This window comes from Anguilla rostrata, chromosome 18, assembly GCF_018555375.3.
Source record: "Anguilla rostrata isolate EN2019 chromosome 18, ASM1855537v3, whole genome shotgun sequence".
In the NCBI taxonomy this organism is placed as follows: Eukaryota; Metazoa; Chordata; class Actinopteri; order Anguilliformes; family Anguillidae; genus Anguilla; species Anguilla rostrata.
The window spans coordinates 21,985,986-22,234,937 of record NC_057950.1 but is presented as its reverse complement, the minus strand read 5'-3'; the positions used below and the strand labels follow the sequence as shown (position 1 = coordinate 22,234,937).

At 45.2% G+C, this 248,952-nt stretch overlaps 2 protein-coding genes and 1 long non-coding RNA gene across 9 annotated transcripts; 2 read left to right on the top strand and 1 right to left on the bottom strand.

The window, feature by feature from the left end:
• Window positions 1-43,269: 43,269 nt before the first annotated feature.
• Window positions 43,270-63,643, top strand: vrk2 (VRK serine/threonine kinase 2). Of its 3 annotated transcripts, none has more exons than XM_064317254.1 (13): window positions 43,270-43,408; window positions 44,128-44,271; window positions 45,298-45,353; window positions 45,828-45,897; window positions 46,862-46,949; window positions 48,602-48,710; window positions 48,883-48,975; window positions 49,335-49,467; window positions 55,955-56,075; window positions 57,482-57,540; window positions 58,745-58,938; window positions 61,003-61,200; window positions 63,287-63,643. In XM_064317254.1, the coding sequence occupies exons 2-13, from the start codon at window positions 44,145-44,147 to the stop codon at window positions 63,548-63,550; spliced, it is 1,512 nt and encodes a 503-aa protein (XP_064173324.1). In that variant the 5' UTR covers window positions 43,270-43,408; window positions 44,128-44,144; the 3' UTR covers window positions 63,551-63,643. The 3 variants fall into 3 exon arrangements, with proteins under 3 accessions (XP_064173324.1, XP_064173322.1, XP_064173323.1); XM_064317252.1 differs by having other exon boundaries at window positions 63,284-63,643; XM_064317253.1 differs by having other exon boundaries at window positions 43,312-43,413; window positions 44,133-44,271; window positions 63,284-63,643.
• Window positions 63,198-85,224, bottom strand: fancl (FA complementation group L). 3 transcript variants are annotated; one of them, XM_064317256.1, is made up of 14 exons: window positions 84,798-85,224; window positions 84,613-84,671; window positions 83,501-83,561; window positions 82,186-82,242; window positions 80,897-80,994; window positions 79,128-79,224; window positions 75,880-75,948; window positions 68,217-68,367; window positions 67,779-67,862; window positions 66,479-66,524; window positions 65,643-65,724; window positions 64,791-64,907; window positions 63,750-63,821; window positions 63,198-63,617 (listed from the first exon to the last, which is right to left on the bottom strand). In XM_064317256.1, the coding sequence occupies exons 1-14, from the start codon at window positions 84,888-84,890 to the stop codon at window positions 63,615-63,617; spliced, it is 1,089 nt and encodes a 362-aa protein (XP_064173326.1). In that variant the 5' UTR covers window positions 84,891-85,224; the 3' UTR covers window positions 63,198-63,614. The 3 variants fall into 3 exon arrangements, with proteins under 3 accessions (XP_064173326.1, XP_064173325.1, XP_064173327.1); XM_064317255.1 differs by having other exon boundaries at window positions 63,198-63,595; XM_064317257.1 differs by lacking the exon at window positions 82,186-82,242 and having other exon boundaries at window positions 63,198-63,595.
• Window positions 85,225-87,783: 2,559 nt separating this feature from the next.
• Window positions 87,784-235,086, top strand: LOC135245118 (uncharacterized). Of its 3 annotated transcripts, none has more exons than XR_010327154.1 (5): window positions 87,784-88,077; window positions 96,261-96,391; window positions 120,867-120,956; window positions 202,116-202,258; window positions 233,101-233,408. It is a non-coding gene; the product is annotated as an uncharacterized LOC135245118 (long non-coding RNA). The 3 variants fall into 3 exon arrangements; XR_010327155.1 differs by lacking the exon at window positions 233,101-233,408 and adding an exon at window positions 202,394-202,823; XR_010327153.1 differs by lacking the exon at window positions 233,101-233,408 and adding an exon at window positions 234,550-235,086 and having other exon boundaries at window positions 87,785-88,077.
• The last annotated feature ends 13,866 nt before the right edge of the window (window positions 235,087-248,952 follow it).

Here is a 248,952-nt window from a genome sequence, read left to right as displayed (position 1 = left end):
AAGTGCGCAGGCCTCTTAAATGGTGCCAGTCTCTGCGTCACTCAGTATTTCTCTACCTTTCAGGTCGGGGTTGTCCAGACGCCGACGACTTCGGAAGCGCATTACAATGCGGCGAAGGGGCCAGAGAGCGCAAGTTAAGCTCAGCGCCTCATTATTAACGGTCCTGTATTTTACACCAAAGTCACGCGTGCCAATAACCCCGCTCTGCTCCCTAAATACTAAATGATTGTTATTAAAGTGTGATTGACAGGCCCGGTTATTAATTGTAATCTCGCGCGCATATGCGGGGTGATTGCTCAGAGTAACGGGCTTTGTGTGCCAGAGCGGCTACACGCGGACGCTAATTTGCTCTGACACGCTATCAAAGCTGGCTCATCTCCGGGTCCCGTGGTTACGCTCTCTATGGGCGGAGCGTTCGCTTAACGACGGGCGTGGCCCCCCGAGAAGGTTCCGGTGCCTCCAGAGACCATGAACCCAAGTGCAATTTCTTTCCTTTTTTTTTTTCTTTGCCAATATAAAGCCATTTTTTGGGTGCCTTTATTTCTCTTTTTTTCACACAATATATGCCATCTCAAGGAAGCTGTTTGTTTTGCTAGTGAAATTTGTGAGACTGGAAATGCTATTGCACGGTATGGTGTCATTAACCAAATTGCCACCACGTTTCAATTGAACTGTGTTCCTCCACATTTGTTGCAGTTACATTGACACTTTTCCATTTTGAATGATCATGGTACGGTGTGACTTATATAATGGATGATTATGTTCTTGCAATTATATTTGCGGAAAATGATAATAGATGGCAGCATATTATTAAAAGTTATGTCGTCTTCTACAATCCTTTTTCCATTTTAGTCACATTGAACATTTACATTTCATAGTAAATGTTTTCCAATTGATGCATGACCTTCTGTTCAACATGTTTAGTTTTCTAAAGAACTAAAGTCTTCAAACTTGATTAAACACATTTTCTTCTCAATTAATTTTGAAATATAGGACCTGGCAATACAGTAAATGCACATCCTGATTCCCATAGTCATAACTGGTCAATGATTAATTTAGATGCATCTTCAGTACAACAGGAATTAGCATATTACTCAACAAAAGCTGACACTGGCTGACATGGGAATACAAACCAAATGGCATTTTATAGCTTGCAATGTACACAGTGTACTTAGTTGGATATTAGCTCTCAATAGCTCTGAACATTAAAACAAAACAAAACAAAACAAAAAATAAATAAATAAAATTATATCATAATGGGAAATATAAACTCAAATTCAAGTAATAACTTGTTTTTCCAGCTTTAACATTTTCCTACCAAGCAGTAGTATTTTGCTTCACTATTATGTATGTTTCAAGGAATCTCATCAAGTAAGTTTTCATAACTCACTGGCAGGTCATTTTGCTTGTTTACTGTGAGCTCATTTGTCTTAAATTTCTTAATTTATCTATTTTTAAAAGTCTGTCAATACATACACCTTGCCTGGACAAGTGATCATCTATAAAGCACCAGAACAGCAGTAACTCACTGTGATTTGTGCCATTTGAATTCTTTGCTGGCTTTATAATACACTTAATAAATGCAAATAATATTAAGTTTACATTGCATTGCACTGCATTAGCTCTTACTGTACTATGAAAGGGGGATAACATTTCAGTAAAATGTGAAATTCATATCAACTGTTCATTTTAAGTGATCCTGAGCGGTAGCCTAGACAGATTAATAAAGAGCTTTCACAGGAGGGTGAGATGGAGTGACTCTCAGGGTCATAAATCATGTTAAAAGCACACATAATACAGTTTAAAAAAACCTGTTTCCTGGATTACAGTGCTGTTGCTAGTGGCAACCCACAGTTTCCCCCAAATGAAGAAACTAAATCTGCAAAATACTTCCAAGAACCAAGATAAACATTATGAGGAAAAGCATTTGAAGTCCTCCCCCCAAAAAAAAAAAAAAGTTGCACAGGGCCTGACCCAAGAAATACTCACCAAAATATGTTTTGAAAAACCTGAGTGCAATTTGTAATTCTGTCCAGCAGGGGGCACTTACACTCCATTGGTGTGTATGGTGGATCGTCAGGCCATAGCATTACCAGCTTTTGATCATGTGCACTAGTGCTGACTTCACACAGTACTCTCCAGAGCGATGACTGATATAATGCGTCTAAAAAGGTCCATATTTAACGATTGTATTTCGATCATCTATCATCATGGCAACATCATTATTATCAGCGCCCCTATTTGTATGGCTGTTTTCACACGGACTCAGTACCAGCACGCCTCCCTCTACAGCCATTTTCATTTGCTTCCCATAGACATTTAGAGCCAAGATCCTTTACAGTGCTGGCTGTCATTTTCATTGGTGTTCAGATGTGTCCTCACAAAGCATGTCCTCACAAACAAAAAACTCCACAAACCGCCATTTAAGTAACCATGCAGACCCTATGACATATGTCCATACGCAAACACATACATACTCACACACAGACAAGCACATTTACACATACTGTACTCTCACACACACACATACCCATATTACTATAGCTCACACACACATACACACAGAACAGATGCCATGTAAACATGCCTTCAATGCAGCACAACACACGACAAACACACACACCCCATATTTACATAAAGCCCACACACACAACCAATTTACACATACTGTACTCTCACACACACACATACCCATATTTACATATACTGCACTCTCACACACACACATACACACACATGCACACATACGCGTATACAGATGCCCATGTAAACATACTCTCTCAAATGCAGGCACACACACGTGGACACACACACACACACAGGCTCATAAACTCACACACACACATGGGCACGCACAACACACACACACACACACACACACATGGACACACACACCCACACATACACACACACCCACACACACGCACACACACAGAGCCGTTTCTGGAAAGCTACTCTCCATGATGAGAACACAGTGGGAGATGGCTGTAATTGGGAGAGAGTGGAGAAAGGACCTGTCAAAGGACACAGTGGCTCTGCGATGGCACTGCTTCCTAAATGACTCTTTTAATGGAGTATAAAAGACTTAAAAGATGAAATTGAGGCTCTTTGAAGCGACTCATTTCAATTTGTCAGCATGACGATTCATTTGGTGCACAAGTCCTGGCTCTGTAATTTCTCATTCTCCTTGGTATCTGGGTGAACATAAGTGGAGACACCTTGCTCTGGTCTTTACCATCACATTCATCTCTCTGCAGAGCATCCAGCTCTTTGAGCTCCTCCGTCAAACATTATTGTTCGGTTTCATTATGCATGTATGTACATTTCAAATAAAATAAAACACGTCCGCAATTTGAGAAGCGGGTGAGTTACACTAAATGGAGTTCAAATTGCCTGAAATAGGGGAAGGAGAGTGAGGAAGACAGAAGGGGGAAGAAATGAAAGATGGGGATTTTTCATCCCTGGAGAAAACGGCTAACAGCTATGTCGGCAGAAACCCGCGCAATCTCGTCGAACTATTCAAAGATGAGGGGGCCTAATTTTCCCGGTGCAGTTTGTCCTTCATTGTCTCTCTTTCTCTCCCTCTCTCCCCTGCTCTCTCACTCTCTCTTTCTCCCTCTATCTCCTCTCTCTCTCTGTCTCCTCCTCCTCCTCCTCCTCCTCCTCCTCTCATTCCACCTCTCTCTAAATGCAAAGAGGAGCCCAGGGGCAGAGAGAAGATCCTGGTCAATCACACCGAGAGAGATCTGCATATTCAGTGGGTCATAAATCTTCTATTACCTGCTCTGCTCAGGGTGAGTTCTGACCCTTATTTCTCCGGGATAAGGGGTCTTGGGCAGGCAAGGGCATACTCACCCTCCCCCCCAGCCAACCCCCACACTCCACCCCCCCGCCCCCCCCCCCGCAGCCCGCAGACCCCTCCCAGCGATATGACCTCTCTGGGGTGTGTCCTCTCCAGGGTGTTCGCCAAGGCACCGGGGCCAAGCCTCCAAGCATCCCAGTCCCAGTTTCAGCTGCAGGTTGTTGGAAAACTGCAGGCCCCAGTGTGTAAAGAGCTTCCATCACAGAGGAACGAAACAGCGGGCTCTCCACCAATCATGCAAACGGCCTGGCCCTGTGTGTGCGGTGAGCCCAGCTCTCCCCCCACCACCCCGCCCCCTGTGACCGCGCCGAAGCTCCGCCCGCTCGTCACGGTTACGGATGCGCAGGAGTAGCGCGCCGCTGATGAGAGCACTGAGCTGAGGTCGGCTCCGGCGCTGACCCCCCCCCCCCTCGACCCTGTTTATGGGGCGGGCCCGGGAGGCGGAGGCTCCCCGCTTTAGCGCTCCTCCAGGGGGAGAGCCATCGCCCTGTGCCCCCCCCCCCACCTCGTGCCCCCCGGCCCGGCCTCGGCCACCCTCATTACAGACGCCGCGCGGCAAACGGCCCTCCTCATCTCCATCCAGATCACTCGCCCGCTGAGGCCCAGAGAGAGAGAGAGGGGGGGGGGGAGAGGGTGAGCGAAGGAGAGAGGGGGGGGGAAGGAGAGAGAGAGAGAGAGAGGAGGGGGGGAGAGGGAGAGAGAGAGAATGTGTGAGAGAGGGTGTGTGAGAGAGAGAGCTAGGGAGGGAGGGAGTAAGAGAGTGGGAAGAGACAGAGAGAACTCTCAATCATAAACTAAATCCACCCTACCTACAGTCAGTATAGTCAGTATTGTTCGACTTGAACATGCGCATCGACATACAAAACAGCTCTTTTCAAAAAGCAGGCCTCAAGCCACAGCGTTCACGTTAGAGCAAGAGCAGCGTTGGAAACCCATCGTATTTATAGACTTCTCAATCCTTTCTGCTGCCGAGCACATCTACCTTGTTTACCCTTTCGAATAATGGACAAATGAATAAATAAGTCCTGCATTCAATGTGACTTTGCTCCTTTATCTTAATTATGCAAAAACACAAATCACCATTTTGGTCAGTGTGACCTTTTTCATTATTCCCCTCTCAGCTCTCAAAAATATTGTGGTATTTTCCTGTCACATGCATACATATACTGTATGCACTTCTGTTTGCATGGTGGCTGTTTTGGCCATAAGTACACCTGAAATCAGAGGCCTAAGCCCCCCTCTTTTACAAGCTAAATTAAAAACCTAACGTCAGAAGCTTCGAAGGGGAGCAGGGACAGACTGACACTGCATGCAAAGTGATGAGGAGGGGAGGAGAGGAAGAGAGGGATGAGAGAAAGAGAAAAAGAGGACAGGGAGAGAAAAGTGAGTGGACAGAGAGACCAGGAGAGCAGAGGGAAAGAAAGTGAGGGAAGAGAAAGGGAAAGAGAGTAAGGTGTGGAGCAGGGTCTCTCCATCAGAGCGAGTCGCTGGTGGTGTGAGACAAGCCCGCGTTCGTAAACACTCTGCCGGGGTGTGTGGAGGACGGCGCTCCCGCGGCTCGGCATCGCCGCGGCGACGTTTAACGGTCGCCGAGGCCCCCGGTGACAGCGGTGCGGCGCATTAATAATTTAAGCGGCGGTGTTCGCGGCGCGGGCCTGCCGACGCTACCCCGGGAAGCGCGGCGATCCTGCCTCTTAATGATGCTGCGGCGGGGGGGCGGGGTGGGGGGCGGGGTCCCTCTGCATCAGCATTCTGCGCGCATCTGGAAATGTCAGCCCATAATCACATCAAGGCCAGGAACGCACAGCTCAAAGGGCACCTGCTCTACAGCACCTGCTCTTCCATTATTATTATTAGCAGTACTATTATTATTATTATTAGTAGTAGTAGTATTAGTGTTGTTATTATTATTAAATGTATGTTTTATTATTATTATTTTAGTATAGGTGTACATAATAATTGGGAAAATTAATTGTCAGCTGAAACCGCAGCGGGCAAAGAGTATGCGTCATTCCTCATTAATTCAATTAGCTAATGAGGCAGCGGAGCCAGGGATTGGCTGAGGACTGATGGAGGGGAGAACTTTTCCCAGCAGGAAGTGCTTACTACGGCTTTTTCCTACCTTCTCCCCTGAAACACAGAATGAGGCCAAAGACAGGGATGAGTGAGGGAAGGAGGGAGGGAGGGAGGAGGACAGCAGGGAGAGAGGAGGACAGGGGCGGCAGGAGGCAGAAACAGTCCCAGCCAAAGCCATGGGTATGAGCAGGGAGCAGGGAGGAGTCTGGAGCTCCCTCAGCCCCATGCAGTCTCTGCAGGGTACAGGTTATACTCATTCCGTCAGCCTACAGTAACGGCTTTTATAATTGGGCCTAAGTTTGAAGGCTGCTGGGTAACTCACTCTGTAAACACTGAGTAAGCACCGTGGACTCAGATCGGACCCGGCCCATGGCGGTGCCGACTCACAGTTTGCTTTGTGTGGCCCAATGGATACGTGGGAGGGAATCAGTAGTGAGGGATTGTAGTGTTCATTACTTCAGCCACCCCTTTCAGCCATCCGGGCGTCTCTGGCTTGCTCTCTGCACACGAGTATGATTGGGTCTCCTCCTATCCCAGCTCTGCACGTGCACGGCCTGTGGCTGCGGTGTGAAAAGAAGCATCTGGCTGGCACCATGATTTTCGAAGGAGAACCGCAAGTTGTTATGACTCTGCCGAGCTGGCAGCAGGAGGCATACATGAGCATGCTTGTACATACAGTAGTTGGTGAGTTAGACGTTCCAATTTTGGATGGGATGGAAGGTGCCGCATTTAATAAATAATAGATAAAAGTTTTTATCTGTTCATTCTTAAATGAAATGAATAAATCGGCTGACATTTTAAGCCCCTAGCTCCCATAGAAATGGCTGAAAAAAAGAAATGCCAGAACCAATCACATACCTGCATTGACTCATTGACTGTTATCCCTGGTAATGATTGATAGATTAAAAAAAAGATAAAGATGTAATGAATTCTGATCAGATTGGAGCACTTTCTCCAGAACAGAGAGCAGAACAAGAAAGTGCTTCTGTGAAAAAAGAAAATAGACATGTAAAGTAATGATCTCTTCCCCTCCCATGTCTGAAACTTCACACCCATTCTCCTCTTCTTGTCAGTGAAATACACAGCCTCTCCTAACCACACCTCCTCACACTTGAACACACCTCTTTTATTCTGTGCCACGCCCACATGCTCATCTGACCACACACCTCCATTTCCCTGATCGCACTACTACCCTCCCGCAAACACACAGCCACGCCTACCTCCATACCTCGCCTGGACCCGACCCCTCCCTTTACCTCCACAGCCTCCTCTGACCACGCCCCCTTCCTCTTTCCTGAGCAGAAGACTCCTCCCCCTCCTGCGACACAGTCCTGTAGATCGCGGAACGTAGCAGAGGACCAGCCTCCCAGCCTCAAGGTGACAGGGTCACCCCAAAAGTCGCCGTCGCCATCTGTCACGCGACAACGAAGCCCCGCCTCTCCAGTCAGCGGCACGGGCAAGGCACCGGAAACATGTCACCTGGCCACCTGAAGACAGGGTAGGATCAAATCACTGTTGTCATGACTCCCCTACAGTAAGCATTCCAGGACTTCAACTCTGAGCTCCTAACATTAGAGGGCAGCGAAGCTGCTGAAAACATGGCTAAGATGCAAACGTAGTAAAACTAATAAAACAAACACTCAGTAGTAATTCTACCACTGTCCCATTACTCAGGAATGCTCTTTTTCTGTTAAAGTGGGGCCGGAGCGCGCCCTTGCCTGATTTAGTGTCCTTGCGCATGGGGACGTGCCTCTGCGCTGTAATGTATTATGGGGCCTTGGCGCGTCCTAGCTCCCGGCTCCCAGGGTTTGGCTCAGACCGGAGGCCAGAAATGTCTGGAATGTGACGAGGCAGCGGGAGGCTGCCAGCTCCACTCCAGCGGCAGATTTATTTCCCCCCTCCCGCTCTGACGGATGATAAAAATGTCAGGGTGCGATGCTCGGATGGACCCTCCAGCAGGGCCTGATGGGCCAGGAACAGGAGGCGCCCAACTCCTCTCTGGCACCTCCTCTCCCTGCAGCTCGTCTGCCCTGTACTGCCCTGCAACCTGAGCCCCCGTCACACACACATACATATGTACAAATACACACACACACACACACATACACACACATATACGTACACACACTCACACACACAGGTACACACACACATAAACACACATACATACATGCACGCACACACACATGCACACAGACACACACACACACACACACACACAGGATAGAGCTGATGCTTCTCCTGAATTGTTCATGAAAGCCGATACTGCCTTCCCATACCTATGATAATGCCATTCTGATACCCAGCATCCCTCTACAAAGAACCACACTCAACACACAGCAGCTCATTTTAAATGGCAAACAGCAGCGTACAGCAAGACAAAAATGGAAAAAATAACCTTAAAGAAGTTTTACAAGAATAGCAAGTCACCTTCACTTCACAAAATTTCACTACGAGCTGCAGGCTGTGGGGCCTTCCTTTGAAGTCACGGTAAAATTGCATGACCAGCGTGGTTCTGATCCGGACCCACACTGAGGCCTGGCTCTGAGAGAGAGGCATCACAGACCACAGCAGGCAGCGGCCCTGCACACTCCCGGTCCTGGAGAGCCATAATGCATGAGCGACGAGAGAGAACGTGGCACAGCTCTGGAGCGTGACCTTCAGACCTGTCTCCGTCTGTGAGGTCAGGTCAGGCTTAGGACACGCGTGTGAAGCCAAGGAGAAATCCTCCCACTGATGACGGTAATCTGGAATTAAATGTGTTAATTAGGCAGGATTAACTACATTTTAAACTAAACTGGCAGTCCTAGTCATACTCAGAGTAGTGGTCAACGGTAATGCTTTCTATGGTAGATATTTTCTCATTGGGAAACCTGAAGAATGTTAGCGAGACATCCTTATATTCCCGGGTCTTCTATGGTATGAGAGTAGAAAGAAGAACTCACTTTAGAGAAGTAACAGTGACAGACAGCCATTGCATCCTGGGCAGGGCCCTGTTTATTTGGAGAAAGAGAGAAGTATTTGTATTTTTCCTTGAATCAGAGGAAATTACACTTAGGCAATGCTCCTGGTAAGCAGAAGAGTTTGTCCTGGTAAGAGTTAACCTGGAATGCACAATGTGGCACAGCTTAATGTACACAAGGTAGCAAAGATGATGGTTGTCAAAAAAAAGATCATAATCACTTAATGCTTCTCCTGTAATCACGCTTGCTTCTGCAGGTGACGTCTATGTTACACAGAAGTGGAAAGCGCACACACAAGCACACTGCCACGCGCAGGAGAGCCAGGTGTCGGTGCTGCGGAGGAACCGGCAGTGACAGAGCAGGGCGGGGCCAGCGGGGACACAGACGGGGGGAAACAGACGGGGGGAGACGGCGGCGGGCGTGGCGCCCGGCCCGGTGCCGGCAGGGTTGAGGACCCCCGGCCTCTCTCTCTCTCTCCCCCTCTCCCGCGTGGGGAGCTGACAGCCAGGGCCCAGATGAAGGAGAGAAACAAACTCTTTGAAATTTCAGCTGACAGAGCCGCTGCCCTCCTACCCTTCCTCCCTCCTCCTCCTCCTTCGTGCAGTACCTGTGACAGACAGGAGGGTCCTCCGCGCTCTGGGAGAGACTCGAGTTTGGGGGACGGCCCGGGCCAGTGTCCACGGTGATGCCTGTCCTAACTGTCCCACTGCTGTCTAATGCCCGGGTGGAGAAATTCATCCTGGCTATATTAACAGAATCAAGCAGGAAAGGTTACTGGCTTCTTTTCTGATGAGGTTTTTCAATGTTAAATACTGTATATTTCACAGGAACCAATAATAAAATAAAATGCTGCAGAAACCCAATAAAGCAGAATATTTACAGTAATCATTAAATATATAAGATGATTAGTATGGTGTGATGTTCAATTAAAAAACAACAACAAGAGACAGCACACATTCACACATACAAGCACACACGCACACATACAGTACAAGCGTTCATACACACACACACACACACTCACACACTCACACCACGCCTCGACACCCCTGACCCGCCCGGACGCGGGGGGCTCCGAACCCGGCCACTCCCGACAAACGGGAGCCGGGGGGCGGCCCCGCGGCCCGGGCCGGGGGCGATTAATGTTATTTAAAAGAAAAATAACCTGGCGTGACAGTTTAACACTGATTGATCAGGCTGCCGGAGGAGGGGAGATAAACAGGCGGGTGATGGATACGCCGCTCGCCGAGCGAAGACATTACGCCGCACGCGCCGCCCGGCGCCAGACACCTCGGAGCGGCGGGCGGCCGGAGGTTAGCCGCTCGGCGGCCGCTCGGTAAAGCAGGCCTAATCGCTTCCTATGCTCCCCGTTAAAAAGGATGCTTAATGAGCCAGCTTCCCCGGCCCAGAGAAACTGATTATTATCTGCGAGTTCCTGCCGAGTTGGTGTTTGTCCAAGTCTCTCCTCCCTGTGCCCAATCCACCCTGCCTGCCCCCCCCTCCCCACACCCCCCACCCCCTACGCCCGCAGCAGCGCCTGCCTTCCACTAGATGGCACTGTTCACCTTTTCCTGGAAGCCCGACTCCGTCCGCGTCGCTCCACGCGAGAGGTGCAGTCGGGCATCAGCAGCAGCTGTATATTTCCCTTCTCTAGTGCGTGGCAGCTGAGTGGTCACACGGCTGCACGTTTCCGTGGTACCGAGGCCCAACCCACCGACAGTGCACCGCTCACACCGACAAACAAACGCAGAGACACCACTCAAACACAACCGAGGACACCGGTGTCCGGCTGGCACAGCGCTACCCGCGCTCTTCAGGGATGAGCTGTGCACTTTGCATGTTTAGTGATCAGAATGATAACACGAAACAGGGGTTTTGATGTGAGAGCACCTCGTGGGTAAATGAGAAGAAGTGGCTGGCATGTTTCCATGTGTGTTAATGTCCAGGTTCTGACCCACTGCTCCGGACGCAGGCTTGATCCCCTCTGACGTGGCAGTAAACTTCTCTCCATCTCATCTCTCTAAGGCTGATCGGTTGACATCCAAACTGAAAAGCTGAGCTTAAAGGGAGTGAACATGAGGACACTGATGTGAGCATGCACCAAGTTGCATGCATGGATTCATATATATACACTGTAATAGTATACAGTGCCTTCCAAAAGTATGGTAACTGTAAAGTGAAATTTGTTATTTTTGTTGTATACAAACAGCATTTGGATTTGAGATCAAAAGTTGAATATAAGACAGCTTTTATTTCATTGTATTTACATGTACATGTTTTACCATTTTACAGAAGCTGTTTTTGTGTTGAGTCCCCCCATTTTCAGCTGTGCAAAATTACGTTAATGGATGACTGGCAGGTTGTAAGGGCTGCTCATGTTTCCTTTTGCATGGATTGTTCATGCATAAAAGAACTGTGAGTGTCTAGTCTTGGTTTTAGCCTCTGTTTCTGTGAAGACTGCATTTGGAGTCAGAAGGCATACACCATCAGGAAGACCAGAGAACTACCTATGGCTGAAAAACTCATCTTTAAGCTTAGACAACAGGAAAATTAATTAAGAAGGATAGAACAAAAACTGGGTATATCACGTACAGCAGTTTGGAAACTCTTAAAAAAATAAAGAATGAAATGGTGAACTCATAAATAAACACCGTACAGATTGCCCATGGAAGGCAACTGCAGTTGATGGCAGACAAATCCTAAGAGCAGTGAAGAAAAGGCCTGAAAGAATGATTAGTGACATCACCAGCAGTCTCCAGAGAGCAGGGTGAAAGTATCCCAAGCCACCCTATGCAGAAGACTTAAAGAGCTGGAGTATAGAGGCTACACTGCAAGATGCAAACCCCTCATCAGCAGCACGAATCAGAAGGGAAGATCAGAATCCACCAAAAAATTACAGAGACGATCCAGAAGAGTTCTGGAACAAAGTTTTATGGACAGATAAAACCAAAATGAACCTTTACCAAAGCGATGGAAAGCCAAAAGTATGCAGAAAGGAAAAAAACAGCCCATGATCCAAAGCATACCACCTCATCTGTGAAATATGGAGGAGGTAGTGTCATGGTTTGGGCATGTATTGCTTCTGGAACAGGCTCACTCATATTTATAAATTTATTAATGGAGGATGGCAGCAGGATGAATTTGTGTGTGTGTGTGTGTGTGTGTGTGTGATTACTCAGAAAGTAATCTGCAAACTAATTTGTATAACAATCTATCATAACAATCATAATAATGGCATGAGGTATTCACTCAATTTATCAATCAAAGAATATATATTTTTTTAGTGCATATACATCATTTCCATGCTCTTATTGTTTTAATGCAGTTGGTTACGATCTACGGTCAAGATGGACAGAACCTACCCTTCATCAGCACAGAGAACAAGAGCCAAAGACTGCAAGAGGCAACTTTTTTTTTAGGAGACAGTGAAGAGAGCAAGTTAATTAAAAACCCTATGAATATGCATGAGGCACTTGTACGGTTCCTGTAATTACATATTCAGAAAAGGTTCCTGTGCTGGCAAGGCACTGGCATAAGTATTCTTAAGAGTCGTCTAATTCCAGCACGTCTCTCAGCATGGGCGTAAAACCCGGAAAATAACGTTACTTTAATAATACTTCTTTTTTTTTTTTTAAATGCAAAACTGTATTAGAGGCCACAAGCTCTGGTGCAAGTTAAAGGAGAGGTGTAATGATTGTTCTTGTCCAAACAATAAACTATTCATGAGATTTAAAGGGATTCAATACACATTAACCTGCCGGCTGGTTTGTTGAGAAGCAGCGTTCGGAAGGATGCTAACAAATCAGGTAAACAAACAAGCGATTTACGGAAGAACCAACACGGAGTGCATTATGTTAAAATGGAGGTGCGTGTAACACACTGTTTTTTGAATGATTAATAATGATAAAGCAAAAACATTAATTTCTCACAATTAATATTCTGCATGTGTGAGTGAGTGAGAGGGCTAACACACTGTACTGTGACACATTCTCACACTAAACCTCCAGTGAGCACACAGCCACGCACTAAAATGGCCACCTCTCTGCTTCACTCCACACTAAATCTCCCCTTCACTAATGTCCATACATCATACTGTATCAGAAACAAACACACATACACAAGTTTGGCCGGAAAATAACAAGATGATGAAATAACAGGCGTCCAAATAGAAAATGGCCAAGTTCAATGTCTACAACCCAAAGTACCAAACTAAAAAAAAAAGAAAAGGCCAGTGCAAAGGCAAATATGATAGGGTGGTTAATCACCACTTTGCCCCGCTAATTTCGAGCCCCTGTGGCAACAGAGCATGTTTAATTCAACACTTTATTAGATCCCCATCTATCCTGGCACTTAGCGCTTTTAGCAGCGCCGCGGAGAGGGAGCGGGGCGAGCCGCCCTTCCGGCGAAGCGCCCTCACGGAGACCAGGACAGGGGGACCCCGGAAAACGCCAAGGCGCCCCCCACCCCCGGAACCCCCCGCCGTCGAGCGGAACCCGAGCCGGGGCGACCGTGCGCCGGGGAGCCGGGGGAGAGCGGGGGAGAGCGGGGGAGAGCGGGGAGACAGCCTTGGCAGGGCTACGAGCTAATGGGTCCCCGCGCTGAGAGCCAAACATTATGCAGGAACATGCTGGCCATATGGAAAAGACAACCAAGTACAGTAATTAAAACAGAACAAAGACAGGACTGCAGAGCCATAATTAGAAGACTGATTAATCAGCTGATAATTTTATCTTGATTAATGGCACTGATTTTCTCTTCTTATTGACCCAGGCGAGTCAGGTTTAGTCCAATTAAATTTAAGTTATGCTGCAGAAATTTCCCTGTCAGGATGTGATGGCCACCCAAGCTTCCCTAATAGTCAGATTGTTCTAGAGGAGGGAAGTCGGTTGGAGGGAAATAGCGTCTCGCTAAACTTTGCGGAAAAATATCAGAATCTATTTATCCGATGTGGCACACACATGCGCATACACACATACACACATACACACACCCATGCGCATACACACACACAAACACATATACACACACACAAACACATATACACACCCATGCGCATACACGCACACAAACACATATACACACACACAAACACATCCATGCGTATACACGCACACAAACACATATACACACACACAAACACATATACACACACATGAACACATATACACACACCCATCCGCATACACGCACACAAACACATATACACACACACACATATACACACACAACACATACACACACCATGTATACACCACACAAACAAACCACCCATGTATACACGCACACAAACACATATACACCACCAACATAAAACCCACACAACACAAACACACCCATGGCATACACGCACACAAACACATATACACACACCCATGTGCATACACGCACACAAACACATATACACACACCCATGTGCATACACGCACACAAACACATATACACACCCATGTGCATACACGCACACAAACACATATACACACACCCATGTGCATACACGCACACAAACACATATACACACACCATGCATACTCGCACACAAACACAATACACACAACCATGACATACCACACACAAACACATATACACACACCCATGCAATTAACGCACACCATAGCATTATAGACAACATGAAAATAAAGACACAAAACCTCTCCACATTTTCATCCCTATGTCACTACAATTTTTCACACACCATGTTCATACTGCATTGACATATACAGCTAACATGCACATACTCATTCAGTCGACTTACACACAACCATGCACATACTCGCACACAAACACATATACACACAACCATGCACATACTCGCACACAAACACATATACACACAACCATGCAAATATATTCACAGAAACACATATACACACACACGCAAATGCATGCACACAAACACATATACACACACCCATGTGCATACACGCACACAAACATATACACACACATGCACATACACACACACAAACACACATACACGCACATCTTTGCATACTTGCACACAAACACATATACACACAACCATGCACATACTCGCACACAAACACATATACACACAACCATGCACATACTCGCACACAAACACATATACACACAACCATGCACATACTCGCACACAAACACATATACACACAACCATGCACATACTCGCACACAAACACATATACACACAACCATGCAAATATATTCACAGAAACACATATACACACACACGCAAATGCATGCACACAAACACATATACACACACCCATGCAAATTTAAGCCAACATTTCCATAGCATTATGAGAGAGAAAATGATAAATAGAATTTAAGGAGCAGCAAAGACTTCTCAGTATTTTCAGTCCTATGTCCTTACAATGGTTATTTTCCACCCCCTGTGTTATATTGCATTACATTTCAGCTTTTAACAGGCACACTTATTCAGTCGGACTTAAACGGAACATATTCAGAACATACAGACTCGACGTGATTCAGCCGTACACTGAACGGATCTGACGTTCTGGAGGAGTCACAGGCAGAACGCATATTATTAACTTGCGATGGTGACTGTATCTCAGAGCGCACGCCGTAGCTATGGGCCGTATAGGAATAAAACGGGATATGCGCTCAAAATCCAAACTCGATGCAGCTCGCATCCGAGCGTGCCCTCTCGCTTTCCCCCGTCCCCGGATTTAATTTGGAAATAATTTGGTAAAAGTGTCAGGAAAGAGCCTCATATGTCATTCAAATTGGATAGCGGTACACCTCATTGTTCCCCGGTCTGCCCCTTTAGTGTCCCTCCCTTTGACATCACCTCTTCCATCAAAGCCAGAACTAATCTCAGCAGTATTGCACAATGACAGGTGCATTTATTCTGTCAATTAAATAGAGAGGAAAAAAAGAGGGGGAGAGAAGAAGAAAAAAAAAAAAACAGTTGGACGGGTAAATGAAAAGCTGGCTCTCCTTCCAGCCGCGTCGCTCCGACCCGCCTCCGCCCGCTCGCCCGTCTCTTGGCCGCGTTTCAGCTGACTGGCCGGCGTCCAGCCCCCGCGGAGTCAATTTCGGCGGGGCCGCTGCCAGCCCGCTTCCGCCATCTTTTAGCGGAGGGCACCGCTGCTGTCTGTGCCTGCGTGGCGGGAGAGACCCGTCGCCGCGCGTTAATTCTGCAGATCTGCTTAAAAGCGCGGGTGACAGCTCTGTTACAGATGGGCAGGGGGGCAAGGGCACCCCCGCCCCTCCCTCCTCCGGGATGGGGGGGGGGGGAGGGAGGAGGGAGGGGAGCGCGGTCAGCGGCGCGGGCGACGGCGGTTTTGAAACGGAGGAGGGCGCGAGCCGCCGTCCGCTTTCGTTTTTGACTGACAGCTGTCAGGAGATCGGATTGGCGAGGTTATTTCTTCATCGCGACGCGGCGCCCGCGGGAAAGCGCGAGCTGGGCTCTTGTTACCGTGGCGATGATTAGCGCCGGACCCCGCTGCTGCCGTCGAGCCGCGGCTCCTGGCGTCAAACCCACAAGGATTCAGTCAGGGGTCAAAAACACCTGCTTCAGCCACAGCTTCATTTAACCCACCCCATTCACAACAATTAAAACAGAGACCCTCGGGAAGCGCGTTAATACAAAACCTAAATACTCACTTCAACACTACAGTGTGTAGGGCTTAATTTAGAGAAGTCAGCAGGATGAGACTCCCTGAGACGCCAGGGCAGGAGGTCTGCAGATGCTTCAGGAGGCCTTGGTCCACGCAGAGACGGGATCAGCTTTCTCTGAACCCAGAGTTGGGAGAACTAACTAAGCGCTCCTCCACGGCAGCTGAGAGAAGAAAAGCTGGGAAGCGGTCCAAATTGAGGCTCGCGGGCTTATTGTGAATAACCCGCTGGTGACACTGGATTTTCTGCTCATCTGACGCTCTCCAGCACCTCTCGGGGGGATCCACGGACATCAGCAGCACATTTAGCTCCTAATTGACCCATAGCTTCTGCGTCGGTAGAGTCTTCCTTTCCCCAACACGAAAACAACCACTTTCATAAACAGAAATGTGACCTAATGCGATATAAACATTTGTCGGTGGTTGACGTGTGATAGCTACCAACATCACTGGACCCTTACAACGAAAAGTACGGGGAGCGCATTTGACATGAAATAAGCACAGCTAATACGTATGTGAAAGCACCCCCTTTCCCCATAATGACGCAGTGCTGGAACCCCATCTCCCCTCAACTTCTGCAATGACCAGTAAACTCTCCCTGCCAGTCTGTGTCCAGTTAACTGAAAGCCTCAAGTTTATGGAGCGTTGAAAGAACGCTGTGCTCTGAAAAGCTGAACTGCCTGATGGGCAGCCATGTTCCAGACTGATCTTGATTGGGTGATGAAGCAGTTTGTCAATGAAAATGCAAAGCGTAACTGGTAGTGACCAATAAAGAAAATAATTTTTAAACGACAAAAATAAACATAAAATGAGTGTGGTTAAACATGCAAATATAGACACATGCATTGCAATGATTTAATAGTGCCTCACAATTCGACATGATTTTGGCAAAAACAAGTTGTGATGTCTCCTGATGGTTCCTCTTACTCATACAGTCACATTGGGTGACTGGTAATGGGAGAAACAAATTAAGAAATGAATAACCACATGAATGACTCGTGGAATGGCATAAGGTGACAGCAATGAAATCAGAATTAGCCACATAGCCGGGATAAAAAAATGAGTTATGAGACTGAATGCATACAAGCAGGCCGTTTGATTCAATCTGACAGATCTACCAACAGGTGCGCGTTTTATTTCATAAATAAAAACAGCCAAAGCGATTCGCTGCTCCGTGCTGCTCCTGCTAAACAAAAAAAAAAAAACCCCTCAAAATCCAAACCGAGGAGCAAAATGTTTTTCGTTCTCCTGTCGGCACGGGCGGCGGCCGGCGGCTGTGATGGGGGATAAGCTGCGCGGGGCCGGCGGCGGCGGCGGCGGCGGCGGCGCGGGGGCTAGCGTGTTGTTTTTCTACGCCCTTCTGATATTGTAATAAAGCGGCGGTGCGCCGGGCGCAGGTGTGGCGTTCGGGCCAATAACGAGGGCTGAGTAATTACCGCGCCGCCGTCCGCGGCCGCTCCCCGAGCCCCAAAAGTGTGCTCTATACGCGGAGCCCCAACTCGCCCCCCCCCGCTCCCCGAAAAGCGTAAAGCGCAGAACTGGGATCCCTTCCAGGTTTACGGCCGCCCGGTTAGGGGGAAAGGAAGCCGGCGGGCCTCCGGAGGACGCTCTAATGTCTTTGTTAATTGTGAGTTATGGGTAAACAGCGAAGGCTGGCGGAGGTCAGGGCTGTCAGCTGTAATACTTTTCGGGAGGAATTTACGAGACGGCCCTGTTTATTCAGCTATAAAGGGAAAGTAACGGGCGGGATTAGCGATGGTCTGTTGTCGCCGTTCGCCGTTCGCCGTCGCCGTTCGCTCGTGTCGCTCCGGCTGGCGTGACATCTCTGGGGTTGCCATTAGACAGGAAACCCCCCCCAATCCTGCGTATGACCGCCGCGCGGTTTGTTAGGCCAGGCCGAAGGCGCCCTTTAGACCCAGAGATGGGGGTTAAGCCATGCGCAAAGGACTGAATCCCAAACCAAAGCTTAATTGTGTTTGTGTGTGCTTTTGTATGTAGAGATTCATATGTGTGTGTTTGTGTTTTCACGTGTGTAGATTCATGCGCTGTGTATTTGTATGTGTGTGGTTTTGAGCGTGTGTGTTTCTATGCGAGCAGAGTCATATGTGTGCTTATGAGTGCTTTCATGCGTGTGTGTGTGTGTGTGTGTGACATTACGCACTCTCTCTTTCTCTAAACAGACAGTAATACACCACCGCTCCCAGGCCCTTGGCCATAGAGGAGAGTCGATCCCAGGGCAGTCACTCAGCGGACTCGCAGGATGTATGAAACACAAGCAGGCTGGCAGGGGCTGTGGGTGGGGTCTACAGGCCGGAGCGCACGCCGCATCGACCCGCTCGGATCACACCGCGACCCCGCCACTCCTCCGGGACCCCGTGTTCAGATTCGGCGGAGAGGCGGAGAGTGGAGGGAGGAGTGGAGGGGGGGGGCTCCGGTTCAGACAGAGCCAGGTGGACGGGCGGATCCCTGGCAGGGCCCCGTGGAAAGGGCCCCGGTAAAGGGGTCCGGGGCCGAGGCGGAGAAGTGCGCTGTGAGTCTGCAGCGCTTTAACAGCTGTGCAAACAGCTCTAACCCCTGGGCCGGCTGCGCTCCGGAGCCGCGGCTCAGAGAGTCAGCGCCAGCCTAATGAGACGCGTCCCCTTCGCACCCCGTAAAACCCTGCAATGGGCCGGGCGCGCGACTCCAAAAATAACAGCCCCCGCCCGTCCTGCTGAGCACCAGAAGGCCAAGGCGACCAGAAGGGCACACAAGGGAACAAACGCTGCTAATGCCAAGACCCCCCAAAGGGCAAAAGCCTCTTACAAAAAAGTGGTGCAATGCTCAGCAACGACAACAAAAACAACAACAACAACAACAAAAAGTCTTTGCAAATTCACGCAACGGATCCGACTTCACCGCCATTTTGCAGAGAGCGAGGAAGGGGGGGGGGGGAAACGATTGCGCTCGCAGGTCACGCCACAACGCAACGCGCTCGCCTCGACACAACACACACGCGCGACGCGTAACAGGCGTAGGACACGCGGGGCCGCGACAGGACGCCAGCGCCACGCGACGCAGAACGTTTAGGCCATTACACAATAATGATTAATCATAACGAAGACTAATAACGGGCGAGAGGGATCCGGGCCTTCCCGCGCGTGACACGAGCAAAGTTCATTAGAAACGGCTAATAAGCCGTCCTGGGCTCAAGTGCCCATTCAGAATGACAATAAGCGGGCCATTGAGCAACGCAAACTGATGGAGTACGGATTCTTCAAGGCGCCAACACCGCCCCTCAAGGACTACTTCCACACCGAGCCGCCGTTCCCCCTCTTCCTTATTTTCCCCCGAAGTGGGCGTGTCACGCGACTCCTGCGGAGCCCTGGAATCCTGTCTAAAGTTCCCGTCGTGCACTTTTGGCGCACTGGCCTGCCAACCTCCCCACCTGCCGGCAGCCTGGGAAGAGGGCCGGGTTTCCCTGAGCATATAGAATATGTAGAGTGAGCCCGTGAGTGACACGGGATAAATAAAACACAGAGCACATCGGAACTGATGTGGGGGAGATGCATTCTCCATGAGGATAAATAATGTATGGCGCCCAAGTAAAGCTTGTTTATTTGCCACTTGCGTGCATCTTCGCCCACAAATTATCCTGCGGAACAGACTGATGGACCGACGCCGTGGAATACACAAAACACAACTTCAACCTCCCCCCCCCCCCCCCTTTGCCTACAATTCCTTTTCCAGTTCCTACCTGGTAAATGTCTGGCGCTGTTGTATTCTAGACCAAAGTTATCTGAAACAGCAATGCTGTTTTTGGATACATGTATGAATATGAATACGTGATTTTGTTATGTACAATAAATGTCTTAACACCATCCAACATCACAGGTACACAAAGCCCGAAGTCAGAAATACCTGCAACGTGCACTTTGCCCACAGGATTCAGACATTAACCGGTCTCACGTTACATCACATCAGCCTCAATCTGGTTGGTATTAGTGTGCTGTGGCCTTAATCTAAAAGGAGTAAGTTTGCCCGCTTCTCGCTGGCATCATTTAGCACACGCCTAGACCATGCAAATCATACCAGATATTACATCACTTCCCCTCATCTCCCTGAGCTCGTCATATTATCAAATAAATCACGACTTCAAATAACACTTGAAGAGATCCCTTGCGTGAAATACTGTGCAGTAATACTAGCGAAAGAACGAAACAAAAAAACATTACTGTTTGCACTTGTTCTTGCCTTTCCATGGAAATTACTACTCAACAACATGTTTTTGAAAGAGTGATGGCTTGAAATCAGGACAGAGCACCACTGTGAGTGTGAAGTCTTACACATAGCATAAAGGTAGATTTATTTCCGTCGCTGTACATTCTACTTTGGAGTCACTTCAAGTGCATTTTCTTTAACTACAAACCCCAGAATGCTCCTACACCTGCCACTTTAATGCCAGCCGCTTCTGTGAGTATCAGAAATATATTTTGCTGTACATAAAAACTGTCTAGGTCAATATAAAACATATACTAACAATGAAATGACATTAAAACACTTGGAAAATGAATTTCCCTTAAAATATTTACATTTTAAATCAGTAAATGAATTAAGCCCTCTTTGAATAGTAAAATAATTTCATAGATAAAGCTGGTTTCCCTACTACAGGACATAGGGTGAGATAAGTGTATATGGTATGGAGACCGTCCATAGCTGAAGCCATTTAAAATGGTATTTTTTTTTTTTTTTGCATAAAGCATGGCTCTGAAATTGTGCTGGTTCTGATGGTGTTAAATATTCCCAGTGAAACTATCTTCACACTGTAAACCCAGTGCCATCTCACACCTATGCTGGAAAGCACAAAGTGTGAGTTATGTGTGGGAGCAGAAAACATGCCACAGCAAACGGCCTGTGTAAAATTAGCAACAGCAATTACCTGCATGTCAACAGTGGGCTGTGTGTTGACAAAGAGTGCATTACATACCCAGACACTGCCCTGAAAAATGACAAAACAGGTGTTGTGGGGAGGCATTTTAAACTTTCGGAAAGCTAATAGTCTCCGAGCGCTCGCCTTTAAAAACCTCTTTATCTTCGCTGGGGTAAAAATAAAAAAATTCAGCGGAACGTCGGGTGAGGTTTGTGCGCTTCTGATTATCAGACGATTACGGGGGACCTTCAGAAACCTGGGAGCCCGTTAAAAAAAAAAAATCAGATTTCAGACGCCGCGAAATCGGCGGGGATCAGGCGGGGAGCGAACGGATGCCGGGGAGGAAGGGCAAAAACCGAAAAACGCCGACGGGGAAGGAGAGAAACAAGCGGAGGAAAAGGCGGGGGCGGGCGCGGAGCGGAAATATCACAACGCGCAGAAAGAAGGGAAGGAACAAAGTAAATTCCATCAGCGGAGGGGCGAGGTAATCGGGGATGGAGAATCCCGGAAGGGCAGGGAGAAGTGGTCACAGGTGACTGTCATGTGTGATAATTATTATTACTGTACACCTGCTCCTCCACACTAATTAACTTTGGATATGCAAATCAGCCCTATTGCATCATGGCCCCGCTCTCCTCCCCTACAGATAAGAGAATGTTCAGCTGCTGGATTTAATTAGGATAATGAACGGTCGGACCACTGTGACTGAACGAGGAGGGGGGAGGAGAGAGGGAGAGCAGGAGAGGGAATGAGGGAGTGAGGGAGGGAGGGAGGGAGGGGGGGAGCAAGAAAGAGGGAGAGAGATGGAGAACTGGGGAGAAGGGAAAGGGGACCACGCTGTGGTAGCCAGGGTGACTGCGAGGAAGCATTTGAAGTGCATGTCGGAAAGGAGGAGGAGGAGCAGGGAAGAAGGGAGCAAGACAAAGGGATGGGGTAGAGTGAGGGAGAGGGAGAGAAAAAGAAGTGAAACAGGAAGAGAAGGGGGGAGAAAAAGATGGATGAAAAGCAGATAGTGCGGTGAAGATAGAGATGGAGGGGTAAGATAGGAGAATAGGGCCACACGAGTAACCTCTCCACTCCCATACGCCTGACATCTTTCCCTCTCCTTGGCGTGCTGGCAGTCTGTACCACGCCGGCGGTGATGGGACACGATTGATGAGGTATCGTGGGGGGGGGGGGGGGAGGGGGGGGGGGCTGTGGCAGAGGGGTCTGCTGGGGAGGAGACAGCAGGTGTTCCGACAAGGACACCAACGCTCGTGGTTACACGCCAAGCTACGTGCCCCCGTCACACGGAGAGAAAAAAAAAACTCCTGCCAGGGCTGTTTTTATCCCTGTTCACAACGAGGGCCCTCTCTCTACGCCGCAGGCTCCTCCCACACTCAGCTCGGCTCCGCTCGGGCCCACAGACGGCTCTTCACACCGCATTACGCTTCCGTCCATCTCACGTCCCGTCTGCATAATTAGGCTCATCGAAACCGACCACTGGTGACTGGGCGAAGCCTCCTTCTACACTGGGGACAGGGCTGCAGAGGACATGGTGCTGCTTGGGCTGCAGGGTCTGCTGGTCTTTCTTGTTGCTCAGCACTGCAATCATTTACACAGCTGACCGACTGAAATACATCTGCCAATCTTCCAGAGTTTTGATTTGCCAATAAACAACTAAATAGTTACATCTGAAAAAAACGTGTGTTTCTATAAGAGGGGATCCAACCAATTTAGCTCAACCACTGACCTACAAAGAAATGCTGGCTGAAAATAGCTAAAATCAGATTGCCGAATTTTCAGACTCAATAAATAGTCAGTTGTTTCAGTGCCCCAGCTAGTGGTGTTTAGGTGTGGAGTTACAAGGAACCAAAGCTACCAGGCTACAACAAGAAACCTCACCTGAGCTTTAACAGGCTGAGTCCTGATTTCTTATGGGGTTCACAGAGAAAACGACCAGCTGATTAAAGCCGCAGTCAGCAGCAGGGCCAACATCCTCAGGTCAATACCGACGCCAATTGATTTGTGCTCGCGTGTACATTTTTACTTTTAGAGCCGCACCAGGAAAAGAAACGGGAAAAAGAAAAGAGAGAAGGGGTTTAAATGTTAGGATGGCAGCCCGTGTGGCCTCGAATGAATCGGGCGAAGCGGAAGACATCTCCTTCAAAAAAGGCTCTGCGGCGTCTCCACTCAGCCACCTCCCATCTCCAGTCTCAATTTCCTCCTCTTTTTAATCTTTCTGCTGGAGCTGATTGATTGGGAAAGGAATGAGCTGTTTATTGGATGCAGGGGAAACAAATTGCTGTTTTAAGTGCGCCGCCTCGGCAGCAGACATGACTGAAGATGAAGCGCTGCGCCCGCGCCGCGCCGAGCCGCAATCCGCAGGCTTCGTTTGGAGCGCTGCCAGCCCCAAACCCCCCACCTCCTCCTCTCCGCCACGCCGAATCTGTATGCACGCCGTCGCCCTCTTCTGCGTCCGCCGCCCGCCCCACGCCCCCCGCCCAGCGCCAGCCGCCCCGGCCAGGCCCCGCAGCCCCCGGCTGATATAACGGGCCGCGAACCCAAGACCTGCTGGTTGGGGTGGGTTACACCCGGAGCAGAGCTCTGACCATAAACCTCTTAACTCATACTCCTCAAGAGCCCCCAACCCCCCCTACCCCCCCCTCCCCCTTTATTTCTTTCCCTTGGAAGCGTGTACTGATGACTGTGAGCATCCAACAAACCGGCGAAGGCTGAACATTAGCCAGCCAGCCGCAATGCTCTCCATTCTAAGCGCTGAAAGCAGCTGTTTACAGGTTTACTGCTGCCTGGCTGGCCATATATTATTACAGTATGATTTGTATTGGCACATCGGTTTGCCTGAGACAATGTACAGGCCACCTGTCACTTATGACAAGTGTTATTGACGAGCGGTGAAAATTTCATAAGGGGAGCCGGACCCTGTGGAGGTTTTTGGGTGTTTAGCAGTACTGTGCACTTTACAGGTAGACCCCAAGGAGCTATGGACCACATCTCCGCATCAATAATGCGAACGCCACACATAAAACACACCGCACTTTGGGCTTCGAGCCAAACATACTCTAATTTGAACACAGATAGGTGCAGGTATGCAGAGCTATGGTAAATATCCCTCATGTTGGTGCTGAGAGAGTCAGAGTATGACTGGATATAAATCACACAGCTCTAGTTATACATTCATCATTTGACCCATGTATTATTCATGTACACACGGGTAAGTGCCTATCCAAAAAATTAGCAGCACAAAGAAAAGGAACCTTACAGTGTTTTCCTGGAGGTTTTCTGTCGGTGTCCATCAGCGAACCTCGTACCCTTAACTAATTTATTAAGAATTCTTGACTTCATCATTTCTTCTCCTCCACCCCCACCCTCGCTCTCTCTCTCTCTCAGCCACCCTCCCTCCCTCTCCCTCTCTCTCTCTCTCTCTCACGGGGACACAGTCACGTGACCCACTTAATGACAATCTGTCTCTGCACTCAGATGTCTCTACTTGGCTTATTTATTTGATAAAGTGTGATGGCTTCCTTTTGTTGCCCTTAATCGGAGCTTAACGTCTTTACTTTGGGATCAATATACTTTATGAATTATTTCGCCGGCATCTATTTTTATGGCTTCTCCCGCTCATTAGCATACAGAGTTTATTAGCTGAAGCTGCCTGTGTCTACCCTGTCGCATGTTCCTTAGGTACAGTAAATATCAGTCATGTTGTAATTAATATGCACACCCTCAGCACTAATTAAAACACAGACCCCTCCAACCAGCTGAGCTCTCGGATCTAATGCCCGCATATCTTCATAATGAACTTGTTGTAAATGTGAATCCTACCATCGGATATCATATCCCTAGGAGCTGACAGGCTGAGATGGAGAGGGGAAGTAATAAGATTTGTGAACTTGTTAATATACCTCCCCCCTCGACACCCTCCACCCCCCCCCTCCCTCCCCCACCCCCTTCTCCACAACCCCCACCCTCCCCCAAAAAAAGAGGACATTTTAATGACACAACTCTAATTAAAGCTTCACTCCATCTCTTCCATTTGCTTAAGAGTTGGAAAGATTGTGTGAGGAGTTTGTGAAGGGGGCCGGTGGCAGTCACTGGATGGGAGAATTAAGCGAGGGAGGGTCACTGTGCCTCGGTTTCACCGACGGTGTAAATCGTTATTTTCCCAGAATTCGAGGAGTCCAAGCCATCCGTCCACAATACGGTGACATGTGGAGGGACGGCCATTTTGAGTGAGTCACAGGTGCAATTATACCCTGAATATAAGGTTTACAATTCAAATGACATCTATACTGCTTACAGGATTTTTTCAGCAATCAGGTTGACGAAAAGTCGGTGGTGAAAATGTATGACAGTTCACTTATTTAAAAGTAAACAACCAGTTTTTTTTTGTATTTGTAATACTCAAACTTGCAAAACTTCTAGGATTGAGCTAAAAAAAAGTGCACATGGCAGTTTGGATTCCCATGGCTTGTATAAGAGGCTCAAGTTTTTGGTTAGTTTATGGGTATTCCAGTTTGAGTCTTGTGGAATAGTGGCCCATATTTGTGGTCTGAACAAATACTTAAAAAAGATGTGTTGCAATTTATTAAAAATGATAAATAGATTTTCATTCAACTAATACTACTCTATTATAACTAAAACTTCTCCTACTTCTACTGCTTCTAGTACTCGTAGTAATAATACTAATAAGACTAACACTAATACTATACCCCCACTGCGATCCTATTTTTGATATACCATGTGCAGACAGTCAAACATTCTAAAAATGCTAATTAAAAAAAAACAAAAACATTTAAATCAGTGTTTACCAGGACATGTATAAAAATGCATCCATCCACCAGGTGATTTCAGATTGAGCTCTTATATTTCCAGTGGAGTAATTATGTTCCATTAACGAGCTTAACTATGTCTTAAGCACCTATTGATTGGTACAGATAACTGGAGGGTCATTTAAAGGGGGTAAGAAAAAAACATTGTTACCCGTATGATGATACAACTATACTGTATTTGTACTATTTACATATATTTAAATGGACCTTACATAATATTTTCAATGGAATTGAACTGTTGAACTACTTTGTCGTATAACTGTACTATAAATTGCAAACCTGAAATAGTTTCTCAAATTTTGTTAGACATGTAACTTCCAGGTGTGTTCCCCATAACTCCTACAACCAAGAGGTGAACATACATCAAAAAAATAACACGCATAACCATACGGTATGTTAACTTCTTAAATTCATCACGCACGCGGTTCCCAGCAGAAACACGCTGAGTCAATTTCGCATTTTTGATAAAGGGATTTCAACCCGACGGCCTTTCATTAAGATTGAAAATTGTCTTTATCTGTTATATATTGTGAAATCTGTCCCCACAGGACTTCCCCTGCACGGTTAATCTGTTAGAACTGTAGCTTTAATAATCTTGCAAACAGAGGGAAAGGTCAGGACTCCAGCAGGAAATATCAGAAAAACACACAGAAGAAGAGAGGGGTAGAATTTCTCTGGTTTCACCGCTCTCTTTCGCCACTAGTCCCTGCTGTTGGACCGTCGTTCTGCGCTCGCGGTCTCTTCCTGCGTACCTGTCTCTCTGCCTCTCTCTCCCTGCGGGTTGCGGTTTGCCCTCAGAGCTGTGTGCCATGAAGCAGCGCCTGCCGGTCCCCTTTCCGCCAAGTCAACAGCGCAGGACACCCGCAGTAGCCCGTCAGCCATTTTTAATCAAGCCAACGTAGACGTCAATCAGATTTTATTTGACCCCAGATTCCTCCATCAGAGAGGTATGCACTGACCTTTGTTCTAAAGCTCCCTTACTTTAAACAATGCTCTGCCCTGTTCCAGTTCTAAAAAATAATGAATGTACAGATAATGTGTGGTGATTGCTTTTTACTATATGATACGTTATGTATGAACGCCAATGCTGTCAAGCCTTTTCCAAATTTTTCTCCTTGAGAAATACAGTTTTCACTAAACCAACAGAACAATAAAAACAGTATAATATGCGAGTTCAGCCATCGGTAATGAAAAGCAGGGCCATGAGCCTACCTGTGCGATAATTGGTGTAATCTTGCGATGCATTTGTGATATCGGTCATCGGAGAGAGGGGGACTGGAGAGGGGGCGATGAGAGGGCCTGGAGAGGGGGCGATGAGGCGGCTGCCCCACCTCTGCCCTCTCTTGGTTGCGGGACGTCCCAGGACCGGCTTGTGCTACCCTCTCCCCTGCTCATACCTGGGGGAATGGAAGTGTTTAGATAAGATAAAAGAAGTCAAAGGGAAAGACACTACTGAAAGCTGCTTCTGCAGCCCTTTAGAGTTAGCAAAGCAGACGATACTAATTCATGTTCTAATTCTAATAAAAATAAATAATATAGGCTATTTCCTAAAATGCTGGATTTTAACATAAGCCACCAGGTTAAAGTTGCAAAGCCCAAACTAACAAGCAAAAGAACAGCAAAAACACAGAGATGGGCACTGGGTCAAGTGCACATGCCACCTCTGCCACAGACATGCATTTACAGTTAATAAAGAGATATGCAGCTCAATGCGCTTCACACTGAAGATTCTCCCTCTTGCATTGCTGCAGTGTAAAGTTTTCTGATTTTTCATCCCATTATAGGTGCTGATGGGAAACGTGGTCCAGCAGGACCAGCACCAGAACCTCCTATCACTATCCAATACAATGCCTCCTATTACTATGCAATGCTTCTCACAAGCAAGGTGCATGGATGCAAGCATGGAAGACATAACTTCCTGACAGGCTTCTATTCAAAAACCGTTTGGAATGCAAGGACCCTATTTTTCTGTCATTAGATGAGATCACCTGTTTGCAAAACCCTCAAGCACACATTTTCCTCTTTGTCCCAAAGCTAATATTCCCAGATCTGTCCATATTTACTTCAGTTATCTAACAGAAGCAGCCTGGCAGAGCCAATCACATAATTGTACTACATCTCCTGGTGGTGGAGGTTAAAATGGTGCCCCTGTAGGTACTTATCAGCCAGGCTCTGGTGCAGCCCAGCTTCTTGAAATTAATGCAAATGATTGATGCAATTGAATCCAATTTTCACTATGGCAGGTGATGATATCTGAAGGCATTTCTTTCCATTTTACCTTCAGTTTTTTTAACAAATTCTAAACAAAGCAATGGCAGGACGACACACATTTAACATAAACTTTGGTCGAAAACTTAAATCGCAAGGTGTCACTTTGCATGATTTTTAATAAATTTTATTCACGATACAGTGAAACATGTGGTCCGAGTTCAGACTAATGAAGTTTTTAATTTGGTTATAGTATATTAATGTCAGAGACACAAGTCCATTAATCAACTTAAAACACAACAGTGTGCTCAGAGAAATGTCTGTCTCTCCTCTGGTAATAAGATCACATGCATTTAAAGGCCTGCCATTATCACCATGGGTTCCCAAGCTGAAGTCAAAATGCTAAAAATGATTTTCATTCCAAACTCATTAATATGCAAAATTATTCAAATTAGATTGTAATTAAGCATCTACTCAGTAGAAACCCTTTTCATGATAATTTATGATAAACTCTGTAGCCGCTTTGATTGAGATTGATTTTTGGTGCCGGGAAGCTGTCATGAATACAAAGCTACACCTGAAAAAAAAAAACGAAAAAAACATTTTTTAAACACCCAAGGTATTATTCCGTGAGTAATTCTTTCGCAGTCATCGAGGGAGAATATCAAAAATAAAAACCTACAGAAACAAATAGGCTACATTGTATACAATCGCACACAGAACATAAAGGCACACGAAAGAACACAAAATGATCTAGTTTTCCTTTCCAATCTATATCATCTCAAAAATAAATAATTAATTTCTATTACAGTCTTACAATGCTTACTTTGTGCATGTCAAGCTGACGATAATGCAAACAACATTTACAATATGCATAACGAAGGCACACCACACCTAAAGGACATTTGACTCGTCCTAGCGTGTGGAAAATGAAAGCTCTCAGATATGAATTACGACCAATCAGCTGCCACGAAAAGAGCGATGAAATCCCGCAAAAAGTCCGGAATCCGGACTCAGACGGCTCGCGTTCGCAACATTACATTACATTACAGGCATTTAGCAGACGCTCTCATCCAGAGCGACTTACACAACTTTTACACAGCATTTACATTGCATCCATTTATACAGCTGGATATATACTGAAGCAATTCAGGTTAAGTACCTTGCTCAAGGGTACAACGGCAGTGTCCTACCCAGGAATCAAACCTATGACCTTTCAGTTACAAGCCCAGTTCCTTACCCACTGTGCTAAACTGCCGACCCAACGCCCGGGGAACAATTAATTTGTGGCTTCTGTACCGACGGGGCACAAACATGTGTGCGGGCATGACGGAGAGAGAAGAAGACGGGGGAAGACGGGGGAGAAAAGGACGGGGGAAGACGGGGGAGAAAAGGACGGGGGAAGACGGGGGAGAAAAGGACGGGGGAACACGGGGGAGAAAAGGACGGGGGATGTGTCACGTTCCTGCGCCTCAGACGCGGGGCCTTAATAACCCGCAGGAGGGCACCGCGCCGCTGAATGAAAAGGCACCGCTAACTCGCCGGATGCCCACCGGGCAGCATTCAGCCCTCTAATGGTTTCTAATGCTGTGTTTATGATCTAATGGCTCTAAAATAAAGATACAGTATTGGGAGGCAATTGAAAGGGCACGTCTAATGAGGAAGGAGGACGTCGGCTTCATCTCCCCGGGACTTGAGCTGCTTGGTATGCGCGCGGCGGAGAGTGAAGATGAGCGGGGCTTAATCTGGGGGGGGGGGGTATCCGCGCCGGAGCGCGGCGGAAGATCAGTGCCAGCTCGGGCTCGTCCGCTCCGCGGCACGGCGGGCTGGGAGGGGAGCGGGCGACTCTGACACGGAGCGCCGGACGATGGAGAAGGCGCTTCGGAAAGACTCCTCTCGGTCTCTCTCCCTCCCCCTCAGTCGCTCTGATGCAGGCGTGTTTGTTTGCTGACTGACTTCCCCCTTCCGCTTAATGACTCCCCAAACTGACCTGTGAGCAAGTTCCACGTGTGTTTGTGTGTCGTTGTGTGTGCGCGTGTATGTTTGTGTGTGTGTGTGTGAGCATGTGTGTGTGTGTGAGCAAGTGGTTGTATGTGCATGAGTGTGTGTGTGTGTGCGCATGAGTGAGTGTATGTGCATGCATGTGTGTGTGTATGTGTGTGTGGAGAGAGGAGGATCTGAAAAGTGTAAACATGCCATAAAGATAATAGTTTCTATAATGAAATGAGTGAATAATACTACATACATTCCTCTGTTTAAGAACAAGAGCTAAATTCACAGTGAATCCCAAGTACAGTACCTTCCCATTCGAGGCAGCTGGGGCACAGCCTGTCCAGAGAGGTGGGTGCTGCAGGAGCCTCTCCTTCACGGACTGCTCTGCTCGGTGCAGGGGCCCCACCCTGCGAGTGGAGGAGGGTGGAGGCCAGTGAGTGAGCTGGCAGGGGCGGTTGGCATGCGATCCTTCAGCCCGAAGCAGCAGGCGATGGAGGGGGTTTGTGCCGAACGTCCTGCCTCCCTCGCAGGGGCACTGCAGAGGACTTTGCAGCAGGGCCAGTCGGGACTAATAGGGGACTTTCAGCTTGCTCCCGCGGCTGTGGCTGCTGCGTTTGACAGCTGGCTGGATCTGGGGAGCTCCTCGCTGTCTCTGGTAACACCGCCGCTGGGGGACATCAAGCGGGTCGGCATGAAGGCCCTCTACCTTCTGGCAGTTAAAGTCCACCACCAGGCTGCCTAAGGGGGGGGTGAGACCATTGGGGTGCTCCCTGTGTAAGCCTCCTGTAGAGAGGTGTACCGCTGACAGGGCCATTACAATGAACAGACACATGGCACAGCTTGATCCAACTGTGGGGGAGGGCTGTTTGTTCTGTGGTGAACCAGAAACAGTTGAGTACACGTTTCTTGAGTGTGGTAGGTTAGAGGGTCTGCTGGGGACAGTGGGGGGTTGGTGTACAGGACTGGGAACTCGGTTCTCATGGCTGATGTACATAGGGAGGCCCAGGTACAGGGTGTCAGAGAAGGGGAGAGACTGCTTGATCAATTTTAATTTTGGGCAGTTCAAGCTGGCTACCTGGCTCAGCAGGAAGAGCTCGCTCTCCGGAGCAAACAGAGCCCCATGGAGAGTAGTCTAATCCAGACTACATCCCCTCCAGGTCCTGGGAATGTTCCACTGCCCACACCTGTCAGCACTGCCATCAGTTTAGCTTCAAATCCCCTCCCTCTTCCTCTCTCCCTCCCTCCCTTTCTCTCTTTATTCCCCAACTCCACTCCCCCTATATTCCTCCCTCTTCTTCCCTCTCTTTACTCTTCTTTTCTTAATCCCTCACTCACTCACTGTAGTCAGTAAAACGACTTGATAAGGGAGAAAATATTTCCAATCAATCAATTAAATTAAAATATAAATCTACAGCATAGAGCACTTCACAAAATATGTATTGATAATTCAAGAAATCAAGTGATATAACTGAAGATAATCAGGAAAGAGAAGATAACAAAGAAGGGTAATGTCAGGACTCCTGCATGAACTTTTCTTTTGCTACTATGCCCCTACTATTCATGGCTGGTCTTGCAGGGTTCCTGCTTTTACTTCTGTTTATTTACCTGTGCATGTGATCTGTTCCCCTTCCTCATTGTTGCCACATGTTCCCTATTGTTCCATCCTCTTGTTACACACCTGTTCCCAGTTGACTCTGTCTATGTAAACCCTGCCTTGTCAAGCATTATTTGTCAGTTTGTCACAGTTTCTCTGTCTTACCGGCCTTTGTAAAACTACCTGTCTGTACCTGTTTATACTCTGCCCGTTTTTTGACCTCTGCCTGTTTTTGGACCTGACCCTGCCTGCTGCTTTGTACCTCTGCCTGTTTTTTTGACTTCCTTCGTACCGAACCTCTGCCTGTTTCCCGTTTTGACTCTTTGACTGCCTACGTTTTGGAAAGACTTTTGCCCTGGTGTGTTGCCCCCTGCTTCCTGACAGTGAATACATATCACTAAGGTCAAACCTGCTGGTCCACGCCTGAGTCCTACCCTAACAGATAACATCAGCCCCTGAAATACTTTTAATCCATGACTGATCTCAAACATCACCTAATAACGGTTTTAACTAACAGAGAGCAAGATATTTCCTAAATTATTTGCTCCAAAGAATTGATTTTTTGAACAATGAGACCAGCTAAAAAAGATGCATTTCCTCCAGCATGGAAACATGTTCTCTGATTCTGCACGACAGCATGCTGTAAATGTTTTCATGAATCCAGGTCCTCGTAGAAAAATGGCCAGTCCTTTGGTTGTTAAGCGCGGCGCGGTTTACTCGTCCCTGTGTACACCAACCCCCCAGCCTCGCAGTGTCAGGCGTGCGCTCCCGCGGGCTCTGTGACTAAAAGGTGGGGACTGACAGGAGTGCGGTGTGCGGTGTGGCTCTCTTTCCGCATGTCGCGGGCCTCTCAGCCTAAACAAAAGAGCCGCTCTGAGCGCGCGGCCAGAGGAGGAGGGAAGGTCACGCGTTCGCCGGCGCGTCTCTCTGATCTGTAATTCGGGGCTGTGACCTGGATGCCGCACCGCGCTTAACAGCCAAAGGACGGGGAAAACGGAGGCGGGGACTCGGAGGCTCGCAGACACCGTCGATGATGACGGCGTGTGGAATGAACTTTGACCCCGGTAAAATGTAACAACATGGCTGCACGTCTGATTAGGGGATCAAATTCCGCAACCATGTCCTATACAAAAACACCCCAGGGACTTAAGATGATGCAAAAAAAGATATTGGTCGCATGGGTATTTATGGGTATATACTAAAGGACAAACGTGCACGTCTATGTGCAAGCACTTTCATCACTGTCAGAAACGGTAGAGAAGGAGCTCTGGCTGATTTGAATAGGTTAGGAAAATCATTGCAGGTCACCTGGACAAACAGAAGGAACAGAAGGAAAGTATTGAATTTCAGTGATAAGTTCATAGAGTGAAAACACGGCCTTACCAAGCCCAGAGGATAGCTAGGCCTAATTGTGCAAATCAGTCAGGAATAGTGATGTTTCCTCACGGTCCCCAAAAAAAGAAAAAATACAACTCCCTCTGTGCATAGAAATATATACAGAGCCAGTGAGAGAGATAAGAGATATGAACTTCATGTATTAATGGATTAAAAAACAAATTAAATACAATAAATTATATACGGTGTGGCACATATCTAGTGACCCATGTAGGAATTACAGCCCTTTTTACACAGTCAAACAATTTTAGGGTGCCAAAAGTAATATGGCAAATTCAAGTACTCTTAAATAAAGCCATCATATGTGGTCGTTGGTTGCAAATAATTTGCATTCAATGACTGCCTGAAGTCCGTGACCCCAGACATGGGTGTCTCACTTGGTGATGCTCTGCCAGGCCTGTACTGCAGCCATCTTCAGTTCCTGTTTGTTTCAGGGGCTTTATGCCGTCAGTCTTGTCTTCCGCAAGTGAAACGCCAGTTCACTTGCATTCAGGTCAGGTCAGGTAAAGAAAATTCCACTTTTTGGCCTTGAACAACACATTGGTTGTTTTAGGTCATTATACTTCAGGGTCATTATACTGCTGCAAGCGCTGTCCAATGTTCTGAGGCATTTGGCTGGATCTGAGCAGATAAGATGTTTTTGTGCACCTTGAATTCATCCTGCAGCTGTCATCAGCAGTCATAACACTACTTCCACCATGTTTCACAAATGAGATGGTAAGCTTTGGATGAGCAGTTCCTTTCTTTCCCCAAACTTTTCTCTTTTCATTACTTTTGTACAGGTTAATACTCATCTCATCTGTTCATCAGAGTTTGTTCCAGAAATCTACTGTTGTTTAATGTACTTTTTAGCCAACTCTAGCATGGTTTGCATCTTGAATCGAACCCTCTGAAGTTATGCTGCTATACGCGCACACGCACACACACACACACACACAATGGGGGGTGGGTGGCTTTTGCCCTACCTGCCTAATGTGCCCCTTTGTTAAAATTTGTAAAAAAAAAAAAGAGGACATTTAGATTATTATTGTTGCTGTCCTCCATTTTCATTCATTATACTGTAAATACTGTATATTCCAGTGAGTGTGTGTGTAGTTGGGGTTTTACTGTTCTTTACTGCACTCTGCGAAGCCCTAATGGAGTAAATGAGAGTAAGAGCAGGTGCTGCTGGGCTCTGCTCTCTCTGGTGGAGGGGGTCTCTCTCCGCCTGTCCAGTCCTGACACACTCAGGGGGGGGAAGCGTCGGGAGCCGGGGCGCGGGACGGGGCCGGGGGACGGGGCCGCGGCGCAGACAGGTCCGAGAGCGCGGTGCGGGGCCCGGCGCAGCGGCAGACAGCTTAATTAACCCCGGGAAAACAGGACCCGTCCCGGCGCACGGGGGGGTCGCGGCTCGCCTTCGCTGCGGGCTGATGGCCGAGCGACAGCGGGGTGGCAGGCGTGAATTCCCATCTCTCCCCCGCCGCCGCGCCTCTCCCCGGCCCTCCCTTCACAAAGCCGGGCCTCTCCCCGCCCCCCCGTCACAAAGCCGGGCCCCGGGTCAGGACAGCACCAGGCATCGCTTCTCTTCTCCTGGCTGTTCTCGCTGCCTCCGGAACAGGCTGAGCAGAGATTGTGCACATGGATGGACAGACACTCTGATGGACAGACTGTCATACACTCACACAGTCGCTTGTACACACAAGTTTTCCTGCTACAGACACTGAAATAAAGAGAAAAAAGACACACAGAGAGACCTTTGACACTCCTTTACTGTAACCAATCGGAGCATCAGAAAGATCTACACGTACACTTAAAAGCTAAATAAAAACAAAACAAACATGACAAACAGAATCAAAAAACGGGAGAGAGAGAGAGAGAGACACCCAAGGCATCAATGGGCCTACTAAAATCTGTATTTGCACAATCAGAACGTTATCTAATTTACAAAGAGCAGCCTCAATACTCTGGAGCAAAAGCAACACAACAGAAAAACAAACAACAAAACAAAACAAAAAAAAAACAAAACAATTTTCAAACTCTTTAAAATGCATACGCCTTTAAACTAATAAAATTTGCACTGGCGGAGGAGACAGATAAGCGGACGAGAGAAAGAGAGAGACAGAGAGAGAGAGCGAGAGAGAGAGGGAGAGAGAGAGGGAGAGAGGGAGGAAGGGAGGGGTGAGGGCTTGGGAGAACACAGACGTCCCATGGCTCTAAACACTGGCTCACTTCCCTCTGAGTCGGCTGGTTTTTCCTGTCCTTTAATACCGTGCTGCTCAGTCAAAGTGCGCGGAAGGTCAAACGCTAACCTGCCACCACGTCCCAAAACAACAGGCTGTTATGTTTTGTTAAGTGAGCAACATGTCAGCTTTGACAGTTAGCCCTCTCTGCTCCGCAACAGAACTCCCTCCACAAGCACCACTGCTGCAGCCTCCCACGGAACCACAGACGAGAAGAGCAAGACGGAGGGAAGGGAACATCAGAATAAGGTCAATGTCACAGGAGGGAAGGGGGAAAAAAAGAGCCAAGAGAGGGAAGAAGAAAGAGCCAAGAGAGAAGAAAGAGGGACGGAGAGAAAGAGTTGAAAGTGAATCAGGGTGAGAAAAAGAAACGTTATCAAAGACAAATTGCCATAGATTATCCAATCAGCCATCAATTTGTCACATAACCAACTACGCTGAAAGCAACATCAAAGGTCCTTTCTTTCAAAAAACTCTTTCAAAAGAATGGCAAATTCTGAAAGGACAACCCGATTATGCTAAAGCAATTCTTCCCCTGACACTACTGATGCCCTTGCGCTTTAAAAGCAAGGTACCACCATCACCTTTTTGTCTCGCTAATGATAGAGTATTTATGATAAATGAAATATAATTGGCGGTCAGTTTCAATTTGAAGTGACACCATGTATTCATGATGAAAAATCCCTCTCTAAGAGATTTTTCTTTAGAAGGGAAGTTGAATTAGAGGCACTACATATGCATTTTTTGAACTGGCCCTGAACGGTATTTTTAAAAAATGAACTGAAGACTGCTTTGTATGTAATTATTGCAGAGCCCCTGTTTCAAGCTCAAAGGAAGCCAACTATTGTACAATACTTTCACTTGTGACTAGAAGAGAGTGAATAATCACTTTTCTGGTTTTGTCTTTTAAAATGGGGGCGAAGAAGAAGGGGGAAAAAAATCTGCAGAAGAAAATGTTTTCATTTAAAAGCAAACAAGAAAAAGGAGAACGGAAAGGCCTGTGGCACTGGTTTCTTGCCAGACAGGATAAATGGCTAGCGCCAGCTTTATTGGATTTGGGAAAAGGCTTGTGATGAAACACGGATTCGCCGCTTTGATCAGAACTCTATTACGCCAAGTGGACTCATTATAAATAGCACACACATAGGAGCAGGGGCATTTTTAATCACCAGGACATTTCCTTCCAGGGGAAATCCCTCCTTGTTTCTATTGAAATATATTCATAGGCTAATAATTTTTATATGGACTCTGTATTTGCTGACAAAGAAACCAAAGACAGGCCTTTTTTTCCACCCCACAAGGTACCCTTTAGTTTTTGTTAGATTGCTTGGCTGTGCGCCATGTCCTGCTTTGCTCATTTTGACTTGCCGCTATCTTTATTAGATTCACAGCCCGTGAACGCTTTGCTTTCTGAAACTCAGAGAAAGGGCTACCTCACATAATACATACTGCATCTCTCACTGACACCATCTTACATTACTGTACGTTCATTCAAGAGTACCCATGCTCTTACCCATCCTGCAGCCCCCAGACACCTCCAAAGTTGGCTGAATTGATGCCCACAAAGCAAGTTTGGTCCTGCTAGCGTGGACTCCATTGCTTAATGAGCTCATGGCATGGATGAGGCTTGACCCCGCAAACTCTGGTCCCAGCCTGTCCTTGTGGTGAGCACCTTAACCAGCTGAACCACTCAGGGTCTCTTCCTCACACCTTGCTTATGTGACTAAAACCAGAAAGACAGACATCTCCACGGTTTAAAGTGTAATTGCAAGGACTGCCAATGGTTGTTTATGGAGAAGTTCGGCTTTTGGTTAACAAAGCCCAAAACCTTATTACTACATTTAATTTTCTAAATACTCGATTGATTCCAAGCCATTCTTGTATTTTTATTTATTTATCAGAGTGCACGTTCTATCAACATATGTTAAGCTACGCTCTTGCAAATAAAAATATTTAAATAATTTTGAATAACAACTATTCTTTAAAATAGTTCTTAAATAAATTTAATAAGAGCATCAGAGCTAACAGATGGTCACCACCAAACCTTCGCACTGTTACAGCATTTCAGAATCCAGTGGAGGCCTGAGAGTCAGCGCATTTGCATACGGGGGGCGGTGTCACGCAAGAATGACATCATGTCAGGAGGAGTGACGGCGGCGGCGGCGGCGAGCGGAGGGTCCGAGGGCGATTAGCGCACAGGCCCGTAATGAATCCGCACGGGACCGGAGGGGTCGGAAAACATCCGAGGAGGGCGAAAACAAATCCGGCGGCATGGGACCTGACTGGGGAGGGGGAGGGGAGGGGGGGGGGCGCGGGGGGAGACCTGGGGAACGGACAGCTATGGTCGGCTGGACAGGCGGTCCGCTGGGTTTAAAGACAACCGGCGCAAACACAGAAACAAGACCAAACACATCAGCCGCTGTCAACCCGCCCACTGAGGGAAGTGTACCGAGAGCAAAGGACACAGATGTCACGGAAAAAAAGAGCTCTCCGCTCAAGGATGAACATCCAGCCCAAAACAGCTCTGTGCTGTAATGGGTTTCAAATCTGGAGGAAAACAGCAGGGGTACTGGGGAGGTGGAAGTAAAGCATACATTACTATTACAAATAATACTACTGCTACTACAGCTGCCAGTACTACTACTACTACTACTACTACTACTACTACTAATAATAATAGTCAGTGCTTTTCTTACATGCCAATCAAAGCACTTTCCAAAATAAAAATGCCAATGATACAAAACTGAAGACAGGCAGAAATTCCAGAATGTGTGATATAGAACAGGAGTCCGGTAAAATAAAAATAAAACAAACATAAAACTACCACAACACTGACATACACATAGAAATTTGAAATACTGAAAAACCTTTAAACCTGTACACATTAAAAAATAGCAATCTTTCAAAATGGAGCCTTTTCCAAAATGGTGTGTATGGGACAAATATTTTCCTAAAACAAAAAGACGCAGTGCATGTGTACATAAGCGAAGTAGATGCTTTTATAATACGTACATATCACTCGTCTGTCACTAGTGGAATGGTGCTGACACTTTAATTTAGAAATTTAGAAGCAGATCTATATTTATTTAAATGCACAATCTTTTGATGGATCGGAATAGTGCACTTCATAGTGATCAAAGAGCCAAAGGTATGCCTACAGCAGGTCACGGTCGACCCCCGAGCTGCCAGTTGAATAGCCCTGTTCTAGAAAAATCCTGTGCGTTTGATACTCGGTGTATGATGATATGCTGTTATTTTTTTATGCTCTGTTCAAGCAGGCTAGCATACATCTTCTGCCCTTTTAAAGGAGAGCATGATTGCTTAAGGAAGAAATATTAAATGCACATTTCCCATGCTCAGCCTGCTAGGCAAAAGCAGGGAGAATGTTTTTTAAATTTTACCATGTACAGTATTCAGAGTATTTCCCCTGCCCTATTATAACTGTGCATATGGAGGGCATTGGGTGGGGGGGGAGGGGGGGGGCGGGGGGAGAAAGAGCTTGCGCTGTTTCGGTCTGCGATGCATTCTAAGCACGAGCGCAGGCCAGAGTAAGCCCAGAGCACCTCTGGAACAAAGCAAATTACAGTTCAGCAACTTCACGCCCCCAATTTCTGCACATAGGACCACATCAAGGAAACAGATAGGACTAAATTATGTTTAGTTTGGGGTTTTACATTTCAATTTAGCCTCAGGCTTCAGAGACATTAAGGCCTTAATCTAAATCCTGGTCAGTGTGCGCTCCCTGGAGCATAAACCAGGCTTTATTAGCATCTCAACGGTCCCTCTCCATAATGGCAAAACAGTTGCTCATTACTGGTCATTAGATTCATATTACATTTATTTGCAATAGCAATACATCTTATATTCATAAATGGAAAAAAAAGCTGTAATGCATTGCTTTGACACCTGCTGCATGATGTGGAGAGAAAAAAAAAAATACTGAGCAAAACATTAGGTAATTGGAGCAGGGAGTGGATGCAGCACCTCTGTGTATGGACTGCTAATCTGCGCCTGCCTAAATTTAGCACGTACAAACAGAGAAATAAAACACAATAAATTGTACCATAGGCAGGTTCTTGATAAACAAGCGTGCAGTTTACCCATACAGTGCCTTTGCTAAATTCAATCCCACCGTCCTTGAAAATTAATACGATAAGCTCGCACGGTAGTGAGAAAAGCCTTTGCATCAGACTGTTTTTGCCACAACTTCATCAATTAATTGGAATGTCAATACAGACCACAGATTCACTCTAAAGGTGTTTCTGTTCTAAGATTTCCAGTTAAGGACACTCAGTGAGAACATAAACCGCACCAAACACCTTCAAAGAAGCTGAAAACAATACTTTAGAAATGTGTTTGACAGGAAGCTCATGCGATCGCTGAACTTAAGATAAGGCGTCCAAATCTACACCTGAAGTAGAAAATAAATAAACAAGCACGGAACCGTGCAGACCCACGGCGCACCTGTACAAAGTGTCATGAGTATAACTTGGCTAACTATATAGCTAGCTAGCTATGGCATGTCCTCACCTCTGTAACGTTATTTGCTGTCCTCCGTGTGTCCATACATCTGTATCGGTGGTAGGCGCTAAGTAGGTTAACTAAAGTAGGCGAAACGCTAACATGTTAGGGTTAGCTAAAGTAACGTTAGTCGATAAAGCTGTGCTTAAAAATCGTGCCGTTCCAAGTGGTGATTTTGGGAGATGCACCTTCGCATGCGTCCTACTAAACGAAGCACCACCTGCACATGCGTCCCACAGGTCGTCCATGAGTGAGTGAGTGACCACAATTTGCCATGCATAGCCCACGGCGGCAGTTCCTGCACGCCGTGGGAAAAAACACTAATTGTCACTTTTTTTCTCTTTTCTATTTCGGGCAGCGCGAACCTTTAATCAATGACCTGATGCAGAGTTTCTCATTTAGCTTACATTAACAGGTAAGGTGGAGGGCTGTCAGCACAATGACAGTGCTGTGACAGTGGTGTCTCTTACAGTGAAAACCCGGTAAGAAATGTGTAATTCAGACCTCCTCCGAGTAACTAGCATTGATTACAGGACTCTGTATGCCATCCTCTCTCCCACCCACACTGAACCGTGTGTGCATCTACTGTGTGCGTTTTCCCTAGTAATGATGTCAAAGTCAACACACTGCAGCTCTGCATTCTGCGCACTAAATATTCAAAGCGTGTGCACAACTCTGTTTTATATAACTGAGGCCCAGGCCTCTGACTGGAATCTCTTTTAATTTTCACAATCTTGAGGCATAATTGTGCTAAATTGATGCTGCATTATTCTGAAGTACACATTTCTGGCACCCCTTTGCTTGTTGCACTGTTTTCCCTCGCTAAACGAGGGCTTTTAAACTCTTTTAACTTCCGGTGAGTAAAAGTTAACAGGGGGCCAATGTCAGCAGCTGCACTGAAGCTTTCCCTGCAAAAAAAAAAAGAAGAATGATAATACCCCGAACTTGCAGCGGCAAACGTGACGATGTTCATCCGAATGTTACGATCGTTCAGAGGAGGAAAAAAAAAAAAAGGATAAAAATAGGAAAATTACAACATACCTGCCAGCCATTGGAACTGAGGCGCGATTGCAGGTGGACACAGCGCATTAGCGGACTCATTATCTACATCAGACCATATGGACATGGGCCGAGGTGGGTCAGACCGATGGAGTCTTGAGGTGCTCTGCCTAATTATAACAATTACGCCATCTCCATCACGAGGGGCAGTTAGAGAAAATGGTGTCAGGGCCTCTGCAGATTGGTGTCAGCGCACCCGCTGCTTTGAGTGAGCCCGAGTGCTGTGGCCCGTGGCTCTCCCGATGCCCCTGAGGTGTTCGCATCACAATTGCTCCGGGTTAGCAAATAAAGGAGGGGGGGAGGTTTTGGGGGGAAAAGTGTAAAATGAGAATGTGGTCTTCTTGGTGCAATGTGTGAGATTTTATTCATCTATTTATTTTTCAGAACTGGTGACAAAAGAGCATTGTGACCTTAAGAAAACACCATTAAAGAGTACAGGCTGAACACGGTATACATGGTATATTTCTATGAAACTTCTTAATTTCAGCTATCCATAACAGAAGCAGAGTAAGTGGCGGAGTCTAATTTTGAAGTGCATTCAAGCCTTGCTTATTTCCTCTATAAATATTTTTTCCTATAAATATCTTATCCACAATTTCACATAAGTTAGGGAATACAGTAGGCCTATGTCACTTTTGTGCTCTAAAGTACGTACCTCGACAAATTATGGTAGATTTTCACACGCATTGCTTGTGACTTCTTTTCATATTATAACGGCTTTTTGGATCTTTTTTTATATGGCGCGAGGCAGGATGTACCGTGGCCAGGTCCTTCAGTGCTTAAATTGGGCCCAGAGGATGCAGTCTGATCGATACTCTCCCCGCAGGTGAGTGAGTTCTCTGGGAAAGCGAGTGCTTTTGCACCGGCGCAGATAAAACGAAATAATTCCGCAATGAGGTGCGGTCGGACCGCCTCGACCATACATTGGCGCGTTGCTCGCTAATGCTGCGTTTATGCGCTACACGAAATAAAAACACGTTATTGATGAAAACGCGATACCGTACCAAACAAATACAAAGCAGATACTGTACGTGCTGAGGGACGGCGGTGCGTCTCAGAGCAGAGATCACAGCCCTGCTTACGGCGCAAAGCAATCGGCCGGGGAGTTATTCCCAAAGCGCGTCTTTCATAGCTTAATGCCATTGGTCTCAGCCGTTTTCAAATACATTCCTTCAAATTCAGACTGTGTCTACCAGTCATAAAACAACTGAAACTAAAAAACTCTGGATTAAATGCATGAATATGCTGCGTACAAGCAGCATGTTGACAACCCTTTATACCAACTGTGCAGGAACATAAACTAATGCAAAGAAAATACTGAATTATGAATTGTATAAAATCCACTCTTCTACACAGACAAAGAACATTGTCATAACCTACAATTAAGTCATTCTGTCATGACTACATACACAGGCTAGGTAAATAGACTAATGGATGAATTAATAAATGCTACAAACCTGTGGAAAATTTGCAACAAGCCAGTTTGGTTTATAGAAAAAGCACCCTATGGTTTGCTACCTATCCTAAAAAAGCTTTTTGTTAATGGTGAAGGTCAACTGGAAACAAACAATTTGCTTGACATAAATCCTGATTGAATGAAAATCTTTATTGAATCCCTGGAACTAAATAATTTGTTAGTCATTTGCAGCAATGTATGCAACAAAATAAATACAATACATCTATTCATCTAAAACATGTCCCCCAGAGATGTTGGTGAACATTTTCTTTACAAGTAGGCTGATGGAAGGAAAACTATCTGGTTATCTTAATAATAATAATACTAATAATAAATAAATAAATAAATAAATAAATCTCTTAGTACAATATTGCACTTTGATCCTCGGGGATACAAGTCCCTACTACCAACATCTCTAGGAAACATGTTTAGATGAAAAGACATCATGATGTTACATGCATTGCTACAGATGACTAACACATTTGGACCTGTCAATACTTGCGACGCTACAGTGCAACGATGCATTTCTTTTTTTACCCAACGATGGATTTCTGGAAATCCCGGCTCTTTCCTTTTGACGTGTAAAGCCCGCCTAGAGAAGGCGTTTATTGGTAGCCTGCTTCACCGGGCATTGGCTATGTCATCTTGTGTCATACACTGAACAACACGATTGGTTTCTTTCGACGAGGTCCACTGCTGAACGCTGGTAAAGTAGCCTGCATTTAGTTTAAATCATGACATTTTTAATTACACTGCAGTTTATATGTATCCTACACCAGCTATAGCGAAACAGCATTAACTTTGTTTGAAACTTGCTAGCGAACTATTTAGCTACTGAGTGAATTCTTTAACCCAAGGCTTTAGCGTTTTGCCTACTTTAGCTTTAACTCTGGCTGTTTTTATATTGTCCGGGCTCTGTCAAAGCCTTGGTTATTCAGCCAATGTCAGGTCCATTTTCTACCACCCACAAACTGGATGTTCACAAAGGGCTAGATTGTTAACTTTCCGACTGACGCTCCCCGTTTCAGTTTCTGTTCTATACGGCTTTACTCGGGACCAAAAAGTCATGTGACCCGGTGTATGCTAATAATAAGATGGCTATCTAAAGATTACTCTTAATTTGCAGTCTCGCCTGCTGTTTTGGGTATAATGTTCTATTTTCAGATGAGCTCTCCCCCGGCTCTGGGAAAAGAGCAATTCAGACGTAGCCAGATTATGTCTAACTAGTGCTAACGGAGACCGGCCTCTCTCCAGCTGTCACTGGACGGACGATGTGTATACACAGCGTTTCCTTTCGGTTTCTAATGGACAACAGCGACTGTTAATTGATTGCACGGTTAAATTATTTAAATATTAATAAAGTGGCCTATGCGTGTACATACACGTACATAGGTGAACGTACTCATTTTTTTTTTCATTTTGCAGGTGAGTTGAGTGCAAACATGCCACCAAGAAGAAAACCCCTACCTAACCCACTGCCTGAAGGCTACACTCTGACGGACACGGAGAAGAAACAGTGGAAGCTAGGCAAGATTATTGGCAGAGGAGGCTTTGGACTTATCTATTTAGGTAGGCTAGAGTGTGACGTGTGCTTCCCCCATACACTGAAATAAAATCTGAGTCTTTTTACTGTTTGCTTACATGTTTATACCAAGTTGAATTGGTGACTGTGAATATCATTTCAGATCTTAAAAATAAAGTAAAACCTGCTCCTCCTTTTCTTTACCGGTGCTCCAAATATCCAATGCACACCTATTGTAGTGCAACTAGGCAGAAACCTGAACTGGATTTTGACATTACCACAGTTACAGCTGCCATCACCAAATCTCTGCTATGTCCATCAGTATCTGTACTATGTCCATCAGTATCTGTAGTGCCCAGCCTGTTGCTACACATTGGTAGTGGTTGAGGTGAACCTACTCCCTTTGTTTTAAAGCACTTTTTAAGTTCTGAGACAAAAGACAGTGTGGAACTGCAATCCGTCATAACCTCACGTCATGATGTCTTGCGTTAGTACCCGTACCAGACACTGCATAGCTAAATTAATATCTACAATACCAAAGTTCTGCCTTGCCTGCAGAATTAGTAAACACTGAATCAACTTGAAATGAATGAATAGTTTGTAGCCATGTGGTGGTCAACTGTGAAGCTTTGATTTATCCCTCCCTCTCTCTCTCTCTCAGTCTCAGCTCTGTCCAGCATGAGCCTGCCTGTATTTTATATTCCATTATGCTGGTTTGGTCTAACAGTGAGAGACGACCATAATTAAGCAGAAGTTAGCGTGCCTCTCTGTCCGCCCGTCTCCCAACATATGTCCCCTCCGCATGGTGGCCTGGCTTTCCCCGTGTCCTCGCTGACACCCCTACACTCTGGGGGCACCCCACCCCCCGTTAAAGACGCGTGTGGCAGCGGGGCCGGGCGGAGGGTCAAGGGACGCGGGCGCGGTGGACGAAATTAGCCGCACAGCGAACGCGCAGGGAGAACTGCAGATTTGGAAGTTAATGCGTTTCCAGCGGAGCATGGCGACGGGGGAGAGAGGGAGAGGTGGCAAATTATTTCATCGTTATCACACCGTATTTATTTTTCACCCTTCAGCTTCCCGGAGATTGGACGCACCTGTTCCCGGTGACTCTGATTTCGTGATTAAAGTCGTAAGTACCGTGTGATTGTGTCGTCGCCGGCGTCGGTCGGGGCGTTTCCAGCCATGCGCCTGCTGGTCTGCATTCTTGCCCGTCGCACGCCCCTGGCCTCCGCCCCGTTCAGTCGGACCCGCTGCTCACGCCTAACGAGGCGGAACTCCGTAATCAGGTTTCCCCACAGAACGTCTGAACCGATCCGGACTTGATTTGGAAGACATTTAAACAAATTTAGAATGCATGTGTGAACACAGGTTACTTTTCCTTGTAAATTTCAAATCTACCTTTTTTATCGTCATCGCCCCGCATATGCAGTTCTGCATTCATGTTCGTTTTCCAACACTTCACTTCCCAATACTCCAACACTGACTTTTTGTCCTGTCAGGAGAAAGGTCTACGGCCTAATCCGGTTTATTTAAATCAGTGAGCAAGTTCTGCTTAGCATGGAGGGGCGCTACGTTTTATTCTTTTAATGGGTTTACTTTCCAGGAATATCACGAGAATGGTCCTTTGTTCTCCGAGCTGAAGTTTTACCAGAGGGCCGCGAAACCAGAGAGCAGTGAGTACGGTCGCCTCAGAGTAACAGCTGGTATAGGCAATTTCTCACTGTGCCTTGTTCAAAGTCATCCATTAAACTTTTTTTAACAAAACCCAAATCCCTGGAACTTAACGCCGCACATCTTAATTAACCGCACACTGTGCGGCTGATACAAAAGGAGAAGCGCGCGAGCGGGGACGACGGGCGGACGGGCGGTTTGGCGGAACAGACGGCGGCCCGTGCCAGCCGGAGGAGAGAGCGTCTTGCTGATGAAGTGGCAGTAGATGTAAATTATCGCCGCTATTCAAATTAATAAACCAAAGCAAACACGCACCTCTGTGGCTGTTACTGCGCTCCCTGCCTGTTTTAACTCGCATTTCGAGAGAGTGACCAAATTGCAAATAATGATGCCGGATCTTCCAGGGGCTCTTGACCACCTGTCAGTCTGGTGCGGAGCCAGCTAGGCCCGCGCTCTCTCTCTCTTTCTCTCTCGCGCGCGCCAAACTCCCTGCCATGCTCAGAGAGACCGCCATGGATGGGGTGCGGTGCAGTGGGGTGGGCATGGGGAGCACTGGTGGGGATGTGGTGAGGGTTTGTATGGCGTGCGGCGCAGTTGCGGCGCCAACCTTTTCGTGTGACAATATTAAAGTTTTCCCATGTGGTTCTCATTGTGTACGCGTATGTTAAACACACTTAGCATCCATACACTCAAAAGCATGTATGCATGAAACTATGGTATTATTTTAAAAGAGCACTGCATTTGGTTTCATGACTCAGATCTTTTGGCGTTATGTGGATATAATGTCATAGGTAGGTAAGGATAGGAGTAGGTAAGGATTAGTTTTTCTTTTTTCAAAGTAGCATCATTTGTTTTTGATGCGAGAAGGCTATGGGAAAACTCTGATCTGTATGTATTTTATTCGGTTTCTTAATATGACACGTTTTCTTTGGGCCACTCCTGAAACCCTCTGGTGTTGCCTCACAGTTGAAAGGTGGAAGAAGTCGAGGGGGCTGAACTTCCTTGGGATACCGTGCTACTTCGGCTTTGGATTGGCTGAGTTTCAGGGAACACGGTAACATGGGTTTCATTTCTTTAATGGCTAGCCAAAAAAAGTCACGGAGACATACAGAGAGTCTGTATACTTAAAAGGGTATATTTATACACTGTGTTTATGCACCATGTCGATGCACCTGCACAAAAATGATGCGCAAAAATGTTTTTATTGGAGCAGTCCTTTAGATACTGTAACAAACCAGTATGGTCAGTGCTAGGGAGACTGATGTTCCTCCTTTCCATTAATGCCATATGCTGTCACAGGCAATCTTATTTATTAATCTAACACACGCCACCTGAATAATTGAATGATATGCATTAAATATCATGTACAATACAGAATAAAATGCATATTAAATTTTAATTATCCTTCAATGATTATTCTGAGCTAAAAGTGTATGTAGTGAAATTTGATCACAATTAATTATAAAAACAATTTAAAACCTTCTACAGCGCCCACTGCTTCATCTGCGAGTGCCAGATTTATACAGAGATCTGAAAGTAAAACATACGCTTCCCTCATCATTTTTCAATAATACACTAAAGACGAACCCTGATAGATCCTGATTTTCTGATTATTGTAAACATAATATTATTAGGACGACACGTGGAGGCTGGTATTTGTTTTTAAAGTTTAACCTTTTTCTCAAATTGTCTCGGCAAGCTGACTGGTTTCGTTAGAATCTGAAGATAATAAAGGCATTCTAATATAATATATAATATGCAAACATAATACAATTTTGAGTGACTCAGTGGCTGAATACCACTGTGAACAAGAACTCTGAGGTCAAATGAAAACACGCTATTTTAATTTGGATAAATAGGCCAAAAAAGCAAGCAGACGTCATAGTGCTGTTCCCACATACAGTACTGTATATAGAGCTGGGCTTTTTACGAGGAGAAATGAACTATAAGTTACTATTTATACGTAAGTTCAGAACAATCAAAATGAGTGGCTTGGTGATTTTCGTGTGGGCTCAGGTTCACTACCATTCAGATAACAGATGGAAGTAGGTAAATTAAATGCATGGGTGCAGTCACAGCAGGTATCGGAGAAGTCCGGACTTCGGCTGATTATTATTATTATTATTATTATTTTACAAAGGCAACTTACACAGCTAACTTTTCACAATCCATTTACACAGCTGGATACTGAAAGCAGTTCAGCTCAGATTTCTAACCACTATGCTAAACTGCTGCTCTAGTCAGATTGTTAAGATTGCAATTACACAAGAGTAAAGACACTTGAGAAGACAAAGGATTAGGTTTAGAAACTGGGGACAAAAGCAACTGGAACATAAGTAGGGCGTATATGATATGTCATACTTATGATAGATACTAGATAGCATAGATAGATACTACTGGGGTTTGCAAGAACTAGGTGCTGGAAGCCAGTACACTTTGACTGGGGTCTATGAACCACACTAAAGCAACAGTAACACAAACATGATCACCTGGTGATATAAATAAGTGTGCATCATGTACCTACAGTAGAACAGAATACCGAAAAAAGTAGCAGACTAAAGACAGAGCCTTGAGGTACACCGTGCAGACTTGATGACTAAAGGCTTCTCCTCCATTGATAACTACCTAGGTAGTACCGTTTTAATTTTATTTCCAATCAGCACCAGTGAAATATCAAGACGATGGGTGCTCTTTCCCCTACCTTAGGTACAGGTTCATGGTGATGGATCGGCTGGGCACTGACCTCCAGAAGTTCTGTGTAGAAAATGGGGGGAGGCTGAAGAGACTCAGTGTTCTGAGGACGGGATACCTGCTGGTGAGGCCACTACCCTCCTGCCCTGCCTAGCAAACAGCCATTTAAAGGGCAGCACAGAAATACAGTGCAATTTGTCACAGTGTTTATTACTTGATACATTATAAGTGATGAGAGACAGGAAAGGGCAGAAACACTGACTTGTTAAAATGATTGTAAAACGTTCCCCTCACAGTTGGATGTGCTGGAGTACATTCATGAAAACGAGTATGTCCATGCGGATATCAAGGCTGCTAATCTTCTACTGGGCCACAGAGATCCCAGCAAGGTGAGTAGAGAGAGCGTTTCCGGAATGTACCAGCCAGTAAGCACAGGGATACAACACGTTTACTCATTTTACACATGTGAAGGGGACAGTAGGAGATAACCCTCCACTCTGATCAGTGCTAACTGCCTCCTGTAGTCCTGTGTGGGTGTAAAATAGTCACTGACAGTTGACTGGTGAGTGAACTGGAGAAGTGCATGAGCAGCAGGTCAAAATTTACAAAAGAAGAGGGGAAAATGGTCCAAATCAAAGGAAAAAACATTAAATTAAAACCATAGACGCTTTAAAGGTAAGATAACTCTGCAGTTTACGCTTGCCGTTCCATGGTAACAGCCCCTGATGGTTTTTTCCTCACGATGCAGGTGTACCTGGCAGACTACGGCCTCTCGTACAGGTACTGCCCTGACGGGGTTCACAAGGAGTACAAGGAGAACCCGAAGAAAGGGCATGATGGCACGATTGAGTACACGAGCACTGACGCTCACAATGGAGTAGGTAAGATATGCATCTGGATAAAAGGGTGGGGTCAGTTAGGCCTACATACATATACACTGCAACCAAAACAACTGAAAGGTTTTTGAGGTTTATTTTTCCATTGGTACTTCTTCCATTTGATTTTCCTCACCATGATATGCATATTATTGCCAAAAAAAGATATATTCATTTTACACATTTTATGCACAAAAAAGTCCATTCCTTACTTTAGACCCACTTACACAGAGTTTCTATTTCTCTATGTAATCATTCCTTTGTAGCTTAAAGGGATGGTCGACTTTCTGAGGGTTTTTATATTATTAAAGTTTAGCGTGTGTTTTCAATTGATACCGTAAGTGATAAAATGCCACATCACCACTTTCAATAGGTTCTTCAGATTCAGGTCTTTTGCTAGATTAAATTCATATTATGGCTCATTGGCTAAAACTGCTGGGATCAGCAATTTTCAGTGATTAGGTTTTGATTCAGTCACAGTATGAGGTTGATCAAAAGAGATGAATACTTTATTTATTTTTGGTTGGAACATATTTTCCGATACACTGAATCAGGAATAGGAAAAGGTCATCTTGGTGAATGGAAAGAAATCCTTTCAGAAGTGCACCCTTCTAAGTGGCAGGCTGCTCGTTCTCAGATATGATGTGGTGCACGTCTTTGTATCGTGTAGTTTGCTGTCCTGGACCTTTATACCCATCTACCAAGCCCTCATTTTATATTCCCTGAAGAGATATTGAAAATGCATTTACTGACTAATGAAATGCATGGTCCTGTTTTATAGTATATCGATCTTTCAGGCCATGCATTCCCAGGCAGATTAATTTAACAATTCCCTAATTAGTTAAAGTCATAACCTGCATCTTGTACTCATTTACCATTAATTAAACCTTTGATGTTTTGTTAGACTGACACTTCAAACCGATAACACACTTCAGTGGGAGTAGGCAGTGCTATATATATGTATATATAAATTCCAGGATACACTAATAGCCATGTTGCTGTCAGTAAGTTTGGTCAATACAAAGGACAAAGTGCTTTGTCAGCGATAGAGAAAAAGTCAATTTTAATGCATTTGGAACAGGGGGAAAATTATGATTATTGTAGTTGTTTTAGCTGATTTTTTATTGTCTTTGTGCTAGTGTGTAGTTATAGTCAATTTGTATCCCCAGAATAAGTTTTTTTTTTTTTTTTGAGGTGAAGCTAAATCAGGAGTGAATGTAATCTGTTCAAGGGTTCTCATTAAATCTTATGCCCTCTAGTGGAATACTGTCATTACTGCCGCCCACTGCTGAGGGAGACCATCCTTGTCAAAAATAGTATGCCAAAACAGGCTTGAAGTATTGATAAAGTTTATATAATTATATTTTAAGGGTACTGAAGTATACTACTTTTGCACGCGGGGTAAGCCACCCAAAACAAATTCAAGGGTTGAGTCGCAGGCAAAAACACAAATATCAGGCAAGGCGTTCTGTCTTCATGAAAAGCTTTTGGTGCCGAATATGCTAGATATCCTTGTATGGTTCCTGCTCAGTGGAGATCCCATTTGCACGGCATTTTCTACAGTTTTTGATGTCCCAGCCTTTTGTGGACTACCCTTGCATTCCAGCTGCATTTGTGTCTACCATTTCTTTGCGTCTTCATGCACATGCTCCTCTTTCATTCTGATGCTCCGAGAGGCACAGGAGTACAAATGTAGATCACAGTGCCATTTCATTCTGGGTCACGCCACGATCGCACCAGCGTTGTTGCTTAAATCCTCTTCTTCCATTTCCTTTGTTCCCCACCCCACTGCCCGCTGTCCCGTTCCAAACCGACCCGCGCGGACGGACCGCGATAGTCCCGCGGTGGGAGGGGAACGGGTTCCTGGGGGATACCTGTTGAATTATCACCGGCCCGCAGAAGGTCACGGAGCCGAACGGCTTCTGTTCCCATCCATCCATGACAAAGGCCGCTTGCGTGGATGGTGTGTGGAGCCGCGAATGGCTGCCGCGTGCGGGTTTAAGCCGGGGGAGGGTGACCTTTCTGGAGCGTTCCCCAGTGAGACCCCTCCTTCACAGAGCCGCTGTGCGTTTCCCCACGGAGAGCGCGACCGCTCGTAGTGCTAAAGCCACTTACACACGTCCCTACAGCGTTACACACGTCCCTACAGCGTTACACACGTGTCCCTACAGTGTTACACACGTGTCCCTACAGCGTTACACACGCCCCTACAGCGTTACACACGTCCCTACAGCGTTACACACGTCCCTACAGCATTACACACACGTCCCTACAGCATTACACACACGTCCCTACAGCGTTACACGCGTCCCTACAGCGTTACACACGTGTCCCTACAGCGTTACACGTGTCCCTACAGCGTTACACACACGTCCCTACAGCGTTACACACGTGTCCCTACAGCGTTACACGTGTCCCTACAGCGTTACACACGGGTCCCTACAGCGTTACACACGTCCCTACAGCGTTACACACGTCCCTACAGCGTTACACACGGGTCCCTACAGGTAAACGTCCCTAGCGCTACACGTCCTACAGCGTACACGTCCCTACAGCGTTACACACGTCCCTACAGCGTTACACACGTGTCCCGACAGCGCTACACACGTCCCTACAGTGTTACACACACGTCCCTACAGTGTTACACACACGTCCCTACAGCGTTACACGTGTCCCTACAGCGTTACACACGTCCCTACAGCGTTACACGTCCCTACAGCGTACACACGCCCTACAGCGTACACCGTACAGCGCTACACACGTCCCTACAGTGTTACACGTGTCCCGACAGCGCTACACACGTCCCTACAGCGTTACACACACGTCCCTACAGCGTTACACACGTCCCTACAGCGTTACACACACGTCCCTACAGCGTTACACACGTGTCCCTACAGCGTTACACAGTTCCCTACAGCGTTACACACGTCCCTACAGCGTTACACACGTCCCTACAGCGTTACACACGTGTCCCTACAGCGTTACACACGTCCCTACAGCGTTACACACGTCCCTACAGCGTTACACACGTGTCCCTACAGCGCTACACACGTCCCTACAGCGTTACACGCGTCCCTACAGCGTTACACACGTGTCCCTACAGCGCTACACACGTGTCCCTACAGCGTTACACACGTGTCCCTACAGCGTTACACACGTCCCTACAGCGTTACACACGTCCCTACAGCGCTACACACGTCCCTACAGCGTTACACACATCCCTACAGCGTTACACACGTCCCTACAGCGTTACACACATCCCTACAGCGTTACACGTGTCCCTACAGCGTTACACACGTCCCTACAGCGTACGATTGGTCCTACAGCGTACACACGTCCCTACAGCTTACACAGTGTCCCTACAGTGTTACACACGTGTCCCTACAGTTACACACGTGTCCCTACAGCACTACACACGTCCCTACAGTGTTACACACGTGTCCCTACAGCGTTACACACGTCCCTACAGCATTACTGTGTATTGGTTGTGCACACAGTAGTTGATTCCATGGTTGCAAATTACCAGAGCATTATCACTAGATGATAAAATTACTCAAATTTAATTTGACACGTCATTGAACAAAAAGAAGTGATGTTAGTGTTTTAAATGTGGATCATGTTTTAAATGATTTAAGCAAGCATCCTATGTACCAAGTAGGCCTAATACCCAGTGTTGCTAAATATCAATGTCAACAAAAAAATTATAACATATTTGGAAAGATTCTAAATGGCACACAAAATTGAGTCACTGATTTAAGCATTTAATTAATTCTGTTTAATGTACTGTATGAATTGCTGCGAGCCCTAAAACTGATTTTTTTTTGTCCAGTGTACTGCTTACTCCTGGCAGTTAGTGAGTTTTTAAATGAATTCTGGGATCAATGTCAGCTATAGATTGTAGTGGAGATTTCTTTCCTTGATGAATGCAGTCAATAGGTAATTTCTCAGGAGATGTGCAGCAGTTACAGTATTGAGTTGGTAAAACTCTCCAGGCAGGACCCTGGATGTGCTTTAATTTACCCTTATTGATGAACTCAGCTTTGAGTTTTTCATAAGGACACAGTTAATGCAATGCCATTCATTTTTTTTCTAACATTGTAAGAATGATGGCAGTTTTTTTCACAACTTTTTGGTCTTACTTTTAATTCTGATGAAAATGGATGAAAATATCGTCAATAGGCCGACAACATGGGGGAAAGAAATTCAGTGGAAAGCAGATAAGCATTAACAGGCCACTGTACAGTTTGCTGGCCACACATGAAACTTACAGTAACTGCTAAAATGAAAGTGTGTGTATATATATATATATATATATATATATAAATTAAAAATACATTTTAAAATCCACCAGATGTATGACAAACATAAGTGTTTTCTGTGCTCTTAAACTTGCAAGGTTAGCCAGGTAATGATATCTAACTGCAACAGAAAATGTACTAGTTAGCTAGCTAACCAGTAAGCTGGACTTACAGGTGTAGCTAACATTTACAGTTAGTACAGTTCACAGACTGAATTAAGGAAATTCTACTACTAGAAGTTAACTAATAATTAAATGACCTACTGCATTCGACTGCTCTGTGTATTGTATTGGTGCAATTTGGAAAGTGCAAATTTGAAAGGACTTGGAAGGTCCATCATTATTTCGATTTGTTCAGTTAGACAACCCTACAAGACCCAATCTCTTTGAAAACCTGGAACATGGTGAGTAGCCTAACGGTCATCCAAATATGAAAATCTGAATATAGTACCGGTATGCTGGCTCTGACCAGTAGCCATTTACATTCTTCCTTCCATTGACAAACCTGTGTAGATGAAGGACAGCATACACGTCAATAGCAACTTGCCACTTGTGTTGTTTCAAGTGAGAGGTGGCTTCTGCGGTGAACCAGGTCTCCTGAGTTGCACTGGAAAAAGCGGGCGAATAAATCCTGAGCCTCTCAAAGAGGACCTGGCAAACGGCTGAGCCGCGCAGGTGCGCTCCTGCGGAGGAGCGGCGCTGCGGATGACTGCTTGGAAAAGCACCAGCGCCGCGTTCACATTCACCAGACCAGTAGGAGTGCAGTTCTTCTGGAAGTCAGCGCCCACATGCCTGTGCTCGTCTTTTGAAAGCATAACCGGGCCATAATTGTTATTTACCAGCAATAAAAAATGATCCGGCTTGGGACGCTCTCGCAAATGCAGTGCGGCCGATAGTCCACTTGAGAGCCTTCGGGAAACCAAAATAGGCTGTGCTCCCTTTATCGCTTCTTAGGTCCTTTGGCCAACTTGCTTGTAGGTTTGATAACGTTCGTAGCGGGTCTATTCCTGTCTAGTCCTACGTACGTTTTTGTTGTTTGGAAGATGCCCCAGTGGTTCGAGGGCCAACCCCCCCCCTACACAGACGCACACAGCAGTGGGCCCTGGTGGGGTCTCAAAGTCTCCTCCCCCCCCCCCCCCAAAGGGTTGAAACGGACACTCGGCGCACAGGCGTGCACGGAGCCGGCTGGCGGTGCAAAGGGAGATTTACTGCCCGAGGAGCAGCAGGAGAGCAGCGCGCGGTTCAAAGACTGTTATTGTTTGAATGTGGAAGCCAGATCCTGGGGGCAGATGTGCGCCTCTCTGCTCGGCGGGTTCACCGGAGCCGGGCGCTCGCCAGGGACCACCGCGGCGAGAGCGGGGGCGTGAGGCCGTTTACAAACCGACGATCCGCGCTCGCTCGGCAGCTCCGGAGTCTCAACCGACCTGGAATCTTAACCCAGGAGAAGAGCTTCTGTTGTGGCGTAGGCCATCAATATTTCCAGACTAGTAAAATAAAAGTGTGCTTTGCACGGTGTTGAAAAATAGGTTTTAGCCTGGGCACGTAGTGGGAAATATGAACATAACCAGTAATAAATGTAATGGGAAGGATGAAGAGAGGGAAGCCTGCTTCTAGCCCCCGGGTTCCCGTCGGTTGCAGGAAGGTTAGAGAAATCTCGGCGCGTTCGAGGAACGCGTGTTTACACTAGGTGGCAGTTGTGCTTTGCGCAGTGACTCCAGCAAAGGCCAGCGCGGACCCCATGGACTCCAGCAACATGTGTTAGCAATTTAGCCTCAGACATTTATTTCTTTGTTTTACTGCCTGGCTCTCTCGGAGAAAGTGTTGGGCCCGGGACGCGGGCTGTCTGGATCGTGTCAGAGGCCGCGAGGATCGAGTTCCCGTGACAAGCCAGACAGGGAGGGACGGGGCTCGGGGCTGGGGGGTGAAATGACCCTCTCATTCAACTCCAAGTCCCACCCAACCCCCAAACCCCTCCCCCCCACCTCTCCATTTGTCAGCGCGCCCGAGCGACTCACCAGCTGAGAAAACAAAACTCCCCCCCCTCTTTCATCATTGCGTTTCTCCCGTCTTTATTAGGCATAGTTCATCGACAGCAGGGCCCTCAATCAAAGCGGTTTTTCAGTCTCAAGGTGAAGGTATTAAATCCCTTATCCACCTTCATTCCCCCTCCTTCCTCCTCCTGTCTGCCTCCTGCAGCCCCCTCGCGGAGAGGTGACCTGGAGGTGCTTGGCTACTGTCTGCTACACTGGCTGTGCGGAAGACTGCCCTGGGACTCCGTGCTCAAGCGTCCGGTCATGGTCCAGGAGGCCAAGGCTAGGTAAGGACCGCAAGTCCTTAAGCAAGAACAGCTATCCCGACAGGCCCTGAACTCTGAACCCTGGTATCAGGGTCAAAGCGGGCTTGCAAGTGCAAAAATCCCAGAGCCATTTTGTTGAGGAGATTGGTATGCGCAGATAATGGTTGATTAATTGCAATAGGCATGTGCCAGTCTAAAACAGGGCTGCCCAACCCTGTTCCTGGAGATCTATAGTCCTGTATGTTTTCATTCCAACTAACAAAACACACCTCATTCAGCAGCTAGACATCGCATTGAGCTGCTAATGAGTGGAATCAGGTGTTCCAAATTAGGGTTGAAATGAAAACCTACATGATGGTAGATCTCCAGGACCAGGGTTGCCATGATCCAAAACCAAGTAAAATGTCATGTTTTTACATGGCAGCCAATACAGCTATCAGTATGCACATATATATATGTCTTTTTACGGCATATGGTATACACAGAACTTTTTTGGAAGCAGATTTATAGCCGTCCTAATAGTACTTTTGAGCACAAACAGGACAGGCTTGACAGGGAGTCTGCACGGGCGGGGAGAAATTGGCCCCGTCCCACAGTGGGAGTAAGAGGGATTTTCTGGTTGCTTCTGAATTCCCGTCGTCTGGCGAGTGCCCACGGGCTTCACGTTATCTTCAGTGGGAGATGCTCTCCTGTAGTTCTGTGGCCCGCAGTGTGGAAAATACTGTTCACGGGCGAGTGCGTAGGAGCGCGTGCACATACTCCATCTGCGGCGTTCCTTCTGGAAGTACGGACAGGCTAGGGCACCGCACTGCTGTCACAGTCCATTCCTGGAGGGCTGCAGTGTCTGCTGGTTTTCACTGCGTTTCATTCAAATAGTTGATTGGCTAAGAGCAGGGGTGTCTTATCTGAAAACGGCCGGCGTGGCTACAGGTTTTTGTTGTAGTCCAGCACTGAGACACCAGGATTCTGCTTAAAGGCCCTGACTGAAGACTGTGATCAGTTAATTACTTGAATCCGGTGTTGTGATGCTGGGCTAAAACAAAAACCTGTACTGTCGCCGGGCCTTTTCTGATATGACTGGACACCCCTGGCCTACAGAATCCAGGCACCTGGTTCCCAAGGCGTTAATTGAAAGAAAAGCAGAAAAACCTGCAGACACTGTGGCCCTCCTGGAGTTCATTTTGACACCTCAGGCATACAAGGCAGCTCAAGGTACATCCAGGCAATTCCAATTTGGGGGAAAGGTAAAATCATCGGTCTGTCTGTGTGTGTTTGGGTGTACATCTGTTAGTGTATCTGCCCTCAAACTTCCATAATAGGAAACTGCCTATACTGCTGTTTTACGTGTATGCATGCACTTATATGCACTTCAGTTATATTTTATGTATGACTAATGCACACTGGCACTGTTCTCTGGTTTCCTACAGGCTGATGGCTAACCTGCCTGATTCAGTGATGGAGCTGTCTCCCCCTGGTACCTGCACAGGTAAGAGCTCCCCCAGGTCTGCCTGGCAGGTGGGAGAGCAGGAGTGCGCTGAGACAGCACAGGGCCGCACAGTGGGACACTGTTTTAACCCAACAGGGACAACCTCCTTAGTCTTTGCCCAATCAGATCAGACCTTACGGAAAAATAACTGTTTTCAATTCTCATGTGCTATACAGATACAATTTACAATCCTAACGTGTCATATATATTTTTTTTATTACCAAGTCAGTAGCAAATGCCACCTCCCAGAATGGTTCCATGACGTATGATTGTTGGGCCTTTTTTTTCCCAAACTTGAGAGGCTTCCTCCATCTGGACTTTTGAGATAAGACCAATGGCATGCATCAATAATGCGCAGGTCATACATCTACACTGAAGCAAGGCAGCTATAGCGCAGCCTCATTCAATCAGTCTGGAAGCACAAGCCCAACATACTGTATTTAATGTTTTTCCCTTAGAGTGTGTATATATATATATATATATATATATACATACACACATAAATATTAACATTTAACTAAACCGTTTAAATAAAAAAATAACTGCATGCTGCTCTCTGTACTTCAGTGAAGTGACATCACATCCCCCCTGCAGAATCCCTGTTCTGAAACAGTACGGCACAGCACGCTGAGTCTGAGTAATTATGAGCCGGGCGAAAGGGCCTGCCCCATGTCGACAGCTCTGTGCGCGTGACAACGGGCTAACGGGCTAACGTGCTAACGTGGCTGTCATCAGAGAGGCGACCCCGAGGTGCCGGAGGTTTCTAACACTTGGCTGTTCCCTGGGCTGCAGATCCACCATCCAGCCCGCACTCAGTCACAAAAACGGGAGCAATTTTTACAGAAATAAGCCTTTTCTAGGACACATGGAATCCCTGAAAAGTGACCAGTTTTATACATTATCAAGAAAGAACTCAAGAGACAGAATAGGTTTCCAAGTAATTTCAGCGTCGTGTTGTATTCCCAAGTCCTTGGGAGTCTTACCAATCACACTGAATGTGGTGGATCTCAGTATATTTGCAGTATTAACACTCACCTAAAGTGTGTAGTGAGATCAGACAGAATGAGATGTAAGGGTATACGCATGTGACTGCAGTAGTAATAAAAATGTGGATGGGCATTAGCGCTGCCTTTGCAGAACTGGGGGGCGTGGGGGCAGGACACGGGCATGCTCACAGGCCTCTGTAATGTGCCCCGTCCTGCAGGGGAGGTGGCCAGCTTCCTGCTCTACGTCAAGTCCCTGGGCTACAAAGAGAAGCCCGACTACCAGGAGCTCCGTGCCATCCTGGCCGAGGGGCGGCCCATATCGGGCCGGAAGGAGGGCCCGCTGGACCTCTCCAGGCCGGGAGAGGAAGAGGAGGAGGAGGAGGAGCAGTGCAGGCCGCCGCCGCCCCAGAGCGTAAGCACGGCACCGCCCCACCTCAAACAACGCCGGGGGGAGCGGGGTGTGTGAGTGGGTGATGAGATAAGCCTGGTGTTATGGGCCTTCCCCTGACCTCAGCACAACCACACTCGAGAGCCCGATTTGGGCATTTGGGAACCAGGGGCCCCTTCATGCGCGCCTGGACCCTTCCTCACCGTCACTGCGGCCGAGCTGACTGGCCTTCAATTCAACCCCAGTTACAAGCGTCTAGCTTCACTTACTGTACTGGATATGCATGCTCTAATGGCAACAGTATTTTTCAACTGAATTACTTTCACTTATTAAAACAAGGTAAGCGAGCATTTCAACATTATGCAAAGGTACTTCCGAATGAAGGTGGGGGGGGAGGGGGGGGAGTCTCATTTATGCCAAGTGATTCCTGGACCCCCATCCACTAGCCGGGGCCTTCCGCGAGCCACAAAATCGCTTAGCGCGGAAATGAGAATCGCATTTTCTTCTCAATTAAAACAAAGCAGCGGATCTTGACCGCCCAAATTCGGTGTCGGCGTCCTCTGACCTTATGGCGGGGGCGCGTGGAGAGGACTGGAGTGGGCGGCCCCGTTCATCCGAATCACTTAACGATGATCGCCATCGCAGTTAACACCGCTGATCTGTGCTAATGCCTCAGCAGGCCAATTTGTGCGTTTCGCACATTATACAGAGGCCAGAAGATTAGCAGTCACAATGATTATATATTTAGTGTGCCTCAGAGTAGAGTGGAGCTGCTCGGCAGTTTGATCCATTTTTAAATAAAACGCTTCTGTTACGAGGCTCTAGGACTGTAAGGAGACACTGACAGCATTAGGGCCAGTTAACTGGATTTGCATGTCTTCCCATCGCATAATTGTACCCGCGCGCGTGTGAGACTCGAAGTATCCATTACCCGTCTAACGAAAGTCCACGCAAGTTTCAGACTTCAGAATTGCATTACAGGTACCCACTCGGTTTACGTGGGATTTTTTTTTGGGAGGAACTCTGAATAGATTTGCATATAAATTAAGGGTTTGGCAGATTGTTTGACCAAGATTGTCTGATGATGGAAACTTCCAGTCTCTTCAGTCTCAGTTCACTCGTTTAAACTCTACATACAGACTGCACAACATCCACCGCCATTCAAAACTTAGATGTGCTTCTGTTTGTTATTAATGCCCATATTAGGGAAGGGAGTAAAATCACGCTCATGTAAACTGATCTTAAACTGTACACATGTACACATAAAGAGTCCTGCTGGGTGGCTCATACAGTTAAGCCAATGTCTTGCAGATGGGTCTGCCATCAAATCCTAATGTAGCCCTTTTTCAGACAGAAAAGATCAGTGTCAACACCCAAGGCATTAATGTTCCATTGTCCTCTTCTTTGTAGTCACATTTTTCAATGGTCACATTACACATCTTTGGGTCAAACTGTCACTCTTATGGGGAATAGCGGGTGAATTTATATAAAAAATGTAAAAAAAAAAAAAAAGGTGGGGGGATAAAAAAAAAACCAAAAAACCTTAAAACAACACCATCAATGTCACCCTCCCGACTGAAGCTCATGAGCAGGTCCAGCGGGGGCGCGGCGCGCTGGTGTTTACGGAGCGTAAACTCTGCGAGGTTTGCTTTCCCCGCACCTGACCCCAGAAGCCATGTGCGGCCAAATTTAGTTTGGAGGGCTGCCTCCTCAAGAGCGCCGACGGCCTCATCAATCACAGGCCTCTCTGCTCCCGGGGTTCAGGCGGGGGAAGATCGGCGAGCCGCTCCTCTGCACTGCTGACCCCACAGTGCGTGGGGCCCCCCGTTTCGACAGGAGGGACGGCCCGTCCCCCGTCACCGCAACACCCTGCCCCCCTCCCCCTCCAAAAAAAATAAACTCTGAATGGTTTCAGGATTGTACCTGGTCCCCAGTCAAACCCGCGGGCCCCGACCCCCCTCCCATCTGCTACAGGCGCCCGCGTTCTGTTGGCTCGTGTTTTTAAGAGAGACGGATTAAAGCGCTGACGCTAGATACAAGCACGTCCAGAGAGAGGGACGTCCCACAATGCCGTGCTCTCCCTCGCAGAAACCCGCCAGAGCGAAGCCGGCGGCGAGGGAAGCGCCCCGGCCGCGGGCCCCGCCCCGGGCGGACGCAGAGACGGCCGGCGGGGAGGAGGTGCGGGAGGGAGCGCCGGCTCGCCAGAGGAGACCCAGAGCAGTGCCCAGAGCAGCGCCCAGAGCAGCGCCCAGAGCAGCGCCCAGGCAGAGCCGCGTGGAGGAGGAGGTAAACGCGCCGCACGCACCAGAGGGTTTAATGCTCTCGCTCTCACATGTACCTGTGTGTGATATCCATGTGACACAGGGGATATACGTGTGTGATATCCATGTGACACAGGGGATATACGTGTGTGATATCCATGTGACACAGGGGATATGCGTGTGTGATATCCATGTGACACAGGGGATATACGTGTGTGATATCCATGTGACACAGGGGATATACGTGTGATATCCATGTGACACAGGGGATATACGTGTGTGATATCCATGTGACACAGGGGATGTGTGTGTGTGATATCCATGTGACACGGGGGATATACGTGTGTGATATCCATGTGACACAGGGGATATACGTGTGTGATATCCATGTAATACAGGGGATATACGTGTGTGATATCCATGTAATACAGGGGATATACGTGTGTGATATCCATGTGACACAGGGGATATACGCGTGTGATATCCATGTGACACAGGGGATATACGTGTGTGATATCCATGTGACACAGGGGATATACGCGTGTAATATCCATGTGACACAGGGGATATACGTGTGTGATATCCATGTGACACAGGGGATATACGTGTGTGATATCCATGTGACACAGGGGATGTGTGTGTGTGATATCCATGTGACACGGGGGATATACGTGTGATATCCATGTGACACAGGGGATATACGCGTGTGATATCCATGTGACACAGGGGATATACGTGTGTGATATCCATGTGACACAGGGGATATACGCGTGTGATATCCATGTGACACAGGGGATATACGTGTGTGATATCCATGTGACACAGGGGATATACGTGTGTGATATCCATGTGACACAGGGGATGTGTGTGTGTGATATCCATGTGACACGGGGGATATACGTGTGTGATATCCATGTGACACAGGGGATACATGTGTGTGATATCCATGTGACACGGGGGATATACGTGTGTGATATCCATGTGACACGGGGGATATACATGTGTGATATCCATGTGACACAGGGGATGTGTGTGTGTGATATCCATGTGACACGGGGGATATAGGTGTGTGATATCCATGTGACACAGGGGATATGTGTGTGTGATATCCATGTGACACGGGGGATATACGTGTGTGATATCCATGTGACACGGGGGATATACATGTGTGATATCCATGTGACATAGGGGATATACGTGTGTGATATCCATGTGACATAGGGGATATACGTGTGTGATATCCATGTGACACGGGGATATACGTGTGTGATATCCATGTGACACAGGGGATATACGCGTGTGATATCCATGTGACATAGGGGATATACGTGTGTGATATCCATGTGACATAGGGGATATACGTGTGTGATATCCATGTGACACGGGGGATATACGCGTGTGATATCCATGTGACACAGGGGATATACGTGTGTGATATCCATGTGACATAGGGGATATACGTGTGTGATATCCATGTGACATAGGGGATATACGTGTGTGATATCCATGTGACACAGGGGATATACGCGTGTGATATCCATGTGACACAGGGGATATACGTGTGTGATATCCATGTGACACAGGGGATGTGTGTGTGATATCCATGTGACACGGGATATACGTGTGTGATATCCATGTGACACAGGGGATATACGCGTGTGATGTCCATGTAACACAGGGGATATACGTGTGTGATATCCATGTGACACAGGGGATATACGCGTGTGATATCCATGTGACACAGGGGATGTGTGTGTGTGATATCCATGTGACACAGGGGATATACGTGTGATATCCATGTGACACGGGGGATATACGTGTGTGATATCCATGTAATACGGGATATACGTGTGTGATATCCATGTGACACAGGGTATAAATGTGTGTGTGCAAAATCCATGTGACATAGGATATCACCATTTGATACTCACATGCCACACAGGAGATCCCAATATTTGATGTCCAAGCCTGGTTACTGCTGTGCGAGTTAAGCTGAATAATAAAGTACACCACCAATTCAAGTGTGTTTTTATACTTGTACAGCTTATTTAATGTAACGCACAAAGGAAACACTACGTCTTACAGCATAATCTTCACCCGTATTTCAGAAGAAGAAGCCGCAAGCGAAAGGAGCCATCAGAAAGGTGCAGGCTGAGGGGGAGGGCGGGGCAGACGAGCGGGACGAGGAACCCGATCCGGAGAAACCGGCCCCGCCCCGGCACCCGTACAATCTCAGGGAAAGACGCCCCCGCAGGCTGGACACCCCCGGGGGGCTCGGACAGTGGGGCGGAGCCTTCGCCATCCTCTTCCTCCTCATCCTCACCCTCCTGTTCGCCCTCTTGCCTCACGCGGACCGGGGGCCGGCGAGGCTATGACCCGGGGGCTCACGGCTTCTGCAGGCTCATTTTCACCGTCACGGGCTGCCAACGAGTCAGTCCGTCACTATTTTTGTATTTACAAATTTTGTATTTTTTTTTAAAAAACGAAATAAAATTTCACGGTACTCTTAGACACTTTCTTATGGGCGGAAAGCGGTTATTTTGAATTGAACTGAATAATGATCAGCAGTCGTACCTTGCTGCAGTAGGGGCACTCGCCGAAGATGGTGTTGAAGCTCTGCCTGCAGGACGGAAGGCTTCTCAGCCACTGTGAGACGAGAGGAAGGAGAATCGCGCCAGCGCCGTGAATTCGCCGATACCCCCGATAGCGGCTCCGCCCGCCTGCCGACGCGCACACGCACGCACACACACACACACACACGCACACACGCGCACACACACAAACACACACACGCTGTCCGCGCGCTCGTACATCGCGGGCTAACGGGCTGACTATCCTTGGCTCCGGCGCCGCGCGGCCCGTCTGTCTGTTCGGGGGGGGGGGGAACAGGCGGCAAACAGACGGGCGCGCGGGCGGGTCCGGCGTCGGCCCGGCGACGGCCCCGCCGCGTGCGCTCGGCCGCTCGCCTCGTCCATCTGTTTTGATCGCCGCTCTCGCGGCCGACGTAAAAGCCTCGCGCCGCTTAACAATAAACAGATGGACCGCTCCGCTGTTCGTAAGGACTCAAATGTCACACCAGCAGACGACATGACAAGCGCGGGCTTCGGCGGGGAGGGAGGAGGGGGCCGGCTGCCTTGGACTCGCTCCGCAGTGAAAACACGGAGACCTGGAGCCCGTACCCGGCCTGCTTCCTGCTGGCTTCCGCCTCACTTCCTCTTCTGCATGCGTTGTGCTTTTTTTCCTGCGTTTCTACACAAGCCCGTCACGGCCGACGGGGACCGCAGTGCTACTACCCCTCTCTTAGCATTGCCCTGTTATTACACGGGCCGTCTGAGACTGTTATAGGCCTGAAATGCTGCTCAGAAACACTGAGCATGTATTATGAATGGGAGCTGCATACATGTAGAAGCGTGTGTGCCTGCATGTGTGCGTGCATGTCTGTGTCTCTGTGTGTGTGTATGCGTGTCTTTATGTATGTGCGTGTGTCTGTATGTATGTGTGTGTATGTGTGTGTGCGTGCATGTATGTGTCTGTGTATGTGTGTATGTATGTCTGTGTCTCTGTGTGTGTGTATGCATGTCTGTATGTGTGCATGTGTGTGTGCGACGCGCTCACCTCGTACAGACAGGCCTGGTGGAAGGGCTGTCCGCAGCGCGGGTCGCTGCACACCTGGTCCGGGATGGCCGAGTCCAGGCGGTAGGAGTAGCAGATCCCGCACTCCGCGCTCAAACTCTGGGGGAGGGAGCGCAGACATCGCCTTCAGACACTCACACCCTCCTGAGAAAGCCCCAGCTCACCTGAGAAACCCTCCACCAGCACCTCAGCCAAACTCCCCAAGTGCCCACGGCCACACGCGCACGAGACACACGCAGAGCTGCTGGAGGTGCGGGGAAGAGACGAGACTCAGGTGTGGTAATCCCCCTTCCCCGCCCCCCCCGCCCCCGCGTGTGTCTCCCATCTCAGCCGACCCCCACCCCCACTCTTCTTCCTCCACTCCCCGCGTACGCGCGCTGCTTTTAAGATAATTGCAAGCCTCCCTGCCCCCCCCTTCCCCCCACGGGCAATCCATTAAAAGGATGGCAGGTGAAATTTAAACATCTGGTCAAGTAAACTTTTCCCTCTTTTGAATGTTAATGGCGGCGAGGCACTAATCACCGGTTGCAGGCCGCGGGTAAACACGCCGGCCTTTCAACCCGCCGGCTGACGGGAAAAAAAAAAAAAGTAAAATAAAAAATACAAACGGGGAAAAAAAGACAAACGGTGAATGGGTGATTGAACGAGCCCGAGAGTGCTCCGGACTCAGGCACCTTTGTTATCCCAACGCTCCTCTCTGTAAACAGCCCAATTACAGGAAATGTACACCCGGCATCAACTTCTGAAACCGGCCGCACGCGCTTTCATTTACTCTGAGTCCGACTTGGCGGTGGAAATGTTAGCGGGCGTATACGGAATGGGAAGGCCGCGTACAGATTTTTTGTGGGTGGTAGGAGAGGGGAACTCGATCTCCAAAACATCCTTCAGGTTCTGCAGCACGCTGCAGTCCGGGTTCCTGAAAGCGCACAGGATGTCTCGGTTACACAGGCTAATTAAAAGCATGCAAATCAAGCTGTAGTGATTATAGGTTTAAGACAATGATACAAATTAGCAGAAAAATGTTTTGGGGTTATAAAAATAAAGAATAAAGCAGATATATGTGTGTGTGTGTGTGTATATATATATATATATATATAAATAAACACATTTTTTTTAAATTGAAAAAATTATAATTGTAAATATAGCCGTAAGCAGCGATGTCGGGGGCCGAGCACGAAGAGTGAGCCGTAGCACATTGGGGGACTGCACATTGTTATGGACTGCAAAACTAAGTCCAAATAGTAAAAAGTAAAAAAATTTCACTTTCTTCCTATTTGGCTAATCTTGGTAAGCTTTTTCAATTGAGTAGCAGGTGGGAATGGGAACCAAAAAAAATTGCTGTGAAAACACAGCAAAAATAATAAATATCGCCGCAACCAGTGATTGGATGCTTCAAGCCCTGTAAGTCATCACATTATGTTATCATCATGTATCATTTATCCAAGTGTTCACTGATGGAAATGTGCCTTTTTGGGTAGTGATCTGCTTTATTAGATTACACAAAATTGGAAAAATTAGGGTTCCAATTATAATATATAATGATAATAATCTTAGCAAATACCATAGGTGACCTCTGCGCCTTGGTACTTATCCCCCTAATAATACTTAAATTACAGAAAAGCAGTCAGTCACAGTCAAGAAGCACAAACAACAAATGATGATTTCCTTACCATAAATGCATGTTGGCGTTCAGTTTACTCCTCAGAGGGGTCACGACTACACAGCAGGGGAATATAAATATCAATCAGGAAATGCCGATGCTATATCAACACCGGGGTATTCACTAAGACACAAATAAACATTTTACTATATTATATGTGAAAGCAGCTGGGCGGTTCCTGGTCCTGTTAAGGCACCGCTCCAGTGTGTGAATGGAAGCTCAGGTCTGGCACCGAATGCAGGTTGTGCCAGTGCCCGCTATTACCAGCACCTCTGCAGGGCCGCACATACGTACTATTTTTCCAAATGGTATGATACCATTTTCTGAATAATTGTGCCACCTGGCTTCACTCGTTGCAATAGAGGTGCAGCTAGAGAGCTGGCTATTTCTATCTCTCTAACTAGCTAGCCAGATAACATTAGGTACTGAGAGAGATAGAGAGATAGCTTGCTAGCTAGCAAGATAGCAGTAACAAATAATTATCAGCCTCATGACTAAACTATACACCGAAACTAAAGGACAGGCTATATGGCAAATATACGTCTGATACACTGTGTAATGCCGTTATTTCTCTTCAAAAATGTGTAGCTGCACTAGACCACTACGAGGATAGAACGGGAAGCTCTTGCACCTCCCTCAACCTAGTACACTTGAGCGACCCATCAACTGTGCTGCTCGCTGTGTGAACGCAGGGTTAGATATAACACATTTTGTGCAATAACCTCAACTGAATACCGGTGCCATCCATTTACATCTACAAATACAGTGCAGGCACACATCGCATCACACACAGTGTGAGCGCACATGCGTGTGGGAAAACCACAGATGACAGGGAAAATTAAAACAAGTCATGTGGAATTTCCCGTCCACCATTAACGATTGCGTGCCATCGAAGGAGATCAATCTTGCAGGAATGGGATTGCGCCATTTATTTATTTTTTTGTTTATCAATAGTAAATGCAAGAACTAATATTCCACATGACCCCTTCACACTGCTGTTCACTGCCCCACGTCGCCTGGCTACTGAAGTGTACATTTAATATCAGTGGTGCGGGTTGGCTCCGACATTGCTAGGCAACCCACAATATGGCGGGTGCCACCGTTAGTCAAGCGTGACCTTGAATTTCAGGAAACAATCAACAAAGCTTAAAACCCCCACTGCCTGACATCTTCTTTTCACATCTCCATAGTCTTCATGTAGTAAACCAGGCGCATGTGTGTATGAGAATGAGAATGTATGAGATATCTACTCATCTACTACTTTTAGGGAGTGCCATTTTGTAAAAATGTACCTTCCAAGAAATACCCACCATGCTCTGCTCCAAGCAGGCAACATTCAGGCAACATCTTTGGGTGTCTGCTGTCTATCTCCAACTTTATTGAGACGTTGTTCGCTGGGAAAACATGGCAGAACGTGAGTTAGAAAACGAACGGTGGTGTGGTGTGATATTTCAGCAAAGCAGACAGCATCTGCAAAGCTCCTGGCACTTAAACAATGCATTAAAATGCCTATACACCCAGAGGGGCTCAATGGCACTGGGACAGTTAACCAAGGCATAAAAAAAAATTTTTTTTTGTCCAAACCTGTTTAATGGACAGTTGATGATTTAATTTTCATAGTTTTCTGAACACTCATATAAGCAGCAATAGATTCCAAAAACCAAAAAGTAATAACATGGTATTTATTAATCGTTAAGTTTCCTACTATGGTGGGAAATGATCTGGTGATGGATAAAGGACTGGGTTACCGATGGCGACTCTCCGCATGGTTGCTCCTCGGGGCGGATTTTCCGGCTCTAGGACCCAGGTTTTCTCATCGATTTCATCCAGCACCGCCCAGAACTCCTGCAGGGACTCCAGAGCGGACAGGAACTGAGCGTGGACGTCCAGGAGGGTGCTCTGCGGGGGGAGCAAACGGGCACTTTCAACAGAGAGGCCGTGGCGCTTCTACCAAGGTCCAGAACCAGCTCTGAAGATCAAGGTCTCAAACAGGCGTGAATTCCGTATCTGCATTCGTGCAATTCGGCCAAACGGAAACTGTAACCTGGCGTCTTTCATAAAATTGAGTAAACCTGGATTCCAGCTTCCTCTCCGTGTTTTTAAGAGGCAGTTCCGTTCACTTAAAGCCATTAACGAATGCCCCCCACAGCCAGAAGATTTCAGCACTCACAACAACTGTCCCACGTTACTCTACTGCGCACAGCAGACACAGAGAGCTTCCGGTGCTCTGCCAGTGAGGACGTCTCTCAGTGTAATTTAATTGGCTCAGTCAGCTGCACTGCGACAGTGTCCTGCAATCCCGGAGCCGGGTAGTCATTTACATTCGCTGGACAAAAGCACAATAATCAGTTATACTGGGAACATCTGCTGATTGATTTCAACTTGAACACAGAGAATAACTCCCATCTGTCTGAGGCTGCGAGCGCCTTATTTAAGTTGCAAATGATGTTGCACTCTTTGCAGAAGCGAGCAAACAAAAAAAAAAAAAAAAAAAGGAAATATTTAAAAAGGAAAAAAAAATGTTTAAAAGACAGACAGCTGCAGATTTGCGATTCTTAATGGCTTCCAATTTGACCATACAGAATTTCAGGGTTTTCCTTGTATCCGACAGAATTTATGCTGTAGAAATGTGAAGTCAAGAAGCACCCCACAAACAGCTGTAGAATGACTGGCCAGTGGAGGTGAAACCCCCCGTGTCTCTTGAGTCAAAGGAAGCGGGGGCTAGCGGAAGGTGATGCAAAGGATAACTGAGTTTTTTGGTGACCGGTTAGGGAAAACTGCAGCCATTGAGGCCTTACAAATGGATCTTCCACACTGACAGGGAAAAGTAAGTAAAATGTAAAGGGGGTGGCACTTTTGGAAATGGATCATAGGAACAAGCTAGGCACGCCCAACCCAAATCAGTCAAAACAAAGATCATCTCACGGTTGCCAAACAACCAAGAATCAGCCTGGGCTCAGCACGCCACTGAAGGAATTAGCATAGCGCGTTGCCCTTTAATTCTCAACTCAACAGACCTCACCTCCTTCCCTCCATTTTAAAGTTCAGCTGTGAAACGGCCCTGATGGTTTGAGTGCGACTCTCAGGGCAAGCTCGTGAATCAGGAGCGCTGATTGACAGCTGATCAAATCTGGCCTGGCTTCGCTGCCTGCCGTCGGAGTGAGGGAGGGAGGGAGTGCGGGTGGCGTTCTCCTGGCGTACCCGTCCAGCTGTGGGCGCGGGGCGTGCGCGTTTTGCCTTCAATCTAAACGCTTCTGAAAGATTCGGTCTGCGGACCAGATCCCCGGGTCCCGCCGGAGAGGCCCCATCTGCGCCCGGAAGCCCAGAGCAAACGGCCAGAGCCCGGCGTCCGGCTGCCTCGGTGCCCCCGGCCCCGCCCACCCGCCCGCCCGTCCGCCCGCCGTCGTGACGTCACCGGCCCTGCGCAGCCCACCCGCCCGCCGCCAGAGACCGCTGACCGACACTGCGTTTAGGACGAGAGTGCAACATCGCCACCCTGTAATGCTTTGTGGCTCTTTGGTGGCAGTCCCAGGGCTGGGAATCAAACCAGTGAGTGACGTATTCCAAATACACCGCAGGCACGAGCACGCCATGCACACAACTGCCCAGAGACTAGAGTAACACGAGCCTGTAAAATAACCATAAACCTGAATAAAATGTACACCAATAGCAACACGCATTATAATTTCATTTTTCAAAGTTCTGGAAAAAAATACATCAGAGCGCATAGTAACAATACTAATGGAAACTTTTTGGCAAACAACTAATAAATTTATGCAGATCACAAAGGACACATCTCACACACACACACAGTGATACTTAGTTTACAAAGGCAGTACTAAATTTCCAAGGAGCAGAGGAAATTCATTGCACTAAAGGGGCCACCACAGGGTAAAGGATTCCAATCTGCCCTTAGTCAAACAGAGCAGACTCCACTTCTCATTTCAATCAGTGGCGCATACAAGTGCACACGCGCACACACGCACGCACGCACACCGCGCACACGCACGCACGCACACACACACGTACGCACACCACACACACGCACGCACGCACACCACACGCACGCACGCACACACACACACCAGGGGCTCCCTTTCCATGTCCAGAATAAAACACAGAAAGGGCCGCCTTTCAGCGCTCAGTATCATTCACATCCTAATCGCTACATTAAAGCACCTATTAGACATCTTGTGAACATACATTTCTAAACAGTGCCTTTGGTCCCCAGCGCGGTCGCCAAGTTTCCACAGCGAGCCGGAGTGAAGGTGTAAATGTTAATCGCCACCGTCATGTGTAATTTCCCCCCATTGTAATACCTCAGCACTCATAATGCAGCCAATTTAGCAAGATCTCTGATGAGGGAAGCTCCCATCCTGGGGGCCGGAATATTAAACAGTTTTCTTTTCCTTATGAAATCCTAGAATATCGGCTTATACATGGTCAAGGATACTTAACATGATGTTAGGCTGCTCACGATTCTCCGTTCTCTTTATCTGGACAAACATCCTGTACTTGGAAAGCAGGATGTTGTCAAAACATGATAATAAGGGGGAATTAACTGAAAAAAAAAAAAAACATTATGCGGCGGATAAAAATGAAAATTGGTGCAGACGTCTCCTAGGTGATCCTGAGACATTCGAGAAGGAGTGCTCAAAAAAAAAATCTTAAACAGCAAGTTATTGAACAAATTCAAAACGGCCACTTAATTGGTTGCCGACTGACCGGAAAGGCACTTAAATGATAATAAAATAATTCATAAAGAAGCACTACATTTGGCACACGAGGAAGATAGGTTTGCCTAAATGAGTGCCTGGATCATAAAGGAACAACCGCGTCAACCTACATACAAAAGTATCCAGAGAAATGATGGGTACAATCATAAGATCACGCACCATCGTAAAAAGCTATTTATTACTATCATTAGATTATGGGGAAGTATACTCTGCAGCCTCCATTCGTGGGGGAGTAGGGGAGGGGTCTTTTGGTGGTGTTACAGGCCTATTCCTGTCCAGAGCTTATTCAGGAAAACAAAGGGAACTCTGGGTTTGGAAGGCTTGCTCAGGATTGTGTTTAAGATCAGCCCAAAGAAGCATTCTTGTGAAAATGTGCTGTTTATTTCAAACTTTGAACCATGCCTGTACTGTATGTAGTTTTGGAGATAATGGGGTTTATTTAAGACAGGTGATTCTTACCAAACGCCCTGGCTTTTAAGTGGGCTTCAAGGGGTTAAACAGTATAAAAGGTATTTGAAAACGTTTAAATCGTGTACCCCTTCTGAGATGGCGGTACACATCCCAAAGAGTGTTTGTACCAAATTTGGTGCTTTTATCCACCACTTTGACCCTTTTTATTTGACCCTTTTTTGAGGTTAATTCCCCCTACTATACCACAGGCACATCTTTCCGCAATTTCCCCTCCAGATTCAGTTTCCTCAACACAAGCACCACAAGCTGACAAAGCACATCACAACTCATCCTTTGCCTTTAAAATGGGAGATGTTTACACAAGCTCTCCTGAAGAGGAACGCTGAAGTTTAAGTAGGGTTGTGCTGCTGATTTAATTCTGTCCAACCATTCCCTCCACTGTTCCCTGCACAAAATATAACACTTCTGAGGACTGTGGTTTCCTCCTTTCCCAAAAAGATAGAAAAAAGGAAAAAAGATGGCAGACAGATTATATTCCAATAAAAGGTAGCAGAAACGCGCGCAGGACAATCTCTGGCCAAAGAGACGAATGAAGCGCAGGAGGAGTTAATTAATGGCTGTGATGTTCTGGCACATTAAAGCAGAGAAGGGGGTCTTGCTGGGCGTGCTACGACACCTTCGCGCCGCGCCACGGCGAGTCCCTGAGCGCGGCAGCCCGTGCGCGTGCGCCGTGCGGACGGAAAGTGGAGAAAGGCGGAAAAAAAGATTCCAGAGAATGAAAAATGAGACGGGGAGGGAGTGCCTAACTGCGATTTTACATTTAAAGGTGATAAGTCGACAACCGATATTTCAAGAGTTGGGTTCTGCCAGTCGAACAAAGGGGCCAGAGGTGGAATTTAGCTAACGGTAAATTTCACACTCGTATCAAGAATTATTTTATCCCACAGAGTTGCTAAAGTATGCAGCAGAAGAATAAACCATTGGTGTGTCCAAGACTGGGCCTGATGGAGTGTTAGTTCTTCTCTAAAGACAGAGGAATAAATGTGAAGCCTGGACAGGCTGAATGGCTTCTTCAGCTCATCAAAACAAACACCAAAAACGCTGTGCTTGCTGTGTTCACGAGTAAAACTAAGGGTGCCCCCACAGCCCCCCTCTGCCCTGTGTGTGTTAGCCCCATACACACACACACACACTGACAGACAGACAGACACACACACCATACACACGCGCGCGCACACACACAAGCAGCCTCACCCTCTGTCACCCCGGGTGCCGCACCACCGCCAAAACCCCTCGCTGAGATCGCCATGGCGATGATGCTCTGTGGGGAGCAGCAGCAGCAGCAGAGGGGGAAAGCTGATGAGGTGGACGGAGAGATGCGCCAGGAGTGAGAGAGAAAAGGAGGAAGGAAGGACGGAGGGAGAGAAAGGGGGAGGACAGGTGGGGTCAGGAGGGGGTGTTATCTGCCAGGAAAAGCAAGCAGCTTGTCTCCATCCTGACGTAGGTGGAAGGTGTTAGCTTTACTTATTTATCTGAAAGGGTTTTAAAATGAGGTGGGCACCCAAGAAATGTGTGTGTGTGTGGGGGGGGGGGGGGACTGACAGAGGAGGGGTGGGAAAAAATGAACCAAAAATTATGGGTCAGTGTGACATTGCAGTGCACACAATTTAGCATTGAACAGGTGCAAGGACTGCGCAATTACTTTCCAATTAATGCCAGTCCCGTGATTATAGTTATTCTTCTGATATAAATATATAGTGCAAGTGGAAATGTCCTTGTAATTGAAATGGCGGCTGAAATAAGCCCCCGGAATGGGTTGTATAATGTGTGCGTTTGGGATGCAGATATCGGCCTGAGTGTCTCCTCGTCTTCGCTCGAGTGTTCCAATTAGGTCCCTTTCTCCTCCGGGGCCTCGGGGATTGCCATTACGCTTATCAAGAAAATGAGTGATTATAAACAAAACAGGGGAGTGCGTGTGTGTGTGTGTGTGTGTGTGTGTGTGTTTGTGTGCGTGTGTGTGGGGGGGACCGGTCATCAGAAATGTGTGTACTCGCCCATTCATAACACGGAAACTTCTGGAGGGCGCGAGGCTCAGACGAGTAATCAGTCGCAGACAGCGGAGAGAAAAAACACACACAGACACAAAAAAAAACCTCTGAATACACACACGCTGCGGCATCAATCAGTCTACGGTCCCCGTTTACCGCGTTTACTCTCTGCGTCACGCAAAGCACTCGACAACTTGGCGTACAAGACCGATGCAGTCTTGTAAACAGTGCGGTATATTTTTTCAAAAATAATGAAAATGAAAAATAAAAATGGGGAGTGAGACCACCCGGGCGGTTCGACGGGGTCGGCTTGTGACACAGTGACGAATGCAACAACGCCAAAGGAAAGTTCCGGAGGCTAAAAGCACAGAAATGGCTGTGCAATTATACCTGCCGGTGAAGAGCACGTTCAGGCAGTTTGGACGAGGCTCAGGGAGGGAGAAGTGGGGCTTCAGCCCGGCTCCGCCCCCTCACAGCCTCTCTCCTGGCTGCAGCCTGGGGGTGGGAGGAGCCAGAGCCTGAGCCTGCTCCTGCTGAGAGACACCTGCACTGGAGGGGCCTGTGCCCAACGCCACCCACGCCCGACCAACCGCACGCGCTCACACACACAATCACCTGCGCACACACACACACACACACACACACAACACGCATGCATGCACACACACACACACACACACACACACCAACGCTCACACACACAATCACCTGCGTACACACACATACATATACACACACACACACACACAATCACCTGCGTACACACACACACACACACACACACACCAACGCTCACACACACAATCACCTGCGTACACACACATACATACACACACACACGCACACACACAATCACCTGCGTACACACACACACACAACACGCATGCATGCACACACACACACACACACACACCAACGCTCACATACACACACACAATCACCTGCGCACACACACACACACACACACACAATCACCTGCGTACACACACACACACACACACAGCACACACACACACACAACACGCATGCATGCACACACACACACACCAACGCCCACACACACAATCACCTGCGTGTACACACACACACACACACACACACACACACACAACACGCATGCACGCACACATCACTGGCATATACATACACACACGTTTACATACACACAATCACCTGCATATACATACACACGCACACGCTCACACACACACACAATCAACTGCATATACACACACACAGGCACACACACGCTCACATACACACGGTCACCTGCGTACACATACACACATGCACACAAACACAATGACCTGCATATACACACACACACACACACACACACACACACACGCAGAGGACACAGTGTGTGGCGCGTCTCGGCCTGGCGATGCAGCGGCTCGTAATCACTCACTCAGATGAAGACGTCAGGCCGGCGGGGGGGGGCGGGGCCTTCCCCACAAGGCACGGGCAAAATACATCACACGCTCCGGGCCCAGCGGGACGACAGCCACCAGACGGCACCGCCGCTCCGAGCCGCTCTCCCTGCCCGCGCGCCTCGAACCCGCAACACGGGGGCCGGAGAACTTTAATAAATAAAGAGCGCTAACTATCCCTTAAGTTCTAGGACCGGAGTAAACTACAGCGGGCCAGCTCAGAGCCCTTTAATTGAATCTGGAAAGTTGAAAAAGGGACTCTGAAAGAAAACATTTTTAAGAGAGAGAAGCGCGCTAGCGGTGGAGCGGCGAGCGCGAGGAGAGACGCCCACCCTCCTTTTGGAAGCGCTCCTGGGCTACAGTGCCGGCTGAGGGAGCCAATTATGCGTTAGGTAATACTTTATCAGTTGCTCCTGATTGTTCCCAGATTTCATCAGTTTTTTCGCACGTACGCCGGCCCGGGGAGAGCGTCGCGGCTTCCTGGCGCCCGCGGCGGGCGTCGAGTCGATGGCGGTGCATTGCTATGGCCACCTGACAAGCTGGCCCGTCGATACCTGTGGTCTGTTAGCTAACTGAAGCATTTTAACAGCTCCGGTTAGTTTTTGTCTCTCAGTTTTTTCTTCTTCATTCCTGAACACGGCTGGCGGACCCCTCCGCACGCTAACAGGCCGGACCCCGCGGCGAACAGCCTTCAGCGTGGCATGCTGGGTGGAAAGGTCAGGGCTCGCCGCTCGCTTCGTTGATCGCTTGGCCGGGTGACTGCGTGCAGGTGTGCGGCTCGCCTACCTGTGGTGTCCAGGTGATGTTCAGGGGAAGTGGCAGGTCTGCTGAACACTCTGGGGCCTCAGCTGGGTGCTGAACACAGGGCAAGGGGGTCAAAACACACTTCTTCCGACTGTGCCAAAATTACACTTTCATGCAGACACAGAACCAACCAAGTGAAAGAATTAAAAATAATGCAAATACACCAAAGCAACAGCAGCAAGAGCAAGAGCAAGAGCAACAGGAAATGAAACCGGTCCGAGCAGCATTGGGTAAATGGCACAACTGCACTGTCTTATGAATCATTTGTTACGATGTAACGATTGCCACGGAACACCTGACTGATGGAGGATTCTGAATGTAGGCCAAGTGAACTGAATAAATGCTTCATCTCATGTTGGCACTATTGAGCACAACTATTTGTACTCAATATGCAGTGGAATGCAATATTTTAAATTATGGGAAGCAACATACGGAAGAAATTAAACTACTGTAAATGTTATTCGGCCTTCTTTACTGTATGTGTATACACCGCATTTTTAATCTAGGCCAAAGAATGACACAGCTATGGTCAAAAATGCACAAAACGTGAACGTGAAGGTGGAGCATTAAAAATTGCATACAGCGTACGCATGCAGAAAACCCACTTCCTGTTTACGTGAATTCCCCAGAAACATTGTGACTGCATTACACTGAAACGTTTGGCAGTAGAAATATTCTTTTGATAACTTTTCATCTTCAGCCATCAAAAACTCAGAAAGTCCCTAAAATTATTTTTTGTGACATTTGCAAGCAATCTTCAGTAACTAATGCTGCTACCGAATAATCTAATTCGGTAGCCGTACGCCTTACAGTTTCTGAGATCCAGGTCAAAACAATACTGAATAATAATAATTACAACAATCCCAGTAATAATTCCTTCAACAGAACTACAAATTACATCATACAGTACCGTGAAAAAGTATTTGCCCTCTTCCTGAATTCCTCTATTATTGTGTATTTGTCATACTGAATGGTTTCAGACCTTTGGACAACATGTAATATTAGACAAGGCGAACGGGAGTAAACAAAGCACATTTTAAAAAGTATTTCATTTATTTACTGAAAAAGTTATCAAACACCCATATCAAACATAATAACTGGTTGCACCACCTTCAGCAGCATAACTGCAACCAAACAATCACAGTAATTTCATATCAGTCTTTCACATCGCTGTGGAGGAATTTCAGCCCACTCTTCTTTTCTTTAATTCAGACAAATTGGTAGGTTTTCAGTTTCGTTTCAGGTCCTGTCACCTCCTTCTGGGTTCAAGCCAGGACCTTGACTAGGCCACTACAAGACTTTAATTTTGTTTCTTTTCAGCCGTTCACATGCGGCTGCTTTTGTGTTCTGGATCATTGTCTTGCTGCGTAACCCAATTACGCTTCGGCTCACAGAGAGATGAGCGGACATTTTCCTCAAGAATTTCCAGAGCAGAATTCATCGCTCCTTCAATAATGGCAAGTCGCCTGGGTCCCGAGGCAGCAACGCACTCACACTATCGCACCACCACCACATCTGACTGTTGTTATGATGTTCTTGCTGTGAAATCTTGTATTTGCATTACACCACACATAATGGGACCCATATGGTCCAAAAAGTTACAGTTTAGACTCATCTGTCCATAGTACATTATCCCAAAAGGATTGGGGATCATCCCGGTGCTTTTCTTTTTGCAAACGTGAGATGAGCATTGATGTTTCTCTTGGTTAGCAGTGGTTTCCACCTTGCTACTCTCCCATGAATCCCTTTTTTCCCCCCCGTCTCTTTCTCATTGTGGAGTCATGAACACTGACCTGAGCTGAGGCTAAAGAGGCCTGCAGTTCTTTGGATGTACTTCTCTTGTGACATCCTGGATGAGTTGTCACTGCGCCCTTGGATAAATTTTGGTAGGTCGACCACTCCTGAGAAGATTCACCACTGTTCCAAGTGTTCTCCATTTTGAGATAATGGCTCTCACTGTGGTTCGGTGGAGTCACAGAGCCTTAGAAATGGCCTTGTAGCATGATATAGTTCAACAACTTTTTTCTCATCTATTCTGGAATTTCCTCTGATCGTGGCATAGTGTGCATGTAGACTGTGACTACAAACCTTCACTCTGATGGTAAAGTTCAATGAGTGAAGTTCAGATTCAAAAGGGCTGGCTGCAATCAAGTCATGCTATGTTCCATCAGTTGCATCTAATTATGAATTAAATTTGGTTAATTGGTTGATTGAGTAAGTAAGGGGGCAATTACTTCACAAGGGTGATATGTGCGTCCGATAACTTTTTTCATTAAATGAAATAATTTTTTTAATGTATGCGTTTTCCTGGTTTCCCTTTGCCTATTATGACATTTTGTCTAAAGATCCGAAACCATTCCGTGTGACAAATAGGGGGCAGAGGAAACAGAGGAAGAGGGCGAATGCTTTTTCATGCCACTGCTCCTCAGCACGCACGCTGTTCCTGTGACTGCTCCTCCCTCTCTGAACCGTCAAGCCGTCGAGTGTGGTGACCTAGCGAGGGAGGCGAGCAGATGTGCGGTTGGGGGGGTGGGGGGATCGGGGCTATTTTTACCCCGCGGTGGACAGGCGGGCGCGGGGGGATTCGCACGCCCTGCTGAACGGCGTACGGGCAGCGCAGCGCGGCACGCCGCTGCTCTGATCGCGTCCCGCCAGCGTCCCTCGCCTCAGCCATCGCAGGGCGGCCCGGGCGCACGGTAACCACGCACCGGGTCCTCTGTGACCGCTCTGTCCCGAAAAGACCCGTCTAAATGGAGCTGCACTGCCGCGCTGCTAAAGGTCATCCCGGAGACGACTCCCGGTGCGAAACGGACGATCACTCGTTCATTCATATGGTATGTGACTCTAGATTCATTAAAGAAATTGCATATTCTATAGCTCAATGATTAAGTATTCCAATAATCAAACCCTGCTTTTTGCCACGTCCCAAATGTGGCAGGAAATGCCAATTCTGTGCAAATAATTAAGGAGCAAGAAGGTCTGCAATCACTCACACTTTCAGACAGGGAAACGAGCAACAGCCAAGAATTACAGACACAGGAAGAATACAGCGCACGCAGCACATTTGGTGTGCACAAAAAGTCACATAAAAATAAACAATAAAAATGAATCAATAACAACAACAACAACAACTTGCAGATGCTAAAGGGTCTCCGTGTTCTGGCAGGGTGCTGCTGCGGCGCATGTGGAGAGAGAGAACAGGGCTGAAGCGAGGCCAGGCTCCCGCTCACCTTGGGCTTCAGCTTGAGCGCCACGGTGTGCTGGCGCCCGGCGGAGTCCTGCGCGCCCAGCCTCAGAGACCGCAGCTCCGCGTCCAGGAAGAGCAGCCTGGGGAGGCAGGGGGCGGGGCGTTACGCCCACGCAACAGCGCGGTCAGCGTGCGCCACGCTTACCGTCTCCACCGGCCCCGGACCCCCCGAACGCCCAGACGCTCTCTGTCACCATCCGCTTACGGACCAATAAAGCTTCACATCAATGACCTATTTCACTAAAGTACCATCACATGACTGACCCTCTTACCCAGAGCAACAAACCAGACAACATCAGTTTTAGACTCGGGATTACACAAATTCATTAAAATCACAAATCAAAAAGCCTCATCTTCCAGAATGGCCAAAGGCCCAGAAATCACGCGTTTTCTTCAAACGGACGCAGGAGGAAGGGAGGAAAAGACGGGCCCTGACCGGGCCGGGTGACCCGCACCGTCTGATTACGGACGGGCTTAAAATATCCCAGAGAACGGAACAGTACAATGACCCCTGTCTGTACTGTAATTAACGTCGGCCGCGCGTTTTTCCAGGGAGCGAGAGCTGATTAAAATGACCAGCTTCCGCCGTAAGTTCACTTCACCGTGACCAATCAGATGTGCCCAACTATATCGGACTCAAGGCCATTAACGCCGATGCCAATTAAGGCGCCAAATTAATCTCGAGTGCATTTACCAATAGGCCCCCGCTGCAGTGCTTCTGACCGCGATTCGGTATTAAAACGTTCACCTTGTTTCCCCGTAACTTCAACACTCTCCCATTAAACTGGAGAGGTAGGTTTCTAATTGGATCAATTTGCATTTGCTAATATCATAATTTCATCTCGGGGCCATTAAGAGAAAAAGGGAAAGAATTAGCGAACCCGGCTAAAGCACGGCGCGCCCCGGCACGTGACCGAGCGCCGCGGCGTCGCCTGCGACTCCGACACCAGCCGCGGCGCAGCCAATAAACCCGTTAGCCAATTAAATACTCATTTAATTCATTAATTAATTAATGACAAGCGCGCGATAACCTTGCTGTCATTCATTTCGGTGAACTGCCAGCTGTGTGCGTATTCTTCAACCTGCGTCGCCATTTATTTCATTTCCTATTTATTTAATTTGGTCACATTTGGTCTTCCATTGGGACTGTTCCAACTGAGTTTTTTTTCCTTCTACCTTCGCGAAAACGAGAAACACCCCCCAAACAATACAAAAAAGCACTAAACAGAAGGTCCCATGTTTCTGCATTATTTCCTCTCATGTCTGCCGCATTGCATAATAAAAACAGATTAAGGGATGAAGCCGTGTGTGGATGGGTGTTGGATAATCAGAATGTAACGACATATCTATTACAGATCTTCTGTTTTTCAATGAAATGCTAAAAACCGTCCATCCCCCATCAGTCTGTTACACTGTGTGCGGGGGAAACGTTGAAAACACTCTCGCTCCAGTTTACAGACGTCAAATATCATGTTTCCAGTTGATATCTCCATTTCGAACATTGCAAAAGGAGCACCCCATTTAGAACACATTAAAATTATTTATTACTCATTCAATTTACTTCAAGGTCATCTGCATCTCTCAAATCATGGATTGCAATAGATACAAGTATTTTTAAAACCCTTCTAATGTTACTTTATGCAGGCATCTGCAGCGCTTGTTCATTAATATACATGAGATACACATCAAACTTATCACAATAAAAATCTAACTTTGCAAGGCAGGTAAGAAGACTTCATGGAGGGAACATACTTATCCCAGCCCAGGCTCCCGATCTCTCCAATGAGGCGCTGGTAGTACTGAGGGGGAGGGGCTGCCGGACACGCCCCTCTGCGCTTCACAGCCACTTCCTGCGGAAAAATAAACACCTTCCTTCAGCTCAGCATTAATGACGCACCGCAGCTGCACTTGTGACTGTATTACACACGAGCTTCACTGAGAGGAGCTGGGCAACCTGTATGTGGAGAAACAACCTTCTTCTGGCACTTCACTTCAGTAATGCACAAGTCCCAATATAGAATGCACAAGTAGTGCTTGAGTTACGTGAAACAACAGGGGGTTGTGTATAAAAACAGCTGTAATTCCTACACAGATCACCCGCTATGGATAAAAATACCCCCAGATTAAAGCTTTGTTTTAACCTCATGTTCATTGTTTTATTTCAGACCCAAAGTTCTGATATACAGAGACAAAACAACAAAAATTGTGTCACTGTCCCAATACTTTTGTATTTAACTCTATACACATACACATACACGTATGTGTGTGTGTGTGTGTGTGTGTGTACATATGCGTCGACTTTAAAACACTTTTAATAATTGTGCTGTTGGCTGTTGAGTATAATTTGAGAGGTCAGGATATCCAGAGGGACTGAAATATGTCATTCTATATAAGGCGCCACAGTAATGGCACAGTATCTCGGGCTAATTTAGGCCAGTAACTACTGTAACAATAATTGGCTGCCTGACATAGATTCCAGCATTTACATTTCATGTACTGGGTAGCCAATTTTTCATTTGAGAGGAAATGTGCATGTATACAGCAGCTCTATTCCACACATAAGACTACAGGACAGTAGCCTGGCTTTTTATTCTATAAAGCACATAGCGGTCTCATCCGCCCATATCTATGCACAGACCCAAGGAGCCGTCAAGCTAATGCAAGCAGTACCACTGCTGCACTGGATTTCAATTAGCCCTGCAGATATCAAATCAGAAATCAGCATTAGACAGCTGGATGCTGGGAACTCACGAAAGGAAGGTAAGTCGCAAAAAGTCCTTTAATCTCAAACAAGACAATGCAGAACTAAAAAGGAAATCCCAAACAATGTAAAATTATGTATGGTGGTGTATCAAATATCGCAAGTATACCTTAAAGGAAGTCCAATAATTTACTTCACACAAAACATTTAAATCCTCCCACATTTTAAATCACTGCTTTGCTACATAAAATAAAAAAATAACAGAAAAGATTAAATTAATTGTCATTAATAGATTATAGCATCTATAAAACGCAATAAAGAACAGAGAACAAGAACTTACCAAAACTGTTTTAAGCTCCAAAATAAAACTGACAAGATCTGATGAATGTTGCAATCTCTAAGAAATAGAAAAAAGGATTGATCAATTGTAAATTAGTGTTTTTGTAAAAACACAGTGGTGAGTCTATTGCTTCAAAACGAACTTACACTGGAGGCCTAAATCATATCCCCAGTCTACTATTTGATTAATAGAAGCTGCCACAAGCTTTAATTAATAATATTTTTAAGTCTATCAAAATAATGAACTTTATTGCCTTAGGTGGAATACAAATCCTTCTGAAATGGAGACAAAGAGAGCCATAGCGAGAGAGAGAGAGAGAGAGAGAGCGCCAGCGAGAGAAAAAAAAGAAAAGAAGAAAGAAAAACTAAACGAAAATAATTTTCAGCTGTAACAAGCTCAGCCATCCGCTTCTGCAGAGCACTCTGCCCTTTGAACAATGCCCTGTTATGCCACAGTTTTAAATTCGTAAGGATACAGCAAAGTAAATGTGTGTTCAGTATACAGTGCAGTCCATAAGTAATGGGACAGTGACATTTTTTGTTGTTTTGGCTCTGTACTCCAGCACATTATACTTGAAATGACACAATGAATACGAGGTTAAAGTTCAGACTGCCAGCTTTGAGAGTATTTCCACCCATATCGGACGATCCAGAATCACAGGCCTTTTAGTACATATTCCACCCATTTTAGGGGAACAAAAGTAATCAAACAGACGGCTGATCACCCGTTGTTTGGTCAGCCGTGTGTTGTTGCATCCTTAGTTCATGCACAGGAAAGCTAACAAAAGGTCCAGAATTTATTCTAGGGATCAAATTTGTATTTGGAGTCTCTCGTTGTTGCCTTTCAACAGGAGGACCAAAGAAAAGTCAATGCTAGTGAAGCAGGCCATCGTGAGGCCAAAAGTCAAAATAGACTGAACAGAGACATATGCAAAACCTTGGGTGTGTCACAATCAACTGTTTGATACATTGTTTTGGAATCAAGAACGGAAACAACCGGGTAGACCACGGAAGACAACTGTAGTGGATGACAAAAGACATTCAATTTTGAAGATAAGCCCCTTTTCAACTTTCCAAGAGATCAAGACGACTCTCTTAGACACAGGTGTCAAAGGCTACCATAAAGGGACCATAAGCAGAGGGCTTACCACAAGGTGCATGTGAATTGTTTTAATACATATCTAAAATTGAGTACAGAGCCAAATCAAGAAAAATATGTATTTGCCCAAAATATTATGGAGCTCACTGTGTGTGTGCGTATGTGTACGTGCATGCGTATGTGTATACATTAAACAGATCATATGCAAAATTTTTACCTTTTTTATTACATGCTGGTATCCGTGAAGTAGCCGTTTCAGGCGCCAACAGCACTGTAGCCTCAAGACAGAAGAACTGCATTATTTCAGCACTGACTGTAAATATACTCATGATGGAACTGCATATAGCCTAGGCTGAGCCATTACTATTAGCAGGTGTGCAACTTCTGGTATTCAAATGCTAGATTCACACACAATTTTATAAGAAAACACAACACTTTCCTTCTAAGATGTTTTTTTTTTTCTCTTATTTGAACTTGAATGGCTACAATCACAGTAAAGGTAGCAACAAGAAAGAGTTGCTGCAGGAGAGTAGCCAAAATTGAAGAGAAAAAAATGTATGTCGTCATCTCAATTAGCAGACTATGTGAACCAAGTGTCATAATTTTCTGAGCACTGAATAAAGCATCATGTAGCGGAAACATTTGCTTGAGATCCTTTGACATGCTCTTTTTATTTCCCCAAATATCAGTTTTGTGTTTATAATAAATATATTTTGCTCAACAACAGTGTCCGAGAGTAAATACAGAGTGCACTTGGCACCTTTCTCCTCATATATACAAATAACCACAAACTCCCATTACTTTCTCTTCTTACATCATATTTTGAATACGACTAAATTATGGAGATCTGTGACTAAATGCACAGCCCTTTTACTGCTATTGTACATTCAGTGTGGATTCATTATTCATCCTTTTGCCAGCAGAGAAGAAAGAAATTCATGTGAACCAAATGATAAGGGATGAGTGTGGGGTGTCCTGTCCCACTCCACTTTGGAACAAAGCTGAAGTTCCATTCAGAGAAAGGGACAGCAAAAACCAATACCCAATAACCAAGATCAGAACTGCAGCCACTTTATAAGTCAAACACTCGAGTATGATACAGTATAGTGCTGCCAAGTGACCTTAAATCCCCGTACGACCAGTCCTAACACTGGTAATCAAAATATCTTCCATGAAAGCGCACAGTCTCTCGTAAGAATGCGAGAAATGCCAGAAAAATGCGTTTTAGGGCACGTTTTTATCTAGCTATGTATTTCTAGATGGTCTGTCATATGCCACCCCTTTTAATTTTAAAGAGTAACTACCACCACTAAAAAGAAAGCGACTTACTTTGAATTCTTTAGTTGGCGGTCGGATGGAACTAGTATTCTTATTCGGAAGTCTAACTCCTGAAAAGCAAATGAAAAAGTAGTTTCTGAAACCGCAACGAATAGCTACGCAAGAAGCACCAATAACATACGCCTTAACAGGCAAACGCTATGCGAACTGCTAGCGTTGAATTACAAATGACCCACCTGAACAGTAATGAACCCATCATAAATAGTTTTCTCTTTGTTGAGAGGCAAAAGCAACGGATTTTCCTGTAGCAATAAAGAACTTTCTGCCATTCTCACTGGCAAACATGAGATAAATAAACATGAGATAAAGCAAGCAAGCCTTACTAGCCGCCGTTGGAAGAACTAATTTACTTATGTTTTATAAAAAATAAAGCTAATGGAGCACACGACTTACTAACAACACTAACAATCAACAATAGGCAAATCCGACGCCACTGTTAGCACAAGTTGTAATAACTTTGTTAACTTTTATGGCTAATAACGATGCACGACTTCATCAAAGTAAGAATTTAGCCATTTTAGAAACGGTGCAGATCTAGCTGGCTGTCATAACATGCTAGCTAAACTTTCTCGTTTTGTTTCGCGCCGCAAGCAAGAAGCGCTTTGCATCACGGGCTTTTTGAATAGGAAAACTTTATTATTCACTACACGAAAAAAAAAATCTCGAAGCTGACAGGAGAATAGCGCTCTGTGGTGCATACAGTAATTCGATCAGTTTGAGTTCGACCGTATATCTATGTTTACGACATTACAAAGAACGATTGGTCAAAATAAGATGGCACATCATTGTAGTAAATCGCAGTTGGCTAGCAATTCATTGCAACTCTGTGTTACTTGTAATTAGACATTCTTCAGAATTGAAATTGAAATCGAAAATTAAAAAACATACAGTCAAAGAGCAATTCTCATTTCTTTTGCCACCAAAGGAAACGGTAAGTTTGATTAATGTCATTTTGACAATAATTGAAACTGGTTGAAATTCCAGCGCTGAAAAAATAAAATAAAATCCATGTGTATGAACTGGTACAATTCAGATAAACTGCACACGGTCAAGGCACAGGTCCAGTTGTTGAGCAAATTAACGTGTAGAAACCACCATTAATAATCAACCATTTTTGATTATTAATGTAACATTAATAATCTGACAGAGGTGCCATTAGGAATGAGCTTAGACGCTAAATTTATGTCTGAGGTGACAACACTGACTTGGGTCAAGATGAGGGTGAGGACAAACAGGGAGGGAGGCGAAATATTCAGGGGTTTTAGGTAGATTAACCTTGTTATTGTGTAACATACCTCTCCAGATCATAAGCATAAGGTACTATTACTTCAGTTTTAGCAGTCCATAATGATTAATTCCAAGGTGATCTCTCAAACCGTTTTAATTATCTCTGTTGATCAATGTCCACTTGCTTCCTAATAGTTAAGCCATGGGGGGAATATGTATTTATTTATTGATTTTGGTTGCCCAAAATAACATAAGATTATACATAATGACATGCTATATGATGTTATAAAAACATGTCTTTGTCTCGAACATTATGGAGCTCATCATATGTATGTACATACTGTATGTGTTTATATACATAGAGATATATACTGTGCAGGTCCAAATACCAAATACCAAAAGTATTAGACCACCTGTGCTGAACAAAAACATATACAAATACTATCCAGTTAGCTGAAGTTTAATACGCAAAGCTTGTCATAAAGTGACTCTATTGTCACAAATACATTACTTACAAATAACAGAGTGATAAACGTATAGTTTCAGCTACAGTAATACACTCTGTAAAGCAGACATCACTTTACACTTTACAGAAGGCTCCTTTATGTGGACTTGTAAAAATAAGCACACAAGCTAATGGGTAGGGAGTACATACATTTTCAAGAGAACCATTCTTCTGGAAGTTCCTGTAAATGCTTTCAGCATGTGTGATTCTTCCTTTTCTACTCATTTCCCCAAGCTACTATACGTCTGGGGCCATATTCATAAAACCTGTGGTGATCTATGTATGTTTAGTTTTCCCTGGTCCATGGACTAATCTTATCTATCATGAGCTAAAAGGCAACATTGACCCCAGATCAACAATCATGCTCTAAAAATTGTTATGGATATGGATCCCGAAAAGAAAATATCATACTGCTTTATTGAAATGTTACCATATGAAAACCTTTCTTGCATTGGCTGGTAAAACTGCCACTGTGCTAACCTTAAGCTGTTATTTTGTCAAACAACTCATAGCTTCACACATCTTTTAATTTATATTGTTGTAAAATTAAAAAGTCAGGTAGACAGAAGCAGAAATGTTTATTTTATTTTATTTTATTTTATTCAGTTTCTTTTATTTTGGTCCAGCAATGTTTCTATAACTGATAGAGAAGTGCCAGAATATTTTAAAGATCAATGTGCAAACGAATAGCCTATACCTCCCCAATAATTCCTTACTACAAAGCACACTATCATAAAGAAAAGATGCAAGAATGAAAGCGAAAGCATTTCACTTAAAGTGTATTGAAGTGGGAGTCATTTTTGGCTTTACTTTGGTTATGTTACATGGCTTTATTCAGATCTGATGTGGTTCATGTTGCCAAACTGTAGATTTTTTCCATTTATTAAATTATGTTTCTGTTATTGCTAGCATAGTACATTGAGAGTTTTTAATTGAAAATCATCAAACCTTTTATGATATAAAGAGAAAAAAAATGAAACCACAATTACCATAAGAGTTCATTTGAATAGATTTTGTAAACAGTGGTTATTCCACACATATACAGGCTAGTAAATTGTGATATGGCAGCAGGGATTTTTAGTAGTGTCCTTGTATTCATTACAATTCACTAATGTAATTGCTTTGATAAAGATAGTATGAGAAAATGTTGATTCATCTTTGAAACACAAATGCTAGGGAACCCTTTAATTATGAACCCTAATTCTGTTTGAAATCGTTCAGGCACTATCAAATGCGCTGTGTATACTATGTAACCCACCAGCCAATAAGATATTCTATACTGCATTAATCTACATAAGCATTTTCATTCTGTCTCATTCTGTCACATGCATGCACTAAATTTATATTGCATTCTGACAGCTCGCTGGGAAAAATGTATACATATTTTGCAATGTCCATAATGTATTTCTTTTGGAGAGCGGTTTCTGAGACACATGTTTAGCAAAGGAGCCAAGGTGGCTGTTTTGAATTTGTGTTTATATATTGCTGGTGAGGAGTGTGTCAGCCACGCACGCTACACATTGTGCCTGGAGAGATTGATGTTTTGTCATCCACCTGCTTCAAAGCTGTAAAATCAGCGGCTGCTTAGGCAAACCTTCCCAGCTTCAAAAATTCAAACAAAGAAACCTTAGTGGGCTGTTTACATACAGTATCTGTGGAGGAATATCTGGGCTCGTGTTGGCGTGATGCGGAAATGGTTGAGAGATTTCAGCGCCTGAAAAAGGGTGAGTGTTAAATGCTTTTTTTTTTTTTTTTTTTTGCCACTGCGAGGAACAATTTAAGACGATTTCACTCTGGCTTTAAGAAAAAGCCGGGGCAGCCCTCAACAAATGAGATGCTCTCTCAGTGATATGCAGATCGCCGCAGTCATGCAATATACAATGCTAATAACATTCTTTTCTTTTTTTAAATAAAAGCTGATGCAATATTCTGTTCCATAATAACATGGCTGCATTCAGGCATGTGTGTGTTTTTATTGTTCTTTTCCCATTTCTTGCCTTTCTTCTGTATCTGGTAGTCCTTTTTTTTTTACCTCAGAGCAGAGTGATCTATTGTGTATTGTTTATGGTGAGCCATGGTCACTTCTCTGGAATGCAATTGGCTGGAACTACATCGTGTGGGTCTTGCTCCTAGCTTTTTTTTTTTTTTCTCCCCCTCTCTCTCTCTCCTGTGCAGATTCCTTTGAAGCAATACAAGTGCAGAGGTGTTGGGTTTAACGTGCCCCCCTCCACCTCCCCCCCCCCTTTCTGAATGCATCTGCATACAAATACGATGCTTTGTTCTGCGGACACATTGGCAGATATGTTGCTTCAGTTGCAAGCTAATAATGATAAAATAATTATGATCATTATTTTGTCAGAATGAAAAAAAGATGGAGCTTTTGTCTCAGTCCTTTGGCCAGTTATTCATATCAGCTTTCACATAATGGTGCATGTTCTGTTAATGAAAGACTGCACACTTCTGTGCGTGCGTGTGCTTGTGCGTGCGCGTGTGTGTGTTTGTATGTGTGTGCGCAAGCTTGTGACATGCTCTTCCTCGGTCTTAAACAAAAAGCACATATAGGACAGGCCAGAATGTTTTATTTAAGAACAGCTTATATAAGAAAAAAAATAATAAAAACATTAAAATAATCTGTGTAGAAAATTGTATAATTAATTATATGCAAATTATTTGCATAAATTTGTTATTTTGATGTTCAACCAATTGCATTATATTAATATAGAGCATTGCAATAGATTTACCATTTAAAGCCTTGTTTGATTTATGGTATTTCTGGATGAAATTTGCATTTCCAAAGGATGCAGTGGTATGCATATTAAATGTAATATTTAGGCTAGGAAATGACATAATTTAATTATTTTTGATCTTCCATCTACTGGATATGGAAATTATTATTATTATTATTATTATTATTATTATTATTATTATTATTATTGATTTAATCACAATCATTTTTCATCTTAGTTGGCCTGAACTCCCTTACATTACAAAATGATTGATAGCCATTAACCACCACTAGCCAGATAATCGCAACAATTATGTTGACATTTCTCCAGAAAAGTAATCTTTTTTTACAGATTGTCATATTATACTTTTCCCTTGATTTTCAGCTACAGGGGTGCCTATCATTATAAGAATGTCTCCATTGTGGATTAGGTAATATTTGTTGGTGAGAGCACTCTACATATTTCCTTTTTTTGGTTCTTTTTGATTTAGATGGCTCTGCCAGTCAAGCTCTATTCAACACATACTAGTGCCCCTATATTTTCACGTGTAAGCTGGTTGTTCATTTCATATACCCAGTTCTCAAACCCTGGAGCAGAGTCAAGCGGCAGTGCAAATCCACTTTCATTATATGTCTTGTGCAGTCAGGTCTGACAGCTCCAAAAAAAAAGGAAAAAAAAGAAAAGTCAAATAAACGCTGTGATCGTTTTGCCATGCGTGGCAATTAAGGGCGTTTTGCAGTGCATACTTAGCATGTTCTGTGGGACAGTTCTTATTGCTCAGGTGCATTAGCGTAATGCTAGCTAAACTACCACCATGCCATGCTTCACAAAGCCAGGCCCTTGGTACCTCATGGCTCAATGTAACCGAATACCTGTCGATGTACCTTGGTCGAATTTATATAACTCAACAGAAACCACCGCGCTGAAAGATCCGTAAAACCTTCTAATTTAATCTGCTGTAAAAATACGATCACGCCGCTCTCATACATTACGTAAAAAAAATCTCTAAAGATACCTCTAATGTTTATCTGTCTAACGAATGGTGAATTTCAGTCAGCCCATCAATGCAGTGATGCAAGAAATTTTCAATCACAGATGAACTAATAAAAAATGAAGACAACTTGACGACTCCACTATTATAACGTTTGACAAATTGTGTGTTAGTAAACCTGACTTGATTGAGGCTCTTTGATGGAAAGTAAAAATAAATTTTGCAATAATTCTTCCACATTCTCCTAATATGAGAGATACATATTCATTAGCAGATGTTAAAGAGAGTGATTTATGTACAAGATGGCTGTCGGCATTAAGGAAGTGACATGCCTTCTGAAACTCAATGATCAATCTCCTACACTGGAGGTATCACACGAGGCATATGCCCAGAGCTGCAAACTCTTGAAAATGTTAGCCAGGGCATCTCTTTGCACTGCAAGTCATCTGTGATTGATTTAGTGGTTTTTTATTTTGTTAACAACATAGCATTTCAGTGTGGTCAGATGGCTTGTTACACATGCCTGCAGATTCCCAAACCTCAGCCAGTTTTGTAAACTTCTGGGATTGTTAGGAGAAAGCCCCCCACCCACCCCCACCCCAGGTTTAATTGCAATGGTCGGCTGTACTGAGTGGTACAATTTACAATTTAGTCGTTTGGCAGAGGCTTTTAGCCAGAGCGACTTACAAAAGCACATTCGCATGGTGCCACAGTTTTAAATTAACAAGGAGTTTCCAGGGCTTGAAATTCCAGCGCATTATTTGAATGGTTTCGGTAATGAGACGAATCAGAGCGTGGCGGCCTGGTGAGGCCTTGCATCCCCGGTGCCCGGGCCCCGCCCCGGCCTGTTTTTGAAGGCCTCTTTAAGGATCCGCTCGGTCCGAGCGCGTGGCACCATATGCCGGAAGAAGCCCTGGCCGTCAGAGCCAGAGGCCTCTCAGTCACTCGCTGTTCCTCTTCGTTTACCGCGCACAGCGATGTAACCCAGCAACAGGAGTACTCGTCTTGGAAACAGAGATTTTATTCAAAGGGTAATAAAAAAAAGAATATTGTGAAAAAGAGGGCAGCCAAGAGCTAAATGACCATAATTTCCAAAAGAAATGGCATCTGTTATTATGCTCTATTGTTTAAAATGTCTTTTTGTGCTTAATGTGTGAATTAGTCACAGTCCTTTGAGAATGTGGATTCATTTATTGTGTTTTAAGTATTATGTACAGTGCAGTCCACAAGCATTTGAACTGTGACATAAGTTTTGTTGTTTTAGTTGTACTCCAGCCCGTTGGATTTGAAATGAAACAATGAATTTGATAAAGTATGAAGTGCAAACTGTCAGCTTTAATTTGCAGGTATTTAAATTTGTATCGTGTGATCCATGTAGGAATTACAGCCCTTTTTGTACGTAGTCCCCTGTTTTAGGGGACCAAAATTAATTGGACAATTTTTATACTCGAACAACCTGTCATAGCACTGCAGTTGATGACCAAGGAATACTTTCAATTGTAGAAAAGACCCTTTTCAACTGTCGAATAGTTCAAGAACACTCCGGGACATAGGCATAGTGTCAAAGGCTACCATAAAGAGAAGACTACACCAGTTCACCACAAGATTCAAACCAGTGGGAAGCCTTAAGAATAGAACAGCCAGACAGGAGTTTACTAAAAAGTATATTAATAAAACATCAAGTTCTGGAACAAAGTCTTGTGGACAGATGTGTTAACCTGTACTATAGTGATGGATACAGGAAAGTGTGTAGAAAGACAGGACCTGATCATGATCCAAAGCCCCCCCACCCCCCATCTGTGAAGCATGGTGGGGGTAGTGCTATGGCTTGGGCATGTATGGCTGCCACTGAAACAGGCTAACTTGTCTTAACTGATGATGACTTCATTGGCTGTTGATGGTAGCAGCAGGATGAATTCTGAAGTGTACAGAAACATCTCATCTGCTCAGATCTAACCAAATGCCTTACATCTCACTGGATGGCACTTCACCTTGTAGCAGGACCATGCCCCCAAACACACTACTGGAGCAATCAAGAAGTTTTTCAGAGCCAAAAAAGTTGAATGTTCATGACTGGCCAAGTCAATTACCCAACTTGAATTCAACTGAACATGTGTTTCACTTGCTGATGCAAAATGCCCCTGAAACAAACAGGAGCTGAAGATGGCTGCAGTACAGGCCTGGCAGAGCATCACTAGGGAAGACGCCCAGTGTTGGGTGATGTATATGGGTTACAGTCTTCAGGCGGTCATTGAATGAAAACAGTACTAAATATGACAACTTTATTTCAGATTATGTGTCTGAAAAGTTCCGTAATTCCTTTACAAATGGCCTGCTATGGAAGTAAATACAATAATAATGGAAGTAAATGCAAATAAAAATGGACATTCTGCATGCACTTTAACCTCATAACAAAATTGTGTCGCTCTCCAAATACTTTAGAACCCTACTGTAAATAGTGAACACAGACACACACACACACTTATGCACACGTGCGTGCAGCAGCAGGAGTACTCGCCCGCGTTGGGGCCGCGTATTTGTATTTTTGCCCCATCACGTTCCGGACTGAGCAGGCCCCGTCCCTGGGCGACGCGCGGAGTGTGAAGCCTTAGCCCGGATTACAGGACTTCAGAGATAGGATTGAATCCAGCCGGCTGTCAGACATGAATTGATGGGATTAGAAAGGGTGGATTCCGTCCCTTTGGGGAAGCCAAGCAAGCTGTATATAATTGACTTTTTTTCTCTCTCTCCCTTCCGCCCTCGCTGTCTTGCGGGCCCCCGGATCTTTGGGCGGGGGGACCCTGGGAGGGTGAGTATCAGAGAGGATCGGGTGCGCTCGGGTTTTGCGGAGGCTCGGGGAGCGATCGATGCCGGCGGCGTGGGGTTTCGCCGGGAGATCCGCGGGCCCCTGGTTAGCGAGGGGCTGGCGCTCTGAACATCGCCGTCTGACCTGGAGTCAGGAGCCGGGACCCGAGGAGTCTCACACCGGTGTAGTTTCGGATGAAAGGCTTTGCGCCTCTGTGTACACGGACTTTTATTTATTTATTTATTCACTGTGAAGTTCAGCGGCCTGTCAGGCTTCTACCAGCCGTTGGTGTGTAGAACGCGCAGGGCTCGTAGGTAGCGTGGGACGGGGAGCACCGGAGAATGATGGGTAATGGATGTGACATGCGGACTGCGATGGCCTCTCCACGCGGCCTCCGACATTATCTGTGCAACATGCATTTAAAATTCAGTTTGAAAATGAATATGCAGTGTTTTACAGCCATTTTGCGTTCTTTCCAGGGTTTGCAGATACCCTGGAAAGAACGCAAAAAACGAATCCACCAGCTGCTTCTGTTATTGCATCTTTCACTGAGCTGAACTCTTGCTCCCAGAATGTGAGCTTGAGTATTCCTGACCCGGCTGTTCCAAGTGAAATCTTACATGCACTTGTTTTTTCTCCTTTTTTCTTTTCATTAACTTTGAACACACTCAATTTTTAAGTTACAAGCAAGTTACAAGTCTTACATATACAGTATACAGTATATACACTTTTTTTTTTTTTTTACTTTTGTTTTTTTCATTTTATAAAGTTGGAGTATTTTTGTATTCTGGTATATAATGGTCAAATGAGTTTGTTATATTTAATAATAAGGCACAGCCCTTTGACTTGCCCCAGCAAGGCTCATTTGAATATACAGTAAGTGCATTGTGAAGCCTCATCTGTTGCTGATTAAGAATTCTGTTCTGTGGCATTGTTCTTTCACACACAGTAGTGCTTCTGAAATAACATCCCCATGTTGATGCTTTTAACAAAAATGACTAGATGCACAATTTAGACTTTATTTTTTTACTTACCATATTTGATGTGTGTGTGTGTGTGTGTGTGTGTGTGACTGAGACAGAGAGAGAGAGAGAGAAAGAGAGAGAAGGGGCGAATGCTCTCCTACTCAAATTACCTCCCTATTTGAAACTTACGCTTTCCTAAGATTTCAGCAAAGGTGCCTCAGTTCCAATACCTGGCTGATAATGAAATTCTGTGTCCTTCTGGGAGAGGACGCTGAGACTGCAGAGACGGGGGCTCTCTGCGTTCCGGCCTGTCACATCAAGAGAGAGTCTGTAGATTGATGAATACTTAATGTGTAAATAGCTTTTTTTTCAACGAGAGAGTTGTTATATTGTGCATATCCAGTCGAAAATGGGAGCAGCAAATGGATTGTTTGATTTTGTGATCAAAATTGGACGATATTTGATTGTGTTCCTTGTAATTGTTAAGTTTCTATGCATGCTAATAGCACCTATCCAAATTTGGATTTCAGAGGGGAAAAAAAACAAACAAACAAGAAAGTTAACACACATTCATGCATTATTTAAATGAAGAGTAGCCCAGGAAGATAACAAGCAGCAAACCACAGGAAGACTGTTTAATTGAAAAGTCCTGTTTACATTACAGCACCATTAAAATAGTACAGTTCTTCGTGTCACCAGTTGAGAAACAGTGTATTTATGCCACTTTGGCCAAGAATTAGGCCCGGCTTAATGGATCAATTCTTTTATTATTAAACCCAATCTCTGTAGTGCAGAGAAATCTATTCAGCATTGATCCCTCCCTCAATACAAAATTGTATTTTCTCAGTCCACTTTCACATTTTAAAAATATGTTCACAAGAATAAAATGATTTTACATCACAGTGTCTCCAGGATAATAACACACTTGGCCACATCCCCATTTTTTAAAACTATATATTTTAAAAAAGCAGAAAACAAAAACAGAAAAACAATTGAGATGACCAGGGCACATTGTGAGTTTTACTGCCGGCATCGAGCACTGAAATGGGTGGTCTGAGGATGGTGCCTGATGATTACAGACTCTTAGGAAAGTCCCTCACAGCTGTGATGTCTGGTCAGAAAGCGGCCTTCACTTCATCCCTGTCGCGTTCTGCGTTGCGTACCGAGCCGCTCCGTCCGACAGGAAGCACCACCCCCCCCCCCCTTACCCCCGCTCCGTCGCCTGCGGCGCTCATGTCTTTCAGCTCTCTGTCGCGGTCCCCCCAGAACTTTGGGGCCCGTGCTGGGGGGGGGCGTGAGCCCTCCGCGGGAGCGGGGCGGAGAGAGCCGGGGCTGGTTTGTTCAGCCGAGTGTTTTAATCCCCGTCCTTTCGGTCGGGTGTGTCGGAGGCACCGGCCGGGGGTGCAGCCGCGGAGCGGAGCGGGCAGGAGTATCGAACAAAAAAATAATAATAATAATAAATTGTGAAAATGAACCCAAGGCCCGGGACATAATGATCGAGACACGGAGGGTCGCTGGTCTGCACCCGTGGGCTGAGCGATCAATAAGCGATCGATGGCTTTTTATTAAAAATGTTTACAATGAAATAAAAATCTATCTTGTTTTCTTTGGAAAGAGGAATATGCAGTTCATTCTACGACTGGTCGTGTCGAGCACCGTTATGCAGGCCTGGTTATTTGTTTGTCCATTTATTGCGCAGATGTAGTGAAATGGTGGTTGATATGCAAGAAAAAACTACCGAGCAGACCCGGAGAGAGATTGGACTATCCACTTCACATTGATTTCTTTTTTAAAGCGATGATCTTGTGATTATCTTATTTTCTCTCTTTTCAACAGAACTGAATTAAGCTATCATATTACTTTCCTATTAGGCCCAGATTAATAATAGCGGAGATTACAGTACTTATAATTGTAATGGTATAGCGTAAGGGATATATTGATTGTGCAGAAACGGATAGGGGGAAAATGGTTCGGAGGTTCATTAATTCATAATTCGGCCCGTTTTATTTGTTGCTGCATGTGTACGCTCGGCATTACAGGAGAGGCAATAAGCCGTGCGGAGTGAATGCTTCTCAGCTGTCTTAAAAAGGCGGCGAGATCTCACCGGCTCTCAACAGCCTGTCACCAGGCAGTGTGTCGGCTCCATTCCGGAGCGTGTAGCACTTTTGAAGTGCACAAATACGATTTCTAATCCCTCACAGTGAAAAGACCATTAGACACATAATGGAATTTTTTTGAAGAGCATCTTTATTTAGATCTGCTATTCTTCAGATTATCAAAATAAACTACCCACCTCTCACTTCACAGCCCAGGGACAGAAAAGGGAGAGGGAAAAAAAAAAACAGAGGAATCAAAACAGAGAGGTGTAGTGTCTGAAAGGATATAGTGTGACTTACAATCAGGGTTTATTTCTTTGCAGAGGACGGCGAGCTGAATGGAGGCGGCGAGCCGTGTGAAGTCTCGGGGAACGAGCTCGTCTCCAGGTAGACGCGGGGCGGAAGTGGGCAGCCTCCTGAAGGAAGGATCGGGAGGGCGGAGGAGAGGATGGAGGTGAGTCTGAAACAGCAGAGACAGGTGGGGTGGGGATAAGACAAAAGCAGAAGATGAAGAAGAGAAAAAAAACCGTTCCTGATCTGAAATCTTTCTAAACACGGGGGGTTGTGATATTTTTGCAGTGTCCCTGGGTCGCTGCGAGCTTGTACAGTTGGCACGTTGTCAGAGTGTTGCGTTGCTAAGATGAAGGGTTCCAGAGCGCTTCTATCACCTTGGTAACCCTCTCCTAATTCCTCAGCTGTGGTGGCATTGTCACTCTTGTCAGCCTCGGTAATCACAGTCTGGTCTTGCAAGACTGTGCTTTGCGCATTTTTTTCCCATGTTGTGGGCATTGCGATTTTAATGTGTGATATTCTATAGGCAGTAGAAATTAAAGCAAGGACATATTCAATAGTTTCTCTGTGATTTGAAAATAACTGCACTTGAATGCATGTGCATAAGATGCATCTATATCATATCATATCATATCATATAATTTCATATCATATCATATCATATTACATACATGCACACACATGCACACATAAGGATTATTTTGTGTAAGAGCAGCAGATTATTCTCTGATGCATATTTTCTCTCTCATTGATACTCGGGAGCACAACAAAGCAGAGACGGAGAGGGCGCAGTTGCGCATATCTGCCAAAAGAGGGCAACATTAGATTTCTTAATTCCTGAGCGTATTCGTACGGATGTAGGTGTCGTGCTAAATGTGTAAATAACAATCATTTACATTCGCCTCTGGAATGGCTTTCCTGCACTGTCAGGCTCCGGTTCAAAGCAGTTCCGCAGCTTTGGCTGTGAAGGCACACGTTGTCACTCCGCTGAAATCTTCCCGAAGCAGGAACGAAGTTCTTCTCGGCTTAGGTGTCATCTCACTGAGAGCCCACGCCACGGCAGAGCTTCGCAACCAAAACAAAATGGGAAAATAAATGTGTCAGACTCTCAAAATAATTTCTGCCACATTCGTACTTTAGCTAATGCCAAAGTTGCTGAAAAAATAAGGTGTGTGTGCCTGTGTGTGTGTGTGTGTACGTGCGTCTGTGCGTGTGTGTGCGTGTGTGTGTGTGTGACTTATTTATGACTGAAATATAATCTAACAACTCTTCCTCCTGTCAGGTGCAGTTATTTTATGACAGTTCATTTTATGTTATTTTTCTATGCACAGAATGTTCCTGCAAACAGTGAACTCACTTCAAAGAACCATCCGTCACATGCATTGCCGCTGTTGATTGTCATTAAAAAACGAACTGCCTTTAACTGGGGGTGCAGGGATGGTGGGTGGCTGCAGTTGTGCTGGGATCGTGTTAGCATTTCTGATAAACACCACGTGACAGGCATTAATCAAAAAGTTTCGCGTAAGTGTAGCCTACCACATCACAACGCTCTTGTTTGGTGGAGCTATGTTTACTCCTTGCCGCGTTGTGAAAAGGGAACAGATTGGCAGAGTCTGGGGAGGCAGGGGCGGTTGGAGCTCGCCCACTGTGATCCTCTGGTGTCACAGTGAACCCCGGGGAGACGCGCCGCACACGCCCCCTCCTCTCCGAAACAATCGCTCCGCTTGGCACGGCGTGCGGCCTTTGTCTCCCGTCCGAGGCCGGCGCGCTGGCAGCGGCGGCGGGGTCAGCCGCAGCGCTCGCCGTGGCCAGCAGAGGGAGTCTGGACGGCGCAGGGATTCAGTTCTGCGGGCAGTCAGGAAGCAGTGTGACCCCGGGGTTCTGGCAGTGCTAGGGAGTGAAAGTTGTTTAAAAAAAAACTGTAGGATATAAATCAACACAGATTCTGAAGTGTATTTCTTTGCTATGGAAATGACATCAACTGTTAACAATTCTACTACTATGACTACTACTACTTCTAATAACAACAGACCTGGGTCAAATACGTATTTGTTTTGGATTCAAATACTTTTCTGTGCTCCATTGATCTTGCCAGGTGTAATTGAGCCTGCCAATATGACCAGAAGGCGGGGTTTGCACTTTTTGTATTTCATTGGTTCCAGTACACCAGACAATATCAGTAAAGCATAGAAAAGTATTTGAATCCAAAACAAATACGTATTTGACCCAGGTCTGAATAACAACAACAGCAACATATAATAATAATAATAATAATAATAATAATAATAATAATAATAATAATAATAATAATAATCATCATCATCATTGTCATCGTCATGATCAGCAGCAGTATCATCATCATCATGTTTACATTCCTTCGTTGTCATGCCTTTTTAAATTCCATTTGCAGTAATGTGTAAATAGAACAATTCAGTGAGGTTTCACGTGGTGAACAATTATAGTTTCCTGATATGAAATTTAATGGTAAATTGCCTGCATGTCTGTGAGATACCAAAAAGCATGGTGGGACTGTTTCTTACCTTTCTAAATACGTATGGTGGAATATGCAGATTTAAGCCCTGCTTTGATCCTCTTTATTTCACTGCTGGTTGTATTTTTCATTGTACGTAATGAGAAGTTGCTGATGGATTCCATTTCCTCTTCTTTTGTGACTGCAGATTAGGCTACCATCTCAGGTGGTTGACTAAACTCGAGCCTAAGCATTGATAAATACATGCATAAATAAATGTTAAATAAGTAAATACAATAGTTGTCTCATAGGCAAGCCTTTTCTTTTTTTGTGATCACCTTTCTTAAATTTTCAAAACACACATAGGCAAGTTTTCTCTTTAGGTGAATCCAGGGATGACCAATACACTGTTCCGTCTATGTGACTAATCTGGCTGCTCCACTTACTCACAGCACTCTGCCTACTAGTGGTAACTCGACAGTACTGCTGTTGCTTTGCAGGAGGCACTCAGTCCACTTATGTTTTGTAGGGCTTCATAGTCATGACCAAAAGCAGCTTGGTTGCCTTATAGCCTATGGTGTGTACTATTCTAATACGATTCTTACTTTGGTTCCATTTTCTCACTTTACTGAACAAACCATTTGCCTTTGTATGTCTTTGGGATAATCTTTCTGATAATCTATTTGTCCAGTATTTAAGTAACGTTTCTCCTGTAAACATGTTTGACCGCTCAGTAACACTATTAAATAATGCCAAATACATTTTGGGAAACCACAGTACGTGCAATACGTAGTCATACTACATGTAAACATGCAAGCAAATTGCATTCACTGTGCAAAACAAACCCGGCCTTTAAGTAAACTCATTACAGTGGTTTCAGTTATAATCCCTCCCTTTGTCTGATGCTATAAACAGGCTGCACAGTAGCATAATCCTGCTGAAATGGCTTTTTTTATACTTTCAGAAAGGAAACAAAACTAGAATAAAATAGAACCTGCTCACCTTCTTTAGAGCGTTTATTTAATTAGCACACGCTGTAGAGCAATCTGCAAGCTTTTACTTTGAAACCGGCACTCTGAATATTCAGGCGAGGTTGGTACCTTTTAAGTAAACAACTAACAATAGTATAAACAAGGAAATACAATAAATAAATATATAAATTATAGGATTTCTCTTTTTTTTCTAATTATGTTAAATAGCGTGCTAAATTATCAAATTTTGCATATTCACAGCAGGCAGAGCATCCATTGTTTTAGCAGGAAGGAACACTTGTGCTCTTTCAAGAATGTGCTTTGCATTCGTGAAGTGCTGTTTTATACTTTTTTTTTGTTGATGGTGTACACGTGTGTGCGTGTGTGTGTGTGTGTTTGTGTGCGTGTGTGTGTGTGTGTATGTGTGTGAGATTGTGTGTGTGTGTGTGTGGGAGATGTACTCAGGGAGAATGAAAGAATAATTTATCTGATCAGTTTTTTGTGGGGTTTCCCTGCGGTCGTGTGTTCTCGTCTTATTGCATGGCCCTGGAACACGTTTACAGCACCCAAAAACAGAGAACACAGCTAATCCCCACTGGCAGAACACTCTATTGTGTCATTTTTAGTCCTAACGATTGTGAAGGGGTGGGAAAAAAAATCGCACTTTAAAGAGGAAGGGAGGAAAAAAAAGAAAAAAAGAAGTGAAAGGTGATTAGTTGTCCAGGAGAATCTTGGCCGAGGAGGCAGGAGCCCTAATGGCGGTTGGGGCCGCAGACGTTCCTCGCAGAGCCGCCCCCCACTCGATTTTTAAGCCCCGTGTCAAGCTCGTGCTCCTCGCTGTTCTCATTTCCTCTGCCTTCTGGCGAGCCCTGCTATTTATAAGAAATCATTTTTCTTTTCTCTTTTATTTTATTTTGCCTCCCCTCGCGTTTGATTGGCTGCCGCGGATAGGATGGTGGACGGATGAGCTGCAGCCATCATCCAGAGGGTTTCTGGGTACTGAGGTGTTCCTCTCACTCCCAGAACCCCCCCCTGCCCCAACCCACACACACACACACACACACACAGACGCACCCCCCAGCCTACTTTACAGGGTGCCCACTTGTTTTCAGTCCACCATTTTCCAATACAAATGTTTGTTTACTTATTTGTGTGTCATGTAACGAACCGAAAGGTGCCCTCTTGAGTGTGTGTGGCTCTGGCATGCTAGCCTAAAGCCCAGCGTTAGCATTTGCGCTTGCTAACGCAACACATTTAATGCTGGGAAATGAAACGTGTTCCTCTGGGCTGCGCCCTCGCGAGATGATGTCTTGCGCTGCGCATTACGCAGAGCTGGCGAAGGCACCCTTAATTCATCACCGCCGATCGCCGTTCTTTTCCCACAAAAATCACTCCGCTAACCAGCTTTCTAATTCGCTATCCGGCACTTGCCGAAGGCTCCTTAGATAAATTAGAGAAATAAAGTTCTGCTAGTGAGTTACGGTAAGCACGAGGAAGGCACAGCGAGTTATTTATATTATCACACGTATTTTTAAATCTGCATGCGATTACGCCGTGGTCTAAGCCTTCCTCTCTTCAGCGGCAGTGTCGAGAGTGCTTACAGATGGATAAGCATGTCAGGTTTCTCTGAGTCATATACATCCGGGACACCCGCCAGTCCAGGATATTACTGGATGTTATTTAGGATGAATCCTCTTTAAATCTTAGATTCCCCCTTTTCTTCGGCAGACTCTGGCAGTGTGCCGGAAGCTTCTATACAGCAGAGAAAAGGATCCACACGAGAAAAGCTGCCATTAAAAATAGATCGTGAAACAAGTATTGTTTTTTTTTTTTGACAAATTGTATTAAATTGGAACCCGAACTCAGCATGCAATTTAATAACAATATACACATTTGTGGCATTAGAAATGATCACTTGAAGTTTTTCCTTGCACATATTTTTTTCACTGTGACACTATTTCAAGAGATTTAAATCAATCGATCCAGCAGTGTAGAGCTTTAGCACCATGAGTACATTTAAGCAGTTAATATTTTTGCAATATTTGATAATGTATGATGAGTAATCATGAGCTTTAGCTTTTATCTTTAATAGTTTTTCATTCGTTAGGTATCCTGTCCCTCTATGACATGCAGGTACTCTGTCCCTTGTTGAAGTTCAGCTTCAGGTTAGTTTATTGTCTAATGAACTGGCCTAGCTACATGTATTCATAGAACAATTAAATTATTGAAATGCATTGATAAGCACTTTAAAATCCTCTTGAGAAACCCCACCCCCTTAAAACCCCAAAGAGAGGAAAAGAGTCACAAGTACGTTAATCTAATCACCTCAACTCTGCAGGCCAGTCTCCACACCTCCTGCCTCCATTTGGGTCTGTTAAAATAGAGCATAAAATAAAGAGAATAGAGCATTCGTCATTAGCTAACTTGACTTGTCTATAAGCAACTTTTTAGATGACTCCTATTAACTACAAAATAATTTATGATACAATGGTAGCTAACTTTGTTGATCACTATCGCAACACATCTAAACAGTTTATCAAAAAAAAGATGTATTGAAAAGGGAATATTGGATGCAAGGAATTGGTTAACGTTATTTTCAATCTGATGCTAACTTAACCGAAAGACATTACATTGTGTATCAATAGTCGTTTCAGAGAACCATTTACTTTGGTGACAAGCAGCCTAGCTAGACAGACGACACTGGGGAAAATGATCATATTGTTTCATCGTTCACTGTGTGTTGAAAAAAATGACCAAATGCCACTGGCTTTTATTTTTCTCGACATCTTTCACAAACGTTGTCTCTGCCTGCCTGATAAAACATAGCTAATTTTAGCCAGCCTATGGTTTGATTTTATTTTATTTAACCTTTGTTTAACCAGGTTAGTCTCTTGAGATTCAATATCTCTTTTGCAAGAGAGACATAGAAAGGAAAGCAGCTAAGATACCCATTACAGAAAATGACACATAAAACATAAAAATGACAATGACACACACACACAAATTCATACATTGTAACTTGAAAAGAAGAAATCCAAGTAATAAAGTCATATGACAATCAAAAAGCACAATTACAGTCCACAGTTGTGCTGAATTCCAGGTCTTTGACCCTAGCTTTAAAATCATTTAAAGTAATGAGCTCCTGTGATTTGAAACATTTTTGTAGATAATTTCAAGAAGCAGGAGCAGAGAATTTGAAGGCCCTTTTTTTTTTTTTTACCAAACTCTGTACAGACCTTTGGCACAGTAAATGAAATATAATCCAGTGAGCACAAACAGTAGTTATTGTTACTTTGAGGACAAAATGTGCATACACAGATAAGAGATAGGAGTTGTCTCAAAATGGCTTTATAAATGAAAATGTACCAATGGGTTTATCTCTGGCTAGCTAGGCTAGGCCTATATACTTTTTTTCCCCCTCAAAATATTCAATTGTACCTTCATCATGAGTCATTTTCTTTGACACTGTTTGAAACAGGAGACCAGATGAGACAAAGTGCTTTTTAAAACAATCCAACGTCTAAAATCTTTCTGAGATTGTCTATGTGTCCTTGACCACACATGCAGGTATGACAGGTCATAAGTGCAGTTTGAATATAATGACTTAATTTCCTTCCAAAGTTTAATGGATTGTTAAGATTTTTCATGGTGACAGTTCAGTAATAATTAGATTTTTCTTTAATGATGGAAGAAGAGCATTTTTTCTTAGATATCTTAATTTGGTCCAGTCAGAGACAAATTAAGAGTAAGATCTCCTAGCATTAGCCCAAACTTGGAAAGCTCCTCTGAGAACAAATATTTTTTCCAGCCTTTAACTTCAAAGATTACAAAGCGACTAGTGAGGCATGTCGGTTTGTAATCTCCAGAAAATTATTAAAAATAATTAATAAAACTCCAAGCTGTCAAGCAACATCCAAGCAACATCAGGTATTAAAGTTATCCTACTCCAATCACATTAAATTAGTTCATGTAAGGTCCCTAGTTCACTAAAATGTTAAAAATGTTAAAAACAGGGGTTTGTTTTGAAAACCTTTGTGTTCCTAATATCAGAAATAACACATTGATCAGTACTTTCCTATCATTAGGAAAAAATACCTGAGGCCGTATATTTATGTGGGGCATTTGTTAAAATCAGTTCAATGAGGGTTGATTTCTCAGGGCACTTGAAGTTTGCCCTAGTTGGGCTACTAATTAACTGGCTTAAATTCATAATATTACGACAAGCCTTAAACTAATCTGAAATAGGCTTTAGCCAATCTCTGTTTAGATTGCCTATGATAACTATTTCCTATTTGGATAAACCATGCTTTCATTATTTCATGTCAATGATTACTTATTATACTATTATACTTTAGCTGCAGATCCAACAGATAGCCACATGGTCCTAGAGACATTGTTTTAAGAGTCGCTTTCGTTTGTTTTGATGAAATGCTAGGTTTAGTATTTATTTAGTGAAAGCAGTTGGGACAAAATCGCATCAGATAAGTGTCAAAACAGTGATAGAGAAATGTCATTGCTAATTGTATAGGAATCTATGCCCATGCTCAATGACATGCTTCATACTTCAGGTATCCTGTCCCTATATGACATGCTTTATACTGCAGGTGTCCTGTCCCTATATGGCATACTTCATACTGCATGTGCCTTGTCCCTGCAAGATGTGAATCATACTACAATCGTCCTGTTCTGTCTATTATGTGCTTGGTCATCAGTGCGGTAGCTACAGACCGTGCTTTCTCTTCTCATCTGGCACCTTGAATGCCGTTCCTGCTACTGCCACTCAGCTGAACTCAGCATTATGGCTTCTCTTATGAAAGGGTCATTCAAACATCCCACATTAAGAAACATTTAAACATTAACATTACTTTTTTCTCCCTCTCTGGTACATTACATCCACAACAGTACTTGTGGTAGACAGAGATCCTTAATGCACTTGGTTCATGCATCTGTTCTTGATTAGGTGAACAATTTTGGACCGTGATAAGTAGTGTATAACTTGTCTCTGTCTATCTATTAATATATATGTCTTTTATACATACATATTAGTGTTTACCTTGAACCGAGTAATTAAAACCCAAAAATAGTAAGCCTGTGTGTAGATTGTACGTACCTCACTAACCCCCTCCGTCACCCAGAAGCGCCACTTAATTGGGAAACATTGACTGTGAATGCAGCGATATCGATGGGCCGAGCCGCCATAGGTAGCGGAAGGGATCAGGTGTGTGGCCCACAGGTACACACGTGTGTGAGAACGCTAATTACTCCAGTTAGGGCCCGCGCTGTGGGCTGCCATTTACCTGGAAATAAAATTCATTCGGTAAATGTCAAATTGTGCCGAACAGCTGCCGTTTGAAAGACAATAAAAGTGTGGGTTTCCCGCCACCGGGTGTGTTCCTGTTGCGCCTCCCCTCTCTTATTATCGTCTGTATCTCCAGCCTCTTCGCTTTAACTGTGTAGCACAAACCACGTGACGACAATCAACATTTTACATTTTTCACACTGCTTGACGGGCTTGAGGGATAAGTTCTAACCTGTACATTTTGAGTCCACCGTATATCATAAGCATTAAATCCATGCTTTAATCCGCCGCGGAAACGTGTACTGGTCCTGAGTTTCAAATTTAAACTATTCAAGTGAAGGTCCTGCTTGGCTACAAATAAGTAACTCCAATGTAGTGCCCCATTTATTTATTTATTTATTTATTTATTTATTTATTTATTTATTTATTTATTTATTTATTTATTTATTCGAATAAGCACATATTTACTGAACTGAATATGAACTTGGAAATTATTAATATCCATAATCTATTATCAACAGCTACAGTGTAATCTCTTTGAAATGGAGTTGCTTGGCAGTATTATGTCCTACTATGTGACCACTAAACACACATTTTGATTGACACTTCACAGGCTATTCCATCACGTGTTATCGCTACTTAAATACAAACGTATGTTTAAAGTAAATTGATATGGTTCTCACAGTGGAACACTATTAATAGCAATGGCTGCCCCTAATTACTGTAAGTACCGGTGCTCATTTACTATTCAGTAGGAATGGAAACAATTATTTATTTATTTTTATAAAAAATTAATTGGTTGCAACAGTGCTAAAGGATAACCAAGCCACACTTAATTCTCTTTTTAAAATTTTTTTTTTAAATACCAGCTGTTCTTCCTGTGATAAACATTGCAGAGAAACATGCCCTGAGAAATGAACCTGGCCTTTGTGCTGAAATTTAGAAACATAAACAAAATAGTACACACTTACTTAACGGCCTCAAAGTAGCAGCATCATCCAAATTTTCTTCTTTTTTTTTTTTTTTTCTCCTTTCGCAAGTATTAATCCCCGTGTCCTTGCTGGGTCTGTTCCCACCAGCGCCTCGAAATGGTGAAAAGTGGCGGTGGAATTAACGAGCTCAAACTTTCGGAGGCGCGCGTCGCCCCGAACGCTCGGAGCTCGTGTCTGAAGCCGCTACGTGTGCCAAAGACCGAGGGAAGTGCCCGCCGATAGATATTAACATGTGCTTTAATGAACGTTCAGAGGACGGCACCTAAAAGGCTCTCCACATAATGCGGTTTGACAGTGTATTTGTACTAATAACCCCTAAAAGTGACAATAAAATACTCTGGGCCCTACTGTACAGATGATTAATGCCGGCGTGGTAATTAAGTTCCATTAGGCCCGGGTTCACTTGCCCACGGATCCGGCGCCAGGCGTTGGCGAGAGAGCCAGCCAAGACCAAAGGACTAATGCTTTTTAAAGCTGCGCCCCCCGTCCCGGGGCCGGCCGAGCTAACGCGGGACATCTGCTCGCCGTTGACGGTCGGAGGTGTTGATGCATTGGATCGTTAGAAGGGCAGAGCGAACCGGTGTTTTCCTGTTGACAGGGGCCCACTCCGGAAAGCACGTACTCTGCCGGTCTTGAAAGGAAAATTGGAATTTTAAAAAAAGCGTTTAAAATGTATTACATCCAAAAAAATGTAATTCAATGTTTTTTTTTTAGTTTCTTTTGCCAGGAGGTGAAATGTCAGCGATGAAAGAAACTTCTTTCTTTTCTTTCTGGGCCCCCAAATTCCATTTTTTATACCCCCTCCCATTTTTTTCTTATTCCTGAAGATCAGGGCCAGTTTATACCCCCCTCCACCCCACCCCACCCCCAACCCCACCCCCACCCCCACCCCCACCCTTCTCATCGCCCCCCTGTGTATTCCTGAAGGCTGGCATTAGTGTGGGCAGAGAGCAGCCTGGCCCCTTTGCAAACGGCTCCGGTAACGACCCGCCTGGGAGGCGATCGCTGCCGCGGATGAGTCCAGGTGCCGCAGCATAAGCATTTCATTAAATATTGAAGCCGCCATTTTCAGTTACACTGGCAAAAAAGGGAGGGATTTTGGCCGCATTCCAAAAGCGACTAAATATATACTTTTTCTCCCCCCCCTCCCCCCTACTCCAGCCTCCTCTCTAATCACATTCTGGTTTTACTTGACCTTTCTTCTGCTAATTAGTTGCCTTCTTGAAAAGCATTATGGGTAATATATCTTGGGTGATACGGCTTCCCACTTTCCGCACCGGTAATCACTCTAAATGTATGAATGATTTATTCAGTGGAGCCATTTCTCACAATCTTAAAATACACAAACCATAAAATACACCCCAATTATTACTTCGGTCTTCCTAGCAGAGGAAAGCAGCGTGCTTTTTTTTTTTAATTGTAATGACATTGAAGGAAAGTGGTACCTGCACCGGGCTAAACAAGGCGAAACTAGCGAAATATGCACCTGTTTCGCATAAGTGATTACAGATTAGAATAGTAATAAGTGTAAGATGCGCGCTCACGCTGTGTTGAATACCGCGTACGGCTCGGAGAACATGGCCGACGCGTGTCTTCCCTCTCATTTCTCCACTGAGCGTGTAACCACACGAGAGCTGAGCGCACCTGAATCACCCGCTCACTTCCTGTTTCAGTCTGACCCGTGCAGAGCAGGGTTTGTGTCTGCATGTAGGCGATCATTACACTCACAGGTACACACACACATACTCACACACAGACATACTCATGCATGCAAGCACACACACACACACACACTCACACACTCCGAGGTACACACACAGACACACATACACGCACACACTTACTCGTGCATACACACACACACACACACACACACACAAACACATACTCGTGCACTCACACAAACACACACACACACACACACACACATGCTTACACACTCACGGGTATACACACACACACATACTGTAAAATACATGTGTTCAGCATCTTCTGACTGCATGTATGATGTTTGGTGAAAGTATGCATGAAATTAATATTTTCATGTAAAAAGTGCAATAAAAATACAATTTAATTTAATGTAATATCTTCAAAATAATATTTAATTTAAAAAATGCTAATCCTTGTTGAATAATTGTACATGTGTGTTTTATGATTTTATATGAAATCTGGTAAAGTGACACAGACATGCACATGTGCATACTTGTGCACGCAGTCATGAATACACACACAGGCTACAGCACAGCCACTCATTAGAGGAGGTGCATTAAAAAAGAATGAGAAAAGAAAAATTGAACAAATTAGCATATCAAGGAGTGGGTATTTAAAGCGTAAGTGTGAAAAGTAATTGTGTATTCATGTATGAATGTGTGTACAAGGATGCTCTAAGTGTATGTGACTGATCTTTTGGGCACATGGAACAGGTTCGGTTTGTGCGGATGCATGAAACAGAGAGAGTGAATGCCTTAGTGTGAATAGAGTGAGTGTGTGACTGTGCGTGAGAGAATGAGTGTGTCCTGTGCGTGAGTGAATGAGAGTGTGTCCTGTGTGTGAGTGAATGAGTGTGTGACTGTGTGAGTGAATGAGTGTGTGACTGTGTGTGAGAGAATGAGAGTGTGACTGTGTGTGAGAGAATGAGAGTGTGTCCTGTGTGTGAGAGAATGAGAGTGTGTCCTGCGCGTGAGTGAATGAGAGTGTGTCCTGTGTGTGAGTGAATGAGAGTGTGTCTTGTGTGTGACTGTGTGAGTGAATAAGTGTGTGTCCTGTGTGTGAGTGAATGAATGTGTGACTGTGTGAGTGAATGAGTGTCTGAACAGAAGTACAGGCTGTACAGAGTGATCCTTGCCCCCTGCTGCTTGTACAGATTACATGTGGGGAAGTACCTTGAGGGAAGTGAGAGTGAGATTGTGTGTGTTGATGTGCCTGTATGCGTTTATGTGTGCATGTGCACGCATGTGTGTTGTGTGTTTGTGTGTGTGTACGTGTGTGTGTGTGTGTGTGTGTCTGCGCACATGCTATTTGCCTACCCTTTTGAGTTGTTTTTTTTCTTAGGTTGTTGTAACTTTCGCTGACTGTCAGGAACTGAAACTTGGTCATTTTGTATGTGATCAATTGTTTCTACCCCTTTGTTCTCTGGCCGTTACCTGCGAAACCGTGGAGCAACCACACATGCTGTTTGCTCTTAATCGGAATAGATTTAGCATTTTTGAGTTCTGTAAACCTGCTGCAGCCAAACACACCCATCCAGCATCAGTGATACAGCAGGGAAACTGAAGCACATAGCTCTATATTGATGCTGTGGAAATTAATGGCCAAGAAATTAGAAAAAAAAAAAATGTATTGTATCTGTTCTACGTGTGAAATGTGATCCTTCAAAAATGCCAGAAAATGTGCTAATTTGGGCACATGGCTATCTGTACATAGCCATTGAAAATGTATGTGAAAGAAAGCCTCCCTGTAAATGCTGTATAAATGAATGGACGGTGTGAAAGGGTATCGGCACGTTGTCAGGCCTGACGTCATTTTCTGATCGTGAGCAGAACGTCCAATTTGAGCTTTACGGTCGCTGCGAGGGACAGACGGGTTTTACTGCGGAACTCCTCCCCTCCCATCCCGTTTGCCTTCCATTACCGTCGCCACCTGAAGCTCTCTGACCTGCAGCAAGTGTAACTCCGACTTTCCTTTGTAAGATCGACCTAATCGCTTTAGATTTAGAGCGCGCTCTTGAATCATTCTTGCTTTTTAACCGTATCAAACTTATTATTTTTATTACTTATTTGTTGCTGCCTTCGTACCCATTGGCATTTGAATTACAATGCCTTTAAATTCAATCTATCGCCATACAAATAGATACATATTTAGCATTTTCAAGGAGGCAATATGTGCTATTTTACATAAAATTTGCATCAATTAAAAATGATGTAAATAGAAAGGACAATTTATTGCTCTGAGGATTTATTCAATTTAACTCTATAATTGCTTGCAATCCACGCGCTCATTATATTACAATTTAGTGCATTTACCAGCAGCTGGTATAGAGTTAATGACAGAAGCTTCAGGGAGGACTTTAGGTCCCATAAGCTTACTCAAAAGGTATAATTCACTACCATTGGCTAAACTCTTTCAGGAATATTTTGTAAAGAAAAAAGTATATACTTTGTTTCTACATCACGATCAGAATGCAGATAACATATCTTAAAAATGACAAAACAGCTATCTGGTTTAATTTGTATTTTTTTGCAGTAGTTAGTGTAAGACGATATAGGGCAATAGTAGAGCTATCTATGGAATGATAGTACATATATTTTTTTTCTTTTTGAAAGTGGAAAAAAAAAATCCATATTATTTGTTTCTGGCCAAAATGCAGCAGAAGCCTATGATACAGAACTGAGATTATGAAAACAACTGCAAACAGCGACATTTAAAGTATGCATTTGATGTCAGTTACTGTGGTCCTCCACGGGAGTCTATTCTGTTATAAAGATATCCCAGCAGGCCGATATGTTGGCCTGGTGTCATATTGTGATCTAGGGCCAGGGGAGAACTTACAGTCATTTAACAAGTTCTGACCAGAGAGAATGGTGGCATTTTACCATAACATTTTTTCTCAGTTAGAAGAGAGATTTCCTACCTCTGTAAATGCACTCAATTTTAAATAGAAGAGACCAAAGTGTTTATAACCAGCCAGACTCCCCAAAGGAGACTTCCCTAGCATATTCTTAGCTTGTAATAAATCTGTTTTTGCTCCGGAATCCCAAACCTCCAAATGTCTGCGATACACACAGTGTGTTACAGTGTGTTTAGGTAGAGTAAGTGGTCTTCTTAGGCATTATAAAAAAAATATCTCATGCAAGATTCTTTTCCAGTGGCCATGTTGTAAACTAAGAGTAAATTTGCTTCTTCAGTTAAACCAGGCTTCGTGAGACATTCTTCACGAATGCTCAAATAAACATCCACACCATCCTTAAGTGTGTGTGCGTGTGTGTGTAGACAGAGAGAGAGAAAGAGAGAGATTATATGTATCAAAGACGTTCTATTCTGTGTGTTGAAGTGAAACATCACTGAGGACTTCGGTATTTACTTCCTGCACTGAAAAGCTGTGCTTTGAAGTGGTCGTAGCTCACCTCTCACCTCCCTCCCAACCTTAGGGTAATTTGATTCCGGTGCTTTGCGCATCCGAGCGGCCATCTCCTCCAGGCGTCTGCGCAGCGGCCATTTGCATACTGCAGCTCTCCTGGCACATTAGCGTCTGCTGCTGTTGTTGATATTGTTCTCTTCGGGAGATTTATGCAGTTCCCGCTTCAGCGAATCGCGGTGACGATTTAGAATCAGGCGTATCCCAATTCCGCCATCGGCACATTCCACCATTCCACCGTTTCATTTATGCAGTTCAGTGAAACATTTGAACCTTTAGCATCTTATAATGTTGAGTATGGACCTGATGATAATTCTCCGGGTCTGTCACCTTCTGATTGTAACCCAAAGCGCACAATTAGAGAATTATTTAAAAAAAAATTTGAAATCGTGTATATATGTGCAGATGCGTTTTATGCGCCATCGGGAATATTTCTCAGACGCGTTCCGTCACGAAACCGCGTGTCACCGGATCGGACCCGCGAGCGTCGTAATTGGGAATTCTGTCAGCCTCCGCGTTCCTCCGGCTCCGTACCCCCCCCCCCCCCCCCCAGAGGTCCTGCGTCCGCGGGTATCCCTCGCGCGCTAATCGCGGGGACGGGTCCCGGAGAGCTCTTCCTCCCGCCGCTGGAGTTTAATAACCGATTGTTTACCATTCCGTCCCCCCCAACCCCCCCACACCCCCCACCCTCCCTACGCCACAACCCACACCCCCCTACCCCACACCCCACACCCCCGCCCTTTCCCGTGCTGTAAGTATAAAATTTTAATTACGGGCCTGACAGGCGCGGTGCATGATGCAGGGCCTGGCATCCATCACCGGGAGAGGGCCGGTGTCGGAGAGCTTTGACTTTGCGGAGACGGCGCTGCTCTCCCGGTGCGCGCGCGGAGTTGAGCAGCAGGTGCCATATTACTGTGTACAGAAAAGCAATTAGGAAGCATATTGGATGAATGAGGAGTGAATTAATATTAGCGAGTACATTTGTCAGTGGGGTTTGATGCGAGCCTTTTTCTTTTCTTTATGCAACATTAAGATTGTGGCGCTCATAAATTCTCTGCTTAAATTGCCATCTGTTCCCCTGTCAGGCCGCACTGAGACGCAGAGGAGGGGAAAGGAGAAGGAGAGGGAAAGTTTCTCCGTTTTATTTATTTTTTTTCTTTATCGAGAGAAGATGGCTTTCCGTGATTTATCGCGAGGAGGCAGGGAGAAGGATTCTTAAATCCCGCTTTGTCAGTCTTAATTTCTTTGTTGAGCGTGGCCTGGATGGATGCAGTCTTTTTATGCATCCTCCAGAGACCCTACAGAAAAACGGTTGAAGCATTTTCATAATTCAAGTGCCTTGGACGGCAAAAGCATGTTGCAGTAAAAAATATTTTCAAAAATATTATTTATTTTTATTGACTGGCCTTTGTATTGTAAGTTTCAGCATAGTAGAATACATGGTTCTTGAGATTAAGACCAGAGACTTGTGTCCCCTAGAGGGGACAAAAATGAATTGCCAGGTCTCAAGAGGATATGTGCATGTTCATGCATTGTGTGTACTCACGTGGGGACATTACCATCTCATTTTGGAATAAACATGCAATGGCCCTGTAGTGTGTAGTACGTATGGCTAGCGATGAACATACAGGGCAGTAAATGCAGTTTCAAATCGTAGAGGAATTTGCTTTGTTTCTCTCTCAGCCTGCCTGCTTTAATAATGGAAGTAGCTGTAGCTGTGGTTGTGGAACGGTGGCCAAATTTTGGGTCTATCGTCTGAAAAACATAGGCGGCTGGCTTAATAACACCGCATCCAACAGCTGTCACCGGGAGATTACTGTCAGCGAGCCCCGTGCCCGCGGGCGGCGTGGGAGAGAGAGCGCGGAGAGGGCGCCAGAGTCCCTCAGTAATTAGCCGCCGCGGCGCTAGCGTTAGCGCTAAGCTGCCTAATCTACGAGGTGAGCGGGAGAGGGGCGACGCGTTCCTCGCCTCCCGAGAAGACCCGCCCGCGCGTTCCGAGTCGGGAATCTCGGGGAAGCGGGTCGACGGAACTGACGGAGATCTCCGACGTCCGCCGGCGCCGTCTCCCGCCTCTCGCTTCCCACCCCGCTCTAATTGGACGCGGCGTTAGCCTAGCCGCGGCGCGGGGCCTCGCCGGTGACGGGCACGGGGAACGCGTCGCTCGGCGGCGCTGCCAGCGGCGGGAACAGAGGGAGCCGCGTTCCGCAAAAGCGCCCGCCCTTCCTGAGTGACATTAGAGGGGGGGAATGGGGGGGTCGGCGGGGAGTGGCGGGTTCGCCACCGCGCTACCTCTCTGAAGTATTGTGAGATCAGCGCTACGTAACTTCGAGGCCCTCGCCGTGCCGATCAGCCGGGGTACTCGAGTCATTAAAACCCCCCCCCCCCCCCGCTTGAATGGCGGCTCGGTCGGAGACTCCACCCCCCCCTTCCTCCGCAGCAGCCGTGGAACGCACGTGCTCAGAGCGGCCCGGAGAGGCCCTGAATAAACCGGCGGTTCTGGAGAGCTTTTCCGTGTGAATAGGCTTGTTAAATGTAGCTCGTAGCCCGTCACCCTACCAGACCCGTGTCCTTGTCCTCTTTTCCCCATGCAAACAACCTCTTTGCGGCTGTTTGTTATAAAAAAAAATGTTGCCTTTTGAAAGCTATTGTCGGGCATTTCTATCGCCAGATTTCTCAGCCGGTGAAAATTCAGCGGACCTGTCAGCAGCCATAATCTGTGTACCAGGCCCTGGACCGAAGATTAAAGATCAGGCAATATAGCAAAAAACAAAAAAAGTTTGAATACCTCATGCCAAAATTCCTTTATAAATAAGCCTGTTTCATGCGGGACCTCCCGAGTTGATGCTTATGGCTGGAAAGCAGAGAGAAAAAGCCGACTTAGCACAGTCACTCTTCCTAGTGTTCTGAATTAGACCCCGTCTTTCCCTCTCCCTTTTTATATATGGCTTGTGGCTTGCCCCAAAGCGGGCTAATTTATGAAAGGCTTACTGCACAAGCTGGCTGCTTGTCTGTGCACATGCGCATGCATGTGCGCGTTTGTGTGCGTGGGGGTGTGTTTGTGTGAGCATGTGTTTGCATAGGTGAATATGTGTATATCAGCAACTGTGTGCATGCATGTGTGTGTGTCTTTGTGTGTGTGTGTTCATGCATGCGTGCGTGCATACGTGTGTGTGTTTGTGTGTGTGTGAGCCTTTTCGTGTGCGTGCAAGTGTGCTTTGGCATGCATGTGTGTGTGTGTGTGTGTGTGTGTGTGCTTGTGTGTGTGTGTGTGAGTCTTTTTGTGTGAGTGCGTGTATTCATGCATTGGCATGCGTTCATACGTGTGTGTGTGTGCGTGTGTCTGTGTGTTTGTGTGTGTGTGTGAGTCTTTTTGTGTGAGTGCGTGTATTCATGCATTGGTATGCTTCATACGTGTGTGTGGGTGTGTGTGTGTTTGTGTGTCTGTGTGTGAGTCTTTTTGTGTGAGTGTGTGTATTCATGCATTGGCATGCTTCATACGTGTGTGTGTGTGTGTGTGTGTGTGTGTGTGTGTGTGTGTCTTCCCTCGTTGCTTACTGCATTCTGCTCTAACGAGACAGCTTTAGCGAGTGGTGCAGCCAGCTTCTCCACAGTTAGCCAGGCCTATTATGTTGTCTAGTACCCTCTTGTTATTCATGGAGTATATCGCGCCTGGGATTTTTTTTCTTATAGCTCTATTTATGAATTGCTCCGTAACCTCTGTTAAGAGTGCCATCTAATTGATCTAATTCATTGTGTTATTATGGATGATCTTGGAGGCGAAGTTGGTAAACGCATTAATAATCTGCTCTCAACGCAGCGTACAGCAGCGTGCCTGAGCGCACATGGGAAATAACACTGACCATAGGGGGCGCAAGGACGCATTACTACTAACATCGCTGTTCACTGCACGAGCACACTTATTCTGGCATACACACACACAAACACACACACACACACACACATGCACACAGATACACACGCATACACATGCATGCTCACACACGTGCGCAAGCACACACTGACACATAGACACACACACATACACACATGCACATACGCAGATACTGATACGCATATCCATACCTATGCAAACACGCATTCACGCACTCACGCGCATACATCTGCTCAGTCGCACAAAAACACATACATGCTCACACTCAAACACGGTCGCACACATTCGCACACTCAGGCGCACACACAGGCCATGCTGGCTTTACCAGGCTTTACAATGGTTTGAAAGGTTTGACTTGATATTAGATCCGTTCATTTCTTTTCCACAGCACCTGGGGAATCTAGTGATTTAAATATTCGGTCTAAATATAAAATGGAATAAATATAAACTGAAGCTAATCTGTGGCATATTTAAATATTAAATACTGTTTTGGATGAAAACACTGCACAAAAATGGTCTAGTTTTGTATTTACACTACATTGTAATGGATGGTTTTGCCTGTAATGTTAATGCATTTGAGAAACTCTTCCTGGAAGTGAGAGCAGTGAGAATCAGAGCAGCAGGTCAGAGTGCTAAGAATCAGGAACACAGAAATTCCTCTGCACGAAGCTTTTAAGTTGCTTTCATATACAGAAGTAGACATTGCTTAGGTTCAGATTCAGTGCTCTCAAACTTGGCCAAAACAAGAAAAAAAAACAATGGAATACCACCGCTCTGTTCCTGAATACAATAGATGTATTACACATAGCTATGTGTTTTTACTGTATTCGTGACACCTCTTGAGCTCAGTTTTTGATGGCATGAAAAAAAGAGAGTAGACGATAAAGGACATCAGTCAAATTTAAGACAATTGAAGACAACGCGGGCCGAGGTGGGTTTGAGTCTGTCGCAGCTCGGAGTTCACGTTTCCATGCGTATATTCCAGACCGCCTCTGCCGCCATTTCATTGGCGCGTTCTTACGCTGCCTTCGAAACAAACCCGTAATAAACACAAAAGACGCGGAGGTGTTGGCACGGGTCAGATGAAATAATAAAAAAGCGTAGCGTCCGTGGGCCGCCGTGGAGTACGCCAGCGCGGCTCGCTCGCCTCCGTCGGCGAAGGCCGTTAGATTTTTTTTCCTCTCCCTCCTAATTCGTAGTGTGATGGCGGTAACGCGCGCGGCGGCGGCGGCCTTGCCGGGACCTCCAGAAGCGCTTCCCGCCGCCCACTCCGCTGACGAGGTCGGCGCTAAAAGGCGCCCGCGTCCGCCGTGATCCGCCCCCCCCCCCCCCGCGTGGCGGGACGGCGCCTGCTCCGGCCGCGTGCTCTGCCCCTCAAATACATCATTTTCTTCAAATGCTCCTTTCTGTCTAGTTTGTCTATTTCGACGGCGCCCTTCTCCAATATGAGTTTGTGCCTTTCTGCACCCAGCCACCACCCCCCCTCCCCCCAAACCCCACCTATTCCCTCACCCACCCCCCCACCGTCCACCCCCCCCTCCCCATTGGCCATCTCTCACCAATCACGCCGCGGATCCTTGATGTGAGAGGAGCAATTTGCTGGCGGTATGCATGAGTAGGCTGGGAATTCTTCATCCATTTAAAGTGACCAGGTTGCTCTCCCCGACTGTCGGATGACGGAGCGCCTGCTCGGAAGAGAGGAGAGGAGAAGAGAGGAGAGAGCGGAGCAGGGGGAGAGAGGAAGAACAATGCGCCCGTCTGTGCCCAGACAAACAATGAGGGAGGGTTCAGTCTAACCGCAGCACGGGTTGTCCTTCACCTTCTGCGACTTGTTTTGTTTCCCACTGAATATTATCACCAAGATTCAATCAATATCTGTCCTTAACTTTGACTCACGATTAAAGCAAGCATGCAGAAATCGCCAAAAATTAACTTTCCAAACTTTTTTTTCAATTAGTTGATGAACAAACAATTTTTGTTTGAATCCAGGCCTTGATGGTCATTGTCATTGACCAAACCGAGAATATTCTCCAAAAATAAAATGTATGTTCATAAATAAATATAATGTTTGTCCTGCTTTGAGTTGAGGACAAAGTATATTGAAGTTATACTGAAGAAAGCTTTAGTCGGTTTGTCTCTGCTATAGAATGGGGAGATTCTAAGGGTGAACAGTTTGTGTGCCTTCCCTGTCAAGGTCACTAAAGCTCAGGACCTTAGGCCCATGAGTTCAGCCTGTGTTGCTTCTCACACCCCTATATACATTACAAAGAACTAAATAAATAAATAAAGCCATAAGCGATAAAAAATTGAGATAATAATGCAAACGTTTCGTTCTGTTCTACTGATGCGTTTTACAGTGCTGCTTGTCATGTTTACTTAAGTTAGGCCAAAATCTTCCCTGTTCCGGTCCTTTGCTTACCCGAGTAATCAAGCACAGGCCTGTTCTGGGGCTTTCCCCTAATCTTTCCCCTTTATCAGAAGGGCCGTCTCCAGCCCCTGTGCTGTGGCTCGTGCCTGTGGTGACCGGCAGGCCTGCGCGGCAGGCTGTATTTTATATTGCATGAAGGCCTGGCTGGTCCCAAGTCTTCTATGAAAGAAAGTGCCGATCCTCACCTCACCTCCCTTTAAAAGAAATCACACGAGCTTGAAGGGTGTGATTTAAAGCTCTCTGATGATTCCAGTGGAACCTGTAACGCGGTGGGTATGGCGTCCGGCTCGGCGGAAAACAAGGACAATGAAAAACATCGTGAGAAAATGTTCTGCTCACGTAGACACACAGATATGCATGTGGACACGTGCAGTCTCTCCCTCTCCCCTCTCTTTCTCTCTCTCTTTCTCCCTCCCCCCTCTCTTTCTCTCCCTCTCCCTCTCCTCTATCTCTCTCTCTCTCCCCTCCTCCTCTCTCTCTCCCCCTCCCCCTCTCTCTCTCTCCCTCTCTCTCTCTCCATCCCTCTCTCTCTCTCTCTTTCAGCACGCTGTCTTCCTCTGGAACACGGCTGTGCTCAGGAGATTTCCTTGTTAGCTTAGAAGTGGAATCCCATTTATGCTGATGCCTACTGGGGTTACTTTGTGATGCCCCGAAGCCGAAGCGCGGTTTCACAGAAAAACGAGCCTTGATCAATATCCCGCCATAGATCTCTGCAGACCCCGCTGCTTCCTCCGGCTCTCGCTTCCACCGAGCGCCCGTTTGACTGCTCTAGCCACGGGCGCTCTCCGAAACGAGGCCTCTCAGGCGCCGGGGAGCCCTCTCTGCGAGCGGGACCTCCGAGCGGAGGTAGCCAGCGGGGGGAGGGGGGGGGGGAGTGGAGAACGAAGACGGCGTTCGCTTGGACCTGGGTCCTGTTCGTGACAGGAGGACGCGTTCTGTGCCCCGATGCTGCCACCGCTTGTGCCGAAAAGCGGCTGTGGCTATGGAAAGGCGCCACGCTGTTCCCGTGGTGTTGGGCTCGTCCACCGCCCGCGTCTACCCTCTGGCGCCCCCTGTGGTGCAGGGGCGGTGCCAAAGCTGCTTTGGCGTCTGCATTTAACCGATCATTTTCACTTCAAGTTTAACCTTGACATTACAGCCAACCTGACCCTTCATTTAAATCTAAAATGTATTTACTACTTCCAGGATGTAACAGCCTTTGTGGCTTTGTAGTAACAGCACGTTGGCTAACTTATTATTCGCGCGCACGCGTGTGTGTAAATATGAACGGTGTCGGGGAGGCATCAGCTGGAGCCGGTTTAGCAGAACCGGGCGGTAAATCCCCATCGCTGTGCGGATTAGCGTTCATAAATGCGGGAGCAGGTAAGAAAGGCTCAGAATGGCGGTAAACACCGAGCGCGTGGGGGGGGGGAGCGCGTGACCCCCGTGTCTCAGGTGGTCGGGGGCGCGAGGAGCGAGCACGGACGAGGGGGGGGGGGCTGACCCAGATGTGCTAATGTGGGTCAGGGGAACGGGAGAGCGCCCCACGCAGGTCGGCAGGGGCAGGGCGGGGTAGCCACCGGGGGTGATGTGGGGGTGGGGGCGGGGGGGTGCCCTGATTAAAAAATCAAATTGGGCGTGGGAATTGAGCGGACCCCCTCCCCCCGTTCCCCCCTCTGCTCTGCGGCCCTCACCTGCTGTCCTAATCACGCTTAATCACCGGGTCTCCGGTACCGCACCGCCGCCACCTTTATCACAGCGAGGGTGCGGACGCGCCGCGGAGAGGGCAACCTCCCGCCGACGCCGCGCGCGCATCGCGGCTTCACACACACACACGCACACACACACACACACCGTCACGCCGCCACTTCATTAGCCGCTATTGTGCTCGCCGGCGACGCCCGCGTGCGCGCTCGTGTCTATGAACATATCTGTGCTTTCCCATCAATATTCGCCTGTAAATAAATTAGAATCACACTGTAATTGCTCACCCCAGTCCAATTATTTTTGAAGAGTGTTATTATTTTAAGAGACCCCGGTGTCTTATTGTGCGATGTATTAAAAAAAAAAAAAGAAAAAAAAAAAAAAGGAAGAGAAAAATTAATTTGCTGAATTTCGTCAGGATGTTTTCAGAAGCTTTCTGAGCGGTTGTGGGCCGACACCTCCTCCTCGCGAGACTAGCGAAGCGTTCCTCCTCCCTCTGTCAGAGAGGTTTCCTTGAGTGTGGAGACTTGCATCACCCGTCCACTGTACCTGACAGGGAGTGAAGGGAGGCGTGATAGAGAAGGATAGAGTGAGAGTGAGGAGTGATCGATTGAGGAGGATAGAGTGAGAGTGAGGAGTGATAGAGGGGAATGGAGTGAGAGTAAGGAGTGATTGATTGAGGAGGATAGAGTGAGAGTGAGGAGTGATAGAGGGGAATGGAGTGAGAGTAAGGAGTGATAGAAGGAAATGGAGTGAGAGTAAGGAGTGATTGATTGAGGAGGATAGAGTGAGAGTGAGGAGTGATTGATTGAGGAGGATAGAGTGAGAGTGAGGAGTGATAGAGGGGAATGGAGTGAGAGTAAGGAGTGTTGGAGGAGGACAGAGGAGAATGGAGTGAGAGTGTAGGGCCAGATGAACACCCAGAACTCGGCACGCTGTCTACCAGACGTTGGCTGCGTCCCAGTACCAAGTCAGCTGCCTTAGAAGACAGCATTTTCACACATTCACACCTTCGTAGGCATGTCCAAAACCAAAGTCAACAAAAAAGTGCCCTTCTAAGATACCTTATTTCAGTTATATTTGAAGGCAACATTGATTCATCCTTCGACAAGAAGGATATCCTTCTGTTAAATTAATGGCGGCTCAAACCAGCAAAGTGGTAGAAATGTGAATATGCAGTGTATAATCCGTTGTAGTTATATCTAAAAGTACATTTTTATTTACTACACTGGAATAACGTAAGGGATCAGACAGCGAGGCGGCTGCCTTCATATTGGGACACAGCCATTGTGTGAGTGAAAGAATCAGCAGTGGAGTATATGTGGGGTGCTCCCCACACATAACTTCCCTCATTACGAAATGCCCCAGAATTCCCTATGTACACCCTCAGGTTGCCAGATAGCTGCTGTAAAATCTGTTTCTGTGGATATATGCACCGTAGCCAATCTGCACATGGGAGACAGAGAGGGAGACGCAGACAGAGAACACGAGGGAAAGTGAGAGAGAGATTGGGCTCCCCTGTGTGAGCTTACGATCACGAAAACTGTACAACGTTCAAAACCGCGTGTACACGATTCACATAAACCTAAGTGTGGTAAGGTCCTGTAAATGTAACGTAATCAGAACCCTCAATCTCCTGCACCGAAACAACAACAGCAAAAAAAAGAACAAAAAGCAAATACAACAGCAGAACAAAGAGAAGATATTTTTAGCGGGAATAGCATCGTACGGTTCTTGTATGTGTTTACGCCTGTCTCTTCCTCTTGCAGAGAGAAGGCTGGATCTCGCTGTACCTGAGGGGAGGGTGTGGGAGCTGGGAGAGGTAACGGTTTGGAGGCCTGCCAGCTGTCCTCACACAGGTAGGAGCTCTGCCAAGGTACCCTCTCCCCATTGTTTGTGCTTGTTGACATTCATAGCTTGTTAGCTTCTATTAGGTCCGCGTTTTTGTTTCTGGAATCAAGCAAATTCGATTCTGCAGCTATGAGCGGTAGCTTGCCGTACAGAAACTAATTACTTTGATGGGAAACCCGCACCGGAGTGGAAATCGGTATTGGAACGGAGGACCGCGCTCGCTGAACTGGAATTGGTCAGTTGGCCGTTCCGCTCCGCCCGCGGGCGGCTGATGTTGACGGTAATTCGGTTACGGCCGTGCGGGCGGGCCTGTGGCCGGCCTGGCTCGGCCTCTCTCCCTCCACCTCTCCACCGTCCCGGTCCGAGTTACACAGAATTAATACGATAATGGATCCCTGATTGTATTCCATCAATTAACTCTGATTGATTTTTTTACCGCCTTCGATGCGAAGAATAGCGGGAGCCGCAGTAGTTTTGCGAAGGGAAGAGGAGAACCTTGCTTCCCTCCGACCCGTCCACACACAGCAGGGTTACATGCTCTGCTGGTAAGCTGTAGGGAGTGATGAGAATGTGTCATTTCCTGTCCCTCCATTTTAACAGTTAACATTTTAATTTGCATGATCAACACTGCTTATGGAATTTAGATGGCCTGAAATGTGATTGGATCTTGGATCAGGAAATTGGTGACATCAGAAACAAGAAGAACACTAAGAACTCTGTCTCTCCTCTTTCTCTCACATCCCATTCTGGTGCACCACTTCAGTTAGTTTTGTAGCCAACCTTTAAATACCTGAAACAATCCTTGTGTTTCGAACACACTGAGACATGTGACATAACTGGTTCATAACTATAAACTGTGGTGTGTCTGCGTGTGTCTGTGAGTACATGTGCGTATGCGTGTGTGTGTGTGTGTGTGTGTATGCATATGTGTGTGTGTGTGTATGTGTGTCTGTGAGTACATGTGTGAGTGTGTGCATGGGTGTGTGTATGCTTGTGCGTATGTGTGTGAGGGCTCAGTCAGGCGTGAGTAAACAGGCTGCAGCGCTCAGGCAGAGGGAGGCGGGGCTGAGTCCGGCTGCTCTCTCCACGCTGAGCCCGCGGCCGGGTCACCCCGGTAACGCGTGTGCCAGGACTCAGCCAGGCGAGAGCCGCGCTTCAGAGAGGCGCCGACCGGGCACCGAGCGCCGTGATGCCAACCTCCGGGCCAACAGAGGGGTCACAGGGGTCCGGACCGGGCTGCAGTAGGGCCCAAACCACCCCAGGCCTGGCTGCAGTAGAGCCCAAACCACCCCCCAGACCCAGCTGCAGTAGGGCCCACACCCCCAGCCCAGGCCTGGCAGGAGCAGGAGGTTAACTGGACTGAGGCGAAACGGGCGAGCGGGGGCTGTTAGCGGGGCTTTCTCCAGAGGAGCTCGCTCTGGTTACCCGCCCCTCTCTGCCCCCCCTCGGCACTCCCTGCCTCCACCACTGAGGCCTGCTCCTGCTTTGATGCCAGTCCAGGACTTGCCAGTAAAACTGCAGTGGCTAAGGATAGCAAACTACCGGCCAGTGCTCGCCGTCGCTCGCTAAATGACCAGCATGACCGTGCTCTGGGGAGGGCAGCCCGTTACTAAACAAACAGGACACTCAGAAAAAAGCAGGACTGCCAATTTACTGAGTCTTTTCATTTATTTATTTTTCTGGAGAGTACAACCTGAAATATTGACCAGGGATAGAATGAAATTAGCATAATGAACACATGTAGGTTTTGTAAGTAATAAGAATAATTGATATTTTGCTTTATTTTTTAAATTGCATATTTTCTTTTGCTCTTACAGAAATGGAATATGCCGCAATAGATTGTAAATATGTGCCCATTTACCAGTGCCTACATACCTTCTCGGGAAAGGTGTCCATTCTGTAACATGCAGCTAACTGCACGCCCTTGCTTTTATCTGTGAATTGTGTGTCTTATTAACTGAGTTTCATATATCTTTGGGTAATGAGTAAAACAAGAGGAGCACCTGCGTTGTGTAATTAAATGTATAAATTCTCTCTCGGTAGAATTATTTGCGGCCGTTGCATTGATTTATTCTGTTCTGCAAATTGCAATCTCGTGTGCATTTTCATCTCCTGAAGGGGTAAACAGGAGACGTCATTCACGGCCGTGTTGGTATTTATTCCTTCTTTTGTCCAGTCGCAGACAGCGTATTGTTTAACCGCGTTTGATGCCGAGCTGTGGAATAGCAGCATGCTTCTTGTAAAAGAAAGGGTTTCCACGTCTCTCCTTTATTTTAGATGAATAAACTGCCACTGTGATGTATCATTAATTACTGTGATGTCGCCAGTGTACTTAGGATTTATGTCCATTTTGAATGTTCCCACACCACAAGTATCTGTCTGCACAGCACACCTTGTACCAGAATTCCAAGAATCCCACGCTGCCTTCAAACTCCTAAGTAAACCTAGACTGGCATGACCACCCTTCTAGTTTTTTCATTTCTGCTTTTGTTTGTATGAATAATATTCCAAACTTTCTGCCGAACGCAGCGTTGTCATGATAAGGGAGGGAGTTGATAATGACTGCAGCGTTACGGAGCAGTTCGTAACGTGTAAACTGATTGGAATGCAAGGTAAATAAAATTCGGCTAATTGCAATCATTACCCCAGGAGTGATAATGGCATTCCTGGGGATTGATGCAAATGCTCGGGCTGGTGTGTATTTATAGAGCCGCGCGGAAGTGGAACAATGGCGGGTGAAGGGTGGGCGGCTTGGTCACTTTGAGGTCACCCTCGTTATTAATCACGCGAGGAGCACGGGAGTGAGTAATGAAGTGACCTCGATAATTCCGGAAAGAACCTCACCTGGGAGGGAGCGTAGCTCTTTGAGGATTACTTATTGTGTTATTTGTGATGTTCGTGGGATTATTAATTGATCGTATCGCGGTGTTGCAGGAGCGCTTCAGGGGATGGGCGGTGTTGTGTGTGTGTGTGTTTGTGTGTGGATGTAATTATGAAGTCCTGCACGTGCATGTGTACCCATGCACGTGTGTGTGTGTGTGTATTATAACAACAGCACTTGTAATTCTTCGCCCCCTCTGATCTGAAAGTCAACTGCTTGAAATTAAGGTTTTTGAAAATGAATGTTTGGAAAATGTATTGTACATACTTTAATATGGAAGTACTACTAATTGTACTACTACTAGTACTACTAGTACTACTGCTACTACTGCTACTACTACTACTACAACTACTACTACTGCTACTCCTAGTACTGCTACTACAACTAATACTCGTACTACTACTACTACGACTAATAATAATAATAATAATGTATTAATACTTTATTATTATTATTATTATTATTATTATTCTTACACACTAGCGGTGTCTGGAGTACGATGCTGTGGCTGTGCTTTGCAGTGTGTGACACAAGCAGCTCGGTTTCGTGGGTTGCAGAGATGCGTGAAGCGCTTCCCAGCTGCGCTCGTGCCGTGGCTCGGCTCTGAGCTCTGTGTAATTACACTGAGATGAGACATTAGCATTTTGCGCTTTTCTCTTTGTTAATTGCGCAGTTCAGTCACCATGAGGCCTGCGGTGCCGTTGAGAAGCCCTGTTGACCAGACCCCGCCAGGCGTGCTCGCAGAATTCCTTTATTTTTCTTCAGCCGAGATAACATTTTATTTTATTCTATTTAATTTTTTTTTCTATATTTTTTTGGCATTTTGAGGAGTCTTGCTTTTATTACATTCCTGACAGTTTTGTTAATAAATCATTGCAAAGTTAATGAAAATTGCATTCAGGCATATCCAAAATGATTGTGTCCTTTGTCATGCTAATAAATTGAAAGATGTTGGGCCAATGGGTGAGTGCTTGGCCATTACTGAGAAGTTTTTGATGTGTGCCTGTTGCACCTTGACTTTTTCCTTTATCTTTTTCTCCCTTTCTCATTTTCTCTCTTGTTTCTTTGTAGATTCTGACTTTTTTCATATTTATCTTTGGGTTTAATCAAGATGAAAATTCTGAGGCAAGATTACACATAAAATACACACACACAAACACACACACACACACAAACACACGTACACACTACAAACACACGCTATATACTATACTGTATATATTCTGATTGGTTGAATTATATTTGTGTATAGGCTCTGTAATCCGGGTACTTTGCCTCATTACAGTTCTAAATCATTTTTTAGTAAGTGAACTGGTAGTGTAGTACAATGTGTAAGGATAACCTAAAGGGTCTTGTAACCTAAAGGTCACAGGAACGATTCCCAGGTAGGACACTGCTATTGTACCCGTAAGCAGGTTACTTAACCTGCATTGCTTGAGCAAGATACTTAATCTGCATTGCTTCAGTACATACTGTATAAATGTAATTTAAATGCTATGTAAAATGTTACCGTGGATAAGATTGTCTGCTAACTGCCTGTACTTAGAAATCCCAAAATGTAAGGAAACGTGGCCATTGCAAAAGGTTTGCTAGCTAACAAAATCAATAGCTAAGATTAAATATGTGGAAAAGAAATGTTTTTATCAAGTGAATATTTTATTTGCAGAACATTACATATAGCTAAGCATTGCTAAGCATTTTTGTGTTCAGGGATGCAGTATTTATTAAATATGAAAATATTAGTGTAACACAGCTACATACAGTGAGCTGCATACAGTAATGTTTTGGACGAAGACAGGCAATTAACCTGTGGTTAAAGTACAGATTCTCTATTAAAAAATATTTTCTAAATACATTTTGGTTTTGGTCCACGGAAGACTTCACGAACAGAACTACAGAGGCTAGGCCTGCAGAGATTACACTGTAAGATGCAAACCACTAGTTAGCCTCACAAAAAGGGGGGCCAGGTTACAGTTTGCTAAGAAGTACCTAAAAGAGCCTGCAGAGTTCTGGAAAAAGGTCTTGTGGGCAGATGAGACCAAGATTCACTCCTATCTGAGTGATGGCAAAACCAAAGTGTGGAGGCCAAATACAAAATGCCCAAGAGGCACAGCACCCTCCTCCTCTGTGAAACGAGATGGTGCGGTTGTTATGGTGCGGGCATGTATGGCAGCCACAGGAACCGGCTAACTTGTCTTCACTGATGATGTAACTGCTGATAACAGTAGCAGAGTGAATTCAGATGCGTACAGCGGCATATTACCAGTCCTAGTTCAACCAAATACCTCCAAACTCATAGGACAGTATTTAATTCTACAACAAGACAATGATCCAAAATGATCAAATCAAACAAAGACGTTTGTCAAGGCCTAAAACTGGCAAATTCTTGACTGGCTAAGTCAGTCTCCCGATCTGAATCCAATTTAGCATGCGTTTCGTATGCTGAAACAAAAACTTAAGGCAAAACAAGCAGGATCTGAAGATAACTGTAGCAGAGGCCTGTCAGCGCAGGGTCAGTGAAGATGCTCAGCACCTGGTACTGTGTATGGGTCACAGACTTCAAGCAGTCACTGTATGCAAAGGATATGCAACAAAGTACTAAACATGACTGCTTTACATTAACATGTCCCAAACATTATGGTGCCCTGAAATGTGGGGACTATATATAAAAAGCGCTGTGATTTATATGTGGTGACACCAAAATGTATAAAAATACCCTGTTTAAAATCTGCACTTTAACCAAATGTGAATTGTTTGATTACAATTCTTAAACCGTGGAGTACAGAGCCAAATCAAGAAAGAAATCCGTCTTTGTCAAAAACATTACGGAGCTATATATATAATAATACAGTAGTTAGTTTTTATGCTTGCACATTTAAATGTATTATTATGTTTTATTTCCTTGTGTATAATATTATTAATAATAATAATAATAATAATAATATTATTATTATATTATTATTAGGATTGGCAAGTGTACACAAAGGGCAGCAAAGCTTTTTATGCATTTATATATTATAAATGTACATTCACACAAGTGTTTGGACACAAAGTCATTTCATACTGATATTTTCTTCCGCAACAGTAGAAAGAAACAATGTTGTAAAATTATGTATTATTTACTGATGATGAATATTGATTATTAACAAAAAACAAAAACAGTCCAACACTATTCATAAATCACAGTACACACATGAATTAAACACTTTATTGAATCTAGACCTTTTTGTCATATTTTCATAATTTTGTAATAATTCAAGAACCAGATAAAAATAAAATTTCAACTGAAATAAATCACACGTTCCAGGTTTGACTTAATTGCATTTTGCTTCTGACTTTAGATGGCCTTCTACATAGGAACAGCGCAAGCTAAACTGAATGAGCTAAAACTGTGTGAACAAACCACAGTCATTACAGCTCTGGTTTCGTTTAAGTTAGCAGACAAACCTGGATTTGATATTTATGAATAGCCAAACATGCGCTAACATGCTTACCAGCCTGCCTGGGAAATATGAATATAGTGATAACTGCTATGATAATCTTTGACATGATATGGACATTTATGCAATTGGCGATGGAACACATATCTGAGTTATTGGGTATGCTATTTTAAAACGTGTATTTCCATCTAAATCCCCTGAGGGCCATGCAGCCTGCAGTTAAAAATAAATGAAAGAAATAAATAAATATGTGGGTCTATGTGAGCAAGAGTAACTTATGACAGCCTGCTTAGCATGTAGAAAATGTAAACACCGCTAGCATCGATCCTTTCTACTGCCTAAGTGAGCCTTTCTGTGAGGAAACAGGAAGAGCATCAGTCATTTTTATTTTAACTGACCACTTAGCCAACTAGCTAAATCTAGAATAGAGGAATTTTGTATTTTCATAAAAAATATTGTTAATATCATTAAAGATATTTACATTTTTTGTGTCCCATACTCCCAAACATATCATACAAATTAACATTACGTTTCAGTTAAAGCTTTCGTGAAAATGGTGGCAAACTCATCTTAATCGTAAAAAGACAACAAACTCAGTTGCATTTATTTTATGCCACAGTCAATAGGGTGCACAGAGATGCTAATATGTTTTTTTTTAAATCAGACTCATTCATCATTCATCAGATATTATTTTATGAACGTGAACAATGTCAGTAGTGGCTATATCACCTAGCATTCTTTAAGAGTTTGTGCTCACATGAAGCTGCTGTTGTTTCTTGTGTTTCGCATGTTCAGAAGCCATTTGCAGTCCCCGATAAAGTAATCATAGATGGCCATTGCTTTTGATAAGGTACTTACAGTTCTTACTCTAACTTTCTGGTCTCAGACAGCATACCTTTTTCTAAACTTTTCTGAATTCAAATGCAGAAGGAGATTGAATATTTGATAGGCCACCATAATGGTGCTGAAATCTCTGTCATTATCTCTTATCAGACATGGCTTTTAAAAGCATTCAAATTTACTGACATTTTACATGAATTTCAGCAGCGAGGATATATTTCCCAGGGCTTATGAATGCATTATGAATTTCTTTAAGGAACATTTTTCATAGCGCAGAATAAAGGGTATAGTGGAAAGTTCATTTAGTAAGACAGTTCTATAACATTTACTGTACGACTTCCTGTGGAATTCACTGAAAAAAAAAAAAATAAATATATATATATATATGTATACTCAATTACTAACACTGTGTCATAATTAATCTGTAATATACCAGGAATAAGATTTATCTTTAAGAAATTATATTATATATGCATTTTACTGTAAGCATTTGTATCTTGATGGTGGAGGGCTAGTGTAAATATGATATTTTATGTACGTTATGTGTTTTTCAGGGTTTCCACATAATCTACTTTGTTAAATACAATGCGAAAGAGGTTTGTGATCTCTCTGTGCATGTAAAAATCCGCATTTGCCGTTACTCTCTGTTTTTATACGCTCACGATGCCTGCAAGGTGGCCCCCGTCTGTCACGTCCGTAAACGAAATGGCTGAACATTAAAACCCAAAACTCTTAAAACCCAAAGGAGGGGGAAAGTGCCGTGTTTTTATTTTATTTTTTTGGTGGTGGTGGGGGGTTTGGGGGGGGGTCGGATGCCCGTCGATATCAGTCAGCTGCATCCAACTCGATTAGGCAGCTTAATGTTTTATTAGAGAGGAAAGCATGGAGATAATTAAAGAGCTCTTGAGGGAAGGGAGCAGCAGCCCTGCTCGGCCCTGGCTGTGGGGACATCTGTTTGCCTGAGGGTCAGACGCCGGGACGCGAGGGGGGGGGGAGGGGGGAGCGTGGCCGGGGGGCGGGACGCAGACAGGAGACATATCGGCATCGGCACAGGAATGCACATGTACACCGCCGCCTGCAGCTGCTGCTGCTGCAGGAGCCGTCGCAGTGCTGCGCAGGGGTGTGTGTGTGTGTGTGTGTGTGTGTGTGTGTGTGTGTGTGTGCGTGTGTGTGTGTGTGAGAGCGTGTGTGTGTGTGTGAGAGCATGTGTGTGTGTGTGAGAGCATGTGTGTGTGTGGGCGTGTGCATGTGTGTGTGTGCGTGTGTGTGTGTGTGTGAGCATGTGTGTGTGCGTGTGTGTATGTGTGTGTGAGTGTGTGTGTGTGTGTGTGCGTGTGTGTGTGGAGCATGTGTGTGTGTGTGTGGCATGTGTGTGTGTGTGTGTGTGTGGTGTGTGGTGTGTGTGTGTGTGGTGTGCATGTGTGTGTGTGGGCATGTGTGTGTGCTGGGTGTGTGCATGTGTGTGTGCATATGTGTACAGGAACTTGAGAATTTGCATGCTTGTGTGTGTGGTGTAACATTTTTAAAAATTATTATTTGTGAAAATATAAGTGCATATGTTTTATCACGCCATGCTGTTATGGAAATCCTTGCACACATTCCATGCTTGGTCTCGGGAAGCAAACGCTGAAAAATGTTTGGCATAAGTGTGCTGGAATGCACCTGCAGGCTTACAGTAGCATGGTCTGGAAGGAGTAGCCCGTATGAGTAACGGCAAATGTGCTGGAACTGGGGGGGGAACTGGGGGGGTTTCGGGGTCACAGAGTCCGGGTGGAGCTTAGGTCTGGAGCAGAGCACATCTCACAGATCATACATCAGGGACCCATCTCTGCTGAGAAGGGAACACTTCAACGCAAAGCCAGATTTCGGGGAGAATATGTGTCAAAACTTACAGCTAGTCCTATTAAAAGCCCTGTGCAGGAAGGATGAAAAGGAATGAACTATGTGTCTCCAGTATCGATGTGGAGAAAATGAGCCCGGCTTCCCTATTGATTTGAAAGGGAAAATGCAGAAATAGACAGTGTAAATCTGACACTGTCTAACAGGTTAACAGCAACCATCTTTTACATGCAAACTCGTCCAATATTTCCACTCTGATCTTTTCAAGAGCAGCTGTAAAGAATTTGGAAGCTGCAGACATTTTTTATTCTCTAAATAACTGTAAGTGATGAAAGGTTGATTGTTAAAAAAAAAAAACAACAACAACAGCAATAATAATATTAAATAGTAGCACTAGTCACAGAGTCACAAACAATATTAGTAGTCCTAGTAGTAGTAGTAGCAGTAGTAGTAATAATGGTAGCAGTCATAGCAGCAGTAGTATTAGTAGCAGTAGCAGTATCAGTAGTAGTAGTAATTGTAGAAGTCGTAGCAGTATTAGTATTAATATTAGTACTAGTAGTGGCAGTAGTAGTAGTAGCAGAAGCAGTAGTAGTAGTAGTATTTGTAGTAGTCGTGGCAGTATCAGTATTAATATTAGTACTAGTAGTGGCAGTAGTAGTAGTAGCAGTAGCAGTAGTAGTATTAGTAGTAGTAGTAGTAGTATTTGTAGTAGTCGTGGCAGTATCAGTATTAATATTAGTACTAGTAGTGGCAGTAGTAGTAGTAGCAGAAGCAGTAGTAGTAGTAACACAGACAGTAGTAGTAGCAGTAGTAGCAGTAGCAGTAGTAGTAGTAGTATTAGTAGTAGTAGTAGTAATTGTAGTAGTCGTAGCAGTATTAGTATTAATATTAGTACTTGTAGTGGCAGTAATAGTAGTAGCAGAAGCAGTAGTAGTAGTAACAGTAGTAGTAGGAGTGATCTTGTTTTTCTGAGTGCTAACGTTCGGGCCTAAAACAGGCTGATCCTCGTTAATTCTGAATGATTTCGACGTTGAAGAGAGGAGCTACAGAGGGTGTAGTTTACCTGCCTCTGTTGTCTTGTCTGACTGGATGTTGAATTACCCATCCTGCTTTGCTGTCATCTTAAATGTCTGGAAAGAGCAGCGCCTGCTTTATCATAACGAAAACGCGCCGCTCGGTGAGGCTCGCAACCTGCAGGTCCGCGTTAGGACGTGCACCTACCAATCATCATTATGATCTGATCCATTTAACACCTCCTCCTGGCCCCTCTAATCATATGACTTAGTCTTCAATGGATATCCGCCGACATGACCTCTGAGAGAATCTGCATTCGGGGCACAGAAGTGGGTGAGTGACATTTGAGGAGGAAGTGAGACTTCATTTCCTGTGAGACGTGCGGGGAATAAGGGGGATATTAAAAATGACAATAAAAACATAAACAGAATGCTTTGACGGACATCAGCCGGTCTAGGGAAGTGGTATATTGAGGTTGCGGATGTGATGCCCAGCTGTTACAGGAGGTGCGGTGATGTCAGTGGCACGGCGTTGCCATGGTGGTGAGAGATGGCAAATGTTGACCCGTTAGAAATGCTTGTGGCTATAGCTTTGCACATTTACCGTACGAGCGCTAGAAATAACTCTGCATTCTTTTCTACCTAGTGTGTTCTCAGTACTTTAGTCAGGAATCAGTGTAACAAGTTCTGGGCTCTAGTAAGAGGATCAAGCGCTAGGGCAAGCCCTTGTGCAAATCATTTAAAAAAGACAGGTTTTTAATTTGAATGGTTTACAGTAGTTAGAAGGCACCTAGCAGGTCAAGTCAGCAGTTTGATTTGTAATGAATTGAAGGTGTGGTGAAGGTTTGACCTTCACCGGCTAATCAGAACTCGTTCCACATTCTCTTGAAATGAGTGATTATGTCCCTCCTGTTTCCATCCTGTGTTTATGTATCACCTGTTCTGTGCTTCAACTCTCACTGCTACTCTTTTGTTTGAATTTCTATTATTCCCCAAGTAGGATGCAAACCTTTTTTCAGCTGGTGTGTAAACATGAATCATTCTCAGATTACCACCCTCATATGTCCTCATTAAAACGTCTCTCTTTTTTTTTGAGGGGGGGGGGGGGATGGGGGGGATGTAGTGGAAAAGTGTTGCCTAGGGAACCCCATCACGATGGGCCAAATAATAAAAGCACAATATAGTATCCTACAGATTAGGACATCATCAAGTCTAGGTTATCAATCATCTAAAACGAGCTAGAATTTCCTCATTTCCTCATTCCTCATTCACGCCATCAGATTCTCATTGGTCAATCAGTTCAGCTTCATCCCTGAGAAAATGTCTTTACTTATCATTTTTCAGACAGAACAGAATCAGTCCTAAGTTATCATACAAAACTGTTTTATTTCTCCTGAAAAAAATAATGTGTCAAGCTCTGCACCCTCATTCTTTAGTCCACGTGAATCTTCCAGTCTTTTTGGACACTGTCTCATTCGTCATCACGTCAAATTTGTCGGTTCTCAGTCCTCAGATAATTACTATAAAATGATTATGAAATACAAACCTCAAAATAAACCAATGAAATGGACAGCCAAAAATCTAAATACACATGACACACAAACAACCCAAAGCACTCAACAGGAGCTGCAATACCAACAACGGCTGCACTTATTTTTGACCAGGTCACTGTTGAGTACATTATGGGTTACTTCCTGCTATGGAAGTCAATTCTGCCCCATGACTATTCTCAGTAAAGACTACAGCAATAATACAACCTCTACAAAGAAATGACCCAATGTGCATGGGAGAAATATTTTTAGTCTGAAAATGGTGAAGAAGAAGCTAGCTAGCAGCCAGCATTGTGGCTGAGTCATCTGAAAGGGCTGGCGGAGATCTGGGTTGAACCCAAAATGTGTGGCATATTGAAAACGGGCAGTCAGCAAAAGCATGTGCTGTGGTTCTCCTCAGGTAATGCCAATATTGTGGTATATTCAGTCTGTTCAATATGAGTGTTTTTTTAATGTGACAATTTACTAAAAAAACTATTAACATTTTATTTATTGAGGGGTCATTCGTAGACACTTTTCATGTGGGGTATAACATTTGTAATTTGGGGGTTTAGCATTTTCACACACAGTGGCATGCAGCTTTGTCTCAATATATGCCATATATATGTGTGTGTGTGTATATATATATATATATATGTGTGTGTGTGTGTGTGTGTGTGTGTATGTATATATATGGCATATATCCTGACAAAACTGCATGCCACTATGTGTGAAAAAAGGCATATACAGTATAGCCATATTTCATAATGATTTTAGATCATCGTAGCCACGTTTAATATGTTAATATACAGTATGTGCCAAAATATTTCACAAAGCTAAATACACTATCAAAATTCAAACGGAAATATAAAAGTCACAGGCATGTGAAATTTAACATAAATTAAAATGGGGGGGTTGGGGGGGGGTGGCGGTTGGAGATCAATGAATCCTTGATGAATACGCAAACAACATGCAGCGTTTGTGTGGCTGCACTTTCGGATTAGCACTAAGATATACCTGGACACACAGGCACCTCTGAAGAGCCTATTTAGCATACGCAGCTCTTGTCGACTGTGTTCTTATTCAGAGTATGTGCCTTTTCCACAGTGGAACACAAGAGACTTGTTTTGTAAGATTAATGAAGGTCACCAAAATTCTCAGAAGTATTCTGATAATTAAGGCTTTGTTTATCAAAACAAGTTATATTAAGAGCAAAAAGATTCATGGTAATTATTCATAATCTTAACAATTCAAGTGTAGCCACCTCATTTGTGCATTTAATTCTTCTTGTTAATGTTTTGCATAAATCTGCATAATTACTTGAGTTGCCTGTTGTAATTTTGACAGCTACTCAGTTCATGTGCACCAAAGTATATCGAATGCTTGATGTGTTGCATATTTATAAATGAACGTATGGTCCAAGGATAATATTTTTCCAGCAAAATTTCATTCTTTTTTTTCCTCTCCATTCTCTCTGTCGGTCCCTCTGTAATGTTATGAAAGAATGGGTATTTAAATCGAAAGCATTAATTTAATGGTGTGGTCACAGCATTGAAAAAAAAAGAAAGCGACGTGACAAGTGGTGTGAGCAAGGCATTCGCGAAATTGCGCTATCAAAGTAGAACCGCGCGGGCCCGTATAAATCTCGCACGTAAATGAGGGCTCTCTGCACACCGCGAGCGTAACTGTCTGCTGGGTGCAAAGGCTACCGCGTGTTCTAATCAGACGTCGTTTTTTTAGCCTCATAATCAGGCGGTAAACGAACGCATCGCGGAAACGGCGAGCTTTCGCTTTTACATAATCTCGTAATGACCCCCGCTATTACCGCCTCTGCGACGCTGTCGCTAATAAACTGCTAGAGAGACGCCGAAAAAAGAAAGGGATGAAAACCTCAAAACAAGGAGGAACGACGGTTCACCAAATTCAATTTTGAGTGAAGCCAGGCCTATTAGCGCTTTGACACGAGTGATTTAATTTTCAGAGTCCTCTCCAGGCTGTGCTCTTCTATTGATTATTTGGTATTCACCGAACACGCGAAATGATGCTCTCGTTATTGGCTTTAACCCCGGTGATGCTTGCGCGGGGCGGCGGCGCGTGCTTCGGCGACGGGGAAAAAACGCGCGCGGCCGCGATCGCGCCCGGGGGAAGGAGGCGGGGTGCCGTCGCGCGGAAATCTCTGTTTGCGTACACTACTCTCCAAAAACCGCGGGCCAAAGGGAAACGCCTCCTGAGGGAACGCGGCTGTTAAGCCAGCGGTTCTGAATCGGAGGCGTACGCTCTGTCTGTTGATGGTGGTGCGCTGCAGTGCGTTATGCTGAGGGGAGCCTACGTCTAGCGGATTTCAGAGTGAAACTACCCAGACCTCCGTGAGCGGTTACTGTGCGTCTTGGTAAGTGCTTACAGGATTAGGTGTAAGCCAAATGTTGAAAGCCGACCTCCCTATTATGGTCATACTCTGTTACTTCTCTGTTTACGCATGGGCTGTTCCAATGACCCCCCCCTTGTCTTAAAGTGCAGCCAGACAGCACATAATAATTACACAGCAGTACTGGAGGGAGCCAAAACTGGAATTCTATATGACTGCAGAAATGTTTGTGCATAATATATAAGCATATATCATATCATCTATCATATCATAGCATATTTAAGAAAGGGTTTGATTCTTATTGGTTATGCTTTGCTTTTTTATTCGTTTCATTGGCCGCTGAAGGTTTGGTAAACTAAGTGACAGCCCCTTTGAAGTTAAGGGTGAAGCAGCGCTGCGCCCAGGGGTGAGTGAAGTCCGGCGGCAGTATATCTGTTTAAATCGATAATCTTGCCTCCGCCTGAGCTCTCGCAGGCCTGGGTTTCTCGCTTGACTCTTGCTCACCGCCGCTGACAGCGAAGGCGGCGGACCCGTTCAATCCCCCTCTTTATGTATTTTTAATTTATCTTTCCCCGTAAAAACAGGAGGCCGTCGTCACGGCGCCGCGAGCCTGGTGCAAATCTGCGGAGGCCTGTTTTTTTTCTCCACGAAAAAGGACCATGTGGCGTCTCGTGTTAATTGAAAGTTGTCTAATGAAGTAAACTTGAGAAGGGGGGTGGGGCGGACAAAGAGAGGGCAAGAAAAAAAAAAACTTTTTTAATTATGTTTACCCAACAGGCCTTGCTTCCCTAATTTAAATAGCATAAACATCTGGACTGGAGCAGAATTAGAATCGTGGCAGTAGTCAAGCAAATCTTGTGGAAAATAATGAAATTAGATCCCTGGTGTTGTGACAGAGGAGGGGCAGGATACATCAGATCTATGTTAATAAAATTTCCATGAATGACTGAATACAATTAAGGGATTGTCAATTGCGGCAGTGAACTTTTGTAACTCATAGATGTTTGCATCATTTGATTATGGTGGCAATTTAAAATTGTTTATTAGCGTCTGTGTTGGGGTATTAATTATGACCTTTATTATTGGCCACAATTAAACTAGTCATATGCGAAGGCCCGGCGTTGGCTTCAGAGAGACGGATGAGCTGGGCGATGGCGGAGCGCCATATCTCATCTGCAGTGAACGTAGCCCGATAGCACGCTACTGCCCAATACTGCGTGCCTAATTTTTTATTTATTATTTATTTGTTTATTTGTCAGGGACAATGCAGAAAACATTGTAACAGGTTACGATAACGTGAAACAGATGTGTTGCATGTAGGTTTTCTAGCCAAGGCTAATTTGTGACCCCTAATGTCAATACATCTTCTGCTTTTTACTTTTTCTCTAGCTGAGTTGCAGAGACTGTCACTGAAGCTACCTCAGAGTAAAGCAGTGCATATTAAACTCTGCCCATCACCCAGTAAAATCTCTTATACGGGCACATTTCTGTCTAGTGTTTCACTGTGGATGGAACCTGTGAGATTCACTTGGCTGTACAACAACAGTGAAAGTGCCTTCAGTCTTAATACCTGAGGTAGATCTGAGGTGATAGGTGATATGTAGATCACCTGGGAAAAGCTTGGATATTTGCCTTTTTTGTTTCTGTTCAAAGCCATTTTCAGTTCACGTTGTGCGGTCTTACGTTCCCCTTCGGCTAGCCTTGAGCTCCTGGAGATGGGGTCTCAAGCACCTCAACATTGGACATTCTAATGTGCATTTTAACCCAAAGGAACCTTCCTATGCACATTCTAATGTGCCTTCTGATGTGCATATCTAAGCATGTACACAGTTTTCTGCACCATCCAAATAAAATAATAATGCGGTACATACTGGTTTTGTTTATGGGATTTCCTGTGTAATTATCATTACTCATAACTGACACTGAGTTCCTGTAGAGAGGGTAAAAAACGACAGTTCTCTTTTGATGTGTTGAGATTTTGCGTTTAGTGTGCATTTTTGTTTGTTATTTGTCTGGGTATTTCTGATCTATCCTCAGTGTCTAAAACAAAATGAGTTAATGTCTGTTTGACTGTGGGTGTTTATGGTCGTGCCGACCTCCTGCCCTGCCGTCAGTCACCACCACCACCAGTCTCTCTCTCTCTCTCTCTCTCTCTCTCTCTCTCTCTCTCTCTCTCTCTCTCTCTCTCTCAGAGTCTTTGTCTTTGAATAGGTCTGTCTTTTTGATCTGTCCCTTTGGAATCATGGTTTTCTTTAATTACAAAGAGCTGGGCCTTCAGCGGGAGGTGCACTGCACAGCCAGTGTGGACTCTGGACCCACCCGCCACAGTCTGGACCGTACGAGAGCTAACCACAGGAGACAACCACCCACAAAGGAGAGGGTATCGTTTACTCAAACATACGATGAAACACACACACGCACACACATATACATGCACACACGCACGCACACACACACACACACGCACACGCATACACACACACACACACACACATATACACACACGCACACACATATACATGCACACACGCACACACACACGCACACACATATACATGCACACACGCACGCACACACACACACACACGCTACAAGCACACACACACACACACACATATACATGCACACACGCACGCACACACACATGCACACATACATGCACACACGCACGCACACAAGCAGACACACACACACACACCATATAAACACGCACGCACACACACACACACACACACACACACATATACATGCACACACGCACGCACACACACAAACACACATACGCACACACACACGCATACAAACACACACGAGTACACACACACAACAACACACACACACACATACACACGCACACGCACACACACACGCATACAAACAAACACACATGCGCACACACACACACACACACATACACACACAAGCAGAGCGGCCTCGCGAATGACAACTGAGAAACATTTGGCTGGAAAATCAGTCGGATGAGAGTGAGGCTTTTTTAGGGAGGGTTACCACAAAAATCTGCAAGAAAAGCGGATTCAAAGACGCAGTCAGGCCAGAGGTAATTGCTTCCATCCTTTTTAGCCCAATGAAGAGTAAAGTTGTATTTGATACCCCAGCTCCTAAGTGAAGGTTTATTCTCTGCCTCATCATGACTTGTTTTGCGTTTGCGTTTTGTCATTTTAAACGCAGCCGCTGGCACCGCTCCACTGCCGCAGTGAAGCCGATTCTCTGCGTCGCCGTCCTCTCAGCTACGCGCGGTACGGTAGATCTTCATCCCCGTGCTCGGTCTCCATCAACGTGTCAGGACTCCAGCTCTCGTCTGAGAGTCACCTGTCCGGTTATGGTAATGTCACCTCTGTCCTCCATTTTGGTTCTTCTCCCGTGAGCGATTCCGATAAGCTCGAGGTGCGCGGCTCCTAACAGCTGGCCGTACCCGCCGGTCCCGCCGCCGCGTTTGTGGCCTTTCGCCTCGGCGCCGGGCGCGGGGTTGTCAGCGGCGACCTGCGGTAAAAGACCACCCCTCCGTTAAATAATGTGGGTAATGATAATTGGTCATCGGTAATCTGGGAGATTGTCGGATGTTTCGGCGGGGGGGTGGGGGGTGAGGGGGCGGGGGGGTGGCGAGCGCGAGCGCGTCTCATTACGGCGGTGCCGTGCGGTTCAGCTGTCGGCGGCGGCGGCAGTTTGCGTAATCGTTCGATGTCTGGCTGAACGGCGCGAGAGCTGGCGCCGTTACAGCCCGTAACGTTCGGGGAATACGATGTCAGGGAACGCTTAACGGCGGCGGAGTCGGGAAGGGCGGTTCTGCGCAGTGATGTCAGAGCGGCCCGCGCTTCTCATCACCGTGGCGTCGTTCGCGAGATGAGCGGGGGGCCCCCCCCTTCTGTTACTGATTGATTATTTTATTATTATTTTTAATTGCTTCTGTAATTTATGGTCGCCGGCCTGCAGTGTTCACCCCCCCCCCCCCTCCTTGTGCCCCGATGCACCCGCGGCAGGAAGTTCATCAATAACGGAAGTGCGGCCGCTTTGACACGTCACCAGGCATCCAGCTGCTAATTCCTCTTCTGTGTCTTTGGCTTGCATTGCGAGCGTTCCTGACTCGCTCGTTAGTGACAGGAAATGAGCTACGGAGAGCACGTGGACCGGAATGCGCTTGGCCTTCCACGGGGAGAGGGGTAGCAAAAGAGATTATTACTTTATTGTACAAATGGCACATATATATATATATATATATATATATATTTCTCCTAAGTGTCTGCAATTACATAGGCTGTATTAACATTGCACTGTAGGGCCAGAGCGAAGCAGTGAGACACGTTGCACTGATTATCTTTTGCTTCTCCACAGAGGTAAAAAAAAAAAAAAGAGAGAAAAGAAATGAGCAGAAAAAATGAAAAAAAAAAAAAAAAAAAACTTGGCTGGAAGTCTAATGTAAATCAGAGGAGTGATGCGCGGAGGGAGGGATGGATGGAGGGAGGGAGGGAGGGAAGGAGGGAGGGAGGGAGAGGGAGAGAGAGAGAGAGGGAAAAGAGACGGGTTTCAGGAATCCTGAGAGCCATGAAAGAGCTGACCTCTCCCACAAAGGTTCATGTCTTTCTCTGCAGAAACAGATGGGTAATGGCACAATATTGAAATCATGCTCTACATAATATGGGCCCAGTGATTGCAGACCTGATTACCTGCCATATGCCTACTGAAGGGTTGAGGAGAAAATGGGATGGTATGCAAGCCCCCCCCCCCCTCCCCCTCCCCCTGCCCCCCACCCCACAGTCCCTCCCCCCCTCCCCCCTTTAAAGCAACGTTTTTATAGTGCAGTCATTATGCCAGCGCTGTGGCTCAGGCAAATGAAAGCGAGCGTTGTGGGGAACAGAAATAATGAAGTCATAAAGCGGGGGGTTCTGGGAGTGCGCGGTCCTCCTCGTCCACGCCACAGGCCGCTGCTCAGGTGTCGCCGAGGGCCTATTACCTGGGGGGCCGCGGAGACGCTCCGACGGGCCGATAGCGGCGGGGGGGGAGGTGAGGTGGGGCTTAGGCGAGCAGTGAGGCGGGGGGCAGAAAGGTCGGGGGATTGGCTCCTCGCTGGCCAGAGGGGTCTGTGAAGATCAATACAAACGGAGCCCGTTTGGGAAGGAGGTGTGGCGCCGTGGTGGAGCTGTGTAACAGAAGCTCTTTTTTTACACCCGTTCATTCAAAATAATTGTTCAGATGTGTAAGCCTGTCTACATTACATTACATTACTTTTATCTGGCAGACGCTTTCACCAAAGCGACGTGCAATACAAGTGCATACCGAAGGTCACTGAGTGCATACCGCAGGTCTAAAGAGCAGGGGGTGGTGTTTTCATAGAGGGTATAGCCGCTGCATATGCTGATTAAAACTAAATCAATCTGTTGTACCTTATTGCCTATGAATACTGTATGTATGTGCGCATGAGTGTGTGTGTGTGCGTGCGTGTTTGTGTGCACTATGTGCGTGTATATAGGCCTACCTGTTTTTCGTGATTACACCTTTACGTAAAACTTGACCTTGTAGTCTGACTGTGGGGGTCTGTCTGACCTGCACGTGTCAGTCTCTGGATTAACACACCCATCAGTTACAGCGCTATACCTTTGGAATCTCTGAAACAAAACGCTACTGTAACTCTATTCATCTCAATGAAAAAGAATCATTAATGCTCTGTGCTCTCCTGAAAGGAAGGAGTAATCTAAAAGAGAAGATTTTATTTCTTCTCCAATCTCAAGAAATTCAACTGTCTGTCTTTTTCCCTCCTCTTTTTTTCCTGCCATCCATTAAAAAGGGGAATTTTTCATAATCTTTAAGTACCTTTGTGGCCTACTTACCGCAACAAGATTCCTCCACTGGTAAGATTGTATTTGGGTCATCTTCATTCTAATTCCCTTTCATTCTTATGCTGCTCCTACGCAGAAGTCCTGCGTGCAGTACAGCAACATCATTAATTCAAATGTAGGTCAAGCTATATTTTATGAAGTGGAATTGGTATTTGCATTTTTAATTAAGACATATTAGTTGCCTAGAGATGGAAATGGATTTTAAACCGTGATTTTTTTTTTCTTTTGCTGAGAACATTTCTGGAGATAATGCGTACGAGCATGTCAGGTGGTTATACTCCTCATATAACCAATGGAATTAACATTAATAGCAGTTATTATTCCCTTGTGTGTTGGTCCATGTTATGTATCCTATTTGTAAAATACTTAGTGAATTATACTTTTTTTTTGTATGCTTTACTGTACAACGCTACATGCTAATGGTGGTAAAAGATGGAGGAGCTATTTTAACTAAAATAATTTATGTTTTGGCTATGGGTGAGAGCACTTGGGCCTTTTAAGATATTTTTCATTTCCCAATAGTACTAAATACCTACAATTTACACTTTTCTGCCAACTACCAGTCAAAGGGTTAAGGGTTAATTTTTTTCCATGCTCATTTTCTGCATCCATCCTATCAGCTTTACACATGGATTTGACTGAAAAATATGAGGAACAATAACAATATGAAGCAAAATAACAAGAGCAGAACAGATATTTTGGCCCTTGAACTAAATTATTTTATATTTTAAAACTGTTACTGAAATCATTTAAGTCATACAATGAGCTAATTAAATCATTTAGTAATTAATTAAAATAATCACTATAATTCTGAATAATTACTAACATAGTGTTCTGGTAAATTGTAATGCTGAACAGTATACGTGTTTACGTCATTATTTAAGTCCATTATTTTGTGAAAATTGTAAAAGTGCGATCTGATACAATTTCCGCCAGTGTCAGGTGCTGAGCAAGAACTAAAGAAGAAAGAGGTGTTAATGTACCCAACACTTGTTGTGGTGACCCAGTGGACCGGTTGCGTTTGTGATGAATAGTAACCCGGCTGTAACCCAATCATACAAACGTTGCCCGTCTGAACTAGTAATACGTGCGGTGACCCTGTGGATTATTAACGCAGCTGGTGACCCGACGGATGAGTCTTCTGGATCCTTCTGACCTGACCGGAATGCCTGCAACCCGCCTGCAGCCTACCGACCCCTCATCTCCCTCCGGATATTAGATGAAGACCGGGCCTGCTGACCTATCGATGGGGAAATCAGGAACGTCTTGAATGCCGTCTGTTTTCGAGCCCTGGGCCTTTTCTCACGGTGACCTCCGGTAAAGGAGCAGTCCGTAACCCTTGTGTCTGTACCTCCCGGCTGCGTCTTTCCTTTCTTCCTGCTTCCCACAACAAGGCGGATGGTGAAACTGCCTGGAGCGGTCTCAGCAGCGGAGTCAGCGGTGACACTTTGTAGGATTGGAGTCCCACCTCTTCAACACTCTGCCTATCTGTGAATCCAGACTATCCTCTTCCCTAGCACCAGCTAACATTATTGCCTTTAGCCAGTTCTTTATGACTGAAGTTCCAGGGCAGGCCGTTGCAGAAGAGTGCGATGATGGGTTCTCCACGGCTTTGTTTCCGTTTCGGGCAGAGTTTGCGTCTACACTCCCGCGTGTCTGTCTTCATTACGAGCGCCGCAAGTCACTCTGGATAAGAGCCTCAGTTAAACGAATAAACGCGTTTGCGGATGTGTACGGCGCATTAGAATAAAAAGAGGTTTTGACTTACACTTAAGAATAAATTAAGCCGGCATAATTGATGTTTTATGTACTGTTAAACACTTGTGTGAAATAAACTGGGTGATGGAGGTCGCAGATTCACGACTGTAGGAGGGAAAAGGGGGGGGGGGGAGGGGGGAGGCGTGTTATTCTGGTGATCAAGGATTGAAGAGTTTTCATCTCGCAGTTAATTCTCCCTCCGCAAAGTTGCTGCGTTAAAAAACAAATGAGCCTATGTTACATTTGATTGTAGCCGTCAGGATTGCGCGGGCAAACGTTCTGGGATTGCCCAGTTGCTGTCTTTAATCGTACTGTTCTCTTGTTCCGGAGGGAATTCCAGGAGATGGTGAAGCCTCCTGTGGATTTAGCTGGAGGTGCTGTAGACATTCCCTCCCTCAAAAGTGGCTTTTTTTTTTACACAGAACAATAACAATGCTTAACTGCCTGACTCACATCATACTGATATCATGGGTAGTTAGCGAGCTTGAGTTAAAGGATGATGATCGTTGCAAGTCACAGACTGACCCTTTAAAAGTGATGCTTACGTACAGTTTTGGCACTAACAGACTGCCTGTGCAATGGCGGGAAAGAGGACATTTGGGCATTTCAGTTTAAAGAAAAAGACTATGTTTAATAAGACTCCGAAGACTGCCTTGCACAGCAAAGTTATCATTCCTGAGATTTTACATACGAGCACATGGATTTTATAGCATTTCTTCACAATTATAAGCATTTTGTATTGTACCTTTTTCCCTTCATTGTTCTCAAGAGGTACGAGCTCTTCACTCCCAACCTGTGCAGCGTGTTGATAAAGGAGGCCGTGCCACCATTTGCTTGAGTTCAGCAGTCTCAGGTTGCATTTGGCAAAGGAAACAACTGCAACCTGAAATTAGATTAAATGAAACAACTGGCTAATATACACTCATACAACTTCTGGAAGGCATGACGCCACTGCTTACTCTGCTGGGGAGTTATGTGAAGTGTATTTTCTCGCTTTAGACCATGAACCCCGGATGCCCCCACGCCAGACATTGTAAAGCCGGCAGTTGTCATAAAGTTGTGTAAATATGTAAAATACCCTTCACTGCACACAAAAACTGTCCGGGAAAAACATAATTTCAAATAAAAGTCTGGCGTGATTTACAGAGATTAGATTTTCTTTTCCTTCACACAATCCATTTATACAGCTGAATATTTTTACTGCAGCAATTTAGGCTGAGCACCTCGCTCAAGGGTACGACGGCAGAGTCCTGGCTGGGAATTTCACCCGCAACCTTTGAGTCACAAACCCAGTTCCCTAACCTTTATGCTGCATTACTGCCTATGCATATACAGAGACTGAAATAATGTCAATAAACCTCAGAAAATGAACCGTCCTTTTATGGCAAATTGCAGCACTCACCAGTGTGTCCAATGATGAACGCCCTCACGCAGGATTCAAACACACTACACTCTGATCAGCTGATGGAATCCCACACTCAACCACTGCTCCAACCTCCAATCGCCTCTCCCGTTACATCGTTCACTCTTACGTAGTCTGACCAGACATCCTTTTTTTCCCAGGCAATTCTTCTTTTTGCGACCGAAAACATCCATCCAGACGGGATTCATAAATTCCTAAAAATGTCCATCTTGGTCATTCCATTGACTGTATATAAACAAATAGCCTCCTGTTGCGTTCACAATGCCCGCCTGTCCCTGTCCTCTTTTTTTGAAATCCAGTACATGGCCACCCTGTCTCATACCGTTCCTTCTACATGTTTCTGTAGGTCACAGTGTTCTTTGGGCTCTACTGCTTCGGAACAGTAGGCCAGGCTGCAGTTCACCCTTTGCCTTTGAGGCGAGAAGGAGAGGGCCTCTGATTTGTATTACAAAGAGCCTGGACCCATCACTTAGTATGCAGAAGCAATAATAGGTATTGATTGTTTTTTTCCCCCCTGCAAATTACATGTTTCCTGCTTAATTGTTATGGGCGATTTTATCTCAAATTTGATGTGACGCTAGCCTGAACCAGTTAGCAGCTGACAATGACAAGAAGGGAGAGATTAAGGCAAAATATTCTGCACGTCTGAGCTAAAGACCCTCGGGCCAAACAGGACATTTCACAGAGGTTCCTACTTTTGGATGAGGAGCTGTTTATTTCCTGTGTTTGCCCCACATGCTCTGAGTGCCAGTTTAGCAATTAAATGGACTGAAGTATTCTGAAATACTGGACTTTTTCTCTTTAAATCCCATGGGCACTTAAAATGGACTGGATGTGCGATGGGTAATCAGGTTGGAAATGGTGGTGTGTCTGGCTAAACCACCAGTTCTCAGTGCAATGATACGTCATGAGCTGAAATCCTGACAGTGCCAGTGTCGGCTGTGGCTGGATGTTTCATGAGGCAAAGCATACGATTGGTTAAAGGGCTGTGCGGTGGGAGAGAGTTGGCATTTCAGTGCATGAGATTGGCTAAACTGCTGCCTAATGAGAGAGAGTTTCCATTTTAGCAATGTGATTGGATAAAGTGCTTCCCAGTGAATATATTAAAGCAATTCAGGATGCTCAAGGGTACAATGCCAGTGTCCTAGCTGGGAATTGAACCTGCAACCTTTTGCTCAGCTCCCTAACCATTATACCATGCTGCTACCCATAGTCCTTCTCTATGCCCCCCAGATTAGGGAGAGGATGCAGTGATGTCAGACTTACACATACTGTATGATTGAGCAATCCAAAAAAAGTGTGAAAAGTTTATTTTTTATTACATTTTTTATGAGAGTGTAAAAAGTTGTTCAGAATAGTTTATCTGTAAGCCTCCTTAAATTTCAGGATACTACAATTGAATCTCAAGTTATTAAAATGCATCTGGAGTCTTCCAGTGATAAGGGGAGGAGATATAGTTCAGTTGGATCTTGAATCAATATTTATCATCAATAGTGTATTCATCAAGGATAAATGTATGGTATTTGGGAAAAAAAAGGTTTGGCATTTTTGGATCTACATGAGTGTGAGTTTTCCTTTTGGCTGTGAATAAACAACCGTAGACATAGCAGTGTCCTTCACTTTCTCACATACCCACTCACACAGACGGACTGACAGAATGAGCTTCTCACCTCTGACGGTCTGACCAACAATATTCTGCTGCTGGAGATCAGGGCAGTGGCATAAACGGTCTATGCGGTTGTTTAGGGCCACAATGGCTGGGGGGGGCCACACGACCAATTTTTATCTAAGGTAAATAACGTTATTTTCGCAATTACGTTATTCATCCCCTATCGCGGAACTAGCGGTATTAGTTTTAAACGGAATGGCAACCGAACATTTCATAACAATGTAATGTAAGAAGGATTTTACCAAGCGACCCCCCCCCCCAACCCCCGCTCGACACCCGCTCGAACAGATTTGCTTAGGGCCACCAAAATGCTGGGGCCGGCCCTGCTGGAGGTTGAAGCTATTGAACTGCGGCCTGCTCAATGCTTGCTTGAGTCACCTTGAGAATTTAGTCAGAAGTCCTATAGGTTGCCAAATCAGTTTTTTTTTTTGCGGTTAGTTCAAGCTGAACTGCATTCTCCATGACTAATTTGTGCTTATTTACTGACCGAGAGCTCGATCATTCCAGCGAAGCAACTCCGCAATTCCCACAGAACCTGAAAGGAAACTTCGGAATACAAACTCCGGCACTCTGCACCTTATTGAAGTAATCTTAAACAGTGAGGCCTTATCGGCCGCGCACATTCTTTGATGCCGAAGCTATCATCAGCTAATACAGACGGCAGATGTGTGCCGACATCGGGCAATCTCCCCCATCTGAATCGTTATATCTCTTTTGACATTAATGTGGCATTTTTGCCGTGGTGGGGGAAAGTGACGTACCGTTCAAGGAATTCTGCTTCCCTCGCCCCCTGAAAATGGCATATTCATATTAGCGGGGAATTAGCTCCTTGGAAGTGGCAGAAATGCACTGGCGGCGAGTCGCGCGAGGAGCGCCAGCGCTTCCTTATCTGCCGCGGAGATGCGCGACGTGTCAGGCTTCCGGGACCGCTTTTTTTTTAAAAGACCGCTATCTTTTCCAATTCTTTTGACATTTCAGATGCGTATCTAAACCCAGCCCCCCCCCCCCTCCCCCCCCACAATTGAGGGATGGAGTTTGTCAAATAATGAAGGAGCTCATGTGACTGTTTACTCCATAAAACTGTCAACGTCGGACAGCTGGGATGAGACACTCCGAATCGAAGATTCATGCGCCATGTTAAAGTTAAGGGGTTGGGGAAATTGGGTAGAGGCCATACCAAGGGACATTTCTCAAGGTAATTTGTATGCACACACCTATAACGTCCACGGGAACGTTCAGATAATTTTGGGAGATCTGCCGTGGACGGCGTTTTATATGCAAATGGCTTGTTTGCACGGTAAACACAATATTGACCATTAGGTTGTTCCATAAATTGAAGTTCAGGGCATGAATTATTCATACGCCGTAATATGTTTGTGTACATTTTTATTTCTGAATTACCGCAACACATAAATTATCCCGGGATTATGTGCAACCTTTTATCATTGATGAAAGGGGATGAAAAAATAAGTGCACAAAAGCTTATGTATTGTATCAATAAAGGTGAGGTAATATGCTAGTCTGACGGTGCGGCCGCTACTTAACGTTATTACACTTCCTGGAACGCTGGAAGTGATTTTGTCATAATTGAGTTATTGCACGAGGGTAAAACTAACGTTACACTTCCTAGAGAAAAACACACACACAAAAAAAAACAAAAGCGATTTTTTAAAAAAGGATTGAAAGCGGAGGAGAAAAGTTGGATTTAACTTCAGGCCCCTGTATCCGCGGAGAACGGATCTGTTTTCGTTCCTGACAGTCCTTTTCAGATTAAACCTGGATTCCCGAGGTAAAAGGCCAACGAGTCCTTATCTCTGCAGATAAGCCCTCTGCACCTTGCGCGCGCGCGTGACCGCGTTTGACCGTGTGTGCATGCAGATTCTCCCCACCGCTGCCATCTTCTCTCCCTCCAGCGCGGGAGAGCCGCACTCCCGCACCTCTGCAGCCTGCAGCGGGCTCATAAATATGTGTGTTAATATAAAACAACACGGGGGAAGTCCCTCCATTTGTGTCCAGGTTTTTATGGAGGGCGTTGTGTCCAGGGGTAAATTAGCAGAAGGGAGAGGGGAATTCATTTAGACGTTTCACAACACAACACTATGCTGCTATGAAATGAAGACCCAGCGATTTCTCTTCCGGCGATGTTAACGATTGATAGTTCACTAGCTAGCTGAGTATCTAGCTCAATCAGCAAGATGGTGACCAGATGTATGTTTGTGTTTTGGAACATGTTGGGTATGCATTTTTTAAAATATACAAGAGGCAAATATAGGGGAGCCTCAGCATTCTACCAACCAATGGCATTCCTCCTCCCACATTGTCACTGCACCCTCTAACACGTTTGCCCCGCCCAGTGCCTATTGTCATGGTGACATAGGTGTGTCTGTTCTGGTGTGTCTTTACCCACTGCCCAGACATACTGTATAGACTTTTTAGGGTGTTTAACAAACAATGCCAAATGTGCTTCATGCTAGCTAATAAACAAGGAGTTAAAAGGAGCTTCACTGCCAGGACAGTCGAAAATGCCAGAAGAAGGGTCCTTCACAGGGGCTAACCCAAAATAAGGAGTGTTGGAGCACTCAGAACCCCTTTAACAGGGTATGTGCTTGTGTCTCAGCCTGTGAAAGAGTACATTACGCCCCCCACTATGTGTACATGGGGGGGTGGGACTTAACTGCTAACGTGACAACCTTAAACGGGGCAATAGATTCCGAATCAAAGGGAAAACGGTGTTATTTGAATATAATACTGAGCTCACTAATACTCCACAGCTGTGGTCTCAGTGCCAAAAAGAGGGTCATTTCTAATTAGTTATGAATTAAAAAAATATATCTTTAAAAAAAAAAGAAAAACAAAAAAAAATTCTGAAAAGGGACCTAGAGAGAGAGGAGTAACATTAATGCAAGGCGATATTCCCTGTGCAGTGGGGGAACCCTCCTCTGAATTAAATGATAAAGATTAAAACACGCAACAAACATCTGACAGGCAATCCCAGTGGAGACCCCCTCCTCCCTCCCTGCCACTACAGACATGTAATTACTGCCGAGCCGGACAGAGGGCAGCTTCATGGAGCTTCATGCTTAGCCCTTAGCGCAAATGAACTTTATTTTCAATGTTACCGCGCTACAGCTGCACAAGGACACCATGTCGGCTGCTTTTATACTGTTCAGATGTCATTTGTGAAGCACATTCTCACTGATTTCAGGTTTAAATCACAGAGCTGGCCGTTAATGGATTTAAGTGGCCTTGCTGGCTGAAGGAATTTTGATCCATTCCCAAAGACTGTGTCCGTGACCTGCTTGGGTCAATGTAGGCCTGGGCCAAATAAGGACCTCTTTTTGAACATTATCTAAACTGAAACCCAACCTCAGGTTTGTAAACACTGCTATGAGAGCTCAATAATACAGGTATGATAAAGAATATTGGCGTCTTATGATACACATTTAACCAAATAAGAGAGTGTTTGCGTTTACATTGTGACGTTTGTCATAGGTCATTGGCTCTGCCAGACGGGGCGATGAAAACGCTGTGTTTCTTTGCTTTTGAGAAGCGCGCCTGCGTTGTTATTCTCACATTTCACTTTGTTTATCGGCGCGGGGCACTGCTGCGAGGGAGACAATCACAGCCGTTCGGCTTTTGTTTTATTCCTGCTACCTCGGACTTAATTGTCACCTATAAAATCAAATGTTTTTCCAGTTCTTTTACAAATGCGGCATCTGCTTTGTTCATCTCTCTCTCTCTTTTAATCTGTCTCCCTGTCTCTCTCTCTTTTCTTTTCTTTTCTATTTTTTTGGTAAATGCTGTCCCCGTGTAAGTGATCCGTGTTACCGTGCTCCCGCGGTCTTCTGAAATAAGTGCCCCGCTAGCCGTGTGATTTGACCAGGGCCCATTCCTTTTACGCCCGATTCTGCCTTTGGGGTTGTTGGTATTACCGAGAGCCCCTATTTATTATGGCTTGCATTATTTAAATTTGCATGGCGACTGTCACCCCCTCTTAATCATTCAGATTGCTTTTTATTTAAAAAAAAAAGAAGATGAAAAAAAGTGATTGATGAAGTGTAGATATTCACCATTAACACTGTGCAGTCAGTGGCTGTGTTGAACTGTTAAACTGCTCTTTCCTCCCCTAAATCTTTAGGATGTGATTATTTATAAAGCGTGCAAGCCTGTCTGTGTGTCTAAGGGTGCACGCAAGTGTATGTGTGTGTGTGTGCATGTCTGTCTGTATGTCTAAGTGTGCACGCAAGTGTATGTGTGTGTGTGTGTGTGCATGTGTCTGTCTGTGTGTCTAAGTGTGCATGCAAGTGTATGTGTGTGTGTGTGCATGTGTCTGTCTGTGTGTCTAAGCGTGCATGCAAGTGTATGTGCTCGTCTGCGCGCACATGCAAGCGTGTGTGTGTGTGTGTGTGTGTCAGGGTGTGTAAAGTGCATGAATGTGCCTATAAAACAGAGTCCCATCAGTTTTTTTTTCTTTTTTTTTTTTTACTTTCTTGCCCACTCCGTGGCATATTTTCAATCATTATTAGATGCAGGCAGCTCAAGGCAAAGCCTTAACCCCCGGTATGTTTGCAGTGTGATAAAATGAGAAAGCGCTATCAATCTTTATTGTCTGTCTCGCTTACTGTAATTGCATTCAATAGTCCACTGATTCTCTTGTCTGTGCTAATGTCAGGCGCTCCGGAGAGCCAGATGCTCCGACTAGATCATATGCACCCGCCGACCACTTTGATAACTTGGCAGCGCCACTCTGCATCCAGTGATAAATTGTTGACAGTATAGATTGTGAACAGCTGAACATTGGAAGTGTATATAGAATAAGATTCATACCTTGTTGGAGCTCTGGCACCGTGATGTCAGAGAAAGGGCATGTCATGTATTATTCAAATGCATCTAACGTTGGAGAAGTGCCAACCGCCGATTGTATCTCAATGAATAGTAAAAAGGGAGAGTTGGGGAGGGGGGATGGGGGGTGGGGGAGGGGGGAGGGGGGAGGATTTCTGTGCAAAGGACATCAGTGTTGCCAGGACTGAAACCAAAAAGAAAAGGAAGGGAGAGGGGGAGGGTGGAGGGGGAAGGAAGGAAACACAGATTTGAAATGGTGTTTTAATGCTTTGGACACAAATCATTCTGCAAAAATACATAACATTATAAATGGTTTGTAATCACACCTCCACCTAACCCCCCTCCCAGCCATACCCAAACCACCCCCCGCCCCCTCCCCCTCCCCCTCCCCCCAGTCCAGACTGTGTTTCTCTGTCAGGTGTTGTTTTGTTTTGCGTCGATGTGCTCATCCTGTACATAACGCACTGCCGTGTGCTGCGTGCACACTGAACACGCCCACCCCGACAGGCACGCGTTAAGGCCTTAAGGCCACACGTGTTAAGGCCACATCGGGGTCACGAGCCGCAATTGTCACTTCCGCCTTCCGTGGTCTAATCTCTGCGGGACGCCAGGTGACACAAAACCAGCAAGGTCATGTAACCCCCCCGGTTACAGAAGCCCCCGTTTTGGGGTTATTTACGCCTCGGTGCGACGAGCTCGCCGTAATGCGCGCGGTCCGAACGCGGCGCACGGCCTCGGCGGAGAGGCCCGCCATCGCCGGGTCGTCAGGGGAGACGCGGAGCGTTTCCAGGCGCCGGCCCCCGAGGCCCATCAGCGGGGACAGGCGGAGCCGTGTTCCGGGAGGAGGCATCCCGTTTTGTGTTATTTGCGGGACGGCGTCGTTCGCTTCCCTTCCCCCGAAGCGCGTCCGCGGCTCTGCGTGGAGGCTAATTCCCGGCCTCCCCGGGCGCTGACCCCTCTCCCAGCCTTTCCGGTTACTGCAGTTAGGTGCCCAGTTTCCCCGCTGCCCGCTGTGCGGATTCAATCAGCCGCTATAGATTTCCATGCTGATTTTTCGCCAATGTCTCACATATTTTAAATTGCGTGCAGTCAGATAGGCTGGGCTGCAAAGAGAGAGGGAGAGAGAAAGAGAGGGAGAAATGATTCTCCTAAAGCCTCATGGCTTGCCAGTCTTTTTTGTTATTTATTTATTTTTATTTTCATTTTAAATACGCAACTACATTGTGTTTAGAGGAACTACCAGAGTTACTTGGACGTCAGGTTTTGAAAGAATTGTGAACAAGAAAATGGCATCTGACCATTTTGTTGATTAAATACAACAACAACAACAACAACAAAAAATAAAATTAAAATAAATAATAATAATAATAATATTAATAATAACAATAATAATAATCATTATTATTATTATGGTAATCCTAATAATAACAAGAGCAACAACAACAACAACAACAATAATAATAATAATAATAATAAAACAGCATAGCTGTAAATAAATGTGTGTTCATGTGTGTGCATGTTGAGCCTGTGCACCGTGCACAGTAGCATGCTGAGCGCTGGTGGGTTGCATGCGTCCATGGCGATGGAACGGCTTTGTGGGAAACGTCCCCCAGGGCATGCTGCCTCCCTCCTCACCTTCCCTGCTAGAACAGGGCTCCACTTCCCACTTTTACAATTCTATTAATCTCGCTCCTCCACGAATCCTGACACACAGGAGAGGGCTACTTTGCATATCAACCTTCTAAAATGCACAAGTATTTACACAAAGAGGAATTCTGATCATCACGCAATTTTGGTTTTATTTATTTTTTACGTGTGTTTTTACAGAAAAAGATCATTAATGTCGAAGAAGAAAGCTTTAGTTTTTGTTATTCTTTGTGTAATGGCTGACACATTATCGCAATCTGACATCATAAAGCTTCAGGATAATTTAATTTATAATATAAAGTACAGGTTCTCATGCACTGGAACTTTTGTAAATTATAAATGTATGAAGTTGTTTTTTTATGATTATAAAGTAGAAAAAGGGCTTGGATTACTTTTCATCTGCAATTATTTGTTTATTTGAAGTAACACCAATGGAAACTTTGTTTCCTTCTCTTAATATATAAATGGGAGTGATGTGATAGATAGCAGCACTAAAATAAATAAAAATGAAGTAATTCTTCTTCTGAAAAAAGAAACCGAGCGTACAAGTGTCTTTCCTCCAAATGTTAATAAAAAAGAATCACAATAAATTCTTGCACTTTATTCAGAATGCAAACTACATGTAAATGCATTCATAATGAACATTTTTTTATGGGGAATCTATCATTTTGTTTATGCTACATTTATTTCTCGAATTTCCAATGAAGATGATGGATGTGTGCGGATAGGACGTACGCACCAGAAATAAACATAATTGAACTTAAAGTGCTTATAAACATTTTGTGAACAACTCTTAAGCACCAGTAGGGTAGAAGCGATATGAAAAAAAAAGAGGCAGGAACCATGTGGACGTGTGGCACTCGCATAGAAAGCAGGTCTCTTTTTCATTACCGTCCTAATGGTGTTCCCTGTAGTCTTTACCCCGATGTCAGCCTGGGAAAGATAACTTTTTTTTTTCCTCTTTTTTTTTTTATAGATGTAAATCACAGCTGTAGGCTTCCATCAAAAAACCTGGAGCAAATTACCTGGGAACAGCGCTGGTAGGATAGTGTTCTGTAATATATGTAAGGGTGTTTGGTGTGTGTGATTGAAGTGCTAGCTACACGGTGCTAGCCGGCCCCGCTCTCCTGTGAGGATGTGAGGGGGACGGCTCTTTCAGGAACGCGCAAAGCCCCCCCGCTGCGCCGCCGTTCTGTTCTAGCCTGGATTTCTGCGGAGGCTTCCGGAACTTTGATGGTGCAGCGGCCGGCGCGGTGTCTGCTGATTGGTGATGCGGAGCACCGGGAGCGGGTAATATGGCGACCGCGTGCCGAACGCCGCGGCGGAAAATGTTCCTGTCCCCTCTTTCCCTCCTGCATGTGTTACTGCAGCAGGAAGCGGCCAGTCTATTTTCTTTTTTCGCGGTTTTTATATTGCTCTATCGCCACTATTTACATCACAAACAGCAAAGGCCTTTAGGCCATCGGCAAGCGTCGGTAACATCTACGATCGAGAAACTACAGCACAATGCGCTTGTAAGAACAGCATCTGTCCTGGAAGATATTGGTCAGGCTGTAACGAAACAGACGGGGATCCAAGTGCGGTAAAGAATCTTTTTAAAGACACAAAAATTGTCGTCAACACGCGGTATCGCAGAGCACAGGCTTGGTAGAGTCACACGAACAATACCTCACACTGAGGCAACAGAGACAGGGCCCTTAAGTAGCTAAGAACTGATGGAATAATGGGTTACAGGTGCACACGATTAGTAGGTTAGATTGAGCAGGGTTGGACTGGGCGTGGCTGGGCGTGGCTGAGCTGGCTGACTGGGAGCAGGTGTGGCACAGGCCATACTCACAGCAGCAGTAGTGTAGCGACATCACTCTGATCTGGTGTTAACACAGTTTCTTCTCATGTTTTGGTGCCTCAAATCAGACTTGCCATTTTGAATTTATTCTCTCCCTAATTTATTTATTTTTTTTGTTTCAAGGTGTTACAGTTTCTTTCAAGTAACCTTTGCAGTTCCCTTTGTTAGCTACCCTTCATGCTGTGTCTTGATGTATGAAAGATATTTGAGGTAAACACCATAAGTGAGGGCTTTAATAGAATAAAACTTTCAGGCATTGAGTTCTCTTACACTTCGTTAAAGCAGTCACTGACATTTATGAGAAAATTAATATTTAAATACAAATAGATAAATAATAATGCTGTTTTTTTTAGCTCACCTCAGGAGTACAAAGGTAGTTTTGTTCTGACTCCTAGCATATGGTTTAGTTGTAAATACTAGGAATGCTGGTTTTGTAAAGACCTTAAGATTATTAAAGGTTAATGTAATATGTCTGAGCATGCAGGGGTATGTTCTTTCCTGAATACTAAGGGGAAAGTCTGTGTGTTTTAATGTTTTAAACCTACAAGTGCAAAATAACAAGTGCATTTATATATCAATATCAATCGCATGCTATCAGTGTATTTAGGGCCATATATTGCATTTAGTTATAAGCTATTGTTTCCCAACCTCGTAAATATTGTTGTTTATACAGATCTCTTATTTAAGCCGACAAAAATATCATGAGAAGTGTAGCATAATTTTATTTTTTTTAATTACTTCTTATGAAACCCTGACCTATTGTGTGTTTACTAGCATGTGTGCCTGCCACACCTATGCACACATTCACAGAGGTATTTTTATTTTTATTTTACACTGCCATCTTAGTTTTGCGTTTATCAGGAACTGAACCCGCAAATGCATTACATGCGTTTTAATTTACGTGATTGCATTTAGATTCATGCGGTTTCTCAGCCTCGCATGATGAAGTCATGTTTAATGTCATGCCAATAAACGTGCCTTTCAGCCCGCTAGGGCCGTCTTAGCTTGTGCGGCCTGAGGAAAGTTCATAAAGCCCCATCCCATCACACTTCCTGTGGGCTGCAAACCGGCGACGGGTGAACGCATCAGGCCGTACGAGAAATCGCGATCGCAGGCACAGCGGGATTAGACGTTGGCCTCGACCCGGCGAGCATCGGGCGCGTTTCCGCTATCCGCGTACGCGCGCTCGCCGTAACCGGGCCGACGGAACGGTGCGGGGCGGGCCGCCGTTCGCCGCGCTCTCGCTAGCGCGCGCTCTGCGCTTTGTTCATATTAACCAATTAGAGGAAGCAGATGTTTGATTAAGCCTATAGAAACGGGCGGCGGTTGCAGCTGTTTAAGCGGAGGGCCCGTGGAAACGGAGCCGGCGCTACGGCGTAATATCCCGCTGACTGGGGGGGGGGAGCGGAATGGTTAACTCGCTCTCAGATAGCGCTCCATATGGCGAACGGCGAACGCGGCGGCGAGCGTCTGATGGAGACGAGGCGCTGGACACCCTTCAGTGAGTCAGTCCGGCAGGCAGCCTGTTCCCGCCGCTGCCCTCACCTGAAGCTGCCATCGCTGCGTCGCTGCCGGAGAAAGTGTGCGGGAACCCTGCTGTGGTTTGAGTGAACGCGCCCCCATTTTATTTTAATTGTAATCATCGTTGGGTTTGTGTGTGTGCGTGTGCATGTGTGATTGTATGTGTGTGTGCAAATGAGCATGTGTGTGTGTGTGTGTATGTGTGTCTGTGTGTGTGCGTGTGTGTGTACGCATGTGTGTTTTTATGTGCGTGATGACTGTCACATCGGCTTAACTGATATGCCTGGAAACAGAAACAGTGACAGTGCCCTGCTTATTATATATAAACACTGAGCATGAGGAGGCTGAGAAGCGCCAGCCCAAGTCCACCCTGCGCTTTAATGTGGACGCCTTCACTCTCTCGCCATTGGATCATCGTGCTTTTGAGGAGCCTCATTTAGAGAAGCCCTTTTTAACGCGAGAGCTGTCAATTTCCCTGTCCGATCTGACAGACGCCACACGTGCTTCGGAAATGTAGAGTTATTTTACCGTGGATAGTTCATCCATACCTTGTGGCACTTCGTACGGTCTGCACAATGAGTAAAATCACACTTAATGGGTATGCAGATGTAAACAGAAACTAAAGTATATCAATGGACCTGTCTGATTCCGCGCTCTGCGTCTTGCAGCACTTTCTTGGTAGCAGATCAAAAAGCTCACTCGTGCTGTTCTCCTTTCGCGTCGAAAGAACAAAAGAACCGAGCCGCGCGCTATTAGGTAAATTGTCTGCGTCGATCGGGTTCGCGTCAAACGTGGGATTAATTGACTGGAGCCTCTACTGTAATAAGAAAAACAAAAATATCCGTTCTGAAAATATCGGCTTTCCCCGGCTTTGACTCGGCCGCGCGCGCCGACTATAATTACGAGTTTGACGGCGACGGTGATTACTGTCATCGTCAGATCTCCGAGCTGCGAGGCGCGGCTGAGCGCTGCCGCGGGATCCTCTTCAGGCCGCCGCCGGGTCAGCCCACATCAATGGCGGAGCGGCGGCGCTCGCCGCGGAGGCTCTCTTTGTTGCTGTGTCACCATCGCGCGTTTATTATAATAATGATAAGCGTAACGCGGTGGCTCTCCTGTATTAAATATTGAGTGTCTGTTTGAAGTGACAGCTTGTTAGATGGCTGTAGGGGTAATGGAAACTGGTAATTATTCATGAACAGAACATCTAAAAACAAACTAATTATACACCTTGGCTGCGTTGATGGACTTATTTATTTATTTATTGGCATCAGATGAGATTCCCTGCAGTCACGTGAAGTTCGCGGCGAAACTCTTGGGTAGGTGTCGGTTTGTCGAGATTGTGTGATGAACGCGTTGATCGCCCCTGAACTTCCTGTGTGTTTCCATAAAAAGTAAAAAAAAATAACGTGAAGCTAAAAGGCATAGATGCATACACAGCAATAACCATAAACTGAGCATTTAGGCTATTGTTAGTAATGGGAGATATTGTTTGTATGAGTTTAAATAGGGACTCCTGAATATTAATGTGACATACATTAAATCAATGCATTTAATGTGTTTCCTCATTCCTTCTATACAGACATACACACACATATGCACACACAGGCACACACACACACATTTTAGCCTGCAGGCTGAGAAAGTAGAATGGAAATTATTTAATTTACTTAATTAAAACATATTTGCATATGGAGATTGTCCTGGAAATTGTATTAATTTGTAACAGACAAAGGAGAATGACTTTCTCCACTCTAAACCCAATATCACAGGGAAAGGGGAAAAGGGAAGGGGAATCATGAATGACAGGTGATGATGCTGAACTTTGATGCTTAAATGAGGCCTTTCCCCTCCCCCCCAGTCCCGCCCACCCCATCCCCCCAATCCCCCATCTCCCCTGATACCTGCCCCCCTCCCCTGTCATATTGCTATGATCCTGCCACAGGGGTAGTAGTGCCAGTGACTCTGTTGGTGATGGGGTGGGGGTGGTGGTTTTCGCCAGCCACCAAAAGCCGAGGGGATATGGATACCCTTTCTGCACTGTGGCTCGCCCCAGGACCCACAGAGTCACCGGTGAGGAGGCCAGGGCCCCACACCCCCCATTTCAGCCCCTTTCTCTCTAATTTTAACTTGCAAAAAATGATTGAGTTATTTTCTGCTCACAAATACACTTTGGTCCGGTGAATTAATTATAGAAACTGGCAAACTAGCCGACGTACGCGCTAATGCATGCATTTAAGCCTGACTCTAGGGTGTAGCAGGCCAGGGTGTAGCGATCCAGCGTTTGGGTTCCTCCCTTTCCCCACACATGAGGCCACGAGAAGAGGGTTCAGACACAAAGAGCGGGAAAAATCAGGCTCTTTGTGCACGCTAACTTGCACATAAGGAAAAAAAAAGGGACCCAAATTAATTAAGAACAGTATTAGAAGTAATGGGACATTATAATATAAATTGCTACATTCTGGAACCAATTTAATCCAATTATGGGAACCCCTTATGAATATGATACCTAAAAAATCTCTCCATAATAGTCTTAAGGGAGAGGGACCTCAGATTATTTTTTGAGAGGAGAGGAAAGAGGAGGAAGAAGCTGTGTCTTTGAATTGTAAAAGTAACGATAATTAGCCAATTGACATTTTGGGTCATTTTCACCTGAGTGATCTGTACGCAGGGTGCACTCTCTCTTCTTCTTTTTGGTGCTGAGTTCCCAACATGCACTTCAGCTCCTCTCAGAGTGATGTCGTGAGGTCAGAGGTCAGAGCTGTACAGTGCAAGTGACTGACGCCCCAAAAGAAGACCCCTGGTCTCGTTACGCAGACACACAGACACTCAATAAATGGTACAGTAACTGCTCTGAAGAATGTGAGCCACAGGCAGGACTGCTTGGACTTGGCATTACACACACACACACACACACACACACACACACACACACACCACGCACACATATTCACACACACATGCTCACACACGGGCACACAAACACTTTTTTTTCTTTGAGAGAGAGCTAGTGGATGTCTTTACAGTGTGTTAGCACCATAGGTAACACCCTGTATTTTTGGGTCTATATTTAACTGAACAAAAAATGTTATCAGGGCACTCTCACATTAATTTTTCTTCAGCGCATAATTAAACCTAATTAAACAGTAAGATGGAAATTCAGCTTTGCCTTATAAACAGGTTTGATGAGATCCATTCACACCACGGTCCATTCGTCATGTGTAAATAAATCCAGATTTGCACACTGTACAGTGCACTGGTTCAGATGTCTTTGTGCTTGCTTTCATTTGAGCTGTTGGGTGATTCTTTACACAATTTTATTGTTTTTACATGAATGCTTGTCACAGTTTCTTTTTGTGTTATTTTCTGCAAAAAAAGGGTTAAATATTACTTCACTAATCACAACACGGAGGTATGATTCTTAACTGACAAAACTGCTCTCCTTATTAAATATAAGTGTCATTCAATAAAAAAAGTTGGTTGTACTTTGAATTAAGGACCAATTTATCCACAATATACAGCACGGTTAATCAGATTAAATTTGAAGGAGGAGGAACGAACGCTCACGAGCGCAGTGCAAACACAAGGACGTTAGGGTGAAGCATAAAGGGCCTGAGCAGAGGATAACGGTGCATCCTCTGGGGAATAGCCAAGAGCTAAACACAGAGAAGCAGTAGCATCAAGTACTCACCACACTGGAACTCTTCACCTTGTCTCTGTCCTAGTTTTGTTATTCTTTAAAAAAAAAAAATTAACAGGTTTTGTTTGGTCTGTTTAAATGTACTCTTTGGCGGGAATGCTCGATGAATGGTTTCAATTGGACCTCCACTCCAGCTGATGGTGCTGCACTATAATTTCCCATCATCTGTTATTCATATAAACTGGATAAATAATAATAATAATAATAATAAAACAAAGAAACGATAAACCTATTGTGTATTGAAAAAATGTTTTTGTAACATTCCGATTAAGAATATTTTGTATTGAATGAAAAGTGAAGTACAACAGCAGTCATGTATTATTTTTGAAGCCTGTGTTTGTGTGTGTGTGTGTGTGTGTGTGTGTGTGTCTATTTGCATGAAACAGCAGCCACTGACAGCTCAGGTGTTTATGTTTATTGTGCAGTAATGCATTCAAGAAAGGCTACATTTTTCCAGCAATTGTCTTCACAGTACAGAAAGGCATTGTCTGAAATGAAAAAAGGCAAAAATACAGGATGTAGTTTAAAGAAAAAAAGAGAAAAGGGGTTCGGGGGGAAAGACTGGCTCTGTAATTTTACGCAGGGAAATCGCCAGGTAATGTCCCTCAATGGGTGGCGGCCATTAACTCTCAGATAATCGCCTCTTCTCGACCTCCGCTGCACCCCCGCCCCCAACCCCCACCCCATCCCTCTGCCATCTCGGGCAATTTGTGTGTTGTGTGCCAGGGCACACAGTGGCACCACATTTCACCAAAGAAAGGCCACTTAATCAGCAATCAAGATTGAATTTGTTTTAATTTCAGCAGGTGCTTTTTTTTTTTTTTTAGGCTCGCTGACGGGGAGGAGGATGAAACCCAGTGCTATCATTAGTTCTCTTGTTTTAATTTATTTCTTTATTTATTCGCATTTTTGTGCTTCAGCATTTAAGAGCCAGATGTTCAGAGGTGAGGTGATCAGAATATCAAGTCCCCAGGGGTTGGTTACCATAGCAGTTAACGTCTCTGCTTCCCTTCCTCATTTCCGTTGGGAGGGGAGGGGGTACACACGCCTCTGGTTCTGCTCAAATTCATCTCCCCCCCCCCTCGTAAGTTTACAGAAAACATGCAGGAAATAGCATTCTGTTTGTCCCTCGGTTAAACGCTTCGTATTGTTCTCTGCTACTACTTTAAGCGCTCTCGTTTTCCCAGCCTCTGAAATATCATTTCGAAAAAGGGCTGTGCGTGTGTTTGTCTCTGTGTGTGTGTGCGTGTGTGCATGCGTGCTTGCACGCATGTGTGTGTGCATGTATGTGTTTGTCTCTGTGTGTGTGTGCGTGTGTGCATGCATGCTTGCATGTGTGTGTGTGCGTGTGTGCATGCATGCTTGCATGTGTGTGTGTGCGTGTGTGCATGCGTGCTTGCACGCATGTGTGTGTGCATGCATGTGTTTGTCTCTGTTTGTTTGTCTCTGCATGAATGCATGCTTGAATGTGTGTGTGTGTGTGTGTGCGTGTGTGTGAAAGTTGAAACAGTTACTGAGGCGGACAGCAGCCTAATATTTAGCAACACTGTGAAAGGGGAAATAGTCAGTAACAAGGCAGGAACAGAAAGACAGCAGGCACACACACATACACACACACACACGCACAGTCAGGGACAAGCCTTTGCGTGGCCAGTGCACTTGTATATTTTCTCTGTCTTTTGTGCGCGTTATGCTATGATTTGAATGTATTACACATCTGTCAACAGAAATCAGCCGCTCCATCTTTGCTCCAGTCCCTTTTGTCTTCCTCCCCTATTCATCCTCCCATTATTCCTCCAGTCATCGAGTAAACACTGTTTATTTTTATCCTCCGTACAGTGCTGTTCTTCAACAGGCCTGTGGGAGACCGTTTGTGTTCTTTAAATAAAAGAGAGGTGAGTTTATTGTCTCCAGTGTTTGTGCAAATGAAAAAAAAAATGAAAAAAATGGTGTTATAAATGTAATATTATTTATAATACTTTTCGCTGGTCAGAAATGCAATCAACTGGGAAATCATAGATCATTTGGAAATATTTTCAAAGCTCAACCAATTAAGCAATTTCATATATTAGTACGTATACAAATAAGTAGTCATATGAAATACCAAATGTAAATAGACATTGGGCATGTACTCAGCATACAACTGAAAAGCAAACAACAATTTGTTGTAACTTCCATATGCAACATTTAAGTGATTAAATTAAAACACAGACTTCAGGCTGTCAAATGCAAAGGATTTGCAATCAAGTATTAAATATGAGGACTGTTTCAGATGAAATTATTTGTCGGATTACTTTTGGACCCCTAAAATTGGGGGTCTGTGTGCAGTATAAAAATGGCTGTAATTCCTACACGAATCAGCAAATAGATATAAATACCCACAAATTAAGGATGACAACATTTTATGTGCTAGAGTACAGAGCCAAAACAACAAAAATTGTGTCACTGTCCCAATACTTTTTCATTTAACTGTATATATAAGCATTTTTAAATGAATAAAAAAAACTATATTTACTATATTTATATGTTTACTTACTTGAGCAATGGGGCCAGGCATTCTCTGTGGCAGTCTCCTTTGAAACATACAGTAGGCTACATTTTGACGTTTCGTTTCATTTTGAATATTTTATTATACCATGTATTATCAGAAATTTAGTTATTGTTACATATCTACTTTGAGAATAGCGATGTTCCACAGAACATGCCATTTCCATGTAACTTTGAAATATTTGTTTGTGTAGACAGTTGGCCAGACTTGGTCATGTTACCTGTGTACGTTTGAAGGAGGGGCTTCTCTCTTTACCTGCCCATATCTTGGCCACCTGTGCTCTTTATTTCCAAACACACAAGAGTGTCTCACCTGAAGTCCAAGAAAGAATAGATAGTGTGGCTGTGATATTCAGCCTAAGCTCCTGGTAAGGATAACATGTTTGCAAAGTCTAGCTTGAGACCCTGGGTAGAAGATGATGGATGCGTTTTGAGTGAGCTGAAGCCATCAGAATAGTGGAAGGGTATTTTGTAGATGGTGTCAATGGCAGCTTACCTTTTTTCAGCGAAAGGGAAGTGTAAACTGAGCAACAAAACGCTTTCCACCGAAACCCAGCATCATCGCTCCGTTGTGCGTACGTCATGAACGCTGGTTTCGGACGACGGTAGTCACAAAAAGGTTAAGTACAAAATAAAACACCGGTGTTTAACACTGTTCAAAGTAATCAAGAATAAAGGGTACCGACTGAGGGTCAGGGTGCTTTCCTGCTTGAATTATGTTAAGCAGACAGATCCCCATCAGGGTTATTAATTTGTGTTAGCTTAGCCCCTTGGCTTATCTCTTTCTTTCACCCTCCCTCAAACCGCAGTATGTGTTTGTGATTAGAGTAATATTTAGCAAACAAGATACATCGGGGCAGGATTTTTTTTTTTGGGGGGGTGGGGGGTGGGGAGGGGCTGTTGAACAGGCAGAGCTCATTGTAGAGGTTGTAATTCTTGGGGAGAAGCGTGAGGTAAAGTGTTACCAGCATCCGCTTGTTTCTATGTTTCTTGCACTCTGTTTGGGTGCAGATGTGACCAACCCCCCTCGTACTTCAAAATAAAAGGATGGCCTCTGGTTGTCTGGCTACACTGCATGTTCCTGAGGTAGACTGAGAGGGAATGCATCACTTTGATTGGGAAAGAGGGTGCTCTGCCACTGTGCGTGTTAGATAGATGGATAGCATTGTGCGATATAATTATGATCTTTTAATTTGTGGCTATTGACCCAGGCCTGCTATTATCCATTGTCACTTTTAATGATCTATCTCTCTGCGATTAAAGGCCGATGTCCAGCAGATCACCACGGTTACCTCAGCAGTTATTTATAGATTATGTCGGAGCAGTAATAAACATAAAACGCTGTTAATGCGTAGCTAATGAAATCTGGACACGAGCAACTTTATGAATTGGCATAATTCATTTGGGTGTTTCAATAGAGCTCCCGTGTTTCTAGCCATAATTCAAAATCTTAGCAGGGTTCAACGGTTAGGTGGTAGACTAATTTGCTAGAAAAAAAGTCAATGGGTTTCCTTGCATCTCCGGTTTTCATAGGCGGCATGCCTGATTGCATTAGAGTTATACAAAGCAGCGCTCATAAATATATTTATTAAGCTTAATATTCTCGGAGAAGACGGGACAGATGTTATCTCCACAGAAAATGTATCATTAATCTCTTTATATCTATTGAGTTTGAGGGGGGAAAAGTAAAGATAACAGCTCTTGACTGCGCGGGGTTTGAGAACAGGGGGAGCGAGAGAGAGAGAGAGAGAGAGAGGAAACCCGCCGCGTCGCTTCAAATCTTGGCGAGTTTATCGAGCAGAAAACTCAAAGATAATCAAAGATAATCATTTCTCAGCGGCCTCATGCTTTCTCCCTGATTGCGGCGAAGAAGAGCAAATAGTGAAATATACTTACATATTCTACAGATAAATTTAATTTCGCAGCGCAGGGACAGAGCGTTTAATGCGGCGCGCTGCGTAAGTTATACCGGGGGAAAAAATGTGGGGAGTGAGGAAGATGAATGTAAAACTTTTTTTTACAGAGAATCTGAGAGACTTTTGGCCAGGCTGCAGTTCCACAGGTTCTCGTACGCATGCGGCCCACTCCATCAGTACATGCCTGATGCAGTCAGGCAGACAGTCTTCTTTTCCTTCGTTTTTCTTATTCTATTTTTACCTCCACAAACTGAGGTGCGCTCCTATGATTTTCATCTCACATGTTTCCCCTGTGTGCTAAAGCACAGTTCCGGTATGTTAGCTGGCGATACTGAAGGAACACAGAAAACAAGCTCTGTCAATTTACTATTTTAAATGACTAAAAACACACCGTAGATCTCATTTTTAATATTAGTTTAATTTTTCTCCAAAACGATTCCCTGTGTTCTTCCTTCCTGTCTTCATGCTTAATTAAGTACAAGAAAAAATAGTAACTACCAAAAAATTTTAAAAAAACTTTCTTGAAAATAAGCTGAAATGAAGTTCCAAACCCATCCACAAAGTTTGGTCAAGGTATTTACAGCACAGTTGTTACAGTATATGAAAGCTAAAGTCTTGTGAGCTGCCGGCCAGTTTAAGATAATTGTGTATCTAGAAGGAGAATATGTGCTGCCTGGTCATGCGGTCCAGCACTGCTTAACGCACAGGCCATAACCTCTCACCAGGAAGCAACAAAGACCATCTCAATTCACACTACTTAAAGCTATCCAGCCCAGCCAAACACTGTGCTCTCTGTGGTCTCATTTTGGCTCTGCTGTTTCATAATGAGCTGACATGTATCATTGACCTCAGATGGACAGGATGACTGTCTCTTCTGCTCACCTGATGGTTCCAGTAAAGCTGTTTATTGTTGCCCTCTGAGGCTTTCACTGCTGTGAACTGTAGTGTTCCACAGGAGCTCATGTATAACAGGAGATATCCTGCACACACACACCTCATGCACACACACACACACGTATGCGCACACATGCACACACACACACACACACACATATGCACTCACATGCACACACACACAAACACACACAGTGAACAACAGCATTGCCTAAATTCATGATACAGTATGCTATTCCCAAAACACGCACACCCCCACGTCCTGCTGTTTCAATGCATGTTTTCTTACTGTACTCTTCATCACAAACACTTATTTTAATTACATTTTTGTAGCCTAGTCTAGGCTCTTGCAAATTAAACAATACATGCTTATTAAACACTTTCTCTCTATGTGTTTTTACCTAGACACATTAAACAGCAATATTTACTGTATTCTTGAACATATTTTTTATATTTTTACTGTCACACACACACACACACACACATAGACACTCTTTCTCTCTCTCTCACAAACACACACAAACACACATACATGCACACACACTCTCACGCACGCAGACACAGACTCACACACTCTCTCACACACACATACACACTCTCTCTCACACACACACACACACACACATGTCGAGGCGCAGGCCCGTTGAGTTATTTGTGTAAATGAGGCATGTAGCCGCGCGGTGAGGACAGGGCCGGGAGAGGCGGTGGGAAGCGCGTGTTTGTGTGTGCAGAGCTCCCTCCGACAGCTTGCCATCTCATTGCTTTATTCAGCTTTAGCGGCACAAATCCTCCCGACTCTCCCCATTCCTCCCCTTCTCTCCCTCAGGCTACATTCCTGTATAGAGCAGATGTTATCCAGTAAAGGCCATGAATGTTTAATCATTTCTGTTATTGAAGGAGTTTTTTTATTGTTTGTTTGTTGGTGTGCGCGCCTGTGTCCGTGCATGCTTGCGTGCGTGCGTGCGTATGTGTGTGTGTGTGTGCGCGCAGTGTGTGCACGCTTGCCAATGTGTGTGTGTGTGTGTGTGTGTCTGTGATTGTATCGACAGGAGATAAACCTTCCACTTCTTCGGTAGTGGCAGGGCAGGTGTAACAGAAAGTTTCAAATATGACCTGCAAAGATGGCCATCACAGAACAGGCTCCAGCTAAAACCTATCTGCACCAATATTGTGCCTGGGGATTCTGTAAACCTGTGTGCAAAATTCCAGTGCATGCAGTTATGCTTATGTTTTAACTGCAGCCAACCCTGATATGAAGATTAAGACTGACATCATGATAATTCAGTTTTGAGGATTTCCAAATGAAAGTGACATTTAATAGTTTTATCTTTTTCAAATAATAATAATAATAATAATAATAATAATAATGATAATAATAATAATGGAACATTGTGCACGTACCTTTGTTAGGGATCTAAAATGTAGAAATAAAGATGAACTAACCGAGAAGACAAGGAGGGATAACTCAAAATGTATTTTTTAAATAGGTCTTGTAAGAGATATAGTCATTTTTGCGATGGTTGTTGTTGAGACACCTTTATAATTTTTCTTTTGAATTGAATTATTTCTCAAATACTGTATAATTGCATGTGCATGCTTGTGTATCTGCGTGGATGTACACTTTTGTGTTTCTGTCAGGACATTTTTTATATATAAAACATCAGGTGTGTTACTCAGAGTTGCTCACTTACCTGTGTTTAATACTGAACTGGTTTTATCGCAGGTCAAAAGATGAAGCGCGTGTGTCTTCTTTCCAGAATTTACCAATGGACTCTTTTTTTTTCTAAACTAAATTTTTATAGTATTTGAACTGACAGCTGAATCTGATAATTAGAGTGCATGAAGTCTGCTTTGATTGGCATTGTAATTGGATTGTCATTTGGCTGAAAACCTATTATCTTTGGATCATGCCCCATGAAATTTGTTGGAAAAACTTTGCAGCCAGTCATTAAAGTGGCCATCTTGGCTTGCAAATTGGGTTTAACCGAGTGAGATTCCGTACCGCTGGGGCTCCCCTTCCAGTGAATCGCGAAACACAATTCCATTGGTATTGATTAATGATATTAGCATTGCAGGTATCTCTTATGGCGTGCTGCGTTATGGCCCATTGCTTCTGGCTACTGCTGTTCGGAGAGGGGGAGGAGGAGGCGGGTGGGGGGGAGATGAAGAGAGAACAACGGAGTGAGATAATGAAAGTGCTGAAAGAAGAAAGAGAGAGAAAATGAAGGGAGAAGAAAAGTGTGTCTATTTTTTCCTCTCTTGCGGTTCTTCGCGGACGGTATTAAAATGTATTTGTTGAATCACCAAGGCGTTCACTCAAACGCAGACACGGCCGTCTGTGGGCATCAGTCCCCTCCAGCAGACGTGTGCAGTTGAGATATCTATTCACCAACAGTTGCGTGTTAGCTCAAATCATCGCTATCCTTTTCGAAATAGCTCATCTTTACTCATTGGCAAGCATCAGAGCCTTGTGTTTGAATTAATAAGTGAATCTTGCACCCAATTATATTTCAATGAGGATCTGCAAATTGTCCAGCAACATAGCTGTGTTTTCTCTCTAGAGAACAGCTGGAATGCACAAATAACTATTCACAATACTGCCTTCTAGAGCACGTAATGGGTGTGCTGGTTATTTCTTTTTTTCCCAAGCAACAACAAATAAACTTGGACATTTAATACTGTGTCCTGGTTATTGCAGATGTTAGCTGGCTAGCATCTGTGTGGTATTAAAGTGTGCAGTCTCTTCTTCATTAGAGAAATGTGACTGGATTTTATCAGCAAATTCTTGCGCACGTTTTCTTAACCTGAAGACAATTGCTGGTGCCCTGGGAAACCAGGCACCTGTTGTAGCCTGTTATTGTGGTGTTATGTGTATTCATTTCTTGTTTTCTGATTAAAGTATGAACAGATACACATATACTGATTCCTCAAGAAAAAAGAAATCAGAACACCATGATGCCCTAGGTGTGTGCACGTGTGTGTGTACATTGTGTGTGTGTTTGTGTTTATTTTGTGTACTCTTGCCTGCATGTGTAAGTGTGTTTGTGTTTGTTTCTATATGTCCGTATGCTTATGCATGCATGCGTATGCGTGTTTACGTGTTTATCTGTGTATATATGTATTTTCATCATGCTGGATGCTCTCCCTTCCAGTAGACGGTTGTAAAATATACATTTACACCACTGAAGCCCCGGTTCTCTGAGGCCAAACCCCAGGGAGGGCTGCCTGATGAGTTGCCATCTCCCTCTAATAAGATGAACCGGTGTAAAAGGCGTCCCACGGTGAAAATGATTATTTTCCATAAACTTACCAAAATGTAGATGTTGCGGACTGGCGCTGTGAAAGGACATGTTACACTGCTCATTTGGGACCGGAGTGCGGGGAGGAAACTGCCGCAGCTCCACTCCTGGGACCCCCCTGTTTAATACGTGTTCCTGATGCGCGCCTGAAACCGGTCCGGGCGCCGCGGCGGCCGCTCGCCGTAGCATTTCGCATTTTCATGCTACATTTCAGCCATTTAGCAGACCCTCGTCCAGAGCCATTTACACGGCTTACGTTTTTAACACACAAAACATTCCGTACAGCCGGGTGTGCAGCCGGAGTAATTTAGATTAAATGCCTTCGCTCAAGGGTACAGCCGCGGTACCCTACGCGGGAATCAAACCTGCAACCCCCTGCGTTACTGTCGCTGCTTCCTCGTTATGCCACACTGCCACCCGCGATTTCTGACATTATCTTCCATGAATGAATGAGGGAGGATCATTTGCATACCGGGGACAAAGGTCCCCCAGTAAGAAAAAAAAATGTTTTCAAATTTGCGCTAACATTATTTTTTCACCTTGTAGCTGTCCTGAGGCCAGGGAAAGGTGATTTGGAATTGTTATTTAAACACAAATTAACATTACGTTCACATATAGTGTATCACAACAGTTCACCAGGGGAAGGGAAAAGAGTGGAACCAATGGCCCTGGTTCCTGATTTTCTTTGTTAATGAGTATTTGCTTACTTCACCAGAGAGAATGTACACATGCACAGACGCACACACACACACACACACATGCATGCACGCACACGCACACACACACAGAAGCATGAACCCACAGGTGAAGCAAGAGGCGAAATAAAGCCTGATGGGCATCAGAAATGTATTTCTGTCAGCCAGAGATCACGCTGATGAACCTGAAGCTCAAATTCTGCCTATGGAAATATGCAGCACAACAGACCAGATATGGTAATGAAATATGTTTCCCCTTCTCCTCCTCTCCACCGTGCGCTTTATGAGAGCCGCGGCGTGTAAGATGTCTTATTTCTGTGGCTGAATAACAATTCAGTTCTGCGTCAGACCTCTCGTACAAGCACTGTTGATCACTGCGTATCAGCTGTCCCTTATTTGCATTCTTTGGACGCGTCATTATTCACAACATTTGATGTCCATAAAACACATTAGAACCATTTCCTTGAGCAAAATATTATTGGCCTGGCGTTGTAGACATCATTTGTGTACCCAAATTGTAAAATGTAAATTGATATGTAAGAAAATGGCCCATTAACTTTTTCATTAATGGTTATAATGCATTTTGTGTGTCGTCTGTGGAAGGATTGGCTTTTTTTTTCCTCTTCTCCATTTGAAACGGAGGCGGCCACAGATGCGGGGCGACTGGTCGAAACGCGCACCTTATCCATGATATATTCTTGCAGAACGCTGTGCGGATTGATGACATTTTTATCACTCGTTTTTTTATTGACGACAATATTGGCGAAATTATACAAGCGGGGATGGATTCTGCATATGCAGAAGGGAAAGGACAGACAATGGCCTGAGTAGAGCAGAGTTATCACAAGCAAGTCTTTTGGCTTTGAATTATTTAAAAAATAAAAAAATACAAACTACCAGAACAAGAGAGACAATAATAATGGTTATAATTATTATCATTGTTATTATTAACAGTACTACTACTACTACTACTACTACTACTACTACTAATAATAATAATAATAATAATAATACTTCAAAAACACAGTTCTTAAAAATAGTAATAGTTCAGTAGTATATGTAAGTGCTCCACACTAAAAAGAGTACATAAAAAATGATGAAATATCGCTACACATTGTGCTGAAAAATCGAATAGATGCATAGATATAAACCCATTCAAAAACCTCCATTTTTTTCCTCCTGTGTTGTAATTCCAAACAGCCACTTTTTTTACAAAGCCATAAATTCCATCACTCTGAGGTAATTAATAGTAATAAGCTTCGCGTCCACCAGCGCCGCACTCGGTATTGATTTCCTTCCCTTTCTTCTGAAAGTATGCGCGGTATTAAAAGAGTCTGTGGCCTTCTCTGCATTTTGTACCTGCTATGAAAAATTCCTGCCACGAGCCTCCCCGGAATTATACCTTTTTCAATAGAGATTTGCATAACATTCATGCCTCCACCGCCGCCGTTTCTTTTAATGCACTTAACAGAAGCCCTTAATATCCCAGGCTCCTGGTAATTCTGCTCTAAAGTGGTGCTGCATCCACTTCTCTGCACTTCCACGCACTCACGCCACGCACGCCCCTCACGCCCATCACCCACACGAGAACCGCGCGCGCCTATTCCTGGAGCCTCGCGCACCGCGCCACAATTAGCGCTGAGTGCGGCGGATGGCGAGCATTAGTGTTAGCCGCCGCCGCTCGGTGCCGTTCGCCGAGCCCGGGCGCTCAGTCACAGCGTAGGGGGGCTTTATGCACCCAGCGAATGCGAAAGGATCGCACTTCAGCGTAGCAGTCAAATAGTCTCCACACCATGGGAAAGACATCTGTGTGTGTGTGTGTGTGTGTGTGTGTATACATATGTATGTGTGTGTGTGTGCACGCGTATACGCATATTTGTGAGTGTGTGTGTGTATGAGTACGAGTGTGCATACAGTATATGTGTATTTATGTGTTTGTGTATACATAGCAAATTTTAGTCTTGGGAATAAACTCCCTGGTAGTTCAACTCAATTTGAATGTACATTAGTGACCATCAAATAGACTCTAGCCCAGAGTTAAACTACCTCTTTTCTGGGAGTTGATCTTTTTTTTTAACTCTCACCAAGAGTTGAGACTAGACTATTGTGGGAGTTAAAATAGTATTTCCAAACAGAGCAGAATATTAATCTGTGTTGATTTTACCATGAACTCTTTCACACCATTCATTCACACATGCATACTGACAAGCAATTTAGAGTCTCCAATTCGCTGAACCTGCATGCCTTTGACTGTTGACTGTCGGAGGAAGCCGGAGTACCCACAAGAAACCCACTCGGACACAGGAAGAACACGCAAGCTACACACATAAAGAGCCTGGCCCGGATTCAAACCTGGCAGCTTCTTCCTGTGTGGCGACAGTGCTATCCACTTTTGGATAACAGAATACTAGCTAACATAACCGACTCACCCTGTGACTCCCTCGCCTTCCCGTTGGTCTAGAGTCAATAACACTATCCTCCTCCCTGTTGATTAGAGTCTACCTTGAATCCTAATGAAAAAGCGAGGTAGTTTCAGAAGGTATCACAACAAAGCTAAAAATAACATCTAACTTAGTACACAGATACTGTATGGGTGTGCATTTGTGTGTGCACAAAAAACAGGGTTACTGAGCAATACAAGGTTAAGTTGTGAGAATTTATGCAAATTGTGGAGTAGAAAACGAGAAGCCAAAGTTTAATCTAACCGCTCGCCAGCAAATGTTAAGTTACCGAAAGTGTAGGCTAAATTTGGCATGACTGTGTGCCTGACGTTAGACAGCTAACTGATCGAATTTTCACTTTTACATGCCTCAAAACCCGAGGACCGCCTGAAGTTCAATGGGCACAGCACGAGGTGTGTAATCAACACCGGTGTGGAGTTGAATCAGACTCATATACGACAAATAAATAAACCCCACAATAATGCTGTGCAAAGTGCACTAGGAACCCTGAACACAAGCAGGAATACAGGTCTAAAAATACTCCCAAAATCTAACACTTTCACACTTTTCTTTGCAAATTTTTTGAATCCCAGAAATTTGTTGCAGACATGCACATATGTGTTTGTGTGTGTGAGTGTGTGTGTGTGTGTGTGTGTGTGTGTGTGTGTGTCTGTTTGTGCACCGTATGTGGTCATTTCCTTGCACGTACCGCATTTGCACCCTCACTCTCGTTAGCATCTGAATAACCTTGCTCAAAACCGCAAAGATACAGGTGAGAGACTCTTTTTCTCCTCGAGACACATTTTCTTTCTGCAGACAAATTTCCGGGAAACGATATTTATTCCGAAGTTGCATCCGGCGACGGGTAATTAATACTTGAATAAATAACAGAGCAAAAAAATAAAAATAAATCTGATGCATATCTGAGAAAATGACAAAACAACTTCTCGGGGAGACGAGCGTCGGCGGTGAGTTACTGTTGACTCCCTAACAGCCTCGGTTACTCATTCCGGGGCAGCGATACATTGATCGATTTTCTTTAATTTTCTGCTGCATCCTGAAAAGAAAGGGAGGAGAAAAAAAAAAAACAAATAAATAAAAGAGAGAGGCTATCTGTAACCTATCCTTTCATCTGAGCGGGGGCTACTCGGCCCCCTTGTCTGGTACGTTTACTGGTGAGCGGCAGGACGTTAACAAAAAAAAAACAAAACAAAAAAAAAATAAGGCGACATACAACGCGGACATTCCGTGCGTAATCTGCAATAGGAGATATGTATTAATAGGGAAATTATTGTGCATTCAATTATTTAGAAATGCCTTCCAGAGATGTTTTGATTTGCCGGGATTCAGATAGCGTCGTCCACAGCAGGGAGCTTCTTGAGTGATGAATAACCTAATCTCCTAATCTCAAAATGGCTCCGTTCACCGCTCACGCTGCAGAGTGGCCAATAAAATTAAAGTGCCAGCACCAACTGACGAGGGGGGGGGGGGAGGGGGAAGATGAAGAAATACGAAATGGATAAACAAACAGAATAATAAAACAGACGGCTTGAGAGGGGGTGGGGTGGGGGGGGGCAGGGGAAGGCACTGAGGCTCCTTTGAATTTGTTTAACAAAAATATAAAGCGAAAACGATGGAAGGGGGGGAGGAAAGATTGGGGCGTGCTCTGCTTAGCGCGTACCCGTTTGTCATACGGCGCGACTGACAGCGAGCGCGCACCGCGCTGCGGTTTGATTCTTAATGTCACTCAGGCGGCGGCTAATGAGATGTTATGCGGGCTGCTCACGCGAGCCGCGCGCCTCACGGTACCGCAGCTCTGCGTTGATAAAAGGACAGATAGCTGTTCTTTCAGCATTTAGCATCGGCGAGAGGAGGTGTGCGCAGGCGTGCGCATATTTGTGTCCGTCTGCAGGCTTGTTTTGTGTGCATCGCTCTGTGTTCGTGCTACGGCGGGGACGGTTTCTCCTCTCTCCCGCCCAGCGGAGCAGCCAGCCACAGTGCAGCCCCCTCTCTGGTTCCATTGTGAGGTCAAGGAGGATTTATTACTCCCTGTGCATATTCAAAACAAAGAGCAGCAAGGAGAAAGGGGGCGGGACTAGGAACAGGAAGTAGCAGACGGGAAGAGACAGTAGAAGAAGAAGTTGCAGGAGTGCAGGGAGAGGAGATAATAGAATGGAAGATTATGAAAAAAGATGCATATTCTGTGCATTGTGCAATATAGAACATTTGTTTATAATCTCTCAAATGATGATGTATTAGCTGGTTGCTTTACTTCTATAAAATCACTGGAAGTATGGATATATGAAAATGATCTTGTGAAAGACAAAACATATACTAAATCTTTGCAGTGTTTTTTCTAATTATAAGCCACTTATTGCATTTATTGTAAAATCAGGAGGCTTCTCTCTCTCTTTCTCTGACTCTCTTGCTGTCCCTCCCTACCTGAAACTATACATTTTAAACATTTTTCCTTTTCATAGATTGAAAAAACAAAAAGCAAAAAAAACCACAATGCTAGAATAGTGACATAATGAGACCTGTGACAGCACTACAGGCAGTTGTCTTGTGGTCACTCTCTTCTCTTCTGAGGTCAGAAGGGCACCTTGCACATTTCGGAACTCTGCAGACGTTTGTGTGTTTGATCCCGCACGTGGCCGTACCGATGCGGTGGCTCTGGTGTGCCGGTCTGACAGTCCCGGGCCCCGGCCCAGCCGCGGGCCCCTCAGCGCGAGACAGGCCCGCCAACGGTATGCCACCGGGGCACGAGCACGGCGACGGCTGTCACGGCAACTGTTTCCGGAGCTTAATCGCGACCCAGCCCAACAGGAAAGGAAGCTTCTCAGAGACTGGTGTCAACAGTGAGCCGCTACCTCGATCGAGACACCTGCAAGAACCAGATGGAGTTTTCGGAAGCCTGGAGTTTGATGCCCACTGTACCACTGACATTAAAAAAGCAAAACACTGCAATTAGTGTGGCTCGGGCAGGGAGTGGACTCATTATAGCTCCACTGACTGGCATTACACATACTGTTGGCAAAGACTTTTTTTGTCAACGTTTCGTATTGCTATTATAAAAGTCAAGGACTATACTGCTAAATACTAGGTGTCATAATACACTAGCATTACAGTATGCCTCCTGAAAGTAGCAGTCCTTGAGGTACAGTATACTGTATGTGGTACAGATTTACAAAGCAGTAATTGGCCTTATTACTGACAGGATGCAGTTTTAAATCGTGGTCTGTGTGCTGTTATTATAATGTTAAGCAAGGGTCTTGCTCAACAGGGAAAGGAATTCCATTGTATAAAGATAACGTGTTCAAGTAAAAATCTTATTTCAGTCACCCTAAATTACTGATAACTGTAGGTGGTTAACAGGTCCCAGTGAACATGTTGTGAATCGTCCAGGTGAAAAGCCAGCTACATTTGGTTGAAAAGTGAAAGTTTGCTAGACAACTAGGACTTAGACAGGCTATATCTGGGAAAAACCTGAGCTTTATTGTGCAGATCCTTGTCCGTTAACGTCAAAACCTCTCCTAGATTTCCACCCTTCTAGATTCTGGAGTTTTCTCACTGGTACAGTTATTGTGTCCTGTGTAAGCAGCTTGCCCTACAAACAGAAACACATTTTTAAGAACTGCCCAGCACTCTCTCACCTTGTTCAAAAATGGCACACTTGTCCCTGGTTTACCCAAGTGGCCTGTCATTCACCAACAGAGAGTGGCTTCCCCACACTGACTGAAACTGAAATGCTCATCGCCCCAGGGCTCTCTCCTCGCTCAAATGGGCGTGGCCACTGATGACACAGCGACGGGATTCGCCAAGCGTGCGGGTCCTGTGTTCGGTCCCACGGGCCGAGCCAGGCCGGGGAACCGGGAGCCGCCGCTCTGTGGGTGAATAAGATTGGGCAGAACAGAGCAGCTGGTTTGAGCCGCAGACCCGGTCTTATCAGATTTGGATTTGTGTATCCCACAGGGAGGGGCACAATATCAAAACAGACGGCCTGCTATTTCCGAAGAATATAGCGGGCTTTATCGCCCACCGCCACTTGTCCCTGACCAGCAGCTCACACCGTCTCTCACTCCTTCTTTCTCTCCATCTCTCACTCCCTCTCTCACTCCGTCTCTCACTCCTTCTCTCTCTCCCTCTCTCACTCCATCTCTCACTCCCTCTCTCACTCCGTCTCTCACTCCTTCTCTCACTCCTTCTTTCTCTCCATCTCTCACTCCCTCTCTCACTCCGTCTCTCACTCCTTCTTTCTCTCCATCTCTCACTCCCTCTCTCACTCCGCCTCTCACGCCGTCCCTCTCTCCGTCTCTCGCGTCGTTTCGTCTCCGGCCTTGCAAGTCCGAAGCACGGTATGTAAATGCTATTCCTCTCTGAAAAAAAAGGAGGCAAGTGATGATTTCTAATGAATGGCTGGGAGACCCTCAGGCAGCACTTAAACTTTAAAACATCTATTATTAAGTTGGGGGAGAAAAAAATAAAAATAAAAAATAACATTGTCAGGGCCAATGTTGACCTCGCAGGAATTTCAAACTGTGGCTGCCTTTTTCTATATTCCTCCCCCCACCCCCACCCCTCTCTCTCTCTCTGTCTGTATCTCTCTCTCTCTCTCTCTCTCTCTCTCTCTCTCTCTCTCTCTCTCTGCATTTAAAACAGAGCCTGAAGTCACAGTGATGAGTCCTGCTATGGTAACCACAGCATTTTGGCTATTAAGAGATGTTTCTCCACTGGCTGCCTTCCACCTCTTTATGGCTTTCTCTGAATAAAAATTTAAAAGGCCATTAAATGCCATCATCCCCAGCACGGCACTGTAGGTGTCACTTCGCTCGCCGCAAAGTCAAGTATCTTATTTTTATATTAGCGGAGGAAAGGAGAGGTAAGTGCCACGCAGTCAGCGATCGCCGGGCAGCGTAAATCGCTCCCGTTACAAGCCGGCCAAATGAAGCCTCTTACTTTATTGCACCCTGATCCTACCTGTGCATAAATCTGCCCGCTGAAGCGTTCAACCTTCAGGAGTACGCGGGCGCTCGCGCGCTCGTTAGACCGTGACTCGAATTAGAGCAAATCCAATCCGCTGCTCAGAGATGGAGAACGGGCCAGGTTCAGCTGATAGGTGACGCACACAGCGCTGTAGTGCCGCAGCAGATCTGCGCCGTCACACCGGTTGGTGGGGTAGATTTTTGGATGGGTGGTAATGCGGACTAGAGCTGTAGACTGATGAACTGTAAAATCTGGAACAGGATAAACATTCTTCCCCAACGCAGTACAGTTACAGTGGAATTTATCTTGCGTGTAGAGGGAAGACTAACATGTCTAGTTCTCTCTCAAGCTTTCATGGAGTTTCTCTCCCAGATGCAGAATTCAAACAGAATTGGCGGCCATGAAGTCAGACGGTACATAGCTGTGGTTCTCAACTGTTGTCCTGTTGGGCTGCAGTACCTGCTGTCAGTAACTAATTCAGACCCAAGGAACCAGGTGTGTAATCAGATGCTTTAAGTGATAAATTAAGTTCTGCGTAGACCTTGCAGCCCCTTTCTAAGATTGAAAACCCTTGGTCCATGGCATGGTTTAGCATACAGGAAGTTCTGTCATTTGTACCCTTCTTTTTCAACATTTCTGTGAAAATTACTGTAGGTATATATACTTGTGTGCGTGTGTGTGTGCATGCGTGCGTGCATCTGTGTGTGTGTGTGTGTGTGTGTGTGTGTGTGTGTGTGTGTGATGTGTGTGTATGCGTGTGTGCGTGCATGTGTGTGTGTGTGTGTGCGTGCGTGCCTGCGTACTTGTGTGCATGCGTGCATGTGTGTGTACTTATGTGGTTTTGATTTCATTTATTAAGCCCTTGGCTGAAAGATGATCCCTTCTCCATCTCTTTTCTTGCTCATCCTGGAATTGTAATAGTTACTTCACTGCTTCTTTATGGAGTGGGCCTCGGACTCTTTGATGGAGGTAGTCTTCATGAGATGTCCTCTCCAGCTACTGTACAGCACGTGTGATCTCCTGCCCGCATTAATCTGAGCGGGTTTTGAAAACAGGAAGCCGTTGGATGCTGCTGGTTTGTGTCTCGCTTTGCCTCAGATCTGGTCCCTCCACACGTGTGCAGGGCTGAACACCACCGAGTTCATCTGGTGCTCAGCTTGAGAACAGCTAAACACAGCGTCAGCCAATCAGCGGGCAGAGATTTCGAGTGGCTTGCCTGTCTTTCATATTCCTCGGTGAAAACAGAGTATGTATTTTACTTTCATTCAAGCAGTCATTGTTAATGGCATTGGCCACATTTCCACACTAAAGTGGCCCTGACATTTAGATCCTCAGGATTAACCTGCTCCTTGGGTAGCCGCTAAGAGTCACGGCGGATTATTTTCTTAGTGGCTGTGCTGCCAGTATAGCTGGGACCTGGCCTGCGAAATGCTGCCTGTTTTAGACCTAAATATTTTAAAAGTATATATATAAGTATATATTCATTCTTAAAAAAAACAATTATTAAGGCCTAGTAAAGAAGTAAAAATAAAAAAAGAACACATATCGAATTCGTTTTATGTTGTTAATAGGAGCCGTTTAAAATAGTCTGATTTTAAAGAACACAATTAAAATTGTCATGCAGCCAATTTGGATGCCAGTTGCCAATAAAATGGTTTTTATTCGCCCTAAAACACTGAAATTAACCTTCAAGCAACACGATGTGACAGAGTACAGAATGCACCCTGTTGGGCTGTCAGGGTTTTCAGGAACGTATCAAATATTTTTTGTTTGCTAATAACTTGCTTCCGTCTGTGAAGGACGTGTAAACAACTCTCGATGTATTTCAGTGGTGAATAAGTAACGTTCCAGGTACACTGTTTTTCTTTGATGCAGACTTTGTACCACAAACAAAAACAGACGTTAAAATCTCCACTAATTAAAGCCCTGTAATTATTCGCCTTGCTGTCCACGGGCTGAGGAACTGACGGTGTTCAATGCAATCTCACTGGCCTAAGGAGAAACTTTGATCTGTAATGGGCAAGCTTTAATTTTTAATGAAAATCCACAATTAACGTGCTCCATTTTGACACATGGGTTGTGGAGCATAGATATAATTATCTTGTTAATCTTTATAAATAGCATATCCGTCCAGGCGGAAATGTTGTTAGATGTAGAAGAGAGTGTCAGCTAAGGTATGTTTGAATTTGATCCTCGAGGAGACACGATTTTCTTTTATTCAGAATAATTTAACAATACGCTATTTTCCTGTCAGCTAATGACTGGCCTAGGAATGACAATCTGTGACTACCTCTTGTTTTAATGAGTCTATGAACACTGAATTATTGACACTACCACGTCTTTGTGATATTATTATTATTACCACCTTGCCAACCTCCTCCTCAGCCACCAGCTTCTTCCTTCCTTGCACCCTTGCATAATAATAATAATAATAATAATACTGCATCTGTATATTTTCAGGTTAAATCAGTAAGCCTGTGTTAATCTTTTCTAAGGTAGTAATGAGTGATGTTTAGTGTTATTTTCAGCCCCATGTATGGTAAAGTGTTGTCCTTATTTGTCAATAGTAAGCTAGTTCTGCTTGCCTGGTCGATCTGCATGTCCCAGGGGAACCTGTGGCCTAGTAAAAGCTTGCCGTTGTCGTTGTTCTACATAATTATAACATGTAGGGCCTTGTTAGCTCATTAATATTTTTTGTGCGTAAAACGCTTTCCTGTTTTTAAGTAAAATCTAACACATTTTCCGAGGCTCATGAAGCGAAGTTGTGGTCGGAGGACTCAGAAGAGCAGAATGATGTGGGGGTGCCGCGCTTTTAAATGTGCAAGAAAGCCAAAAAGGCCTTTCAATGCTGTGCTCTGACCTTCAGAAGAAAAAGAAATGTCTAAAAAGATATCATTCTTCAACAGGCATATTTTTATTTAAATAATTTTTTATGCTTTCCTGTTGCAACTACTCAATCGTAGGGGAGTGGGAAAACGTGCCTTCAGTCTCTCCTTCCTCCCCGTATGTTTGGGAAAATATCGTTATCCTCTAAAAACATAGCTCAACAGTTAATGTATTTTGAACTCGTACGTGGTCTATTTGACCCCTCACCTGCGATGTAAAATGGAAATCTCTGATGATAGGACTTGTGGCTTTCTGTGTGTATTGGGTTGCTTCATGCACACATTCTGGGGATGCTGTTATAATGTATTTTTGTAAATTTGCTGTGGTGCTTTCCCAGGTATTGAATGTGGTTGCACTAATGTACCAAGCCACAGTTCATGCTGGTTCTGGACCATGGAGTCCATCGGTACACCTGAGACTAGAACTTCACCTGGAGGCCCTGAGTTTACTTTCATTTCTGGACAGGGTGATTCATTCTCAATTCTGCAGCTATTGATAAAGCATTCTGGTAAACATCTCATTTCAAATGTGTTTGGATGTCTTACTGTAACACATCCCATTTCTCTTTGCTTTAGAGAGGTTGACAGGGAGATTACGCAGAGAGACAGTCCTGCCATTTCAAATGTTTAGTCTGGAGTTTTGCACTTTGCCATATTTTTTATGGGTATACATGCACATACATGTGTTTGTGTATGTTTGTGTGTGCGTATGTGTTTGTGTGTGTGTGTACATGCGTGAATGCGTGTGCGTTTGCATAGGTTCAGTTTCACAGAGTTTTTCTGGGACAGAGACTGGAAACGTGTCACATTTAAACTCCTACCTTTCCTCAGAATGTTCCGTGGCTTTCCAGCCCTCATTTGCTAAAAAGAATCCCTGCCGTCCCCACAGAGAAGGCCTTTACAGGAGTGAGGTCACATCAGGTCCTGGCTGCGGAATGCACCGGCATTGAGGCCACCGACACATCTGTAGTCTGCGTTCTCGTCGAGATTAAACGTTTTAAAAATAAGTCACTCGTCCAACGGTAGCCCCTGGACCTCGCGGCCCCGCGCAGACCCATAATTCACATTGCTCTGGAGTTTAGAACATCCCCGCTGGAGTATTTTTACACCAGAGCATTTGTGTTGTGACATTAGAGCGATGAGGACCATGTGACGGGTAGGCGAGCCGTTCCGTTGGCGAATTAAGCCTCTTCCGCCCCGCCACAGCCGTCCCCCCCCGTCCCTCCGATGGGCTACATTACTCAGATTAAAATCGTTTAATGCATTTTTGTTTTGTTGAATGACGTCAGGAGGCCAAAATGGACACCAACTCCCCAACCCCCCTCCTCCACCCTCTCTCCCTTCATCCCCCTATTTCCCCCTGCCGAATTAGCATGCTCTCCTTGTTGAAGAAGGCCCTTCATGGAAGGGGCAGCAGCATATCTGTTCCCCTGCCCATTTTGAGCGGAGTACATTAGTCCTGTAAGTGTCGAGAGGTCTTCTTTTTCCCGTGGATTAAATGGGTCTAAAGTGCTGTGACCTTTTCATTAACCTTGGCTCCCAAACGTTTCATTTAATACAATACAAATTTCTAATCTGGGGCTCTAACGCTTCTCTGCCACAGTCTTACTGTCTCATATTGCTTTCTGTTCCCTCTCGCTATTTCACTAATTAAGCCGGGAGTGCAACCTCAAGATCTTCTATAAGCTATCATCATTTTAAATTTATTTTGATTGATTTGTGTCAGCTTTAACTATGCTTTCTGCCGGATCAATAAATAAAGATCAATACTTTAATGTTTTCTTCAGAACCTTTATTAAAAAATAGATTGGCTATAAAGAGGGCTGAATTACTGATAGCTCTGCCTACTTCCAATGCATGTCAACTGGAATCTAATTGAACAACATTGAACCATTTGAGATTAGTTTAGGGAGAGCTCGCCAGGAGTGGAGAGAAGAGGAGAAAAACCCCTCTTATTTATCAGGGGAAAAAAGAGACAGCGAAGGAAAGACAGGCACGGACTAGGATATGCTAGAAGTAGAGCCTCTCCTCTAAACAGCCCCTCCAACATTTTAAATGTATTTATTTATTTATTTATTTATGCCAGCAGAGTAAATTTGCGTATGTTCTGGGCTGAGTTCCTATGGTAAGGATCCCTTTGCACAAATGTACGTACGCTTCTGTAGATAAATCCATCAGCAGTGTGGAACGAAGCAAGTGGAATGCCATTTCATTTGAAGTAGAGTCCTATTTTTTTGTTGAGTATCCCTTTGAAAATGAGTCATTCATTCTATCTGGTCAAGGTAAATCTTGAGGAGAGGAGTCGTTTATAGTCGTTTATACTTTCTATGGCGTCTCTGCGGCGCTATAGTCGGCTGGCGGTGTGTTACGCACAAGGACGAGGCCCGGTCTGTTTCTAAGTGGGTGGGCACGTGGCGTACCACTGAGGACCAGATCAGACAGCATAAAGCCGACTCTTCAGTCAGACACAATAGAAAGTTGAACTTGGGCACTAGCACACAAGGGTGCAGCGACGTCAGATGTGATTTAAGTTTTTTTTTTTTTTTCACCCAACCTGCATTATTGGCAGAAAACTTCTGTCTGCTACAGCAGAGCTGTGGTCTTGGGAAGCAGTCACATGGTTAGTTGTGAGGGCGGGGGTGAGTGGCCGGGGTGAAACCTGGTGCCTCATTTATAAAATGGCCTCAAATTGTATATTAAATAGAGGCTCAGACAGAAAACTGTGTTAATGCACTTTATAAAATTCTACTTAGGGGTAGATATGATTGCATCTCTTTGTACGTTTATACTATACCGCTGCTGATGTGGACGTACTGCACGTTTGAGAGCACTTTAAGAATAATATTTAATGCATAGTCCACACTTGCTTTGAACAAAAGTGTTAAAATGCAACCATATTTAGAGGAAATGGCTGTCATTGGTCACATCCTCGTGACAGGATACTTGCAAAGCATGTTCACATGAGATTTATGCATCAGATACGCCACTTTTTTCAGTCTCAGTTATTTTTATAAACACCAACTTACAGAAATGATCTTAAGATGACGTTTAATTTTAAATCCAAGAACATTTTATAAATGAGGCCCCTGAGTGAATTTCATTCATTTTTGGAAATTAATTCATTTTTCATTTCATTTTCCATTGCATTGGTCCAGTGTACTCCAGTGCAGTATTGTTCATTGCACTGTTCCAGCACGTCATAGCAGTGCAGATGAATGTGGTTGTTTTTCGGTTCTGCCGTGGGACATGTGTCTCTGGGAGAGCCTCCCCTCTCCGCCCCCACACCCCATGCTGTAGGTGGGACCCCGGATGGGCCAGGCCGGGGTGGGGCGGGGCCGAGGCCAGGGCGGAAACTCCCTACAGCTGTGGCGTGGCAGAGGGGGGCAGCTGTGGGTCCTGTTCCCAGCCGGAGCCCGGAGGGGATCGGAGGGTTAACACAACAGGGTCCCCCGTCCCGAATCTTCCTTTAATAGCTTCAGTTTGACCCCGCCTGGTGTGCGCAGTCGTGATTAATTGCGCGGGTTCGCTGAGGATGCTGTACTGCCTGCCGTCACCACCGAGGCTTCGACTCGCCGCTGCCTCCGGTGGAAGGGAAAGGAAACACATCCAGAATCTACAGTCCCTCAGCGCCGTGTCAAAACAAACAAAGCACAGGAAACCGTTTTTGTATCTGTCATTATTATTATTATTATTATTATTATTATTATTATTATTATTATTTTGTCCAACTGAGATAAAAATACTGTCCATGCCAATTTTGACAGTACTGAAATGCTAGTGCCAGTTATATTTCCAAATAAGCGAAGAAACCAGCAAAGCCTCTCTTTTTCTTTGGGTGTGTGTGCGTGTGCACATATACTGAATTTTTTTGTGCATTTGTGTGTGTGTGTTTTTGTGTGTCTGTGTGAATGTGCATGTGTGTGTTTGCATGCGTGTGTGTGTGTACTGTGTGTGCATGCGTTTGTGTGTGTGTGTGTGCTGTGCTCCAGTGTATGCTGTGTGTGTGTGCGTGTGCTGTGCTCCAGTGTATGCTGTGTGTGTGTGTGTGTGCTGTGCTCCAGTGTATGCTGTGTGTGTGTGTGTGTGTGCTGTGCTCCAGTGTGTGCTGTGTGTGTGTGTGTGTGTGTGTGTGCTGTGCTGTGTTCCAGTGTGTGCTGTGTGTGTGTGCGTGTGCTGTGCTCCAGTGTGTGCTGTGTGTGTGTGTGTGTGTGTGTGTGCTGTGCTCCAGTGTGTGCTGTGTGTGTGTATGCTGTGTATGTGTGTGTATGTGTGTGTGTGTGTGTGTGTGTGTGTGCTGTGCTCCAGTGTGTGCTGTGTGTGTGTGCGTGTGCTGTGCTCCAGTGTGTGCTGATTGATTTCCAGAGAGAGGAGTTCTGGCTGCTGTGGTCAATAAGCAGATGACAGACACATGGCCTGAGATGGCACAGATGCATTAATCTGTCTGCTGTCCAGAAATTACACAGGTTAAGCGCACTGACCCCACAGCAGCGGCAGGAACACTCACATTTTACTCCATGATTAAAGCGCTTGTGTTTTATTTCGTTTTTTTTACAAGGTTTTATCCTCTATGAAAGTACACAGAGCACCTGTTTTCCAGTGATTGAGAAAGACTGCATTTTCAATACAGTGAAAGGGTGATTAGGGCATTTTAACTGACCCAAAAATACAGTTTTTACCATCCTGGATTCCGCCCATTTGAGAGGAATTGTTTTCCCTGTGTCTTGACGAGGGAAGTCTCCCTAGTCAGGTCATCCCTCTGTTGTTAAAAAGAGAGAGAGATGTTTTTCTTCCCTCATGAACTCTCAATGTTTCTCTTCCCTCTCTGTAGCCTCAGGCTAACACCTTTTTTAGGAATAAAACTGCCCTTTCTGGATAAAGATGGCAAACTGTCTGAGTGCAGACAGGAACTGAAGACTTTCAGCAGGGCATTATCTCTCTGCATTCTCTGTCACACTATTCTTTGTAGATAGAGTATATATTTTACAGCTATGTTCATGCCTTGTTAGTCTTTTCATTTCTCCTAATTTGGGACACCCGGCCATTTTTGGTGGCCTGTCCTATCATTGCTCCTGCAACCAACCTATGAGTGGAATCAACAAACTCTTTTTTGTGTTTAGCTTTATTAGTACATGATAAACTATAGCGATGCTAAATACAGATCTGTCCCACCATTGTCTCACCCCATCCTTGCAGTCTCATCTGCATCTCTGCCCCCCCCCCCCCCCCCACACACAACATATTTAACAATAGTGTATATCTGGGAGTTCATAAAAATATTCTTTCACCACCAAAAATTTGTACTCCATATAGCAAAATAAACAAGAGGTATTTTTGTGGAATTGTACCACGTCATTCTACTATCAATATCAGCGACAAAATATGGAATAAATATACAATTTTGCCATTGGTTTTACATGTCAAGATGTCCCTTTTAAGATTTAGTGGTCATTTATTGTAAACTGACAGCAGGTCTCAGGTTGCGGTTTCACTATATCAACCTGAGGTGCTATTTACTAGCCATAACGACGCTGACCACCTTGGACATTAATAATGATTTGATTCTTCTATTCTTCTGCCTTCCAAAACCTAAACATTCATTCCCATGCATTCTTGTCCCAACTCTTAACATTAACACTGAGGCAGAAACAGATACCTCTTGTGAGTTTTTATTCATTTATAATGGGAAAGTGAGAATGACTGTGACTGTTAGCCAGAAGCAAACTGAAGAAAATCCGTGTACGGCTTATTGTGTCCCCCGGCAACATGCTGTTGTAAACTGTTGGTTCTGACAGCAGACAGCTCAGCCAAACCGGTACTGTCAGATTGGTCAGTAAAGTGGGGAGACCAACATGTATGTTTAAATAAGAATAGATTTGTGTACTGCCTGAAGACCTGATTTCGGTGTCAATTGGAGGTTTCACTGTCAAACGAACCTTCGTTGGCCATTTTGGACCGGGGTGCCTGAGAGTCCATCACAGAGTATCGCTGTAAGTCCTGACCACCCCCTCCCCCTCATGACCATGGCCAGAACTGAACCAGTTCAGCCGTGGAGTAAGCAGACTTGAGGGGCCGACTTTAGTGCATTTTGTTGTAATCATGTCCCAGTTGCCTTGTCAGAAATCAATTCGAGTTCAGAGCCAGCTAGCACACGGAGGTCAAGGCTTCTTCTGCCTAAATATTTTATCTGTAGTACACGTCTGGAGCTTTTAAAGATGTGTGCTGGCCTGTTTTCCCATTTCCCCACAGCTCGGACGTGATTGGCTCTGTCTCTTCGCCCAGGTCAAGGCTGGGTTAAAATCAATTATAATCAATTATTAAGAGTCCTGTGTATCTCTCTAAACTAAAAAAAGACACCGAGTTCCACTTTATTTTATTTATTTTCATTACTTTTCCGCACGCTACAGATAACATCCTCCCCCTGAAAGATGAAAGAAAAGATTCAAGATTATTTTTGCCTTTTCATGCAGCAAGTTAAATGTGACCAAAATATCAATGCATTCGATCATTCTGGTGGACATGCCATGTAGACTTTGCCCTGGGGTTATTCAGATTGTGTTCTAATATCTCTGATGAAGGTGTGAACTTTGCTCACCTCTGTTTACCTCTGTGGATTATCAAATACTGATGTGCACAGCCTGCTTTGGGCACTGACGGCCTGGTTTTAGACAGTACAAGTTTATGGATGCGGCTGCTACCTGGCTGACCTCTTCTCTCCTTGTTGGCACAGCTGGTGTCCTATTGTACCTGTGCCTGCAACTTGCGGAGAGTGGGACTCGCATACAGCCAATAAACGAACCAGCATCTGCACCAGCAAGATCTCTTTTATTCTCCACTTCCTGTCTGTGTGTATTTATATCATTTTAATATCTTTTTTCATAGTCGGAGAGAGCGCGAGAGAGAGAGAGAGAGAGAGAGAGAGAGTGTGAAAGACAGAGAGGGAACAACAGGGGCGCTCTCTCACTCTGTGTATGTGTGTGTGCGTCTCTGTGTGTGTGGGTGTGTGTAAGACAGAGAGAGAGAGAGAAACAGAGAGAGGCATGCGCTCTAAAACAATCAGATTAAGCAGTGACACTCTGCAACCCCAAAGGATAAGTTATTTTCTAGTTTTACTGAAGTACTTGAGGGAGTACAGTTAAGTGATTTAATTAAAAACACAAACTCAGCACAGTGGCTCCCGAGGGGCCTGGGGAGCCAGGTTCGTCAAGCGGCCGTACCCGAGCCGTGGAGAGGTGCGCCGCCGCGACTCCGCCCCCTCGCTTATTTACACAGCACCAACAGGGAGGGGGCGGAAGTGGGGCGGAGGGGGGGGGGGGCTTTCTTTGAAAAACAATGAGAGTAACTTTCATTCTGCCCATGCCTGTTGCCTTTAATTGTGATACTCGGCACCAGGTAATTACAACCAATTAGAGTAGAAATGCAACAAAAAACGCTTACTGTATTGTGCTACTGTATTGATTAAAATTGAATTGCCATTTTTAACCGTATGGGTTTTTATACTTATTTCGACACAAAATACACTTAAGGGCCAAAAAAAGGTTTTCATTATTTTGTCAATGGATTTTATTTATTTATTTATTTATTTATTTTAACTTATCTTTCATTGGACGAGAGCCATTCCCAAAGACACACAGCCAAAGCCTCTGTGTCCTCTCCTGAAGCAGTCCTTTGAGTCGGTGATGAGCTTTGCAGTGTGCGGCCACGCTGTCCTCCAGTTAAAAACATAAGTGGGGTGGCCCAGGTGGTCTCTGATACCCAATCGATGGGCCAATCTTAAGCGTGATCAGAGTAGAGATGAACGTGGCCTACACCCCAGCCTTGCCCTCTCTCTCTCTCTCTCTCTCTCTCTCTCTCCACGGCGACTGTGGTCAACCGGCCCGCGGACAGACTGGAAGGCGTCGCGTCTGATGCGCATGATGTTCCACCCCGATGAGCAATCTGGCAAATCAAAAGCTGGTTTTCCCAATCAATAGCTCTTCATTATAAGAGCCCCCCCGGACTGTGCCCAGGTCCCCAGGTCCCCAGTGGCCTGCAGTCACATGCCCATTTGGGTAAAGCTCGCTCAGGTGGACCCTAAGGCTTCTCCACAACAATGTCATTACTATTAATATGTGAAAACAATGACAAATGGAAACAACACTCCTGGCATATATAAGCATATAAACATATAAGCAAATATTTATTTCCAGTATAATATATTGTGAGACATGAACGTGCCTATAATGCATTTGCCTATTTATTGGGAAGTGCTGCAATAGCTTTTTAAAACAACAATGTTTCAGTATGTTTGTATTAAGTTCCATTTATGTAAGGGTCATCTGTTCTAGATGTTTTAATTTATACAAACAATATATACTTCGCAAGTCGCAAGAAAGCTAAATTAATTAGCTAGATGGCTAGCTATCCAGCTAAGCATGGAATAGCTACGATGCAATGTACATCATATATTACACTTAGGCTGTTAATACACTGTCTTTCGCTATAGTAACTATGACCAGATTATGTTATGGTGCTGAAACCTGTGTCACAGAACACATTTAGCAATACATCAATCTTTTGAGAAAAATAAACAATAATAAAAAACCAAGACTCAAAAGAGAGAATTGCTCCAAATGCTGTGCCTAAAATGAAATGGAGAAAAGCTAAACGCAGATTAAATTGTAGAGAGCAGTAATGAAGAGGTCTGGTGTGATCCAGCCGAAGAGGACGGCTGTTCGGGGGATTAGTCAGTCCGCTGCTATGATAGAGGAACAGTGAATTAATCTGAAATCTCGCCGATTAAACGAATCCCCAGAGGTTGGTTAATTAACCTAATAAAAATACTAATAGAACCATTTCCAAAGGTAAATTTAATTTACTTGTCAGCATTGTATATCAATAGGAATAAGGACCACAGGCACTTAGCTGTCTCCGTCAGTGTCCTCGCTAGGAAATAATAAATAACAGCCTTTTACGTCTTCATTAGATTATGCTTCCTGTCACTCGCCGCCGTTTAAATGATAATACTGTAAAGAGAGACAAGTCGAAATTGGCCTGACCGGAGATTAGTGCGGTGTTTGTGAAAGGGGGTCCGTTCGCTTTTCCGAACACGTCTTCTCCCTCTCCTGACCCACTAATAGAGGAAATATCATTTTAATAAATTAGGCTTGATTAAGAAGATTGAGCCCCCTTTTTATTTTAATAGAGGTTTAAACAAATGCAGTTCATATGGAATAATCATAAAAACTTACTGACAGGAACTTTTCCCTATCGTTTACAGCAATGTTCTACAAGAGCCATTAAGCCTTTCTCATTATTGCCCTCCCAACGGCTGTGTAATGACCCGCAATCATTTGTAAGTGAATAACTATTAAAAGCATTGCCAGCTCAGAGAATGCTTTTAAAGTCAAATTAAAACACATGGGAGGTAGTCTCTCCTCTGCTTATTAAGGACGTATAGGCCCTCCCAGCCTTTTTTTCTCTTTTTTTAACTGCCAAAGATCTGTCATTATCAGAGGGTTTTACCGGTGCTTGTGCATGGGAATGGCTGCATTTGTTTTCTGACGGTGCAGCTGAAAGCGGGCGCGTTTGTCCTTTTTATTTCATCTGTTTTTTTTTTTCGTGTCTCTGGCTTCCATTAAGATATCCGTGTCTGCGGTGTTTTAGGAACGGCAGACGTGACTGTGAACCTGACAATAGGCACGTATGTCAAGTTGTTCAGAGCTGACATGCAGGAAAGGGTCCGATTTAGGGTTTTTCAAACCAGTGGCTGCTTTGCGAATTTTTAATTCCTCCCACACTTTAATAAACTGAACTTTTCAGACCACAGGGGTGGCTTTTGAGTGTCTTCTCTGGATCATATCTTTTTTTCCCCTCTCCACTACCACAGCTTCTAAAAACCTATAATAATAAAAGTGAACCTAATAATAGGCAATCGCCATCACTGTACATGGTCTGATGAAGCATTTTTCAACCCTAACATTTTAAGTGCCATCCATTGGAGGCCTTAATGCAGCTGCCTCATCCCACTGCTTTCTCTTCTGGTTTCAGTCAAAGATGAATATTCTGCCTTTCTATACAGGCATGAGAGCAAAGATATGCCATGCCTTCAGCCTGCACTGTGAAAATGTGTAACAATGCAACTCAATGCCAAAGTATTTGTAGTAGAACCTGTGCTAATTAATATTATAAAATAGACAGATAGAGGCTGTTGCTTTATCGAGCATACACACACAGAACACATCAGATATCATCAGAATACTGAATACTGTGATATACTGCAACTAGCATACAGAATAAATGAAAGTGAAGTGGCGTATGTCCTTTTTACTTGCATAATGAATATTTTCTCTTTTTTTTTTTCTCAACTGAATTTTTTTTTTACAAATGCGAACATCATTCAGTATTACGTATGTTAATTAAATACTGCACCCACACACACAAACACACACACACACACACCCACACAGACACAGATATACTTTATTGCAGAAAAAACAGGGTAAATGAAAACAATAGGAGTAGATAGCCTGACTTATGTTCAAGAGCTGCATACAGTTGGGTATTTTAATTTTAACAGTGTGAAAATAAATAATCAAGTTAGCAGCTAATAAACCAGGTTTGTGATAATGCAATGATAAATACCAATAGAAATTTAGATTAATGAATTACCAACAGCGTGGGATACAGCAATGCATCATCTGTGTCCCTTGGGTGCCAGTGAAAGGGGGTGGAGACTCCTGATGTTAGTTCAGCCTTTAACCAATCAGCTTACAGTATTTATGGCGGTTCTGGGAGGCATACAGGAGAAAGGGAGCGCTGAGACCCATCAAACAAGCGGATTTCTAACAGTTCGGACAAGCGAACATATGGCAGCACAAACTGTGCAGAGCTTTGTTTTGTCGTTCCTTTATCTGTTGATCGTTTACAGTAAATCATAACATTTTTTATGAAGTTAAAGAATGTTATAACTATCTACATTAGAATTATCTACATTACTACAAATTAGAACTATCTTGTGGGTGCTTCTAGGTTTATTTAAGAGTACTGGTAAAATTTTGTGTGGCGAGCAAGACTGGAAAAAGGTTTGTGAATATTACTTAGTCTAGGAGTCATTTTTTAAGAGTTAAGTACATTTACAGCTAAATCATTTAATAATGTCGAACTTTTCATAAGGTGTTCCTGTATTTTTTTAATTATTAATTTTTTTTAACCTCATGCGTGCAATATTTACATACATAAACAAAAATACTTCAAAAATTAAATTGTAACTCTCCAGCTGTGTGCTGCTAATATAAATTAGCGATGGACAAGCCTCCTCCAAGTAATTAATAAATGCAATTTATAAGGAATGTTAACTAACAATTTAATGCTTTGTGGGCAGCAGCCAAACTGATTAAATAATAATTAGAGCATATTCCTAGGGAAAGGGGATTGGAAGCAGCGATGGCAGGAAGACGTGCCGGAGCGGGCTGGTGTTACAGATATTACATGAAAGCGTGCCGTATCCTCTCCTGCGCCGGCTCGCTCTGGCAGTGATCACAGTCGGCACGGTTACAGAGAGCCGGAACGACGAGCCCGAACGCGGCCGCGGAGGTACAACAGAGTCTGACAAACGGCCTCGGAAAGACAAACACGGGGGACCGCGCGCGCCGCGGCGTGGAAAAGGGCCCGTTCGCCTTTGAGTACGAACTGAGCACGTGCAGCTCGCCTGCCTTTGAAGCCCACTACATTAAACCTTTGTTTGTCAGGAGTTGGGAGGGAAAAGAGGTACTTATGCAAACAAATATAGCTTCGAAAAAATTTTTTTTCTTTTTTTGTTGCCTCTCTCATTGAAGAATATATATTTTTTAAAAATCATATTTATAACTGAATAGAGCTATGCTTCCCCTCTTAAAACCTGCATTATTAAATGCCATTTTACAGAAAGTGAAACTGTTTTTTTTTACATTCCGTCTAGAATCACCATGATCAATATATATGTATTTTTTTATTAGTAGCAGTTTTAACCAAGTGTGGGGAGGTCATGTTACCAATTATCAAGCTAATGCCTCTGTGCGGATGGAGCGCTGAGAAGCCTGATTCTGTTGTGATCTTGCGCCACGGAGATCACAGCGATAAATACAGACAGCTCAGACTATGTGGAGGGACTCTGGCTCACGTGGACCGGATGCTCTAGAAAACACACATGAAAGTGCTGACGTTCATCAGAGCCAGAGTTTGGGGCCACAAAAATGCTCTTGTGGCCCCAAACTTCTCAAACATAAATCACACCCAGTACTTTACAGCTGAATGAATGAACTCACTTGCTGAGACCAGTCCATCAAAAAAAAAAAAAAAAAAAAAAAAAAAGATGACATCACTTCCATGGTGTGGCTGGATGAAACTTTCTGTTACGTCATGTGCCTCTACAGGGATGGCTGTGGACCTAAATGACTGCATAGAGTGTTTATGCCAATGGCCATCTCTGTTCATCGACTATCAAAATAATTACCCTAACCACCATCAAACTCTCACTGGGCAAAAACCACATTTTTTCCCTCAGCATTTTGAAGGTTGTGACAATTGATTGCATATGTACCTTCTGCCAGCATCATGTGCCCTAATTGAGCGTCGGTTAGTGTTATAGGGGCCTACCTCAGGATACAATCAAAACTGTAAAGCCCATCTTAAGAAGGGTGCTATTCTATCAAAAATAAACAGACAGAAAAACACACCTGTATTAATCTGACAAACTGTGTTCTTCCCTTAAGATAGCTTGATACATTCAGCTGAAACATCTTAGCCTGCAATACTTTTCTTTCATTCCAAAATAATGGAAGTCATTTCTCATAATGTCTTGTCTGTTTCTGTAAGGGATATCCAGTTTAAGGCCAAATTTAAAATGCAAGCTATACTGTATATACCAGTTACATGTTAAAATGTGTATGTGAATTTTTTTTTTAAACACACTGATTTTTGGAATATGTATGATATTATATTTTGAAGGGTCATCTTTACTGGGGAATGCAGAAATCTGCAGGCTACTTAAGTTTAAACAGACGCAGTAAAACAGCAGCTGTATGCATTCCAATCCAATTTAAATTCATAGCGCAAACACGACATGGGCTGCGTGCTGAAAGCGGGAGGACGCTATACGGCAGCTACGTTTGGGGAATAAAACCTGCAGGCTCTTAAGTGTGAGCAGAGGCAGTATAATGGACTGGGGGCGTGGGTGTGCATGGGGCTTGCAGTAAAACGGACCGGCGTGGTTGAAGCCGTTGGGCTAGGGGCAAGACTCACTGAGACCGTGCCCCACACCCGCACCTCGGAACCTCACAGTCCGCCAGAGTCGCCCCCATCTTTCTCTCCCGTCTAATCGAGATTTGTCATTGAGGCTTTTCCGATAGGCCGCGCGTGATGGGTGGGAGAGGAGAGAGGAGGAAGAGTTGGCAGGGGGAAGGGGGGGAGAGTGGTGGGGTGTAAAATCCTTCCCAGGCTGCCTCACCGTAGGCCGTGTGGCTTTCACGCGTCCCGCGGGAGGGAGGAGAGCGGGCGCCGGGCGGCTCGGAGCCCTGGGAGAGACACAGGCACCCCGAAGCCGCGCGCCGCGCGTTGGTTTTAATTCGGTCCTGGCGGAGACGCCTTTTATCTCCTCCGCGCTGGAAGACACGGCGCGCGTGTTTGTGTTCTCCTCCGCGCGGCACCGCGGGACAGCGGCCCTCTGGGGAGGCCGGCGTCGAGGGCGGTGTTCACCGGGGGAGCCAGGGCCCCGCGGGCCGCCTCAGAACCCCCATCGCCATGCCGACTCCTCCCTGGCACGGAGTTGTGTCCGAGTGCGTTTCCCAGCTCTCTCTCACAACCCCAGAAAAATAAGTGCAAAAAAAAAACTTTATAAAGGTGAATTTTCCACAGGAGCTGGTACAAGTGGCACAGAGAGAGTGCCCTTCAGGATGGTGACGCCTTCCTGTCTCTCGATTGGCTTGTTCCTGAAACTGATTTCTTTCTGCATGAGATCCCAGAGAGTCTGACAGCCAATCCAGACAGTCGGTCCCTGCCCCTTCATCTGTTTTTCTGACTGTCTGAATGATGCCAAACAACTGCCGTCCTGTTTAAATTTAGACAAAGAGACATTCTCTACAGTGTGAAGTTGTATTTGTGATTATTGTGATCTCACTTGGAAAGGTCTTATTATGATATGTGGCCTCTGTCCTGTCCCACTCATTAAGAGAACAGAGTGCATGATTTCCTCCTAAAAACAGCAGGGGGTCAATATTTTATATGATAATCATGCTATGAAGGCTTGGCAATAATTCTGAAGATGTTTTTTATCATCATGATTGTGACTGTTTTGATTATGATTATCATTTGTAGCAGTAGCAGCAGTAGCCACAACAATAGTAGTAGTATTGGGATAGCATATATAGTAGTAGTAGATGCAGTGCTGGAAAGGTTACATGCAGTCGTAAAGAAACGATAAACAAAGGAAAAAGATTGTTCTTTGTGAATTACCATATGAAAAAGCAGAGCAGAAAATAGCGTACGGTATTTTCAGCAGTTATGAGCCAGAGCCGATGTTGTTCTGAAACTGCATCCAGGCTCGTATGTAAATGCGTATTCAGTATAACACAAACCCACATTTCCCTTCTCTCCAGAGCGCTGCGACTGCTCTCGCTACTCCTAAATTTGCCATCAGCACAGAGAGGAACCCTGTCGTGGTTCATTTGAAGGGAATGACAGTGTTTGTGCTGTTCTGGGCTCAGGTAGGGAGGAGAGCGAATGCGCTGTCTGGCTGTTTGTTCGTCTGTCTGGCTGTCTGTCTGTCTGTCTGGCTGGCTGCAGAGTTCCTCTTCCTTCCCTGCTGCAGAGAAGCACAACTCTGACCCCTGGCTTACTCAGCCGAAGTCCTGCTGTGAATTCTATCTAACCAGGAAAACAACTGGAAATTGTTATGCAAATGAATATGGGGCTGGGTGCTTGCTGTTATAGTTGCGCATGTGTTTTCCTGTGTGTGTGTGTGTGTGTGTGTGTGTGTGTGTGTGTTCCCACTTGCCTGTGTGCACGCATGCGTGTGCGTGTGTGCGCCTGCATGTGTGTGGGTGTCTTAGCGGCTCCATGAATTTTTAGTCTTGTTGTATCTGTTAGCAACGAAAAGGCCAGGGAATCCGGGAGGATATTCTTGAGAAATCAGTGTCATTGTGTTTTTTTCTTCTTCTTTTTTTTCAGATAAACCGCAGCGGTTTCCAGAAATGATTCGGTACAGCAGCCCATATGATTGGCCGTTCGCATTATATGCGTTCATTTAGCGCGGAAAATAATAACTCCGTGTGATAGCAGGACTCCCCTCCAGCTCTTACACAACATCAGTGATTCAGCTAAAACATAAAAATAACAACAAAGCGTGTTTTTCCCCCCCTAATGTCGGGGCCTGGTAGACCCCCATAGTCAGGCGCGTGCTGCTGGGCAGAGGTAGCCTGGCTCTGCCTAATGAAAGCCCCGCACACTGTGGGATTAAATAATGGCGGCGGCAGTAAAGAAGCTGAGGCGTAATGGCGGTAACACGCAGGTCAGTCACAGTTTGATTGTCATTGCAGTTCATCGCGGGCGTATCAATCCCACGCTGCTTAGCTGAGCAGAAAACAGGGGCTTCGGCGCGGCGCGGGCCGCTGAGTGCCTGTCGAAACCGCCGCGCTCCCCCCGGCCCGCCTCCTGACCGCGCCCCCGTCAGGCGGGCGTGGCCTCAACGTTCAGGCGCCCGTCATGGCGCCCGTCTCATCGCTGGCAGCAGTGTCCGCCACGGGACTCTCCGCTTACATCAAACACATGCACCACTCTTTTCTCTTCCTCATGTGTAGTTATAAAACACGCACTCTTCTTCAGTGCTTGGCCCCATAATAATAATAATAATAATTACACAAACTGGTTCTCGCAAGATATTCAGAATATTGGCAGTGAACATACATCTGAAAGGTAACTTTCTTGCCAATGTCGATGCTTTTCTGTGAGCTATTTAGCCAGTCGTCCTCACCAAAACTTTTTACCTCTTTTTTTTTTTTTAAATCAGAGGCACGGCGTCCATTAATATGAAACAAAACTGTCCCAGTTAAGTTTTGGTAAAGAACATTTTCACTGATAAGCTACAGACATACAGTTGGCTTCTCTCCTCAGGTCAAGAGTAACTTACTCTCTCCATTGTGAAGTCCCCAGCCAGGCTGTACTGCAGTGAAGTGGGCGACTTAATCCCCTGCTAATTACAATATCATTTTCTGCTGCTGAGAGCCTGAGATGTTCACACAGGGTCTGTTTCCCTCTCAGGACAATTATGTTCCCTGGGCCCAGCACAGATGGAGGTAGGGAGTGAAAGAGAAGGAAAAAAAAAAATTAAGAGAATATGCCATATACCTCCAGAACGAGATGCGTAATAAGAACCCTGCTTAGGCCCATGATTGGAAATTTGATAAGCTCATTTTTATTTGCATACCTTTTCACGCAATGAAAAAAAGTTAAGATCTAGTTGAGTATTAAGACGTCCCCTGCAAACGTGTATTTTAACCCAAAAAAACAAAACAAAAAAAAAAAAAACCCTCTTGCCCTCCATAAACATGCTGAGCAGCATTTAAGGGACTCGTTTGTTTTCGGAGTTTAATGTGACAGGGGCCGCGCTCTGTACCACCATAGAGCGTACAGCGTAGAGCGTAGAGTCTAATGTAAGACCTCCCGCGGAACCGCTGGGCATATTTCACACGGACGCTGAGGCGTGCTGACGGGGGACAGACCGGGGGGCCGTCTGTGGCGTTAGTCTCTCCGTCGAGACCGCGGCGCGGCGGACGGCAGGCGGCCGGCCGAGGCAGGCCGAGCCGAGCCGAGCCGGGCCGAGCGGCTCTCCCGACCGCGCCGCCGCGGATACTAATCCCGCCACTGCACCGCGCTTAGAGAGAGAAAAAAAAACTCATTATTGGCCTCATTGAATATGCTTCTCGCATCGGCTGCTGCAGCCAGCCGCACGCGGTAACAGCGCGAGGGAAAAAAAGAGAGAGAGAAAAAAGGTTATGGCAGCGCGCGCGTGTCCCTGGCAGCGCGGGCCAGGCGGCGGAGGCCGGCCAGGAGGTTTATGGCGCTGTAATTGGTAGTTAGTGTGATATTTGTAAGACAAATAGAGCAATCCCCGAGCCGCTCCCCCGGTTCTCCGCGCTCCGGTCTTTACGGCCACCAAAGGGCCTCATTAGAGGCGCGCCTGGGCCCCTCATCCGCGCGGAGACCGGCCCGGCCCCGCCCCGCGCCCGGGACAGGAAGTCCTGCGCGCCGTTAAGCTGACACCGCTGATAGATGGCGCGCTGCCGGACCGCTCCGGAAATTTACAAAGAGGAGCGGGCGATTTGGGAGCGGGAGGAAGCCTTCCTTGAAGTAGGTCCTCATTACATATCTTAGGCAGGGCACCACCTTATGTTTTATTTAGAGCGCCATTTTAATACTTCGGTTTCTCGCCCACGAATCCTTCCTTTGGCCTTTCTACACATTCTCTGGTTCAAATCACCACAGGAGCAATTCAAACACATAATTATTCCAGGTTATTATTATTATTATTATTATTATTATTACTATTATTATTATTTTGGAGCAGCACTTTTACAACTGTTATGGTAATAGTGAATGTAACTGTTATTGTCATTATGCTATACACACTCTAATAATGCATCTTGCTTGAATGATTGTAATGGTTGCCATTAAAATCTACTTTACAACACACCACACAAATAATTCACCCCCCCACCCCCCACCCCCCCTCATTTGGGAGATTCTATCAAGCCTCTGGAAGGGAACAGCTCCATCTGACCGCTGGTGTCCTCAGGGTAGGGCTTTGATGGAGAGCCCCCTCCCTCTCTCCATCTCTCTACCTTCCTCTTTCTCTGACTCTACCCCTCTCTCTCCTGCTCTCCCTCACCCCATGTCCCTCTCTCCTTCTCTCCCTCACCCCCTCTACCCCTCCCTCTCCCATTCTCTCTTCCTCTTTCCTCCTCCTCTCTCCTTCTCTCTCTCTCTCCCTCCTCCTCTCTCCTCTCTCCCTCTCTCTCCCTCCTCCTCTCTCTCTCTCTCTCTCTCGCTCTCCTCAGGCACGGCGTCATAGCCCACTTCCTCCCAGCTGCTCGTCGCTCTAATAGGCCTCTTTCTGTCTCCTCCCCCACCACCCCCCGGTCCGGCGCCTGAATGCCAGGATGTGTCGGTGCAGTGGCCAGCCAGGGCCACATTTACTGGCACAGCCCATGCCATGGGAGCCACACATTCTCTGAAGGAACACTGAGAAGCAGTCAACCGCGTAGGTCTTTCAGCATTATTCTCAACACTGTAACTTAACTAAATAATAATACAAAAAATAATAATAACACAGCTTAATTTCCATCAATAATAAAGGGCAGAACATTTCAAGGTATTATTTCGTGGTAATATTTTAGTTTAAAAATGAATACTTAATTTTGAAAAAGGGAAAACAAAATTATAAAACGTTGATTTTGTTTGTAAGATTAGCGGCAATTTCCCCCACACTCATCCCGATGTCCTTCCTGAACGGGGATGCAAGTGGCGGTGTGGATTACCGCTAAAAATCCTAGCGCGTGCTGAGCCGAGCTCAAACACAATCGCAACTCTTAAAGGGGGAAAAAAAAAAACAGCAGGCAAAGAAAGAGGATCGAAGAGACTGTATCTCTGACCATTCCGTACTCTCAAAGAAAATAAATACACCCTCCCGTTCTCCACGGCAATTAGCGCCAATACAAATATACTGGAGTGGAACAATGGGCCCTTTAAAAAACAGAAAGAAGAAGCAGTAAATAGTATAAAACAAATAATGGTTATTTTGACAGTGACGGTCCACCCTTGGCCCTTCCTGGGCTTGCAGAGAAAAGGGAAATCATTCGCACGTCCTTCTCTTCCCTGACAAAAATATTCATTAAGAGCGTTTCGCTGCACGGCCCTTTTTAATATCTCTCTAGCATTCAGCCCGCTGAAGAAGCTTCCTGGAGACGCGCAAGCATTGTGTAATTATCCCCGGGCTCCCCGCTGCTCTCTGCATATCCCACAGTGGAAAGAGAGAGCCGCACGCACGTGTCTCACAAACCCCCCGCCACCCCCCTCCACCCCCAGCCGCCATCTCCGCCATGCCCATTGCCCCCCCACCCCCTTTGAGGCAGAGGAAGAGGAGCCTTCTCTTCATTACAAACACACCTGATCCAGCTTGAAAGATTTAGCTGTTATTATCGCCCCCCCCCCGCATCCCCCCACTTCCTCACCGAACCCCCCAACCCCCATCTGTATTTCCCCCCTCCCCCGGGTTATGTTTTTATACCCAGTGTCTCGCTTTCTTAAACAGTGATTTTTTTTTTTTGTCGACAGTTTCTCTTTTTTTATACTTTTCTGTGAAGGAATGATAATTGTTAACAAATGCAAAGAGTATTCTGTGAGCAAAATATGGAAGGGAACAATTCTGTGACAAAAGTTTGTCAGTCAAGGCAGGCCCTGGGGTTTTCTGTGTTGGTCGGTCTCACATTTTATTACCTGTCTAATTTCCTCCAGAAAGCGCATTTCGTCCGTTTACTCGATGGTAAATGCACGAGTCCTCTTTCTGTGGCAGGAGTAGAAACTTACAGTAGTTCATCACATGCTTACATTTCACAGCAGAGCACATCCTCTGAATTTTATTTGATAAAATAAACAGCTGCAGGCAACTGGCAGGTAAAGGGAACTCTTCATTCATGTCATTATATCATATTACAGTACATCTGCAAAACATTGAGTCACAAATAGACACGAGTGAAGATGGTTTGATATTTGAGCAGAAACAGAACAATCTTTTGTTTGAAATAAACCCAAATGCAATCCAATAAAACAGCTGAATGTTTGTCATCATCAATGCTTTATTTATTTATTTATTGCTGTAATCAGTCCATAAACAATATTTCTGTTGTGTTTTTTAAGGATTATTTATTTATTTTTGATTAGATGATTCGCTTCTTTTCTATTCTTTTTTTTCTTTTCTTCTATTCGAGGTCCCCAACACTCCCCTAAAATCCATATTCATCGTACACTGTGTCGCCTTTCAGTCTGGCGTCCGCCGCGCGGGGCTCCTAGCGTTCATTACGTGCCCGTCTGTGTGGCAGGGCGGTAATTAGGGTGCCACGCGGCGGCGCGGGGCCCGACCGAGGGTGCCACTCCGGCTCGCCCAGACACGGGCACTTTATTAAGAGTCAGCGACAGATCACAACTGCTGAACGACCCGCCAAGGTCAGGATCAAGGGCACCGCGTGTAATTAGTATGCTCTTCAGCCGGAGAGGCCATTGTTCCAGCACAATCAAATTAGACCCTCCAGTGAAGGCTGAGCTCTGTGACCTTAGTGACTAGTTGGCTTTCTTGTGACAGAATGGTAGGGGAACAATATGATGTGCGCGCTGTTCTCTAAAGGGACATCTCCTCTTCTCAACTTCCTATTCTCAATATTGCATTGAGGGTTTTTCCCCCCGCTCTCTTGTTATGGTGGATGAGACGTGCAATTAAAATGTTTTGTTTTTTTTTCCCTCTCTTGCATTCTGCCTTTTGCCCAGTCTTTAATGGAGTGAGATCAATGTGCATTGTTTGAGAAAGACAGGCTAAAGACGCTAATCGTAGCTGGACATCCAGCAGTAACTGTTCTACTTGCCTGAAGCTGTACCCACTCCCACCCAGCCTCCACTGAAGGCGACAGACTTCTATAGCAAGACTCCAAATTTGGTCAAAGAACAATAGGGGAAGAATGTAACAGGGAGAGCACGGCCTGTTTTCCACTGAGGGGGTGGGAAAGTCAAGAAAAATGCACCAGCCCGCTTGTTTGGTCATTTGCTCCTGTCTTGTTGTTTCTTCCATTTGAACCCACACAGGTTGGAACACTTTTGTAAATGTTAGATCCTAGTGCTGGGAGGCACCATAAAATTTGGAGAGACTCCAAAGTAAGCCCTTAAGTGGGTTCAGTGATATTCACCAGAGTGGCCTTTGCTTTATTCTGACCTGGGAAGAGGATACAAAAATACATTTTAGTCGAAAGGAACATGGGAATGATAGAAAAGGACCTTTTTTAAAAATCCACTGATGCAAAGGTTCCTACAAGTCCTACCAGTTTCTTGCAGAAAAAAAGGATTGAAATGTAGTGCCTTAAAACACACACATGTACACACACACATTTAATGTTCTGAGTCCATTTCTAAGACAAAAAAATATAAATTAATTTGATGGTTGTTAGCTTGCTAATACGTCACTCTTAACTAGATAGCTCCTGTTTTCCTCATGCATTTTCCCCTTCACAGATTATGTTGGATATGGATGGTTCAAGACAAGAGGAGGCTATATATAGCTAAATGTTTTTTTTAATAAAAACTGTACCACACGGTCTCACCAAACTGTATTACTTTTCAGTCCGTGAGTGGTGTGTTACTTTATAATTAAAGCATTCTAACAAAACAGGCCTTTTATTTTTATTCATTTATTTGTTCACATTTATACAGTTTTCTCAGGCTATATATTCGTCGATAGCTGCAATGCATACCATATGTATATTTTTCAGTACTTGGATTTTCCCTGCTTATTACTTAAGTAATAATGATAACCTTAATGAAATAGCTGGCACTGTGAAAAGTTAGAATAACAGCTTTTTCTGCAGTCCTTAATTCTTAATCAGCCCCAATAATCAACATGCTGTAGGTTTAGTAGCATCAAGTGCACTGAGGAAAGCATCTAGTCTTTTAAGCTTCCCAAAATATCAGGTCCTTCCATACACTGTCCATAGACAATCTTTTATAACATGGTATAATCAACACAACAAATACATAACAGTTTAAGCGATAAAAAAAGTATCAGTGGCTTTTAAACATCATATACAATCACTTGAGACATTCTCTTAAAGGGGTTTGCATTCTCGGTTATGTCAACTGTTTATTTTTCATGGTTAGTTGTCCATTTCCCTGTGAGAGTGTGTTGGTGGTCTTGATGCACTGACCTCTCCACCTGGCCGTTGGCTGACCCCCCCCTCCCCCCCCCCCCGGTACACGGAATGTGATCCTCATCAGTCCCTGAATCATGGCGGCTCCTCTGCTAACGCACAGTAGCGCTGAGTAGCAGCATTCGCGCAGTGATGGGTGATAACCTGGTGACCATGGCGACAGTCTCATCCAGCGGGCGCTTCTTTACCTGTTCCCCAGTACCCAGGCACGCGAGGGATTAAACACACCCCTCGCCACGAAACGAGACCACGAGGAGACTCACCCCACCCCCTCACCACCAGCACCGCCCATACGCAAGCAAACCTGGCGCCCCCACACATCTTCACTGGGGTACATCTCCCATAACGGCCAGACACCCGCCCTCTCCCCAAAGCCCCCTCCCCCGATTTAAAATGCCCCCACCCAAGCATCCCAGCCATTAATTCCTTCCCTCGCACTGAGCTGCATTTGTCTGATTTAACAAGATAAGATTTTGAGAGCTGATGTAGGCTGTTGTTAATGCACCATGGGGCTCACAATGCCGTCCTCATTGGACTTCTGAGGACACATAAATCAGGTACTCCGCAAAAAAAAAAATGGAAAAGAAAATTAGATATGCAGCATCCCGATTTTACAGTCCCAACCTCAGAAATTGAAATAGCCGAGATTAATGTATCATATCTTATACACTGTCCAACTGAATCAACTCTAATATATTGAGCAGATTTGCGGAACAGGACTTTATCTAAGAAGTGCCGGGAAGCGGGGACTGACCCCAGGATTTGATGCAGCTGGAGACGTTCCTGTGGTAGCGAGCCACCCGAACGCCTTTAAACAAAACAAATCCGAGTCTGTGGAGCTCTAATCTGGACCATTACAGATGTGCTGCGCGCAGTTTCTGAGGCATTTATCTGTACTTTGTGATAAATTCAAATGCCTAAAAAAAGAAGAGTCCACTTGTTATCGTGCACTCACCCATAAAGGGAAAAAAATATAAGTTAGTCTTGAGTTTGTGGCATAATACACACTACAATATATTTCCTCTGTATCTTCACTTTCCTTCATGTTTAATGTTCACTTCAGCTGCATTTATACTTAACATTTTCTTATTCTAATACCAAACATGATCTTCTCCACTTTACTAGCCCATAATTTATTTCCCTCTGTGATTCTCTTATTCTATTAAACTACTGCTTTAAAGTCCCAGTTCTGGCTCTGGTTCTGAAGCCTGTGGTGACATTTACATAAAATGGAAGCTACTGCAGGTTGCTGTGAAGGCCCAGTTCTGGCTCTGAAACCTGTGCTTCTGTTTAAATCAGAAGCTACTGCAGGTTGCTCTGAATACCCAGTTCTGGTTCTGAAACCTGTATTTCCTCTTTTCCCTACAGTGCATCCCTGTGAGTTTGGAGGGGGTTCTGCCCAGTGAGAGAGGTCCAGCCCTGCCGGGTCACCTGTGTTTCTCAGCTAACTCTACCCCTGTTGATCCAGCCAGCAGCCAGCCAGCGGCTAATGGGTCACCCATCCAGAAACAGTAAGAAAGGCAACGCCATTCCGCTTTCTACTGCTCTGTGATTGTACACTGAGAAAATGCGACTGCTGGTGCTTCAAAAAAAAAAAAAAAAGAGTAGAAACTAAGCATCCCTTAAGACATGACTTCATTCAACAGGCCACTTGTCACATCAGCAAAACCGTCAGCCCCTGCCACATGCCGACATTCCATTAAGACACGGCACTGATTGGCCGGATCCCTGCTTCTGATGAACTCTTCCTTATTCAAAACCAAATGAAACGTATGCACTGAATCTTGGGGCTTCGTGGGAAATGTAGTGTTACAAGTAGCACTCTACTCATTGTACATTCAACTTGTTATTGGTGCAATGTTTATACAGAGCTTTTAGAATTTTTTAAATAGTATTATTGTTATTGCAAATACACATATTTGAACAAACCCTCACTCATTTTTCTCCCCTGGATTTTCATCGCCTATTTCAACTGGAAGTTGAGTATCTCAGATGAGTAAAATACCAAGCAAATAACTTCCATTGTTTCAGTTCCTAACCTGTTAGCATAGAACAGTGGGGTGTCTAAAATGTATAATACGGATTGTAATAAAATTATTATTATTATTATTATTATTATTATTATTATTATTACTATTGTTGAGAAGGAGAATAAGAAATGCAGTGTTGGAGAGTTGGTAATATATGAATAAATAAGCTAATAACAATATCAGCAATGTGTTTTTAAATATATATTTCCCTTGTCTGTCGGACACATATGCTTATGGGACAAAGCTGTTTCACATCTATCGGTAAAATGAACCAGGGTCTGAAAGAAGATGGGTCCCTTCCCGTGGACGCATTACCCCGTGGCTGTGAGGACTCCACCCCCCCCGCACCCCCCCCCTCCCCCCCCATTCCTCTGAGCTTTCGTCTGCATTAGGAAAACAGCAGGAAACAGTTGATTCTCATTTTCTGTTGCGAGGCATTACCATGATGTCTTAACACTTGTAAATGAACACTCCTCCTCCTCTAATCTGTCACTTTAATGCACTATAGATTTTATTTCATCCGCTGTAGCGTCGCATTCTCAATAATAATAATCAACTGCCGCTGTTGTTCTCTCGCAGAAATTAAATCTAGCCGCTGAGTGCAGAACTAATAAAAGATGTTGCTCGAGGAAATAAAAAAATAAATATGATGAATCGCGAGGGCTGGGATTTGTATTCAGATGTGAAAGACAATTACACAAGGAGTTTGAATTTATCAGGCTCTCGCGTTCTCAACAGCTTAATAATGGGTGTGCTCGGGGCCCTCCCGAGCCGCCCGCGCGCGCGTGTGGGCGGCCGTCCCGCCGCTGCGCTCAGACGGGGGCGGCGCGGGGCTCCTCGCCGCGGAGCGCGTCGTTTAGGCGCTCAGCCGCGCGGGCAGGGATCCCATTCATTAAACATTAGCGCGCAGATAGCGAAAGCGCGGCGAATACCAGGGACGCGGCGAAACAACTTACCCGAATGGGGGGGGGAGAAATGTGACTTTTGCAACGTGTCGCCTTTCCGGTATTTATGTATACCGGGGGATGGGGGCGGGGGCACGCTACTTAAATTCTGGCTCTTGTTAAAACAGGAAATTGTTGGACTGCATCGTGCCAGGTCCAGCTCCAGTCTCAGTTCTACTGTGTGCAACGTTATTGGGATTGGCATCATTTTTGAATGTGGCTTATTTTCTCTTTTTTTCCCATGTAATATATAAATGAGTTATCATTTTGAATGTCGGTGCAGAAGTAGAGTTTGAATGCGTTTCCTTGATTGAAAAGCTCGCTCCGCACCACACCGCTGTACAGGGGGAAATGAGGGAGGCGTATTTCTGTGTTATTATTTTGCACGTCGGTTTCCTCAAACGACGATGCTGGGAAAACAAAGGCGCGTGAGAAATTGGGTCTTTTTTTTCCCGACGGGCCACGCGGACGCCGACGCCGCCGGGCTCCCATCGGCTCCGCCCCTTCCGTCGCCGTCGGCGGGTTCGTTTTGGCGAGTGCGGAGTCGACCGGCCCCGGCACGTCTCCCGAAACCGGGAAGATGGAAATGAGCGAAACGATGAGGGGGAGCAGGCGGGCGAGACGCGTCTCTGTTTGCCGGACTTTCACACTGAGACCCAATTCCCTAAAACTAAACGCCGCGATACCGCGCGCAACATCGCTTCTGGAAATACTGTGTGTGTTAAAGGAAGGCACGTTTGAGTGGAGGGAAAGGAAAAGCTCTCCTGCTCCTCCTTTATAAGCACGGCTACTTCCTTTTTGTGTGTGTGCGTGCGTGCGTGCGTGTGTGTGTGTGTGTGTGTGTGCGCATGTGTGTGTGTGTGTGTGTGTATGCATGTGTATGTGTGTGAGTGTGTGTGTGTGTGCGTGTGTACGTGTGTGTGTATCTGTGTGTGTGTGTGTGCGTGGATGCATGTGTACGTGTGTGTGTGTGAGTGTGTGAGCGTGAGTGTGTGTGTACGTGAGTGTGTGTGTGTGTGTGCGTGGATGCATGTGTACGTGTGAATGTGAGTGTGTGTGTGTGCGTGCGTGTGTGTGTACGTGTGAGTGTGAGTCTGTGTGCATGTTCACCACGGGCTTGCTAATATGATTTCCGTCAGTTTTCTGCGGTGTCTGTGAGCGTTCCTTTATCGGGCTGTGTTTATGGAAATGGTAAGCCTGCATATTCCGACCTTTTTGAAGCTGAAACCTACTTGATGGCGATTGTGTGTTATGACACGTGTGGGCTGTTCTCAGCAGCCCCTGACGCAAGCGTGTCACAACATTCAATTAACTGGATTAGATCGTTTATTTTTATGCATAAATAGAGATTTTCTTTAAAAAAATACAGCAAGACAAATCCTGCTCACCACCAGGAAACGGCTATGTTTTTTAGATGTGTGTGTGCGTGCATATGAGTGTGTGTGTGTGTGTGTGTGTGTGTTTGTCAGCCTCCATGGGGGAATGCACGTGCACAATTTGTATTTGAGTGTATGCGCATGCATATGCTTGTATGTGCCTGTGCATTTGTATGTATGTGTATGAGAGAATGTGCTGGAGAATCTGTGTGTCTGTGAGAATCTGTGTGTCTGTGCATGTGTGCGTGGTTTTAGGAAGCGCATGTATTAGCATGTATACAGTATGCGCTGTTGTTGGGTGAGGCAGAAAGTGTAAAGAAAGACAAGATGACTAGAGAGAGAGATAGCAAGAGAGAGAGGGAGAGAGAGAGAGAGAGGGGTAGAAAGAGAGGGAGAGAGAGAGAGAGAGAGAGAGAGAGAGAGAGAGAGAGTTAGCACTCACCAGGACAGTGCTGCAGTGATCAGAGTGTGGGCTGGACGGCTCTTCGATGTGTTCTTGGACAAATGGGTCCCAGGGCTGCTCACACTTGACCAGTAGGCCCCGCGCGTGTGCGCCTCGTGTCATCGCCAACTCCTCCCCCCCCCGCCTGACAGCTGCAGACACCCGCGGCCGTGGCCTCCCCCCCCGAGACCAGGGGCTAGGCGCTAACGCACCAGCGGGTTCCTGTCTCCCCACCACTCAAAGCCGAGATGGGGAAGGGTCCGGACCCTCTGCTGGGACCTGAGGCCGGTCGCTGCCCCCCCCCCCCAGGCCATCCGCGAAGGAACCTCCTTGACCTCCTCAAACTGCCTCTCAGAGCACAGGAGATCGCCACTGCTCCTCTATTCCTCCCCTTGTAATTAATCGGCTTCTCTTTCATCACAGCTGCTGCTTCTCCTCCTCTGAGATCGGCTCATGGCCCTGGTCCCTGTGGTGTTCTCGTACACACTTAAAGGTTCAGAGAAGGACAGCTGGCTCCGCCCACTAGAACACTAAGGCTGTTGCCAAGTAATATTTTGGGGAACGCTGCAGTTGTGTTCTGCATACTGTCAGACTAGTCTCAGGTTGACTCATGTGAGTAGGCACCGCTCTAGAGTCACAGAGAGAGCTATTATACAATATTGCTTCATCATTCTGTACACAGATTAATACTGAAAAGCAGCGTCTTTTATGACCGGAAACAATCAACGTTACCCAGCAATGAGAATTTTTAATTTTATTTTAATTACACTAGTGTCCATTCTCTCGCCGAGCTGGTGAAGTGGTTACCTTGGCCATTAAAGATCCCATGCTGCAGACTGTTGGAAAGGGTTTCCCTGGTGTAAATGCACATGCTTCTGTTTAGGTCTGACTGTAAAATGATCCCTAAGGGTAACTGGCTGAATATTCAGTCCCTCTCCCCCTTACAGGATGCATGGTGAGTGCGAGCTGACACAAAATGGCTGCCGTGCATCACCCAGGTGAGAGTGCATTTCGGTAGGGGTCGAGATGTCCCCCCCTCTTCACAGTAATGTAGTTTGATTTGAGAGCCATGAAAAGCTCTGCAGGAATGCCAGTGTTACGTTGTAATAATTAAACTGATCGTATAGTTATTGCGCTGGTCACTTCGTCGGCGCATCAGAATAAATGCATTATCCCGCTCCATGCGGGGATGTAATGCGTTTCTACATGCGATCTGCAACAATGGCAGTACGGTGTTCATTTTTCCCCACATGATCAGTCCACTTCAAGAAAATATTTTCTTTGAGCGCATACTTGCTGATGGGCTCTTTTTAACAATGGTTCATCGGCGGCGAATCATCAAAGGGCCCGGATTTAGAACCGTACGGATGCATGGCGGGAGAACATTAGTAATTGTGGGCATGATCTATCTGTTACTTTGATGTTCTTTTGTTCTCTGACCCATTTGAGTCTCGGGCTGGTACGCAGCGCGATTGCGATGCGGGGTGACCGCCTCCCCGCCCCCCCGCCAGCCCCGATCTGGGATAACGCTGCACGGCAATCTCGGGCAGCCAGCAGCTCTGTCCGCTGCACTACCTGCAACCCCAAACTGCACTACCTGCCACTGCACTACCTGCCCCCGCACTGCACTACCTGCCCCCGCACTGCACTACCTGCCCGCGCACTGCACTACCTGCCACTGCACTACCTGCCCCTGCACTGCACTACCTGCCCCGCACCTGCACACTGCCCCACTGCACTACCTCCCCGCCTGCTACCTCCCGCCTGCACTACCTGCCACGGCACGCAAATTCTGATTCTCCGACAAAAGACCAGAGGAAGTAGCTGAGTAGCTGTTAATTCAGGTCTTAATTGCTACTGAAATGACCCTCTACCAAAATGTATAAGGGAAGGAAAAAAAATGAAACTTAATAAAAAGAACCTATCGAAAAAGAATTACAATCAAAAATAAAAAATGAACTAAAATCACCGCACTTTGAATGCAATCATTTATCTTGCACAGCAGTTTACGGTGTGTAATGTCATCGAATTAAAGATATCAAAACCCCATCACAGAGAAATGCTGTCCATGTAAATGCTAAGGGTCATTGGCTGCCTCTCACAAAATGCTACAGGAGCCTAATATTTTCAGGAATTCAGTGAAAGATCTGTGTAAATAATGCTAGGGTTAGAGTTTGTTGTGCTGTGATTACCTATTAAGATCGACTATCAGAAAGTTCAAATTACTAAGACTTCCTTGAAACAATCTCAGAGGCTCATTGTTTTTCCTGCTGGAGAGAGAATTCCCATTAAACTGTCCAGTGCAGACTTATATCACCATTGTCTTCAACAGCAAATTGGAAGGATTTATTTTAATAAATGTACATTAAACAACATTCAACTTTTTTTTTTTTTTTAATAAGGCGCCTGAACCAATTATGCTTATACTGAACCTCGATGCCATCCACTTATCATGTAGTTTTTGGTGGAGGCTTCAGACGGTAAATTGGCCTGTTGAAAGCTTGGGGTTTGACGTGTTTGGTGTCAGATAATGCACATCGAGGAGTCGGGGAGAAAAGTGATTAAAGTCCGCTCGGAGATAATTATGTCCAGCTCTGCAGCTGTCCCATAGCCCTTTAGCTGAAAGATAGTCTGAAGTGAAAAAGAGGGGAAAACAAACAAAGAGCTTTTCTGAAGAACCTCTTTCCATTATTGAGTCACCCTCTGGTGACCTCCCAATTTAGGTAAACAATGTATATCTACTTGGAGAGACTGGGGCCCTGTTCGCCGCAGTGCAGTGTGTAAACACAGTGAGACATGGGCGTTAGCGCTCACACGCAGTGCAGTGTGTAAACACAGTGAGACATGGGCGTAGCCTCACACGCATGCAGTGGACACATGATACCTGCGTAGCGCTCTTTCAGCAGTGCAGTGGTTTGGAAGACACGTTAGAATCTTCTAGTTAGGGCGCCCACGCAGAATGCAGTGTGTAAACACAGTGAGACATGGGCGTTAGCGCTCACACGCAGTGCAGTGTGTAAACACAGTGAGACATGGGCGTTAGCGCTCACACGCAGTGCAGTGTGTAAACACAGTGAGACATGGGCGTCAGCCCTCACACGTACATATCAGGACACATCTGATACCCTCTTCGTGGCGCTCTTTCAGAGTGGGAGTGGGAGTTGGAGAGGGAACGGTTAGAAGTCTTTCTCTTCAGTTAAGGTAGCAGCGCCTATGCGCCAGAATAGCATTTTTAGGTGGTGAGAGGTTAATGGTTAGCGTTAACAGTGGGAGTAATTGGGCGCTGGTAAATGCAATTGCAGACTGCACAAATACAGTAATAGCCCACCGAGTTCATCTGGCCTGTTATTATTAAGGGTTGTGCTCTCTGGTGTACTGTTTTATTGATAACATTCAGTAAGAAGCACGTACTGTAATTAAAACCATAGCAATGCCATCATATTTGCAATATCTCATTCCAGTAATTGGTGCGGGCCTTTTGAACTGCGGCAATATTATGCCTAATATTATTGGAAGGCACTTATGTTTTTTTTTTGTTTTTTTTTTTTGTAAGTCACTCTGTATAAAAGCATCTGCTAAATGACTGCAATGTAATTGGATCTTTCATTTCTGGCATATACTTAAAGTTGTGTTACTGTACTGTGCTCTTTAAAGTTCTTATTCTTAATTCTGAAGTGGGTTTTTGAGCGTAGAAGACCATGAAAAATTGCGATTATCTGATAAAATATTGTTGAATACGATAAAGTTAAACATTAAAACCACAACGGAGATCATTTTTCATCCCTTCACGCCCCACGTGTCACTCCCCTCGGCAGATCTCTTTATGGTGAGCCGGCTACGCCCTGATTGGCCGGTAGCTGATCACAACAACCTCCATTTTAGCTCTGCCCCCGCCCCCGGGAAGCAGACACTTTCACACAGCACAGATTGTACTTTCCTGCTTTTCTGTCCATTTGCATTTAAAACAGGGTGGAATACGATGAGTAGACGGGATGGCGGAAAACAGCCGTTTAAGCACAAACCCTGCTCAGTGCCCGTCCGTTCCTTTCAGAGCACACAAACCTCCAGGTACAGCTCCAAAGAACATATCGACTGCCGCTGTTGACCATGTTATGCAGTTTATTTTTATTTATTTGTTTTTTATTCTTTTTTTTTTGTTGTCATAACACACTTTCATTTTCACTCCTAAGGTAATTTTTAGTTACTTGCAAACTGTTTAAATTCATTACCCTCCTAAGTGCATAAGGGTGTTTGATCTCAGCCCGATACAGCCCAAATACCTCCAGCTAATAACAAGTGGATAGGAGCAGTGACCACAGCATAGCAAATGCCACAAAACATAAAAAGAGAGTCAGTCCAGAAGCAAATACTTAAAAAAACGATTTAGCTAAATAATTTAACAAAGAATTTTCCGATAAGGAATGCTCTCAGAGGTGGACTAACAACCAGAGGGAAACGAAAAAGAAAACTAGAATGTAAAGTTTATGAATAAACTAGTGTGGTTGCTTCAGCAGTTAACTATTACCAGATGACAATGTTAGAGAGCTGTAGCATCTTAAAACTAAAACCAGTGTAACCTTATGACCATTACAACCTAATGGAATTTTATATCAAATAGTGGCACTATGTCACCAAATTGTGCCTTTTTTATGACTTCTAAACATCCAGAAAAAAGCAACCAAATTTGAATGTTAAATATCTCAGCTATTGATCGGCGTACAGAAATCGGCGTGCAGAACACTCAAAATAAAGCCTTATACAAGCAATGTACTCTGAACCAAGTTGAATATTATACAGTTGGAATGGCAAGTCTAACTTAAAAGCTGCAGGAATTGTACTGTGCAAAAATTTAGATGGAGAGAAAATAATGGCCCTGCACAGAGAGAGAGAGACACTCCCACCCCTCTGCTTCTCCACACACCTAATCGTGAACATGTATCATTTCTGTCTATGACTCCAAAAATTTAATGACTGAAACTTTGTCCCCCCTAAGAAACATCTGAGCTTTTACAAATTAACAAATTGCATGTATCATTATCAGCACATTTGTGTTTAGGGCCCTAGCTGTTGGAAATAGGAAATAGCATGGAAAATACTCATTCACATTTACTGTGTGTTGATATGTACTAAATGAACATAAAAATCATTCTAGTAACATGTCGTCCCATCCTCATGCAACAAAAGAGCACAGAAAAACATACAAGTGTGAATGATTGCATATGTAGGTATTTTACCACAGTGTGTCGCAATGTCTTTTCATTATTTTCAATATGATATCAATTTTTCATCTTAAACCATCATAAAGAGGCAGATTTATATTCTTAATCATGGACAAAAAGCATTTTATTCATTTTTGGACAGGTTTTGGATAGTTTTTTTTTTGCCCTAGATATCTTACCCCTATACTGATGAAAAGATAGTAATTCTCACTTCAAAATGATGCAAAGTGGGTTTCATCAGTCAAAAGAATTGATTTGTAGCGAAATGTGTGATTATGTTATGATTTACAGCAATACACAAGATACTGTAGATGTGGAGACACCAGGGTACACCGTTTACTTTTTGCTTTGAAGATTTTTAGTAGTTCCGCATATCACTCTCAGATTTTGCACACATTGCATTTTAGCCAAGATAATTGCATTTTGGGGCACTCCATTTCTACCTGAATTATAAATATAATCTAATTTAAATTAGTATTATAAATGGTACAAGTGTCCTGCGCCATTTTCTAAGTCTCAGTGATGCTCACACCTGGAGTTATAAAGCCTTAAATAGAACACCCCCTAAATGGGTGTTAAAAGAAAAATGGGGTTAAAAGAAAAATAAGTAAAATTACAAATGAAAAATCTACAGCAGACAAGCTTGTTCCTATCAACAGTAGCAGGGTAGTGAGAAGACTGGACAAACATTTATCTGCTTCCAGAAGCTGAATTTTAGGTGTTTCCCAATTTACACAGGTGCAAGCCTTTCCCCCAAACGGTGCCGGTTTGGATGTTTTCTCACCAGCACTCTGTATTATATAATGGATTGTATGCAACACAGCCTCAGTTCTACAAAACTCTCTACACTGTTGCATACTACCTCCGTCAACAATCAACAAGAAAAAAGGAGGAAAAAAAAAACAATCAACCTGTGTCTTTGTATACTTGTACATTCAAATACTCTCAAAGGGCTGTGGATATTTGCATTTATGACAAATTCAGACCGTTGTTCGTTCATTTGTCTGTGCAAATTATCTTATGCCATTTTACCATTGAATATGGTTGCATTTGAAAATACAGTACGAAGATCTACAATTCAAAATAATTGCTATTTGTATTAATTGACTATTAATTAAATTCAATTCTAATTTTGGTTATTGAAAGTAGGGGCACGTGAGGGACTGTTGCATTGTACACGTGTTCATCGTCTTGTCACTCTGTTGAATTTACATACTTGCGTGATCTGTGCCTGACCGAATGCAATTATAAGGAACTGATTGTACATGGGATCTTATAGTATGTAATAACCACGGTGATGTCATGTCACCTCGTAAGAGCTCCCTTGTTTTATTACCTCCATTTCATGTGTCAAGATCTTCATGAATATACTACTTAATCAAGCCTGTCCTGAATTTATTTGCAGTGTATTACAAAGGTAAAAGAGGTATCAATTAATATAGTCAAAGAGGAATCATAATTTATAATTAACAAGTGAATGGGGTTGTAATAAACAGCAACACTGAGTGTAATAGACAGCAAAAAAAAAGAGAGAGAGAGAAAAAAAAAAAACTTGTGTTGATCTGTCCCTCGGCAAATTAATTGAGTGCTTATCACTGACAGGGTTACATAAAACAGCTAAATGAATAATCATCCATGAGTTCGAGTGAAGCAGATCTCTAACAAGCTCAATTTGAACCTCCTGACATCCGCAGACTGTAAAAGATTGAAGAATGATGAACAGAGAGAGAGAGAGAGAGCGAGAGAGAGAGAGTCGGAGAGCCGGTGTTGAGAGCGAGCCGCGCTCACGCTGCATTATGGGGCTGGAGCTGAGTCCATCCTCCTGCTGAGCTGTTTGCCGTATGAACCATTCCCTTTACTCCAGCCGTCCTGCACCGCATCACCTAATTAAATCAATACTCTACATCTTTCTTTCCTCAATTTAAAATTGATATTTGGACTGACACGCAACACAGGAATTCCTTCTTTCAAAAAAAAATAAATAAATAAACGCAATTCTAGAATGACCACAAACTCAATACTGCAGGACATTCACCGAGTTCTGTTGTTTGTGCAGAACTGGGTTGTTGTGGGGAAACCAGATGTGTGTGGGGTTATTGGCCGTGCCCTCCCGCAGTCTGCTTTGTTGTGATTGGACATCCAGAATGCTTCTGCACAACATTACATCACAGTAAGGTCTCTGAACTAGCATCCGGTATGAGTTCTGATTCTGATGCCAATGTTTCATTCATTGGTCTGTATCAACATAAATATTAATATATTTGTATATCACTGATCTAAGTTGTTGTTTATCTATCTGTCTGGTGCAGTATCTACTGTATGTTGGTCTATCTGTCTGTAGAGATTAGTGATTCAGAATGAGAGATCTGTACACACATATTTAGTAAGCATCAAGGATACAGTGTTTCTCAGACCTCACGTTGCTAATTATCCTATTTACAGACATCTAATGGGTTTTGGGCTTTTTTTTATTGGAGGAATATTTTGATGGAAAGCAGAAGAACATTAGTCCAATACACAGGTGCTTCCAGAAGTCCGTTTCCTAAGCTGGTCTGCATGAATATTTTATTGCATGCACCCGTCACCAAAGCAAAGTCTGCAGGTGTTTACTCTTATGGAGATTAGGAGACAATATCAAGGGCTTTTACTTTAACATGTTAGTGAAGACACCAGAGCCTGACATCTCCTTTTCATTAGCTCAGTAATAATATCTATAATATCATTCATTTTTCATTCCAGTTACTGTTTTTTTGTTCTTTTTGAGGTCTGTTGACATTTTACCCATTGTCTTTTTGAAGGGAACAGAAGGGTAAAGGGAATATCACTCTGAGAAATAGTACTTTATGTCCTTCATTCTGAATCTCACAATTTATTTCAATTCAATTAGATTAAATTACTCAGAATTCAGTTATTCTCGGATTAGCAAATGCTATACATATATGTGTAATAAAACATAATCTTTTCTTCGGGAGTCGATTTGAAAAATCTTGGTGTGCAATTACCACTGGCATGCATCAAGCATGCTAATATCACTTACATTCCACTGGTGTCCCAGGTTGAAATATTAGAGAAACATTACTGCGTAATTATAGGAAAATCGGCTTATGGAAGGCCATTTTTGAAACTAGGTTTATATATATATATATATATATATATATATATATATATATATATATTCTTAATATGCACCCTCATATTAAAAATAAATCAAATAAACAGAAGCAATAAAACACTCCCATTTTAATCTTGCTTTGCCTCTGGAATCCAGACGTTTTAATTCAATAACTCGCGACACAATAAAAAAATAAATAAAAAAAACTGAATATGCGATTATTTGAAGATGAACACTGTTGTTGTTTTATTGTTGTTGTTATGGGAGAAATGCATCTCAAATTGTTTCATGAAAAAAAAAAAAAACTTATTTTGGACACCAAAGCTGTGAGACTAATAAAAATCTGATTACGACATGCCGTCAAGCCTTTACCACAAGGACGCTATTGCAATACTTGTTAAATTTGAATAATCTCATATGCAGGTTTATGCTAATCCGCAGAATGAATATTGTCTTTACCACACACAGCCTTTTGACTGTACTTCCGCGGAGCTGCAAGTTCCAGTCCAGCTGTGCCCAGCATGTGGAGAGAGTGCTGCTTTGGAGACCTGTTTCTACTTTGTAGCCTCTTAATGAAACCCTGCCCGTGGCCTTTATAGAACTGTGCAGGCCTGGCCAATTTCGTCCCCCCTTAAAATAGAGAGAATTTTCATCGCACCGAGCGGCCAATTACGCAAATGAAAATTGGCCGCAAATTACAAAGAGGAGAAATATCATAGCCTGTACGTCCCACAAAATTTTCTGTGAGCTGGCATGCTTTACCCCTGACCCCTCCTGCTCTCTCTCTCTCTCTCTCTCTCTCTCTTTCTCTCTCTCTCAGGCTCCATCCCTCCCTCTCCTTCTCTCTTTCTCAGGCCATGGAACACTTGATCCTTTCTGCAGTTTAGAACTCTTTCCACTGAGATCAGAACATGAAGACCGTTTCAGGACTTGCCAGTGTCAGGAGTGGGAGACCCATGGCTTTACCCACTCAATCATCTACGCTGCTGCAGCCTGTGGCACCCATTTATTTACGTTAAAGCTCAGCAAAAGAGGCATCTTAGCAAGTTTTAAACCTCGGAGCCAACAATGGCTTGTTTAAGCTCTGACTGAAAAGGCGTTTGGAGTTCTGGCTAAGAGGATTTGTGTCTAGTCTCGGTATCACCCCGCACACCATAACAGGCCGCTTTTTCTAGACGTCGGACAATAGTCAACCTATACGAGCAGATTAAAATGGGGGGGGGGGGGGGATACTGCAGCGGTTCCTTTTTAATTAAACCGAGTCTTTGAAATGTAAAGAGAGTCTAGATGCATTCGCTGAACACCTGGGCGATTCTTCTGCAGGCTCCACGGAGGGGAAGGCAATTAGCGAAGATGTGTACGGAGGCGCGGGAGTTTAGGTTAGCTCTGCAGTTACACTCTTTCTGCTTAGCTAGCTAAACTACACATGGTGCTATGTTCTGATACCTCAGGATAGGTCTATTTGGGAGCAATGCCTGGAGATCTTTTCTTTCCGCTGTATTTTCATCTTTGATAAATCTGGGCTGGTACGTATAAAAATATCGTGGTGGTGCAGTGGGTAGCACTGTTGTCTCATGGCAAGAAAGCCCTGGGTACCTCGAATCCTGCCTGGGGTCTTTCTGTGTCGAGTGTGCATGCTCTCCCTGTGTCCGTGTGGGTTTCCTCCAGGTACTTTGAATATATACAGTATGCTCTTTTATAGAACTGAACAACTCCATTTTACAGTGGTGATCTGGGGAATCAGCAGTACTTATCTTCAGTAGCCTGACAGGTGGAAGGTATAGATGTGGTATGGATCTCCTTTTCTCTGTGGAGTGGTCAACTCTCTCTCTCTAGCCTTGTATTGAAGGTTTACCATTTAGCTAGTGGCCTGGATTTATTCAGTACTCATACTTTGCTTTGACTTTTAAATAAATTCAAGTGCAAGACTTCTCACCGCAAACACAGTTTGGCAAGCTCATTTTGGTGACCTAAACTTGGCAAAATTAGTTAGTGAAGACATACACAAGCCCTTGCATTTATTTGTTAATCAAATATAAGAACAAATGATGACTGAATCCAGGCAAGCATCTCTGTTTGTGATGCTGAATGTTTTCTGCGTGTCTGCCTGCCTTGCTCTCTTTTATTTCAACTCACAAGTTATGTCGGGACATCCTGAGGTACTTTAGATGATGCGATTTACTGCAAAGAAGTTAGGCCAAAAATAAAGTGTGAGGAGTGCTTCAGCATTCACCTCATACCCTATGATAATAATCCGGCCCATAATCCCGCTGTAGTCAGGTTATTAGTGCTGTACTTCTGTACAGTAGCACGTCTCCCTGACGAAGCTGCCTGGAGACGCACCGCAGCAGGAGAAGAGCTGGGAGAGCGCGTGAGTGACGCGGCGCGGAGGGCGAGCGTGCGGTAGTTCCCCTCCCGCTCCCACGCCGGGTACTCAGAGCAGACGCCGGCGGCTGGGCCGCGGGAGCCGGAGATCTGGCCGCGCGGAGATAAGCTCCGGTTCAGCGCGTCGAGCGGCGCTCCCGCTGCGGCGCATCAGAGCCGCGACCTGGCGCAGGGCTAAAGCTGAGGGTCCGCACCGCGCAGAGAGCGGGCAGGACGGCCGGGCTTCTAAAACCCGGCTGCGCCTCCAAAACCCAGCTGCACCTCCAAAATCCGACTGCACCTCCAAAACCCAGCTGCACCTCCAAAACCCGGCTGCGCCTCCAAAACTCCGCCGGCGTCTTTAAGGGAGGCGCGCTACTCAAAAGTGGCCGAGCCGACGCAGGGCAGGTCGAAGCGTGGCGAGCGGATGCCGCTCGCGCCCCCCACTGGACGTTAGCGGTGGTGCGAGGCTCGTGAGGCGAGTGACTGGCGGCAAGCGGAGGGCGAAGGGGCAGCCTCGCCTCGGACACCCGGAACGCCGGTGCGTCCTCTCTCTCACCTCTTCACCCTCTCCCCCACCCGTGCGTCCTCTCTCTCACCTCTTCACCCTCTCCCCGGCCCGTGCGTCCTCTCTCTCACCCCTTCGCCCTCTCCCCTGCCCGTGCGTCCTCTCTCTCACCTCTTTGCCCTCTCCTCCGCCCGTCCTCTCTCTCACCCCTTTGCCCTCTCCCCCGCCAGTGCGTCCTCTCTCTCACCCCTTCGCCCTCTCCCCTGCCCGTGCGTCCTCTCTCCACCTCTTGCCCTCCTCTCCTCCGCCCGTCCTCTCTCTCACCTCTTCGCCCTCTCCTCCACCAGTGCGTCCCCTCTCTCACCCCTTTGCCCTCTCCCCCACCAGTGCGTCCTCTCTCTCGCCCCTTCGCCCTCTTCCCCACCAGTGTGTCCTCTCTCTCGCCCCTTTGCCCTCTCCTCCACCCGTACGTCCTCTCTTTCACCTCTTCGCCCTCTTCCCCACAAGTGCGTCCTCTCTCTCGCCCCTTTGCCCTCTCCCCCACCCGTGCGTCCCCTCTCTCGCCCCTTTACCCTCTCCTCCGCCTGTGCGTCCTCTCTCTCACCCCTTTGCCCTCTCCTCCACCCGTGCGTCCTCTCTCTCACCCCTTTACCCTCTCCTCCACCAGTGCGTCCTCTCTCTCGCCCCTTTGCCCTCTCCCCCACCAGTGCGTCCTCTCTCTCGCGGGCCCTTCTTTATTTACTCTCTCCCCGCCCAGCCGATGCCGGGGCGCTCGCTCCCTCTGCCAGCTTTCCGCGGCGACGGCGACCTGCAGGCCGTTATGTTTTATTGGATCCTCCTTTAGTGCCCGGCCGGGGCCCCGCGCTGCGCCGGCTTCCCGCTCCCGAGCCTGGGGAGACCCGGCGCGGGACGGCCGGAGAGGAGCGCCCGGCGGCAGTAAAGCGCCGTGCATATGGAGATTCGGGGGGGGGGGGGCGGAACGAGGAGCGGGATCCCCGAGGCACTGATTTGTGTGACGGGGGAGCCCCCTTCCCCCAAACCGCAGCGGCCCAGAGCGTATAAGAGCTGCCTAACCTGACAGCAGCGCGGCGTATAGGAAATTAATTTACCGATCTTCATACACGCTCCGCGCGTTCCCCGCATTGGATTAGACGCCGTGCGCGGGGTATATCACGTCCCGGCGCGCTCGCTCGCGCACAATGCGCTGGCGTGGCCGCATCGTAAAAACTGGAAACCCGCCTCAAAAGATGAGGGGGAAAAATGTCTCTCGAAAAATATGGGGCCTTTTTATCATTTTTTTTTTTCCTTTTTATTATTTTTTTCCTGTATATTTTGCTAGAAAAGCAAAAAAAAAGGACATAAGAAATACATGTATATGTACGGAGAGTATATATATACACTGTGTGGGACAACTATACGGCACAACTTCACTCACCTCATAAAATATGTTCCACGGAGCTTTATTGCTGTTACCCTGCAGGCAGGGGCCGAAATGAATCGCAATAAGCAGGAACACATTCTGTCATCAACACCGCGGAAAGGACTCAGGAATTAGCGTTTCTTATATCAGCGGAGTCGCGATGTTACCGTGGTTTCTGTTTTGTGCGTCTGTATTACACCCCAGTGTTTCACTTCATTATTATCCTGTGCAGAGACATCCATAAAGCCGTCGTTCGCTCCTTTCAAACTCACTCTGACTTAATAAGCATCCCTTTCATGTGCATTCAGTTACAAAGAATCACCAAACTTCTTAATATTGCAAATATTGCGACTGAGTTGATTATAATTAGATATATGTTAATGTGTCTTGTGTGGTAGATAGCAGCCAATTTGTCTAATAGCTAGACTTGAACTCCTTTTCAGTTAGAGCAGAAGGCTGTTCTAAGTGTGTATGTCTGTGCCTATATGTGTGTGTACACGCTCATGTGTGCGTGTATGTGCGTGTGTCTGCATGCGTGACTGCATGTGTGTGTTTGTGTGTTGGGTTTTTTTCACCTTTGTGGTTGGACTCTTATCTCTTACGCGAGGTTAACACACACCCATCACACGGGCCTGATCCGTGTCAGGACGCGCGGCGCGGAGATGGCCCGGAGCGGTCCCGGTCACATCACCGACGCCAGACCGCGCGGTGACCATAGATATCGGGGACGGATGATAGGATCTGCTGTCGCGTCTTGGCGAGGCCGGAGGGCCCAAATCCACGAATGTCAGAGATCTTTCAGCCGCCGTCCTCTCAGAACATCGTGAATAATGTCAGCCTTCACAGTGAATGATATCCGCGCGCGTCAGTACCCGCTCTGAAAGTCCCAAATCCATCAAAGCCACCTCACAGTGTTATATAAATCCTCTCTTGACTAACAACACTGGTGGTCTCCTCCATTGTCTTTTAAAAAATTTTATTTTCACATTGCTTTCATTATAGCCGTCATCCTTTGTTGTTTCTATCATGGCCGCCAACTGGGGAGGGGAGGGTGCGTCGGCCGCTAATCCGTCGGGACAAGCGGTCTGAGTTTGGGGATGGCGTCCCGCCCGGTGTCTGGAGTTCGTCCGTCACGGTCTGCGTCTGTGTCTCCTAGGGCGCGCCAGACCCGACGGGCCTCGACGTTTCGGCACCGGGACCCGCGGGTCGCCTCAGCCGCCCAACCCGCGACTCCGCCAAACACGCCCGGCGGAGGGAAGCGCGCGGATTAGCGACGGAGACGCCGCTAAGCCGCGCGGATCTGCCGCGCGCGTCGCCCGAGCCGCTCAGAGCCGCAGACTCAGCAGCGCTGAGCCCTCTGTCGCTAATGAATCCTCAGGCCTAAGTCTAAAGCACATATGGCTGTGTAACTTGGTTATCAAAGTCTGGCTGAGTTAATTAATGCTGTCAAATATAAATATTAACCAGAACAATGCTAGGCTGTGCCTCAGGAAGGTGGATATTATATTTCTGTTTGGCCTGTCTCACATCCATTTTTTTCCATTTTTTTAAAAGCTTGTGGACCGGTTCCTTCTGATTGTACAAGTGTGGAGATAGGTGAGGCTCCTCAATCATTGAATTTTCTCCCAGTGAAATATATACGTGAGTTGACCATGACTAGTGCGTTATTGAAGGACGACACAGTAAAATGTTCAGTGCTAAATCAACTCTTACCTATTGGTGTTGAATTAACACTGGATATTTTACTGACTGAAGTTCATTCGAGGGCTGGCTATTTGCATTTCAAATTGATTTCCTTTGAACATGACAGAAAACGTGTATTGACATGGTCCTATATTATTGTGTTTTTTTGTTGCCTGTAAAGAAAGTGATCAGTTTTAACGTGGTAGTTCCATACTCAAAATACCTGCAACAGTATATATTTTTAACCTATTTAATGCATTTATTTTAGTCTTAAAAGGAGCTCCCAGGAGTGTAAGTAAGTAAGACTCAGAAGTACAGGCCAGGCTCTGAAGTAGAGCCATTGAGCTTGCACTGGGGGCACATAATTAGTTCCACTCGGCCAGGATTAGGCTGGGTTTAAATCAATCAGCATTGCTTGGGTTACCAACGCATCAGTAGCACACAAGGGCTACTAGGGGTCACCAGAGCGATACACACCTGTCCTCTGGCTGGCGCTAGCTCTCCTGTGGCACTGCGTGGCCTCGAGTGTGCAAAGCAGCCCCTGGCTCATGGAGGAATGTATTTAAGGTGTGCTTAGTGTACGGTACTCCTTTCACATGTAGGGGTGAAAGAGCAGCAATTGTAGAGGCAAAACTGGTTATTTCAAATTGGGATTGGAAACAATGAGGTGCAAACCAAAAAAAAAAACATTTTCTAAAGAGTGTTTTGTTTTTTTTGTGAAAAATTATGTTACGGGCGACGCAGGTACATATTGTTAGATCTGAAAAGAGTGGTTTCCTGCATGGCGCAAAGATTGAAAGAGGCTTTGGCGTGTTTCTCCTCTAATCTGTTGTTTCACCATTTGAAGTGTTTTCCTTTATCGCAGTGGTTAAAGAAGTTAATGGATTAAACGTGAGAATGGAGATAGGAATTCTCCCATTTGCTACTTCCCACTGTTTCCCCCATTGCCGAGCCCTGGACTGTTAATTTAGGGGGAGAGCAGATAAATTAGTGTCATGTGGTCATATGTGATATTTGTTTTTGTTACATAGCCGCAGGTACCCATAAAGCCGTCTGAATTTATTCGATTTCCACAGAGTCCCCTTCTTAATTTGCCAATTCTGTCTTTTCTCTTCACAGACTCAAAGCTTGTTAATTATTTGTTCCCCTTAAAAGTAAATGTTTTCGGAGTCTCGTGTGCGCGTAACAGCCTTCACAAATAGGCTGGAGCAGGTTTCTTGATTTTCTATTGCCGACAATTTCCCACTCCTGGTTAACTCCCTGTGAAAGCAATTTGCCCCATACACAGGGAAGGTAATGACCAGATGGTACCATTGTAAATGATGATTCGCTCATAATAAAGAGTTGATAAACACAGAATTACTGCCGCCACCGCACGGGCAGAGCGCACGCTGCCCGGGTCCGCCGACTGCCCGAAAACATCAGCGGCACAACGCCAAGCGCCAAGAGATTTCAGAAAAGACCGCATTTTCCCCAGCTTAGAATCACCTCGGTTGTTTTTTGTTTTAAAAAAAAAACGGGTTGTTAACACGGGAACGCTCTCTGCTGTGTCTGTTTTGCTGTAGTGGCCGATTTAGGTGACAGTTTTGCTTACCGTTCTCGCTAACAACGTCGTTTTCGTTTTTAAAGAAATGACTGTGACAGTGGCGTTCTAACCTTCATAAAACGCTGGAAGATTTTTGCTGGTCAGCTTCTCTCTAAGCCAGAAGGTTGGTTACTCTCCTGAGCCCCCCCAGACCATTCCACTGGGAGAACATCCGCCAAGCACGCGCAGCTATGCTACCGGTGCGCAGGCACACGGAGGAACATGGGATTCCTTAAGCAAAAAAGACACAGCGCATTAGCATGAAATCTTTTGTTTGAGACGCGCGCTTTTCTCTCTATTATTTATAAGATATAAGTAGTTTTTGTGTTGGCTCGCTGTGGCTTGAGCCGATAGAAAAAAGGCCGGTTTGGAGGGATCTTTGCTCATGAAAGGAACTCAATAAAAGCCCAAAAGCAGAGCAGAGTTCCGTGTGTACGGCAGACCGTCTCCCTTTGATCAGTGTTCATCTTATTTAAGAAGAAGAAAAAGATGAAAATATTCTGTATATCTGGGGCTTTGAGCGCTGCTAGCGTTTAGTATTGAACGTAATGGGGGGGGGGGAACGCACCCCACAAATCTTAGGGGAGAGTGTGGAGTTCAATAACCCGAGTTTGTTCCTTACCTGAGCTAGTTATTTCTACCGTGTTTTCCGTAGCTTCATCAATAACGTGATCATCCAGCGATGTGGGGCTTATTGACAATATGCGCAGGTGTCTGCAGGCACTGAATTACTTCTTCTGGTTTAACACCTTGAAATTCCTCGAAATTCCAATGATAAAAAAATATAATATAATAAAATAAAGTACAAAGTGGCGAAACGGTCGTCAGTAACGGGCAGAGGCAGAACGAACGTGTCTTCAGCAGACGAAGGAGGCGATGTGTGCAGTGGCAGTATGGGAGTGTTTGCCCAGCCCCCGCTCCTAATCTCCTGATCCGTCCTGTCTCAGTGTGGCAGTGGATCAGCGAACGCTGCGCGGATGACAGGGCTGTGTGTGTGTGTGTGTGTGTGAGAGAGAGCGTGTGTGTGTGTGTTGTTGTGTGGTGGTGTGTGTGTGTGTGTGTGTGAGAGAGAGAGTGTGTGTGTGTGTGTGTGTTTGTGCGTGTGTGTGTGTTTGTGTGTGTGTGTGTGAGAGAGAGCATGTGTGTGTGTGTGTGTGTGTGTGTGTGTGAGAGAGAGCGTGTGTGTGTGTGTGTGTGTTTGTGCGTGTGTGGGAGAGGGGGTTGAGGGTTGGATGGGAGCCCGTGGCTGAAGTCCTGGAGCTCAGAGACGTGGGGCGGTCACACTGCTGGCTGGGAGAGGATACGGGCCAGGCAAAGTGCAGGCTGAGTCACGCCCGTCCGCACGATAATGCTGTGTGTTACAGCGGCGGCTCTGTTCTCCTGCGAGGCGTGCTGGTGTGTGTGTGTGTGTGTGTGTGTGCTGATCTGTAAGCATGTGCCTGTGTGCTTTTGTACTGTACGTGCTGTAAGTACATATACACACATAAAAACCTCTGTGGGTGTGATCCTCATTTGCTAGTTTGTCACTTAATGATGTGTTCACCTGAATTAGTATGTCTGCCACAAGGTGGACATCTATGTAGAGAGAATCGTCTCAATATTATTGACAAATTTGTGTATCATGGTCTATACATATGCGAGAAGTCACAAATATGTTTTACTATCTACGAACAAATATCTCTTGTGATAACTTGTGTTGTGATGTTAATTGTCGTTTAAATGAATGTGCAGGGATTAGTACAAATACATACATATTTGTGAATACATATTTTCCCTAACTTTGTACATGAAAACCAATAATGTTTTCAATTTCTGTGTATATTTTTTGCAATAAACTATTTTCAAAAATAAAATTGACTTGAAGTGTTGAATCTGCATTTGCAGATCAAATGTCACGTGTACATCTTATGACATAGGTTTGTGAGTTTCCTTTATATATATATATATATATATATTTTAATATTTTAACTTTCCTCTTGCTGTTCCTGCACCATGGTCCACATACAAATAGCTACTCATCCACACAAAAATTTAGATTTATTGATTTTAGGCTAGATCTTGGTCTTCAAAATATATATTCATCTTAAGAAAAATATTAAATTACCCCAGCCTTATCCTTTGCAGGCTTCCTACGCATCCTGGAAAGCCTGTTTTTTTTTGTTTTGTTTTTTTTTTCGATGTAGTGTTCCAGTCATGAGAAATGAGAAAATTGCCTAAATGTCCTGGAAATCAATCAGCTATGCTGGAAAATATTTTAGTGTAGACCAGATATCATAGGCCAAAATCATAGGTGCCTTTTGTGATTGCAAGCTCCATCGCCATGGTTCGTGATCTCTGTCATCCAGGTCTGCAACTTCACCCCCAATGCCCCCTCTGTGATCGCAACCCCCCCACCCCCCAGTAAAGTGCCGCCACCACCACAGAAGCAGAAAACAGCCAGATGTTTGCATGTGGATCAGTAACTTGTTTGTGTGTGGATCATGGCACAGGAACAGCGAGTGGTAAGTCTCAAAATCAAAAAATGAAACTTACGTCACTGAATGCACGCGTGTCACTTGATCTGCAAATACAGATTCAAAACTTTACACGCCAATTTTACACCGGAGAATGTCTTATTGCAAAACAATACACATGGAAATTGGAAACATATTTTTGGTTTTCATATACGAAGTATGAGCTATTTTTGCAAAAGGGAAAATACGTATTCACAGATACAGTATGTACTGTATGCATTTGTAATAAAAAAAAAAAATCATTTAAATGACAAATTGCAAGGCACAAGTTGAGAGATATTTGTAGAACACATTTATGGATGCATGCATTTGTCAATAATACTGAGGCTAATCTCTCTCTATAGACATCACCTGTTGTCAAAGACAGTGTCATGTCAGACTGTGCAAGTCTATGAATGGATGTGTATTAGTGAGCTGGCAGTTACCAGGCTCAGTATTCACCATTCTTATACCATTATCAGTATTAATATGTCTTTTTTATTTTTGGAAATACTGTGTTCATGTGTAAATGTGGCCACTGTGTTTTCACCAGCAGCTAAGAGAAAAGAAGAGGTACACAGTTGAATCTCATTTCATCGTTTTGTAAAGGAATGGATCACGCTTTTTGGCCTCAGGTCAAGATAACATTGAGGAATAAAAACAACCAGACCAGTCAAACATAATGCCCAAATTCTTAAAGTTTGTGGAGCTAGCTGCTGTCTCTCTCTCTCTCTCTCAAATTCAAATTGCAGGGATGTGGGAAAATAAAATTTTAAAATTCAAGTTGCTTTATTGGCAAATGCAAATGTAATTAGAAATATAATTACTGCCAAAGCGCACATATAAATAATATGTAAAATAATGATATTAAAACATTATCTTTCTCTCTCTCTCTCTCTTGTTCTCTCTTTCTCTCTCTCCCTCACTCTCTCTTGTTCTCTCTCTCTCGCTCGCTCTGTCTCTCGCTCTCCTCCGCCAGTGCTTTAACAAATTGGCAGGCAAAGTTTAATGCGATTAGAAGTGTCGTCCAGTGAGCCCTTTGATTCAGTAGGTAGACACGTCGTTTTGGCGTTGGGAGGCGACGGCGCCCAGTGACAATAATTAGCACATGCTAGTCATTAACAAACGCAGATTAGCCATGAGCTCATTGGGCAGCCTGCCATGGGGGTGACGGGCGTCGGGCTGGTTTCAATTCCGTCCAACGAGACCTCGGATATGAGCGGCGGCGTTCGGCGAAGCACGCCCCGCGCTCTCTCATGGCTTTCATTAGCAAATTTCAGAATCTGTAGATTTATGGAAATTACTTTTAAATGTGGCCAATCTTTTTTTTTTTTTGATGGCGAGTGGCGAGTTGGCTTGCGGTGGGGAGACCCCGCTGCGAGGTTTTAATGAAAGATCATAGCGGCCCTCCAAGACTGACAGAGTGCCACGGACCCCGAAAAGCCTAAAATAATCTGTTTTACTTTTAATGGCAGCCATTTTATATTCATTAAGATCAAAATGCTGTTTTTTTGCCGGCAAATTGCAAAGCTATTCCGCTCACAGCTTGAGAAGCCAGAGGCCCCACTGCTTTCTCTCTGGCTCATAAGAGAGCGAGCGCCTAATATCTTTAATGTGCTTTGATGGCGCTGGGGGCCGTCACAGGTGGGGGGGGTGGGGGATGGGGGGTGGGGGGGGGATGAGGCCGCGCGATCCGGCTCGTCTCGGTCAGATGTCAAAAGGCAACGCCACCTTTCTCAATGCGGACCGTATCTCCCTGCAATCAGCACCCCCCACACCCCCCACCTGGACTCCTCTCTCTCTCTCTCTCTCTGTTTGACCTCCGCTCCCTCTCTTCCCGCTCCTTGCGGTCGCTCGCTGTTATCGCCTGCGAGCCGGGGGCCCTGGTTCTGCAGGTGTGCGCGGAGGCCACAATTACCAGGATCTGTAATGTGGTGTAATCAGGGGGCTATTGTCACAGCGGTCCTGCTCTATATATACCCGCCGCCAGCCCTCTCACGGACGCCGTCACTTTTTTATGCCGTTGTCCTCGATTTGCAGGCTTTAAAATATCGTTCAGTTCACATGTTCCCACTGAGAAACGTGTCTTTCTGGAGTTTCTGTCGATTTATTTATGTGTTTTGTTTTTTTTTTTTTGTTTTTTTTTGGAAGAGTGAAGAGCCATTGAAGAGTGAACGCAGCAACATCTGGGGGCAGTTTTGAGATAATAAAATATCATCCATTTATATATGAAAAAATGAAATTCTGTTTTCTTTTTTAAATGATTAAATAGTATAGTTAAATAGTCTTGAATTATCATTAGTTAGCCAGTGAATTCCATTTTTAAACACAGCCAGTGCTTTTAAGCTGTGACACACACACACACACACGCACACACACAGGCGTGTTATAGGCACACACTTAAGTGTGTGCATTAGCTGTTTAATAGCGCCTCAGGAGTGCGCAGTATGCCTGACAGTGTGCTGTACCCGGGGCAGCACGGCTGCGCGTCCTTCAGTGAAAGCTCCGTGCATTCGCGCTCCTGGAGACGTGCAGAGAGGGACGGGTTTGAGTCACTGCAGCTGGCCGGAGATCAGAGGAGCAGCAGTCCCTGCTTATCCTGGCCCGTCCCGCTCCCCGATCGTTAAACCCAGGACGGTTAGTCATCAGTGGCTCTCTGCCCATTCTGCTCCGCACTGTCTGAGCTGGCGTGTGTTAGCCTCGTGCTCCGTGAAGCTAACCACGCCTCCCCCCTCCTTCTGCAGCCGCACGCCCGCCCCTGTGCTTCTTCTGCGGTGGGGGCCAGGGGTCCCGGTGTGCGGTCACACCGGCGCTGCCCCCCCCACACCTCTCCAACGGGGAGCGGCACTTCTGCTCACCGGCCAGCAGAAGGCACAGTCGTTGCACACCCGACCGGAAAGCCGCCGTCCCCCCCTCACCCCCCGGCCGTCACCCCAACCCTAACTCCGCCCGCTGAGGCACTACGGGGCGTGGAGCCCAGCCCGTCGCGGGGGGGGGGGGAAGAGGAGGGGTTCTGATAACCGCACGAGCCCCGCACTCGCGCCTTCCGGGGGAAACGCAATATGGCGCCCGGCGTTTATGGGTCCTGAGCGCCCGCGGGTGGGGTGCCGCGGGCGGGGTGCTGCGGGCGGGGCGCTGCGAGGGCAGGGTGACTCCCGGTCCTTTGTGCGTCGGGCGGCGGCGGGGGAATTCCGTAACCTCCCTCCCTCTCTGCGGGTCTTAGGGGCGAGCTGGCTGTGTCTGGCCCTGCCAAAGCTGTCTTTAATGGGCCTCTGAAAACACTCTGAAAGCAGACGCAAATGTGTGGATGGGCAGGCGGCCAACTGGCGCTGGGGGGGGGGGGGGGGGGTCTTAAACAGTGGGAGGGTTGTGAAGGAATGCTTGAGGACAAAGCCAATCGGGGAAGGGAGGGAAGGACAAGAGGAAAAAAGAGGGAGAAGGAAAAGAGGGGAAGACAGGAGGGAGCGGGAGAAGGGAACAGAGAGAGAGGACAGGAGAGAGGTCAGGGGAAAGGGATTGAAATGAAATGCTCTGAGTCAAAGAGAGAGAGAGAGAGAGAGAGAGAGAGAGAGAGATAGAGAGAGAGAGCTGCCACATGCTTTAACATCCTGGAAGCGATCACATTCCCACCTGTCTAAATTTAGGTGGATAATGGGGTAATGGAAGACAGATGTAATCAATTTGAGGTCCTGCATATTTCTGATTTAAAAGCTAAATAACATCAATAGTGTAAATATCTCCTGTAATCTGAGGAAAAGATGGCATTTAGCATAAATATTCAGATGAAATGAAGCATGGTTCTCACATGATTTGTTTATTTTTTCAGTATATGGTCACTCTAAGTACAGGACCATATGTATTAGGGCACAAGAAGTAAAAAATCACTGAAGTATTTGCTCATTTTGATATCAGAGCTATAGTACACAATCATTGTCATCAGAGAAACTTGTTAAATATAATTAACATTTTGATAGAATCACAGACATGATGTATGTCAAGAATATCCTTTTTTATGATATGGATCAAAAGCTGTGGGAAATTAAGTGGGAAAAAAGAGAATTCGTTCATAAAGTGAATTTGTTATTTTATTTTGATATGGAAATGCACATTCTTTTATTATTAATTATTCATAAAGTATTGTAGTTTTCACTAGCCCATAATAAGCACACCTTATTCATTTTATTCACCCATCAGATCTTTGAAAAATAAATAAATAATCAATAAATAAATATGAATACTCCAGCAAAAAAAAAAAAAAAAAAAAAAAACACCTCACTTTATTATTCTTTTTTAAATCTATGGTTTATCACAGTTTCCAATCATAAGATTTAAATGAGACTCATATTAACCAGCCCAGGGTTTCCAGATGAGGACACTTGACCGTTCTGTGCGGTTTTGCCGGTGTTTTCCCCCCTGGCGCTTCTCCTCCCCAGAGCCGTGCGGACGGGCCTGGCGGTGCGGGCGCACAGGGGGATTCTGGGTGTTTTGACAGCGCTGTAATGGGGAGACAGCGCCGCAGCCTCTGTGTTGGGTCCTCACCGCTAACGCTCCGCGTGTCATCGTCGGTTCCCGGGACAACAGGAGAAACGACGGGGCCCGATGCATATGAAACAGGGGGGTGGGGGGGGATCATGCATAAACATGGGGCCCCGGGCCCGGAGGCGAGGTGACTCCACCGCGGGACAGGGGGGCTCAGCGGCCCCGCTCTGGACCGGGCTCCCCAGGACCCGCTTACTATTCATGAGCTCCGGGGCGCCGTGGCAATAAGCCACGCCTCCAATTACTGTACGTAGCGGGCGCCCGCTAAGTGATGGATCGCGACGGCGGTGACGGACGATACATCATGATTAAGATCAAGCGCCGGAGGAAGAGCAGCCCGGGGACACATCACGCTCTCGGCCACACGCTCGTGTCCCCCCCCCGCCCCCCCCACAGCCCCCGACCCCAACGCTGCTGTCAATCACCTAACGCGTTCCTTTAACGGACTGAAAAATGTCTTACTGTACTTATTGTCTTTTTCCAAAGGAATTTTCCCTCCCCAACCCCAACACTACTGTCAATCCCCTAATGTGCTCCTGTGACTGAAAAATGTCTCACTGTACTTCATTTCTCTTTTCATAGGAATGAGGTGGACTCTGTGACCTTGTATGATTTGGTCATTAATGTATCATCAGCAATACAGATTATACGTAAATATAACGTAAGTTTGTGTAAACGAATGAATTTGGTTTGCGCAAATTTAAGAAAGAACTTTTAAAAAGATTCATTGAATGCTTCCCCACAGTACAGTACGCCCAACATTTTCACCTACTCTGTGCAGGCTACTGCTGAACTGGGGGCACTCAGTTCCACACTGCTTATTTGTGTTGTCCCAATTATTTATTTTATTTTAAATGTGATATTAAAACCACGGACAAGCTCGTAGGCTTCCAAAATCCCCTCATGGCATTTCCAGATGAACAGGAACAGTGGTGTTTTACCTTCAGCATTTTGTTTTCCAATAAACTGACTGCATTATGAGGGGAGTGGGTGAGGATGACTCACCAGTGTCAAACATATTATAATATTCTAACCACAGCGCATTTACATTAGGCTAATGTTTGCTTTCTAGCATTGTTTTATGAAGTGACAGAGTCTGATGTCCTTTATAATGTTGCCTTTGTTTTTTAACCAATGTTTGAAAGTAATAAATTCTGAACCCTAAATTAGCAATTCGACATGTTCCCAGCATGGGTCAAAATGTTGGTCATGTTGTGGTGTTTTTTTTTGCGAAAATTCTTGTTTATTTTGGAGTTACAAATGTGACCTACACTGTAATTATGTCTTGTGCCGGCACCGGTGGTTCAGATGTCCGTGTGTTAGCATTGTTACTTTTACCAAAGTTTAAAATAGCTTTGAAGCGAGTGATAACACAGGTCCCTCTGACAAATGCGCCTGAGAATATTTTGAGCGATGACACGATGCACGGGAACTGGAAACGTGACAATCAGACAATACGGACTACAGACCCTCATTAAGGTGGCACTGAGAGAGGGGTGCAGGAGGGACCGGTCTTCTCTTTAGAAATGCTTTGACTAGAAATCAGCATGTGAACCACAGCCTTTGGAATACACTGATGAAAAATGCCACTGGGGCCTCTAGATAGTGTGAAAACACAATGACTCCAAGAACATGTGACTCACGTTACCAGCAGCATGCTCCATTGTTATTACAGTTCATTTGGTTTCCGTACAGCATTAATCCTGATATTGTAATCGTGTTGATCACAGATTATTCCGCTGCTGTATTTAAGGAGTGAATGCAAACACCTCACAGAGGTGATTCAGTGACCTTTAGACGTACAGAAGTGCACAGATGCATTTTTCACCAGTCTTAGCTCCATAACGGGAATGTTTTTCACTGCCTGACACCCCCCCGCCCCTCTGGATGGTCACAGGTTTGTTCAGGTGAGCAGAAACTGGACACTAGCCCTTTAATTCATCAAAAGCAAGGGGGGGCGGGGTGCAGCCCATATCTACGAGCTGCATTCCAAAGGGAGATGTTTTCAATTCACTCATTATAGTGGGGTCACTCAGGGTCAAGTTCAATGGCATGAAAAAAAAAAAAGAAAAACCCTGGCAGCCGGGACCGCCGCCCACACACAGAGCAGACGCGGGGCCGCCTGAACCCCGCCACGTAATTTGGGGGGGGGGGGGGGCAAATACGGAAAAATTAGCCCGACGTGCTGTTTACATTTAAAGGAAGAAAAACATTAACAATCCAGCCGGGGTGAGGTGACGGGGACCGTAGCAAAGTAAACACGGTCTGCCGCGCGAGCCCGGCCGTAATGATGCTATTAGTATGCATGCAGCCCAGGCCAGATGTAGCCTGTATAGCAGTCCGAGCCCCTCTTTTCTCTCGCCGCCCTTCTCACCCCCCCCTTCCCCAATAATGGCTTTAGACTCTATTGAGAGCGGGGACAGCGAGAGGCCGCTGCTGCCGACAGGACAGGACGGGGAGATAATGCGCGCGGGCGAACGGAACACGGCCGCCGTGCCCGGCGTGGCCGCGGCGGCATTGTCTGCGGCTGAGAGCGGGCGACATCGGCCCGGAGGACGACAAAGCGCCGACACAATGAGCCGTGCATATTCACCGCCGGCGTCAGACCCGCCGCAGCTGGCCAGTGCGAGGAGACAGAGGGGTCCGCCGGAGAAATAAAGGGGGGGGGCGTGGGGGGAGAGAAAAAATAAATAAATCAAAATAAGCCCGCTCCGAAGCTGGGCTAGCATTCTCCACCGGAGCGCACGGAGAGGACCCAGTGTGTGTGTGTTTTTTCTCCCTGAAAGGACAGGCGACGCAGAGGAGGAAAAGGGGTGGTGTTGGTGGAGGGGGTGGGGGGGGGCTAAGGTGCAAGTGCATATGCAGAGAGAGAGAGAGAGAGAGAGAGCAGAGAGAGAGAGAGAGACTCCACACTCTCCTGGGCAGCCATCTTCTGTCTACCCTTGTCATGTCGATTGAGACCTGAAGCATATTCCTAAATTGTATGCTCAGGGTCAGATTGCTGTAATTACTTTTTTTACCCATCGGGTCATCTCTATAGGGCCCCCGCCAGCAATTCCCACCGCAAAGTTCATCAGGGCTCACGCCTCATCCAATGCTGGGGAATTGAAGAGGCAAGCTTTTAAATGACACATTTCACCAGCAGAGATATCACCTGTGCTTGTTTTTAGTCTGAGGGTGGGGGGTGGATTGGGGGGGGGGAGGGGGTGCTCAGAACACATCTGTTTTCATATGGAAATATGTCATTTGAGTTAACCGAAGGCGCAGTTAAACTGTTCATAGTTTTTATTTGTGTGCGCAGTACGTTCACCATCGCTGAAACATTCGTGTTGTTTTTTTCTTTAAAGGTAATGTAGGTTTTCAGCCATCACTTTTAAGCAGCCATATGGGTACTAGAGAGAGAGCCGTGTGGATTTTGTGAGCTGCCTTTGAGCGCTGTTTGGAAATCACACGTCTCTGAAGTGCAGTTCAGCAACCAACATGCACAGGCTATACACAGCACTGCTTTCACTTAACTTATAAAAAAGGGTAGCAAGTGTTTTCATCTCTAAAGATACAGGGCATGAGCTGTGAGAAAGAGTTAAAATGACAGTAATTGCACCCGTGCGTGTGTGTGTGTCTGTGTGTGCGTGTGTGTGTATGCGTGTGTGTGCGCGTGTGTGTGTGTATATCCGCACTTACATGTGTAGGAGATCACAAAACAGTTGTATTTTGTCTGTATCTCGGGGGGATTTCAGGGAGGTGCTGCTTGTTCTGACACTGTCAGCATGGATGGCCCCACCGTTCAAAGGCCTTTCTGTATTGTTCTGTTTTTTTCTTCTTCTATTTTATGCATCACAGGCCTCTAATTCGCTGAGGCCTTTAAGACACAGTGACCAATGAAGGGGCGAGAAGCCTTTATAACTCCACTGATGTGGGGGTGCTCAGTCCTCAGACCCCCTCTTCCTCTCCTCCCACGGTTTTTGTCCTCCAGGCTGAGAATGTGATATCTATGGTACAGAGCTATGTTATGTGGTGGCTGACCTAAGGAACACCAACTCAGAGGACTACAAAAGTAGTTCCAGTCATTGGTTACATTTTAAATACGAATTTTGGCAACTGCCAAATGCACCAAACTACATCCCTGATTTACAATGACATTTTACGACTTAGCAATTTATAAGCTTTTAACCAAAGAGACTAAACACACATACATGTACACACACATGCTGCACACACAGGAGAAGCCAAAGCATGGGCATTCGGACTGACTCCAGTTCTGTGGAGTGGACTGAGCGGCCATATGTTAAGGATTTAGGACAAACCCGCTCTTAACTGGAGTTTCCTGCAGTTTTTCTGTTTTTTTTTTTTTTTTTTGGTCTCTATCATCCCAATTGGTTGAAAAATGTGTGATGTTTTCCAGAAAAGAGGAGGAAAGCTGAAATAAGGTTTTGATTCCTTTTTTTAAAAAATAAATTCCAGGATTTGGAACCTTCCACAGTCAGAATTCCTGTATTTATCCAGTATTCATCTTTGGACGCTGGACAGGGAGATGTGAAGCTTCCATTAAACATTCCAACATTGGCTGGTCAGCTCGGCCCAGCTTTGAAGATGAGGGGTTACCAAAGATCCACATTAAAACAATATTTATGTCCCGCAGTCGGCCAGCTCAGAAGAGCCGCGATGTGGACAGAGGGATGGCTTTCGACACCATCGGTCACACTCCAGAACTAACCGCGCTGACCCTGCCAGGTGACTCAATGGCTCGGCATTCTGGGACAGGCCGCACGCTGGCTTCAAATCAGCTCAAACTGCAGTTTTGTTGCTAACATTTTTGCTAGTAAATCTGGGTTCCAGTCTCCCCTTTTCTTTTTATTTATTTTTATGAAATATGCTTGATTGTTATTTTGAATAAGAATTTGCTGTCTGTGCTGTGAAAAAAATAAATGAACAAAATGTATAACATAATGTGATTTGGAGTGTTATGTGAGTGGGGGGTTAGTGGAGGGGGGGATTGGGCATGGTTCAAGCTGACATGGTTCCACCATGTGTGGGTGTCACTGTGGATGCTCTGACCCCTGTGATTACCAGCCCAGCAGAGAGCCAGATAAAAACAAAACAATGTTAACCAACGTCATCAGAATAGTATACCTCATTATTATTAACCGGCTCTGAAGGAGGAGGAGAGCGTGGAGCAGCTCAGCACTGTGCTCAAACCTGCCGTTCTCAGTCTTATGAGCAATGGCTGTACTTGAGAAGCGGGGCTGTGGCAGTCTTTGGGATTCCTGGTGATAACGCCTTCGATGACAGCGCAGGGCCCAGTCTCACATGCATGTTGCCATGGCCCCAAAAACCTTCAGCTTGAATTAAGCTGGTGTTTCTACAAAAACCACAACATATAAAATACCACCTAACAGACACGGAAAGTGGTCAAAGGCGTGGGCATATTAAATCTAATTGTATTTATTATCATCAATGAGCAAGAATAAATACTCACATGAAGGGACGACAAACCAAAATGGGAAGGCAGACATCCCCCAACCTGCCTGCCAACACTAAAATAAAATGAAAACTAAATTTAATAAAAACTAAAACAATCCTGAAAAAATAGTCATGTTACACTTGATACCAAAACTTTGGAGCATGTGTGTACGTGTGTGTGCGTGCGTGTGTGTACGTATATATGTGTGCGTGTGTTTGTGCATGTGTGTGTGTATGCGTACATGTGTATGTGTGTGCAGATATGCATGTGTGTGTGCGTGTGCCTGCGAGTGGGCGTGTAGGTGTGTGTGTGTGTGTGTGTGCAGATATGCATGTTTGTGTGTGTGAGTGTGTGTAGGTGTGTGTGTGCCTGCGAGTGGGCGTGTAGGTGTGTGTGTGTGTGCGTATGTGTGTGTGTGTGTGCATGTGCCTGCGAGTGGGCGTGTAGGTGTGTGTGTGTGTGTGCGTATGTGTGTGTGTGTGTGTGCGTGTGCCTGCGAGTGGGCGTGTAGGTGTGTGTGTGTGTGTGCGTGTGCCTGCGAGTGGGCGTGTAGGTGTGTGTGTGCGTGTGTGTGTGTGTGCGCGTAAGGCCTCAGTCTGCAGCAGTGTCTTTGCCCTCTCCCTGCAGGATGCACTGGGGCTAATTTGTTTGTACGGCCCCAGCCCTGAGCACCTGGCCCTGGGCCTCCTCCTCCTGACCAGATCAGCGCTGCTGCAGTCTCCAGCGCTCGCTGCAGGGGACATGTCAAACAGCAGGGAGCAGGGTGAGTGCCCTTCAGTCAGTCACACATACCGGGCGGCGTCTTGCAAATAGTGCGTCTGAAATGGTATGGTGCCTGAACCAGTAGTCCTCCTTTTTTGAAATAAAGAACAAACAACAACATCGAAGAATGTGTTTTTTTTTTATTATTGCAAAGCCATGTCCCATTGTTTGAATCTTTTGGGGAAACAATACAGCCACACTATAGACAGTTTTGCTTTAGGTATTTTTAATACCTTGTGTTTAATGTTAGCTAGCTTGCTAACCTGAGTCGACAGAGCGAGTGTATTATGTTAGTGAAAATGGCACCGAAATTAAGCACCAAAATCTGTGTTTTGATCAGAATGTTCAATACTTATAGTTAGGAAATGTCATGAAGGAGGAGCCATATGGATTTCATGGTGGCAGATTCATTTTACATTGCTGATTTTACCACTGTGGCGTTTATAGTGTTAGATACATTTTAACAAGGCTACTGTAGCTACCTTGCTAACACTTTTTTAAATGAATGCTAGCTAAGGCTATAGATTATCTACCATCGCCAAAACAGTTAGTAGGTCTTACATGGGCCAAGTAGCATTAAATGATTTTGGAAACATTGCTTTGGAATTGTGCTTGTTTAATTTGTTTGAGCTAAAATAGCCGATATTGTTTCTCGTGACCTCAGTTTGATATCGATACCTTTAACGGTAGGCCTTGATCTTGCCAGTTTTAATTAATGACTTACAGACAGTGCTTTGTTTGTGTGCGTAACTTGCCATTTTTGTTTGTTGAAAATGTGTTTTTGTTGAGATGATATACTGCATATACAGCACACTCAATACTACATGTTTGTTTCCTCAGTGAGAAAAACACAAATTCAAAGTAGTTCGACTTCAGTCTGTACATCTGACAGATGTTTCCATGGAAATATATGTATACAGATACTGTATAAAATAAAAGCCTTATTTTTCATGTAATATGCTATGTTGTACTCATATTATAAACATACCTTTGAATGGCTTTCCCCCTGTGTGAGTTGCTACAGTGCAGTATGTCATATTGGGAAAGCAATACATCCCACTGTCACCTCCAAACATGGGAAGACATGTAGGAAGCATCCCAGACAGTAGGGACATTTGTTGTTTCTCCTTGTGTGTAGTGTGAAGTCTTCTAGCCGTATGTGCAGGTGATATATACACTGTAGCTAAAAATGTGATAAATGTGCTAAATGGACTAAGCCATGCTAGGAAGACGCTGCCAAGGAATGTTATAAAAGTAAAAGTTACTTTTTAAAAATACATTCTTTCATACTACTTGTTCACATCTGTTTTGTATTTTATATGGATTTACTCTAAATTATTTACGCGTTTATTCTGACATATAATAATTCAAATGTTTTTGGAAGGTATGAGGATGCATTCTGTTATAAATTATAATGCATGCCAGAGTATTTTGGTAAGAAAAATGATAATAAATTAATCAATGCACCTTTTGTTGCACAGCCATGCTGTGTTATGGATGTTCACATGAGGAGAGTTAAGAAGGACTGTGAGAAGGGCTATTATTCAGCATCATCTGCCCCTCAGAACACAAATCTAAAATACTATTAAAACTAAAAATAGCATTACTGTAGCATGCGTAAAGATCTTCTCTGTGGTACTCAGCTCAAAAGGAGCATAGACGTGCCGAACATATCGCCAGAGAGCCGGGTCACCACCGGGGAACCCGAAAAGGACAGGGTGAATCTGGGGCCATGAGGAAGCTTTGCCGGGAGAAGGAAGTGCAGATGGGAACCGGAGAAGCAGGAATCAGTCAGGCTCGAGCGAACCAGCGAGCCGAACGCTGCAGTGGCACATGGGGATTGTGCTTTAAAAAAAATAAAAAATGAACATTTTGAATGAGCGTTTATGTGAGCACACACTTGCATAAGGAGAGTGGGGCAGAATCCACTGGTTAACCTCCAGAGTTAATTCAGTATCTTTGGTGTGTGGTACCCCACGCACAGTGTATAAAAACACCACATCTTGGAGATTGCATTGCCTGATCCCTGCACTGACCACCCCCTGGATTGTGTTTATGTTGTTGCATTGCGTGTGCCATTGAAATAATGGACTGGATGTCTGTGTATTCTCTTTGATGCCCCATTGTGACAACAAGTGATACTTCCCCAGTGCAAGTTACTGTAACCTGGAACGAGGAACAGCAAGTAACCCTACATACTTTTCATCCCAGACAGTAACCCCAACACGATCTCTGGAATGAGGCATGCCAGCACAAGGATTCATTCTTTGATTAATTTATTATTCATTGTAGTCAATATACTACCATCATCACTGTTCACTCTCAGTCAAACAAAATGTGTTTGATTAAAACCACTGTAGTCAGACTTTCATCACAACGAAAACCTTGAATCTGTTTGCGTTTTTGCATGTTTTCTTTAAATTTATTTTATATTTTTTCATTGAACAAGAACTCCTGGTAAAATATAATTATCTCTTTGTTGAGATAAGGTTTAGCTGTAAGTTTGAATTGAAATGTAAAGAGAACCAAAGCGGCGGACGCTTCCTCCTTTTATGGCTAATTCTTTTACTGATCTCCCTGACTTAAACGCTGTAACTGTGGAAATGGACATTTTGGATGAAAGAAGGTATAATTTAGCACTAGGATTAATTCTGAAACAGAATTCTGAAACGCTGCATGAAATGTTTGCAAAAACCTCTCTGTTTCTCACATTGCTACCAGATCCAATTAAATCAGTCACATATAGCTGATAATCTGGGAATGCAGTAGTCTTTTTTGTGCCTTTGAGGTAGCCGGTGGTTTCCAGGTACCCATCGCCTATATTTCAGTCAGCAGTAATCAAACCCCTGGATGATGGTAAAGAGGAAAATATCCAGTCTGACATGCACAGAGATTAAGCAACAAAGTAATTTCAGGTTATAAACATTTCCAAAATTTCCAAAAATGCAACTGCATCAGTTCTACAAATAGTCACCTTCTTTAAGGTCCTGTCTGAAACACACTACCTGCTTATATTCTCTCAGAAGCGTGTGGCTGCAGATGCTGCTTTACTGTAATTGTTGCTAATATCATTGTACAGATGCACTACCCATTCACTCAACCACAACAAGCTACTGTATGTGCAATTTTAAAAGTCTGTTTAACAAAGCAATGACATTTTCCTTTGTTCTGCTTTGATGCAAATGAACTGCGGTTCAGTTTCTCCTGAGTGGGAAGGAGCTCGTGAGCAGACTTTTCGGAGGCTGTAAATTTTGTGGTGCCTTTGTTTGTTTTTCAAATTCAGATTTGATGCAGGCGGTGATGACACCGACACTCACAGGGGAAGTTTCCTCCCTCATCTCTGAACCTGTGCGTGCCACAGCTTAGCGTACATCCTCCAAACATCCTCACACACAATGCAGGGGATTAGCAGAGCACAAAGCCTCTGCCTGGCCACAGAAGTGCAACGAATGATCTTAAACTTCCAGAAGATATTTCAAATTTAAAAAACGAAAGACGGAGACTAAATCTGTGATGGAGCCATGCAATTTCTGACTCAATAATTGCAATTACTTCCCTTTTCATTTGCCAGAATGTCCACAAAAAGCCGGATTGTCTCCTCACATGCAAGTCATTCCCCGGCATATTTTTCTTCTTCTGAAGCAGGATGAAAAAATTTTTAATTATTTTTTCTGACCTCACATAGAGAGCAAAAAAGTGGCGTTTTTGGCTGAGAGGAAAGCCACGATGTTTCCCCTAGGCTCTGTCCCCTCTCAGGTGACAGGACATACCTCTCTGAAGGCTCTCCAGGTACCCAACTTCTTTGGAGATCACAGCCCCGTTTTTGGAAACACACGCTCACCACAAGCTGACACGCGCTCTCAGCCAATGGCAGTGATTAAAGATTACACTGTCACAGCGCCATGACTGGAGACAAGGAAGGCAGTTTTTCTTTATTAAAGTTTCATAAAGGTTTGTACCAAGGATGAATTATGAATGAGGCGGAAGGTCAAGACAAGATCATAAACCCAAAGACTCACTACTTTCAGTCGGCATCAGAAAGGATGAAAGCGTAGATTGGTGAATGTTTAACGTGTTCGTACCTGCTGTAGTTGAAAACTGTTTGTTTTCCTATCGCTGAGACCCTGTTCATTCTTTTTTTCTTCCTTCTCTGGGACTGTCTCCATTCTTTTGAAATGATAAACCATGACCCAGTTCACCCTGGCACTGTCAGTGGAGTCTTTGTTCACAAGCCAATGGGTTGGAAAACGTTGCAAAGACAACATTTTGGTAACTAATGAAGAAATCGTATTCATATAGGTTTGTTTAGATTAATGACACCCGTGCCTTCCCCTTTTTTGAAGTTAGGAAAGAGCTGCGTGTTTTTTTGAAGTGCTTTCGATCAGCAGTTCACATCGAAGGTGCCGTAAGAGTTTGAAACTGGCTTACGGAGAAGGCTGATGAACACAGGCGACGAAAGCATCGTCCGATTTTTTTTTTTTACAGTCGCATGGAAAACACGGTTTTAGAAATATCTTTAAAAGCAGTAAAGGATATCTATTTTTTGAGATGGTAAATATGGAACAAAGGAAACAAGCGGAAGCGAGAGGAATCCGCTCGTGTCTTCTCGGCTCCGTCGGACGAAGCGGCGGTCACGGCGGGACCGGGGAGGGGCCGGCCCTGCCCCCCCCCAAATCCCGCCGCGCAGAGCGTCTGGCGCGCGGGAGCGACGGGCCGCCTCCCGGGCCGGGACAGCTCAATACACACCTGCGCGGAGCCCCCGGACCCCCCGCCGGGCCGGCCCGGAGAGAGCCCGCTCAGGCGGAGGCTCAGCGGGGGCGCTCCGGTTCCCCCTCCAAAAAACAGGAAGCCGAAAAAAGTAATTCACACCCGTCTCCGTTTGATTTCTTTATTTATTTCCCCCGAATCCCCCCGGCCCGCCGGAGCTCAATTAGGAGGGGAGGCGGAGGTCCAGGAACACCGTCCCGGGGCCTCTGCTCAAACAGGCCTGGCACGGGTACGAGATTGGGGTCCCGCTATCGCAATGTTCAGCCCGCCAAGGCGGCCGGCTCTGCCTTCGCCTCTCTGAATAAATGTTTTTATTTCGGTATTCCCATGGCTGCCCGGCTGCCTGCATTACCGGACCAGAACAAGTCATTATCGAGGCCGCCGTGCCTCTTCCCCACTTCCAGATTACTTGAGATATTTAAATGTGATTGACGATCTAAGGAGAACCGGAGGGGGAAGGAGAAAAAAAACAGCTGAAGTGGGGGGGGTGACGGTAATTCGTTCAGCGCTTTTGCGGCCCCATGCTGAGGACTGCTGCTATTGTGATGGGGGTGGGCATTGGGGCTGGGGTTGTGGAGGAGGGGTGGGGGGGTGGGGGGGCAGAGGAGTGCACCTGGAGCCATTCCTGATTTGTTTTGTTCATTCTAGCTGTTTGGGCCCGCTACGTATGACTGCCATCCACAAAGAGGGGCGGAGTTATGAAGGACATAAGACACTCCCCCATCTATATGCAATACCTAAATGTGTGCATTTCATGAGGACTTTTACTCAGGCACTCACACGGGCAGCCACATGGATTCAATGCAAGCACTGATAGAGGCCCTTTTTTATGCTGTAATAGATCCAGAAAATATTCCCTGTGTGTTTTGTGTTTTAATGCGTTTCCATTGCATCATAGTGAATACTCCAGCTTTTCTAATTGTAAAAAAAAAATCTAGGAAGGTATGACTGTTTATGTTGTCGTAATATCTGATGAAATAGTCTATTCTCCCTGTATAAACAGTATACTGCAACTGTTTGACTGAAGCACAGCAAGGGCTCCTTTAAAAAACTGTGCCCTGCCATGCTGGTGCCAGCCTGTGTCACCGGCTGCACCCTGTTCCAAGATCAGCAGACGCAGCGCGTGCCCTGCAGCTCCGGACCCCCCGTGAGCTGGGCTGACTGATCTGGGGTCAGCCTCGGTGGCGGCTGACGTGGCTTGAGGAGGCGCGGGGCGATGCGGGGAAGGGGTTAAGACTCAGCCCGCAGTCTCGCGTCATGCGGCTCCCCTGGCGAGCCGCTCGCAGCGCCGGGTATTACGCTCGCCTGGCGCATAAATCCACTTGACTTATCCAAAAGATTAAATTATTTACACATTTCCAAAGGACCAAATCCTCAAATATGGCAACTCTACCCAGGACTTCTTCATGAAAGTTTGAACAGCATAATTTCTTAATGAGCGAGTTTAAAGCACATCTAAGTTATATGTATGTATATATATATATATACACACACACACACACACACACACTGAATGGTCACTTTAGTAGGTACCCGTAATACTTAGGGTAGGACCCCCTTCTGCCTCCAGTACAGCCTGAATTCTTTGCAGCATGGATCCAGCAAGGTGCTGGAAACATTCTTTAGGGATTTTGGTCCATGCTGACTCAATAGCATCACACAGTTCCCGCAGATTTTTCGACCACACATTCATGCTGCGAACCTCCCATTCCACCCAAATGTGCTCTATTAGATTGAGATATGGGGACTGTGCAGGCCAGTTAAGTAAACTGAAGTCACTGTCATGTTCATAGAAATTGCTTTGAGATGATGTGTGCTTTGTGACATAATGCATTATCCTAACGGCAGTATCCATTTGAAAAAGGGGTAGGCTGGCCAAAGAAGGCATGCACATGGTCAGCAGCAATGCTTCTGTATGCTGTGGCTTTCAAATGATGCTCAATAGGATGAGCGCCAAGCAAACATTCACCACACCATTACACCACCACCACCAGCCTGCGCCATTGACATAAGGTAGAATGGATCCATGGATTATACCAAATTCCGACCCTACCATCTTCATGTCGCAGCAGAAATTGAGAATCGTCAGACCAGGTAATGCTTTTACAATCTGGAATCATCCAGTTTTAGTGACCATATCCCCACTATAGCCTCAACTTCCTGTTCTTAGCTGACAGCAGTGGAACCTGACATGGTCTTCTCCTGCTATAGTCTATCCACTTCAACGTTTGATGTGCTTTGCTTTCAGAGATTGGCTTCTGCACACCACTGTCGTAAACAGTGTCTGGCCTTTCTGTTAGCTTGAAGGAGTCTGCCCATTCTCCTCTGACCTCTTTCATCAACAAGGCATTTTCACCCACAGAGCTGACACTCACTGGAAGTTTGTTGTTTATCACACCATACTCTGTAAACTCTGTAAGTGTGTGAAAATACCAAGAGAACAGCTGTTTCTGAGGTCCTGGAACCACCACGCATTGACACCAATAATCCTACCACGGTCAAAGTTGCTTAGATCACATGTCTTATCCATTCTAATGTTTGGTCAAACAGCAAACAAACCTCTTCACCATGTGCATGCTTTATGTATTGAGTTGCTCCCTGTCTGGAGGAGCAGGCTCTTTTGGTTAACGATCAGGTGTACTCAATAAAGTGGTACACTTCCTGTGGTGGTAATACTTAATGACTGGCACAAGGATGTTGTCCTTACAGCTGTCCTATTCCTGATACTGACAGTTGGTAGCAGAGTTGCTTACATATGTTGCCAGGTGTATTGTTGCCCTCACAAATCACATGTCAGTAGATACATTTTATATATGCAGTTTTTCTCAGCTCAAATAAACACAGGGATATCCTTTTTTTCTTTCTATTTTTACATCTTTATTTAGTTATATGTGTATGTCTTTGCATTTGTGTGTCCGGTTTGTGCATTGCAAGGACGTTGTGAATGACGTTTACCGATCTGAATTCTCCCGGTGAACTGCATTCTTTTTTTCTCCCTTCTGTTTTTCTCAGCCGTTTTCGCCGGGCATTGCCAGAGTGCCAGTCACACCATTTAAAAAGTGATGGCTTTGACCTCTACTTTGCATATATTTTGGTTGGTCGCTCAGAGGTAGTCTTTGTGGAATTTCGTCATTGACACTTTGTAAATTGCCTTTTGCGCATGAACACACAAACATGCACTCATCCACACACACACACGCACGCGTACGTACGCAGCCGCAAACACAAACTGCTAAAGCGATTATTGTTATTGACAGTTGAAATATGAATGAATTTGCTTCCATTTTTCAGCCCAAATGCGTTTTTTAATCTTTTTATCTTCCGAAAGAATGAACAGGAAAGGTTAAAATGAAATATTAAGCCATTTAAAGAAATACTTGTAAAAGAGGGAGCGATAGTCACATGCATATCTTTAATGTATAAAGAAAATATACAAAATAGTTTTTACATACAGTTAAATGCAAAAGCCAGAAATGGGGGAAATATGAATTAAAAGGGCTGTAATTTCTACACAGATCACCTGTAAATACCCAGCTATTAAAACAGAAAATCTGCAGTTTAACATCGTATTCATTGTTTCATTTAAATCCAAGGTGCTGGAGTACAGAGTCAAAAAAATAAATAAATACGTCACTGTTTCAATGCTGTTGCATTTGACTCTATGCGTAACAATTGAATATTTGGGAGCGTAAACTGTGTTCTCTTTGTGATTAAATGAATGTAAGAAAATGTTCGTTAGCTTGAAGAGCACTGGTACGCGGGTCTTCCAGGGACTCATTAGGAGTTTCCTGTGCCATGGCCCGTGCCATTATCCCATCGCTAAGTGGCGTGACCCGCTTAACGAGGCCTCTGTCCCCGGCTGCCGAGCTCTGTCATTGGGGGTGTCACCTTCACGCACATCCTGTACCAGGCGTGAATGCCACGGCATTGACTGCTGCTTTCTGAAGTAGAATCATGTGATTTTATACCTGCTGTGGTTCCACTGATAAATATAATATATAAATATAAAATATAAAAATATTAAATATGAACATAATAAATGGCAGCAAACAAATGGGGATCAATTCCAGACCAGCACTTTGTTCGTTTATTTTTGGCTGTGAATACATTAATGTAGCAGCATTGTTCCATTGTGTTTTGAGAGCATTTGTTGATGACTTATGCATTAAAAGTATGTGACAGATATGTCATTGACTCAATAAACATTCTGTGGTGGTATCTGTTTCCTAGTGTGCATCATCATGTTTGAAATCTCGACTGAGGATGAGTGCACATGCTCTACCCAGTCATTTACTAGCATCAGTGCCAAATGATAATTTTGAGATATTGAGACTCTTCATATATCTTGAAAAAGTATTATTATTATTATTATTATTATTATTATTATTATTAATAGTAGTATTAATAGTAGCAGCAGTAGTACTAATAGCAGCAGTAGTTGTAGATGCAGTAGTAAGAATGAGAAGAACATTTATGTTGTCACCACTTTTATTTGTTTTGTGGCAATTAAAGGGTTCATTTTGTTTCCTTTGCTTGAAAACAGTGGTGTTGAAAGAATAGCAATAATTGTAATGCGCTTCCCTTGCAATAGAAAGGAAATATGAATAACGTGTATTTAAGCTAAACATAATTTTGAAAATAGAAGTATTTTAACATTTTGACATGAAAATTGATTTACTCTGCATTTTTCATGTCACTCATAACTTTCCTTTCCAGGGCGAAATTTAAACGCAGGGTTTCAAGGGTTTCAAGAGCAATTAGCATTAAAACGTTTTAATTATTAAATGGGGTTAAATGACTTTGATAGGAACATATCCTCTATTGCGCCTTCTAAGAAAAATGAAAAACAATTCCTGACCCTAAAGGAGCATTTGCGTGAAGTGTGCGACGCGCGGCTGGTGGCGATTGGCTGTGCGGAATAAGCATGGCGGCAGCTGCAGCTCGGCGAGAGCGTAAGCGGTAATTACACTGCGTCCGGATCCCTTCCTCACCTGCTCCTCTCCTCTCTCTCTCTCTCTCTCTTTCTCTCTCCCGAGCGTTCGTCCACTCCCTTAATGCCGCGGACCCGCTCCCTTTCACCCGATTTTAGCGGGTTGAGTAAATTGAACCAGGCTCAGCGGCGTTTCCCTCGCCAAACCGCCCGGGGACCTGGTCCTGCCCAAATCTTCATTATCCGCTCTCTCTCTCTCTCTCTCCTTTCTTTCCTCTTCTCGTTTAACAGTTGCGTTCTCTTTCTTCCCTTCTGCCACGTCTGATGCCTGCTACTGTAGCGTGCGGTAACGCATGTGCAGGGGACCGTAGCAACAGCGGCCACACCCCCCTCCCTCGACACACACACACACACGCAACGCACACACACACACACGCACATGCAATTTTATTGAGGCAAGCAGTCAAAAACGTTCCTTGTAATAATCCATTCATTCTGTTCTCTGCTGATTCCCGGTCTAAGCATGTACGATTATTCAAATCCCAGCTTTTAGCTGCTGCGTACACCTCGCCACGGGGCTATACCTCTGTAATCTTGCCTTTGGCCTTGCATTTCAAATGGACTTAATTCCCATAAGGAATGCATATGAAGAGAGCCACTAGTGTCTAATCCCGCTGTTTAAGTTTCTGAAACTCACACCTGTCATGTTGTCTTAGCCGAATGCTTGTGGTGGCTGATAGCTAGGCTCAAAATCCAGAGGCCCGTTTTTATTATTCTTTGTTCAGAGCACAGACACACACACACCTCACGAACTCACCCACACGCATGCACACACGCACACACTCACAGAAACTCACTCACACACACGCATGCACACACGCACACACTCACAGAAACTCACACACACACACGCATGCACACACACGCATGCACGAACGCACCCACACAAACAAAACACACACGCACACCCATACTCACAGCACACACAGAAACACACACGCACACACGTACTCACAGAAACTCTCACACACACGCATGCACAAACGCATCCACACAAACAAACACACACACGCACACACAAACAAACGCACGCGCAGTGCACATGCACTTCACCCGTGCACGCACGTACATGCACGTGTAATGTAATGTAATGTAATGTAATGTAGTGTAGTGTAATGTAATCTCACAAGAGATTGCATCCAGCACGTGTGCCATCCCTGCCAGGTGACATGTGTCGCTTTGTCACCAAAAAATCTGACACAAGTCTCGAACTTGTGACTCGGTTCAACACACAGCCATTGAAATGGTCTGAAAACCACATTCTTTAGATATGAAGCTAATAGACTCAGCACTCTTGCTGCTCACAAGAGAGTGCAACATCCAGTAATGTAATATAATGGCTATTGAGTAATTCAATTCCTGACTGAAAACCTGTCTATGCATATTTGGCCTTGGAGAGTATATCTCAATAGCCAATACAAAAAAAGTGTCCTCTAGTGCGATTGGGCAACAATGGCACACAAACAGTGAAGTGTGATGGTTTCCTGGTGAGTCCGTGCCCCCTGCTCCCTCTGTTGGATCCGCGGTGTCTCTGTAATGGCTCTTTTACATTTTATGCTATATTTTGTATACTGTATTCTGCATTTAATGCTTTAATGCAATTTAGATGCACGGTGGAATACATGCTGAGGAAACTATTTTAGTGTTAAAAAAATGAATCAGCCTCAACTTATGGAACTGCTCATGAAATTGTGCTTTTAGCTAAATTACGTGCGATTGAACTGGTGTTTTTGTTTGCTGCCTGTGTCTGTGCTGTGTCTTTGTCTGTGCCTGTGCTGTGTCTGTACTGTGTCTGTATCTGTGCTGTGCCTGTACTTTGTCTGTGCTGCGTCTGTGCTGTGCCTGTGCTGTGTATGTGCCTGTGCTGTGTCTGTGCTATGTATGTGCCTGTGCTGTGTCTGTGCTATGTATGTGCCTGTGCTGTGCCTGTGCTGTGTCTGTGACTGTACTATGTCTGTGACTGTACTGTGTCTGTGCCTGTGCTGTGTCTGTGCTATGTATGTGCCTGTGCTGTGCCTGTGCTGTGTCTGTGACTGTACTATGTCTGTGACTGTACTGTGTCTGTGCCTGTGCTGTGTCTGTGCTCTTCCCTGTGGTTATGCCAGTCGCGGAGCCTCAGACGTGGGCAGCCTGGGAGGCCTCCGCAGTGCCAGGCTGCGGGTATCAGATGCCCGTTTGGGCTAAACAGCGCGGGCACCATCTGCCTTCCTGACCCCCCAAACCCGGATCTGTCCTCCGTTCCCTCTCCCCCGGCTTTCCTAGCCAGAGCGGGGCTTCTGTTCGGCTCCGCCCCGGATCCGCTCCGGACACTACGGGCCCTCCCGCGAACGGGCCCCGGCCTGCGGGGCGTTAGCCTCTCTGCGTTTCAGGGAATTCTGGGAAGTGGAGTCTCTTTATGAGGCAGCGTATGACTGTTTCCTTGGACAGCGGAGCTACATAGCTGCTCCAGCTGTTAGAGAAGCTGCGAGAGGACTGGACATTAAACCGCACGTCCTGCAGGTTTGAATCCGAAAGGATGCGCAGCCCCTGTGCCCCTGAGCATTATCCATGAAACGGACTGTTTCGGCAAACACATGGAATTAATAATGCGTGCCTGTACATTATGTGATATGCTAGAGGAGGGGGGTGGGGTTTATAAGCTGATATATTATGCAAAAATGGGCACGTTAAAGCTGAAAATTGAGTTTTGGTTTGGAGCAATATTCACCCATTAGTTTCTGTTCCTGCTGTCAGGATCCAGGGTTCAGCATGTAAGGCTCGCAGTGAAATAATAAAAAAATAAAGCTCATTCTCCCTTTTGCTATTTTCAGCAGCTTGTTTTATGTACCATGTAACACTGGTTCCACTTTTAATTGAACTCGTGTGAATCATATAAATAAACACATTTAAAGAATCCATTAAATATTTAAAACATTTCATTTTAAAAAATTGTTTTTTTTGTAAAGCAAGTTCCTTCGGTCCAGCAGGAATACTCAGGTTAAAGACACACGTGATCCTAATACACAGCAACAGCTCTGTAGAATTACTCCTAACTCCATTCTTGGCTTCACGTTTGTCATCTTAGCGAGTACAGTTAGAGTTGTGGGCAGTCTGCGGGCTCTGCTTTAATAGATGGTTAACCGTAGACATTCCCATCATAATCAACTTTGGTCAAGAACTGGCCGCTGCTTTCATAATGACTGGTGTTTTACCTCACTGGCACATTTCAACTGACCACTAACTGTTATCAATGTACTCTCAGTGTTTTCATTGGTGTATACACACACACACAAACACACACACGTATGTATATGGCAGCTAACCCCACACTGTTGGGGAAACAGGTCTCTGACCTTTATTTTATTACACTGAAACTTACACTACAAGGGACATTCAAATATATATATAAAAATAAATGGAATTATATATTTGAAAATATTTTCACTGAAACATTTTTTTGTCATCCAAGACACTTGCGTTATGTCAAAAAATGAAAATACTTCTCCGATCTCTGGAGGGTATAGTGAAAAAATGGAATTTGGAATCATTTGGAATACAGTAAATTCAAAAAAGAATTCAACCATGCCCACATATGCACACACACATACAGACACGCACATGTCTCTTGCTATTCAGCTATTCCCCTGGGTTTTTATTAGACAATCCTTAGGACTATTCAGAGAAAGAATGATACACACAGCACGAACCGTGTGTTAGCTGGGCAAGTCAGTGCCGCACCCAGTTCCACACAGTGAACTGTAAGCTTCTGGCACCAGGCTGAATAAAGAGGCCCTCAGACTGTCCCTTATCAGGGGTAACAAATACTGACACCCCCCCCCCACCCTCCACCCCCATCCCCACAACAACCGCCCTACAGATAAGTTAGACACAGCCGGTGTGAGGGCGTCTGTTCGCCGCCTGCAAAGGTGCGTTTTGATAGCTGCCGCCCGCGCCGTTGTCACTCACACAAAGGACTTCTCATGTCGGAGAGGAGGCCCTCGCTCTCTGGCCACTCGGCCGAGCGTGTTCTCTTTTCGGGCGATAAGCCTGAGGGGTAATTATCGCCGCTCCGGCGGAAAGCCGCGCGGCCGCGTTCCCCTCGCGGCGGAGGCCCGTCGGAACGGCCGTCGCCTGCGGGACCGGGGGCGTCGGGCGCGGAGGGGCACGCCCGGACGGGCCTGAGTGCGGCTGTGCCTCTTTACCGTTCGCCTGGAGGCGAGGCGCGCGCCGAGCTCAGCGCTGGAAATGGCCCCTATCTCCTCAGGCGAAGAGCAGCACCTCTTACCCCCACTGAGCCTGTTAACCGCTCAAACGGCAAAGGAGGGCCCACACTCCGGGTCTGCTGGCCAAAGTGCATTACTTATTTATTTGTTATTTATTTATCACAGATAATGCAGTCAACGTTGTTACTGGTTAAGAGGAAGCATCGGATGCATTATATATAGGGTTTCTAGCCAGAGCTAATCTTAGGCCTACCAAATGACACAAATGCGTGTCACTGTATCCAGTGTTATTTATTGATTCATTATTGA

Coding starts and splice junctions, on each gene's coding strand:
- vrk2 (XM_064317252.1), top strand. CDS start 44,145: ATGCCACCAAGAAGAAAACCCCTACCTAACCCACTGCCTGAAGGCTAC. Junction 45,898..46,861: donor GGCCGCGAAACCAGAGAGCA/GTGAGTACGGTC, acceptor GTTGCCTCACAG/TTGAAAGGTGGAAGAAGTCG. Junction 57,541..58,744: donor TCCCCCTGGTACCTGCACAG/GTAAGAGCTCCC, acceptor CCCGTCCTGCAG/GGGAGGTGGCCAGCTTCCTG.
- fancl (XM_064317255.1), bottom strand. CDS start 84,890: ATGGCAGAAAGTTCTTTATTGCTACAGGAAAATCCGTTGCTTTTGCCT. Junction 79,225..80,896: donor GGGAGCCTGGGCTGGGATAA/GTATGTTCCCTC, acceptor CTGCCTCCCCAG/GCTGCTCTTCCTGGACGCGG. Junction 75,949..79,127: donor CGCTCAAGCTGAAGCCCAAG/GTGAGCGGGAGC, acceptor CCCTGTGTTCAG/CACCCAGCTGAGGCCCCAGA.